Source organism: Dasypus novemcinctus, chromosome 19 (assembly GCF_030445035.2).
Source record: "Dasypus novemcinctus isolate mDasNov1 chromosome 19, mDasNov1.1.hap2, whole genome shotgun sequence".
NCBI classification, from domain to species: Eukaryota; Metazoa; Chordata; class Mammalia; order Cingulata; family Dasypodidae; genus Dasypus; species Dasypus novemcinctus.
In genome coordinates this window covers 48,565,646-48,816,568 of record NC_080691.1, presented here as the reverse complement: position 1 = coordinate 48,816,568, position 250,923 = coordinate 48,565,646, and the positions used below count along the sequence as shown (strand labels likewise).

At 47.8% G+C, this 250,923-nt stretch overlaps 8 protein-coding genes, 1 long non-coding RNA gene, 1 other non-coding gene and 3 pseudogenes across 14 annotated transcripts in view; 6 read left to right on the top strand and 7 right to left on the bottom strand.

Annotated features, from left to right (window-relative positions):
* LOC101432761 (RIMS-binding protein 3A-like) overlaps window positions 1-5,645 on the bottom strand; it is a 9,226-nt gene extending 3,581 nt beyond the window's left edge. Inside the window, exon 1 of the mRNA XM_004466465.5 lies at window positions 1-5,645. This exon is cut by the window's left edge and continues 3,581 nt beyond it. Within this exon, the coding sequence (XP_004466522.1) occupies window positions 1-1,728 (1,728 nt within the window). The 5' untranslated portion in view covers window positions 1,729-5,645.
* A 21,922-nt stretch (window positions 5,646-27,567) lies between these two features.
* Window positions 27,568-89,971, top strand: UBE2L3 (ubiquitin conjugating enzyme E2 L3). The gene is made up of 4 exons (XM_004466435.4): window positions 27,568-27,664; window positions 44,465-44,560; window positions 76,360-76,546; window positions 87,391-89,971. The coding sequence occupies exons 1-4, from the start codon at window positions 27,638-27,640 to the stop codon at window positions 87,543-87,545; spliced, it is 465 nt and encodes a 154-aa protein (XP_004466492.1). The 5' UTR covers window positions 27,568-27,637; the 3' UTR covers window positions 87,546-89,971.
* A 2,440-nt stretch (window positions 89,972-92,411) lies between these two features.
* Window positions 92,412-94,318, bottom strand: YDJC (YdjC chitooligosaccharide deacetylase homolog). The gene is made up of 5 exons (XM_058281758.2): window positions 94,085-94,318; window positions 93,841-94,000; window positions 93,555-93,654; window positions 93,185-93,362; window positions 92,412-93,090 (listed from the first exon to the last, which is right to left on the bottom strand). The coding sequence occupies exons 1-5, from the start codon at window positions 94,246-94,248 to the stop codon at window positions 92,739-92,741; spliced, it is 954 nt and encodes a 317-aa protein (XP_058137741.1). The 5' UTR covers window positions 94,249-94,318; the 3' UTR covers window positions 92,412-92,738.
* A 1,986-nt stretch (window positions 94,319-96,304) lies between these two features.
* On the top strand, window positions 96,305-100,317 carry CCDC116 (coiled-coil domain containing 116). 2 transcript variants are annotated; one of them, XM_058281755.2, is made up of 5 exons: window positions 96,305-96,381; window positions 96,507-96,619; window positions 97,129-97,692; window positions 97,823-98,413; window positions 99,623-100,317. In XM_058281755.2, exons 2-5 carry the CDS (start codon window positions 96,548-96,550, stop codon window positions 100,199-100,201), a joined length of 1,806 nt encoding a protein of 601 aa, XP_058137738.1. In that variant the 5' UTR covers window positions 96,305-96,381; window positions 96,507-96,547; the 3' UTR covers window positions 100,202-100,317. The 2 variants fall into 2 exon arrangements, with proteins under 2 accessions (XP_058137738.1, XP_023446898.2); XM_023591130.3 differs by lacking the exon at window positions 96,305-96,381 and having other exon boundaries at window positions 96,490-96,619.
* A 12,170-nt stretch (window positions 100,318-112,487) lies between these two features.
* SDF2L1 (stromal cell derived factor 2 like 1) lies at window positions 112,488-114,367 on the top strand. The gene is made up of 3 exons (XM_004466434.5): window positions 112,488-112,721; window positions 113,060-113,256; window positions 113,969-114,367. Exons 1-3 carry the CDS (start codon window positions 112,529-112,531, stop codon window positions 114,251-114,253), a joined length of 675 nt encoding a protein of 224 aa, XP_004466491.1. The 5' UTR covers window positions 112,488-112,528; the 3' UTR covers window positions 114,254-114,367.
* A 3,922-nt stretch (window positions 114,368-118,289) lies between these two features.
* Window positions 118,290-129,491, top strand: LOC101416902 (uncharacterized protein C6orf132). 2 transcript variants are annotated; one of them, XR_009181900.2, is made up of 6 exons: window positions 118,290-120,746; window positions 120,861-121,036; window positions 123,068-123,282; window positions 123,847-123,917; window positions 124,187-124,291; window positions 129,259-129,293. XR_009181900.2 is itself a non-coding variant. In XM_023591127.3 (6 exons), the coding sequence occupies exons 1-6, from the start codon at window positions 120,117-120,119 to the stop codon at window positions 129,431-129,433; spliced, it is 1,320 nt and encodes a 439-aa protein (XP_023446895.2). In that variant the 5' UTR covers window positions 120,102-120,116; the 3' UTR covers window positions 129,434-129,491. The 2 variants fall into 2 exon arrangements, 1 of the variants encoding a protein (XP_023446895.2); XM_023591127.3 differs by having other exon boundaries at window positions 120,102-120,746; window positions 120,861-120,984; window positions 129,259-129,491.
* On the bottom strand, window positions 128,208-130,707 carry LOC131274615 (uncharacterized). Its single transcript, XR_009181901.1, has 3 exons — window positions 130,270-130,707; window positions 129,704-129,825; window positions 128,208-129,441 (listed from the first exon to the last, which is right to left on the bottom strand). It is a non-coding gene; the product is annotated as an uncharacterized lncRNA (long non-coding RNA).
* PPIL2 (peptidylprolyl isomerase like 2) lies at window positions 130,489-192,328 on the top strand. 2 transcript variants are annotated; one of them, XM_058281751.1, is made up of 20 exons: window positions 130,489-130,983; window positions 135,599-135,648; window positions 136,362-136,407; window positions 139,004-139,066; window positions 139,899-139,950; window positions 158,262-158,313; window positions 161,109-161,200; window positions 162,255-162,344; window positions 163,265-163,340; window positions 164,605-164,765; window positions 173,043-173,118; window positions 173,724-173,830; window positions 174,271-174,360; window positions 174,856-174,889; window positions 176,308-176,425; window positions 184,103-184,159; window positions 184,884-184,956; window positions 185,063-185,125; window positions 185,207-185,346; window positions 185,670-192,328. In XM_058281751.1, exons 1-20 carry the CDS (start codon window positions 130,952-130,954, stop codon window positions 185,764-185,766), a joined length of 1,569 nt encoding a protein of 522 aa, XP_058137734.1. In that variant the 5' UTR covers window positions 130,489-130,951; the 3' UTR covers window positions 185,767-192,328. The 2 variants fall into 2 exon arrangements, 1 of the variants encoding a protein (XP_058137734.1); XR_011646534.1 differs by having other exon boundaries at window positions 130,601-130,983; window positions 184,253-184,956.
* LOC139437026 (large ribosomal subunit protein uL5-like) lies at window positions 132,306-134,176 on the bottom strand (annotated as a pseudogene).
* LOC139437025 (nucleosome assembly protein 1-like 1 pseudogene) lies at window positions 144,004-145,452 on the bottom strand (annotated as a pseudogene).
* Window positions 187,532-232,438, bottom strand: YPEL1 (yippee like 1). 2 transcript variants are annotated; one of them, XM_058281753.2, is made up of 6 exons: window positions 232,350-232,438; window positions 222,735-223,017; window positions 192,827-192,870; window positions 192,318-192,426; window positions 190,532-190,580; window positions 187,532-188,650 (listed from the first exon to the last, which is right to left on the bottom strand). In XM_058281753.2, exons 2-6 carry the CDS (start codon window positions 222,849-222,851, stop codon window positions 188,553-188,555), a joined length of 417 nt encoding a protein of 138 aa, XP_058137736.1. In that variant the 5' UTR covers window positions 222,852-223,017; window positions 232,350-232,438; the 3' UTR covers window positions 187,532-188,552. The 2 variants fall into 2 exon arrangements, with proteins under 2 accessions (XP_058137736.1, XP_058137737.1); XM_058281754.2 differs by lacking the exon at window positions 187,532-188,650 and having other exon boundaries at window positions 189,809-190,782; window positions 232,350-232,424.
* Window positions 194,442-197,465, top strand: LOC139437024 (Y-box-binding protein 1 pseudogene; annotated as a pseudogene).
* A 15,712-nt stretch (window positions 232,439-248,150) lies between the features above and the next one.
* On the bottom strand, window positions 248,151-248,257 carry LOC111766055 (U6 spliceosomal RNA). The gene has a single exon (XR_002798217.1). It is a non-coding gene; the product is annotated as a U6 spliceosomal RNA (small nuclear RNA).
* Window positions 248,258-250,923: the final 2,666 nt, after the last annotated feature.

Genomic DNA, 250,923 nt, shown 5'->3' with positions numbered 1-250,923 from the left:
CGCGCAAAGCTCGTGCTCCAGCGCCTGCACCTGGCGCCGCGCCTCCTCGCAGGGTGCGCTCTGGCCTCTGGCCTCCTCCCGGGCGCCGCACTGGCCCTGCTGCAGGGTCAACTGCTTCTGCAGACGCAGCACTTCCCGCTGGGACTCGCGCAGCAGCCGGTCCAAATCGCTGACGTTGAGCCACTGCGCGCTGGGGGTACCCCCTCCAAGGAGAGGGGCTCCGCCGGGGCCCGAGACGACGCGCGCCTTCAGCAAGTGGCACTCCTGCCGCAGCTCTTCGATCTGCTTGTCCTTGGCCAGCAGCGCGCTCGCCTGCTCCTCGAGGTCCCGGGTACGCTGGCGGGCGAAGGCCTGGCACAGCTCCAGGCCCGCGCGGCTCTCGCCAGGTACAGGCGCGCTCAAAGCCCGCAGGTTGGTCTCCTGTAGCTTGCGGGCGCGGTCCTCCAGACGCCGCGCGAGGCCGCTCAGCTCTGCGTTCTTCACCTTGAGCCGCTTTACCTTCTCGCCCGCCTCGTCGGGGAAGCCGGCGCGCCGCAGCTGGATGTTCTCCTCGCGCAGGCCAGAGCAGCGACGTGCTAACACCTGCAACGCCTCGGCCAGCTCGGAGTTCTGCTTCACCAGCTCGTGGTAGTCCAGATCCAATGGCAAGGGTGTCAGCGCCCGGCCGGACTCGCGCTGCGCGCCTTCTCCTACCCGCAGGTCTTTAGGTTTCCTGTGCGAAGAGGCTGGCGGAGGCAGCGGCTGAGGGCTTGGGGAGCCCGGGATGGAAGTGCCTGGCAAGGAGGCACGCTCTTCAAATTCGGGGGCCTTGGGGCAATTCAGGGTGCTGTCGAAAGACCGGGAACGCACTGGAGCCAAGGAGTCGAGAGAAGTGGCGCGGGTGGCGATGAGGCCTTCCGGGAAGCTGGAGCATTCCGAGCGCTCCAGGTCAAGGGAGCGGGAGCGTATGCGCGCGCCCGTGCTCAGGCTGTCGGGGGATCCCAGGTGACAGGCGGACTCTGGGGGACGACGAGCGCCACGGGCAGTCTCGGGGAGCGGCTCTTCCGAGGAACGCACGGGCTGGGAGTCCGGGGCTTCGGTCATGGCAGGGAGCCAGTGGAAGTGCTCCAGGATGTACTTGAGGAAGAGCTGGCGCTCCACGTCGAGCGCCGCCTGCAGGTGGCGGATGCGCGCGGCCTGCTCGCCGTCGGTCTCCCAGCGCAGCTGCGACAGCACCTCCTGCAGGCGACAGCGACACTGCGCGGCGGCGAGGTCCGGTTGTCCGGAGCGGCCGCAGTAGCCGCGGTTCACTAGCTCCTCGGCCAGCTGGCGCTGCAGCTCCCGGGCCTGGCGCACGACGCCGTCGCGCTCGCGGTGCAGCAACTGCTGCAGCTGCCGCAGCTCGGCCTCCTTCCAGCGCAGCAGCTGCCGGATCTCGGCCTCGCGCTCCCGCAGCATCGCCTCCTGCAGCTGCCGCAGCTCTCGGACGCGCTGCGCCTCCCACTTGGAGCGCAGATGGTCGGCCAGCTGCTGCCGCTCCTGCTCGGCCCCCTCCCGCAGCTGGCGCGCCTTGGCCGCGAAGCGCCGCCGCTCGGCTCGCCCGCGCGCCCGCTCCGCCTCCAGCTCGGCCCGCAGCTTCTCCAGCTCCCGCCTCTGCTCCTCCAGCACCGGCGCCGCCGGGCCGGGGCTGCCCGGCTTCTTGGGTAACGCGCGGCCGCCGCCCGAGGGACTGGGCGAGTCCTTGGTCATGGTGGCCGCGGCCTGGCCCAGGCAGCCGCTCGCCAACGGCCGCCGCCCGGGCCGCGGCCAACCGCCGCGCGCGCCCCTTCCGGCGCCCCCTCGGGTGGCCGCGCGCTCCTTCCGCCTCTAGGTGTGTTCCCCCCACCCCCACCCCGCGGGGGTCTCGGCGCACGCGCCTCTTCCGGCCTCCGACGCCTCCCTCAACCTGTGTCACGTCCTACACACACCGGGAGGCCCGGGGGTCTCTGATGGTGACCCTTTCCCTGCTTCTGGCACTGTGTGACTTGTGACTCCCTCTGGTTACTGTGCAGTCTCTTCCAGGCCAAGGTGGCCCGTGGGAAGCTCCAGCAGAGAAGGAGCCGGGAGTGTGGGTCAAGACAGAGGCGGGATCCCTGAGCTCCCCCCACCCCATGGGGCCTAGCAAGGGGAAGGGTGTCCACAGATGGCCAAAGTCCCAACCTGACTTTCCTTAGTTCCTTTTTTTAATCATCCTGCAAGGAAGCTCAGAGAGATGAAAGGAATTTCTGGCAGTCAGGCAGCCCAGAAGTAGCTGAGTAAGGATTCGACCCTGCAGAATTCTGCCTCCAGGGTCTGAGGTTACAGCCAAGGGGACCCTCTGCAGTCTTTTTCCCAAAGGAGGTGCAAGAATGAGTCAAACTGAATTGGGAACTGGAGATGAAGGGGTAGAGAAGCACTTAGTGAGGAGAGGGAACAACCCATTGCACCCCTCGAGCCCACCTTGGGGGGTGCCCATCCTACTCCATGAACCCAGCCCAGTCCACCCCATACTACCTCCCTAGAGACGATCAGAGCCAGAGAAGCTTCCATGGGCAGTGTGGTCAAGGTGGCTTAAGGACTGGAGGACCCTGGAGTCAAAATTCCCTTGGCCTTCGGCACCTTTCTCCATGCCCTCATCTGTAAAATGGGCTAGCCCTGCAGCCCACCTCTTGGCCATGGGACCCGAGAGAGTGCCTTCCCTTTCTGCATATCCATTTATTTCCTCTGCTTGTGAGGCTTTGATGAGGTGAGAGTCCACGGCACCCCAAGCAGAGCAAACCTCCCTGGTCTGGCAGGCACTGTTTAGTTCTACCATGCGCATTCACCCCTAGGGAAACTGAGCTCTGAGAGGCAGGGATTTGGTCGAGGCCAGGCAGGACTGCTATGATGGAGGCAGGACAGGCACTGCCAGAGCTTCCGAGGACCCACTCTGGATTCCTCATGGCAGGTGGGAAGGGTCAGAAAGCATGAGTTTCCTTCTAGGCTCTGTTACAGTTGGGCTCAGTGACCATGGGCAGATGCCTCAGGCTGATGGATGCCTTGAAAGCCACAAGTGTCCCAGGCAGGGAGGACACACGGGGCTCCACCCACCTGGGGCGAGGAGTATGGTATGAGCTGCACCAGGGTCTGCATTAAGTTTCGTTTCAGGGCTTCTCACAGCAGCCTGAAGGGTAGTGGTGGCTCCCTTCCACCTAGCCTTATGACCATCTGATTCGTGTTGTGTCTTCTTCCAGAGTGGGCTCAGGGGAGGTGCAGGAGAACAGCCCCTTCCTGGGAAGGTGGGATAGGAACCCGGGCCAGGCGGTAAGGAAATGCACAAGGGGCCCTACCCAACCACCTGGCAGCACGGGCTGGCCTCCTGGGTCCCGGCTGTCCATCAGGGCCATGGACAGGGGTCTCAGGCTGGACCGGAAGAGAGGGTCACCTCTCAGCAGAGATGTCGGCAGGGTCCCAAGCTGCAGAACACACGTTCATGTACATGCTGCATGCACACATATATGCACAGACCACATGCATGCACACATGGGTACACATGCAAGCACAGCCTCTCTCTGCCTGACCCCCTGCATGGCTTGGTAAAAATCAGGAGCCCTAATTCAGTATGGTCTCCTCCATGTCCTTCCTGTTCCTGGTGCTAAGTGGCTCATGGGAGACCTAGATGGCCACTTGGTACCCTGGCATCACATTAGAAAGCCCTTTGCTTCTTGGTCTGTGCTGAGGAACACGGTTCTCTCATCTTTCAGGCTCTGCTTCTCTGAGGGTGGCTGTCTAGCTCTGAACCACCCACAGAACCCCCCAAAATGAGTTTCCCTGCCCCCACACAGCCTCTCTTGTGGGGCTGACCTTCCCAGGTTTCTCCTGGTACAGGAACAGATAGACAGACAGACAGACACGCCCTCCCACTTACACAATACTTCCCCACGTAGGTGGGCAGGTCATTTTGGCACCATCTTTTTATTTCTAATTTTAGTTTAGTTCTTATTTTTATTTTTAATTTTTTTAAAGATTTATTTTTAATTTATTTCTCTTCCCTTCCCCGCCCCCCCCCCCCCCCCCCGGTTGTCTGCTGTCTGTGTCCATTTGCTGTGTGTTCTTCTATGTCTGTCTGTATTCTTGTCAGCTACACCAGAAATCTGTGTCTCTTTTTTTTGTTGTGTCATCTTGCTGCGTCAGCTCTCCATGTGTGCAGTGCCACTGCTGGGCAGGCTGCAATTTTTTGCACAGGGTGGCTCTCTTGGTAGGGGGATGCCCTATCAGTTGAGCCAAATCTGCTTTCCTTAGATTAGTTCTTAATTCTTAATTACAGACATTCACCAGATGAAAACTCCTTCCTCTGCTCTGTCGTGTGCTTTGCTTATTTCACCCAGTATAAATTTGTTTTGTTTGTTTTTAAAGATTAATTAATTTATTTCTCCCCACCCCACCCGCCTTGTTTGCATTTGCTGTGTCTGCTTGTTGTGTGCTGGTCTTCTTTTCAGAAGGCACTGAGAACCAAACTGGGAACCGAACCTGCCTCTCATTATGTTTTCCTAGTGTCTCTTGTTACATCATCTTGTTGTGTCAGCTCGCTGCACCTGCCCATCACATCAGCTCGCTATCTTGCTCGTCTTCTCCAGGAGACACCAGAACAAAACCCAGGACCTCCTATGTGGGAGGGAGGTGTCCAACTGCTTCAGTGGTTGAGCGCCTGCTTTATATATAAGAGGTCCTGGGTTCAATCCTTGCTACCCCCTAAAAAAAAAAAAAGGAATAAAGTAAAGGAAAAAAAAGAGAAATCATTAAAATATTTGTTCTTTTGCATCTGGCTTATTTCAGTCAATATGTTTTGTTTTGTTTTTTATATTTATTTTATTTCTCCCCTCCCTCATTGTTTGCACTCACCGCTCACTGGGTCTGTTCATTGTGTGCTCTCTCTGTCTGCTCATCATCTTTTTTAAAAAAGCTTTATTTTATTTATTTATCCTCACCCCTTCATTGTTTGCACTGGCTGTGTCTGTTCATCTTCCTTGTTTCTTTAGAAGGCACCCTGGACCTCCGATGTGGGAGGGAAGCACTTAATCACTTGAGCCACCTCCACTTCTTACTTCGTTGTGCCTCTCATTGTGTTTTCCTCGTGTCTCTTGTTACATCATCTTGTTGTGTCAGCTCACCGTGCCTGTCCATCACGTCAGCTTACTGTCTTGCTCATCTTCTCCAGGACACACCGAGAACCAAACCTGGGACATCCCATGTGGGAAGCAGGTGCCCAACTGCTTCAGTGGTTGAGCACCTGCTTTACATATACAAGGTCCTGGGTTCAATCTCTGGTACCTCATTAAAAAAAATAAAAGAAAGAAAGAAAGAAAAGAAAAAAAAGGAGAAATCACAATATTTGTTCTTTTGTATCTGGCTTATTTCAGTCAGTATGTTTTGTTTAGTTTTTTATATTTATTTTAATTTATTTCTCCCTTCCCTAATTGCACTCACTGTCTGCTCACTGTGCCTGTTTGTTGTGTGCTTTCTCTGTATGCTCATAATCTTTTTTTTAAAAACCTTTATTTTATTTATTTATCCTTACCCCCTCATTGTTTGCACTTGCTGTGTCTCTTCATCTTCCTTGTTTCTTTAGGAGGCACCGGGGACCTCCAGTGTGGGTAGCACTTAATCGCTTGAGCCACCTCCACTCCCTGCTTTGTTGTGTCTCTCATTGTTTTTCTTTCTGCATCTTTTATTGAGTCATCTTGTTGTATCTTCTTGCCATGCCCACCTGTCATGTCAGCTAGCTGTCTTGCTTGTCATTCTCAGGAAGCACTGGGAACCTCCTATCCCTGCATTGTTGTGTCTCTCTTTATGGTTTTCTTCTTTTTATTTTATTTTATTTTATTTTTATTTAACCCCCCCCCCCCCTTGTCTGTTCTCTATGTCTATTTTGCTGCGTCTTGTTTCTTTGTCCGCTTCTGCTGTCGTCAGCGGCACGGGAAGTGTGGGCGGCGCCATTCCTGGGCAGGCTGCACTCTCCTTCGTGCTGGGCGGCTCTCCTTACGGGTGCACTCCTTGCGCGTGGGGCTCCCCCACGTGGGGGACACCCCTGCGTGGGGCGGCACTCCTTGCGCGCATCAGCGCTGCGCATGGGCCAGCTCCACACGGGTCAAGGAGGCCCGGGGTTTGAACCGCGGACCTCCCATGTGGTAGACGGACGCCCTAACCACTGGGCCAAGTCCGTTTCCCTATGGTTTTCTTCTTGTGCCTCTTTGTTGTGTCAGCTCACTGTGCCTGCTGCCGGCTCACTGTCTTCTTTAGGATGCACTGGGAACTGAACCAGGGACCTCTCATATGGTAAAAGGAAGCTCTATTACTTGAGTCATATTTACTTCCTCAATATGTTTTTTAGGTTCATCCATTGTATTAGTTTACCAAAGGGGTGCTGACGCAAAATACCAGAAATCAGTTGGTTTTTATATAGGATATATATTTAGGGTAGGAGTTTATACATATCAGGCCATAAAGCATAAGTTACTTCCCTCACCAATGTCTATTTCCATGTGTTGGACCAGGATGGCTGCCAATGTCTGCCAAGGTTCAGGCTTCCTGGGTTCCTCCTTTCCTTAGGCTCCTTTTTCCTGGGCTCAGGTTCCTTTCTTTCTGGGGCTTCCTTCTGTTTCCTCTGTGAACTTAATTCCTGGGGCTCCAGCTTAAGGCTTAAGCATCAAACTCCAACATCAAAAACCCCTAACTCTGTCCTTTGCCATGTCTTTTATCTGTGAGTCCCCACCCTTTGGTGGGTGGGAACTCAACGCCCTACTGGCACAAGAAGTTTATATAATTACTTAATCAAGTAAACCTATGATTACAATACAATCTAATATGTCCAGAGGAAAAGATCAGTTTACAAACATAATCCAATATTTCTTTTTGGAATTTATCAATAGTGTCAAACTGCTACTTCCATGTTGTAGAACGTACCAGAACATCGTTACTTTTATGGTTGAATAATATTCCATTGTATAGATGTACCACATTTCACTGATTCACTCATCTTTTGAGTAATACTTGTGATGCTTCCACCTCTTGGTTACTGTGAATAATGCTGCAATAAACATTGGTGTACAAATATCTGTTAGAGGCCCTACTTTCAGTTCTTTGGGCTATATACCTAGGAGTGGAATTGCTAGGTCATTTGATTAACTATGTTTAAACTTCTGAGGAAACACCAAACAGTTTTCCACAGCAGCTGTGGCATTTTACATTCCCATCAACAATGAATGAGGGAGAAGCAGATGTGGCTCAAGCAGTTGGGCTTTCATCTACCGTATGGGAGGACCCGGTTTGATCCCCAGGGCCTCCTGGTAAAGGCGAGCCATGCCGGCACAATGAGCCAGGCCCATGTGGCAAGTGACACAGCAAGATGATGATGCAACAAAAGAGAGATGCAGAAGACTGTCAAGGTGAGAAGTGACAGAAACCAGGAACCGAGGTGGTGCAAGCAACAGGGTACCTCTCTCCCATATCAGAGGTCCCCAGGATAGAATCCCACTGGAGCCTGGAGGAGAAAAGAGAAGAGAAAAAGAAACAGACACAGAAGATCACAGCGAATGGACACAGACAGCAAAAAAAACAGGGTGAGTGGGAGGGAGGGTAGAAAAAAACAACAGTGAGTGATGGTTCCTATTTCTCCACATCCTTACCAACCCTTGTTATTTTCAGTTTACTTTAATAATAGCCATCGTAGTAGGTGTGAAGTGGTATCATTGTAGTTTCATTGTGCATTTCTTTTTTTTTAACATGCATTTTTTTAATGGCTAATGATGATGAGCCTCTTTTTGTATACTTATTGGCCATTTGAATATCTTCTTTGTAGATATGTCTATTCAAATCCTTGGCCCATTTTTTTTTTAATTGGGTAGTTTATCTTTTTGTTGTTGAATTGTAGGAGTTATTTATATAGTCTGAATATTCAAGACCTCTATTTCCTTCCTGATTTTCTATGTAGATGTTTTAGCAATTATTTTTTTTAAAGATTTATTTATTTATTTCTCTCCACTTCCCCACCCCACCCCGGTTGTCTGTTCTCTGTGTCTATTTGCTGTGTGTTCTTCTTTGTCCACTTCTGTTGTTATCAGCGGCACAGGAATCTGTGTTTCTTTTTGTTGTGTCATCTTGCTGTGTCAGCTCTCTGTGGGTGCGGCACCATTCTTGGGCAGGCTGCACTTTCTTTTGCGCTGGGCGGCTCTCCTTATGGGGTGCACTCCTTGCGCACGGGGCTCCCTTATGCAGGGGCACCCTGGCATGGCACGGCACTCCTTGAGCACGTCAGCACTGCATGTGGGCCAGCTCCACACCGGTCAAGGAGGCCTGGGGTTTGAACCCGCAGACCTCCCATGTGGTAGACGGACACCCTAACCGCTGGGCCAAGTCCGCTTCCCTTCTATCAATTATTGAAATTGATGTGTTGTCATCTCCATCTATTATTGTAGAACCATCTATTTCTCACTTAGATTCTGTTAATTGTTGCTTTACATATTTTGGGGCTCTGTTGTGAGGTGCATATGTGTTTAAAATAATTATATCTTTTTGATGAATTGAAACTTTTATCAATATATAATATCCTTGTTTGCCTTTTGTCATATATTTTTTACTTAAAGTCTATTTTGTCTGGCAATAATATAGCCATTCCAGCTTTCTTTATGATTACTATTTTCTGGAATATCTTTTCCCACCCTTTTACTTTCAACCTCTTTATGTTTTTGTATCTAAAGCAAGTCTCAGGAAACAGATCTGGCCCAATGGATAGGGTGTCTGCCTACCACATGGGAGGTCCAGGGTTCAAAGCCAGGCTTCCTGACCCATGTAATGAGCTGGCCCATGCACAGTGCCGATGCACGCAAGTAATGCCTTGCCATGCAGGGGTGTCCCCCGCGTAGAGGAGCCCCACACACAAGGAGTGCACCCCATAAGGAGAGCCACCCAGTGAGAAAAAAGTGCAGCCTGCCCAGGAATGGCGCCGCACACATGGAGAGCTGACGCAGCAAGATGATGCAACAAAAAGAGACACAGATTCCAGGTGCCGCTGACAAGAAGACACGTGGACACAGAAGAACACACAGTGAATGGACACAGAAAGCAGACAACTGGGGCAGGGAAGGGGAGAAATAAATCTTAAAAACAAACAAACAAATAAATAAAGCGAGTCACTTTTATACAGCCTATAGATGGGTCATGATTTTTCATCCCATCTTCCAATCTCTGCCTTTTAATAGGAGAGTTCAATCCTTTGAGATGTAATAGCTGAGAAGGAAGAATTTACTTCTGCCATATACCTATTTGTTTCCTTTTTTTTTCTTAAAAGATTTATTTTTATTTATCTTTCTCCCCTTCCTCTCCCATTGTCTGTTCTTTGTGTCCATTTGCTGTATGTTCTTCTGTGTCCATTTGCATTCTTGTCAGGCAAGACTGGGAAACTGTGTAATTTTTTTGTTGTGTCATCTTGCTGCATCAGCTCTCCATGTGTGTGGCACTACTCCTGGGTGAGTTGCGTTTCTTTTGTGCAGGGCAGCTCTCCTTGTGGGGTGCACTCCTTATGCGTGGAGCTCCTCTATGTAGGGGACACCCCTGCATGGCATGACACTCCTTGTGCATGGCAGCACTGCACGTGGGCCAGCTCACCACACGCATCAGAGGCCCTGGGTATTGAACCCTGGACCCTCCATATGGTAGGCAGATACTCTATCAGTTGAGCCACAACCGCTTCCTTCTATTTGTTTTCTGTATGCCTTGTGTTTTGTTTTGTTTTTTCAGTTATCCCGTTACTGATTTTCTAAAATTTATTCCTTTTCTCTAATATATTATTTCGATTCCTTTCTTCTTTCCTTTTCACTATATTTCTTAGTTATTTTCTTAGTGGATATCTTTGTAGTTACCATTTTAAACTAATAACAAACTAGTTTGACGACTAGTAACCTAGTTTCAATAATATACAAACTCTGTACTCCAATATATCTCAGTTCCTCCCCATTTGTGTGTGTGTGTAGGAGGTACTGGGAATTGAATCTGGGAACTCATAAATGGGAAGCAGGTGCTCAAAGACTGAGCTACACCCATTACCCTTTATATTGTTGGGTTTTTTAAAAACACTTTTCAAAAAATATTTATTTTATTTTCCCTTCTTCCCCTCCTCCCGCTCTGCTGTTTTTGCCATCTGTGTTGTCTTTTCATTTTCTCTCCTCTAGGATTCACCAGGATTCCACCCTGGTGACCTCTGATTGGGAGAGAGGTTCCCTATGAATTATGCCACCTCAGTTCCTGGTTTCTGCGGTGCTTCACCTTGACTCACCCCTAGTCTCTCTTTTGATGCATCATCATCTTGCTGCACGACTCACTTGTGTGGGGCACTGGCTCACCACATGGGGAGTCACGTGGGCATTGTACGGTCACTGCCTCACCACGTGGACACTCACATGGGCACTGGCTCACCACACAGGCACACTTTCTCTTCTTTTTCACCAAGAGGCCCCAGGGATCAAACTCAGGTCCTCTCATATGATAGGTGGAAGTTCTATCAGTTGAGCCATATCCACTTCCCTTTATATTGTGTTTGACCTAAATTGTATCTTTATACACTGTTCACTAACATAGGTTTTAAATATTTTTTAAACATTTCACTGTTAAGGCATACAGGGGGGAAATCAGATACAAATCAAAAGTACAATAATAGAGTATTTTAAATTTATCTTTGTCGTCACCTTTACCAACATTCCTTATTTTTTTTATGATTTCAAGTTACCATCTAATGTCCTTTAATTTCAGCCAGAAGGACTCCCTTAGCACTTCTTGTAGAGAAGTCCTTCTGGTAATAAACTCTTTCAGCTTTTGTTCATCTGTAAATGTCTTAATTTCTCCTTCATTTTTGAAGGATAATTTTGTCAGATTTTTAAAAAAGATTTATTTTATTTATTTCCACCACCACCACCCCGTTGTCTGCTCTCTGTGTCCATTTGCTGTGTGTTCTTCTGTGTCTGCTTGTATTATCAGGCGGCACTGGGAAACCATCTCTTTTTTGTTGAATCACCTTGCTGCGTCAGCTCTCCGTGTGTGTGGCACCACTCTTGGGCAGGCTGCACTTTTTTTCTTCATGTGGGGCAGCTCTCCTTGCGGGGTGTACTCCTTGTGCATTGGTCTCCTTTATATGGGGGCGCACCTGCATGGCATGGCGCTCCTTGTGCACGGCAGCACTACATGTAGGCCAGCTCACCACATGGACAGGAGGCCCTGGGGATCGAACCCTGGCCCTCCATATGGTAGGTGGACACTCTCTCAGTTGAGCCACGTCTGCTTCCCTGTCAGATTTTTTGACAAATTTGTTTTTGTCAGACTCATTTGACAGATTTTGTCTTTAGTACTTTATTTTTAAAAAAGATTTATTTATTTATTTCTCCTCCCCTCATTGTTTTTGTGTTCACTTTCTGCTTTCTGTGTCCATTTGCTGTGCGTTCTTGTGTATCTGCTTGTCTTCTCTTTAGGCAGCACCAGGAACTGATCCTGGGACCTTCTGGAGTGGGAGCGAGGTGCTTAATCTCTTGCACCTCCTCAGCTCCCTGGTCTGCTGCATCTCTTACTGTCTCTCCTCTGTGTCTCTTTTTGTTGTGTTATCTTGCTATACCAGCACATCATGTGAACAAGCACTCCTGCATGGGCCAGCACGCCATGCAGGTCAGCACTCTACATGGACCAGCACTCTGCGTGGGCCAGCTCTCTGCTCAGGCCATCTCGCTGCATGGGCCAACTTCCCTTTACCAAGAGGCCTCAGGAATTGAACCCTGGACCTCCTATATGGTAGATGGGAGCCCAATTGTCTGAGTACTTTAAATATATCATCTCACTGTCCACTGGCCTCCATAGTTTCTGATGAGAAATCTGTTGTTATTGTTACTGAGGAATCCCTTTTATGTGGCAAGTATCTTCTCTCTTGCTGCTTTCAAAAGCCTTTCTTTGTGGGAAGTGGACTTGGCCCAATGGATAGGGCGTCCACCTACCACATGGGAGGTCCGCGGTTCAAACCCTGGGCCTCCTTGACCCTTGTGGAGCTGGCCCATGTGCAGTGCTGATGTGCACAAGGAGTGCCCTGCCATGCAGGGGTGTCTCCTGTGCAGGAGAGCCCCGCACGCAAGGAGTGCGCCCTGTAAGGAGAGCCGCCCAGTGCGAAAGGAAGTGCAGCCTGCCCAAGAATGACGCTGCACACACGGAGAGCTGATGCAGCAAGATGATGCACAGAAAGAGACACAGAATCGCGGTGCTGCTGATAAGGATAGAAGTTGTCACAGAAGAACACACAGCGAATGGACACAGAGAGCAGACAACTGGGGTGGTGGGGGGAGGGGAAGGGGAGAGAAATAAATAAACAAATAACTAAATCTTTAAAAGCCTTTCTTTGTATTTGGATTTTGTCAGTTTTGCTACAATGTGTCTTGGTGGTGATCTCTTAGAGTCTATTCTGCTTAGAGTGCTTAACTTCCTGGATATGTTAATTCATGCCTTTCATCAGATTTTGGAAGCTTCTGGCCATTATTTTTTTGAATACTTTTTTTGCTCTTTCTTTCTAGGATTCCAATGATGTGTGTGTTCATACACTTTATGGTGTCCCACAGGGTCCCTCAGGCTCTGTTCATTTTTATTTATTTTTAATTTATTTTTTAAAGTAGACTATACATATTTTTTAAGCATTTATTTTTTATTTTTTCTTCCCCACCCCCACCCTACTGTTTTTGCTGTCTGTGTCTATTTGCTGTGTGATCCTCTGTATCTATTTCTTTTTGTCTTTTCTTCTTGTCTTTCTCCTGTAGGATTCACTGGGATTCAATCCTGGAGACCTCTCATGTGGAGAGAGATTCCCTGTCAATTACGCTACCTCAATTCCTGGTCTCCTGGTCTCTCCTGTGCTTCACCTTGACTCTCCCCTTTGTCTCTCTTTTGTTGTGTCATCATCTTACTGAGTGACTCAATTGCACGGGCACTGGTATACCATGTGGGCACTCAGCTTGTTGTGTGGGCACTTGGCTCACCACACAGGCACTGGCTCACCAGGCAGGCACTCACGCAGGCACTTGGCTTGCCATGTGGACTCTCGTGCGGGCACTCGGCTCACTGCATGGGCACTGGCTTGCCGTGTGGGCACTGGCTCACCATATGGGCACTTACATGGGCTCTTGGCTCACCACACAGGCACTCATGCAGGTACTCAGTTTACTGCACAGGCACTCAGCTTGCCACATGGGCACTGGCTCACTGCGCTCACATGCTTTCTCTTCTTTTTCACCAGGAGGCCCCAGGGATTGAACCTGGATCCTCCCATATGGTATCACTTGAGCAACATCCAATTCCCTCATTTTTCTTCATTATTTTTTCTTTTTTAAAAAAAAAGATTTATTTTTTATTTATTTCTCTCCCCCCCCCTCCCCCCACATTCGCTGTGTGTTCTTCTGTGACCACTTCTATCCTTATCAGCAGCACCAGGAGTCTGTGTTTCTTATTGTTATGTCATCTTACTGTGTCAGCTCTCCGTGTGTGCGGCACCATTCCTGGGCAGGTTACACTTTCTTTTGTGCTGGGCGGCTCTCCCTACGGGGTGCACTCCTTGTGTGTGGGGCTCCCCTACACAGGGGACACCCCTGCGTGGCAGGGACTCCTTGCTCGCATCAGCGCTGCACGTGGGCCAGCTCCACATGGATCAAGGAGGCCCAGGGTTTGAACCGCAGACCTCCCATGTGGTAGGTGGACGCCCTATCCATTGGGCCAAGTCTGCTCCCCTCATTATTTTTTCTTTATGTTCTTCACACTGGAAAATTTCAGTTGTTTTGTATTCAAGATCACCCATCCTTTCTCCTGCCTGAAATCTACTATTAAATCCAGCTAGAGAGTTTTTCATTTCAATTATTGAATTCTACAGTTCCAAAATTTCTGTTGGTTCTTTTTTTTTTTTTAAGGATTTATTTTTATTTTTATTTATTTAATTCCCCTCCCCTCCCCCGGTTGTCTGTTTTCTGTGTCTTTTTGCTGCGTCTTGTTTCTTTGTCCGCTTCTGTTGTCCTCAGCGGCACGGGAAGTGTAGGCGGCACCATTCCTGGGCAGGCTGCACTTTCTTTCGTGCTGGGCAGCTCTCCTTATGGGGTGCACTCCTTGCACGTGGGGCTTCCCTACGCGGGGGACACCCCTGCTTGGCACAGCACTCCTTGCGTGCATCAGCACTGCGCATGGGCCAGCTCCACACGGGTCAAAAAGTCCCGGGGTTTGAACCGCGGACCTCCCATGTGGTAGACGGACGCCCTAACCACTGGGCCAAAGTCCGTTTTCCCTGTTGGTTCTTTATATATATAATTTATGTCTCTTTATTTTGTTCAGACAACATTTTCTTGATTTACTTTTGTTCTTTGTATATGGGTTCCTTTAGCCCATTGAACATATTTAAGACAATTGGGGAAGTGGATATTGCTCAAGCAGTTGAGTTCCCACCTACCACATGGGAGGTCCCAGGTTTGGTTCCTGTGCCTCCTGGAGAAGATGAACAAGACAGCAAGCTGGCACAATGGGCAGGCACAGTGAGCTGATGCAACAAGATGGAACAAAAAAGGACACAAAGAGGAAACACAATGAGAAACACAACAAAGCAAGGAGCCGAGGTGGTTCAAGCTACTGAGCGCCCCTCTCCCACATGGGAGGTCCTAGGTTCAGTTCCCGGTGCCTCGTGAAGAAAAGATGAGCAGACACAGAAAGCACACAGCAAATGGACAGACAGCAGACCTGGAGTACAAAACAACAAGGGTGAGAGTAATACATAATAATAATAATAAAAGACCAGGGCTCTATCTTTTTTTTTTTTTTTTTTTTTTTAAAAAGGCTATTAGTCTTCTATTACTAATTCTAAAGTATGAACTTCCTCGGAGATGGTTTCTGGCAAATTCCTTTTTTTTTTTTCTGTGAATGGACCAAATGTTTTGGCCCAGGTTTGCATGTTTTGTAATTTTTTGTCAAGAACTGGGCCTTCTGAGAGTGATTTTGTTATAACCCTCAAAATCTAGTACTCCCACTTCTCTGAGATTGGTAGGTTATTTTTGTTGTTGTTGTTGAGGGCTGGAACCATCATTTTTTTCCTTTTCCAAATTATTTTTGCTCCCAAACCAGGAATGGACAGAGTAAAGAGAAGAAAAAAAATGGTACTGCCTCTTTAACACTCCTCTGTTGCTTTCCCCTGAGGGGGATTGGAAGGATGGCCACCCTTAGAGCTGGTCTGCAGTGATCTGATGTAGCTGCTCAAAAGCAGTGATCAGCAATCAGACCACGCATCCCCAGACTACAGAGGAGAAGGTCCTTATAGCCCAACCTGGCACCAGCAAGCTGCACCAGGAGCCCAGTCTGCAGTCCCCACTGCTGCCTGCTACATGGCTGAGCCATGGGGTTCGCTGCTGCTTGGAGGGTGAAATTCAGCAATATTTCCTCAATTTACTAGCCTCTTCATCCATCTCTTCCCTGGATGCTTCAAGGTGTTACACTGCCTGCCAGAGTTCCAAAATAGTTGACTCAGGCAGTTCCTGCCAGTTCATTCGTTGTTTTGGTGGAGGGACTGATTCCCAGAGCTTCCTACTCTGCCACAGTCCTCCCTTCATTTAACTTTTTAGAGGAACTGCCATATTGCTTTCCCCAGTCACAGCACCTTTTCACATTCTTATCAGACTTCACCTTGTAGGTGGGAAAACCAGGGTTGAGAGAAACATGTTGGTTTTACTCAGCTCTCCGGACTTATGCTTTTCAAACAAGAGCTCCAGGAATTACAATTCAAAATGTCCTTTTTTTTTTTAATGGAGAAGTTGAATGTTTTGTTGATATTATTAAATAGTTTCTTGTTTTGCAACAAGGTTGTTGCTTCATTGTATGAAAATAGCACCAGCAAATGTGGTATATTGCAAAATTAAGATAGTAGTGTTCCTCATCTGACACTGTACAACAAAAAACTTAGCTCCTAGAAATTATGAAAAAGAACCAAACAGAGCTGAATGCAACAGTAATGGAAATATTCAAATTCCTTAGAGGGGCTTGACAGTAATTTGGAGCTGTAAGAAGAAAGAATCAGTGAACTTGAAGATAAGACAATTGAAATCATTCAGACTGAGGAGCAGAAAGAAGAAAGAGTGAAGAAAAATGATTAGAGCCTGATGAGCCTGTGGAAAACCATCAAGAATAGCAGTAAGTCCAGTGTGGGAATCCCAAAAGGAGGAGAGAGAAAGGGGCAGTGAGAATACTTGAAGAAAAAAATGACTGAAAATATTCCAAATTTAACAAAGGACATGAATTTACAGGATCTTTTCGTTCTTCTTTTTCCTGTGAAGTGTTGTAGGTAACTATATAAGGTTAAGTCTGTTTTGCTAAGAAGTAGATAGAAAACAGATTCATAGATAGATAGGTGGATAGAATTATACAGCAAACATCACAGAATGTTAAAATGGTGGATATTGGTATCTGGATGTGTGGTATTTTAGAGTTCTCTGTATGGTGTTTATACTATTTTTGCAGCTGTCATGTAATTTTGAAATTATTTCAAAACAAAAAGTTTAAAGGAAAATTTCCACATGTACAATATTAATATTTTCCATTTTCCCATCAATAGTAAAAAAAAAAAAGAAAAGCAACAGAACATTATGTAAGTGAAAGGAACCAGACACAAAGTATTGCATATTGTTTGACACCACTTATATTAAATGTCCATATAAATAAATTTAGAGATGGAATTAGATTAGTGGTTATGTGAAGGTAAGATGGATTGAGAGCTGAAGGCTAAGAAACAGAGAGTTTTTCTTTTTGGAGTAACGAGATTGTTCTAAAATTTTTTTGCGGTGATGAATCCATAATCCTGTGATTATACCAAAAGCCACTGAATGTACGCTTTATACAGATTGTATGGTATGTGAATATACATCAATAAAATTGCTTTTAAAAAAATCTTATTCCACTCCCAGTTATTTCCAATGAAAATATCCTTAAGTATTTTGACCCAAATCCAGGGATGGATGTAAACAGTAGTTACAATACTATATAAGGCTTGAAATAACAATGTTACCCTTGAATTACATAATTTTACAATTAGCTTTTACCTCAGATAATTTCACAGATTCTGAATATAATAACTAGATCCTAGTCTAAATCACAGGGTAATGTAAGAAAGATGCATATGTGTATATACCCACTATCATTAGAAAGTCATGGGGTATTTTCTTTCAAAAGCATCTTTGGAACAAGAAATTTCTGTTTTTTTATTGGTTTTGCTAAAAGTTGCTATTATGACTCCCTATCCACCAGTAATTTAAAACATTTCTGGGGAGCGGACTTGGAGCCCACATGGGAGGTCCGCGGTTCAAACTCCAGGCCTCCTTGACCTGTGTGGAGTTGGCCCAAGCGCAGTGCTGATGCGTGCAAGGAGTGCCCTGCCACGCAGGGTTGTCCCCCGCGTAGGGGAGCCCCACGTGCAAGGAGAGCTGCCCAGAGCGAAAGAAAGTGCAGCCTGCCCAGGAGTGGTGCCGCACACACAGAGACCTGACACAACAAGATGACACAACCAAAAGAAACACAGATTCCCATGCCGCTGACAACCACAGAGGCGGACAAAAAGAAGAAGATGCAGCAAATGGACACAGAGAACTGGGGCAGGGAGGGAAGGGGAGAGAAAAAATAATAATAAAACATTTCTGGATTAAGTAGTTTCAGACTAGTTTATTTAGGGGTTCCATTATTACTCCTTAATAGCTTTTATGTATTTCTCATAGCTTCTTCACTCGTTATCAAGTTCTGAAGGATTATTCAATGTCATCTTTTTAAAAAAACATTAATTTAATTCATTTATTTCTCTCCTCGCCCCTTGATGTTTGCACTTGCTGTCGGCTCTCTGTGTTCATAAGTTGTGTGCTCTCTGCGTCTGCTCGCCTTCTCTTAGGAGGCACTAGGGACGAAACCCAGGACCTGAGAAGCTGAGTGTTGGTGGAGGGAGGAGTGGGCATGGTGGCTGCACAGAGGGGAGCCTGAATTTCAGACAGAGCAAATGGCATCTGTGAAGCCCCTCCAGTGCCCTGCAGCCTCTCTGTCTGCACTGGTCCTCTGCAAATGCCTGAAGCCTACCCCCGTGGAGCAGTTTGATATGGTTATGAATTCCAAAAATAGATATGGATTATGTTTGTAATCTGGTCTGCCCCTGGGTGTGATTAATTTATGTTTAGGACTTTGATAAAGGCATGGCAAAGGACAGAATTGGGGGTTTTTGAGGTTGGACTTTGATGCTGAAGCCTTAAGCTGGAGCCCCGGGAAGTAAGCTCACAGAGGAAAGAGAAGCCAGCCCCAGGAAGAGAGGAACACTGAGCCCAGGAAGAAGCAAGCCTTGGAAAGAGAAAGAGAAGAACCCTGAACCGAGAGAGAAGCAAGACCCTGGAAAGGAGGAACCCAGGAAGCCTGAACCCTTGCAGACATCAGCAGCCATCTTGCTTCGACATGTGAAGACAGACTTCGGTGAGGGAAGTAATTTATGCTTCATGGCCTGGTATCTGTAAGCTCCTACCCCGAAGAAATACCCCTTATGAAAGCCAGCAGGCTCCTGGTATTTTGCATCAGCACCCCTTTGGCTGACTAACACACCTCCCTGCCCCCGGACAAGGATATTTACAGTCCAATCATGGTTCTCATTGCTGGGGTGGGGGTGGGGGGACAGAGCTCAGAGAGGGTGGCATTCCCCTGGCACCAACCCTGCCCTAATGCCCCGGTCCCAGACACCTCTTCCCTGGTTGGGGTGGATACCCAGAGCAGGACTGTGCTGCTTGTTGCCCACACTTCCATGCCCTACTCTGGCGTGATCCACATGGCTCCTGGGGCAGTTGGTAGGATCTTCTTCCAGGTCGGTGGCCAGGGTCCCTCTCCTGGAGCAGCCCTAGTCTGGCTCCCCGGCCATGCCCTGGGGAGGCTGGCATCAGCCTCTCCAGATAAGGAAGCCATGGCTCCAAGAGGTGAGGTCGCTGCCAAGTCCAGACCCTGCACTGTTGCTAGCACAGCCTTGTCCTCTGGCTCTGGTCACCTGAGTGTCATCATGGTCCTCAAGACCTCAGATAAGCTATCGCTGCTTCCCTAGAATTCCGTGCCTGTGGGTAGCCTCAGTGGAACCCAGCTACCTGGGATAGACCTCTCTTCCCTCTTCTGGCATGTCTGATTCTGTCCTCTCTGGACCCACTCTAATAGCCCTCCTTCCCTATCCTGAAGCGTGAGGCCTCGCTATCCTCCTGGCTGACACCAGTGACAAGTATCATTTGTCCCACCATTTGACCATTGCTCTCAAGAGGTCCAGGGACAGGGAAGTGGTTGTGGCTCAACTGATAGAGCGTCCACCTACCATATGGAGGGTCCAGGATTCGATCCCCAGGACCTCCTGACCTGTGTGGCAAGCTGGCCCATGCGCAGTGCTGCTGCATACAAGGAGTGCCGTGCCATGCAGGGGTGCCCCCCGCATAGGGAAGCCCCACATGCAAGGATTGCACCCTGCAAGGAGAGCTGCCTTGCGCAAAAAAAGCTCTGCTTGCCCAGGAGTGGTGCCGCACACATGGAGAGCTGATGCAACAACAACAAAAAGTGACACAGTTTCTCGGTACTGCATGACAAGAATGCAAGTGGACACAGAAGAACACACGGAGAATGGAGACAGAGAGCAGATAATTGGGGGGCGGGGGGGAGAGGGGAGAGAAATAAATAAAATAGGGAAAAAAAGAAAGAGGTCCAGAGACAGTCCTTCATCAAATGTCTGTTGAGTGCCCATTCTGGCAGGGCAGGGTGGGAGCCAGATGATGTGTTAGGGTTTTCATTCACTAAGCACTGAGGAGTTTCAATGGGTTTTGTGGAAGGAAGGGAGGAAGGAAGAGGGGTAGGAAGGAAGAAAGCAGGAGCCCTTTAGATGAGCTAAGCCTTTCAGACCCTGGCTTGGCCCTCACAGTTCAAATGTAGACTTGAGGGAAGCGGATGTGGCTCAAGTGACTGGGCATCCATCTACCATACAGGAGGACTGGGGTTCAATCCCGGGGCCTCCTGGTAAAGGCGTGCCTGCATGGTGAGCCAGTGCCTGTGTGGTGAGCCACGCAGCAAGATGATGACGCAACAAAAAGAAAATCGAAAGGGAGAGTCAAGGCGAGATGTAACAGAAAACCAGGAACTGAGGTGGCACAACTGACAGGGAACTTCTCTCCATATCAGAGGTCCCCAGGATCAAATCCTGGTGAATCCTAGAGGAGAAAAAGAGAAGAGAAGAAGAGAAATAGACACAGAAGATCACAATGAATGGACAAAAACAGCAAAAAACCTGGGGGGTCCATGAGATGATGCCCAGCATGCAGTGGGTTCTCACGTTAACCCTGTGAGTGTGGTATGTCCTTAAGAATGACTAGTAGTTGCAGGATGGATGGCAAGGGGGTGAAAAAGGCATCTTAGGCAACGTGCAGCACGTGCAAAGCAGGGAGGGTGGTGGGAGCACCAGTTGTAGGAAGGGAGAGGGTGGGAGGGGGGCCTTCAAGTCAGATGAAGAAGGTCAAGGCATGACCTCACCCACATGCAACAGATTGGGGTCTAAGTCCTTGTGCCCATGTCCCAGTTGAGTGAGGAAGGGCAAGCCATTTCTTCTCTAAGGGCCTCAGTTTCCTCATTTGTACAATGGAACTGAGGACACCCACACCTCATCACTGTCTGTGGTCCCAGTGAACTTGGAGGTGGGTGTACAGGTCCAAGGTCCAGGACTGGGCACACAGGTGGCCCAGAGTGAGCGTGAGCACCTGCCCTTTCTTCCCTTAACAGGGGCAATATCTTTTCCCTGCCATGTCCATTGTCTCCTTGCCTGCTGGGGAACTTCTCCCATCCCTGGCCACTTCCCCTGACCTCTGTCAGGACCTCTCCCTTAAGCCCCCATAACTCACCAAACCCTTGCGACCCTCTGGCATTTTCCTTGGTGCCCCCTACTCCCTGCCAGATGCTCTGTGCCTCCCTCTCTGAGCCTGGACTGAGGCCGAGCATGTGAGCACCTGGACCCCATGGTGATGGGAAGAAGGAGCAGTATAAGTGTGATAAATGTGAGCAGAAGGGCCTGGAGTCCAGGAGGAGGAGGAGGAGGACGAGGCCATGCTGATGGGGAGTCTCAGGGAGGTGGCCAGGAAAGGCTGGGTCTGAACAAATAGGATTTGACTGAGTGGAAGTGAGCTGGTGGGTCCAGAAGCTAGGTCTACCAAAAGGTGCCACAAAGGTTTCCTGTCACTAGGGTTTGTTGGGTTTCTTTCTTTTTTTAAAAATTAATTAATTAATTTATTTATTTCTCTCCCCCCCCACTCCAGTTGTCTGTTCTCTGTGTCTGTTTTGCTGTGTCTTCTTTGTCTGCTTCTGCTGTTGTCAACGGCACGGGAATCTGTTTTTTCTTTTTGTTGCATCATCTTGTTGTGTCAGTTCTCCGTGTGTGTAGCACCATTCCCGGGCAGGCTGCACTTCCTTACGCGCTGGGCGGCTCTCCTTATGGGGCGCATTCATTGCGCGTGGGGCTCCCCTACGCAGGGGACACCCCTGCGTGGCACAGCACTCCTTGCGTGCATCAGCACTGCGCATGGGCCAGCTCCACACGGGTCAAGGAGGCCCAGGGTTTGAACCGCAGACCTCCCATGTGGTAGGTGGACACCCTATCCATTGGGCCAAGTCCGCTTCCTGCTTGTCTTCTTTAGGATGCACTGGGATCCAAAACTGAAACCTCCCTTGTAGGAGGGAGGGTTCCCATAGGTTGATGGTCTCTCATTTTTTCCCCATTTTGTCTCTTCATTGCATCATCTCATTTCATCATCTCTTTGTGTCATCTCAGTGTGCCATCTTGTTGTGCCAGCTCATTGGTTCAGCTTGCTGTCTTGCTCATCTTCTTTAGGAGGCATCAGAAACTGAACCCAGGACCTCCCATGTGGCAGGCGGGCACCCAACTGCTTGAGCTACATCCACATCCCTTTGTATGCTTTTTAAAATTCTTCTTTCTTTCTCTTCCTCAGTCAGAATTATTTAAATTGTCTCATCTCTGAGTTCATTGATTCTTTCTTCTGCCAGCTCCAATCTGTTGTTGAAACCCTCTGGGGAAACTTTCATTTCAGTTATTGTGATCTTCAACTCCAGTAGTTCTGTTCGCTTCCTCCTTAAAATTTTTAAATCTTTCTTTTTTTTCTTTTTTACCAAATACACTACTTTATTTTTTTAAAATTATTATTTTTTATTGTCTTTTTTAAAAAAAAGATAAATAGATCACACAAAATGTTATGTTAAAAAACATAAGAGGTTCCCATATATCCCACTCCCCATCTTCCACCCCAGTCCTCCCACATCAACATCCCCTTTCATCAGTGAGGCACATTCATTGTATTTGTTGAATACACCCTGGAGCACTGCCACACCACCTGGACCATAGTTTACATTGTAGTTCACACTCCCCCAGTCCATCCAGTGGGTTATGGTAGGATAAACGATGTTCTACCTCTGTCTCTGTCCCTGCAATATCATTCAGGACAACTCCAAGTCTCAAAAATACCCCATATCACACCTCTTCCTCCCTCTCCCAGCCCTCAGCAACTCCCGTGGCCACCATCTCCATATCAATGATACAATTTCTTTCATTGCTAGAGTCACAACAGTTCTATAGTAGAATATCAACAAGCCTACTCCAATCCATATTATATTCCTCCATCTTGTGGACCCTGGGATGGGTCTCTAAATCCAGAGAGGGCTTAGATCCCACCTGGCTAATGGATGTAATTCTCCTGCTTGCAGTTGTAGACACTCTTGTTTCCCTGGTGTGGTGGCTGACCATTTTTACCTCCCTGTCAGCTGACCAGGGTATGTCCAATGAAGTAGAGAGTAGGTGTTGCAACTCTGCTGAGACTCAGGGCCCAGCTGGCACATGGACAATCCAGAGATTCAAGTCTCCTGAGCATACACAAACAAACCCCAGTGCCAATCACAGGTTCATTAAAAGGGACAGAAGAGGCATGTATAGAGAGGTCACATCTGAGTCCAATGCTATCACAATCAGGAGCACAAATTACAAAGTAGGGCCCACTGGCAACGCAATGAACTCCAGAGCCTCTCTCTCTTTCTTGAGATTCTCATATGGTACATTTATTGTTTTCTTGGCATCCTTTAATTCTATGTATTTTCTTTGATCTCTTTGAGCATATTGAGAACCACTTAAAGTTCTGTCTGGTATGTCCGAAGTCTGGTATTCTCTGTTGATGGTTTCTTAGTTTTCATCTTGCTCCTTTGGACAGCCATCATTTCCTGTTTCTTTGTCTTTTCAGTCTTTTGTTTCACACTGTACATTTTAATATTTTAAAGTGTTAACTCTGGTAAACCAACCAACCAACAAACAAAAAAGTGTTAACTCTGGGATTTAGTCCCTGAGCTGTCTGTTCCTTACATTTGTATTCAGCTAGTGATATGACAGAGATTTCCTTGAGTGCCTGGAGCTAACAAAACCGAACAAATCAAAGCAAAAAACACCTTTCACAGGCTGCAAATCGGCTTTGCATTACTCTCCCTCAGAGTTTAACCCTATATCAAGATCAGCCCAAGATCAATGTGAAGGGCAGGGTCCTTTTTTCTGAGGCTTTTTTTTTTTTTTAAGATTTGTTTTATTTATTTATTTCTCCCTACTCCCTTGGTGTTTTTGCACTTGTTGTGACTGTTCATCTTCCTTGTATCTTTAGGAGGCACTGGGAACTGAACCCAGTACCTCCAATGTGGGAGGGAGGTGTCTAGTAGCTTGATCCACCTCTGTTCCCTGCTTCATTGTGTCTCTCATTATGTTTCCCTCTATCTGTCTCTTGTTATGTCATCTTGTTGAATCAGCTTGCCACACCTGCCGGTCTTTTCATCTCGCTCTCTTGCTTGTCGTCTTTTAGGAGGCACTGGGAACCTCTAATCCCTGATTTTTTGGTGTCTCTCGTTAAGTTTTCTTCTTTTGTCTCCTATTGCATCATTTTGTTGTGTCAGCTTGCTGCGCCTGACCATTATGCCAGCTCACTATCTTCTTTAGGAGGCACCGGGAAGCTAAGCACCGACCTCCCATGTGGTAGGTGGGAGCCCAATTGCTTGAGCCACATCCACTTGCCAGTTTTTCTTTTTGGAGTAATGAAATAGTTCTAAAATTTTTTTGTGATGATGAGTGCACAATTCAGTGCTTATACTAAAAGTCATTGATTATACATACACTTTATTTATTTATTTTTCAAAGATTTATTTTATTTCTTTATTTCTCTCTCCTTCCTCCTCTCCCCCCCAGTTGTCTGCTCTCTGTGTCCATTCCGCTATGTGTTCTTCTGTGACCACTTCTAACCTTATCCGCGGCACCGGGAATCTGTATTTCTTTTTGTTGCGTCATCTTGTTGTGTCAGCTCTCTGTGCGTGTGATGCCATTTTTGGGCAGGCTGTGCTTTCTTTCGCGCTGGGCGGCTCTCCTTATGGGGCGCACTCCTTGCGTGTGGGGCTCCCTTATGCGGGGGACACCCCTGCGTGACAGGGCACTCCTTGTGCACATCAGCACTGCGCATGGGCCAGCTTCACACGGGTTAAGGAGGCCCAGGGTTTGAACCGCGGACCTCCCATGTGGTAGGCGGACGCCCTATCCATTGGGCCAAGTCCGCTTCCCTATACATACACTTAGAAGATTGTATGGTATGTCAATATACATCTCAGTAAGACTGCTTAATAAATAATTGTGCAAGAATAGCCAGAAATAGCAGCTATGTAAGCAGGGGAAACAAACAGAGATTGAGAGGTGATGAATTTTCTTGTTTGGCTGTTTATTATTATTATTATTATTGAAATAATGAAAACACTCTATTAATGATTGAAGTGATGAATGCACAACTTACATGATTATACCAAATACCATTGATTGTACACGTTGGATGAATTGTATGCTTTATTAATATGTGTCAATAAAATTGATTCGTTTAAAAAAAAATTCCGTCTGCACATCTATCTTTTTTTTTAGGAGGTACTGGGGATTGAATCCAGGACCTCATACATGGGAAACAGGAACTGAACACCTGAGCTACACCTGCTCTCCAGTGAGAGTTGGTTTTTTCATTTGTTTTGTTTGTTTTTAGAAGGTACTGGGGATTGACCCCAGGGCCTTGTACGTGGAAAGCAGGCATTCAACCACTTGAGCTACATCTGCTTCCATAAGTATATATATATATATATATATATATATATATATATATATATATATATACACACATACACACACACACACACATACACACACACACAAATATATATATAATTTTTTTAAGGATTTATTTTTTATCTCTCCCCCTCATTGTCTGCTTTCTGTGTCCATACGCTGTGTGTGTATTCTCATTAGGTAGCTCCAGGAACTGATCCCATCACCTTCTGGAGTGGGAGAGAGGCGATCATTCTCTTGCGCCACCTCAGCTCCCTGATCTGCTGTGTCTCTCTCCTCTGTGTCTTCCCCTGTTGCATCATCTTACTGCACCAGCTCCCCAGATGGGCCAGCACTCCTGTGGAGGGCAGCACTCCTGCGTGGGGCAGTACTCTGTGCAGGCCACACTCCATGCAGGCCAGTACTCCACATGGGCGAGCTCGCCACATGGGCGAGCTTGCCTTCACCCGGAGGCCCTGGGCATCAAACCCTGTACCTACTATATGGTAGATGGGAGTCCAATTACTTGAGCCACATCAGCTTCTCTCTCTATATATATATTTAAGCTGTATTTTCCTTTTTTTTTTTTTTAAGACTTATTTTATTTATTTCTCCCCATCCCCACTGTGTGTGTTTGTTGTGTGCTTGTCTTCCTTTTAGGAGGCACTGGGAACTGAACCCGGGACCTCGTGTATGGGAGGGAGACATCTAATCGCTTGAGCCACCTCTGCTCCCTGCTTCCTTGTGTCTCTTGTTGTGTCATCTTGTTGCATCAGCTCACCACACCAGCCCATCACGAATGGTACCTGGGATCACTTTATGCTGGCCATCTTGGTCGACCAGAAGCTCAAGCAATGAAGGTTTTGGAAGGAAGGAGTCTTGACAACCAGGCAGCTCTTCCAGTAGGCCTGGGTACAATTCCTGTGTACTGGTTTAACAAATGACACTCTTGTTGCTCAGAGCCTCAATTGCCCATCTGCAAAGCGGGCACACCAGAGCCATCTTGCAGGGTGGTATCAGAGATGAAGGAAGATGCTATGACCAGGGCTCATTCTCTGGCACTCAGCCTCTCCCCATCTGACCCTCTGTTCCCAGAATAGCGCTTGAAGTTGTGCTTCCCCAGCTGACTTGGAATTGCTCAGGGCAGGGGTTCCCTTCCCCTTCGGTGTTCTTCATTAAGAGAAGCAGCTCCCAACAAGTCATATTCTTTATTTGACCTGGGCCCGCTAAGCACTAGGTCCCGTGCACACAGTAGGGCCATGGTGTCAGTCCCCAGGCCTGGCTTCCAACCCCCTCAGGAGACTGAGGTCCATATACCAAATGTTTATTAAGCACCTCTTTTGTGCCAGGTCTGGGGTTAGATGAAAGGCAGGCACAGTCCTTGACGGCATGAAACCATCTAGCCCCTACTGGAGCTGGGCACTTCTTCCTGCTTCTCCTACCACTTGGAGGTTCAATCCACTATTGCTTCTTTGCCTGGATTATTGCAAGTGGCCCTGCTTCCTGGCCACTCCCATTTTTCATTCTCCAATCAAGGCCATTTCCTTAAAACATTCATCGGACTGCATGATCACCTCTCACAGCATCTAGAATTCCAGTCGAATCCCTCACTTCCAACCAGGTCCTCTACCATCTGTCATCGGACCTCCTCTCCAACCTCACTCCATCAAACCCTTCTTACTCCACTCCATCCCTCCCCCCAACCTCCATCACCCCAGACAGTCTCGTAGCTTTTGCAGGTGTCCTACCCTCTGCTAGAAGCCTTCTTGTTCTAAGTCCCCATCCAGCTGACCCTCCTAATTCTTCAGGTCCCTCCCAGCAAGGACCTTCGAGCCAGCAGCCCAGCCCGGAACAGGTTTCTGACTCTACTCTTAGCCACCTGACATCGGGCATGTCACAGGTCCTTATGCTTCTGTTTTCAGTGTCATGGGATGTGATGTTAACAGTACCTAGCTTCTACAGTCGTTACAAGAATTAAAGAGACTAAAGCACTAAAGGAGGCCTGGCACTTTTGAAGTCCCAGTGTCAGTTACTACTCTTTGGGCAGTGAGGCTTTCCCAACCTCCTAATGGAAAGCAGGTTGCTATAATCACGTTCATATCGCTCAGTTTTCCTTCACCGTACTTAACAGCGTCTGAAAGAATCTTGGGTATTCAATCATTTACCAACGAATATATTTATTGTGCACCTACTATGTGCCAGGTGTTGTTTGTGATTGCCACAAGACTACACGCTCCAAAAAGTAGGGTCTCTGCCCGGTTCTCCCTAACTCTGCGCCCCGCACACAGTAGGCGCTTCGCCCGTACGCATGCGCCCCCCCTCCGCCCCTCCCCCGCTCCTCCCCCGCTCCAGGAAGTGCGGGGGCTTTAGCCGCCCGGCCGCCGCGATGCATTCTGGGGAAGCAGCAGCACCAGATCCAAGATGGCGGCCAGCAGGAGGCTGATGAAGGTAAAAGCCATTCTCCGGCGCCGGCGGGGCGGGGGGCGGCGTCCCGGATCCCGGAGCTCTGAGGCGGGCTGGGGCGTCTCGGGGCGTCGCCGCCCGGCCCTCCGCCCGTCGCGGTCCCGCCGACCCCCACTCCTGGGCCGCGCGCGGGCCGAGGGAGCTAACGGGGCTGCCTAGGCCTCAGCCTGGGCGGGAGCGCCAGGCCGCGCCGGGAGCGGCCGGCGGCTGCGGAGCCCGACCCGGGGGCGGGGGGGTCCACGCCGTTCCCGGAGCCCGAAGTCCGGCGGGGATCCCCTTTGCGGTAGTCGCGGTCCCGGACGGAGGCGGGGCTGGTGTGAGGGACCGGCGGGGAGGTCCCAAACCGGGCGCCCGCGGGAAAGGCCCGAGCCCCGGAGCCCCAACTGGGAAACCGCGTCGCGGGGCTGCTCCGCCCCGGGCCGCCGCGCGTGGGGCTTGTGGACCGGGCGACTCGGACTGGGGAAGGAGGGAGGAGGGCGGTGACGAAAGTTAGGTCGGTTTGTTGGTGGGTCGTTTGAAAACCAGTTGGGTCCTAGCAAACTGTCGCCTGTGACTGCAGAGTCACCCACCGGGCAAGTTCTAGCGCTGCGCCGGGAAGGCGTGGGGTCGGCCCCGATCGCGGCGCGGTTCCCTTTGCCCGTTTCCATTCCTGCTCGACACTTAGTCATCCCGAGGTGCTTTTCCGAAGTGTTGAAGCGGAGAGCCCTTTTCTGGGGGATGTTGATTGGTTTCGGTCTTTCATATCAAAACAGACCAAAGTTTATAAAAATAACTTGGTAGTTTGGATCCTGAGTGCGGCAGGGTGCCTCTTTGCAAATCGGCTCCCTTGGCTTGGAACACAGATGCTAAATTAGCTTTTTTCTTTCGCCGTTGATTTTGCCGGTGTCCACAGGAACCGTCTCCTCAACGTTTGTGAGTCGGTGGCTGGGTAGCATTGCCTTGCTGCACCGGGCCGGAAGTAAAATAAGGCCCAGGAACTGGTTTCCTGAGGGGAGCTGAAGAGCTGCAGTTCTTCCTGGGCAAAGAATCGCTTGATAGAACTAGACATTGAACTCGGAGTCACAGTCCCGGGCCCTGCCTTTTCTTCACTGAGGGCTAGGTTGGAGGACATTTAACTTGACAAAATTGGAGTGGAAGTGGGCACAAAAGAACAGTCAACACAATCCAGACCTCGCCTCATCTCTTCTCTGTTGGTGACACCACCTGGCACCCAGCCACCCAGATTACAGGACTATTATCATTAATTTACTTTCCTCCTCTGCTCCCCAAATGCATTCGGCCATTATGTCTCATGGAAAGATTTCTTGAGTACATGTTTTGCCTTCCTAATCTTCCTGAAATTACACAACTCTGTACTCTCATGTCCCCCTCCCAAGTCTTCTCCCACCTGGACTTCCCTTCATGGACCCCAGAGTTCCTTTTTCTAAAGCAAATGCCTGTTCCTTTCACTTACTATTTAAAAACCTCTGGTTTTATTGTCCCCAGCATTTAATTCTAACTTCTTACTTGACATCCAAGATGCCGGCTTTTTGGCCACACCTCCTTCTTGGTTTCCTGCTGCCCTTGCACCCAATCGTAGTGGCTACCATTTTTTTCTAGCTCTGACTCCATGCATCTCTGGGCTTCATATGCATGGTCACGTTTAATCCTTCCTGTGAAGTAGATGTTATTATTCTCATTTAGTATTTGAGAAAATACAATATGGAGAGATTCTTTGGCTTGCCCCAGATTAACTAGGGAGAGAGAGCAAGAGTGTGTGGATTGCAATGCCTTGGTTCAGCCTCACTCCAAAGGCCCGTGCTCTAACCCACTTGCTGTGCAGTCTCCCTTTGCACTTGAGCTCACTGTACCTGAGATATGCCACCATCCCTTTACCTCGCCTTCCTTCCAGGTTTTCTAGATTCAATGTCAACTACTGTGTGAGGCCTTCCCCTCCACCCCTGTTTAGAATATGGGTGTTTCCTTCTTTGCATGACCACAGCACTTTCTTTATGTTTCCATTTCAGCACTGTGACATGCTGACTTACGTTGCAGGCTGTTTTCCCCGGCGGGTTCTGAGTTCCTTAAGGGTAGGAACCTTGGTCTAATCCATCCTGGTATCCCCTAGTCTAACCCAGTTGACCCAATTTGGGGTTCCCCAAATTTGCAGAGCCTCAGATTGTGGTTTTTTAATTATTTTTGTATTTCCAAGAAGGTGGAGCTCAGTAAAAACACGAATCGGGTACTTGTTAAGTGCTAGGTCATTTATATAAGTTCTTTCTACAGTTTTAAACACTGAAAATTAGTTTATTGTCATCTTTATTTTACAGGGGAGGAAGATGTGAGGCTTAACTAGTATAGGAAGTATAGATTTCCCTGGCTTCAAATCCCAAGTTCCATTTCCCTGCACCCCCCTCTCCCCGCAGTGCTGCATCCATTACTTACTCTAAGACCTCATGGATGAGTATGTCTAGTTTCCTGAGTTGTGGTTGGGAATTCTTTCAGTTCATTCGGGGAATGCCTGTTACATGATGCTGGTCATTGGCTGTGAGAGTCAATGTGTAAGCCTGGTTAGTTAGGAAAAAAGAAAATACAGGTTGATCAGAGCCTTTGAATGCTTGAGTCGGAACTTTAAAAAAGGGGCTTTGATAGTGAAAACTGGGAACTTAGTGCCTAGAGAACGATGCCTCAGGCAGAACAAGCAAACAAATGTTGAGTGAACAAATGAATTATATCTTGAAGCACTTGAGATTTCCTAAAAAACCTCTTTTGCAGAACACTTTGAACCAAAGATTTCTTTGTAACAATGGGCTGTCTGCAGATAGTGTAAAATAGATTATTGAAAGTGGGGTGATTTGTATATATCAGGCTGAAAGTTATTTTAGGCACAGTGAGTATGATCACATGTAATTTAGGAAGCATTTGTCAAAAAGTTTAACCTTTTTCAGAGCCTTTTTTTTAAATTTAGGAATTACAATGTTAATAAAATATTAATTACATTTGAATTTGGAAGCAGTGATTTCAGCATTCCTTGATGGCTACAACCTCAATTGTAACCATTCACTGTAACCATTCACTGCCTGGATCTGGAGGAGAAATAGCTACAAAAGTGGAGCCTGTAGGTTTCACCTAAGGGAATTTGATTCTAGTCTGACTATTTCCTCTTTATCACCTTAACAGCACAACACTCCCCTTGGTGCTCTCTCATTGAATATCTTCCCAGAGGGGCTTTTCTCCTGGGGGGAAATTGATGGATTTAAGAGGGTAGTGATATTTTATTAGTTTCTATGGTGCAACTGTGGAGTCAGGAATTGAGGCTTGTAGCACCTTTTAATGCCTTTTAAAAACGTTCTTTCAAAACTCCATATTGAGTACCTTCTCCCAGCCCATAACTGCTTGTGAGTGAGTAGGAGGGGTGGCTAAATAACAGATCATTCCTTGGAATTCATTGTACTGAGCAGTGTACTAGTTTGCTCTTGAGTACAGTTTATATTCTTGGGGGTTGGGTAATTAACAGGTTAAAACAACAAATGAGCCTATTGTGCTTATGTATGGCAGGACAGGAGAGGGGATTATAGATGATTTATGGTGGTGTACACAGCCTGACCCCCTGGATTTTGGGAAATGCTTGCATTTTTTATCCTAAATACATGCACGCAAGTAAGTTGGAACTGTTTTATGCCCCTTGGCGATATTATGGTAAATGTTTCTCTATTGAAAGAGAACTGGGACAGGCGCTAGGAAAGAGTTTGCTCGATTATTGCATCATTTGGGATCTTTTCTTAAGGTATATACTGGAACAAAAATACCTGTTTTAGAGAACCGGATCTTTCTGGTCTTGTTACGACTCTCTAAATTAAGAAACTGTTGATTGAGCATTTTATTATAGCAGTACTGACAACCAGGATTCTCCTAATACAGGAATATATTAAACATTCAAAAGGCATTGCTGTTTTCTTTGCTGTAACAGTAACTTAGGAATGAAAATTTAACAAACCACACAGATTTTCCCTCCTGAGCCCAGATTCTAGTGTCCAGCCGCCTTGAGTTACTCCCTTTGAATGGTTCATGGACCATACTCCCTTTTAATGGTTCATAACGTGTCTTGCACCTCTCTTCCCCCATCCCCGCGCTCCCCTACGGCCTTGACTTACTTAGTTAATGGTCTAGTAGTGTAGTCACTTGCTCCAGAAAAAAACCTGGGGAGCCCTCCTCGACCCTTCCTTCCACATTTAAAAAAAAAGATTTATTTATTTATTTATTTCTCTTCCCCCCACCCCCACCCCTGTTGTCTGTTCTCTGTGTCCATTTGCTGCATCTTCTTTGTCCACTTCTGTTGTTGTCAGCAGCTTGGGAATCTGTGTTTCTTTTTGTTGTGTCATCTTGCTGTGTCAGCTCTTGGTGTGTGCAGCACCATTCTTGGGCGGGCTGCACTTTCTTTTGCGCTGGGCGGCTCTCCTTACGGGGTGCACTCCTTGCACGTGGGGCTCCCCTACGCGGGGGACACCCCTGCGTGGCAGGGCACTCCTTGCGCACATCAGCACTGCGCATGGGCCAGCTCCACACGAGTCAAGGAAGCCCGGAGTTTGAACCGCGGGCCTCCCATATGGTAGGCGGATGCCCTAACCACTGGGCCAAGTCCGCCACCCACCTTCCTCCCACATTTAGCCTTTTCCCAGATTTAGCTGAACGGCACCTTTGATCTCTTCTCTGCCTGCCTTTTCTCCATCCCCTCTGCTGCGCCCTCTGTTCCGGACGGCCGTCTACAGGACACCTGCATCTGTTCCTCAGTGGCTTCTTTGTCCTGTCCGCCAAGCAGTCTGTCCTCCGCCCTCTTGATTCCTAACCAGCGCTTCTGTGGAGTTGGTGTATGGAGCTTTAGATTTTTGCACATGTCTGGGCCCTGCCCTCCAGAACTGGAATCGAATTAATTTAGTAGGTCAGGAGTGAGGCTGGGACCCATTATGAGAAAAGCCATGTTTTTTTCACATATTCCTTCAAGGTCCCTCTTGTCTGTGGGATCCCCTGAACACAGCATGCTTTGCACATTCTGGGGCTCTTGATTGGCATTCCTGTCCCTTTTCTGCACCTGGGTAACTTCTTGTCCTTTAAGACTCGGCTCATGGGGCAGCTCCTCTGGGCTCTGCCCTTGAGGAGCTCAGTAAGGGAGGGACTAGCATGCACTTGGACAAAGAACCCCCAGTCTGTCCTCTGTGTGCTGGACATCTGCCAAGTGAATAATGGAGTCCAGGGGAGGGGAAAACCCCTCTGACATCGAGGAGCAGGTGGAACTTTCTGACCTTTAAGAATGAGTAGAGTTTGGGGAGTTAAAGAGGAGAAGGGGCCAGCAGCCAGTGAAGCCAGGTTGCTTTTGTCCCCCAAAGTGGCTGTGGGAAGTGACCATGAGTAGCATCCTCCTTAGTCAAGGGACCCTGAGGAAACATGGGGACATCTGCTTACCCCTTAGTGTGGCTGTCTGCTTCTGACATTGTGTCAGGCCCTTCTTGAGTTTTAGGCCAGCCCCTGAGGTGGTTTCCCAAAACACTGGGAAACTGGCCTGGTTTGGCATGTCCAGTGTACCTGATCCAGAACCAGGAGCCGTCTCTCTGCAAGGCCCACCCTGGCAGGGCTACCTTCTGCAGCTAGCTGCTGGAAGAGCTGTCTCAACAGAAAAGGTCACCATGGGGGGCAGTGCGGTGAGGGTGGCAAAAGAGGTGCCTTAGCTTAGGTTGTGGGGTCAGGTGTACCTGCAGCTGTGGCACCCAGTAAAGAGGCAGGCTACTCGTGAGGGGTTCTGCCTGTGTGCACTGCCCTCCTCAGGCCACAGCCACATCCTATCTGCTCTTGGGGGCCATGGATAAACCTGACCCCCACCACCCCCCAAATAAAATTGTGAGAGGGGAGAGCCATTCATTCGGGGTAATGCTCTCAGGTGGGAGAATATGTCATAGTGGTTGAGAGTTCCAGTTCTGGAGTTTGAATCCAAACTGGTCCCCGTTGCTTAGCTATGTGAGCTGGGCAAATCCCATAACCTCTCTGTGCCTTAGTTACTTCATCTGCATGTAAGGGTGAACCGGTTATTATATAGCAGGTGCTGAGAAGAGTGCATAGCATTTAGTTAGTGTAAAATAGGCACAGATATTATTGGGAGTGAGCAAGACCCATTTAGGGTTGTGAGGAGGCCAGCATGGCAGGATGGCAGGGTTGGAGGAGTGCTAGGAAGTGGGTGCTGAGAAGGTGGGCCAGGGCCAGCGGGGCGCAGGTCTGATCACTAAGGGACGTGACCACACCTGAGGCAGGACCCGTTCTCTTCACAGAGGTGCTCTTCTGTCTCTAGAGATAGAACCTCTTCTGTAGGCTTGGTGAAAAGATTTACTGAGGCAGCTGTTGGAAAATCTCTTTGCTTAAAAATTTTTACTTTTGGGAAACAGAGGTGGCTCAACCAATTTGGCTCCTGTCTACCATATAGGAGATCCAGGCTTCGATGCCCAGGGCCTCCTGGTGAGGGCAAGCTGGCCCACATGGCGAACTGGCCCATGCGGAGTGCTGGCCCATGCGGGAATGTCACCCCGTGCAGGAGTGCCCCCCTGCGTGGGAATGTTGTCCTGCACAAGAAAGCTGCCCCGCACAGGAGTGCTGGCCAATGCAAAGAGCTGGCCCACAAGATGATGCAGCAAGAGACACAGAGGAGAGGAAGTAAGAAGATGTAGCAGAAGAGAGAGCAGAGGTGGCTTAAGAGAGTAATCACCTCTCTCCCACTCCACAAGGTCCCAGGATCGATTCCCGGAGCCACCTAATGAGAATATAAGCAGACACAGAAGAACACATAGCGAATGAACAGAGAGCAGACCACGGGGGATGGGGGGGCATTAAATGAAAATAAATCTTAAAAAAAAAAAACTTTTACTTTTTTCCAACAACATTTCAAACCTCTTGAACTCAGAATTTCTTACCAGTGTCTCAAACTCCTTTTCCTCCCTGTGCTGTGCCAATGCAGTGGCCAGAGACCAGTGCCGGTCCCTTGGAGGGCACCTACTTTTCTCAGCTCAGGAAGGGGCAGGGGTTGCAGGGTTTGAATGAGTCCCTGTAGCCCCAGAAAAAGTGATGTTGCTTTTGTCTCATTCGCCTTTAAAGAGGAAGCTAAGAAGCGTTATTGCTTCTGGTGGCTTTTCCCTGTCCTCCTCTTCAGAATTCCAGAACTGCGCTGAGAGCCTGAGACAAGTGACTCCAGGGCCCTCTATGTAGCCGAGGAGGCTGAGGCTCAGAGGGCGCCTTTTCTGGCTAGCACTGCAGCCAAGCCCCCCCTCTACGGCATGGTCCTAGCTTTTACCTGGTGGTTTTTGTTTTTTAGGGAGGTACAGTGTGGCGAGTAGGTGGAGTCACCCTACCCTGTGAGTGGTGGTTGGGGTTTGTTTGCTCTGTGTTTTAACAGTTCCCTGTCTGCACTGACAGTCATTTTCTCTTACTTCATTATCTTGTATAAATGGAATCTTACGATATGTAGTTGGTTTCTTAAACTTAAGAGCATACATCTTGATTTCTGCCTTCTACTTGTCCATCTCGTCACCTGATTACTAAAAAGAGGATAATGAAACTGCTTCACAGAGTTCTGGGAATAGCTTAGAATAGTTACTTGTGACAAGTAACCGAATGTTGGGCAACTTGTGACTGACCCTTGGAAGGGTGACGTGTGGGTGTGGTCCTGCCCACCCTGCTCAGTGTTAATTGAAATGGAAACTCATTCTCAGGGGCTCTACAGCGTAATGTTTCGATTTGTAGCATATCTAAGTGCATTCAAGTCATGGCTTAGTGTCATTGCCACCTGTCGTATATCCTTGCGCAAGTTTGGGAAGTTTGCCTTTCCATTACAATTAGTCACTTTGCTCCAGTCACATAAAAGCATGGAGTTGTTGGTGACAGATTATTAGTGTTCTGCCAGTTGTGCAACTGGCATTTGATAGTTCAGCTTCCTTTAACTATGATAAAGACTACTTTTATTTCAAGCTGGTTTGCATAGCTGGCTGCATTGCTGGCTGCATCGCTGGCAGAGTTCCTTTTGCTGTGGTGAGACGGGGAGAGCTTAGAGATGTGCCTTGCCCTGTGATGGCACCCAGTGACTAGCTGTGGAGGGCTGGGCAAATTCTGTGTGAGTTCATGCTTCTGTCCTTGTCAGCGTTAGGAGGTGCTATTCCAGAGTAAGCTGAGTCCACCCAGGACCCTGCACAGAGAATGAGAGCTCCTGTTCTACCTGTTTCTGGTGGAAGTGCTAACCACCCTGACCCACAGCTTTGGTTCTAGTCCTGGTGGCCACATCCATCTTTTCTGACCTGGGCCTCCCCAAGCCTCAGCTCTCCCCTCTGTAAAATGGGGCTGATAGGCCTGACTTGCCCGCCTCATGGTGCTGTGAGGTTCAGATCATATCCATTGTGCTAATAATTGGAAACCGTTGTAGAATGTCTATTTCTGTTTTTCATTGGAATTTTGAAATGCTAACATGCTGAAATGAAGCCCTTGAGGGAAGGGAGAGTGTGGTGATCCTGTGCTCCCGGCAACTTCCCTGCTGTGTTTTCTGGGTTGTTTCTGAAAAACTTTACCATAAGCATAATCATTCTAATCTAAGGCCATGTGAGTCCTCATCCCAGGTTCTCAACGCTGTGTCACGTCTGTGTCATGTTTCATAGACTAGAGATTGTACTTTGGTGTCTTGAAACTATCTTAGGGTTTAAGAAATGCAATACCATAATTATGGAAGGGAATGAAACTGACATTGAGTTCCTATAGTGTACTAAGGATTAAGCATGTCATATAAAGTTTCATGTAATTCTCAGTACTACCCTGTGAGGCAGGTTTTATATCATTTCACAGTTAAGACTATAGACCCAGACTTTGGCTGATTTGGTAGCTGTTTAGGCCATCACCTACCAAAACACAACTTATATATGCATAATGTATAAAATAAATGTTGGGGAGAATGGTTGGGATTGGAATATTCTGATTTTATTGCCTTTAGGAATTTTCAGGATAGGAAACAGTAAAACAGGGAACCTAAAGCCACATTAAGTACAATTCTTTTTTTTCTTTTTTTAGGAGGCCCTTGGGGATTCAACCCGGGATTTTGTCAATGGGAAGCGGGCGCTCAGCCATCGAGCTACATCCGTTCCCCTAGCACAATTCACTTATATTCTTCTATTTATTTATTTTTAAAAGATATATTTTATTTCTCTCCCCTTCCCCCCGTTTGTCTGCTTTCTGTGTCCATTTGCTGTGTGTTCCTCTGCATCCGCTTGCATTATCTGGCGGCACTGGGAAACTGTATCTCTTTTTTGTTGTGTCATCTTGCTGCATCAACTCTGTGTGTGTGCGGTGCCACTCCTGGGCAGGCTGCACTTTTTTCATGCGGGTGCCTCTCCTTATGGGATGCACTCCTTGCACATGGGGCTCCCCTACGCGGGGGACACGCCTTTGTGGCATGGCACTCCTTGCGCGCATTAGCGCTACGCATGGGCCAGCTCACCACATGGGTCAGGAGGCCCTGGATTTGAACCCTGGACCTCCTATATAGTGGGCGGACGCTCTATCAGTTGAGCCATGTCTGCTTCTCACTTACATTATTTTAGATTCTGAAAGACTTCCAGGTTTCTCTTACCTCAGCTTGGTCGTAGACAGAGATTTCTAACTTAATTCTGAGTGCCTAGCACATTGGGAGGTTTTTCCTTGTTGGGGTACTAGTTTCTAGCTCTAGAAGCAAAACTAAACTTAATCTGGGCTTCGGTTTCCTCCTTACCGAACAACAGGGCTGGGCGAGCGTGGTGATTTCTTGAGCAGGGGTGTACACGTCAAACAGGTGCCCAGCCCCTCCCTGACAGTCTGAGTCAGCAGGCCTGGGGTGAAGCCTAGGCACCCCCCTCCCTCGGCAGTGTGAGTATTGAACAACTCCCACACCTAGTGGTTTCTTCCCTTCAGGTCTCTGCAGACACGTTTCCCACACACTGACGCCTCTTCTCTTCTCACTAGTGGTTCACTTTCCCGCCCCTCACGTTAAGGCCCATCTCCGAGCCTCTCTTCCATGAAGTTGCTGCTCTTTCTTGCCCGTATTTCTCAGCTCTTCTGACCCAGCCTTAGCGGCCAAGAAGATGGTGTTAAACTTTATTTCTCACGATCCTGCATTTGCCTTTTTGAACTGTCTAAGCAGCCCTGCATTGAGACTTGCTCTCCAGCTCTTGGTACATCTGTCTCGTGGTGTTGGTTTCAGAAGAGATGCGAGTGGGTGCCTAGTGCAGCCCTGCGTGTGCGGGCAGTGTCTTTCTTACACCTCCAGCAAGTGGCTGGCCAGTCTCCCCTACTTTGTGTGACGTGATGTGTGGAATGATGCAGCAGGGGAACGTTCAGGCCTTGTGGGAGTGACATTGAGTGCTGGGAAGTTCTGGCAATGAGCCAAAAGCTGACTGTGATAATTAGCATTTATTGGTCCTGTGTCTTTATCTTCTGTCATATAGTAAGTTGAACACGTCTTTTGCAAGTAAATCTCCACTTCTCCATCCTGGCCAAAAATCTCTGGTTCTTTCGATTACTCCTGGTAGAATGATTGCTGCTTACACCAAGTAGGACTTGGTCCTCAGGGATTCTTGTTCTCCTTCTGAACAGCTTCCACCTGTTGCTTTTCTAATATGTGGTGTCCAGAATTAGAGTGTAGATCTGCATCTGAATAGGTCATTGTAGCACAGACATTAACATGACACAGCCTTTGGTCAGCCTCGTGTCCAGGCAAGGTGCCAGTTAACTCTAGAACCAAGTCCAGGTCGTCGCTGTTTCTCTAGAATAATTTCATTATGGGGATTGAGGTGCTGTTTTGGCCATCGAGGGCTGTGGGAGCATTTCCAGGCATGCAGCATGTGAGCCTTTGCTCCTGCCTTGGTGCCTCACACATGACCACGGGTCTCTAAGCTTCCACCTCCTTAGTGGGCATTTGCTTCCTTGCAGTGGTTCTTCAGCCATCCCTCAGTCTCCCCAGCCCCTCTTCCTCCAGGCCCTATTTATTTATCTTGTCCATAAACATTGTTGTGACTGTTGAAAAATGAGCATTACTTCTAGCTAGGACTCAGGGGGTGTTTTTAGAAGAGGGGGCATTTGAGATAGACCTTGAAAGATGAACAGGTTTTGGACATGGGCCTGGGGAGAGGCAGGGCAGCTGGGGAAATCCTGCTAGATCATGGGAATGACCCAGGGGGAGGAAATCAGCCAGCTTGGTAGGATTGTGCACGCTGTTCTTTGGGCTGCACTGAGGAGTCTTAGTTGGAATCCTTGGAATGGGGGAAGGGCAGGACTCAGCAAGATTTTTTTTTTTTTAACTTTTAATTTTGAAATACTTTCAAACTCACAGGATGGTTACGAAATTAATGCAAACCCCATAGAGAGAACTCCAACATATCCCTGTCCCCCCAGATATCTAGATCCACCAATGTTTTAATCTTGCCACATTTGTTGTATCATTCTACCCATCTATTTGTTTATCAGTCAATGTATTTTCTGAACACGTGAGTGTAGGTTGTAGACATCAGGCTCTTTGTACACTTAATATCGCCAGGTACATTTCCTAAGGCTCGTTGGTCCATGGGCTTATGTAATCACCTTAAGTACAGTTATCGAGTTCAAGAAATTTAATACTCACATAAAACTCACAGTCTATATTCTAGTTTTTTCATATACCCCAATAATGTCCTTTTGAGCCTTTTCTCCCCTTCTGTGAGATCCTATCCATGATCACATATTGCTTTTGTCATCGTCTTTTTAGTTTTTTGTTGTTGTTGTTTAATTGTGGGAACATATATACAGCAAAAACTTTCCCATCTCAACCACTTACAAACTCACCACAGTGGGTTAATCACATTCACAATATTGCGGTACCCTCACACCTTCCATTACTAAAACTTTCCCATCTCCTCAAATAGAAACTCTCTGCCCATTATGTATTAACTCCCCATTCTTCCTTCTGTCTGCCCCTTGCAGCCGTATTCTAATTTTTGTCACTATGAGATTATGTAGTCTCTGGTATTTTCTTTGTAGTTACTATGGGGCTTAAATGTTTGTTTTTTAGGACGTGCCAGGGATTGAACCTGGGATCTCGTAGATGGGAAGCAGATGCTCACACCACTGAGCTATACCTGCTCCTCAATGGGGCTTAAATTTTACATCCTAAATCTATTTTTTTTCGACATCCTAAATCTATAACCATCTTATCTGCTTTGATACCAATTTAATTTTAAGAATAAACACAAATTATGTTCCTAAACCCCTCTGTCCCTCCACCTTTATGTAGTTCTTGTCACAGATTACATGTTTCTATATCCTGAGTCCCAAGCCACTGATTTATCATTATATTTTATACGTTTGCCTTTTAAATCCTGTGGGAAATAAAAAGTGGAGTTACAAACCAAAAAATACCATCATACCGACATTTATACTTACTCCTGTCGTCACCCTCCCCTCTGCAATGTTTTGTGTGCATCCTTTTTTTTTCCTTTTTTAAAGGAGGTTACCAGAATTGAACCCAAGACCTCATACATGTGAGGCACACCCTCAACCACTAAGCTATTAATACACCCGCCCCATTCTGTGCATCCTTTTTGGGGTGTTCAAATTCTCTTGGAGGAGTATCTGGGAGAGATTTTGAATGATTGATTTTCCAGACCCATCCTAGAGTTCCAAAAAAAAAAAAAATTTAAAAAAAAACTACCAGAGAGAGACTGTTCAATACTTTGTCAAAATAACAGATGTGTCAAGCCAGTGGTGTGACAGTTCCAGCCGAATGTAGCAGTATCCAGCCCCCTCTCTTCTCAGGGTTGATGTGAGGTGCTTGTTGAGCTGGTGGGCCTTAATCCATTTTTTAAGAAACAGTTTTATTCACACACCAAACAATCTTAATTCGTTTTTGCCTATAGCTGCACTTTCTCCCTTCTGAAAAGCTGGGCTGTTCTCCCCCCACCCCACCTCACCCCATGGGCGCTTAAAGCTCTCCTTCCCCAGACGTTCACTGGCTGAGACCTTGACCTCACTGTGAGGGGTATGGCCTCTGCCTAGCTCCCCGCTTGCCCTGGTTGCCTCTGCTCTCTTCTCCTCTCTTCGCTTTTGGTTGTCAGGATTGCACTGTCAGCCCCAAGACTTTGGTCTTGATCTTGCTCTGAGCGCAGTAACTGACTAAACGCTGTGGTAGCATATTTTGTAAGTGCCTGCCTGCCGTTTTGGGGCTTTGGACTTCCTCACGGTTCTTTCTTCCATCTTTTGTAATAGCCTTTTAAATGCTCACTGGTTGAATTTATGATAAATCTCTTTAAATTCCTTCCTCATTTCTTCATTATCAGGCTCATTCCCAATTAGAGGGGCACACTTTTGCTTGAGGGCTTGCCAGGTCGCCTTGAGTAGTATTGCTTTTATAGACTCGCAGCTCTTCAGAGACCCATCTTTTCTCAGACTTGAAATCCAATTTCTTAAAGTCGTTTTCCTCAGTGGAGAAGCGATTGGCACTGTGGGCGGAACAGTGTGTCTGCAAGACAGTCTTGTGCAGTGCAGGACTTTTTACATCCTGGCCCCTGCGCAGCACCTGGAGTACTCAACTGGAGCTCCAGAGGACCTTGGGAAATTGGGGTGGGGGGGGTGGGGGCTGGTGGTGGCATCATCATGCTGGTGGGTGGCTATCTGGAAACTTTCTGTAGGGGTGCCTAACATTCCCTGAAAGGGACAGGGCCAGTTTGCTCATTTGGTTGCCTTGGTTTCTCTCACTTCTGCCTTATGTCAGTTCCTTCTTGTTGGTTAGAATTGTGTAAAGGAGGTTGCCTTTTCCATTTTTGGAGAGTTTTTGTTGCCCAGCAAGCTAAGAGGAGTTTATCAGATACCTATGTCTATCCTACCAGAGCCTCACTTTTACCTTTGCTATGTATCTCCTTGATAGCAAAGCACCAGTATGTGGCCCCTGAATCTCCCCACCCCCTGCCAGCCAGTGCTCACTGGCCCCTCCCCTTTTTCTTTTGTTCTTTTTAAGGTTTATTGATTTATTTATTGTCCCCCCTTCTCCTCCTCCCACCCTGCTGTTTTTTTGCTGTCTGTGTTGTCGGCTCTCCTCTAGGATTGACCGGGATTTGATTGTAGAGACCTCTGAAGGGGAGAGAGGTTAACTGAGCCACGGAGAGAGGTTAACTGAGCCACGGAGAGAGGTTAACTGAGCCACCTCAGTTCCTGGTTTCTGCTGCGTTTCATCTTGACTCTCCCCTTGTCTCTCTCTTGATGAGTCGTCGTCTTGCTGCGTGACTCAGTTGTGCGGGGCACTGGCTTACCATGCAGGCATACGCACAGGCATTTGTGCGGGCACTGGCTCACCACGTGGGCACTTGCATGGGCACTGGCTTGCCACACGGGCATGCTTTCTCTTCTTTTTCACCAGGAGACCCCAGGGATTGAATCCAGATCCTCTCATATGGTGGGCGGAAGCTCTATCACTTGAGCCACATCTGCTTCCCCCCTCCCCTTTTTTCTTGGGTGAGATACAACTTCCCACTGCCATCTTGCAGACAAATCCCATCTTGTCATATTTTTGTACCTCTGGTGAAATTTATCTTCCTGTGTCTATCACCCCTAACTTTGTATTGTTAGTGTGTGATTTCTGCTGGCCTAAAGTCTATTTACAGATGATAGAGAAATTCTCCCACAAGTATTGGATATTTTCTCCCATTGTGTCTTTGGTGTTTGTCTAGTTCTAAAGTTCTATCTGCATTTGTTTCCCCCCTGGGCTTTATTTGTTTGGAGATGTTTTTGACAGCTTGGGAAGACTCAGGTCTCAAGTGGCATGGTGTCTTATTCAAGGATCTTAAGCCAAGGACCAGAAAACCAAAATACAGCTTTGGCATTTATAGAAAATCCTTCAGATCCTACATCCTTTTCCCCCTTCCCACAGCTCCAGATTCACATCCATGCACTAACCTGGTCATTAAAAAAATGTTTGAGCATATCCATATTGAGGCCCTGGTGGCACTGGAGCTCCTGTCCCCCCAGCCTTCACCCCCCCCCCCTTACCTCCTGTTTGTGGGTGGGGGGTGGGAGGGTTGACATGGGTATGAGAACTTCCCTTCCTGGACCTCCCCAGGCATCCTAATCCCTAGGGGGGATCTAATGGGGAGAGAATAGGCATTAGCAGGAGGACCAAATGGCAGTTGGTAGGTTTGGGTGCTCAGGACGAGGGGCCAGGCCACCCTTCCCCTCCCACTGCAGGGTGCTACAACAGCATCTTCCTTCCCACCTATCTGATCACAGTTTGAAAATGGCTCTCTCCTCCCACTGTGCAACTTATTCAGAATCCCATTGTTCAGGTGCTACCTCACACTGATTGGACCACAGTTTCCTGGGCTGGGACCCTGGCTCAGGTGATGGTGGTGGATAGCGGGGGGTTACAAGCTGGCCTGCCCTGTTGGCCTCTTTGACACACACCTTCATCTGGGCCCAGGTGACCCACACATCTTCCAGCATGTAGGGGTAGCGCAAGTTCTGAGTGCTTCCTTCCTCTTTGGAACAGCTTCCCCTCTGTGCCTTTTGTATTTCCCTGTAGCGCTGTTGGCTGTGTGCTGGGATGTGGAGGGTCTTGGGGGGGCTGCTATGGAGCCTCTGTGCCATTGTGAACCATAGCACCACACAAAGGCCTTCCCCAGGTCTTGAGCAGGCACGTGGGGTGGGCTGGGTGCGACAGAGCCTGAGGCCAGGGACGACGCTGTCTTCTCAGCCCAAGCAGGGGAGAGGAGGACTCTGCTGGGAGGGGCCCCTGGAGCACATGAAGGCAAGGCAACTGAGAGATGTGGAGGAGGACATGTGCCCTTGGATGAGAGGTGGCTTCAGGAGTTGGGGGGGGTGTACACACCTCTGCATTTGTCTAAGAATGGAGGACGGTGCGCTGCATAGCCCTGTGAGGGCAGGTGGGCATGGGAGGGAGCGTGCTGAATGGCTCAGGTGTCTGGGGGGCAGCAGGAAATGTCAGGCTGGTATAGAGTTGGAAGCCAAGGGACAGACTGTTCCAGACCAAAGCCATCTCAGGCAGGGCCCTGAAGTCCTTGTGGTAGTGGTGCTTCCTGAGTGAAATGGCTTGCTGTATTGGCTCAGTGAACGTTTCCTGTCACCCGCAGATTAGACAGTTGTTCTCCCTGCTGAGTGCCCACCCTCCAAGGTGGCACTCCAGCGTAGGATAGAAAGCTATCTATGGGTCTGCATTTGCTCCCAGGTCCTGGCTTTGCTCATCGTTTTTTTCCCCCAATCTTGCGTCATTGTCTTTGGTGCCTTCCTTCGCTGCACTGGGGCATGTCTGGGACACATTTTTTCTTCCCAGGAGGTCCCGGGGATCAAATCCGGTCCTCCATATGGTAAATGGGAGCTCAATTGCTTGAGCCACAGCTGCTTCCCCTGTCTTTGCTCACCTTACATCCTCTGCACCTGAGGCACAGCCAGCACTTTATATACATCTTGGTCAGCAGAAGTTGGGTTGCTCAGCCAGTTTCTTGCCCCTGCTGTGAGTCAGCACTATGTGGGGGGCTGAGGGTATGTGCCGGAAGCAAGGCTACCTGACCCAACAAGGAGGTTCAGGCATCAGCAGAGCCCTCCCAGAGGAGACCACTGAGGCCCCCGCCCTCCATCTCCGGCTCAGGCTCCCTCTGATCCTCATCTGAGTTCTCGTCGTCAGGGGTGCCATACCCTAGTTTTGAGGGAGTCAGGAGGGGTCTTAATGTGTGGTGTTTTCCCCAATTTGACACCCCTTTATGCTTTGTTAACCAACAGGAGCTTGAAGAAATCCGCAAATGTGGAATGAAAAACTTCCGTAACATCCAGGTTGATGAAGCTAATTTATTGACTTGGCAAGGGCTTATTGTTCCTGTGAGTATTGAACACTTCCCCTCGTTACCAGATTCTTCTTTAAGGTGATGTGTATCCTGGTGGGCTTCTCTCTCTCTCAGTATAGGTCAGCAACAGGTGAGCGATAGCGGGTTGTCACTCTAGGGTAATAAGTTAGGGAACACAAGCTTAGGTTCCTGGGTAGACTCATGTCTTTGCATTGGTTTTGTAAAGTTTTGGGTGGCCCTGAGCCTTGCAGATCTGGGGTTATGGACCCAGGGAAAGTAGTATGTATCTGCCCCCCTCTCTTTTTGCCCCTGCTTCTCTCTGCCTGGCTCATTTTTCAAGACAGGGCTTCCTTCTCTGACCTCTTGGGAATGGCTGGTGTTCCCATCAAGATCTTCTGTTTTCTCTCCCTCTTGGTTTTGCATCGTCAACTTTATCCCGCTGGTCTCTATAGTCAGGGCTTTCTTTCTGGCACTCTCCAATTTGTTTCAGACCCCTTTCCCTAATTGCCCATGTACTCCTCTTCCCCATTGTCTTTCCTTGGGCATGTGCCTTCAGCGTCTGTCCCCACAGCTCCAGCTCCCCATCTCTGCCTTCTAAAACAGAAGGTCTGCTTCGAACAATGCCTTCATTTGGCCTTTCAACCCTTTTGCCTTAGTGTCTTTTCTTTCTCCTTCCTTGTTCTCTTTCCCCTTGTACTTCAGCTTGCAATCCCTTGCCACTCCCACCCTCCTGAAAGTACTTCCGGCTACCCCACTGGACTCCTTGCACCAGCACGGGCTCTTCCTCCTTTTGCACTCACCCCCTCTGGCTTGGCACCCTGGGGCCAGGGCACCTGGTGATGTCCCGTCACCCAGGGCCTTAACCAGTGCTCCCTCGCTGCTATCCTGCTGCTGGCGCTGCCTCCTAACTCCTAGACTTGGATTTCGTGTAGTCTCTTACCTTTCTCTCATTCCCGTTTGTTTCTTGGGGACTGTTCTTCCAGCAGCATCTTGAGGTGCTGCTGTAGCGAAGGGTTCCCTCCTCTCTGTCTCCATTCCTGGCTTCTCTCCCAGGGCTGGGCTATACACCATCTGCCATGAGGTGGCCTCCCAGGGATGCTGTGGAGCTTTTAAGACACCTAGGCTCATGGTTGCTCCACAGGGCGTGAGCATGCTCTTTCCTAGCTCTTCTTCCTACTCACCTACCTTCTCTCTCCCTTATCATCACCACCCCACACCAACCCGACCCTCCCAGAGCTCCACGCCCTTTCTCTGTACCCAGCCCTGCCCTACTTTATACCCTTCCCATTGTATAAATCTGTTCTCATGAGCAGATTTGCGACTTTGCCAAAGCAGAATATAGGGCATGTTTATTGTAGATTCTTTCGTAGTTGATTATCATAATCATTTGGATAACTAAGAAGAAGATGTGCTTTGTAGTAAATGCTTAGAAATTTAAAATTGAGAGACTCTGATCCTTTTTTGAAGATAAGTCCTCTCATTGTGCCATGTTTGGCAGTGGTGGGACATCAGCCAGTGACTCCAGCCCTTGCCTGCTCAGGGGCCTGTCAGGTGCCAAGGGAAAGCCACCTGTTCCATTTCAAATTGAGATTCTGTAGCTTAATAAGTAAGAAGTTAAGTGATTAACCTGTAGAGTTTTTGAAAAATTTACAAGAATGAATGGAATGATTTGAAACAGTAATTGGAAGGGTTGAGCAGTCTATACCTGGAAGGAGCTCTGTGGGCCTGAGAGCCTGCAAGCCCATCTGTTCTGCCCTGCGCCCACACCAAGGCCTCCCTCTGGTTTCATGGTGGCAGAGCCCATGGGATGGTGGGATAAGGTCTCCATGAGCCAGAGGTGGGCATCTGGGGGAGCACAGCAGGTGTGAGCTGAGGCTCTAGAAAGAATAAGCCACAGGCCCAAAGCTGCTTGGGCCTCATGCGGGTCTGCCCACCTCACGGGGGCTGGGCCAGAGTGGGGAAACTGCCTACTCAGACTCCAGTTGGGGTGAAGCAGCACCCCAGTGGCAAGTGCATGGCAGCCTGCAACTTTGCCTTTATGGGGGGCTGCTCCCAGGGAGCTGTTCAGTCATTCATAGTCCTAGGCTGTAGTTCCAAGAGGAGGTGGACCGAGACAACCACCCCCCCCAGAAAGGGAAGGTAGGGTGAAGGTGGTCAATGTGTCCTAGATGTGCTTCACTCTTAGCATGCCCATCCAGGTATATGCCCTTTAAATATTTTTCGTTAATGTAACTTTTTTTCATCAGAACTTTAGAGGTAAAGTCTAAGGAAGAATATATTAACCACAAACCCATCATCCAGAAATTCAATTCAATACGGTTTTGAGCACCTGCCATTTAGGAATGGGCTAAAGTGGTGAGCCTTGTGGAAGCCTCTAGGCCCGTGTAGATGTCCACTCATTTTTTACTTTTTTTCCACGATTGTTAGTTTTTCTTTATTTTATTTTATTTTATTTTATTTTATTTTTTTAAAGATTTATTTATTTATTTTAATTTCCCCCCCTCCCCTGGTTGTCTGTTCTTGGTGTCTATTTGTTGCGTCTTGTTTCTTTGTCTGCTTTTGTTTCTTTGTCCGCTTCTGTTGTTGTCAGCGGCACAGGAAGTGTGGGCGGCGCCATTCCTGGGCAGGCTGCACTTTCTTTTCACACTGGGCGGCTTTCCTCACGGGCGCACTCCTTGCGCGTGGGGCTCCCCCACGCGGGGGACACCCTTGCGTGGCACGGCACTCCTTGTGCGCATCAGCACTGCGCATGGCCAGCTCCACACGGGTCGAGGAGGCCCGGGGTTTGAACCGCGGACCTCCCATATGGTAGACGGACGCCCTAACCACTGGGCCAAAGTCCGTTTCCCATATTTTATTTTTTTAAATAATTTTTTATTTTATTTTAAAAATCACTTTAGATTACATAATTGTTACATAAAAAATATAAGGGACTCCCCTACGCCCCACACTTAACCTTCTAACATACTTCCAACCTTCATTTCCACACAATTCCCCCTACCCCATGGCTCCCTTGCATGTCTGCTCATTGTTTCTGCTCGCTGTTTTGTGCTCGTTGTCTTCTCACTGTGTCTGTTCATTGTGTCTGCTTGTATTCTTTAGGAGGCACTGAGAACTGAACCTGAGACCTTCCATGTGGGAGGCAGGCACCCAACTGCTTGAGCCACATCCTCTCCATTTCACACAAATTTTTTTTAAAAATTTATTTATTTATTTAATTCCCCCCCTCCCCCGGTTGTCTGTTTTCTGTGTCTATATGCTGCGTCTTGTTTCTTTGTCCGCTTCTGTTGTCGTCAGTAGCATGGGAAGTGTGGGCGACGCCATTCCTGGGCAGGCTGCACTTTGTTTCGCGCTGGGCGGCTCTCCTTACGGGTGCACTCCTTGCGCGTGGGCCTCCCCTACGCGGGGGACACCCCTGAGTGGTGCAGCACTCCTTGCGTGCATCAGCACTGCGCATGGGCCAGCTCCACATGGGTCAAGGAGGCCCAGGGTTTGAACCAAGCGAGGACCTCCCATGTGGTAGGCGGACGCCCTAACCACTGGGCCAAGTCTGTTTCCCCTCACACAATTTTTAGTAGACCATTTGGGGCCTGGCTTCATTTCAGAATTATTTACTCATTGCAGTGAGACTTTTCATGAGCACAAGTTTTTCATAGTTACACAGTATCCCCTAATATATGCACAGTCATTTATTTAGTCACTCCTTTAGTTTTGGCTGTTTAGGTTGAAGCTGTTTTTCCAGTGTTTTTGTTTTGTTTTGTTTTGTTTGTTTTTAAGGAGATACCAGAGATTGAACCCAGGACCTTGTATGTGTGAAGCAGGTGCTCAACCACTGAGCTATACCCACTCCCCTATTTTTCCAGTTTTTAAAATAACTCACCCGTGAATGTCATTATGTGAAAAATCTTAGTCCGATTCCTTGATTGTTTTGGTTTTTTTTTTTTTTAAGGTTTATTTTATTTATTTATCCCCCCCCCCCATTGTTTGCAACTCACTGTCTGCTCTCTGTTCATCTTTTTTTTTTTCTTTTTAAGATTTATTTCTTGGGAAGCAGATGTGGCTCAAGTGATAGATCTTCCACCTACCATATGGGAGGACTTGGGTTCAATCCCTGGGGACTCCTGGTGAAAAAGAAGAGAAAGCGTGCCTGCGTGGTGAGCCAGTGCCGCATGCAAGTGAGTCACGCAGCAGGATGATGACACATCAAAAAAAAAAAAAAGAGAGAGAGACAGGGAGAGTCAAAGTGAAGCGCAGGAGAAACCAGGAACTGAGGTGGCACAGTTGACAGGGAACCTCCTCTCTCCCCATCAGAGGTCTCCAGGATCGAATCCCAGTGAATCCTAGAGGAGAGAAAATGAGAAGAGAAGACAATACAAACAGCAAAAACAGCAGGATGGGCGGAGGGGAAGGGGGGAAATAAATAAATAAATCTTTTTTTTTTTTTTAAGAAAGATTTATTTTTATTTCTCCTCCCCCACCCCACCTCCACTGTCTGCTCTCTGTGTCCATTCGCTGTGTCTGCTTGTATTCTCACTAGGTGGCTCTGGGAACTGATCCTGGGACCTTCCAGAGTGGGAGAGGCAATCATTCTCTTGTGCCACCTCAGCTCCCTGTTCTATTGTGTCTTCTTATTGTCTCTCCTCTATGTCTCTCGTTGCATCATCTTGCTGCACCAGCTCTCTGCATTGGCCAGCACTCCTGCACAGGGTGGCATTCCTGCACAGGGCAGCATTCCCATGGGGTGGCACTGCTGTGTGGGCCAGCACTCCGCGTGGGCCAGCTCGGTGCGTGGACCAGCTTGCCTTCACCAGGAGGCCCTGGGCATCAAACTCTGGACCCCCTGTATGGTAGATGGGAGCCCAACTACTTGAGCCACATCTGTTTCCCATCATCTTTTTTTTTTTTTTTTAGAAGGCACGGAGAACTGAACCTGGCGGCGCCCAATTGCTTCAGCCACATCCGTTCCCTCCTTGTTGAGTTGCTTGTGTTTCCTTCTTGTGTCTCCTTGTTGCAGCATCTCATTGCATCATTTTGTTGTGTCATTTTTTTGTGTTAGCTCACCATGCCAGCTGGTCATGTTAGCTCACTGTCTTGCTCATCTTTAGGAGGCACTGGGAACCAAACCCAGGAGCTCCCATGTGGTAGGTGGGCATCCAACTGCTTGAGCCATATCCACTTCCATCGATTATTGCAGGTTCTCATCCTAAAATATCACCTTCTGACCATTAGGATCAGGGTCACATCATATATACATAGGGTTGTATAGAGACTCATAGGATCTTCCCGAGATTTGTGCTGAGCTATCTGCCTTGCTCCACCCTACCCACACATACCTTCAAGCTTGTGGAGGTTGCTGGGTTTTGCTTTTTTTTTTAATCTCCCCCTGCCTTGTGGCTTTTTGCATGCTGTCTGCTCTCTGTGTCCATTTGCTGCACGCTCTTCTGTGTCTGTATTTATTTATTTAATTTCCCCTCTGCCCTTGTGGCTTGCTTGCTGTCTGCTCTCTGTTTCCTTTCACTGTGCGCTTTTCTGTGTTTTTTGCCTGTCTCCCTTTTTTTGTTGTGTCACCTTGCTGAGTTGGCTCTCCGTGGCGTCTGTGGGCCAGGCAGTGCTCTGCGGTGCTTGCGGGCAAGCCTGCTTTCACAAGGAGGCCCCGGGACGCGAACCCAGGGCCTCCTGTATGGTAGACAGGATCCCAACTGATGGAGCCACAGCTGCTTCCCTGCTGGGTATTTTTAAAGGTGATTCAGTGCTAGATGCTTCAGCACCCAGGCTGGCCCCCCTACCGGAGCCAGCATCCCAGCCTTGCCTGTGACTGGCTTGTGGATCTTGGGCAAGCTGCAGTTTGTCCCAGCGTCCTCACATCTGTAATGGGGATAGTACCTCATCTCTCTGGTTGTTGTAAAAGTTAAATAAGAGCAGTATGTGAAGCACATGGCACTTCTTAAGATTTTTGTGTGGCCTATCTGGAAAGCTTAGGCAATATGTAACAAAGAGCCTGGGCAACACATGCTCGGAAAGAAACCATTGTTGCCAGTTTGATGATGCAGAAGATTCTGTTTTGATTTGTTTTTAAATCTGTTTATAGTAATTGAAGTTCTTTTCATTTATATCTTTGTTACTTGTAGTTCTGCTTGTGAAGTTTTTGTTTCTGTTCTCTGCCTATTTATCTACTAGAGTTTTAATATGTTTCTTTGTCGAATTGTAGGACTTTCACATATTAATCCTTTGTGTCTGGGGAAAGTATTTTTTCAGCTGTTTCCGTTTTAATTTTGCTTTTTCAAAAATTCTTAATATGAAAGTTTTTTATAACCAGGAAAGAGTAGATTTCATTAAAGGCCATATTACTGTCAATTGAAGTATTATAATATGGTTTTTCAAAGTGGCCTGTTAACTAAAACCCTCTTGGTTTTCTGGATTAACTCCTTGATGGCGATGGGCTCTTCAGAAGAGGGCACTGTGTTTTCTCTTTTGTGAGCCAGAAGAGTTTGGTAAGATAGTGACACTGGTTTCATATCCGATGAGGTTAAATTTCATTCTTATTTTCTGTGTTCTGATTTGTGAATTTCTGCAAATTCCTTTCTTGCCCAGGCTGCTCCTGGGCCATGCAGTCCACACCCTGGGCTGGTGGTTATGGTGCGGTGGCAGCAATTTTGTCTTTTTTTTTTTTTAAATTTATTTTTTGAAGTACTGGGGCCAGGGATTGAACCCGAGACCTTATATGTGGGAAACTGGCACCCAGCCACCCAATCAGCTCCCCTAAGTTGTTTTTTTTGTTTGTTTTGCTTGTTATTTGTTTTTAGAAGGCACTGGGAACCGAACCCAGAACCTCCCATGTGGGAAATGGGTGCTCAACAGCTTGAGCCACATCTGCTCCCAGCAGTTTTGTCTTTGCTTGGGAAGGTAATACATGCTCAGGTGATAGTAAGTCACAGTCCTCCTCTGTTAAAACAGGGCCAATAATAGTGCCTGCCTGTCCTCTTTCTTGGTGGCTAGGGGACTAAATGAGCTGCCAATAGCCCTGGACCTGGCGTGGAGCAAGTGCTCAGCTTCACTTATGTTGTAATTACTACTGCGACCAGGCTGTCCCCTGCTTTTCCTTGCCTTTGGGCTTCAGGAGCATAGTCCTGGGAGTTGTGTTCATATTCCCAAGGCCTTGTATATCAAAGATTGCCTTGGTCAGTTTTTAAAAAATGTTCCCCAGAGAGGACTTGCACTGCCTTCCTTCTCACCAGACCAGGCTTTTGGGAAATAGTCTCTCAGACTAGACCCTGTTTCGCTGGCCTCCATGCTGGTTTTGTGCTCACTGCACCCCCTTAAATGCCCACATATACCATGTTCTGGCGAGTCCCTTTAGCATACTTCCAGGGATGGGCATTGGGTGCTCAGATCACTACTGTTTCTTAAACTGTAACTACCTTGCCTCCATACAGGCTTTTCCATCTCTCTTGCTCACCAGAACATTCAGAGGTTCCTTTTTTAAAAATTTTTAAAAATTTATTTTTTTTCAATAGTTTTTTTTTCCTCTCCCCTTCCTCCTCCACCCCCAGTTGTCTGTTTTCTGTGTCCATTCACCGTGTGTTCTTGTGTGTCCGCTTCTATTCTTGTCAGCAGCACTGGCAATCTGTTTCTTTTTGTTACGTCATCTTGCTGTGTCAGCTCTCTGTGTGTGCAGTACCATTCCTGGGCAGTTCTCCTTATGGGGCACACTCCTTGTGTGTGGGACTCCCCTGCGCAGGGGATACCCCTGCGTGGCACGGCAATCCTTGAGCGCATCAGCACTGTGTGTGGCCAGCTCCACACGGGTTAAGGAGGCCCTGGGTTTGAACCATGGACCTCCCTTGTGGTAGGCGGACGCTCTATCCATTGAGCCAAGTCCGCTTCCCCAGAGGTTCTTTTAAATGGCTTGGCAGGCTCACCGAGTCTCCCCATATCTGGGCCAGGAGGCTGGCCTGGTTTAAGCAGTTCTGCTTCCTTGTAACATGGGTGAGTGTGGGCTCCCACCCAATGCACTCTGAGTTGGTCTAAGTCTGGGATCCTCGAAACCTGCTAGGGAAACGGACTTTGGCCCAGTGGTTAGGGCGTCCGTCTACCACGTTGGAGGTCCGCGGTTCAAACCCCGGGCCTCCTTGACCTGTGTGGAGCTGGCCCATGCACAAGGACTGCCGCGCCACGGCAGGGGTGTGTCCCGCTTAGGGAAGCCCCACGCTCAAGGACGTGTCCCGCTTAGGGAAGCCCCACGCGCAAGGAGTGCACCCGTAAGGAGAGCCGCCCAGCGCGAAAGAAAGTGCAGCCTGCCAAGGAATGGCGCTGCCCACACTTCCCGTGCCGCTGACGACAACAGAAGTGGACAAAGAAACAAGATGCAGCAAAAAAACACAGAAAACAGACAACCGGGGGAGGGGAGGGGAATTAAATAAATAAAAAAGAAATCTTTTTAAAAAAAACAAAACAGAAAAAACAACCCGCTAAATCCCTGTTTACTGGTCTTCATTAGGAGATTAGCCTTTCCAGGAGCCATTCTTCCACTTTTCTTCTTTAGAAAACCGTTTGTACTTTCTCCTTGGGATCCCCATCTCCTCTTCCTGAGACTTCTGTGAAACTCACCATCCCCTGCTCTCAGTTAATCCCACCCTACTCTGTTCATCCTGTGGTTGCTGGCTGCAAGTACAGAAACCCCAACTCAGCTTGGCCTGGAATAGGGATACTGCACCTGACAAAAGTTTATGAGGTGGGTGCTGTGGGCTGGTTAACCCAGCAGCTCAGTGGCGTGAACAGGAGCCTGGAGCCCTCCTGTCTCTCTCTTCTCCCAGCCTCAGTTCCATTTGGCCCATGGTCTAGTTCTCAGCCAAGCTGTACGGTAGCCACTGCAGCCCAGGGACCCCTTGCTGACTCAGTGACCCCTTGCTGACTCAGTGGTGCCCAGGGTAGAAGGAGAACCTTCTCTTCTTTGTCCCCCCCAGCTTTGTAGTGTTTTTTTGTTTTTGTTTTTGTTTTTTTTGAGATAATTGTAGTTTCACATGCAATTGTAAGAAAAATAATACGTTTGGTTCATAGTAACACAATCATACAGTATTTGTCCTTTTGTGTCTGGCTTGCTTCACTCAACATAATGTCCTCCCGGTTCATCCCTGTTGTCATCTGTTTCATGACTTCATTTCTTCTTACCACTGCATAAGAAAAATAATACAGAGAAGTCTAGAATATCCTTCACTCACTTTCCCCAGTGGGAGACGTTTTGCACAATGATAGGACAAAAGCACAACCAGGAGATTAGCATTGGTATAATCCACTGATACATTTCCCTGGTTTCCCAGCACTCGTTCATGTGTTTAGTTCTGTGCAGTTTTATTCCATATGTGTGGCCAAGAATAGATACCATTCCAAGGAGCCCCCCCCCCCCCAACCCTCTCAAATCTCATTATCTAGAACCAGGACACAGGGCCACCCCACCTCTTCTATGGGCCACCATACTGGAAAAGCTGCAGCTGTCCCATAGAGATTATAATACAAGGCACAGCTGTCCTTTCAGTATTTTAGTGGTCATGTTAAGAACTAGAAAGAAACAGGTGGAGGGGAGTGGGTGTGGCTCAAGCAGTTAAGCACCTCTTCCCACATGGAAGATCCTGGATTCGGTTCCCAGTGCCTCCTTAAAACAAAACAAAACAAAAAACAAACGATAAATGAAAAAAACAACTTAGGGGAGCTGATGTGGCTCAGTGATTGAGCACCGTCTTCCCACATATGAGGTCCTGGGTTCACTTCCTGGCCCTGGTACCTTTAAAAAAGAAAAAAACAAGTGGAATTATTTTGAGGAATATTTTATTTAACTTAATATATCAGAAGAATGGTTTAATGTGTCATCAACATAGTTGATTATTAATGAAATATCTTACATTCTTTTTTTTTTTAGTACAAAGTCTTTGAAATCCAGTGTGTAGTGTATACAGCACATTGCAGGTCACATGAGTCACATTTCAAGTGCCCAAAAGCTGCAGGTAGCAGGTGTCCACCTCACTGAGCAGGGCAGGTTCAGGTTTGTCAGGCTTACCCCAAATCATAGTGGGGCAGCCGCGCACACCCAGGCCCTACCCAAGTGTTACCAGCAGGGATTGGGGCATGGCTGTTGTCTCGGTGGCCCAACCCCCTGGCGTGGCAATGCATGCACCCTTCACGTCCCGGGGCTTCCACCTCTATTTCAGTAACCCCACTGTCTGACTTTAGCTTTATGGCTTGTGGTGTAGAATGTCTCTTGGTGAGTTCTGGTTCAAGTTATTTATCTGTTTCCCTCTCGCTCCCTGCCCCCAGCACTGTTTCGTATGCATGATAGGCGCCCAACAGTTTATCGATTGAATTTGTCATTTTCATAGAGTGGTGTTCCTCATGGGGTTGCCTCGCAGATGGCATTTTTGCCTGTGTATTTGTGGGATTATTTGTTTGGAATTGTCCCTTTCTTGTCCACTGGGTGCCAGTAGTCACCATTGTCATTGGGGCAACCTAAATACAACCTCAGGGATTTCTAAACCTCTCCAGGAGGGACAACACTACCCTCAGTTGAGAAACCACTGTTCCTGAGCTAGCTTTGATTTTTTTCTTTTAACTGTTTTATTGAGATGTAATTCACAAACTAATTTACTTATTTAAAGTGGCTTTTAGTATATTCTCAGAGTTGTGTAGCCATCACCACAATCAATTTTAGAACATTTTTATCAACCCCAAAGAAATCCTACACTCCTAGACATCATCCTCAATCCCTCATCCCACCTCCACCCCCCAGCTCTAACAACCACAAATAGACTTTCTGTTTCCATAGATTTGCCCGTTCTGGACATTTTTGTATAAAAGGAGTCATAGAATATATGGTCTTTTGTGCATGACTCCTTTCATTGAGTGTAATGTTTTCAAGGCCCATCCATACTGTAGCACATATCAGTACTTCGGTCCTTCTCTATGGCCGAACCATAGTCCATCATATGGATATATTATATTTTATTTATCCATTCATCGGTTGATGGACATTTGGGTTGTTTCTGCTTTTCAGCTGTTGTGAATAAATGCTGCTCTGAGTATTCATGTATAAAGTTTTTGAGTAGACATGTTTTCATTTCTCTTGTGCATAAACCTAGGAGGGGAATTGTTGGATCATATGGTAATAATGTTTAACCATTTGAGGAACTGCCACGCTCTTTTCCAAAGTGGCTGCAGCATTTTACATCCCACCAGCATCGTTTGTTCCAGTTTCTGTACATCCTTACCAACACTTATCCTTTCGCTTATAGCAATCCTGGTGGGTATGAAGTAGTATCTCATGATTTCTTTATGCATTTCCCTGATGACTAGTGATGTTGAGCATCTAGTCATGTGCTCATCAGGCCATTAGTATATCTTCTTTAGAGAAATGTCTCCTCACATCCTTTGCCTGTCTTTAATTGGATTATTTACCTCTTATTGAGTTGCAATTATCTTTGATTAAAAAAAAAAAATCGGTCAGATCTGTTTTTCTTCCTTAACAAGTTGTTTTAAATTCATGTGAGTGACTCGGATTTGAACCCCCATCCCCCAGATAGGCTGTAAGGCTCTCTCCTGACTCCTTCGCCATTAGCCTCCATACACCGTGACTGGGGTGCCCAGGGATATGGAAATGTTCTGACTTCTGGATAGCCAGCTCCAGGATAGTTCTGGGTTGTGAGGCCTCTGCGTTCCAGGGATGTTGAATTGTTATCCCAAGAGCTCATGCTCTTAGCCATATTCAGAAGAAGTTCACTCATACTCGTGCTGATGGTTGTGTAGTTAAAAAGAAGAAAATCTGGTACCTTGGCAGTTCAGATAGCACAGGTTTCAGGGCTATGTGAAGATGCCTTGGGGCCCTGCTTCTCCCATACTAAGGGAGAAGAGAGTCATAAAAATTTAGTATAGGTGGAGAGGGCTATGCAGTCCCAAGAGAGCAGTGAGAGCCCTTCCTGCTAACCTCTCGTCATGCTTCAGGCCAACATTGGCCGGGAAGTGGGGAGCAGACCAGCCGGGAAGTGGGGAGCAGACCAGGTGGATGGCATCGGGGTGTCACCCACAGATGGGTTCAGAGGCGCCTACTCCAAGAGGTAGGGCCCTGGCCTTAGATGGCTTTGTGCCACTGACCTTAAAAGGGAGAGTCTTGGGATGGCCAGGACTTGGGACACTCCAGGGTCACAGTCAGGCTTAGGTAGCAAAGGCCCATTTTCCGAAGGCCCAGGTCAGGAGCAAAGTGTCACTCAGGGCCTCGTGTCAGAGCCCCAAACCTGGGCCTGCCTGGCTGGCCCTGTCAGTCTCCTCCTTCCTGGAGGTACTTCCTGCCTTGGGCAGGCATCCAGGCAAATCTATGGCGGGCTGGGATTCATTGACTTCACCTACCAGGACAGAGGCTGACTCTCTGCCAGATGGATGGTGAAGCCAACAGCATCTGTCTGTCTGCCCCTCAAAATAATGGCAGTGGAGGGTCTCTGTTCAGAGAGTGTGTTACCAGATGCAAGAAGGGACACTTAGGCTCTCCAGGCTTGATGCAGTGAAGGACGTCCTCATGGGGCAGGGCTGCTCAGGAAGTTTCTGAGTGCTCTGTCTGCTGATAGTAGGTGGAGGTGCAGGGGTTCAGCTGGGAGGAACACATGGTTCCTGACTTTGTGGGGGTGGATGAGACCATGGGGACAGTAGATGCTGAATAATTTTTTTGCTGTGTGTCCTGCCTCTGAGGCATGCATGCAGTGGGAGTCCTATGGGGGTCCGTGCTTGTGGTCTGGGGCCTCCTGTAGGACAGGGTGGGGGGGCATATGCAGAACTTCTGGTTGCTCCGAGCTGTGCCTTCCTGCTCCCACCCCACCCCCACATGCCTGTCCTGTGTCTATTGCTGTTCTTTTCTTTCCTGATTCTTCCACTCCGGTGGGAAGGCTCCTGCTCGGTTAGCCCTTGGGGTGCAGAAAAGGGAAATGCTTTCTTTTTCTTTTTTCCTCTTTTTGGAATATCTACTAACTTGGAAATGGGAGTTGAGCCTGCTGCACACTCAGGCCCAAGGCCACATTCAGAGGCCTGTTCCGTACACCTGATTCAGAATTGGTGGTGCTGCCTGGAGACTCACTGCAGAATAGTTAGGGCCTTACCGCCCCAGAGGTGTGCTTCTTTCTTTAGTATCTTCACATTCGGTATTCATTCCTTTGTGGATTTGTTCACTCATTCATTCTCTCATTTCACAGACATTTCCCAAATGCTTTCTCTGAACCAAATACTCTGTGGGGATAGAACAGTGAGAGAGCAAAGCCCCTACTGTCAGGAAGCAGTGTCTGGTGTAAGGGAATAGCACAAGGCAGGAGGGGCATCTGGCTGCAGTCAGCAAGCCTTTGGCGGGCGTGGAGTGGAGTGTGGGGGCTAAAGCCGGACAGGGTGGCAGGTCCAGGCCTCTGAGGGCCTGGCAAGGCAGGTTGAGGAATCTCTGGGGATGCAGGTGATGAGGTGCTTTCAGGGGGCTCCCTCTGCTTCTCTCTCACCACCCCCACCCTCTTAGATAATGCCCATGCCTCACCTCCAAAAACATCATTGACCTAAGGCTTCCCAGAGTAGGTGCTGCCGGTCTCCTCTCAACACCCCGCAGTCCTACACCTCTGCTTTCCAATTATAACTAGAGGTGGGGGCTGGTGACCTCTTGGGACTACGTGATAGTTTTGGTTTTTTGTTTATTTTTGATGTACTGGGGGCCAGGGATTGAATGTGGGACCCTGTATGTGGGAAGCTGCTGTCCAACCACTGAGCCATATTGACTTCCCTGAGTTGGTTTTTTCATTTGTTTTGCTTGTTGTTTGTTTCTGTTTTTTCAGGAAGCACTGGAAACCGAACTCAGGACCTCCCATGTGGGAGGCAGGCACTCAGCTCCTTAAGCCACATTGGCTCCAGGTTTTTAATAAAGCAGTATTTGGGGACTTTAATGCTGCCAGAGACACTCATGCTGATATTGGCAACATCCTCTTTACCCATGAAATGAAGTTCATGCCCTGCAGTGGGATCCTATAAAAGGAGTTAGTGCTTCCCAACAGCCCAGTCAAAACGCCCCCTACCAGGTAGAGGTTGACAGCAAGTTGTGACATTATAAAGATGGTTACAGCACAGATCCCCAGCATGTTTTGGGGGGGTGTCCACCTAGGCAAAGGGGACAAGAGGTCTATACTCCCCTGTTATCTGTCGGGGAAATGAGCAGGCAGTGTGTTTTCCTTTGTGTCTGCTACATTCCACATTTTCTACTATAAACATGGATTCTTCTCATAACGAAGAATGTTATTTTAGTAAATGGAGAGGCTGGGGTTTAGAAAATAATGTATGTTCTTTCCTGGCATGCCTTGATAGTGGCCACCTTCTCCCACCCTCTCCTTAAATCTTAGCTCTTCTCCTCGCCCTCCTGGCAGAAATTTGCAAACACTGGCCAAGTTCCCACAGCTTCCACTGAAGCAAAAAATGTATCAAGCAGACTTTTATCTCCTTAATTTTCTCTGTATAACGAAACCTAAAAGCTTGCTGAAGTTAGTGCATTTGGATGTCTATGACAGTCATGCCTGCCCTCTTTCTTTTCCTTGGGCCACTGATGATTCCAGTGGTCTTCATTAAAGCACTTGCACAGTACCAGGCACAATATAAAAGTTCCTGTATTAATCAGCCAAAGGGGTGCTGATGCAAAGTACCAATTCATAAAGTACATGAGAGGTACTTTCTCATCTTCCTTCTTCCTCTTAAGACTCCCTGGGCCCATCTTCCAATTTCAGCTGTTTCTTTCCATACCTTCTCAGTTGTTCTGTTCTCTTCAGCTGCAAGCTATGGGGAGGCGAATGGCTCATCTCTCTTCCCGGGACTTTAGCCGTTTGAGCCTTCTCCTGTATGTCACATGGCAGGACCAAAATGACCAAGTTCTCTCTTGAGTGTCCGTTTATATAGGCTCCCCAAGGGGGTGGGGATTTAACCCTGAGTCAGGGCCTGCTGATGTGGTCAAATCAAAGTAAACTTAAAACCTTTGAATTTAATACAATCAAAGGGTACCATAAGCCAGTTTACAAGCAAAATCTCTTATTTTTTGATTCACGAAAAATCTCAAATTGCCACATTCCCGTGGTGTTAGAGGGTATTTTTCCTTCACTCCCACCCTTCCTCCGTAGTTTGCTGGAATCTTTGGTTTCCATCTTTCATCTTTCTATAGCTATTTGTGTAATTTGGATCTCTCATCCTTTCTGCGCTGGAACCCCAACTTCTTGAGGCGGTTCTTCCTCCTGAGTAGAGCCCATTACACCCATAGTCCTCACCTGCCAGACCTTTCCTTCCTTCACCCTTGTCCCTTGCCCTTTGGGTGCACTGTTGGCCTTAGCTCTTGGCTCTTCTCTGTTTTCCTGCTCATTCTTCTTCAGCTTCTCCCTTCTCCCTTTCTGTAGCTGTACTGATTGAGGCCAAATGAGAGGAGGAGCCCTGTTTTCTGACAAAAGAGCCACATGTAAAATGCTTTTGCTGCCAACCTCAGGGTACACTGGGGCTGGTTTTAGGGGAAAGAGTGTGCCCTGGCATCAGCCAGGTTACTCAGCTTCTTTCGGGAGCCAGGCGTGTGGCTCTGGTGGATAGGAGCCCCAGTGGGGCTGCCCTTGAGGAACCTCTGGTCTCAGGCAGTGCGTGTGGCCCCATAGAGACAGGGCAGCCTAGAGTACAGCCCCCAAATGGCAAGCCTGAAGGCAGTGTGGTGATGTGAGGACAAAGCCAGGGACAAAGCCAGTCGTGTGAAGTTCTTACAAGGAGTCTTCAGATGTGCAGGAGTGAGGTTGCCATGTGTGCTGAGTGTGCGCCCAGGGAAAAGAGAAACATCTCCTGGCAGCTGGTACCCTGGCTGTGCCACATCGCCTGGTGGACTTCTTTTTTTAATACTTCTTTATAACTTCTGCTTGGGCTAAATTTTTGGCACGGATGTTCTATATATGAGAAATACTAATATAAGGTTACTTCTATTCTTGGGAAAATGTGAATCACGCCACAAGTGGTACACTTGGCTGTGTAAGATCAGAAAAGGGAATGCTCCTATTGAATTTCTCAGTTAACGGAGGATAAGATTTTAAAGCAGATATAATTCAGATGTAATTGAGTCATGAGAGATTTGAAAACCAGTTTTGAAAATACTCTTATTCCTCCTAATGTTTATTTTCAAAGGGAATAAAGTTGACTTCTTTCAATTTTGGGGGATCCATTGCCAAAGATCTGTAAAATGAAAAGCCCTTCCAATCAGATTGTTGGAAAAAGCACCCAGTAAGTCATCTTTAGAAAATAAAATTAGCATAAGATGAGTCTGCTGATTGAGCAGATTTTGAATACATAAGAGAGTACACAAGAGAGAATAAATGGTTAAAGACAATGTACTAAGATTAAGAAGACACAGTCCAGTGGAGCCGGTATAGTTCAGATGAGCTCAGTGCTTGAGTGCCTGCTTCACATGTACTAGATCCCAGGTTCAATCCCTGGTACTTCCTAAAAAAAAAAACATAGTCCAGGAAAATGTAGTCTAGTCTTGACTCATGCAATGTGCTCCCCACCCCCTCTTCTGTGTCCTTACTCTCCCCCAGCGGTGGGCCCAGCTTCTTTCCTTCCCACATCCAACTGGGCTGGTCTTACTGTGATGCTTGTCTCCCTGAGGCCACCCCAGTCCTGCTCCCACCGGCCCCGTGCTCACTAGTAGGGTCAGCTTCACATTGAGTTAACTGGTATGATAAGGAGTCACCAGGAAGAAATCACTTCCTCACGATCCTGTCACACACAAAAACCCAGCACTAGTATTGCCCACCCCCCCACCCCCAAAAGACATAGTCCATGTTCTGAGGACGCATGAACTTTATCTTGGTGAAGGCATCTGGAAGAGGAAAATGTGGAGCCACGCGCTCTGCCTGTGCCTGAGTAACCTCACAGACACAAGACAGTGGCCTCTATGAAATGATTGAAGGACTTGGGGTCTTCACTCTGGGAAGAGAAGGCATGAGGTCTTAGGCCATTGAGAGGAAAGATTAGATTTGACCAGAGGGTTAGAACTGGGCCCCAGGTAGTTTGGTGCTGGACACGGAAGAGCCTCTTCTTGATTTTGGTTGTCCCAAATGGCTTTGTGCCTGAGGAGGTTGGTGTCAGTACCTGTGAGGATTTTTACTCTACCTGGAAGCTAACAAGGTAGTATGTCACAGTTTATTGGATGCTGTCAGAAGACAGGGGACTCTTCAGAAAATGAACAGTTTATTTCTTACAGCACAGCAAGCAACATGAGCATCAGCCCATTGCATCTGTTCACCTTGCCCCAGCCCAAATGGATACCTTTATGTGCAGTGACTCGCTTTATAGAGCTGAGGGAACCTGAATCTTTTTTTTTTTTTTAATTTTTAAAATTTCTCTTCCGTTCCACCCCCCCCGCCCTCCCCCTTTGTCTGCTCTCTGTGTCCACTTGCTGTGTGTTCTTCTGTGTCCCCTTGCACCCTTGGCTGGACCAGGAAACTGCATCTCTTTTTTGTTGCATTGTCTTGCTGTGTCACCTCTCCATGTGTGCAGTGCCCCTCCTGGGCAGGTTGCACTTTTTTCACACAGGGCGGCTCTCCTTGCAGGGTGCACTCCTTGCGCGTGGGGCACCCCCACGCGGGGGCACCCCTTTGTGGTACAGCACTCCTTGCGCGCAGCAGCTCTGTGTGTGGGCCAGCTCATCACATGGGTCAGGAGGCCCTGGGTATTGAACCCTGGACCCTCCCATGTGGTAGGTGGATGCTCTTATCAGCTGAGCCACGTCCGCTTCCCCTGAATCTTCTTTGACTCTTCTATGATAGGCAATAAGGATGCTGCCATTTGTTCCAGAGGGAAATATTTTCTCTTTGTTCTAATGGTATTCATTTTATAAATGTCTTTTGATAGTCCAGAACAAAGGACAATGCTTTGTTTGAACATGTGAGAGAAGCAAGAGACCAATGAAGAATTGTCTCCCAACTCTTGGTGGCTCCCTCTCTCTGCAGTAGCCCAGACATAGCCCAGTGACAGCACAGAGTGCTAGAGGAAATTGAAGCAGGACTCGGGTGGTAGAACCAGATGACCATTAAACTTCTGTCCAACTTCAGTAGCCCAGACTTTAGTGTCAATGAATGAATTCCTGTTGTTTCTAAATTAAGATTTTTAAAAATCACATCTGCTTTTATGCCATATAAAATAATTATGGGAAAATGTTCAGTCTTACAAAATAACAGCAGCAAAAATTTAAAAAATATTGTCCATTGTATTAGCCAAACAGGTACCAGAATTCTGTTGGCTTTTATACAGGGTATTTATTTGGGGTAGAAGCTTACAGTTACCAAGCTCTAAAGAGTCCAACTCAAGGTACCATAAAAGGTACTTTCTTACCCAAAGTCTGTTGACACAAAGATGACAGGTAACATCTGCAGAGTTCAGCCTTTCTCTTTCTTCTTAAGACTCCCGGACCCAGCTTTTTCCTGTCTCAGCTGTAGGCTGGCATAAGGCTCCTCTTTCTCCCTGGGGCTCGTTTCTTTCCAGGCTCAGTTGCGCTGCTCTCTCCGGAGGTTAGCTGTAGACTTTAGGCTCATCTCTCTTCCCCAGGGCCACAGGATCCTGTCTGATGAGCTCTCTTCCTCTGTGTTCTCCTTCTCCGTGTATTTACTTCGTATGTGTCCACCCACCAAGGGGGCAGGGACTCAACATCCCATTGACATGGCTGAATAAAGCCCTAATATTAATTTAATCAAGTAAAAGTGAAAATCTCTGGATTTAATACAATCCAGTGGTATCAAAAGTTACAGACCAGTTTACAAATGTGATCTAGTATCCCTTTTTGGAATTCATAAATAATCTCAAACTGCTATACCCATTAACAAAATAAAAATGCTGGGACCATTTTGGGTTTTTTTGGATGAGTGTCTAGAACCATGAAAAATCATTGAAGTCTGTGCTTTCCGCTACAGTAGTAACTTGCTGCATGTAGCTATTTAAATTAAAATCCAATAAAATTAAGATTCATTTCCTCCTATCTTGCATCATATACAAAAATTAACTTGAAATGTGTCAAGGACCTAAACATAAGAGCTAAAACATAAAACTCTTAGAAGAAAATGTATGGGGAAACTTTTATAGCCTTGGATTTGGTAATGATTTTTTAGATATGACTCCAAAAGAACAAGCAACAACAACAAAAATAGATAAAATGGACCTCATCAAAATTAAAAACTTTTGTTTGTCAAAGAATACTATCAATAAAGTGAAAAGACAACCTATAGAATGGGAGAAAATAATTGCTCACCATGTATCTGATATATATCATATATATAGATCATATATCCAGAATACATAAAGAACTGCTATAACAACAACAAAAAGACAACCCAATTAAAAAATGGGCAAAGAACTTGAATAGACATTTCTCCAAAGAAGATATATAAATGGCCAGTCACATGAAAAGATGCTCAAAATCATCAGCTATTATTAGGGAAACTTAAAACTACAGTGAGATACCACTTCACACCCATTAGGATGTCTATTATTTTAAAAACAGAGGGGGAATAGCTGTTGCCTGCTCCCTATGTATGAGGTCTCTGGTTTGTTCCCGGTACCTCTTAACAAACAAAAACAAATGAACAAAAAAAAAGGGGAGGGGGAGTGCTAGCGAGGATATGGAGAAATAGAAAAACTTATACATTGTTGTTGGAAATAAAAAATGATGTAGCCACTGTAGAAATCAGTTTGAAAGTTCCCTGGAAAGTTGAACATAGAATTACCATATGACCTGGCAATCCCACTTCTTGGTATATACCCCAAGGGTATATATACCCCAGGGACTCGAATGTTCATTACAGCATTGTTCACAATAGCCAGAAGGTAGAAACAACCCAAATGTCCATCCACAATTGAATGGATAAACAAATTGTGTAGAATATTATTCAGCTTTAAAAAGAAATGCAATTCTGATATATGCAATGATATGGCTGAACCATGAAGACATATTGTATGATATTGCTTATATGAAATTTTTAGTGGAGGCAAATTTCATAGAGATAAACAGTAGATTATAGGTTACCAGGGGCTGGGGGTGGGGAAAGGGGAGTTGGTGCAGTTTACGGTGGTGAAAAAGTTGGGGTAACGGATGTTGGTTTTGTTAGTACAGTATTGTGAATGTAATTAATATTGCTGAATTGTATCCTAGAATTATATCCGTGAAAGTGGTTAAAATCAGAAAGTGAATTGTATATATATGTTTTTTAAGAAAAAGTTAAAAAGTATTCACATTTCAGTTCTCAATAACCACATGTGACTAGCGGCACCCATTTTGTATAGCATGGATATAGAACAGTGCCATGATTGGCAAAGGTACTGTTCGCACTACAAAGGAAGCAGGATGAAATATGTCAAAAGAAAAGCACATTAAGATATTTATAACTCTATTCATGTTTGGGTAACACGAAAACCATTTAAAGGTTCAGCAAGAGGGGCAATGAAGTATTCTGCAGGCATTAAAAAGTGATACTAGCAACATGGAAAGGGCAAATTTATAGGCATATACTTGAGGTGAATAGTCAAAAGAGCCAAACTCTTGATCCTGTTCTCCAAACTGGTTCCCCCCACCACCACCACCTGTCGCTTCCAGTCACCTTGGCCATGCCAGCCGGAAAGCTAGCTGAGAGGACCCAAGTGGTGCTGGGGTCCAGAGGGTTGCTGAAGGTGGGGCGCAGGTGCCAGGAGCCAGAAGGCTAGCTGCATCCCACTCCCACTCAGGAGTTGGTCACCTTAGGCAAGTCCCTCACTTCCCTCATCTCTAAACGTGGGCCTTGGCAACATCTGCCTCCAAGAGCTACTGAGACAGGAGATGAATAGAGGTGGCACAGAAAGGCACCAAGCATTTAGTAAGCATTTGATAACCTTTGGTCACATCTGCTGTACCTGTGTGTATCCAGAAGGAAGAGCAGAAAAGTTTGGATGCTTAGGGCAAAAAAAAAGTGGTATGTAAATTTTTTCTTTTTTCTTTTTCTTATCATACTGCTTATAAAATGAGTCCTAAAAACACTTCAGGGAAGCAGGTGTGGCTCAAGTGATAAGAGCTTCTGCCTACCATATGAGAGGACCCAGGTTCGATCCCTGGGACCTCCTGGAGAAAAAGAAGAAGAAAAAGCATGCCACCTGGCAAGCCAGTGCCCACATGAGTGCCCACGTGGTGAGCCAGTGCCCGCATGAGTGTCTGTGCGGTGAGCCAGTGCCCACACAATTGAGTCACGCAGCAGAATGATGACACAGCAAAAGAGAGCCAGGGAGAGTCGAGGTGAATTGCAGCAAAAACCAGGAACTGAGGTGGCGCAATTGACAGAGAACCTCTCTCTACATCAGAGGTCTCCAGGATCAAATCCCGGTGAATTATAGAAGAGAGAAAATGAGAAGAGAAGACAACACAGACAGCAAAAACAGCAGGGTGGGAGGGAGGGGAAGGAGAAAAACAAAACTCTTAAAACCAAAGTTACTCTTTTACACAAAGAGAAAGTAAATAAAGAGCCTTTTGGAATTTAGACATGGGTTGAATGAGGTTTTATTTTTTTAAAATTTTTATTATTTTTAAAGATTTATTTTATTTATCCCCCCCCCCCCCCCCCCCCGTTGTCTGCTCTCTGTGTCCATTCGCTGTGTCTTCTGCATCTGCTTGTATTATCAAGCTGCACTGGGAAACTATGTCTCTTTTTTTGTTGGATTATCTTGCTGTATCAGCTCTCTGTGTGTGCAGTGCCACTCCTGGGTGGGCTGCACTTTTTTTCACGCAGGGCGGCTCTCCTTGCACGCGGCAGCACTGTATGGGCCAGCTCACCACACGGGTCAGGAGGCCCTAGAGAACCCTGAGCCCTCCATATGGTAGGCAGACACTCTTATCAGTTGAGCTACATCTGCTTCCCTGAATGAGGTTTTAAAAAGTACTTGGAAGCAAATGTGGCTCTTGTGATTCGGCTCCCGTCTACCTTATGGGGGGACCCAGGTTCAGTTCCGGGGGCCTCCTGGTAAAGCCGAAGCTGGCCAATGCCATGGAGAGCTGTGGCACACACAAAAAAAGGAAGACAATGAGAGACCCAACAAACTAAGGGGCTGAGGTGGCTTAAGTGATTGGGTGCCTCTCTTCCACAATGGAGGTCTGAGGATCGGTTCCTGGTGCCTCCTACAGAGAAGACAAGTAGACAACAGAAGAACATGTAGCAAATGGACACAGCAGACAGTGATTGTAGGCGATGAGGGGAGAGGAGAGTGAATAAAATAAATCTTTGAAAATAAAGTACTTGACTGGGAAGTGGATATGGCTCGAGCAATTGAGCTCCTGCCTACCACATGGAAGGTCCTAGGTTTGGTTCCTTGCACTCCTAAAGAAGACAAGCAAGATGGCAAGCTGACACAACAAGAGACACAAGGAGGAAAACATAATGAGAGTCACAACAAAGCAGGGAGTGAACGTGGCTCAAGCCATTAGGCACCTCCTGCCCACATGGGAAATCCCAGGTTCAGTTTCTGGTGCCTCCTAAAAGGAAGACAAGCACATAATGAACAGACACAACAAAGGGTTGGGGAGAAATAAAATAAATCTTTTTTTTTTAAAGTACTTGACTGGCTTAACCACCTGCATCAGGAAAGAGAAGTAAAATTTATTTAAAGGTCATGGACTGTGGAGTGGGTGTAGCTCAGTTGTTGAGTGCAAACTTCACATATACAAGTCCCGGGTTCAATCCCTGCCTGATACTGCCTTTAAAAAATCATGGACTAATTGAGAGTATGTAAAATTATCAGAAGAAATTAATTTTGCATCCAAAAGTACAGCAATTTTAGTGTAAGGAAGTGCAAGACATCTTGATTGAGGAAAGAGTAACTGAGGAAACAGGTCAGCTTCATGCTGATATTGTCAGTTTGTTTGATAATAAAATGATGCTGCAGCCTGATCTTGAGTTTGAAGCAAATTCCTGAAAAGCCATGTTTTCTTATTAGTGTCCTTATAATTTCTGGACTGCCTTCCCAAAGGACAAGTTTAGCACTACAATGATGAAAATTGAGTAACTGTAGCACTAGGCCTTTATCCAGAGGGTATATCCTTGTGTTTACTTTTTTTTTTTAATTGTCAAATACGCATAACATGAAAATAATTGTAACCATTTTTCAGTGGACAATTCTGTGGCATTAAGTACATTGATAGTGTTATATATAACTTTTACCACTTTTTATTTCTAGAACATTCCCATCACCCAAGCTGATACCCATTAAACAGCCACTCCCAATTCCTCCCTCACCCTAACCCTGGTAACCACTGTTTTGTTTTCTGTCTCAGTATCAGTCATATAAAAGAAATCACATACTTGGCCTTTTTGCATCTGCTTATTTCAGGTAACACTGTGTCTTCATGGTTCATCCATGTTGTCATATATGGTCTTCTGTATCTATTTTTTTTTTAAAGATTTATTTTATTTATTTTTCTTCCCTTCCCCCACTTTGTCTGTTCTCTGTGTCTATTCACTGTGTGTTCTTCTGCGTCTGCTTGCATTGTCAGGCGGCACCAGGAAACTGCGTCTCTTTTTTGTTGTGTCATCTTTCTGTATCAGCTCTTCGTGGGTGCGGTGCCACTCTTGGCAGGCTGCACTTTTTTCACGCAGGGTGGCTGTCCTTGGCAGGGCACACTCCTTGAGCATGGGGCACCCCTACACGGGGGCGCCCCTGCATGGCATGGCACTCCTTGTGTGTGGCAGCACTGCGTGTGGGCCAGCTCACCACACAGGTGAGAAGGCTCTGGGTATCGAAGCCCCATATGGTAGGTGGAAACTCTGTCAGTTGAGCCATGTCTACTTCCCTCTATTTCTCTTTTTGTCTTCTCTTTTCTTCTTTCTCCTTTAAGGTTCACTGGGATTTGATCCTGGGGACCTCTGATGTGGAGAGAGGTTCCCTGTCAATTGCACCACCTCAGTTCCTGGTCTCTGCTGCCCTTCACCTTGGCTTTCCCCTTCATCTCTCTTCTGTTGCGTCATCAGCTTGCTGCGTGGGTACTTGGCTTGCTGTGCGGACACTTGACTCGCCACACGGGCACTGGCTTGCTGTGCGGGCACTCGGCTCACCATTTGGGCACTCGTGTGGGCATTCTCACCATGTGGGCACTCAGCTCGCGTGCGGGCACTTGGTTCACTGCATGGGCACTTGGCTCACTGCACAGGCACGCTTTTTCTTCTTTTTCACCAGGAGGCCCCAGGGATCAAACCTAGGTACTCCCATATGGTCGGCAGAGGCCTTATCACTTGAGCCACATCTTCTTCCCCCATGTTGTAATATGTGTAGGACTTTGTTCCTATAAAGGCTGAATGATACCCCGCTGTATGTATGTACCATGTTTTGTTTACCTATTCACCTGTTGATGAATATTTGGCTTGCTTCTACAATTCAGCTGTTGTAGATAATGCTGCTATGAACATTGGTGTACAAGTATCTGTTTTGAGTCCTTGCTTTCAATTCTCTTGGGTATAATGGAATTGCTGTTGTCTGTTTGGCTTTCTGAGGAACTGCCAAATTGTTTTCCACGGCTGCTGTACCATTTTACCTCCCTACCAACAATATACGAGGGTTCGTAAATTTCTCCATTTCCTTGCCAGTACTTCTTTTTTTTTTTTTAAGATTTATTTTTATTTATTTCTCTCTTCTCCCCCCCCCCCCACAGTTGTCTGTTCTCTGTGTCCATTTGCTTCTGTTCTTCTTTGTCCGCTTCTGTTGTTGTCATTGGCACGGAAATCTGTGTTTCTTTTTTGTTGGTGGTCATCTTGCTGTGTTAGCTCTCCGTGTGTGCAGCGCCATTCCTGGGCAGGCTGAACTTACTGTCGCGCTGGGCGGCTCTCCTTACAGGGTGCACTCCTTGTGCATGGGGCTCCCCTACACAGGGGGCACCCCTGCGTGGCACGGCACTCCTTGCGTGCATCAGCACTGCGCATGGGCCAGCTCCACACGGGTCAAGGAGGCCCGGGGTTTGAACCGCGGACCTCGCATGTGGTAGGCGGACGCCCTAACCACTGGGCCAAGGCTGCTTCCCTGCCAGTACTTCTTACATTGTTTTTTTAAGTAATAGCCATCCAAGTGGGTTTGAATTAGTATCTCATGGCTTTGATTTTCTATTTCTCTTATGACCATTATGTTGAGAATCTTTTCATATTTGCATACCTTCTTTGGAGAAATGTCTGTTCAAGTCCTCTGCGATTTATTATTAATTGGGCTGTTGGTCTTCTTGTTCTTGAGTTTTAGGAGTTCTTTATATATTCTGGATATTAAGCTTTTATCAGTTGTATGATTTCCAAATATTTTCTTCCATTCTGTAGGTTGTCTTTTCACTTTCCTTGTAATGTCAACTAATGTCAAAAGATTACTTTTGATGAAGTCGAATTTATCTATTTTTTGTTTGTTGCTTTGTTGGGAAGTCTTAAGAATCCATTGCCTTGTACAAGGTCATGAAGACGTTCCCCTTTGTTTTCTCTTAGGAGTTTTATAAACTCCTAGGAGTTTTAATTCCTCTACTGAGGTCTTTGACCCATTTTGAATTAATTTTTGTGTATGGTGTGAATTAGGGGTGCACTTTCATCCATCTTTTTGCCTGTGGATATCCAGTTTTTCCAGCACAATTTGTTGAAGAGGCTATTCTTTCCCCATTGAGAGGACTTAGCAGGCTTGTCAAAAATCAGTTGGCCATAGATGTGAGGGGTTATTTTTGAATTCTCAATACTATTTCATTGGTCTGTAGGTCTATCCTTATGCCAGTACTACACTGTTTTAATTACTGCAACTTTGGTAGTAAGTTTTGAAATGTGGAATCATGAGTCCTCCAGCTTTGTTCTTCTTTTTTCAAGGTTTTATTGGCTATTCAGGACTTCCTGCAATTCCTTATGAATTTTAGGACCACCTTCTCTGTTTCTGCAAAAAACCCAGCAGCAATTTTGTTTTTTTTGTGTTGTTTTGCTTTTTACTTAAACATTTTCAAACTTACAGGACAGTTGCAAAAATAATACAGATCCCATACAAAGAACTCCAGTATGCCCTATACCCCCAGCTACCCAGATCCACCAATTTTAACATTTTGCCACATTTGCCAATTTACCTACCTGCCTTTTTTTATTAGTCTGTTTTCTGAACCCTTAAGTATAGGTTTTATATGTCATGCTTCTTGAACATTTAATACTGCCATTCGTATTTTCTAAGAACAAGGATATTCACTTACCCTAAATGCAGTTGTTAAGTTCAAAAAAATTTAACATTGATATAAAGCTTACAGTCTGTATTCCAGTTTTTTCATAAGTCCCAATGTCCTTTTGAGCTTTTTGTCCTCCTTTTTGAGATCCCGTCCATGACCACGTATTGCTTTTGTCATTGTCTTTTTAGTTGCTCTCTTCTTTTCTTTGCTTTTTTGTGTGTTTTTGTGGTGGAAAAATATACAACATAAACTTTCCCATCTCAGCCACTCCCAAGCACACCATTCAGTGGAATTAATCACATTCACAATATTGTGGTGCCCTTACCACCTACCATTTAGTAATACTTTCCCATATGCCTAATCAGTAAACCCTACACCCATTATATGTTAATTCCTCATTCTCTCTGTCCCCTTCCCCTGGCAGCCTGTACTCTATGAGCTTTCTGTGAGCTTGTATATTCCCCAGCATTATCTTTGTAGTTTCTATGGGGCTTAAATTTAACATCGTAAATAATTCTCTTACTTGCTTTGAAACCAACTTAACTTCAATAGATAAACCATGTTCCTACAACCTTCCTTCCTTTACATAATTCTTTTTTTTTTTTACACTTTTTTTATTAAAGTTAATAGATTACAAAGAATGTTACATTAAAAAAACATAAGAGGGAAGCGGACTTGGCCCAATGAATAGGGCGTCCACCTACCACATGGGAGGTCTGCGATTCAAACCCCGGGCCTCCTTGACCCATGTGGAGCTGGCCCATGCGCAGTGCTGATGCGCGCAAGGGGTGCCCTGCCATGCAGGGGTGTCCCCCACGTAGGGGTGCCCCACACACAAGGAGTGCGCCCCGTAAGGACAGTCGCCCAGCGCGAAAGAAAGTGCAGCCTGCCCAGGAATGGTGCCACCCACACGGAGAGCTGACACAACAAGATGATGCAACCAAAAGAAACACAGATTCCCAGTGCCGCTGATAAGGATGGAAGTGGTCACAGAACACACAGCAAATGGACACAGAGAGCAGACAACTGTGTGTGGGGGGGAGAGTAGACATAAATTAAAAAAAATAAATCTTAAAAAAACAACAACAAAAAATAAAACCATAAGAGGTTCCCATGTAACCCACTCCCCACTCCCCATTCACCCACCCCCATCGTTTTTGTAAATTGTATTTTTTGAAGATATGTACATCACAAAAACGTTTACATAATTCTTGCCACAAATTACATGTTTTTACATGAGTCCATAACCACTAATTTATCATTACATTTCATGCATTTGCCTTTTAATATTCCATCCTCCCCCATCCCCCCAAGATGGCTCCTCTTCTGTTTGCTCATCATTGTGTTTTGTTTGTTTTGTTTTGTTTTCTCATTGTTTTTGCTCATTGTTTTGTCGTCTTTAGGAGGCACTGGGAACTGAACCCGGCACCTCCCATGTGGGAGGCGGGCAGTCAACTGCTTGAGCCACATCTGCTCCCTGCATTGTCTTTTAGATCCTGTAGGAAGTAAATAGTAGAATTTCAGGCCAAAAATATAGTAGTACTGCCATTTGTATTTACCTCTGTCATTACCCTCACCAGAAATCTTTATTTCTTCATGTGGCTTTGATTTATTAGGTATTATCCTTTCCTTTCACTTGCAGAACTCTGCTTAACGTCTCTCGTAGAGCTGGTCTTGTGGTAAAGAAACTTGTATATCTGGAAATGTTTTAATCTCATTTTTGAAAGACAGATTTGCCAGATACAGAATTCTTGGTTGACATTTTCTTTTCCTATCAGCACTTTAAACATGTCCGCCTGCTGCCATCTTGCCTCTGTGGTTTCTAATGAGAAATATGCACTTAATCTTATTGAAACTCCATTGTATGTGACACATTGCTTCTAACACAGCTTTCAGAGTTCCCTTTTTCATCTTTGGCATTCAACAGTTTGATTAAAATCTGGTGTTGGGTAGGTCTATTTGGGTTTATCTTATTTGGATGTTGAACTTCTTGGATGTGTATATTCATGTCTTTTGTTAAAATTGGGAGGTTTTCAGGCATTATTTGTCTTTTCAATTCCTCTCTGGGGAAGCGGACTTGACTCAATGGATAGAGCTTCCACGTACCACGTGGGAGGTCCACAGTTCAAACCCAGAACCTCCTTGACCCATGTGGAGCTGGCCCAAGTGCAGTGCCAATGCACACAAGAAATGCCGTGCCATGCTGGGGTGTCCCCTGTGTAGGGGAGCCCCACACGTAAGGAGTGTGCCCTGTAAGGAGACCCGCCAGGGTGAAAGAAAGTGCAGCCTGCCCAGGAATGGTGCTGCACACATGGAGAGATGACACAGCAAGATGACACAACAAAAAGAGGCAGATTCCCAGGCTGCTGACAAGAATAGAAGTGGACACAGAAGAACACACAGTGAATGGACACAGAGCAGACAACTGGGGAGGGGGGAGAGGGGATGGGGAGAAGGGAAGAGAAATAAATAAATAAATGTTTAAAAAATTAATTTTCTTCTCTGCTGCTTTCTCTTTTTCTGGGATTCCCACAATTGTGTACATTGGTTTGTTGGATGGTGTCCCCCAGTACCTCAGGCTCTGTTCACTTTTCTTCATTCTTCTCTTTCTCTTCCTCAGACTGGATGATTTCAAATATCTTATCTCGAAGCTTGTTCCTTTTCATAATTTCCATCTCTCTTTTGATAGTCTCTTTAGTGTGCTCACTCTTGTTTTCCTGATATCCTTTAGTTCTTTTTTTTTTTTTTTAAGATTTTTTATTTCTTACCCCTCCCCCCCATTGTCTGCTCTCTCTGTCCATTTGCTGTGTGTTCTTCTGTGTCTGCTTGTATTCTTGTCAGTGGCACTGGGAATCTGTGTCTTTTTTTTTTTTTAAGATTTATTTATTTATTTCTCTCCCCTTCTCCCCCCCACCCCGGTTGTTTGTTCTCTGTGTCTATTTGCTGCATCTTCTTTGTCTGCTTCTGTTGTTGTCAGCAGCACGGGAATCTGTGTTTCTTTTGGTTGCGTCATCTTGTTGTGTCAGCTCTCCCTGTGTGCGGCACCATTCCTGGGCAGGCTGTACTTTCTTTCGCGCTGGGCGACTGTCCTTACGGGGTGCGCTCCTTGCATGTGGGGCTCCCCTACGCGGGGGACACCCCTGTGTGGCACGGCACTCTTTGTGCGCATCAGCACTGCGCATGGGCCAGCTCCACACGGGTCAAGGAGGCCCCGGGGTTTGAATCGTGGACCTCCCATGTGGTAGACGGACACCCTAACCACTGGGCCATGTCCACTTCCCCTGTGTCTCCTTTTGTTGCATCATCTTGCTGCATCAGTTCTCCGGGTGTGTGGCACCACTCCTGGCTGTGATTTTTTCACGTGGGGTGGCTCTCCTTAAGGGGTGCATTCCTTGTGCATGGGGCTCCCTACGTGGGGGACACCCCTGCATGGCATGGCACTCCTTGAGTACATCAGCACTGCATGTGAGTGACCACATGGGTCAGGAGGCCCTGGGTTTGAACCCATATGGTAGGTGGACGCGCTATCAGTTTAGCCAAATCCACTTCCCTCCTTTAGTTCTTTATCCATGTTTTCCTTTAGCTCTTTTAGCATATTTAGGATGGTTTAAAAAAATTTTTTTCCCTTGTCTAGTCCTCCTCGGTGGTGGTTTCTAATGTTTTCAATATCTCCTTTGCAATCTTGTTGAAACCTGGACATTTTGATATTTTAATGTGTTATCTCAGGAATTTAAGGCTCTGAGGCATCTGTTCTTTAAGCTTGTATCCAGCTACTGTTACGACAGAGCTTTCCTGGAATGCCAGGAACTAACAACAAAGAGAGAAAAACAAGAAAAGACCTTTGCAGATCTTTGCAGATCGACCCCTGGGCGCACTCTCGCCAGAGCTTATTTACACAATGACGCCAGTAAAAGGATGGGGCCTCCCTGATCCTCTCTGAGCTTGCTTCTTGTCTTGGTTTGATCCTAGGAATTTTACCAATTATTTGGATACAGATGTCCTGTAGGACATACATGCAGTGCCTGGACTATGAAGGAACTATTTGTCCTCCAGCCAGCAGTCCCCTGTCCCAGGCAGCCAGGACTTGACTGCTCTCCCCCAGCATTCCATAGGATGGAATCCTCTGTGAGCCTCCTTCTACATGCAGGGCAAGTTCTGGGACAGTGAGTCTCTCAGGCCACCACCAGGCAGGATGGGCCTGGCCTCCGTGCTCCCATGTGTGCCTAAGGTTACTCTACACCCTCTGCAGCTGGGACCTGGGGTCCACACTGAGCTCCTACTGCATTGCTGCCTCTTTCTTGATTCGGCACTTGCCCTGTTCCTGGAATCCTTTAACTGAATTAATTTCCCTTTTAAAAAAACAACAGTATTCTACCAGCTTCCCTCACTAACTCCTTGGTAACTGTGGTTTTAACTCTCCTAGGTAAGTGGAGTCGTTTGGGGCTGCCAAACAGGACAAGGCCTGAGAGGGTCTGCTGTCCCTTTCCCTCTGGACAGTGTTTGGGGTGAAATATTTCGAGGACTTGTCTTCTCCTAGACTTTGAGAGATGTTGCACGTTCTCTCTCACACATAGGTACACCGTCTTCCTGAACCTTCTGACCACCCTGCCCAGAGATTGATTTTTGGAGAACGTCCCGGCAGGCCCAGTACAGCCCCTCTCCACATTGTTTCATTGTTTGCTCCTCCAAGTGCCTGTCCTCATAGTGCCTCTGCTTGGAAGACCTCTCCCACTCCCCAGCCTTCTCTAGTCTTAGTCAAGGCCCCTGCACCATGCCACCCTTCCCTGAGCAAGAGTAGAACATTGGGAAAGGGGTCAGGAGTTTGGTGGCAGTGGAACTCTGCATGCTGGGGAGCATCCCATCAAGCTAGGGCACGAGGGGCTAGGACTGAAGTGGTGCTGCCCAGAACATTCCTGGGCACTCTGGGAGGCTTGGCTTTCTTTGGGTTGGGTGACTTGCCAGGCCTGGGGCTGCTTTTATCCTGGAGGGACCCAGGAGAGCTGGAATACCGGGAAAAGGCAGCACAGGGTGGAGGCCTTGGGTTTCTCTGGAGACAGGATAGCTGGAGAGAGGCTGAAGGGCTCTTCCTTTTCTTGAGGCATATCTCAGAGGTTCTAGGACCATCAGATGTGGAGGCCCTGAGGGCTAGATTTTTGGGTGACCCTCAGGACAAGGGGATGGGGCAGGCATAGTGCTGACCCTGCTTGGTGACCAGCTCAGGGCCAGCTCAGCTCCCTTGGGCTCAGCCATCCAGCAGGTGCTGGTGGGTAGGCCTGGGCAGGCTGGGTTCTCGTGAGTCTGAACTCCCAGAATTTGGAATCCAGATCACCTCTGTGGTGTGGTTCTTTTTATCTTTTAACATCTTCCAAAAAGATACAGACCTTTAGTACATCTGAAACAAGGACTGTGATCTCCAGCCTTTCACAGCTTAGCAGACAGCTTGCCCTAAAAATAAAGATTGCTTGTTAGGTTGCCCTGAAGGTGACAAATTGACTTACCACTTGAGATCAGTTAATTGTTCCAGTTAACAGATAGAGCCTCCCTGTCTAAATACAGGTTTGTGACCTGGGGTGTGTTTATTTTGGTCTCTTTCCTTCCAGGACAACCCTCCCTATGATAAGGGAGCCTTCAGAATCGAAATCAACTTTCCAGCAGAGTACCCATTCAAACCACCGAAGATCACATTTAAAACAAAGATCTACCACCCAAACATCGATGAAAAGGGGCAGGTCTGTCTGCCGGTAATTAGTGCTGAAAACTGGAAGCCAGCCACCAAAACCGACCAAGGTAAGACATGTCATCTGACTTCCTTGATGGCGCTTCTCTGGGATCTTGTCTTGGGGTGGAGGGTTCTTTGGTCCTTTCTAATCCCATGTAGGGCAGGCCAGGACATGATCCTGTCGGTCCTAAGAGCTCCTGCCTAATCGACTCAAGTGGACGCAGCAGCACTGCTGCTGTCTTCTCATTCCTTACGGGGGGTAGCATGTTGCAGTTAAACTCTTAACCTGCACAGGTATTTGAGGAGGCCCTTCCTGTGCCCATTCCTGGGGTGCTCAGAGCCCAGTGGGGACATATAGACAGGCAAGCCTACGAAGGATCATGGGGCTGCCCAAAGGGCTAAAGGGAAGTGGTGTGAAAGGTGGCCTCACATAGCCATTAGCACTTGGACTCACACTTGAAGGAAGAAGGGAGTTTGGCAAGGGTTGTCCAGACTGAAAGAAGGGGACTAGCAAAAACCCTGTGGGCAGGCAGCAAAATGCCCTGACTTAAAGGTGTTGGCGTTAGTGGAGTGAAAGGAGGAGACACAGGTCAGACTTGAGACCTGCACACTCAGATGAAGCACACAGTTGGCAGACCTGAAAGTCCCTAGAAATTGGGTGTGGATGTTTGTGTCCATGTGTTTGGGCATCTGTCTGAACATACACATGCTCATTTTTTTTCTGGGAAAAATACCTGATTCAGTGTTGTGGGTGGTCTCCCTCTTAATCCTTGGAAATAACTAGACTTTATTATGGACAGTATCAGGCTTTTTATTTCTTAATTCTACAACATTCTTTTGAAGTCCTGAAGGACTTGAACAGAATAAGTTCTGCTTAGATCAAAGATGGTGGACAAGGCTGGGATTTGAGGGCCTACAGATGGAGTTTTTCAGCAATTAATATCAAGTCATTTTTCAGTGGAACCCTTGCAGGATGGATTTAAGCCTTTCACCAGAAAAGTCCAGCCTCAGCCATTTGAAATAGAGTCAGTGAAAGTACATGAGAATCAAGGAGTGGTCTCCATATACTTAACACCGTGTAAAGGAATATCATTATTCTCCAGCTTCCTTTCAACTGAAATATTGTATCCACAGACTACCCCTTTCAGCCACAATCACATTTATAAATTAGCAGTGTTATTGATACTCATTCGAATGTATTACCATCAACTGTATTCATTTCCACACATTTACAATAAACCTTATTAAAAATTCTACATACATTAAGCATCAGCTCCCATTCTCAACCCCCATTCAACTTCTTAGTAACTTATTCTCTAGAGCAGGGATTCTTAACCTGGGGTCCATGGAAAGATTTCAGGGGGTCCATGAGCTTGAACTGAAAAAAAAAAAATCATCATATTATCTTTATTTTCTCCAAACTCTAACTGAACCTCTCGCATTCCTTCATTTATGAATGTAAGCAATAAATTATGTAGATACTCATTTCATATCACATTGCAGCTGTTGCATATATCGAAAAATTGCTTACGCTCATCCATACTTCAAAATTACGGTAGTTGTTAGACCCAATACTAGTTGAGTATCATGAAACTTTCTGCCGCTGCATTCTGCGAAAGGGTCCATGGTTTTCACCTGACTGGCAGAGGGGTCCGTGGATTAAAATTAAGAACCCTTGCTCTAGAGTTTACCTCCATGCGTTTACTCATGTAGTGAGACCATGCAATGTTTGTCCTGTTGTGTCTTACTTCTTTCACTCAACATAAAGTCTTCAGGGTTCATCCATATTGTCATATGCATCCTGATTTCTTTTCTTGTTAGAGCTGAAGAGTATTGCATTGTGTGCGTATATCACATTTTGTTTATCCATTCATCGGTTGATAGACACTTGGGTTGTTTCCATGTTTTAACAATTGTGACTAATGCTGCTGTGAGCATCAGTGTTCAAATGTCATTTCATGTCCTTGCTTTCAATTTTTCTGAATGTATTCCTAGTAACGGGATTGCTGGATCATGTGGCAGTTCTATATTTAGATTCTTGAGGAACTGCCAAACTTTCTTCCACAAAGGCTGCACCGTTCTACATTCACACCAGCAGTAAAGAAGTATTCTATTTCTCTACATCCTCTCCAGCACTTAGTTTTTTGTTTCTGTAAAAAATTCTATAAGGTGTGAAACAATAGCTCAGTGTAGATTTGATCTACATTTCCCTAATAGCTTTTTTTTTTTTTTTAAAAGATTTATTTATTTATTTAATTTCCCCCCCTCCCCTGGTTGTCTGTTCTTGGTGTCTATTTGTTGCGTCTTGTTTCTTTGTCTGCTTTTGTTTCTTTGTCCGCTTCTGTTGTCGTCAGCGGCACAGGAAGTGTGGGCGGCGCCATTCCTGGGCAGGCTGCACTTTCTTTTCACGCTGGGCGGCTTTCCTCACGGGCGTACTCCTTGCGCGTGGGGGCTCCCCCACGCGGGGGACACCCTTGCGTGGTACGGCACTCCTTGCGCGCATCAGCTCTGCGCATGGGCCAGCTCCACATGGGTCAAGGAGGCCCGGGGTTTGAACCGCGGACCTCCCATATGGTAGACGGACGCCCTAACCGCTGGGCCAAAGTCCGTTTCCCACCTAATAGCTTTTGATGTTGAAAATTTTTTCATGTGCTTTTTCGGCCATTTGTATTTCTGCTTTGAAGATAGGTCTTTTCAAGTCTTTGGCCCATTTTTAATTGGGTAGCTTGTCTTTTTGTCTTTGAGTTGTATTGTTTTTTTATGTAACCTAGATATCAAACCTGTGTCGGATATATGGTTTCCAAATATTTTCATCCATTGAGTAGGCTGCCTTTTCACTTTCTTGACAAAGACCTTTGAAGCACAAAAGTGTTTAAGTTTGAGGAGATCCCATTTATCTATTTTTACTTTTATTGCTTGAACTTTGGGTGTAAGATTTAAGAAACTACCACCTACCACAAGATCTTAAAGCTGTTTCCCTACATTTTCTTCTAGAAGTTTTATGGTTGTAGCTTTTATATTTAGGTCCCTGATCCATTTTGAGTTAATTTTTGTATAACACGCAATCCTGCCAAGTTCTTTATATTAAATCTCCATAATCACAGGTAACAAGGCCTTCTCTCAAGCCCGAGAACTGAAGGGGGCATGGGGTGGGGGTGAGGGCAGGGAAGCTCACAGGAGATGATTTTAGCTTCAAGTTTTGGTAAATAGCCAAAAGGCTCTGCTTTTTCAGGTTGTGGCTGCTTTTTTTCCAAATACATAGCCAAGAGGGTGCTTTTCATTCTGTTGTAAAATTTCCTTGTTTACTTAGGTTTTTTAAGGTAAAAATTTTAGTGCAAGTAATTGTTGTCTGGATAGTGACAGACGGAATTGCTCTTTTGTGATGTGGAACAGTAAGTATTTCTTTCTAAAAAATCATTCTATGTGTTCTTCCTGGCATGGCCTAGATCCTTTCCTCACATGTATCAGGTTTGTTGTCCTTAGCACTTAATGCCATGTTCCCATGTTTCTATTATCCATCACTGTGGTACAAATGAACCTGTAGCTTTGTGGCTTAGAGAAACAATAGTTTATTTCTCATTCTATAGGTTGGCTGGGCTCAGCTGGGTAGCTCTGTAGCTGGTCTTCCCTGGGATCACTCAGGCAGCTGCATTGAGCTGGGAGCCCAGCCGGGGCTGGGAAGTACCAAAGGAACGTCACTCACATCTGTTGTAGTTGGTGTTAGCTGGGGTATCTGGGTTTACCTTGTGCTCTCATTGTCTATGAGTTTAGAATGGACCTCTTTCTTCATAGCATAGTGGTCTCAGGGTTGCAGGGCAAAAGCAGAAGCTGCCAGGCCACTTGTGGCCCAGAACTGGTACAGTGTCATCTCTCTACATTCTTTTGGCCAAAGCAAGTCCAGGTTCAAGGAGAAAGGAAATAGACTTCCCCTCTTGATGGGAGGAGTGGCAAAGTCACACAGAAAAGGTCGTGCAGGATGGGAGAGAGAGTTGTGGAGGCAGATGAGGTGGGCGATAATGCTGAGGGCCCCCATCCCCCACTCCTCCAGTTCAACTTGGCACAGATTGTCCCAAATGGTGGCTGTCTTAGACATGCCACAGCTACTCCACTTGCCAGAATCTTGATTTTGTTGGGTGTCCTAGTTTTTCTATCCCTGTTTCCAGACTGCTGTTCAGGCTCTTACAAAGTCTGCCTTTTTAAGTGCCTTGCCATTCCTTTTGTTCATTTCCTAAGCACATAAAGTATACATGCTACTTAGGCTACCCCCTGGCTTTGATCTTCTGGCAGTCTTCCAGGTCCTCATTTAACATCTGCTCACAGTTTTCTCAACATTCACACCAGTGACCCTTCTCAGACCAACCTCTTCGACTTCTTTAACTTATGACCTCAGCCCATTTCAGCCATCCACAAGAACATCTTTTTGTTGGTCTTTAGACCAGCTTCATTTCCAGTTGTTACCCTACCTAGGGAGTCCCAAATTAGTATTTCTATTAGGTAGGGGCATAAAATTACAAATGTGAATGAAATGTTGTTTAGAGTGTAAAATTAAGCATAACAGAATGCTGGGGTGGCTATAATTAAAAAGGGAAGCGGATGTGGCTCAAGCAATTAAGTTCCTGCTTACCACATGGGAGGTTTCCTGGTGCCTCCTAAAGAAGACGAGCAAGACAGTGAGCTGATGCAACAAGAGACACAAGGAGGAAAACATAATGAGAGACCCAACCAACAAAGCAGGGAGTGGAGGTAACTCAAGTGATTAGGCACCTCCCTCCCACATGAGAGGTTCTGGGTTCGATTCCCAGTGCCTCGTAATGGTGCGGCTGCTTTGTCTGGCCATTTCCCAAACAGTTAAACTGTATTTTCATTTGCCCCAGCAATTCTCTTAGGTATATGTATATACCCAAGAGAATTAAAAGCAAGCATATATCAGATGGAGGGTTAGAAGAAGAGATACAAGACTCATTTCTCTCCCAAAAGATAGCTAGAAGACAGGCAAAAACAGCCTGAAAAAAATGTTCTAGGGTATAAGACACCAGGGTAAGACTGGAAACCACCCAGAAGGTAGAGGGGCAAAGAAAAAGTAAAAGATTCTCAAAGGTAAAAAGTCTGTGAGTAAAATCTGGACCAGGGTTTGAGCTGGGAGGTTTGCCAAAGAGCACCATCTCCTGGCAGACCAAGGAAGAGCATGCAGGAAAATAAAAGTAAATAAATAAAAGAGGCTTTTTCAGACCTTTAGAACCTTCTCTGCCTATGACCCTAGGCAGTGTATCTGCAACCCATTACCAGGCCCGTGGCCTAGATTTGAGCAACTAAACAGGGACAATTCTAAAGAGCTAGAACAGGTTGAACCAAGAAATCAAAGAACAGCAGTAACACACAGCTTCATGCCACAAAATTCCTTTGCAAGAGAGAAACTGATCATCAGAATAAACTCAACCATCATAATTAGATGCCTAGATATCAACAAAAAATTACTAGCAAAAAATTACTAAGAAAAAGGAAGATAAGGCTTAAGCAAAGGAATATATCAAAGTCCCAGGACAAGACAAAGGATTTGAGACAATCAATCAATGAAGTTCATACAAATCTCCTAAATCAAATTGATGAGTTGAAAGACAAAATATGACTAGAGCCATGAAGGGCATGGAGAAGACACTAGATGAGCACAAAAAAGAATTTAAAAACTTGAATGGAAAAATAACTATGGGAATGAAAGGCACAATGGGTGAGATTAGAAACACATTAAAGATATACAACAGCAGGCTCAAAATTTAAAAAAGAATAAGTGATGTAGAAGACAACAGCTGAAATTGAGGCAAGAGAAAAGAATGGAAAAAATTGAACAGGGGTGTCTCAGGGAGTTGATTGGTAACACGAAACACAACATACATGTCATAGGAGTCCTAGAAGAAGAAGAGAAGGGAAAAGGGGCAGAAAGAGTATTTGAAGAAATAATGGCTGAAAAATAACTCTCATGAAAGAATGAATTTACATGTTCTTCAAGACGCTACGGTTACTCCAATTAAAATAAATCCCAATAGATCTACTCTAGGACATATACTACTCAGAATATTAAATGCCAGAGTTAAAGAGAAATTTCTGAAAGCACAAGTGAGAAACAAACTAAAAACTAAAAATGTAACACAGGACTTACAGCAAGACCTCATGAGAAATATAAGTATGGGTAATATTGCATATATGAAACCTTTTCTTTTTAAACAAATGTATTTTAATGTTACAAGATGTTAGTATCAGGCAAAAATTCCACCAGAATAAACTACGGACAATAGCTTATAGAAATATATCAATAATCTTTCATTAAAGGTAACAAAAATATATACTAAGTGAAATAAACTAGACAAAAGTTACTATATATTTATTGTTTGACTGCATCTATACAAAATATAAATACAAATAAATTAGACGGAAACAGAATAGCCAGCTGTGTATGGCAAGGTAAGGATAGAGATTGAGGTGATTATACAACATAGGTCATCCATTGACTGATGAATGGATGAATAAAATGTGCTCCAGGAACGTGGGTATGGATCAAGCAATTGAACTCCTGCCTACCACACGGGAGGACCCAGATTCGGTTTTCAGTGCCTCCTAAAGAAGAGAAGCAAGACAGCAAGCTGACACAATGTGTAGGCATGGCAAGCTGATGCAAAAAGATGATGCAACAAGAGACACAGGGAGGAATACAATGAGAGACACAGCAAAGCAGGGAGTGCAGGTGGCTCAAGCAATTAGACTTCTCTGTCCCACATTGGAGGTTCCAGGTTCAGTTCCCGGCGCCTCCTAGAAAAACAAGGAAGATGAACAGACACAGCAAGTGCAAACAATGAGGGGGTGGGGAGAAATAAATAAAAATATATTTTTAAAAAAATGTGCTGTGTCCATATAATGGGATATTATTCATTCATAAAAAGGAATGATTCATGATTCAAATTGTAACTATAATAAGGATGAACCTTGCAAACATTATGCTAAGGTAAAAGCAGCCAGATACAACAGGCCACCTATTGTATGATTTGATTTTTATGAAATGTCCAGAAGAGGCAAGTCCGTAGAGCTAGAAGGCAGGTTAGTGGAAGGATGGAAGAAAAAGTGACTGCTAATAGGTACAGATTTTTTGATGGTGAAAATGTTCAGGAATTAGATAATGGTGGTAGTCACACATTTTTGTAAATATAATAAAATCAACTAAATTCTGTTTTTAAAATGAAGTTTTTTTGCTATGTGAATTACATTTCAATTCTGAACAACAAAGAAAAATGGCGACAGTGAAGAAGCATTATTAGTTGAGCAAAAATTGCATGAGAAGTCAAGAAATAAGGTAGCTATCCACAGAAAGGTGGTGGGAGTTGACAGTAATAATACCAGAAGAAAGAATATAAAAAACTAAATTTTCTCCAGCACTGTCAGGTTCTAGCAGAGATCTTGGCACAGAGCAAAGTCTTAGTTTGATGGTTGAGTGAGAATTGCTATGTAAAGAACAGTTGGTAACAAAGAATCTATATATAGCAAACAGCTTCACAATCAAATATGAAAAAAATTATATGAAAAGAAAAATCAAACATTTTCATAAATTGAATGTTTTAATCCCTTATGTACTATCATTTATAAGGAATCAAGTAGATTTAATTTAGATGGAGGACTCAAGTAATATAATAGGATATAATTAATTACAGATACCATTTCCATAAAAAAACTGTCAGAATGAAAATGAGGAAGTTTTATTGACTTCATTCTCTAATCATAATACAACAAGGCTAATATGTAAAATATATGTAATTTTTAAGATTTATTTTTTATTTCTCTCGCCTTCTGCCCCCCCCAACGCCCCCATTGTCTGCTTTCTATGTCCATTCGCTGTGTGTTCTTCTGTGACCGCATCTATCCTTATCAGTGGCACTGGGAATCTGTGTTTCTTCTTGTTTTGCCATCTTGCTGTGTCAGCTCTCCGTGTGTGCAGCGCCATTCCTGGGCAGGCTGTACTTTCTTTTACGCTGGGCGGCTCTCCTTATGGGTGCACTCCCTGCGCTTGGCACAGCACTCCCTGTGCGCATTAGCACTGCGCATGGGCCAGCTCTGCGGACTTCCCACGCGGCAGGCGTATGCCCTATCCATTAAGCCAAGTCCGCTTCCCGATAAGTAATTTTTAAGCTCCTATATTTTAGATGAAAAAATCCTTCTGAGGAGCAGTTGGGTCAAGGAAGAGATCAAGAAATCAGTGTGGGGACCACGTGTGAAATAATGGTGAACCATGTTGTCATATCTATAAAACATGACTCGGTGAATGGAGCCACAGTTGTAGTTTGGGGAAAAAAGCATGGATCTTCTTACCAGAAAAACAAGCTCAGCTGAAAAGTTTATTATAATTTAGCTAAGGAGCCAGAAATACACCCAAAGGAAAGAGGAAGAATATATGATCGTCAGAACTACTAAATAAATTAGAAAATGTTGAGATTTGACCAAATAAATAAAACTTCGGAAGGATTACATAGACAAATAGCAAACTTACATGAGCATCTTTTGAAAAGTATGTCTTAATAATTAACAGTTTTCTTCTGAAACTTGAAGTACTAACTTGTGATCACACTGAGGAGTAGAGAGCCTGGGCTAGCATTCAGGGTGAGCAGGAGAGCGCCTTAAAGGGCCTTCCAGTGAGTTTCTGAAATGCCAAGGAGGCAGCAAATGCCCTTGTTGCAGAACCATTTCTAATCCTGGAAAAAGATGCGGAAGTCACCTAATGTGGTTTGGGTTTCCAAACCTGAAGTCAAGACCAACAAAGCAAAATGGAGACCTCTCCCATCTGAAACGTGGAGTTCATTACCAGTGTAACATGGCCAGTGAGCCAGGGCAGTCTTCTAGAGAGGCTGGGGAAGGTACCCTTTAGAGCAGGGGCTCTTCACCAGGTGTCTACGGTCCATGGAAAGATTTCAAGGGGGTTCGTGAGTTTGAATTGGAAAAAAAATCAATTTATTATCTTTATTTTCCTCAACCTCTAACCAAAATCTAGCATTTCCCTCATTTATGAATATATGTGATAAATTACAGTCATATGCATTTCATATGACATTACAGGTGTTAGGTATCTTGAAAAATCACTTATGCTCATCCATACTTAGAAATTACAGTAGTTGATAGACCCAACACTAGTTGAATGTTATAAAACTGTCTGCCAGTACATTCTGAGAAGGGGTCTGTGGTTTTCACCTGACTGGCAAAGGGGTCCGTGGAACAAAAAAGGTTGAGAACCCTTGCTTTAGAGTGTTCTTTGGCCGCTTCCCTGGGTGGCTAGATGGGGGAGTTCTGGTGTTTATTTTAATGCATGCCTTCTGTTTTTGGCAAATGGATTTTCCAGTTGAGTTACTCGTAGTATATTTCTTTTTATTCTAAAGCTATTTATAGTAAAAGGTGGGGTGCCTTAACGTATTGAGTAAATTATAATTTAAATTCATATAGATAAATGGCAGACAATGGTACATGAATGGTTGAAGTTGGAGAATAGGAACAAAGTAGCTTTATCACTATTTCTGCTCAGCTAGGCCAGAAGGGATAAATCTTGAAAGAGTCAAAAAGTGTTCCTGAGTGTCCACCCACTCGAGTGACAGCAGTCTGCTTATAGGGTAGGAGGTGATGGCATGTCCCCGAGGGAGGTGTGGCAGGTAGAGTGAGGAGTTAGGCGACCTGTCCAGCCCGGCCTGCAGAGGGGCTGCCTCCAGTTTTCACACACTCAACCACACTCTGCTCTCTTTACAGTCCACCCCCCTTACCCAGCAGCCAGGAAGGGGCCGCCCCACCCACCATGGTTACCGGGACCCCTTGCTGTCCCCAGTCTCACCTGGTAGCAAGCATTGTTCAGACAAGATGAGGAGCAGGTGGTCTTGGGACACCTAGCGAGGAGTACTCTGTGCCTCCCCTATGGTGCTGTTGACATGTGATGCCTTTTACAAATGGCTGCGTGTGTGACTTGGCCGGCAGTAGCATTCTAATCCATTCCTTGTATTGGCGGATGAGAAGTGTGGGCCCAGTTGGAGGAAATTGTGGTGGTGGTGGTGGTGGTAGTGGTTGTCCAGGGAGGAGAGATGCATTCCTGCTGGGAACGTGGGAGCAGCAGTGGCCCTGGTGCTGGCCCTGGGGGGGACTGTGTAAGAAGGCACGAGCAGCCACCCACACACGCGCACCATGTACCCACATTCCCTTCCTCCCAGAGCTTGTCTTCCAGCGTATCTGCGGCCTTGTTGCACTTTGCGGGAGCATTATGGAACCCTCCCTTGTGACTTCTGCCTCTGGTAATGTCAGGTCTGACATCACTAGGGCCTTCGGCCTCCCGAGGCTTGGATGGGATGGCAAGGTGAATATTCCTCGGCTGGTTCAGAAGCTCCTCAGCGTCTACTGGGTGGGATCATGCAGGCCTTTGCCATGCTTGCTTATAAACCTTTATTGAAACCACTGAGCCAAATGCAACTCTGAGCACTGTGTGCGGGGACGGTGCAGGGACATATACCTCCAGCCCTGTTCTCGAGAAGCTTGGCATGCACGTGTGGGTGACTGAGGGAGAGAATGTTGCTCTGTCTGGTGTCTCTGGCACAAAGGAGAGGATGGGAGTGATGGGGGACCAGGATATCCCTGAGTTATCAGGTCACAAAGGCTTCCTGGAAGAGGGAGTGTCCCTGAAGTACGTCTGCTGAGGTATTGGCTGTTGTCCAGTACTTTCTCCTAATTCCAGAAGAGAGCAGAGGTTGAGTTCCGGTGGTTAGAATATTGGGTGAATGGGAGGCTGCTTTGTTTTAAAGACACAGTAGCTATAAACCAGTTTTCCTTTCTAGGATTAGCTGCCCTTGTGTGCCCTTCCTCTTGTGAGACTGTTCTAACCAGCCATGCCTTGTCCTTCTCTTGGCAGTAATCCAGTCCCTCATTGCACTGGTGAATGACCCCCAGCCCGAGCACCCCCTTCGGGCTGACCTAGCTGAAGAATACTCTAAGGACCGTAAAAAATTCTGTAAGAACGCTGAAGAGTTTACAAAGAAATATGGGGAAAAGCGACCTGTGGACTAAAATCTGCCGCGACTGATTCCAGCAAGTGTGAGCAGAGACCCCAAGCAGTGCATTCAGACACCCCGCAAAGCAGGACTCTGTGGAAAATTGACACGTGCCACCGCCTGGCGTCCGCTTGTGGCAGTTACTAACTTTCTACAGTTTTCTTAATCAAAAGTGGTCTAGGTACCTGTAAAGAAAGGATTAAAAATTTAAGATGTTCTAGTTCTGCTTTCTTTGTTTTAAAAATCACTGCTTCAGTCTACTTCGAAAGAATGGTGTTTCTTTTCTTATCCAAATTTATCTAAAATCTTCAAGTTACATTCAGCCTAAAAAAAAAAAGTTGTGATTCACCTTCTCCCCTGACACTGCCCTTGCAAACTCCCACTTTTCTCGCATTCAGTTTATTTTTCACTCAGCCACTTTCCCAGACCCAGGTCCCATTCCTTCCACAAAAGAGAAGAGATGGCCCTGGCTTTTATGATGGTTTTGCCTCTCCCTTGGTGCACTGCCCAGTGTGGGAGCTGGTTCAGATTCTCTCGACTCTAGTTGATCACATCCTTTTAAAAATTAAAAAAAGAAAAAAAAAGAAAAAACCGAGCAACAACTCACTCCATCCTATACCTGCCCATCCCCACCCCCGTCAAAGCCGTAAAAAGGGAGGCCCAGTTCTCTGTAAAAATCTGACTCGTGTTACCACCATAATGTTGATTAAATGGGCAAACCCCATGTCCGTGTGTGTCATTGACTTCCAGCCTGCAGTCACAGGTCGGGGGCGACCCCGGCAGGAAGGCCTGCCAGCCGAGGACGCCGTTCCCTTGTGTAACGAATTTCTCACCAGAAAGGCTGCCAGGGCCAAAGCCTGCCACTCCTGTCTTCAGCATTTTAGAAGATCCGTTTGGCATCACAGACAAAAAAAAAAGCTAAAGCCAGAAATAGCTGCTTGAAAGGCCAAGCTCATCTGTCACCCAGCTCCCGCTGAGGGTGCCGTGGAGCTTGCTGTCCCTCCAGCTCCTCAGTGCGGCAGCCCCACCACGGCCTCCCTCGGCATGCGTGTAACCCTTTGTGGGTTGGAATGGGCAGGCGCCAGCCTTCGACTCGCCGGTCTTGCGTGGATGTCGTGCCAGCTGGCCTCCGAGGAGCAGACCAGTAGCTCAAGCCAGGAGCAAGACCGCCTTCCCTCTCCCTTTGGACTCACGGCCTTTGAGGAAGTCGCCCTCCACTCGAAGCTCGGTGAATAATATCCTTTAAATGTGTTTTATATGGTTTTGACTGCTTTTCTTTTTTTTTTTTTGTAGAAATAAAAATTGACCTTCAAATTTATCGTCAGATGAACGTGTAAGGATTTGAATGTTAATGTCTTTTCAAAAGCAAGTAGGACTGTCCCTGAAAGAGTAGAGAACGCGTGTCACCGGCACCCAGGGGAAGCTGGTGGCCCAGTGCTGTGGTGTCATCAGCTCTGCTCTGCCACTGGCAGCTGCCCCTTGGCCACTTGGGGAACTCAATCTTGTGGAGATGACATAGAACCGTTGCTTTTTGTTTTCACGTTAGCGCTCCAACTTGAGACCTTCCTGGGGCTTACAGACTTGTAGGACAGCTTGGCTTTCCCTGTGCACAGTGAGGTGTGTGGTGGGGTAAATTAGCGGCGTGGGCTCATGACCTCTGCTCAGTGTCTGTGGGTGGACCGTTCTCCGGTCTGAGCATGCCAGGGCAGGTTTCTGGAGACTTCCTTGTGCCCCGGATGGCACAGCGTCTGGTTTGGCATCTCCATACCTGTCTCTCCATTAGCAGAAAAGTGACAATGGACTTGATTTCACTCATACTAGATTTGTAATAAAATCCCAAATTCTGTCAAACTGCTATCCAGCCAAACCACCCTTGGTTCCTGTTGCTTCTCTGAATCCAGAAATGTTGCCTTTCTTGGAAACCGTCCTGTTGCTTCATACCACCACCATTGTAGCTCTCTGCCTGCCTTCACCACCTCACTTCTCTGCCTACCATGCCAGGTCACCTTTGTGCAGCAGCCTCTCAGGGACTCTCCTTTTGGGCACTCGCCCCCCACCCCAGGGTTCGCCCGGTCAGCAGAGGCCTGGCTCTCGGAGAGTCGGCTTGGACGTCCCTCCCTCAGTGGAGCTGTGGACACCAACCAACCCCGGGCCACAGCCAGGTCCTCCTGAGGCACTGCTGAGCCTCAGGCTTGGAGCGAGTGGGTGGGCAGTCCTGGCTGCTCCAAAACCAAAAGGCTGTGTCCTCTGGAGAAAGGGGAGCTGTTTGAGCAGCCGCCGCTGACCTGTGGCTCACTCAGGAATTTAAACCCGCGTGGTTCCTTGAAGTGTGCCTGGGCCTTGCCTTCCTCCCTGCCCCTACCCCCACCCCATGGTGGAGACTAGGCTTTCTAAGATGCCCCATCCCATTCTGCTGCCCTGAATAAAAATGCTCTTCTGACACTGGTTTGGTCGCATTGTTTTTTTCCTTACTGGGGGTGGGCAGTGCCAGGGCCAGCACTCCCAGGGGAGAGAGAGGGGGCAGCTTTGGCCCAGCACCGCAGTGGGGACTGTAACTTGCATGTGTAGACCCAGCATTTCAGTCCCATCCATTCCAAGACTGATACTATGCATGTTTATTCCCAAGGAGCGTGGCGTTCTGGAGCAAGGTCGCGGAACCAATGAGGGGTATACCTGAGGTTGGAGGCCAGACCACTTCCTCCTGTGATTCCAACCAGTACCCTCTCTGGAACCCCCACGACAGTAACTCCAGCACCGCTAGGGCGGTGCTGACTCAGTTGGCAGGGCCAGGCCCAAGTTTCCAATTCAGGGATCGGCACTGCCTGAACCAGATCTAAAGGTCTGAGTGAGGAGAACCTTCCTGGGGTGCCCTTTTACGAGGGTACCAAGAGGACATTCGGGTCCTTCCCACCGGTCATCGGTGGGGCATCCCCTGCCACAGCCTGGTCTCTGCTCTGGGAGTCTCACTCAGCACAGCCCTCAGAAAACAGGTTTAGAGCAGCTTGCTCAAGAGGCACCCAGCTGGTGTGTTTTCAGTCAGGAGTCAGTGTGACTCCAGAGCCTGGTTCCTTCTCAGCTCCAACCCAGACACTGCCACAGCGCCCCCTCCTCAAGCAAGAGGCGTCCAAGATGCCCTCTGGCCTCCCCAGCCTGCCTTGTCCCAGTATGATGGTTCAGCGCAAAACACACACCTCCTTCCTCTCGTGCCTGTGTGCAGTGCAGGCTAAATTATCACCCCCTGCCTCCAGAGGTTTCTTCCACAAGCTCCCCGGACTTCCTCATGGCCAATCCATAGGCGGGGGGACTATTCCTGCTTTCTTCATTTCGCAGCACCTCCATGCTGCGCCCTGCTGGCCTCAGTTCTTCAGGGCCTGTCCTGCACTGGCTCTTCCTCCTCTTGCCACACTGTGTCCTTCCAAGCAGATGAGGTGTCTGGGGGACTGTGCCGGCCTCAGGAGTCTCAGTGTGGACAGAACCCTCTTGCCAGGGTCTTCCAACCCCAGTATCCTACAAGGGGCTCCCCCCGAGGTCCAGAGAAGGGTAGCTGCTTCCCTAGAGAGCATTTTCTGACCTGTTCTAGGCAGGGAAGAGCCCCTCTCCAGCCCAAGGCTTTGTTGGACTTGCCTCTTCCCTTCAAGGTGGCCAGGTCACACCAGTTGCCCGCACCTGACTGTGCTATTTGCCAGCCCTCTGTCCCCTACCCCCTCTGGCCAGCTGCAGAGCTGGCCATCCAACGACTTGCCTGAGCCACCGCCACCACGTGCAGCTGGTTTGACATAATAAACACCCCCCCAGTCTGCTACGCCCCCTCTTGCCAGCTCTCTAATGGTCCCTGGGGCTGGTCTGGGCCCTCATCTGCCCCTGTCTTCCTCTTGGGTGATGGCAGCCACTCCCATGGCTTCATCTAGCATCAGTGCAGACCCCCAAGAGTCCTGAGCCTAAGATCAGCACCATTAGCCACATTCTTGGAACATTTTCAGCCCAACCCCCTCAAGGAAGGTGCCTCAGTGCCAGCCAGTGGGCTACCTTGACAAGAGCAAGAGGTGGGGGCCACGTAGGAGGTGGGGAGGCAAACCCAGTAATTCTCATTCTCAGCTTGGGCCCCAGGGGACGGAGGACAGGGGCTGAGGCTGAAAGAGATAAGGTCTGGTGGCAGGCAGGAAGGAGGAGCCAGACCCCACCCTCCACCCTTTCTGTGCCGCACATCGCACATCGTGGGAGGCCGCCTAGGGCAGGAGAGAGCTCTCGGCACATCACATGTGCCTGGCCCAGAGCAGGGTCTGTCGCACATCCTAGAAAAGAACAAGGAGGTTCAAGACCCTGCTCTGCCACTTCTGCCTCTAGGTGACTGCCTTCCAGACAGTTTTACATGAATTTAAATAAAACCAGGACGTGTGGTGCCCACATACCTCTCCATCCTCCAGGGCAGAGCACAATTCTCTGTGCTGTGGGGAACTCCTTTCCCCCATCTGCTCCCTGCCTCTCAAGACCCTTGGTGCAGAGCTAGACCCGGACCCCAGTGCATGGTACACCCACACACCTCCAGGTACAATGTCCACTGAAGAACTGCCCTCCTCCTGGGAAGTAGTAAACACACCCCTATGAGCAGACAGTAGGACTCACTATCCCCTGCAATGGCAGAGGGTGACTGACTTAGGACATGTGACTTCTTTTATCACTGAAAATGGAGATGTGTCATCTGCCTCCTTAAAAGGCAGCCTGTTGAGACAAACCAGGGGCATGTTTTGCCTATCTTTTCTGGAATATTGCCTTGGTTTGGGAGCAGGATCTGTGTGGCTCTCATTTCTGTCACCACGAGGGTCTGTGTGGCTCTTTTCTGTCACTCACCATTTCTTGGACAGTTTTATATAAACTCCCCCAGTTTGGAAGACATGGGTGATACTTTATTAACACAGCAACCTCTCCATTCCACGCCTAAACAACAGAGGTTTACCAGGCAACATCTCAAGTGCCACCAAACTCTGGCCAGATCCCAGGCCCAGATGTTATGGGCTGGCTCCCGCCTGCAGCCAGAAGGGGCCACAGAAGCCCTGGTGGACACTCAGCCATGAGGGGGCAGCACAGAGAGGCAGCCCCCGGCCCTGGAGGCCCCAGACTTTGCTTTAGGCTCTGGTTTCAGGTGGGAGGTCACTTCCCTAGTCTCCTGCCTCCTACCTGAGGAGCCATAGTGCTAGGCTGCCCGTCGGGGTCAAGGTGGGGAGGACTCCACGGGCAGAAGGCCCCCCTCCCCGGGCCTCTTGGCATCCAAGTCGTCGAGGGCGCAGAGCTGCACACCGTCCTGGGCGAGCCGGGCCCGCAGCGTGGGCGCGGTGAGGACGCGCAGCTCGTGCAGCCGCTCCCAGGAGCAGGAGAAGGCGTCGGGGCCCTCGCCGCAGCCCCCGGCCGGCGGCTCGCTGGGGTAGCCCGGGTGCGCCATCAGCTCGGCGGTCAGGGCGTGACCCTCGGGGATGCCCTCCAGGGCCCGGGCCAGCGCACCCGACACGCGGTGCGGGGACATGTGGCGGCCGCAAGTACTCAGGCCCACAAAGGCGTCGGTCCACCTGCAGACACCGGGGGCGTCAGCGACCTAGCCGGCAGGACCTCGGGGGCGGGGCTAGGATGGGGGCGGGGCGGGGACGAGGCGGGGGCGCTCACCGCAGGCAGTGCAGGGAGAAAGGGCCCACGGCGGCCCGGGCGTCGCGCCCCACGTCGCAAGCGAAGGCGCGCGCCGAAGCCCCGAGCCACGCGCAGCCGTCCACGCCGCGCTCCAGCGGCAGCCGCGTGAAGCACACCCCCGCGGCCTGCAGCGCCTCGGCGAACACCTGGCACACACCTGCGGGCGGGGCGGGGTCAGGCCACGCCCGTGGGAGGAGCATGTGCCCTCCCCATCCCAGAGCATGCTCCGCCCCCCACACACGCCTTCCTACCCCCCCCCCCCCCCCGCCGCCTGGGAATAAGGACCCTCCCGCCTGGCAGCAGATATCCCCGCCCCCCTGCCTGGGAGCACCGCCGTCCCGCCCCCCACCTGGGAGCACGTGCACGTGCTGGTGCCCGTCCACGTGCGTGGGATCCCGGCCCAGCAGCTCCCGGAAGCGGCTCAGTTGGGCCTCCAGCTCTTCCCGCACCTAGAGGGGGAAGGCAAAGCTCTGGAGCGCTCGAGAGGGGGCCACCCCTCCACGTGGCCCGGTCACTAACCGCTCCGATGTATGAATGGGAGAGGCGTCCAGTGAGTTCCCCATCTCCCCGGCGCCTACTGACTCCAGGTGACCACCGGGAGGGTCATCGCGAGCATCCTCCCCCCGCCTCCCCACCTGGGGCAAGGACACGTCTCTGGCCGCCACCGCCTCGCGGAATCCCATCTTGCCGAGGAAGAAGCCTTCCGGGTTGAGCAGCGACGACGCGCCGGGGCGGGCCGGACCCACAGGGCGGCCCTCGGACAGGTTGGCGTGGAGACCAGTGGGAATGCCGTGCCTGCGGAGGAGCGCGAGCGGGAGCTCGGGCTCCCCACGCTGTCCCACCCCGCCCCTCCCGGCCCCCTCAACGACCGCCCCTCACCTGCGGGCCAGCTCCGCCGCGCTCTCCGCTGCCGCGCCGTTGACCAGCAGGGACACGCTGGTCACGGCCCCTGCTAGGAAAGCCTCCACGATGCCCTCATCGCGCCGCGGGCAGTAGCCGAAGTCATCCGCGGTGACCACCAGCCGCACGCGCGGCCGGGCCATGGCCACCGCCGTGCGGGGCCGGAGGGGAGTGGGCTGCACTGCCCAGCCCGGGCTCCTGGGCGCGGCCCGACGCACACGCCCGCCCCCGGCCCAGCAGGTCCCCGCCGCGTCTGCGCCTTTGTCCTCGCCACCTGCCGGCCCCAGCGTGGCTCTGCAGCCACAGCGCCGGCGCTCCCACCCAGACCCATGATGCGCCCAAACCGTGCAACGCGGAGCACTCTCTGGCTGCAAAAGTGATGTTCAATTTGAAAAATACACACACACGCATTTTTTTTTTTTTTTTTTAATTCGCCTTCTCCTTTCCAGAGCTCACCACTTTCTGGGCAGTGTCCCTTCCAGTTTTTTCTATATGCAAATAAACCCACCCAGTTCCTCTTCCTTCACGTAACAAATTGTGTTGTTTTGAGATGACGCTGATTCCGATGCTATCTCGTTCTTCTAATGTTTCCTTCCTTAGACTGTGAACTTTTTCATGTTTAGTAAACATCTATTTCATTTTCAAGTTGCTTTTGTGCCTTATGCTGAGCTCTAAAGGAGCCGTTTTTTTAATTTGTAAAAGCGCTAAACCATAAGAAAGTGAACCTTTTTCGTAAACTGTGTTTTTACTGTTTGACATTTGCTTTTTACTTTCTTTTATGATGCGTTTGGGGGGGAGGGGGGGAATAAAAAGCTGAAGGAAATCTTGTACTCCAATGGCTTGCTTTAAGCGTTAGTGCCTGTTTCCATCCCTAAGCTCTGTACCAGGCTGTGACTTTTACATTTGTAACCTCAGTTTCCCTCTAGGGTTCAAAAATAGTCTAAGGCCCTAAGAATAGTCACCATGGCTGACGGCCGGTGTTTTCACTGTAACGGGACTTTTTTGATAATCCGTCTGGTAGGTCATTTCTGCCTTATAGATAAGGAGACCGAGGCTCTGGCTAGGGCGAGTGTTTTGCCCAAGGTGACGCTGCCAGGAATGGTGGAACTGGTACTGCCCTGGGGCCTCTGAGACAGAGCAGGCAGAACGACAAACGATATCCAAGTGGAGCTCTGGCAGAGCCCTTTACCATGGTCATGGTCATGTCTCGGGAACTTGTGTTCCATCCCAGTGGTTTATTCCTTTGTCCGTCCTGGAAAGCTCACCCTGAGGTCCATTGGTTGGAAGCAGTAGGATTGAGGGTGACGCGGTGCGGGGGAGAGAAAGGGGAGAGGCCTCCGTTTCGACCCCTCAAGGAGCGCCATCTAGTGGGCATATCTGGACCAACACCGAGTGGCAGAGGTTGGGGTGGGATTTGCGGTTAATCCAGCCCCTCTGGGAAGACTTCTCCGAGCAGATGACTTCCGGGCAGGATATGGCATGCGGCCGCGTGTACTGGGCAGAAGGGGAAAGGAGGGAGAGGAGGGAGAGATGTACTGGGCTCCTACGGGGGAACCGGGGGTGCTGTGGAAGGCGCTCAGGCCCATTTGTAGACGAGGATCCCATGCTCAGAGAGGTTGAAACAGCAGAGCCAGGCAGTGAAGCCAGCTCTGTGACTTAGGGCCGGGGCTCTTCCATCGCGCTCTAGGGGAGCTGCAGAGGGGAGACGTGTCAAGACCGCCCTGGGCGAGGGGTGGAGGCCCCAGAGAGCAGGAGGCCCAAGGCAGCGCAGCCACTAGGGGAGGAGCTGAAGAAGGTGCCTACGTCACCAGAGGAGGGCGGTGCGGAGCGTGGATCCGAGTCCGGGTCTGGAGACTCCGGGAGGGGCAGAGCCGTACGCACATCTCCTCCTGGCTAAGATGCGCAGTGCACAGAGCCAGGAAGCCTGGGGGAGGAGCCAGATGTGGCCCCGCCCCTTCCATTGTGCGGGGGGGGCGAGCGGTGCTATCGAGCCAATCAAGATGCGGCATGCAAATGAGCAGGCGGGGCTGCGGGGCCCACCCTAGGGCACTGCGCCTCCGCCCTCGAGCTTGCAGCGCCGGCTGGCGCAAGCGAGGTGCGGGCTCTGGTGAGCTGGTGGCGTCCGGGGCACCTGGGGCTGGGAGGAGGGAGGACCGGACACACCCCCAGACCCAGACCAGACCCAGAGACTGTGGGAGACTGCAAGTGGACAGACCTCGGGGACCCCGCAGCCGAGACGCTTGGGTAGAGGAAAGGAGAAAGCCGCCGAGCGCGTGGTACGACGGCCTGCCGGATGCCAGGGCCACTGATACACTGGGCAACAGAGGGACCGACGGAGGCTCGGCCCCTTGTAGGCCTGGATGGGCCCTCAGGCTGCTGCCTTCCGTCCTCTCTCCTGCAGAGAGGAGGCCGCCGAGAACACGAGGGTGAAGGACCAGCAGCATGGCCAGGTGCCGCCACCACTCGGGATACTTGGCTGACGACGAGGCCGGCCACACTGCGTCCATGGCACGGGTAAGTGTGCCCTGCAAGGCCTCGACCCAGGGGCCCCCTGCTTGCCCCGCACCTGCTCACCTACTTGATCCTGCTATATCCCAGACTACAGAACGCCTTCCCATTTCCTATGGTCCTCCTTACTGCCCGCATGACTCTTCTGACAGCTAATCACCTTCAATCTCACGCTGGTGTCCCCCTGACCTCCAGTGGCCTGGGAGGGGCCGGTAAACTAGGACCCCAGGCATGGAAGCCTATAACCTGTTCAAGGTTGTAGAACAGCCTTGGGCTTTGAGACTCCCAGGCCAGATCATGTTTAGGTGGCACTTGAGCATCAGGGAATCCTCAAGGCGACCCATTTTGTAGATGAGGAAGTTGGATCTCAAGAGGGACCAACTTGCCTACAACTGGAGACAACATAGCCAGGGTCCAAACCCCACCCAGGGCTGCCTGGCTCCATAACATGCACACCCGGCCCAGCTCTTCGGGGGCCTCCCTGCCCACTGTGACATGCCCATCTGTCCCCTCAGGTACAGCCACCCAAAAAGTTACTGTTCCCAGAAATGGGCCCGGGCTCCAAGCCTGGCTACGTGCCTCACCCACCACCACTGGATGGCCCCACGGGCAACTCGGTGCTCCATGGCCACCAGCGCCGTCGCCCGCGGCACCCTCAGCCCTTTGGCAACTTCCTGGATTTCCTGACCGAGGGCCAGGTGTTGGACAGCCTGCAGACAGTGGTGGAGGAGGCCACTGAGCGCGTGGCAGCTGTGAAAACGGAGAGTGGGGTACCCCTGGTGGAAGTACAGGACCCGATAGAGGAGCCGAGTAGACGGTGGGCCCGGGTCCGGCCCAGTCTTGGCACTGTGCACCGGCACCGCGTCCAGCCCAGCCTCTGCACTGGGACCCCCAATAACTACCCGTCCTGCTCCAGCTCAGCGTCCGAGTCCCACAGCAGTGTCACTGCTGGCTGGCAAGGCTTCCGCAGCCGGGACAGTGACCTGGGTGGCCATGCCTTTGGGTCACTGCCACCCATGAAGGACAGACTCCTGCTGGAAAAGAACCTCAAGCGGCTACTGAAGCTGGAGAACAAAAGGGTAAGGTCTGGGGACCCCCTGCCCTGGGGTGGGTGGGAGAGATCCCTAGCCCAGATGGCCAGGGGCAGGCCTGGGTTGCCTGGTCCTGGGGAGTCTCTCAGAGGTGCCCTTACCTCCCATCTCCCTGCAGAAAGGCTTCAGCCAGCCCTGCTCCCAGAGGAACTCCCAGCTATGGGACTCGCTGGGCAGCCAGGCCAGCAGCCAGTGGACACTGGAGCAGCCCCTGTCGTGGTTCTCAGGGCTGCTGGGCTCAAGCTCGGGCACTCCGGAAGCATCAGAGCTGTGCCCCACCGAGCGTGAGCTCATCTTCCTCAGGCATGAGTTCAACAAGGAGATCAAGTCACTGCTGAACCAGCCAGAGTCCTTCAACCTGCCTGGCTATTGTCCCCTTCGCCAACCGCATCTCACCCTGGACTTTCTGGCCAAGCACGGCCTCTTGTCCACCCTGCAGCAGGTGGTCAGCCAGGCCGTGGACAAGCTCAGCGGTGCCCGCCGCCGCGACGGCCGCCCCCTCTTCCCAACAGTTGCTGAGCCCGACCCAGGGCCTCTGCCTGACAGCCCAGAGCTCCCCGACTCCAACATGGACCATGCCAGCGATAGACCTTCCAATTCACTCCCCACCCCCGGCTCCAGCCCCAAGATGGCTTACAGAAAGAACACCAAGGTCAAGAGACGGGGCAAGGCCAAGGAAGGGGACTCTTCTGTATCTGGCGCTACCCAGGTAGCTCCCAGATTTGGGCTCAAGGTGATATCCGCAGAAGAATCCGAGGGCCCTGGCCCCACATCCCCCCCTAGGCAGGAGACGTCTGATCCAGAGCTCCGAAGGCAGAAATCACCCCTGCCCGCCTCCGCATCCCCGAACCCTGACCAGGGGGCCAAGCCCTGGAGGAGTCTGCACCTCACACTGCCCGGCCCTGGGGTCGTGGTGGACGTGTCCGGCAGCAAGGCCCGCCCTGGCACCCACGTCACATCTGCATTCACTACCCGCTACCTTCTCTCCTCCATCCCACCCTCTCCCCACTTGCCTCCTTGGTCAGAAGCCTGTCACCATCTAGCACCTCCCTGTGCCTGGAAATGACTTTCTTGGGGCTGGGGCCAGTGGGGGGGGGTTGGGGGATGGATCTTTATGGGGAGGGCTCCCTCATCTACCACTCCTAGTAGTCACAGTCACCCAGGGGTTCAAGGTAAGGGTCTCTTGCCCTGCACTGTGGAAACCACCTGGGCAGGGGCCCAGCTGAGTGGGGGGACTACGGACTCCTGGCCTAGTTGCTAGGAGTAATTGTCGAAGTGAATAAAGGCTATTTTTTATTCTGATTTTTTTTTTTAACATTTGCATGTGGATTTCCGGAGGCTCTCCCATGTGGAGAGCAGTCTTAGCTCAGAGCGGGGGCCCTGGCTCTTGAGTCTAGCTCCCTCCAATCCAGCCCTCCCTCTGCCCTGGGGGGAGGGGGGAGGTTGCTCAGGAAGGGTCTGTAGGAACCGGTAGGAGGAGAAGGTAGGTGGCATGTAGCTGGGTCCCCAGAACAGCCCTGCATCCTCCCCCCCACCCATCAAGGCCCAAGCACGCTTCCCTCCTCTGCATCTGGGCCTTGTTTGGACCCTTCCGGGAGCCCGGGGGAGGCTGGGTTGCTGAGGCTCGTGTTTGGCTGATGCGGCCTGTGGCCAGGGCCACCGGCCTTGACCGAGGTCCGATGGTGTGGAAGGTGTGACTGTGTGGGAACATGCAGAATGCGTGCCCAGCTGCTAAGCATGATGGCCAGCCCAAACTACGAGTGCAGTACTGTGGTGTGTGTGTGGGGGGGGGGGACACTGGGGACCGGGTGACGGACATGAAAGGTGCTCCAGGGGTGTGAGGCCCCTTACCAGGTGGCTGGAGTGGTGGGGCTAACAGGAATGACCCGTGTCCTTTTCCCTCCCGGCTGCTGTGCAGAGCGCCCATGTCAGGTCCCTGAAGAAGCAGCCCCTGCCCTCCATCTTGGACAAGCCCACAGCGTCTCACCTCTCTAACCCCTGGTACGAGGAACTGGTCGACTATTTGATCGAGCAGGCCGTCTCCCTGCTCATCTACAAGTACAAGTTCGAGAGAAATCTCTCCAAGCAGCTGGGCTTCATCTCCTTCCCCGTCACTGAGGTGCTCATGGACCTCTACCTGGGCTTCAAGAAGGTGAAGGGTTCCCACATCAGCCTGTCCTCGCAGATCGACTGGACCTGCATGCTGCGCAAGCTGAAGGAAGCCGAGTGGACCCGGAAGTCCTCCCAGCATGGCACCTCCCAGCGTGGCACCTCCCAGCGCAGCACCGAGACTCCCTCCATGCTATCTGAACAGGCCCCTGAAACGGGACCGGAAGAACAGGATGAGGCCACGGAGACCAACGTCACCGGCGAACCTGAGTCCCTTGACAAGCAGTTGCTGACTTCCCAGGAGCTTACAGAGGAGGGAGCGGAGGAGGAAAACAACTCTGAAAAGGAGCCTGTGGGTGCAGTGGACCCCAAGCTCTCCACGACTTGAGCACCAGCCTTGACTCTGTTTCCCACATGTCCAAGGAAGCAGTGACCCTTCAGGAGTCCGAGATCAGTGACGACCTGGAAGAGTACTCCTTAGTTGGTAAGGTTGCCTCCCAGACACTCCCCGAAGCCACAGTAGAGGCCATGGCTGAGGACTCCACGGACGTGGGTCACAGTGACCCACCTGCCTGAGAGGAAAGCCCCTGTGAGCCACAGCCAGCGCTTGATGCTCTGCTCCTCCTCTTACTCTGTCAGAGTTGCTGCCCACCCACCCCCCTTTTGGCCCCCTTCCCTTACCAGGGGTCAGAAGGGGCCAGGAGGCCCATGAGGAGCTTTGCTTAGTCTCAGGGGAGCCAACAAGAGAAATAAAGCGTGTGTTTATGAAACACTGCCTCCTTTTCCCAAATTTGCAACCCCCTTTTCTGATTTCTCCGCTCTTGCCCCTGGGCTGCTTCCTGACTGCTGGCAGGGCTCCAGCCTTTACAACGGCATGACCTGGGTTTGCCAACTTTTATAACCTTTTGCCACGTTTGCTGTATCATTCTATCTTTTCGTCTTTCTGTGTCTAGCGACTTACCTAGTTTCTAAACATTTGCGAGTAAGTTGTATACATTGTGCTCCTGGAACATTTCAACTGCCACATACATTTCCTAAGAACAAGGATGTTCACTTTTGGAACCATCTTAAGTTGCGTTACCCCAGTTCAAGAAATCGAATATTGAAAGAAATCTCACAGTCTCTATTTTTTTCCCCCCCAACTGTCCCAGTAATGTCCTTTGGGGCATTTTCTGCATTATTAGATCCCATCTAGGATCAGGGATTGCACTTAGCACCTTGCTGCTCTTTGCTCTCTGGGCTATGTGGCTCTCCCTTCAAGACCCATCCTCCTGGACTCTTGGTCCCCACTCAGGTGGAGACCCTGTGCATGGGGACTTTTGCTCCCGGGGGGATTTACTTTTGTTGTGGTAACATATATACCACATATATATGCTATATGCCACTTTAACCATTTTTGTTTTAGTTTGAGGAGGTCCCATGTATCTGTTTTTCCTTTCATTGCTCATGCTTTCGGCATAAGGTTTAAGAAACCCCCTACCACCAGGTTTGTTGTGTTTTTTTTAAACGACAGGAGTTGTAGGTTTATAGAAAAAGCATGCAGAAAATAGAGCTCCCAGATACCCCCTGACATACACACAGCTTCTCCTAGTATTAACACTTTACATCTGTGTTGTCCCTTTGTTACAAGTGATGAAAAAATATTTTAATTGTACCGTTAACTATAGCCCTTAGTTTACATCAGCGTTCACTGTCTTCTACAATCTTGTGGTGTTTTTTATTTATTTATTTTATTCCAATGACATATATACAACCTAAAATGTCCCCTTCTAAAAAAGCCACATTCTATAATTCAGTGGTGTTAATTATATTCGTGATGCCAGGCTACCATCATCAATAGCCATGACCAAAACGTTTCCATCACCCCAGAGAGAAACTCTGTACCCATTAAGCATTAACTCCCCATTCCACCTCCCCATGGCCCCTGGTAATCTGTAATGTACTTTCTGTTGCTATGTATTTGTTTTTTCTAGCTATGTCAGTGGAATCATATTTGTCTGGCTTATTTTGTAACGTGACGTCAAGGCTTATCCATGTTGCAGCATGTATTAGAAATTCATTCCTCTTTATGTCTGAATAGTATCCCATTGTGTGGGAGGACCACATTTTGTTTATCCATCCAATGGCAGAAATGGGTTGTCCCCTCCTCCCTTTGACCTGCCACAACCTTCTTCCACTGGAGGAACCACGCATCAGCCCTCTTGATGTTCCCGTGGCTACTTGTCTTCCTAATTTTGATTTCCCAGCCCCCTCCTGAGAGTCTGGCATTTCCATGACGACATCAGGCTGGGGATGGGTGGCCTGGGGTGAACGGCTGTATTGCAGCCCAGGTGACCACAACCGAGACTAATGCATGACTGTCCCTTGGGTAGCAGCTGAGGGTGGGCAGGTCTCTCTAGAAGGACCCCTGGGTTTGGCCAGGACTGTGATGGATGACTCTCCTCTCCAAGGTTCCCTGGGGCTGCCAGCCAGCCCCTGTGTATTAGGGTTTTCTAGGGAACAAAACAGACAGGGGAGATCTATAAATAGTATAATTCTCTCATGCAACCATGGGGATGCATAAGTCCAAATTCCACAGGCAGGCTGCAATCAGGGGCTCCGATGAAAGTCCTTGAGTTCCCAAGAGACTTTGGCTGTCTGAAGTAGAGCTGGGAATTCTCACTCTGAATGCTGAAGTCACTTCCCCTTTTAAGGCCTTCAACTAATTGGATAAGACCTCACTCATTGCTGAAGGCAATCTCCTTGGTTGACTGTAGATATAATCAGCCATCTATGCAATCAATTCACTAATACGATTAAAGTCCATGAAATGTCCTTATTTACAGTTAGCCTGGTGCTTGCATGGCCAAACAACTGGGCACCATTACCTGGCCGAGTTGACACACTAGCCTAACCACACCCCCTGCCACTCCCCCCCTCCCCTCCTCCTTCCTAATGTGCCTACTTATCAGCCTCAGTAGGGACTGTACGTGGCAATGCCCCATTCTGCCTTCCCTGTTCAGGCTGCCTCTCCCACCCCCCTCTGGAGCCTCAATCCTGGTGCGTGGAGGCCAGGCCTGCTTAAGCCAAGCCTGACCACACTCAGTGGCCCAGGCATGAGGACATGGCAACCATAGACCTCCATCCTGAGCTGGGCAGTGAGGTCTCTGCCCTCATGCCGTGCTGGTAGGCTAGTCAGAGGGACGAGGGCCTTAAGGGGGTTGGGTCAGGGACCCAGGATTTACCTGGAGCTCTTGGGGCAAGGATCTTCAATTTTGTTTGCTTTTTATTGCAATAACATATCTACAACTCAAAAATTTCCCATTTCCACCACTTTCACGTGTGCAGTTCAATGGCGTTTATTACAGTTGCAACATGTGCACCCATCCCCAATAGCCACAGCTCCGACTTTTTCATCATCTCAAACCAAAATTCTGCACCTGTCAAGCAATAACTCCCCCTCCCCCCACCCCCAGGTACCTTAGAATCTACTATCTGTCTCCATGAAATTGACTGCTTCTAGATATTTCTGTGTTTCTCGCCATAGGGATCTTTGAGGGCATACGCTTAGCTCGTGGTTCCCATCCCTCAAGGCCACCCACCACCGCTACAGTGCGGGGCTGTGGCAACCATTTTCATACCTTGGCCTTGGCCACAGTTGATTGGCCCCCTTCCAAGCTCGGCCAGTCAGGAGCTTGCAGTTGGGATGGCCCATTAGATCCCGTCCAGCTTGCACTGATCACTGGAGACAACCCTGGATGGTGGGGAGCGGCCATCTTCCTCCCCCATCCAGAGAGGTGGAGAAATCCTGTCTGCAGAAGAGAACCTAGAGCCAAGGCTCAGAGAGAGACAGCATGTGTCCCAATTTCTGTGGCTTCCCGGTTCCTGCTGCCAGTTCCTCGAGGGAGAAGAGAATGGATTCCCATCCCAGCCTAAAAGGTAAATTCCCAGGGAATGTCCCCGGAGTGGATGCATTCTTTTTAGAAACCACTGAGAAATGTGCTAGACACAATTGTCTTCAGCTCCTGTTGCAGCTATCTATTACTCCATAACAAACCACCCCCAAAACATAAATGACTTAAAATGAAATGATTTCCTTTTTTATCTTGATACTAAAGTGCGGTCACCCCTCGGGCTGAAGTGTGGTTTGCTGGCCTGGCAGGGGAGTGGCCGCAGTAGGCCTAATTCCGCTGCCCCCATAATAGGGTGGCTGGTCGGACTCACCGCCACCCCTGAAGGAAGCTCGGCATGGGCGCAGAGTGCCCTCGGGTCTCCCCTTCTCGGCAGCCATGCTTCCGCGGCCGCCCCTCCTCCCAGATGGCGCCACCCGATGCCTTGTGGGGCGGCACCCTTCTTCTTCCTTCTCCCTGCGCAGGCGCAGGGCGGAAAATTCCAGTCTGCCCTTTTCCCCTCCCCCGACAGCAGCAACAGCCAGGTGTGGGTGGAAAAATCCAGCCCGCCCTTTTCCCCTCCCCCAACAGCAGCAACAGCCAGGTGTGGGCGGAAAAATCCAGCCCGCCCTTTTCCCTTCCCCCGACAGCAGCAATGGCCAGGCGTGGGCGGGAAACTCAAGTCTGCCCTCCACCCCAGCAACAGCAGCCACCAATCCCTAAACCCTGCCCCTTCCCCCAGCAACAGCGACAGCCAATCCCTAACCACCACCCCTCCCCCGTCCAGTACCGCCCACTGACCTTTCGCCGGCAACCAATCAGAACAGGGAGTGGCTTCGACCAATCAGCCTTCCCCAGCCCCTATAAAACTGTTGCCTCTCCCTCAGTAAAGTGGACTTGCGTGTTTACCTTGTCTCCGCGGTAGTTCTTCTGCCGTGCGCCCTCCAGTCCTGAGAGCCCCCGACAAGGGCCTGGCCTCCCTTGTCCCCAGTTCGTCGCCTGCTTCTCCGGGCGACCCCTTCGTCGCCTGCTTCTCCGGGCGACCCCTTCGTCGCCGGCTTCGCCGGGCGACCCCTTCGTCGCCGGCTTCGCCGGGCGACCCTGTCAGCCGAACCGCACAACCCCTTGTGAGACCGATCCCTCGTCTGCTGCCGGACCGACCCCTCGTCCCAAGTGGGACCGACCCCTCGTCCCAAGCGGGACCGACCCCTCGTTCAGAGCTGGACCGACCCCTCGTCCGCAGCCAGACCCCACCTCTACCGACCGAGCAAGCCGCCGCAGCTGGCGCCCAACGTGGGACAAAGCAACCCCACCACAGCACAACGTGGGGCAAAGCAACCCCACCACAGCACAACGTGGGGCAAGATTGGGCCGCCCCATGTCGGCCCGCCCCGTTAACATCGGCCTCTCTCGCGCCCGTGGAGACTCTGACCTTCCTGTTGTCCTTGCCTACATCTCCACCACTCCTGACGCTGCCGCCACCACCACCGCTGGTGCCCTGACGTGACTTGTCCTCACAGCTGCGATCCTCCAGACCATCACACAGTCTGCCTCTACCGCTCTTCGCCGCCAAGAAGAGATCAACTACCTGTAACGCGCTGTCATTCGGGACTTTTAACAACAGATAGACCTTATAGCCACCGAGATCAACGAGAATTGGACATTGGCCACCCTTGCTTGCAACGGCAAGATACCGCCCCCCAAATTGTACATTTGTATCCCCGTCATACTCACCTCCCTCTTCAGCTCCGCTTCCCTCATTGCTTACTGCCTCTTGGGCCTCAGCTACTTGTTGCTGCTGCCATCCTGGCCCATATTTGAAAAGAAGGGGGAAATGCGGTCACCCCTCGGGCTGAAGTGTGGTTTGCTGGCCTGGCGGGGGAGCAGCCGCGGCAGGCCAAGCCGCTGCCCCCATAATAGGGTGGCTGGTCGGACTCACCGCCACCCCTGAAGGGAGCTCGGCATGGGCGCAGAGTGCCCTCGGGTCTCCCCTTCTCAGCGGCCATGCTTCCGCGGCCGCCCCTCCTCCCAGATGGTGCCACCCGATGCCTTGTGGGGCGGCACCCTTCTTCTTCCTTCTCCCTGCGCAGGCACAGGGCAGAAAATTCCAGTCTGCCCTTTTCCCCTCCCCCGACAGCAGCAGCAGCCAGGTGTGGGTGGAAGAATCCAGCCCGCCCTTTTCCCCTCCCCCGACAGCAGCAATAGCCAGGTGTGGGCGGAAAAATCCAGCCCGCCCTTTTCCCTTCCCCCGACAGCAGCAACAGCCAGGCGTGGGCGGGAAACTCAAGTCTGCCCTCCACCCCAGCAACAGCAGCCACCAATCCCTAAACCCTGCCCCTTCCCCCAGCAACAGCGACAGCCAATCCCTAACCACCACCCCTCCCCCGTCCAGTACCGCCCACTGACCTTTCGCCGGCAACCAATCAGAACAGGGCGTGGCTTCGACCAATCAGCCTTCCCCAGCCCCTATAAAACGGTTGCCTCTCCCTCAATAAAGTGGACTTGCGTGTTTACCTTGTCTCCGTGGTAATTCTTCTGCCGTGCGCCCTCCAGTCCTGAGAGCCCCCGACAAGGGCCTGGCCTCCCTTGTCCCCAGTTCGTCGCCTGCTTCTCCGGGCGACCCCTTCGTCGCCTGCTTCTCCGGGCGACCCCTTCGTCGCCGGCTTCGCCAGGCGACCCCGTCAGCCGAACCACGCAACCCCTTGTGAAACCGATCCCTCGTCTGCTGCCGGACCGACCCCTCGTCCCAGGTGGGACTGACCCTTCGTCCCAAGCGGGACCGACCCCTCGTCCAGAGCTGGACCGACCCCTCATCCGCAGCCAGACCCCACCTCTACCGACCGAGCAAACCGTCGCACTAAAGGACCTGCAGGTTCACTGGGCCATGATATGGCCAAGGTCACTGATAGGGCTGGTGGGAACTAGGCTGAGGTTGTAGGAAAACATCCCAGATGGCCCCTTGCCCTCCGGGTGCCTTCCACACAGCCTCTCGCTGCATCGGGGAGTCTAGTCTAAACTTTTTTTTTTTTTTTTTTTTGAGGTGTTAGGGGCTAGGAATTGAACCTGGGACCTCGTGTGTGAGAAGCCTGTGCTCAAACCACTGAGCCACATTGGCTCCCCTGAGTTGATTTTTACATCTGTTTTGCTTGTTTGTTTTCTTTGGGAGGCACCAGAAACCAAACCCAGGAACTCCCTTGTGGGAAGCAGGTGCTCAACCACTTGAGCCACATCCTGCTCTTCTGTACAGCATGGCGGCTGTATTCCTAGATGGAGGAAGCAGGAACCGCTGCTGCTCGTGATGCCTGGTGCTCAGAAGCCCCAGAACGGCACCCCCACAGCAGCCATTCTACTGGGCAAAGCCAGGTTCCAGAAGGAGAGGTAAACTCCACATCTGGAGACCAGCTTCACTTTTCCTCCAGCTCGTTGCTCCATGAGCAGTTCCCTAGACCCAAGTTGAGCCACCGACTGGACCCCTTCTTGAGAATCTGAACCCGAAGACAAAGAAACTATGGCCAAAAGGTGGAGAGGGCAGTGGACCCACCATCAGCCTTGAGCACCTGCCCCTCGAATGAGCTAGTGCAAGTGGGCTGCAGGAGGAGGCGGGAGAAAGGACCAGCTAGGAGAAGCCATGAGGCCCCACGAGAGTCGACACTGAGCCACGCTGGCGTCCCCTACGCAGGTTCTGGGAGCTCCGCTCTCCTAGAATCCTGCCTTTGCCTGTCAGGGAGGATGTGCCCAACAGCCGCTGGTCCTAAGTACCATGGGAACTGGTGGGGGACTGGTGTGACTGGATTTATGCTTTCCTGTGTGGAAAATGCATGGTTGGGTCAGAGTAGCAAAAGCCGGGAGACCTATTAGGAGGTGACGCTGGATGTCCAGAGGGGAGGGGCTGGCCATGGTTAGGGTGTTGGTGGTAGGAAACCAGGGGAGTTGCCTGGGTGACCTATTTTGGAGTCAGCGCCATCATGACTCCTTGGAGAGGAATCAAAGCTGAATTCCAAATTTTGGGCCCGAGCAATAGGGGAGTTACTGAATGAGCTGGGGAAGCCTGGGGAAGAAGCCTTTTGAAGAAGGAGACTAAGAATTCTGCTTTGGACCTGCATTGTGTCCCACTGAAATGGCAGCAGGACTCACTCCAAAAGAAGAAATGGAGGGGTTGACCCAGCCAGGACTGCCCCACACTGCCTCACCATGGGGCTGGTTGTGATTCTGAAGAAAGAAGCACTGAACACCAGGGTGACCCGTCCTTAGGTGTATATTAGGGGAACTTACAGAGAGGTGGACAGGGAGATGGCAGGAGGTGCACTTGAGCATGTTGGCACCTATGGCAACTGCTCTACAGATGATATACGGCTGTGGAACAAAGGTGGCTAAGCGAGAGGGCCCTGTGTGCTGATATTGGGAAACCATTTTGGTATGTGCTCTTTTCTCAAAACAAGACAAGTTCAGGGCGGGAAGCATTCTGGATTACAGCAGCCAAAGCTTGGTGTGTGTTTTCATCTGCTGGGCTGCCAAAATGCAATTTACCAGAAACGGGGTGGCTGTTACAGTGGGCATTTATTAGCTTAAAAGGTTCCAGTTCTAAAGAGAACAAAAGAAAGAGAAAATAAAAGAAATGTAAGAAAACCTTACAGTTCTGAGACTGTGAAAATACCCAAATCAAGGCATCATCACGCGGGCGGTGGAATTGGCCCAGTAGTTAGGGCATCTGTCTACTACATGGGAGGTCCGCGGTTCAAACCCCGGGCCTCCTTGACCCGTGTGGAGCTGGCTGATGCGTGCAAGGAGTGCCCTGCCATGCAGGGGTGTCCCCCGGGTAGGGGAGCCCCACGCACAAGGAGTTTGCCCTGTAAGGAGAGCCGCCCAGCGCGAAAGAAAGTGCAGCCTGCCCAGGAATGGCGCCGCACACACGGAGAGCTGACACAACAAGATGACGCAACAAAAAGAAACACAGATTCCCGTGCAACTGACAACAGAAGAGGACAAAGAAGACGCAGTAAATAGACACAGAGAACAGACAACCGGGGTGGGGGGGAAGGGGAGAGAAATAAATAAATCTTAAAAAAAAAAAAAAAGGCATCATCACAAGATGATGCTTTCTCCCCTAAGGCTGGCTGCCGGCAATCCTGGGCTCCTGTGTCACATGCGCCATGGCAGTGTTCTGCTGGTCTCTCTCTTCCAGGTTTCATTGCTTCAGCTTCTGGCTTTCTCTCTCCTTCTGTGGCTTTCTCACTGTCTCTCTCTCTCCTTATTCATCCCATTTATAAAGGACTCCTGTAAGATAATTAAAATCCACCCTGAGGGGAGTGGTTGTGGTTCAAGTGGTTGAGGACCTGCTTCCCATGTATGAGGTCCTGGGTTCAATCCCCGGACCTCCTAAAAAAACCTAACAGGGAAGCCAATTTGGCTCAATGGATAGAGTATAGAGTATCTCCCACATGGGTGGTCCAGGGTTCAAACCCAGGGCCTCCTGACTCGTGTGATGAGCTGGCCCATGCGCAACGCTGATGCACGCAAGGAGTGCCATGCCACGCAGGGGTGTCCCCCATGTAAGCGAGCCCCATGCACAAGGAGTGCGCCCAGTAAGGAGAGCCGCCCAGTGCAAAAAAAGTGCAGCCTGCCCAGGAATGGCGCTGCCCACACGGGGAGCTGACACAACAAGATGACGCAACAAAAAGAAACACAGATTCTTGGTGCTGCTGACAAGAATAAAAGTGGACACAGAATAACACACAGCAAATGGACACAGAGAGCAGGCAACTGGGGAGGGCGGGGAAGGGGAGTGAAATAAATAAAAAATAAATCTTAAAAAAAGCCACAAAACAAACAAACAAAAAAACACAACAAAAACAAAACCCACCCTGGGCCAGTCTTACTGAAGTAATTTTATCAAAAGTTTCTACCCAGGGAGGGGAGGCGGCTCAAGCAATTCGGAGCCTCCCTCCCATATGGGAGGTCCTGGGTTTAGTTCCCAGTGCCTCCTAAAAAGAAGATGAGCATGCAACAAACCGACACAGAAAGCAGACAGCAGACAGCCAGCACAAAACAGTGAGGTGGGGGAGAAATAAATAAACCTTAAAAAAAAAAAGATCCTACCCACAATGGATTTACACCCACAGGAAAGGACTAACTTTAAGAACATAATTTTCTGGGGTCCATCCAGCTTCAACCTGTCACAGTGTGCTTTCAGGGTGTCTGAGTAGGACAGCAGGGGTGAGGTCACGCCCCAGGCCATTTGGAAGGGCTCTAAGTATCACACAACATGTTGATTTTGAGATGCTCATAAAGGACATGTTCAGTGCCTCCAAGATCAAACTCTAGCCTCCTTCCAACCCGGAAACAGAGGCCCTGAAGTGCAGGGTCTGCCAAATCCCTTAGCCTTTCAGATACCCTAAACGCAGAAAATATCACTGTGCCCTATCCCATATGTAATTCAAAATAACAACCAGATGAAGGGAAGCGGATGTGGCTCAAGTGATAAGGCCTCCACCTACCATATGGGAGGACCTGGGTTTGATCCCTGGGGCCTCCTGGTGCAAAAGAAGAGAAAGTGTGCCTCACAGCGAGCCAGTGCCCACGTGGCGAGCCGAGTGCCTGCGTGGTGAGCTGGGTGCCCGTGTGAGTGCCCGGGCAGTGAGCCCAGTGCCCATGCAAGTGCCTATATGGTGAGTCATTGCCCGTGCAGCGAGCCAGTGCCCGCGTGAGTCATGCAGCAAGAAGATGATGTAACAAAAGAGAGATGAAGGGGAGAGTCAAAATGAAGCACAGCAGAAACTAGGAACTGAGGTGGTGCACCTTATAGGGAACCTCTCTCCATATCAGAGTCCCCAGGATTGAATCCTAGAGGAGAAAAAATGAGGAGAAGACAAAAAAGAAATAGATACAGAAGATCACACAGCAAATGGATACAGACAGCAAAACAGCAGGGTTGGGGAGGGGGAGAAGGAGGGAAGGGGGGAAAAGAAATACACAAATCTTTTTTAAAAATCACATGAAACATGAAAATCACAAACTAACACACTGCTATCATTAATGTGGCTTGCTCTGGATTTTCCAAATGCAAAATTTTTTAATGATTTCATTACATATGAACTTGTTTCCCTGCTTTACTTGGCACCCCAAGTACAAGATGAGTCAGCCTATGGCGTAATAGAGCCTGGAGCCAATTCCTCCAGGGCTCACCACCCCCTACCCCCAGGGCTTGGAAGGAAGTCAACAAGGATGCTCCTTAAATGAATAAACAGTGGTGTAAATTTTCCTCCCTCACACTCTGAGCAGACACTCTCTGAGAAGGCAGCAGACTGGGCCTGTGTCATGCCTAGGGAATCTAGAGCTGGCCAGACAAGCACTCAGACTTGGTTCCTATAACCCCCTTCTCTCCTTGGGCCCTGGATTGTGTGGAGGGGATATAACTACAAACAAAATCTCCCGTCAAACCAGAAAAACCTCTCCAGAAAAGTAGAGGAGAAAGAAAACAGTTTTATTATTGAATAACCATTAAACCAGAATGAGGTGCACAGCACAGAGAATCTGCTAAAGAGATGGCAGCGACAGAAAGGGATTTTGTCCTTTTATATAGCCGGGCAGATACGCCCCATTCCACACATGTCCTCAAGATAAAAGATAATGCGTCCTCCAGTAAGGACCATTTTTTCATCTATCATTCATCCTAAATTCACCTGGCCATCATGATAGCCAATGTTTGGTTAATTGCCTTGATCCAAAGGAAAAATTAATTTTCTTATAATAATTTGAAGATAGGAGATAGGTTTGTTACTTCAGTTCTACACTCCCATAGAAACTGGAAGATAGGGACCCTATCTTCCTTGAATATTCCATTTCAAAGAGATGGCTCCCAGGTCCTTGAGAAAGACATTCCTGAATTATAAAGCTGGCAGGGGGCTTATTTAACTTTTTAAAAGACTCACAGACATCTCAAAGAAACAGGAAAAATGTGAATGCCAAGTTTTCTAAAGAAAATGTTCTGAAAAAGGGATGTGTGTGGTGAGGGGAGTCTCCCTTATTTGCACCAACGAAAATGATCACTATTATTATTATTTTCTATTTGTATTTATCCTTACAATTTCTAAGACAGCTTTGCGGTTTTCTGACGAGAATCTGCCATTATCCATAACACCACAGCTCTCTGCTGCCCTCTGCTGCCCGATGACCCTGTGGTCAGGGGATTGCGCCATAGTTGGAGCCAGTCGTCAGAGGCCAGGGTCCTTGTGGCTAGGGAATTGAGAAACTCCAGAGTCCAGTGACTGAGGTAACCCGGTGTCCGAAAATGACTGGGGGGCTAATTAATCTCGGGGTCGACCCGGGGACTGAGGGACATGGTGATTTATTAGCTCTGGGGTCCATCGACTTAAATGACCTGGAAACCTCCACACCCTGCAGCTGCGGCGGGTTCAGGGGTCCGAGGGAGACTCATGATTGAGCGCTGGCTATCCAAGGTCAAGGGGCTCCAAAGATACGAGTCTGCAGGGCCCTCGGACCCTGGGTCGGGGGTCCTGGCTCAGCCGCCGCTGCGTCCTCACTCCACGCGCAGCTCCACGCTTTCCTACTGTTTGGAACCGCCCCCACCCTTTCCTTAGCATTCATTGGTGAGTCCTCGCAAGTGTGGACCAATCATAACCGTCCTCGTGTCTCCAGCCCCCGCCCAGCCTCCGCTCCGGAAAGCTGGGGGGCGGGACCCCTCCGGGCCTGTCCAATGGTAGGGCAGCCGGAAGGCCTCGCGGGTCGGCGATTGGCTGCCGCGGGCAGGCGCTGTCAGAGCCGGATTGGCTGGCGGCAGGGGACGGAAGCGGCTCTGGGGCTCCGAGGGCCGGAGCCGGGCCGGGGCGATGTGGAGCGCGGGCCGGAGCCGGGGCTGGGCTGCGGGGCCGGCGCTGCTGGGGTTGCTGCTGGCCCTTTTGGTGCGGGGCGGCGGGGCCGCCAAGACTGGAGAGGGGCTCGTGACTTGCGGGTCGGTGCTGAAGCTGCTCAACACGCACCACAGGGTGCGGCTGCATTCGCACGACATCAAATACGGATCCGGTGCGCGGGGCTTAGGGCCGGGGCTGGGGGTTTGGAGGCGCGGTGGTGGAGGGGTGTGTGCGAGCAGAAGCCTAGGGGTCGTCAGGGAGCCGGGCCCGGGGGGACTGCGGTGTGGGGACGCCGAGATGGGCGAGGACCCAGGGTTTGAGGAAGGCTTCGGGATATTGGGGACCGGGAGGGTGTTAGGGGGCTGCAGGCCAAGGGGGGGGAGGTCAGCCGGGGGACCGTTGGGGTCTTCGTGGGATGTAGGTGGTGTCCGCGGTGGGGAGGGACCGGGTGAATGGCGGTCCCAGGGCCTGACAGTGTCGCCTCCACTCCCCCCCCCTACCCCCCCCCAGGCAGCGGGCAACAGTCGGTGACCGGCGTGGAGGCGTCGGACGACGCCAATAGCTACTGGCGGATCCGCGGCGATTTGGAGGGCGGGTGCCCGCGCGGGTCCCCGGTGCGCTGCGGGCAGGCAGTGCGGCTCACGCATGTGCTTACCGGCAAGAACCTGCACACACACCACTTCCTGTCACCACTGTCCAACAACCAGGTGAGCGCCCCTGCCCGGGACCCCAGGAAAGGTTCCCGGCCTGGAGGTTGGGGTGGGGGTGGGCGTGGCAGAAACTCGGTTCCCACCCTCTCACTACCCTCAACTTCCTCTTCTTTCAAACGGGAATTTCAATTCAGAAATGTTTACTGAGCCTCCCATGGGGAGACAGTGGTGACTGCGTCAGACTCCTGCTACCCGTCCCCCTTTCCCCCCAAGAGCATCCCCGCAAACTGGAAGAGTTGTCGGGATAGCTCCCCTCCTGGGGGAAGTTGAACCCCAGGAAGGGGATGCACACCTCTTTAATGTGGGGGAGGGAAACCTCATAGGGAAGAGTTTGGGCTGGGTACAGAAGGTTGTGTAGGCATCCTCCAGGCTGGAAAGAGCCTGTGCCTAGTTCCGGAGGTGATTGGAACCCAGGTGGGGGTTGGAGCAGAGAGTGCTGTTGGGGAGTTGGCAGAAGAAAAAGTTTGAGATGATGGTTGGAATTTTGGGTGAGGGTGGGTCAGAGGGTTTTGGACTGGGGAGCACAGAGGAGGAGAGAGGAAGATGGGGCAGGCATGTGCCTGTCGGAACAACCCCATGTTTGTGGTGTTTGGCTAGGGGTGGTGGTGTCTGTTTTGCAGCTGTGAGTCTCAGAGAGGTGGGGGGTTTTTGCAGCTGCAGGGGATTCAGGTTGTCCTCTGCCAGTCATGGCTCTTATCCCCACCGCCAGGAGGTGAGCGCCTTCGGGGAGGACGGCGAGGGCGACGACCTGGACCTGTGGACGGTGCGCTGCTCAGGCCAGTACTGGGAGCGGGGGGCCGCCGTGCGCTTCCAGCACGTGGGCACCTCCGTGTTCCTGTCCATCACGGGCGAGCAGTATGGGAGCCCCATCCGCGGGCAGCACGAGGTGCACGGCATGCCCAGCGCCAACACGCACAACACGTGGAAGGCCATGGAAGGCATCTTCATCAAGCCCGGCGTGGAGCCCTCCTCTGCAGGTCACGATGAACTCTGACTGCCTGGAAGGGTGGGTGAGGGCAGCAGGGTCCCGTGTTCTATGCTCCACGGGGACTTTGGGTGTGTGTCAGGGTCCACAAGTGCCTTTGTGATTAAAGAATGTTGGTTCGTGGTCGGGTTTCTCTGAGCCTGGTGGTGACCAGGAGGGGCCAGCCCTCCTTGGCCTGGTTCACTGTCTCCTCCTCCGTGCAAAACCTCTGTCTCCAGGACGGGCTGACTGCTGAACCTGTCCAAACCTGGCTGGTGATCTTGCCAGCAAGCTCTTCCCTGCATCCTGAGGTTGGGGCCAGCATGGCCCTGGCAATCACAGCCCCTCTGTCTACCTTTGGATGGTCTGATGGAAAGTGACCCCAGTTCTCCAGCCTCTGAGCGTCATGCACTTTCCTGTTAAAGAGACAGGGCCAAAAGGCCTTGGGGAAGGCTGAACAGGAGCCCGACTCCCTGCCAGCTGGGATGGGGCACAGGCTTTCCAATCCCCTCATCGCTTGGGGTGAGGACCCCCTCTCCTAGCACTGTGTGCCCAACCTTTCATCCAGGGCATTCCCCATCTGCTCAAAATTAGCATTACTCTTGGTAAAAATTCCACTCCCTGTCCCTTCCTCCTGCACAAGCCTGTCCAGGCAAGTGGCATCTCAGGCACCCACTATGACCTTCCAAGGTCCCAAGGAGATAACAGGGCTTCAACAATACCGTGAGGCAAGGCAGCTGCAAAGAAGGATGGTAGAGCTCTGAGAGCTTCCTGGAAGAGGAGACACCCTTTGGGGTACAGAATAGAGGGACTTGAAGGCAGGACCAGGAGAGGGAAAACTTTGCTGGTGCACAGGTGACCTCTAGAGGTGAGGATGGAGATTGCAAGCTTTCCGGATTTGCTAAATCGCCCAGGATTGGACCGTGCAGGGGAGGGGGTGGCATGGGCCTGCTGGGAGTAGGGGTTTCTGCTTCCCATGGAGGAGGATGAAACACCAGAGCGCAGAGACCGGGTACAGTGACTTGACTGGAAGGGAGTTTGGAGCAGTCTGGGCAGAGCAGCAGACATGAATCAATTTGCCTTATTGAAGAATGGGGGGCAGGGGGAGAGAAGCTAGCCCATGGTGAGGTCTGGGGGGGAGGGTTACGTGTAGACCCTCCCCCTTTCCTCCCACCTCCTACTCTGCTCAAGCTCATCTCCCCTCCAGTGCCAGCCTTCTTGAGCTTCGTCTACACTCCTCTGCCATTACTCCCCAGACCTTGCAACAGAATTTGAGGACTGGTAGATTCTCTGAGAGTGAAAGAGAAGGCAGCTAATGAAGGGTGCATTGTCAAGCAAGCTACCCCTGTGGGCAACTGGAGCTTGATCCCGCTAGGGTACCCAGGAATGCGGTGCAAAACAGGCATCAAAGGTTTTCCAGGAGCCAGGGAGCTGGGGTAGTTATCCACCAAACTCCCATGGCCGGGGGGCTCATGATGTTTGCGGTGGTTGGGGGGGGCACTTCTACTTGTCCTGCCCTGCACACCAGGGTAAGGCGCTCCTGCAGCCAGCATGAAGCCCTGAGGCCGAACTGCAGGTGAGCAGCCTTTCTGTAAAAGTGAGTGTCAAGGGAATGTGGGTGGGGTGCCAACAGGAGGATTGCACCTGCAAATTCGAGGCATCCCCCTGACATGCCCTGGCCCTTCCAGCCTGCAACCCTCTATCTCCCCCCACCCCTTACCCCCTACGAAGTGTGGTAAGCGGTGTTCATTGAGAGCAGAACCAAAAGAACTCCGTTTGTAGGGATCCCTGGGCAACCAAGCACCCCAGGACGGAAAATAGCTCTGCACAGAATGCTGGTTAAGACAAAAATAGAGCTCACATTTATTACTAGGTGCCAGGCTGGGCCAGGAGCCTATTGGCTCTTGACAACAACCCTAGGAAGCAGTTTTGATTATTTTTTCAAAATTTCCGAGGAGAAAACAGCTAAGAAACTAGATCCAGGTCACACCACTGTTAGAAAGTAAAGATTCACAACCAAGTCTGCGGGCCCCCAAACGTGCTTTCGGTTGCTGGACTGAAGAAAACAGGAGGGGGTCCAGATGTACACACACTGGCGCAGGCCCGCACTCCACCCCATTGGAACTGTGGGAGGGCGAGACAGAGTACATCCTTCCGAGTCACCAGCCCAGGCTAGGCGCTCTAAGAATGCTCAGCCACAAGGTCGGTTGCAATCACTCAGAGACCCAAGCAGAACCCCCACCCCGCCCCGACCCCGTCCCTCCCTCAAATTCATAAGGTCCCATGGGTCCCCAGGACAGGGCCTTCCCAGCTCAGCTCTACCCGGATGGCTTCCGACAAGCTCCACTCGCGTCCTGCCCGTCGGAGTGGTGGGTTAGGTGGGGGGTAGGGGCCTGCCCCAGCCCAGAAACCCACCACGGCGCAAGGAGCAATCTCAGCACACAGAATCCAGTAGACCGCGGCCTCGCTCAGCGGATGGCTCAGTTGGGGGTTCGAGTATCCCCCCAAGGGTCGCAGCCCCCGCCCCGGTGGTCTCAGCCTCGCAGCCGCCGCCCCCTACCGGGCTTGCAGCCGCTCTGGCCGGCGCCGCTGGAAAACTCGTGGAGATTGGAGCTGAGAAAAGGCGGGCAAAATTCCTTTTGATAAGTTATGAATGGAGAGAAAAGTGTTTGTAGAACTCATTGTTAAAACCCTGGAGCTCGGGACTCGGCCAGACCGGGCCAATCGGAACCCCGGGGCTATTTTGAAATTGCTGCAGTCTCAGCCAACCGGCGACGCCCCGCGCCGGAGCCAGCCAATGAGCGTACCGCTATGCAAATGAGCCAGGGGCCGGCCCGCCGCCTGACAGCGGGTTAAAGATGGAGCCCGCGGGCGGGAGGGCGCCACGAGGTCCAGGGTCGCCAGGGTTGGGACGATGGGTTGAGGGCGGCGGGCGGCGGGCCAAGAACCCGGTTCCTGCTCACCTACTGCGTCCTGCCCGGCCCCAGGCGGAAGGGGCGTCCGGTCGCGTGAGTAACGAGGTCCCAGGTGGGTGGGGGTCGCAGGCAGGGCGACCCTACGGGGCGGGACAGTGTAAAGGGGCGCAGGCAGGTCCCCCTTAGGCCGGTGGCTCCGGAAAGACGAGAGAGCCCCATTTCTGGGCCCCGCTCGGGACCTCACGAGCACGAGAATTTGGGTTAGGACCCAACGCGGCGCCCAAGTCAGGGGCGAGGGGCCAGGGCCAAGGGCCCGAGCCCGGCGGGGGCGCATCGTCCGGGGTGGCGCTCCCTTCTCGGGGAGTCGCGCGAGGGTAAGGGCGCGGGGTCGTCGGGCGGTAGCATCCCGGGCCCGGCCGCCGGTGGGCTTCGGTCTGCGGCGGGAGCAGCGGCCCCTTTCCTTTGTGTGTGCGCCCCCTCCCCCCCGTCTGGCCCTTCCGCTCCTCCTCCCACCAGTCTGGGGTCTCTTCCCCCACCAAGACACTGGTTCAGGCCGGCTTGGGACCGCAATCCAGAGTGTGTTGGGGAGGAAGGGCACCTCCACCGGGCCCCTTCCCTCACTTGTGTCCTGGATCAGGGCTTCAGCCCCTACCCACCCACTCTTGGTGGACCTTCCCGCCCCCGCATGTAAAGGGGCCAGTGGGGTACCCCCCTGCAGGCCGCAGGCGCTCTGACTAGATTGCACTACTGTGCTCTGAGAAGCAGTGCAATGATATTGTCAAAGCATCCGGGGCCAGCCTTGGGGACCCCCCCTCCCCAGCCCCCACCTCTGTCCTCTCTCCTGCCCCCTCCCCCCCACCTCTTATCTGGGGCCTGCAGGCCCTCCCCTCCCCCCTGCCCAGCTGGTTCCCTTCTCCATGGAAACTTGAGATCCTGGCCAGGCCTGGGCCTCCAGGGTCAAAGGGCACCCTTCCCCCAGACAGAAGCCCCGCCCCAGTGGGCCTGCATTCCAGACCTCAGACCCCCCCCCCCTCATCGACCACCAGAAGGGAGGCGCTGGCAGGCCTGCCCGACACTCTTTCCCTGTTGCACTACTGTGGGCCGCTGGGAAGCAGTGCAATGATGAAAGGGCATCGGTCGGGTCTGGACCCGTCACCAGCAATGCCTCAGAGCCGAGGGAGTCTGTCTGCTTCCCTCTACTTCCCAGCTGAGGAAATTCAGGTTCCCAGGTGGAAGTGGCTGGACTGGTGAGGTGCCCTGGGGGCAGGCAAGAGCTGGACGGGTCGGCCCTGGCCTGCCCGAAGCTCTGTCTGGGTCTTGGTAAAAGCTCTAGTCCCAAGGGTCTCTGGCCACACTGACTCCTGAGACTGGGGACTCCAGGCTTATGGCCTTGTGGAGAAATACAGGCCCACTGCTTTTTGCAGCTTGTTCTTTTCCAGGGAGCTGTGTCCTGGACCTTCTGGATGGATGGTGGGGTGCTTGCCAGGGGAGGGACTTGAAGCTGAACTTCAAAGAGCTTGGCCCCAGGAGTGCCCATGGGGCTACCTCCAGCATTGACCAGGATTCCAACTGCAATGCAAGAGGTTTCCAGATATCCGGTCTCGTGGAGAGGAAGCTCAGGCCTCCAGATGGCTCAGAAGCACCCCTCGCCCCTGGCTGGGCACATTGGGATACCAGCTTCATTCCCATCCTGGGAGCAGAAGTCTTGGCGCCATCGGGGGAAGATGGTGGGCATTGACACATGCTTTTCCACCTCGTCAGCCTGACCCATGGGATTCCTGGATCCCAGGGCCACCTGACTCAGGTCCATCTTCCCTTCCCCCTGGACTCCAGGGGCTGGGGCTGGAGGTGCCCCCCCACCTCTGCAGGTTTATAACCCACTGGCTGGAAGTCCCCTGTCCAGGGGAACCTGAGAACTCAAGGCTCTGCTTAAGTGTCTCATAGGGAAAGGCTTCCCTGGGCTCCGTGGCACTCAAATGTTCCTCTGGCAGAGACTGTTGGCTCACAATCTTATCCCCATGGCTGAAGTCCCCAGTACATTTGACCAGGAGCCCTGCGGGCAGGGCCCATGCTATTAAAATGTCTTTTGACAGGAGCCCAGGACACATTTTACATAAACATATAAACATGTAAAATGTGAAGTATGGTTATCAGCACAACATAATGTGGGGGTGAGGTGGGTGGCACTCCTGAGGGGCTTGCCCTGTTTGAAAAAAGCACAACACATACTATCTATAAAGGGTCATTCTGAAAGTCACAGAATGGGTGAGAAGTGGACCAAGAGATTTGAACGCAGTATGTATCTGGCTGAACTGCTGCCTGCAACTCTAGGCAAGGTGCACAGAACAGACCTCGGATGTCCTTGGTTTCCATCATTTTGTGCTCTGACCTCAAGGTGGGGGCGGGGAGTGAGTGTCACTGCTCTGTTGAAGAGGGCTGGGCCTAGAGGGCTGGTGGTTTGGCCGTGGGACAGGAAAAACCATCTCTGGGTCTGCAGGGACTGGTGGGAGGCATGGAGGGGACAGGGAAGAAGCTGTCCTGGATGCACTCCCTCGTTAGTGGCTAGGGTGGACGATGGAGTCGTTGCAGACCAAGAAGGGGAGAAGGAAAGGAAGATGGTGGAAAGTTCAGGGGCAGAGTCCTGTGAGGGCTGCATGGCAGAGGACGCGAGGAGGGGCGCCCGTCAGGGAGAGGGGGCGTCAGGAAGCCGTAGAAGTGGAGAGGCCTGAAGAAAGTTGGGTGAAGTCTGCCGCCCGCTGGGTTTTCTCCGGGTGACCCCGACCTGAGCCACCAGACTCGGAGTGGGTCGAGGATGCAGCTCAGCGCAGCCGCGTTCGCGCCGTCGCCCCCTCGAAGGCGTGAAAGCGCATGCCCGGGGTGGGGGGCATTGTCACGTGCGGGGCCGGTCCCCGCCCCTGGGCTCCGCGGGGATTGGCTGGGGTCCGGCCCGGAGGGGGTGGGGGCTGCCGCAGTCGCCGATGAGCCTGCGGCCGCTGCGGGCTCAAGAGCTGGTGCGTCCCAGCGGGCCAGGGCCACTGAGGGCTGGGTGTGTCCCGACGGATGCCCCAGCTCCGACCCTCGGGAGGGAACCCCCTCCAGCCAACACCGTACGGGCCCGCCGCCTCGCACCGGCCCCGGAGGGGGCGCACCCAGGACCCCAGACCCCGGGGACCTCTCTCTCCCTGGATCCCAACCCTCGGGAGTCCCGCCCTGGATTCCTGCCCGGTCTCGCCCCAGACCCCTGTCCTCGGGAATTCCTTCCCGGGCCCAGTCCCGCCCCAGACCCGTCGCCACGGGGGCGCACGGGCTCCCGAGCCGGTGAAGGAGCCCGCCCCGACGGCCGCTCGGTTCCCAGGCCGCCCGGGCCCGCCAGCAGCCCCCCTGGGATGGAGGTCCTGGACGAGTTCGACCGTGAGTTCCCTCAGAGTGTGACCTTCTGCGAGCTCATCTCCGAGGAGGCCTTCGAGAGGCAGGCGGCCACCTACACGGAGCGCGCGCTGCGCCGCCTCTTCCGCAGCGTGGACCGCAACCCGGCGCTGGCCGAGCGCGTGGTGCGCAAGGGCAAGCAGGCCGAGTGCGAGCAGCGCGGGCTCCTCTCCTTCCTCCGGGTGCGCGTCGCGGGGCGGCGGGGGCCGGGGCAGCTGTCTGCGGTGTGCGGACTCGCAGGAGTCTCACCTGTCGGGCTTGGTCCCTCCCTCCCTTCTGCCGGCCGGTGGTCACAGGCCAAGTTCTTCCACGCCGTCCAGGGGGAGCTGAACTGCTGTAACAGCGTGGGCACCCTGGAGCTGCACCAGCGCCTGCAGCGCCTGAAAAGAAGTATCCACCGCGTGCATCTCTACTCCCAGGGTGAGGCCCGCCCGCCGCCCGGGCCCCCTCACTCAGCCAGTGGGGTGCTGGGGTGAGGACGGGCCCACCCCCGTTCTCTGGTTGGATTTGTCTTTCCCGGGCCCAGGCTTGTTTTGTGGGGGAGTGAGGGGAGGTGGGGCCGGCGCTGGTGAAACCCAGAAGGAGAGAAGCTAATTCAAGTCTAATTTTCCTAATCTAACCGTTTAGCACTTTTAAAAAAAAATAAATGCTTATATATTTTTAAAGTTTTTATAGTAAAAATCAACAGACCCAAAACTAGAGAGTATAGCGAATACCCCAGGATCTATTACCCAGCTTTAGCAACTCTCCCCAACTTGCTATACTTGCTTGCTTCCCCCCCTTCCCCTTTACTTTTTCTGGAGCATTTAAAGGGAAATTTCAGGCATTGGACCATTTCACCCCTAAATACCTTAGAATGTGAATAAGGAAAGGCCTTTACTGAAGAGTCACAATGTCATGGTTATACTTGACCTAATTGATAACAATTCCTGGATATTAGCTGACACTTACTCCATAGTCGCATCTATCTGTGTTTGGTCTGTATATGGCAGGATCCAGCAAGACCCACATACTGCTTTTGGATGTTACTACTCTTAAGTGGCCAGATCACTTGTGTCCAAATTGGGATACTTGTATGAATGAAAGGGGGGCAGAATTGATGACAAAGCGACTGTATGCTGGGTTAACCCTGGGCAAATGGGATGGAGTGACCCCTCTTCCTCACTCTCCTCCCCCCATGCCCTTGACTTTCTTTTCTTTTTTTTTTAAAAAAGATTGATTTAGTTTCTTTCTTAAAAAAAATTATCCCCTTTCCTGCAGATGGTTCGCTAGTCTGTCTGCTCATTGTTTGCTTGCCTTCTTCTCCAGGGGGCACTGGGAACTGAACCTGGGACCTCCCTCATGAGAGGGGAGTACCCAACAAACTGAGCTACATCTGCTCCTCAAAGAACCGTCTGTGTTGTCCTCCAGAGCATCTCACTTTATGGATTTCTGTTGCCGTATCTCCTGGTGGAGCTTTCCTTGTTCTCAGCTCTCTGTAATTTCTCAGACAAGCTCTAAAGCCTTGTTAAGACTCAGGTTCATTTCTTTGGGTGTGTTTGTATTTGGTGATTGCACCTCATGAGAGATGCTGGCTGCTTCCTTCTACATCACCTTACAGAGACCTAGATCACCTGGGGAGGGGGTCCCACATTTCCGTGATGCTGAGTGCATCCCCTCCATGTCCACATTTCATTGGGTGACTGGACCCACAGCATGTGAGTTTTTTTTTTCTTTAACAAACTTATTATATCATTCATGCATGTACATAAGTAAACAGTAAGTGTATGGTTAAAGTTGTGAACTTAAGAAACAATCATGGATGACACCCTACAGTATGTGCAGTTCTTGCCTGCCAGATTTCAGAGGTAACTTCCCAGCTCTTGAGCTCTAGTTTACAGGAGAGGAAACAGAGGCACAGGGAGGTGAGCCAGCATGCTCAAGGTCACACAGTAAGTAGTTGAGCCTGGACTCAGAGCCCCAGGTGGTGGTTGCTCTGGGGAGCTGTTTGAGGAGCTCATTAACTCCTCCTTTGTTGGTTGTCTCCAATTTGGATTGACTTTTGGAGTGAGGTTACCCCAAGTAGGTGCTGGATGACTTAGTAGCTTTCCACACACTCTTGGGGGTGGAGTGGGCAGCTGACCCATCTGCCCAGGGTAAAACGCCACTCCTGCTAGGTTGAGACAGTCTTTCAACTTTGCAAGAAAGGCTGCCCTTGGACTTGGAAAACCTGGCCCTGGATCCTGCTGTGTTTGTACAGCTAGAGTCTAGCACCTGCTTGTGACATTGGGACACAAATGCCCTTGCGCCCTGGGAATTGTGGGGTCAGTGGGATGATACTTTTTGGCATCTATCAGCAGGGGCTATAGGTATCATCGCATGGTGGTCTTTGGGGTCCCACCTCCCCTGCTTGTTGGAGAGATGATGGGAAAACTTGCCCGCCCCCACCCCCCTGGCTGCACTGGCCCTGTTCTACTGAGTTCTGGGCATGGTGGGAGGCCCTCACTGACCCCTTTTGTCACAGATGCCAAGAAGAAGAGAAGAAAGCCCAAAGTGAAGAGACCAGAACCCATTGTCCAGCGGGACAGGGCGACCTCCCCATGCCTGCCACCAACTCCGCTGCCACCTCCGCTGCTGCCACCACCTGCCACCACCATGGCCTCCGTGGTGGCTGCATCACCACCTGTCTACACCATGCCCAGGGTCTTTGGCCCCTTCCCTCCACTGCCCAACAAGTCGGTCAGTGGTCCAGCCCCCCCACCCCCCACCCCAACACACACCTGGGCCCATAGCAGTCATCCTTGGAACTTACCTCCTAGTAGCAGAACATACTCTTCAGACAAAGCTTTGGGCACAACTGCCAAGGATAAAACCAATAAAAGGGGGGTGGCTCTTGTTGAAGGGTGGAGTGGGGGTTGAGGACACACCTCTACCTTCTAGGGCAGAATCCTGGGGCTCCCAAAGGACAGGAAACCATGACCCCCCTCCCCATGCCTAGTCCCTGCCTCTTCCTGGGGATCTTTTTGCCCATGCCAGTACACTTTCTACAGTGTCCTTCCTACCCGCCAGCACCTTCTGTTTCCCGCTGACCTGCTGCATCTCGCTGCAGAACCCTTCCCCTCCAGGCAGCCCCCATTGCTCAGGCTGGGGCAGGACATCCTCAGTCCCCAGTCCCCATGCCCCACGCCCCTAACACTGAGCTCAGGGTGGACACAGATGCCTGGCTTCGTTCTTTGCATAAGGTATTTTTCTCCATGCTGGGCCTCCCTGCACATGCCCCAAGATTTCCTTTGTTTCTTGCAGATGGAGAAATTGGGAGTTTCAAGTTCTCAAGTGAAGTTAAACTGGACCGGTCTGGCATCAAACCCAAAGAGGTGGAAAGAACTTATTCTGGGCTCGAGGGAGGCTTGGTTGACACCCCCCGCCCCCATGCTTGGTTCATCTTCCTAGAAATCCCAAGTGGTTGTTTTTTCTCCCCCATTTTATGGGGGATGAGCCTGGGCCCAAAGGTCTATTCTGGGTATGGGAGTCACATTTCATAGATGTGGATGGTCACTAAGGCTATGGGGAGGGGGGGAGCAGGCAGAACCAGGCCAGTATAGGAGCCCCAGGCTTGACACCTGCCTTCTGCACTGTCTTGCAGACACATGGTTGATCTGACACCCTTGGTCCTAAACCCCGGAGGCTTCCATTTCTCCTATCTGCCCGGCAGCAAGGCATGCAAGCTCCAGTGTCCTGGCTTCCCCTGGTAAGCTGGCCTTGGCCTTACCCCCAGGCTGGAACACTGGCCTGGTTTGTATATTTTTAAAATTCATATCTGACAAAACTAAACCCCATAGTCTTTTTTTTTTTTTTACTTTTAGCATTGATATAGTACCTTCTTAATTTTTAAAAAAGATTTATTTATTTATTGAACCCCTCCCCTTTGTTTGTGGTTGCTTTCTGCTCTCTCTGTCTGCTTGTCTTCTTTTCAGGAGGCATCGGGAATCCAACCTGGGACCTCCCTTGTGGAAGAGAGGTGCTCAGTCACCTGAGCCACCTCAGCTCCCTGTCTTGTTGTGTCTCTCATTGTCTTTCCTCTTTGTGTCTCTTTTGTTCTGTCATCTTGTTGCATCAGCTCACCATGCCTGCCTGCTGTACCAGCCTGCCTTTTCCAGGAGGCACTGGGAACTGAACCCGGGACCTCCCTTGTGATAGGCAGAAGTCCAATTGCTTGAGCCACATCCACTTCCTGATAAAGTATCTTCTTAGCCTTTGCTTCAAAATATCACAATTCTGTTAACTATAGTCTATAAGCTATATTAGTTGTATTTTTCTCACGTATCACCATATTCTTAACCCCTTGTAATAGAACATTCTTGTATTTATATTATTAACCACAATCCTCGTCTACTACCAAAACTGCCATGTTATAGAGGATAATCCCTAGATTATCCTCTAGCTGTCTTTCAAATAAAATGGCTGGACTACCCCTTTCAGCCACAATCTATAAATCAGCAGTTTGTTACTATAATGTGCTACCATCAACTCCATCCATTACCACTTATTTACAGTTAGCCTTATTAAACATTCTACATTCAGCATCAGCTCCCCTTTCTCAATCCACAATCTGTCTCATACGAAACCTATATACTCTATAGTCCAACTCCATAAGTTTTACGTGTGCTTTTTTGCAAAGTATGGAGTTACGGAATGTGACTTTTATCACCTGTTTCTATTAAAAAAAAAAAAAAGATTTATTTATTTATTTATTTACTTCTCTCCCCTTCCCCCCCCCCCCACCCCGCACCCCGGTTGTCTGTTCTCTGTGTCTATTTGCTGCGTCGTCTTTGTCCACTTCTGTTGTTGTCAGCGGCGCGGGAATGTGTTTCTTTTGGTTGCGTCATCTTGTTGTATCAGCTCTCCGTGTGTGCAGCACCATTCCTGGGCAGGCTGCACTTTCTTTCACGCTGTGCGGCTCTCCTTATGGGGCACACTCCTTGAGCGTGGGGCTCCCCTACGCGGGGGACACCCCTGCGTGGCAGGGCACTCCTTGCGCGCATCAGCGCTGCGCATGGCCAGCTCCACACGGGTCAAGGAGGCCCAGGGTTTGAACCACGGACCTCCCATGTGGTAGAAGGACGCCCTAACCACTGGGCCAAGTCTGCCACCTATCACCTGTTTCTTTATGCTTGATGTTGCTAAGCATTTCCCAGGCCATTGAATGTTCATTTCATGTTTCATTGTATCAGATGACTTTATGTAAGACACACAGTTCTGTAAAGATAATTTAAAATTCCCAGCTGATAGAAAGTTTATCTGAGAGGTGCCCAAAGAATAACCCAATCCGTTAAAAATGTTTTTGGCTCTTATAGCTGTGAAGGATGTACGCATTAAGATTGCTAGGATGTACATCATTTGGTTGATCAAAAAGCCTGTACTAAAAAGAGAATGATAAAATCTAGTGCTATCCAGGCTTTAGGAAGTCTCTCATTTTTACTATTAAAATATTGCAAATTAACTTAGTCCTTTTTTTTTAAAGATTTATTTATTTTTATCCCACCCTCCTCCACATGGTTTCCTCGTCTGTCTGCTCATTGTTTGTTCATCTTCTCCAGAAGGCACTGGGAACTGAACCCCGGACCTCCCACATGGGAGGTGAGTGCCCACCCTTCCATGAGCCACATCTGCTCCCCATAGACTGGTGTCTGCTAGCTTGTGGCATCTGCTCATTTAGGTGTCTAGTTCATTGTGTCAGGTGCAATGTCTAGCTCCTCTACTTCAGGAGGCACCGGGACCCGAACCCGGGACCTCCCATGTGGTAGGCGGGTGCTGAACTGCTTGAGCCACATCCACTTACCAACTTAGTCCTTTTTATTTTAACAGCTTTATGGCAATATAATTCATATCTCATAAAATTCACCCATTTAAAGTATACAAGTCAATGGCTTTTAGTATATCCACAGAGTTGTGCAACAATCATCACAATCAATTTTAGGATATTTTCATCACCCCAGAAAGAAACCCTGCCCCTCTTAGCCATCACCCCTCAGTCTTCCTATGCACCCAGGCCTTTCAAATACACAATTTGGTTCTGCAATTACATTCGCAATGTTGTGGTAACATCACTACCATCTACCACCATAGCTTTTCCTTGCCCCAAACAGAAACGCTGTACCAGTTACCCAATTCCCCACTCCCAACCCAGCCCCTGGTATCCTATATTCTCATTTCTGACTTTGTGAATTTGCATATTCTAATTATTTCATATCAGTGAGGTCATACAATATGTATCCTTTTATATCTGACTTATTTCACTCAACATGTCTTCAAGGTTCATCCACATTGTCTCATGGATCAGAACTTCATCATTGTTTTTATGGCTAAATAACTTTCCACTGCATGTATGTACCATATTTTGTTTATCCATTCATCTATTGATTGACATTTGAGTTGCTGCAACCTTTTGGCAATTGTGAATAATGCCACTGGGAACACCAGTGTACAAATATCTGTCTGAGTCCTTGCTCTCAATTCATTTGGGTATATATATACCTAGAATTGGGATTGCCAAGTTATATGGTAATTCTATACTTAACTTTCTGAAGAATCACTGAACTGTCTTCCACAGTGGTTATACCATTTTCCATTCCCACCAATAATGAACAAGTGTTCTTCCTATTTCTTCACATCCTCTCCAATACTTGTAATTTTCTGTGTGTGTGTGTGTTTAATAGTAGCCATCCTAGTGGGTAGTGGTTATGAAATGGTATTGTGGGTTTTTTTTTTAAAGATTTATTTAATTTATTTATTTCTCCCCAGCTCCTCATTGTTTGCACTTGTGTCTGTTCATCTTTCTTGTTTCTTTGGCATGAGGAACCAAAACTGGTACCTCTGATGTGGGAGGCAAGGGCCTAATTGCTTGAGCTGCCTCCTCTCCCTGCTTTGTTGTATCTCTCATTGTTTTGTCCTTCTTGTGTCTCTTGTTGCATCATCTTGCTGCACCAGCTTGCTGTGCCTGCCTGTTGTGCCAGCTTGCTATCTTGCTCATCTTCCTTAGGAGGCACCAGGAACCTCTGCTCCCTGCTTTGTTGTGTCTCTCATTATGTTTTCCCTCATGTCTCTTTGTTGTATCATTTTGTTGTGTCAGCTCACTGTGCCTGCCTGCTGTGCCACTTGCTGTCTTCTTTAGGAGGCACTGGGAACAGAATGAAGGACCTCCCATGTGGTAGGTGGGAGCCAGTTGCTTGAGTCACATCCACTTCCTGGTATCATGGTTTTGATTTGCATTTCCCTGATGGCTAATGATGTTGCACTTCATGTCATGTGCTTATTGTCCATTTATATATCTTCTTTGGAGGAATATTTATTCAAGTCTTTTGCCCAGTTTTTAGTTGGGTTGTCTTTTTTGTTACTTAGTTTTATATTTTTGCCACTCTTGGACACAACCTTTATTGGCTACTATAACTCTTGATGCATGCATATGATCACTTATTTAGCTCTGCTGGGAGACACATAGGGTGTTTCTAATCTTCTAGTAGTATGGTTAGTGTGGGGATTAATGTCTTTATATGTAGATCTTATTCCTGAATTTCAGATTAGTTCTTTAGGATTAATTCCCTGAAGTGGAATTATAAGAGAAAGGGTATGAAAAGTTTTCAAAAGAACTACTTTTTCCCTCCAGATTAATAAAACACTATTTATTTTAGACAAATTGAAAACTACACAAAAGCTTAAACAAATTACTGTTTTTCCCACCTCCAGAAATAACCAATGTTAACATATAACTCTGTGTCTGTGTAGGCTTTGCCCATGGATACACATGTATATACATACAGATAGTTTGTTACATAGTTGGGAGTATCCTGTTACACAGTTTCTTAGTTGGCTCTGAAGCAAGTGTCTTCCAGTGCCAAATACCTTTATTTATTTACTTATTGTTTAGGGAGGTATCAGGGATTGAACCTGGGACATCATACATATGAAGCACGTGCTCAATCCCTGAGCCACACCCGCTCAGCCCAAATACCTTTAAATTCATTGATGATAAATGCAAAACATTCTATCATGTAGATGGGACATTATTTACTTAACCATTCTCACTGAAATTTTTCACTGATGGGGAGATTTATTGCTTCTTTGAGTGAACTGTGCCATCACAGGGCCATCACCAAAAAATGGCATATTTTTTATTAATTTGAAAAGATTTACAAAAGCAGGAGGATATATTCCATGGAAACAAGTTCACCATACAGAAATGAATAACATAAAATACAAGAAGAGTCCCCCCTTTTGGTAGACACTGCTAAGAGTTTGGCGTCTACACAAATGTTTTGTCTGTACACACGTAACTGCTCTGGTAAAATTTTTAACCAAAGTAGGATCGTTTTGCATACTCTTGTCAGCAACTTGCTTTTTCCCATTAGTATGCCAACTTGAATGCCTTTACTTGTTGGGATATACAGACCTAGCACATTCCATTGAATACTGCAGGCTGGGAGCATGGGATAGATCAATTCCACAATCTGATGGACAGATTGTTTCCCAGTATTTATAATCATAGACATTGCTGCTCCAAACAGCCTTCAACCCACATCCACAGGAGAGATTTCTGGAAGTAGAAACGTGTCAGAAGGTTGTGGAGGACCATGCCATGCAGATGGGCTTTGGTAGCCTGGTGTGCCAGTGCCCCACCTCACCTCACAGACATCTCTCGGCTGTCTTCCGCCTGTGCAGGACCCCCACCTGTAGCGGCTCCCCCAACACCAAGGAAACTCTGTCCTCGCCTCTGAAGACGTCCATCTTCACTCCACCTGTTCTACTCAAGTTCCAGCCCATGCCGAGACCCAACGATGACTCAGAGAAAGACTTTGGCAGCACAGAGTTTGTGCCTCACGACAGGAGCCCCTAACCGCTTCCCTGCAGACAATGGCACCAGGAGTGAATAAAGTTCCTGTGGAGGTGCCTGACTCATGTTGGGGGCTGGAGTGCTGGGCTCCCTAGGGGTTGTTCAATGCCACATGCTTCTCCAGCCCAGAGAGGTGAACAGGGTAGCATGAGCTTGAGGTCCCTCGGCCCAAGTCTGCACACTGTAGTCTCCTTAAGGGTGGGCCCTTAAGGAGCTTACACCCACCCACCTGTGTGTGTGTGTGTATGGGAGGGGTGGTAAATCAGTACCTACCTAGATCAAATTACTACACGATGCTAAGTCCAATGGGAGATAAAGTAGACATGTCTGGGGAGCTGCCTGGGATGGGATGATCAGGGACAGTCTCTCTGTAGGAGTGTCATTTGAGTTGAAATCTAGAGGGCAAGAAGGAAACAGCATGAGATGAGAGAGGGGAAGTAGCATTGGCTAATCAGAGGCTTGCTTCCTCCCAGGGTTGGGTGGCATTCCTTGGCTTTTTCATCAAAGGTGATGTCCTCTCCTTTCTTTGCTGAGTTCCCAACTGACTTCTGCCTTCAGGAGCCTCTGGTGGCTTTCTATAAGGCCCATTAAGACCCATCCTGATTCCATTGGCCACACCTTAACTAAAAATAACATCTTCAAAAGGCTGTCTTTACAGTGGGTTCCCACCCATGGGAATGGGATTCAGATTAAGAACATATTTTCTTCTTGGGTGCATAACTCAATCTATCAAGAGCTAACTGGGTGGATGGTGGTAGCGAGGAGGAGAATGGGAGACTAGGGGTAGGAGGGGGGATGGAAAATTGACCAGCCATGTTAAATTTGAGATCAGTAGGTACCCAAGTGGAGGTCACGAGTCTGGAGCGGGGACAAGGTGGCTTTGGGAGTCACTGGATACAAATGCCAGGAGTGGGAGGGGGGGGGCGGTGTGCGCGCAAGATCAGCTGGAGCCTGGTGGAACGGAGGCCCAGGGCTGGGGCCAGGGACATCTGAAAGTACTAATTGGACGGGGGGAAGGATCCGCCAACGATAAGGGAGGGACCACTGAGGGCGTGGCTGCCTCCTGCCGCTTGGTCTCTGAGGGAGAGGGACCTAATGAGCAGAGAGAACGGGAGGGGAGTGAGCAGATGGCGGGTGTGCACGTCGCTTCGAAGGCGTGTGCGGTGCAGGGGCAGAAAGATGGGGAGAGGCTGGCGGAACTGGGAGCCCCGCGCGGGACTTTTAAGAGACACAGGGCGGGCGTGAGCGGGACTGGGACTGAGCCGGGGCTGGGCGGCCAGGCGAGAGGGGCCCGAGAAACGAGGGCCTCGAGGCGGAAGACTACTAGAGGTAAACTGACTCCAAACGGCTACCGGCAGGCCTGCGAGCTCGGCACCAGAAACCATACCCCAGCATGCCCCGCGCCCGCTTCCGGGGCGGGGCCGCGGATTCCGGAAGCAGTTAAGGAAGTAGTCTGAGGTCTAAGCCTTTCGGCGCTTTGTCCATTTTCACGCCCGTCCTGCTGTCGCCACCGCCGCCGCCATGGGGAAGCGACAGCACCAGAAGGATAAAATGTAAGTTGAGCCCCAACTGGAGTTGGCTCGGAGGCCCGGGGCCGCCTCCACCCATCCCGCGCCCCGCTCCCCTTCCCTCTCACAGGCGAGCCCGTGTTAATCCCCAGAGCCCATCTCAAATGTCACCTCCTCCCGGAGCCGCCCCTTCTCCCCAGGCGCGATCATTCTCACCGGCGAGGTCTCACCGGACCCCTGCTCTAAGGCCGTCACCTGAGTGCGTCAGTTCATTTACTTCTCCGCGTCTGCCCGGGACCCCTCCCCTTTTCACTTGAAAGCTTTGCTCCTGAAGTTAGTCTTTCCCCTGGTTCTTGCCCATCTGCTTACGTACACGCTGCAGAAGCCTCCCAAATTAAAACAGACCATCCCGGCTGTGTCCCATGTAAACTTCTAGCTATCACCGGGTTTCTTTGAGTCTATTCATAAGAAGATGGCAAATACCTGTCTCCTTGGCGGTTTTCTGCTTTCTCTCTTTTTCCATGTGAAATGAAGTGTATATTATCTCATTATCCCTTTTAAACAACTGAATCTGATCTTGATAAAAGGACTTCTGTAAGAGTTTTATTATCAGAAGACAAAACATATGCCATATTTTCAATAAAAAATTACACATGCCAAATAATTTCCACGTTTTAATATCCACAAAGGCCTAACAAGTCAAAGAACCATTTAATAGCAATGAAAAGGCAAAGGAGGACTACTGAACTCATTAGTCACAAATGAGTAAATTACTGAATTGATTAACAGGTGTTCCAAGTTTCAACCCAAGTTCGAAAACAATGAACCATGGGCCAAGAATTGTCTAATGGTAAGAGAAATGGTAACTTTTGAATGTCAGGGACCTGGGAAAGTGTAGGCAAGAAAGTCCTAATTCTATGACAAAAGGGGAAGCAAACAGAACAACATGTTTCATATAAATCAACTTTTCTGAGCACTGTGTGCCTGGTATTAGTCTAGTTGAAGCATTCTACAAGTATTAACCCTTTCAGCCCTGTGGGGGGTATTACTGTTTTTAACTCCATGATACAGAGGAGAAAATGGAGGCAGAAATGAATAACTCTACAGGGAACAAACAAAGCTAGTGAAAGGTTCAGGTTTGAATCCAGGCAACTTAACTCAAAGACCACCCTTGTCTCCACTTATACTGCCTCTCAACAACCCTATGATTCTCTATGGACTTGGATTTGCCAGGAAACACTAGCATCCAGTCAGAGGATGACAGGGTTTCATTACCCTTCGAAGCTTTGAGAGGCTTGAGGTCCAAGGACTTGAAAATGGCCCGGCTCCTTTCACAGAACACACAACAGTAATGTACATTCCACTGAAAACTTTTTATTGGCCTTTTGGATAGAAATGGGGATTTATTTTCCAGGAAGGATGATGCCATCATACTTCTGGAACCAGCGCGTGGCCTCCTCTTTGCTGATTCTGTGTTTGGCCTCAGTGCAGTCTGTTCTGTGCTGCTTGTCTGCGATGCTGAACCCTGGCTTACCCAGCACCACATAGAAGTCCAGGCCGTCGATACCAATGCTTTGGCCATGTTTGATCCCCTGATCAATGTGTTCCTGGATCCCAAAACCAAAGTTTCCAGTATCTGAGAAGTTATTTTTTCTTTCTTTTTTTAAAAAATTAATTAATTAATTTCTCTCCCCTTCCCACCCCCAGTTGTCTGTTCTCTGCGTCTATTTGCTGCGTGTTCTTCTTTGTCCACTTCTGTTGTTGTCAGTGGCACGGGAATCCGTGTTTCTTTTTGTTGCGTCATCTTGCTATGTCAGCTTTCCATGTGGGCAGCGCCATTCTTAGGCAGGCTGAACTTTCTTTCATGCCGGGCGGCTCTCCTTACAGGGTGCACTCCTTGCGTCTGGGGCTCCCCTACGCAGGGACACCCCTGCATGGCAGGGCACTCCTTGCGTGCATCAGCACTGTGCATGGGCCAGCTCCACACGGGTCAAGGAGGCCCGGGGTTTGAACCGTGGACCTCCCATGTGGTAGATGGATGCCCTAACCACTGGGCCAAGTCTGCTTCCCAGAGAAGTTATTTTTTCTTAACTCGTATTCTCACACCTTTAGACCTTTCTCCAAGGTCTCCTTGGCCCTATTGACTGTGCAGTGGGTGGCAGTCTTTTCATTCTCCTGATATCAAAGGATCTGACAGTATCTAGCTTTAGAGAACAAAGGGATCTGGCCTGTGAGCTGCTCCAGCACTTGGCTGCTCAGGTCAATCTGTCTACACTCTCCCCAATGCATATGTTGAGGCAGAGCTTGTGGATGCAAATTTCCCATGTGGGGTTCTCCTTTTCACCCTGATCCTGCACGGTGATGAAGAACAGGAAGAGCTGCTTTCTCTTTTTTCCCTTCCCTTCCCCTCCCCTGCCCCGGTGTTTTTGCTGTATGTGTCCATTTGCTGGGCAATCTTCTGTATCTATTTCTCTTTTTGTTTTCTCATCATTCTCCTCTAGAATTCACCAGGGTTTCATCCTGGGGACCTCTGATGTGGAGAGAGGTTCCCTGTCAATTGTGTCACCTCAATTCCTGGTCTCTGCTGCTCTTCACCTTGACTCTCCCCTTTATCTCTCTTTTGTTGTGTCATCATCTTGTGTGACTTGCTTGCGCCGGCACTTGGCTCGCCGCCTGGGCACACGACTCACCTGTGTGGGTACTCACATGGGCACTCGGCTCGCCGTGTGGGCACTTAGCTCACCACATGGGCGCTGGCTCGCCACATAGGCACACTTTTTCTTCTTTCTTACCAGGAGGCTGTAGGGATTGAACCTGGGTCCTCCCATATGTGAGCAGAGGCCCTGTCACCTGAGCCACATCTGCATCCCTGCTTTTTCTTTTTTTTTAAAAAGTTTGTAATTGTCTTTTTTTTGGAAGATACATAGATCACACAAAATGTTACATTAAAAAATAAAGAGGTTCCCATATACCCGCCCCCCCCCCCCCCTTGAAAGCATTCCAGTTGGACTTTAGTCCCTCATAATTGGTTTTGTTAGGGTCTCCAGTGACTTCCTTCCTGCTAGTTTCAGTGGTTTCAATCTAATCATTTTGTTGTACTTCTCAACAGCCTGTGACATCAATAACCACTTCCTCTGAAGCCCTTCCTTGGTATCTAGGACACTACACTTCAGTGGCCTTCCTCAGTCTCCTTTGCTGGACTTACCTCCCCTCTCCCAGACTTCTGTTGATTGGCCATGCCCAGTGTTTCTTCTCCATTTATGTTCTCCCAAAATGATTTTATCCAGTCATCCTAAGGTGATCTCTTGGTCTTTTGTCATCATCAGCTGCCTATCAGACATCCCCCCTTGGAGGTCTGAGAGATCTCAAATTTAACATGTCTAAAACAGAACTCTTAATTTTCACCCCAGAACCTGCTCCTCCTCCGTCTTCCCTCTCAGGTCAGAAGCCTTGAAGTCAGCTTTGATATCTTGTTCCCTCAGCTGTCCAGCTCTGTCTTCCAGTCCATTAGCAAGTCCTGCTGGCTCTTGTAGGAACCAGTTGCTTCTCAACTGGTCCACCTCTCTAACTCCTTCTTGGATCTTTATAGTCACTCCCCTACCCCCCCCCCCGCCATCCCCCCCAGTGATTTTTCTGCTTCCTGTTTTGCTGCTTCTCCCTCCACACAGTAGCCAGAATGAACCTTTTTAAGATTTTTGTAGATCATAGCAGGGCCCTGCTCAGAATCCTCCAACAGCTTTCCATCCTACTTGGAACAGATCCAGAGTCTTTACCATGGCCTGCCAGGTCCTTCCTGGCACCACCTACATGTCCGCCTTCACCTGTGTCACACCCCCCTGTGCATACTCTTCTCCAGTGACATCCCCTTTCTTCTGGAGCACACCGAGCTTTCCCTGCCCCTGGGCTTTCAGGTGTGATGTGCCTGCTGGGCCCACTGCCTGGAAAGCCCTTCCTTCAGGTCTCCATGTGGCTGGTGCCTTCGTGGCATCGGGTGTTCTGTTACCTTCAGGTAACATTTCCTTCAGAGCAAAGCTAGACTGTTTGTGTCTGTTTACTAGCTTGCCTGTGGCTCCCCCTCTCTGTTGTGTTCATCACTATGTACCTGGTGCATAGTTGGTGTTTAGTAAGCATTTGCTAAATGAGGGAATGATTGTTATCAATCACTTACTTCTGAAGACTCTGTCCTTTCTGTTAAGGGATGGTGGTGGTAACTTGTTCTCTCTTTTCTTTCTTTTTTTTTTTTTTTTTAAGATTTATTTTTTATTTGTTTCTCTCCCCCCGCAGTTGTCTGCTTTGTGTCCATTCGCTGTGTATTCTTCTGTGTCTGCTTGTATTCTTGTCAGCAGCACTGGGAATCTGTGTCTCTTTTTGTTGTATCATCTTGCTGTGTCAGCTCTCCCTGTGTGCAGCCCCACTCCTGGGCAGACTGCACTTTTTTCATGCTGGGCGGCCCTCCTTTGGTGCCTACTCCTTGCATGTGGGGCTCCCCTACACAGGGGACACCCTGTATGGCATTGCACTCCTTGCAAGCATCAGCACTGTGCATGGGCCAGCTTCACCACACGGGTCAGGAGGCCCCGGGTTTGAACCTTGGACCTCCCATGTGGTAGTTGGATGCTCTATTCATTGAGCCAAATCCGCTTTCCTCTCTTTTCTTCAGGTACATTACCTGTGCTGAATACACTCACTTCTATGGTGGCAAGAAAGCAGGTAAGGTGTGAAGGCTTCCTGTAACGCCCCCCAGGGTGGGGGGAAGTGGTTATTAAGGAGTGGTAGCTTAACTCTGAAAGTGAGCCTATATAAATGGACAAGAATGCAGAAACTATAGTAGACAAATGGACTGAGGGACCTAGGCAGCTCACAGATGAGTAAATATAGCAAGACATATGGCAAAGCATTTAATCTCAGTAGTGATTTTTTGTAAGATAGGTTAAGATAGCATTTTTTTGTTTATCAAGGAATAATCAAGAGAACAGTAATATTAGGAGTAGGTGTTGCTCTGTGGTTGAGCACCTGCTTCCCATGTATGAGGTCCCAGGTTCAGTCCCTGGTACCTCCTTGAAAAAAAGAAGGAAAAAAAAAAATACCTAAAGCTGTCCAGGCTGCAGTAGAGAGAGGACTGTCATAAATTGCTAGTGGGAATAAAGTGGCCCAGCTGTCTTGGAAAGTAAAGAACTAGAACATAAGCCTTTGTTAAGATTATGACAGAAACCTTGGCTTAAGCAAAAGTTGTCTTTTTCCTCTCCTTTGTATGTACCCCATGTGTTTTGGTTATACCTATTAAGAGTGTTTTAATCCACAGCAGTTGCTGTCTTAGGTAATCTAAATGTATTTTTTTCCTTAAAATGTAATTGAATTGTTGGCAGGAGTGCACAGTTGAAATTTGTTTATGGGATACATTTTCTTTTTCTTTTATTTAATAGATATCCCCCAAACAAATTTTCGTCGTTTACCTTTTGACCACTGCAGGTAAGATATTTGACAGGTTTATTTTTCCCTTGTCATTATTCTCTGATATGCAATCGTTTGATAATAAATCAGATCCTCAGATATCCAGGTGTGGGCTCCGCCTGTGTTCCTCCACCTCAGTCTTCCCCCAGCCTAGGAGAAGGTGTACCCAATAGTCACAACCAGTAGTGATTATTTTCTGCTTTTTTTGTGTCCATGTTCACATACATTGTCTAAGTTCATTCCTACCTTCGGAGGCATGTAGAGCTTGTCATTAAGTCTATTTGTTTTTTTTTTTTTTTTTTTTTTTAAAGATTTATTTTTATTTATTTAATTCCCCTCCCCTCCCCCGGTTGTCTGTTTTCTGTGTCTTTTTGCTGTGTCTTGTTTCTTTGTCCGCTTCTGTTGTCGTCAGCTGCACAGGAAGTGTGGGCGGCGCCATTCCTCGGCAGGCTGCTCCCTCCTTCGCGCTGGGCGGCTCTCCTTATGGGTGCACTCCTTGCGCGTGGGGCTCCCCTACGCGCGGGACACTCCTGTGTAGCACGCACTCCTTGCGCGCATCAGCACTGCGCATGGGCCAGCTCCCATTAAGTCTATTTGTACAGCGGAGAAAACTGGAGCTTAGAAGAACAAAGTACCTCCCCCAAGTGTCACATCCAAGAAGTGTGGTGCCTGAGTCTGAACCTAACTGTCTGATTCCAGCCCTGTGCCTTTAACCCTTTACCCTTAGCCCAGATTCTCAGTAGTGGCTGCCACACTAAGAGTAAAAACGCCACGAGGCTCTTCTGCCCTTACCTAGGAACTCAGATTATGGGTGGGGGTGGCGAGGGATCCTGGTACAGAGCTACCGAATGCTTGTTTCCAGCCCTAATTGGTATGTTTATGAGCAGAAGGATGGGTCTCTTGGAAAACAAACCCCCAGAGCAAAGGGACTGTGGGAGTGAGCAGATCGGGTAGTCCTTCTGGATCTGTGTTCCCCCAAGTGTGAGCCATGGCCGTCTCTGCCCTTGAGGAGCTCCCTGCGTGGAGCTCAAGGGCAGAGAGGGCTTCAGAACACTTGTGTCCACACAGGCCCCTCTGCGTGAGCCTTGATCCTTGCATGACAAAGCTGTCCCAGTAATTCTGGTCAGACAGCACAGTGCCATGAGAAAGGAGCAAGGGCTCTGCACCCAGGTATGCGGCCCTGTACCAGGCCTCCCCAGATCTACCCAGGCCCCCCACAGCCTCCCCTGCAGTGCAGTGAGGCCTTTTCTACTCACCAGTACCTGCAGGGTGAAAAAGTGAGGCCCAGGCATTGTGTCATTGGCTGGGATCCCATACCACCCCACTGCTTGCCACTCAGGTTTTGTTGTCACCTCGTGGGAAAGCAGTCTTACTCAGATTGAATATGGGGCTTTTCCAGGATGGGAACTCTCCCTTGTATGCAGTACTGGAAGGGATTTCATCCTTGATTCCCATTTCCTCCAGAGGGCCTCTGATCTATGTCTGGTCCATTTTTTTTAACTGCCTTGGGTTATGGGTAAAAATGTGTTTTGAAAATGTGCCCCCTCAGCTTGTTCTTGAGAGGAGTTGCCCAGACATCCTGATGATATCTGGAACGTGCCTTGGTCCCAGGTCCTGCTCTGGGTCAGTCACCAGCAGTGCCACCACCTCTGCTGAAGTTAGATTAGATGATTGAGCTGATGAGAGCAGTGGTAAGGGGGCCCAAAGAGGGCTTCCTCGGGGGAGGACCTGATCATAGCCTGGGTGGATCCAGCTGCTGGGGACTGACCTGTGCTGACCAGAGTCACAGGTGACCAATGTACAAAGCAGAAACCAAATTATGCAGGGCTCTGGACAGCTTGTGACAGAAACCCATGGCAGAAGAAAGGGTATTGGCTCAAGGAAGTTCACCAAGATGTATTTGCTCTTCATCTGGTGATTGTACTTTTCCCTACATTGACTGCTTTCTTGAGCAGACTATCTCTGTGAGGTGGAGAATGGCATGTGACAACTCTGGGCCTATACAGGCGCCTCGACTGCCATTTCCATGTCTCAGAACTCCCTGAGGGCTCCCAGCAACTCAGGTCCTGCCTGGGTCACATGCCCACCCCTTGGCCCCCGCTGTCAACAGGGGAATGTGGAGGAACTGTGTGCACCCTGGTCAGGGAGAGGCCAGGCATGCAGACCCGATAGCCCCGCCAGAAGCGCTCGGGCTGGGGGAGGGCAGAGCTCCCTTGCAAAGCTTGGCCTGCCTGCCATGTGATGTTTCAGAGCGCGGAAGCCAGTCTTGTCGCCCCAGGACTACCGCCAGTCACCTCTTTTGGACATGAACATGATAACTAAACTATTATGTGACTAAGCGAAGGATGCGGAGGAGTCTGGCTCCCTCGGCGCCTCTCCTGGGCCCCAGACCTTGTGCTGACTAGTTTGTGCTGGGGGCATAGACTGGCAGCTTGTGAAGGGCAGAGTGGGGTGGGGGTCCCTCTGGTCCTGGCACCCAGCACCAGCTGTGCTGTGGAGCCCCAGGAATTGTTGAAGGAAGGAGGAGCATAGGGAATAGTTGCATGAGTCATGCAGGCATGGCATGGTCCCATGTGCCCAGTGCTGACCAGGAGTGATGCATGTCCTTTTTCAGTCTCTCTCTGCAGCCCTTCGTCTACCCTGTGTGCACCCCTGAAGGCGTCGTCTTTGACTTGCTGTGAGTTTTCCCTACAATTTTGAGATTGTTGACACCTACTAAGGAAGGGGATATTGGGCCAACTTGAGGGCTTGTGGCTCCAGGCCTAGAAATGCCAAGGTCCCCAGACTCCTGGTCCCTGCAGCCCTGGAGTCCTGCATGGGTCTCTTGGGAACCCAGGAGGGACTGACATGGCCTCAGGGACCTGGCAGAAGAGCTGCTGTTACCCCAGGCTGGCAGCTTCAGCTGGCAGGTGCTGCTGTGTCCCTTGCCTGGAATGCCAACCCAGGGGGCCTGTGATTCTAATTGGTGCACGTGTAAATTGTTTGAAACGTTTTTAGTGGAGTATTTTTGGCTTTTCAAAAACAGAGCCATAATTACAGTGCATGTTCTTCCAGGCTGTTTTGAAGCACTAATGCCCGGTTTTCATGTCCTAGCATAAGCCAAATTCTATAATTTTCTAGGGTTTCAGGCTCATTTTAGAAAAGTCGGAAAAACTACAAAACAAAAAGAGATTTACCATTATCCCACTATTGAAGATAACACTGCTTTTAAACATGCACTTTTCTTTATTCTGTGAACTTATAATAATTTATCCACAACTATAGTAAAAAAACCTTGAACATATTTTGAAACCCGTTTATCCAGAAATACTCCCCCACTTTCTCTCACAAGGCAAAGAACTCTTGCACTTGTTTCTGATATCAAGAGATCATGTGGAGCCGCACACTTTCCAAGACTTAAAAAAAAAAAAAACAACTTTTCCCTGAAACTAACTTTCCAGGACTGGGATGGTATTACCAGGCCAAACCTAATGCCATTGTGATGCTTTTCTGTTTTGTCGTCTCTTCAGAAGCATCGTGCCTTGGCTTAAGAAGTATGGGACCAACCCCAGCAATGGAGAGGTAGGTGGCTGTTCAGGATTGTAAGTGATACTGGTGAAAGCTATCCTCCTGCCTTTGATTTGGTCCAGTGGTTTCTAAGTGTCCACATGGGTGTGGTGGAGAACCATTTGCAAGGCACAGCAAGAGGGGCTGTCCCTTCTCTCTTACATCACACACCCATTCCTCTTGGGAAACGTTCTCTACCTGTGCATGGCTGTCCAGGTGTGCGTGGCTGTCCACATGTGCACGCCCTCTTTGCCTGGGTCTTGGATGAGATCGTACTGTGTGAGGTTTATAGTGCTCCTTGCTTTACCTGTCTGACTGGATCAGGGAGAGCTGTACTCTTCAGTGCAGGGAGCACGTCCTTACTCTTACGGCTGTCTGGAATTTCTCTACATGGGGTACCGTGATGAATTCATTCATGTGTAATGAATAACTGTGGCCCAGAGTGCTTCTGGGGCACATGTGTGAGGGTTTGGCTGGAACTGCAGGCTCAAAGGGTGGGTGCATTTTAGATTTAATTGCTTTCGGAAAATTGTTCTCCAAAGATGAGGTACCATTTTACTTTCTACCAGTAGCAGGGAAAAGAATGCCTGTTTCCCCACACCCTCAATAAAAACTGGATATCATGTTTTTATTTTTAACTTTTTATTTTTAAATAATTTCAGACTTACAGGACAAAAATATTTATTATTTGCAAAAGTAAACCTCATGCAGAGAATTCCAACATACCCCTGCGGCCACAGGTACCCAGAGACACTAATATATGTGTGTGTGTATTTTGTTTGTTTTTTTCTTTTTTTGAGGAGGTAGCTCAGTGATTGAGCACCTGCTTCCCATGTATGAAGTTCTGGATTCAATCCCCAGTACCTCCCCCCCCAAAAAAAATATATATATATATATTATGCAATAAAATCCAAATTTTAAGGATTTCAAATTACATTATATTTCATCTCTAGAATGAAATTGAACCATTTTGGAATCAGAGAAAAGGCATAGATGAATACTGACATCCCTTGAAACTAACTTTATTAAGAAAACAATTTCTCTGTAAACCATCTGTCCTTTATGTAACATGGTGAAATGTTATCTACTTTGGCAATAGCTGTTTCCTTAAAAGAATGAAAAAAAATAATAGTAGTTTTGCTACTTTCTTAAGTTTTTAAAAAATGGCATTTTATCTTTAGATAAAAAATGTAAAAGTTCAGAAAAAGCTATGGCAATGGGAGCTGCAGGTACCAAAAGTCAGCATATATGTCTAATTTAAGTGATATCACTCTGAAAATAAAGAGGTGAAAAAAGGCGTTTTCATGGCATTTTTTTCCTCATAAACTATTGAAATTGGTTAAGGATTTCCAGTAGTTAATTAAAATTTCAGGAGAGAAATAGTACAGCAGACAAAACATGCTCACATTACAAGACCTCAGTTCCAGAATTTCAAAAAGGAAACCTCTAAGAATGAATGGTTGTGATTTTATTAAGAGCAGGAATTCTTGGCCTTCCTCTGTTAGTCCACCTTCACTATCAAAGCTTTAAGTTCATCACAAATTAACAGTAATTAGCCTGAGATATTTAAAGTGTGGCTGTACTCTTAAATTTAATGGCAATTTTTTTCAAATATTATCTTATTTCCACTTTAGCACAGTCAGTGACTAAAGTAGTATTTGCTGCAATATGATCACATAAAATCTTGAAAAAATCCATCGGCCTTTTGAAATAGTTCCTAATTCCTCCATTTCTATTAAAATAGGAGCCACACAAAGATTCGCAAGAGTGTTATCTGGTCAGATCCAAACAGAGGTCCTTAACCTTTGTTTTCCATCAAGAATTATCAAATTGACACAGAGCAGACAACTGCGGGGGGGGGGGGGGGAGAGAAAAATTTTCAAACCCTGGTATAAATAAGATGCTGATTATTTGTGGTACACTAGGTTCACATTTTTTAGCTTTTTCTTTTTTTTTAAAAAAGGTTTGTTTATTTATTTATTTCTCTCCCCTTCCCCCCCCACCCCAGTTGTCTGTTCTCTGTGTCTGTCTGCTGCGTCGTCGTCTTTGTCTTTGTCCGCTTCTGTTGTCAGCGGCACGGAAATCTGTGTCTCTTTTTGTTGCATCATCTTGTTGTGTCAGCTCTCTGTGTATGCGGCACCATTCCTGAGCAGGCTGCACTTCCTTTCGTGCTGGGCGGCTCTCCTTATGGGGCACACGTCTTGCGCGTGGGGCTTCCCTACGCAGGGGACACCCCTGTGTGGCAGGGCACTCCTTGCGCGCATCAGCACTGCGCATGGGTCAGTTCCACATGGGTCAGGGAGGCCCGGGGTTTGAACCACAGACCTCCCATGTGGTAGACGGACGCCCTAACCACTGGGCCATGTCTGCCGCCCTCAAAATTTATTTTTTTCTCTTCCTTTCCCCTGCCCCCAGTTGTCCGCTCTTCTGTCCATTCACTGCGTGTTCTGTGTCTTCTTGGATTCTTGTTGGCAGTACCGGGAATCTGTGTCTCTTTTTTGTTTTGTCATCTTGCTGCGTCAGCTCTTCATGTGTGCGGGGGACACCCCTGCGTGGCACGGCGCTCCTTGCACACATCAGCACTGCACATGGGCCAGCTCATCACACGGGTCAGGAGGCCCTGGGTCTGAACCCTGGACCTCCCATGTGAGGTGAACGCTCTATCAGTTGAGCCAAATCCACATCCCTCGAGCTTTTAATGAAACTGAGCAAAATTTCACAAAGTTTAACTTAATATGCCTCAACACAACTGTGAGGTAGTTAAGTAAAACAGTCCTACCCATTTTAATACATAATGAAGATATGTAGATATCTTAATAATAAGAATGGGTAGATGACATACTCCTACTTTAAGCGATGAAAATAAAGCAGAGACTTGGGGTCTCCTCTGTAGTTTTAACCCAAAGGAAATGAAATTTAACTTTCTAATCCTTCTAAAAAAAGTATGCCATTTAAGATTTTGTCCTTTTTTTTTTTTTTACACTAGCATATTAGCTATAGTACCATCTTTCAGAGTTGACACTCTTTTCGTCAATAATTTGGGAAACTGGTCACAACCAAACTAGGCCTCTGCCTCTACCCGAATCAATACAAAATTAAGACATTATCTTCTGATAACTAAAATTTTATGTGACATTTTTATTTTAGGCTGTAAAAACAAAACAATAAAACAATTCTTTAAATATCTTGTCAAATGATGTAAATTTATCTTTTCCAGAGAAGCGGAAGGCCTATCGTACCACAAAGAAAAAAATGCTTGTTTAATGGAGTTTAAAATTTAAATGTGCGGTTAAATTGTAAGGTGCTAATTTATGAAATTAATTAGGTTTAGTCACTCTGTGATAGCCAATAACCACAATGTGAAAGTTAGATTTCCTCACAAAACATAAAAATTTATAAACTGATAGTTGTGGCCTTACTGGAAATTATTATTATTATTATTATTTTTAGGACCACACCATTTTATGGCAGGACTTCTAGGGGTAGAGGAAGGGGTGGGAACGAGGTCCGACATCAGCAAACCGGCAGGGATCTCCTGATCTCGCAGTTGTGGAAAGCTCACTGAAAATTCTTAACCCTATACTTATCTCACCAAGTTAAAAAAAAATCTTTTTAGTGAAAGTCATTGCATTTCTATAACAAAGTAATGAAAGTCACAGCTAAAGTAAATGGACTTAAACCCATTCAACTACAGGCTGAAAAAATACTTTGGTTCTTCAGGAAAAAATTTTGCAGAGCAAGAAATTTGTTTCACTTAATAGTTGTTAAATTTCTTAGCTGTGCTTTAATGGTTACATGTAAAAAACACTGCACAAGAACCGAACTATGTAAGTAATTAATGAACATGCTTGAGACTGTGCGTTCAACATATCTGGCAGGAAAATTATAGTTACAACATTAGGTAAGACAGATTGGTCTTTAAAATACGAGTTCCCCTCCTTTAAAAAAAATTAATTATAAGCCTACATGTAAATAATGTTGTTTTAGGCTGTTACAGCACAGGTTATTCTCATACATCCTGCTGCTCTGCTGCTTGCACTTGGCTGGGTTTTATTCCCTCTTGGGGTCTTAGTCTGGATTATTTTCCTCATCGTCTTCCCTGTCATCATCTGCTTCTTTGCTATCATCATCATCGTTGTCATCATCCTCCAAAGCTTCACCAGTAAAGTCTAACATTCATCTTGGGATGTATGCTCATATAAAAATTGACCAATTCTAGAGTCTGCAGCAAGGATAGCTGTAGCTTCATCATCCAGGTCTCCACTCTCAGGAAGTTCAGGAGTAAACATTAAAAGAGTCGTTGGAAACGGTTTTAGTCACAGTACAAACTATCCCATGTCCCTTGTGTTTCTGCTGCTTTTTCATGGTTTTCAAAGTGATGGTATTTCCTTCTTTCCAATCTGTCTGGCACCCTGTACAACCCATAATTTCTGGTCCATCAAAAGGAAAAGGAGAGAACAAAGGGGCTCAAGCAAAAAGGAAAGGGGGTGGTGTGAAGTGGATGTGGCTCAAGTGATTGAGCTTCCGCCTACCACATGGGAGGTCCCAGGTTTGGTTCCTGGTGCCTCCTGGAGAAGATGAACAAGACAGTGAGCTGGTGCAATAGGCTGGCATGGCGAGCTGACACAACAAGATTAAACAAGAGACCCAGGAAACAATGAGAGAGACAACAAAGCAGGAAGTGGAGGTGGCTCAAGCAATTGAGCACCTCTCCCATGTTAGAGGTCCCAGGTTCGGTTCCCAGTGCCTCCTAAAGAGAAGATGGGCAGACATAGGGAGCAGACAGAGCAAACAATGAGGATGGGGGATAAATAAATCTAAAAAATATAAAAGAAAAAGGAAAAATTAAATCTTTAGGGGAAAAAAAAAAGGAAAGGGAGAAGCAGAAATGGCTCAAGCAGTGAGTGCCTGCTTCCCATGTGGGAGGTCCCAGGTTTGGTTCCCGGTGCCTCCTAAAAACAAAAATGAAAAAAATACTCAGAGGAGCTAATGTGGCTCAGTGGTTGAGTGCCTGCTTCCCATGTATGAGGTCCTGGGTTCAATCCCTGGTACCTCCTTAAAAAAAAATCAGAAACATCTGGTTCTGATCTCATCCTGTATGTCTTTGTTAGCACTTCATTTGTGAAATGCTCACTGGGTGCAAAGTGAAGTTCTAAGACAAAGCTCATAGGCTGCCTGGCATCTGAGAGCTTCACTTTAAGGTCCTTCAAGTGGATAGGTTCACCATGTTCCCGAACCATATCACTGAGCAAGTCAACATCCTTAAAAACAGTCACCCAAAATTCAGGAATTCCTCTGGGACTTTGTTTTTCTTCATCCTTTTTCTTTCAGTTCCTCCAAAATTCCATCTTCCTTATCTTCTGTATGTTCATAAATTGCACCAGTGATCTCAAATTGCTTATCAAATAGAGGCTGATAGCCAACATACCTTCTTTCAAGATCATGAACTTCCTCAGAGAATTTGGCTTCTATCTGTGCTCATTTAACTTGGAGATTTTCATGGGCATTCACTCATCTTTTTTTTTAAAATTATTTAATTTAATTCTCCCTGTCCCTTGTCATTTGCACTTCCTATCTGCTCTCTGTGTCTGTTCATTATGTGCTCTGTCAGCTTGTCGTCTTTTTAGGAGGCACCGGGAACCAAACCCAGGACCTCCCATGTGGGAGGGAGGTGCCGAATTGCTTGAGCCACCTCTGCTCCCTGCTTGTTGTGTCCCATTGTGTTTCCTCATTGTGTCTCCTTGTTGCATCATCTCGTTGCGTCAGCTTGCTGTCTTGCTCATCTTTAGGAGGCACTGGAAACCAAACCCCAGACCTCCCATGTCATAGGTGGGCATCCAGCTGCTTGAGTCATATCTGCTTCCCATTCAGTCATCTTTTAACTACCTAGGCAAGCTTTCCCATTGGTGTTTCTACCAGACCATCAAGTCTTTACTGACAGGCTGCGAGAATCTGAGGATTCTGCATCATTTGAACAGTCAACTGGTGTTCTTTGATTTCTCTTTCTTCACCAGTTTCTTCTACTTCGACATCATCCAAATCTTGACCAAGTTCCAACTGTTCTTTTTTTTTTTTTTTTTTAATTTATTTCTCTCCCTTCCCCTGCCCACAGTTGTCTGCTCTCTGTCCATTTGCTGTGTGCTTCTGTGACCGCTTCTATCCTTATCAGCGGCACCAGGAATCTGTGTCTCTTTTTTTTTTTTTTTTTAAAGATTTATTTATTTATTTATTTTTATTTATTTAATTCCCCTCCCCTCCCCCGGTTGTCTGTTTTCTGTGTCTTTTTGCTGCGTCTTGTTTCTTTGTCCGCTTCTGTTGTCGTCAGCGGCACAGGAAGTGTGGGCGGCGCCATTCCTCGGCAGGCTGTTCCCTCCTTTGCGCTGGGCGGCTCTCCTTATGGGTGCACTCCTTGCGCGTGGGGCTCCCCTACGCGGGGGACACCCCTGCGGGTCGCGGCACTCCTTGCGCGCATGAGCACTGCGCATGGGCCAGCTCCACATGGGTCAAGGAGGCCCGGGGCTTGAACCGCGGACCTCCCATGTGGTAGACGGACGCCCTAACCACTGGGCCAAAGTCCGTTTCCCTGTGTTTCTTTTTGTTGCATCATCTCACTGTGTGTGCGGTGCCATTCTTGGGCAGGCTGCACTTTCTTTCGTGCTGGGTGGCTTTCCTTACGGGGCGCACTCCTTGCATGTGGGGCTCCCCTACACGGGGGACACCTCTGCATGGCAGGGCACTCCTTGCACGCTTCAGCACTGTGCATGGGCCAGCTTCACACAGGTCAAGGAGGCCTGGGGTTTGAACCGTGGACCTCCCATGTGGTAGGTGGATGCCCTAACCACTGGGCCAAGTCCGCTTCCCAAGTTCCAACTGTTCTTTGCAGCAGCTGGAACAGGGAGCCAGATGGCCAGAGCTGCACAGGCAATGACTCAGGATGGCAGGGACAGGAGCAGGAGAAAGAGCCACCAATTATAATATTTTGTCACGTTTGTTGTATCATTCCTTTCATCCATCCACCTGCCTACCTACCCACCTACCTATCCATTCTTCCCTCCATTTATCTATCTTATTAATCCATCTATCCCTGTATCCATCTGTCTTTCTAAACACTTGAGAGAGGGTTGTATGCATCATGCTTCTTGGACACTTAATGCATCCAGGCATGTTTTCTGAGAATGTCATTTATTTTTGTTAATCTTATGAGTAAAAATTTTTATTTGTATTTTCCTTGAGTTAAGTTTAAGCAGCTTCATATATGTTATGTATACAGGTCCAATGTCATGCATTCTTTACCACTCAGGAAGAAAATTTCCAGATCAGGGTCTTCAGGCATTATCTTTTTTTACACCCCGTCAAATGGCCTTCTCATAATAAACCACATTTTAGTCATCCTTCCTTCTCTTAGTCCCTTTGTTTCTCAGAGCTCTCTCAAGACCTCATGCTGCAGTTCAGGTCCATTTCTTCATTTATGCAATTGCGTGTGTTCATTCGGGAAGGAAGTGTTAGTCCTGCTGGGTGCTGGGCCTGCAGCCATGGAAGGAGCAGATGTGGTGGGAGGGATGGATGCCCAGTGTGTCCCAAAGGCTTCCAGAGGGGGACAGTGGGAGGAGAGAAAGAAGACAGAAATGTCTCCCCATAGCTGCACCATTTAAGCTGAGACCTGGAGATGAGAAACCAGCTGAGAGACTCATGTTACAGGCCAGGGAGAAAGTACATGTGTGGGGGCCTGGGAGACACTCTGGGGCAGAGTTTGGGGTGCTTAGGAGTCAGGGGAGGGTTATGGGTTGGGAGCAGTGAAGCCAGGGGAGATGGCAGCCGATGGTCAGGGCTTGTGTCCAGGGCCTTAAAGGCCCTAGGAAGAGTGTGGGTGGTCCTGGGAGGGGCAGAGGCCTGGGAAGGTTTCAGTTGAGAGCGCGTCATGCTCTGGCATGTGTTAAAGGCTCTATCTAGTTGCCTGGTGAGAATGCACCACAGAGGGCAAAGGTGGAAGCTGGGGAACTTATCTCAGGGAGAGGGCTGGCGGGACGTGGACCAGGTAGTGGAGATTGGATGGGGCAGAGCAAAGCCAGGGTGGCTTTCAGAGGGCAGAGCAGCAGGACCTGCTGAGGCGTAGTCCTCTGCTGTGAAATGGGAGGTCACTGTAGTTGTTTATTTAATCAGGTTTTTATTAGAGAAGTTGTCGGCTTACAGATAAATCATGCAGAAAATATAGAGTTTCCAAACACACCACCACCACCACTAACACTGCATTGAATGCATGGTACCTTCGTTACAATTGATGAAAGAATGTTATTACAATTGTGCTTTTAACTATAGTCCATAGTTACATTAGGGTTCTCTTGTTGTGCATTTCCATGGGTTTTTCTAAATTATTTATTCTGGTAACATGTATACAACTTAAACTTTCCACATTTTAACCACATTTCAATATGTAACATTATATTCACAATGTTGTGCTACCACTACTACCCCCCATTATCAAAAACTTTTCAGGGGAGCAGATATACCTGAAGTGATTGAACATGCTTCCTGTGTATGATGTCCTGAGTTCAATGCCTGGTACTGCCTAAAAAACAAAAACAAATGAACAAAAAAACCATCTCTCACTGGGAAATTGATGTAGCTTAGTGGTTGAGCACCTGCTTCCCATGTACAAAGTTGTGGGTTCAATCCCTGGTTCCTCCTTAAAAAAAACAAACTTTTCTATTACCCCATACAAATTCCATACCAATAAAGCATTAATGTCTCTAACTCCTCATTCTAATCACCATCCTAATTTCTGGTAATCCGTACTTCAGTGTCTGTATGAATTTGTTTTTCTAATTATTTCATAGCAGTGATGTCATTCAATATTTGTCCTTTTGTATCTCACTTATTTTACTCCTCATGATGTCTTCAAGGTTTATTCATATTATCACATGTATCAGAACTTCATTCCTTTTCATGGGTAAATAATATTTCAATGTATGTATGTATCACTTTTGTTTATCCATTGATCTGTTTTTGGACACTTAGGCTGCTTCTGTCGTTTTGCAGTTGTAAATAATGCCACTGTGAACCCTGGTGTGTAAATTCTGTCCATGTCCCTGCTGTTAATTCTTTTAGGTATATGCCCCCTGGAAGTGGGATTACTGGGTAATCTGGTAATTCTCTACTTTCTGAGGAATTGCTAGACTCTTCCACAGTGGCTGCACCATTTTCCATCCCACCAACAATGAATGAGGGTTTCTATGTCTCATGTCCTCATCAGCACTTGTTATTTTCAGGTTCTTAAAAAAAAAACAAAAAACATTCTAGGGGGTGTGAAATGATATCTCGTGGTTTGATTTGCATTTCCTGATGGGTAATGGCATTGAGCATCTTTTGGCCCTGAGCTTGAAGACAGCCTAGGCATGGCCCGCTCAGCTCTGTGGCTCCGAGAGTCCCCAGTGGAGACTGGTGTGGAGTTGGTCATCATTGGCAAGGCTCCTCGAGATGGCTTCCTTTTCTGTCTGCTTGTCTTCTCTAGGAGTAACCGGGAACTGAACCTGGGGCCTCCCATATAGGAGGCAAGTGCCCAACCACCCAAGCCACATCCGTTCCCCACTAGCTGCGTCGCCTTCTGGTTGTGTATGCTCAATTTAGCATCTGCTTGTCTTATTTTTAAAAAAGATTTTATCTATCTATCTATCTATCTAGATATCTATCTATCTATCTATCTATTCCTCCCCTTCCCCTCCTCCTGCCCTGCTGTTCTTGCTGTCTGTGTTGTCTTCTCATTTTTTCTCCTCTAGGATTCACCAGGATTTGATCCTAGAAACCCCTGATGTGGAGAGAGGTTCCCAATCAATTGCGCCACCTTGGTTCCTGGTTTCTGCTGCGTTTCACCTTGACTCTTCCCTTGTCTTTCTTTTGATGTGTCATCATCTTGCTGCGTGACTCACTTGTACAGGTGCTGGCTTACCATGCGGGCACTCACTCACCACATGGGCACTTGCCTGGGCACTGGCTAACTGTGTGGGCAGGCTTTCTCTTCTTTTTCCACCAGGAGGCCCTAGGGATTGAACCTGGGTCCTCCCATATGGTAGGTGGAAGCTCTATCACTTGAGCCACATCTGCTTCCCTGCTTGTCTTCTTTAGGAGACACTGGAAACTGAACCTGGGACCTCCTGTGTGGGAGGCAGGCACCCAACTGCTTGAGCCACACCTGTTCCCCTACATATCACATTTTGATTATCCATTCTTCCAATGATGGACACTTGGGTTGCTTCCACTTATTGGCATTTGTGAATAATGCTGCTATGAATATCAGTGTGCTGACATCTGTTCAAGTCCCTTCTTTCAGTTCTTTTGGATATATGCTTAATAGTGGAATTGCTGGTTGTATGGTAATTCTGTACTTTATGAGGAATGGCCAAATTGTTTTCCACAGTGGCTGTACCATTTTTCATTTCCACCACTAAATATAAGACAGTTCCTATTTCTCCATATCCTCTCTAAACTTATTTTCCATTTTTTAAGTTTTAATTATATTTTTATTTATTTTCTTGGAGGTACTGGGGATTAAATCCAGAACCTTGCACATTTGTAGCAGGTGCTCAACCACTGAGCTACATCTGCTCCACTCCTTTTTTTTTTAAAGATTTTATTTATTTATTTATTCCCCCCTTGTGGCTTGTTCCATTCTTTGCTGTCTCTTCTCTGTGTCCATTCGCTGCGCATTTTTTCTGTATCTGCTTGTCTCCCTTTGTTGCATCATCTTGCTGCATCAGCTCTCTGTGGTGCATGGGCTGTGAACCCAGGGCCTCCCGTATGGTAGATGGAAACCCAAGTGATTGAGCCACAGCTGCATCCCTCCACTCCATTTTTTAAATAATAGGTATTCTGGGGGTATGCAGTAGAATCTAATTGTTTTGATGTGCATTTCCCTAGTGGCTAATGACGTTGAACATCTTTTCATATACTTATTGGTCATTTGAATATCTTATGGAGAAAATCAAGTCTTTTGCCCATTTTCAAACTGGGTTGTCTTTTTGTCATTGAGTTGTAGGTGATCTTTTTTTTTTTTTAAAGATTTATTTATTTATTTAATTCCCCCCCTCCCCTGGTTGTCTGTTCTTGGTGTCTATTTGCTGCGTCTTGTTGCTTTGTCCGCTTCTGTTGTCGTCAGCGGCACGGGAAGTGTGGGCGGCGCCATTCCTCGGCAGGCTGCTCTTTCTTTTCACGCTGGGCGGCTTTCCTCACGGGCGCACTCCTTGCGCGTGGGGCTCCCCCACGCGGGGGACACCCTTGCGTGGCACGGCACTCCTTGCGCGCATCAGCACTGCGCATGGCCAGCTCCACACGGGTCAAGGAGGCCCGGGGTTTGAACCGCGGACCTCCCATATGGTAGACGGACGCCCTAACCACTGGGCCAAAGTCCGTTTCCCTGTAGGTGATCTTTACATATTCTGGATATTTAATCTCTTATGAGCTATATGGTTTCTAAATATTTACTCCCATTCTGTAGGTTGATTTTTACTTTCTTGATAAAGTCCTTTGATGCACAAAAGTGTTCAATTTTAATGAGGTCCCATTTACCTATTTTTTCTTTTGTTGTCTGTACTTTTTGTATAAAGCCTAAAAAGCCACTGCTTATCACAGGGTTCTGAAGATGTTTTCCTATGTTTTCTTCTAGTTTTGGTTCTTATATTAAGATCTTTGATCCATTTTTAGTTGATTTATGTATATGGTGTGAGATAGAGTAAATGTCTACCTTGTGCCAGTACCATGCTGTTTTAATTACTGTAGTTTTGTATAAAGTTACAAATTGAGCAGTTGTGAGTCACCCAACCTTATTCTTCTTTTCCAAGATGTTTTTGGCTATTCAGGGCTTCTCATCCTTCCATATAAATTTGATGATTGGCTTTTCCATTTCTACAAAGAAGGCTGGTGAATTTTGATTGGGATTGATTGCCATCTTTTTTCCCCCAAGATTTTAAAGAACAATCGTGCATACCATACAGAATTCCCATATATCACCCCACCACCAACACGTTACATAGCTGTGACACATTTGTTACAAATGATGACAGAACATTGTCATATACTACTGCTGTCTTTAGTCCATAGCTTATATTTGATGAATTTTTTCCACAAACCATCCTATTACTAACACCATGTATTAGTATTATATATTTGTTATAGCTCATGAGAGAACATTCTCATTTGTACTCTTAACCACAGTCCATCGTTCACTGCAGGGTTCACTGTGTTACACGGTTCCCTGTCTTGTACAATTCATCCAAAGTGTATACTCAGTGGTTCTCAGTTTGATCATAGTTATGCTGTTATCAACTCAGTACATTTCACAATGTTTTCATTGCTCCAAAAGAGAAAATTTCCATACTGCTAAAACCACTGTTAATAACTTAGCATTGATATAGTACCTTCTTTGCCACTGCTGTAGGAATATTACACTATTAGTGTTAACCATAGCCTATGCATTACGTTAGTTGTATTTTTCCCATGTATCTCCATATTCTTAACACCTTGTAATAGAAGAACATTCTTGTATTTGTATTAACCACAATCATCATCCACCACTGAAATCACTATATTATACAGTGCCTAGATTATCCTTTAGCTTTCTTCAATTGATATTAACCTAGCTAGACTACCCTTTCAGCCACATTCACATTTATAAATCAACAGTGTTAGCTATACTCACTAAAATCTGCTACCATCTATCCATTTCCACACATTTATTAGGACAATCCACCTTATTGAACATTCTGTATACATTCAGCATCAGCTTCCCTTCTCAACCCACGTTCTATCTCCTAGTAACCTATACTCTATATTTTAACTCCATGCATTTACTTATTTAGTTCATATTAGTGGGACCATACAGTATTTGTCCTTTTGGGTATGGCTTATTTCACTCAACCTAATGTCCTCAAGGTTTATCCGTGTTTTCCTATGCACCCCACCTTCATTTCTTCATACAGCTGAAAAGTATTCCGTTGTGTGTAAACAAGTTTATTCATTTTTGTTTGATGGACATTTGGATTGTTTCTTTTTGCAATTGCAAATAACGCCACTATGAACATCAGTGTGCAAATATCTGTTTGTGCCCTTGTTTTCACTTCTTCTGAATACATTCCTAGTAACAGGATATTTACATATAAACTTAATATATAAATATTTTATTATGTTATATTTAGTTTCCTGAGGAACTGCCAAACTGTCTTCCATAGAGGCTGCACCATTTTACATTCCCACCAACAGTGAAGGAGTGTTCTGATTTCTCTGCATCCTCTCCACCAGGGATTGAACCCAGGACCTCATACATGGGAAGCAAGTGCTTAACTATTGAGCTACACCCACTTTTCTCATTGTACTTTTGATGTGTGTTTCCCTAATAGTTAGAGATGTTGAGCATCTTTTCATGTGCCTTTTGGCCATTTGTATTTCCTCTTTGGAAAAGTGTTAATGTCTTATGCCTGAGTTTTAATTGGGTTGCTTGTCTTTTTATTGTTGAGTTGGGTGATCACTTTATAACATGGAGATCAAACTCTTATTGGATATGTAGTTTCCAATAATTTTTTTCTTTTAATAATATATGTGACCTTAGACTTTCCCTTTAAACTACTTTCATACCTACCTTTTTTCAAAAAATTAATTAATTTCTCTCTCCTCCCTGCATTGTTTGCTCTCTGTGTCCACTCACTGTGTGTTCTTCTGTGTCTGTTTGTATTCTCATTAGGCAACTCCAGGAACCAATCCTGGGACCGTCTGGAGTGGGAGAGAGGCGCTCATTCTCTTGTGCCACTTCAGCTCCCTGGTCTGCTGCGTATCTTATTGTCTCTCCTCTTTTTCTCTTTTTGTTGTATCATCTTTCCATATGGGCCAGCACTCCTGTGTGGGCCAGCACTCCTGAGTGGGCCAGCTCACCCTCACCAGGAGGCCCTGGGTATTGAACCTGGACCTCCTATATGGTAGATGGGAGCCCAAATGCTTGAGCCACATCCGCTTCCCTCATACCCACCTATTAGTACTGCTAGTTACTAACATTATGTTGGGCTTTTACCATTTCTATTCATTTCTAAAGATTATCACACATCCTTTTTACCAATTCTGCATAAGTTAACCCTCAACTTTCCATTCTCTAAGCTCATTCTATTTTCTGGTGACCCATATTCAAGTTATTAACTCCATGAGATTACACAATATGTTAGGTCATAGTAGCACAGTCCTACAGTATTTGTCCTTTCGTGTCTTGCTTGCTTCACTCAACATAATGTCCTCCAGGTTTATTCATGTTGTCATATGTTTTATGACTTCATTTCTTTTTACAGTTGCATGATATTCCATCGTATGAATATGTACCAGTTTATCTTATTCTTTGGTTGATGGATACCTGGGTTGTTTTCAACTTTTGGGAATTATGAATAATGCCACTATGAACACCGGTGTGCAGATGTCTGTTCATGTTGACTTCTTTAGGAACTGCCAGACAGTCCTCCACAGTGACTGTACCATTCTGTATTCCCACCAGTAGTGAATTAATTGTTCCTATCGCTCCACATCTTTTCTGACACTTGTAGTTCTGTATTTTTAATAGTGGCCATTCTGATAGGTATGAAATGATATCTCACTTAATCACTAGTGATGTTAAACATTTTTTCATGGTTTTTTTTTTTGCCATTTGTATTTCTTTAGACAAATGTCTATTCAAGTTTTTTTGCCCACTTTTTAATCAGGTCTTTGTCTTTTTATTGTTATGTTGTAGCATCTCTTTATATATCATAGATATTAAACCCTTATTGGACATGTGATTTTCAAATATTTTCTCCCATTGAGTCAGTTGCCTTTTCACCCTTTTTACAAAGTCCTTTGAGGTGCAAAAATGTTGAATTTTGAGGGCGTTCCATTTATTGATTTTTCTTTTGCTGCTATGCTTTGGGTATAAGATGTAAGTAACCACCACCTACCTCAAGGTCTTTAAGATGTTTCCCTACATTTTCTTCTAATAGTTTTATGGTTCTGGTTTTTATATTATTAATATTTTGGTCTCTGATCCATTTTGAGTTGATTCCTTTTTTTTAAAGATTTATTTCATTTCTCTTCACACACCCCACCCCCCATTGTTTGTGCTCGCTGTCTGTTCTCTGTGTGCATTCATTGTGTGCTCATCTTTCTAGCAGGCACCAGAAACCGAATCCAGGACCTCCCATGTGGGATGGAGGCACCCAATGGCCTGAGCCACCTCTGCTCCCCACTTGTTGTGTCTCTCATTGTGTTTCCTCTTTGTGTCTTTTTGCATCCTCTCATTGCATCAGTTTGCCATCTTGGTTGTCTTCTTTAGGATGTACTGGGAACGAAACTGGGACCTCCCATGTGGTAGGTGGGCACCCAACTGCTTAAGTCACACCTGCTTCCCATTGAGTTCATTCTTATATTGGAAGTGAGATAGGGGTTCTCTTTCATTCTTTTGGATATGGATATCTAGTTCTCCCAGCACCATTATTTTTTTTATTTCCCCAACCCCGTCCCAGCACCAGCTGTTGAAGAGACTATTCTGTCCCGTTAACATAGTTTGGTAGGTTTGTCGAAAACCAGTTGACCGTAGAGGTGAGGGTTTATTTCTGGACTCTCAGTTCTATTCCACTGATCAATGTGTCTGTCTTTATGCTAGTACCATGCTCTTCTGGCCACTGGAACTTTATAATATGTTTCAAGGTTAGGCATTAAAATCCCTCCCATGTCACTCTTCTTTTTTAGAATGATTTTGGGTATTTGGGTGCACTTTCCCTTCCAAATGAATTTGGTAATTGCCTTTTTTATTTCTGTAAAGTAGGCATTTGGAATTTTGATTGGTATTGCATTGAATCTATAAATCAGTTTGGGTAAGGTTGACATGATATTTAGTTTTCCAGTCCATGAAAACAGAATGTCTTTCCAATTGTTTAGGTCTTCATTGATTTCTTTTAGCTTTGTTTTGTAGTTTTCTGCATATAGGTCTTGTACTTCTTTGGTTAAATTGATTCCTAGGTATTTGAGTCTTTTTATTGCTGTTGTAAGTAGACTTTTCCCCCTGATTTCCTCCTCAAATTTTTCAGTGCTAACGTAGAGAAACATTACTGACTTTTGTGCATCAGTCTTGTATTCTGCCACTTTGCTGGACTCATTTATTAGCTCAAGTAACTTTGTTGTAGACATTTCAGAATTTTCTAAATAGAGGATCATGTCATCTATAAATAGTGAGAGTTTTATTTCCTCTTTTTCTATTTGGATGCCTTTTATTTATTTATTTTTCTTGTCTAATTGCTCTAGCTAGAACTTCTACGCAATGTTGAATAACAGTGGTAACAGTCAGCATCCTTGTCTTGTTCCTGATCTTAGGGGGAAAGCTTTCAACCTTTCCCCATTGAGTTCGATGTTTGCTGATGTTGTTTGATGTTGCTTGTATCATATTGATGAGTTTTCCTTCTGTTCCTATCTTTTGAAGTGATATTATAAAAAAGGACGCTGGATTTTGTTGAATGCCTTTTCTGCATCAATGGAGATGATCATATGGTTTTTTCCCCTTCAATTTGTTAAAGTGGTATAATACATTAACCTGGACATTTGATATTTTAGTTTATTACTGTTGGAATTTATATTCTGAGGCATATGTTTCTTAAGCTTATATCCAGCTGCCGTAAGGACGGAGCTTTTTTTGAATGCAGGAGCTAACCAAAAAGAAAAAGAAGAAGAAAACACCTTTTTCCTGTCTTTGAAGATAGACCTGTTTGAATGTTCTGTTTTTGAGCTTATCCATAAAGTGAGTTTTGGAGACGAGCAACAGACCAAAGCATAGAGGCCTTCCTGATCCTTTCTGGGCATGCCTCTTAGCTCGGATGTGCATGTGCCCCTAGAATTTCCCTGTTTGTGTGGATACTAATGTCCCCTCTTCCCTAGTCGTTTCTTCATGGTCGAGGCACTGCACTGTATATCCTACAGCTAGCAATCCCTTACCCTAGACAGCATGATTTGACTGCTCTTCCACACCATGCTCTAGGAGAGCTTGGTGAGCAGCTCTTACACACAGAGCATGTTCTGGGATGGCAAGTGCCTCAGGCCACCACCAGCAAGATTGGGCTAGACATACATGCCCCCAGTTTGTGCATGATGGTCACTCTGCTGCTTCTGGAACAGGGCGTGGGGTTCTGCACATGGAGCATGGTCTAGGTACATGCTGAGCTGCTGAGGGCTGGTGACGGGACCGGCAGATCTTGCTGCTTTGAAGTGGCCTTTCCCTTATTAGCACTCACCCTGTTACTGCAGTTTTTACTGTTTTCTGGGGCTTTGAGAAAGATGTTCCTGACAGTTCTTGCTGGTTGTTCAAAGCTTCTCTGGGGGCACAGAGCTCTGTAGCATCTCACTTTGCCATCTTGAATTGGGTGGGATCTGGTCAGTTTTTCTGTTTGATTTCTTTTTATAATTTCTATCTCTCTTTTGAGAGTCTCATTTTTGTTCTCATTTTCCTGATATCTTTTAGCTCTTTCTGTGTGTTTTTCTTTAGCTCTTTGAGTATATTGAAAGTGGTGTTTTGGTTTTTTTAAAAGTCTTTTCCATATCCGAAATCTGGCCTTCTGTAATGATGTTTTCTGAATTTTTGTCTTGTTCCTTTGGATGAGACATGCAACTTCCCTTCCTCCTTCATCCTGGGACTACCCACAACATACCCTTCACTTCCTCCCTTTCCTGTGATTCTTTTTTCTATATGCTAAATTAACATTTCCTATGAGAGAATATGTGAACTGTAGATGTATTACAAAAACATTGGCAAACAAAGATCCTACCTCCTCCTCATGGTACACAGCCACAGTTAGCATTTTGGTGTATTCCCCTCCCCCTCCTTTTTAGTGTTACATTCACCTTAAATAGTCATGTAAAAAGAATAAAAATGTGTAGCCATGTACCAACCACCCAGCGTAAGAAATACATTTGTGTTCTTAATTTCATTAATTACACACCATAAAAAATGTTTAAATCTTACAGAACAAACCTCCCTGCACCCTCCCGCTCCAGCCCAGAGGTCGGCCCATGAACAGGTGTTGGAGTGTTTGCAAACCTGCCCCCACTTAATGGCTGGGGGTGTTACATAACAAGACCACCATGTCCCCCTGTTCTGTGGTTGCTCTCATCTAGGTCAGCCCCTCCACCTTTACCTCTTTCTAATTTGTAGCCGAGTAGGGGTAGGTGTTCTGCAGATTTCCCAAACACTCCCTTTCCCTCCCAACTTTATAGCCTCAGCATTTCTTCACCTATCAGTCACTTACTATTATCAATTATTTAAAGGTTCTTGCTTCTTCTTCTAGAAACTCGATGGAAGGTCCCTGATCAAGCTGAATTTTGCAAAGAACCAGGAAGGTGAGTTGTCCCTTTCACAGTCACTAACAAAATTGGGCTCGCAGCACCCAGGCCCCTGCCCTCCCCTCCCCAAGTTCTCTCATGTCTCATCCATCCATTCCTTTCTGATCAAGCCAGACACTTGCATATAATTTCTTAAAAATGTAGCCTGAATTCTTCTGTGAGGTCCAGCAGTGGGTGGGGGTTATCCTTGGGTGTTGACCCTTCTTCCCACGAAGGAGCTCCATGGGTCCTGGCCATATCTGCACTGAGATGGGGGCCTGCTTACCACTGGGAGGCAGAAGCCATGCAGGCTGAGCTGTTGGTGGCAGGGGACCCAGATGGGCTGTGGCTGTGGGTCGTCTGGGTGGATTTGCTGGGGAGCTGGGGGTGTTGGGCTGGGCTTCTTACACAGCCACTGGTCATAAAGTCCCTACCCCAGTGGTGTGATCCTCCATGTTTTATTGCCCCTACTTGCCCTTGTTGGACAGCTGACCAGTCCCCCCAGCCATTGTCCCGAGCAGGTTCTTGCCCTGAGTTCTTTGCACGTTTGGCACAGCTCAGGTGCTGGGCTTGAGATGGTTGTCCATGTCCGCTCATGTGTGTGTTCTAGACTGAGCCATGTATCATTCACTGTCTGACTCCAGGGACTCCAGGGCTCTGGGTTCATGGGTAGATGAGGAATGAGCATCATGGACATAGAAGGGAAGCACAGTGCTTCGTTGATGGTGGGAGCCGAACACGGGCCTCTGATTGGCTAATCTGGGAAGGCTGCGGTGTATGTCTCACTCAGCAGGTAGTTTCCCTAGTGCCTGCCGGTTGCAGATGGCAAAACATAGGAGGCCTCTCCCCACAAGGAGCTGACATCCTGGTGGGGGGTGGGCAGGAAACTGGAAAGCAGATGGCCGCAGGTGTCAGGTGCTGATTTGCCATGGAAAGATGTTAAGCAGAGTAAGGGGAGAGGGTCTTGAGAGGACTTACTGATAAGAGGATGCTTGGGTGGAACTCTGAAGGGAGGCAGGGAGGGAAGCCAAGTGGATACCTGGGTACAGGCATTCTAGGCAGAGGGAACAGCCAGTGCAAAGACCCTGAGGTGGTGTAGAGAGTATAAGGCCTATTTTACTTTCCTAGCTGTGAGAACAAATACCTTACAACGGGTTGACTTACTGGAATTTAAGAGGTTTCAGAGGCTAGAAGGCTTACTTCCTCTGTGGTTGGGATCTTCTGGCTGCCTGGCAGTCTTTGGGGTTCCTTGGCTTTTCTGTTACATGGCAGTGCACATGGTGGCATCTTCTTTCTCCTCCAGATTCTACTGATTTCTAGCTCCTGGGGACTCCCCGTGGCTTCTCTTCCTGTTGCTCCTCTTCTCTTGGCTTCCCCCATCCAATTTCCTTTGTTCTCAGGACATCAGCCATATTGGGTCAAGGCCCACCTCCTTCAGCCCAGGCACATCTTAACTAGTAACATCTTCCAAGGTCCTACTTAGAGAGGGCTCCCGAGCCACAGGCCCCAGGGTTGGGAGCTGAACCTGCTTTTTGTGGGGGACATGAGTCAACTCTGACAATGGCCTTCCCCCTTATGTCAGTCACTTAGCTTCAGTTACCATCAGCTTCTTTTACGTGTGTTCTCACCCCACATCCCCCTTAGACCATTTTTTTTTTTTAAAGATTTTATTTATTTATTTAATTCCACCACCCCCCTCCGGTTGTCTGTTCTCTGTGTCTGTTTGCTGCGTCTTGTTTCTTTGTCCGCTTCTGTTGTCATCAGCGGCACGGGAAGTGTGGGCGGCGCCATTCCTGGGCAGGCTGCACTTTCTTTCGTGCTGGGCGGCTCTCCTTACGGGGCGCACTCCTTGCGTGTGGGGCTCCCCTACGCGGGGACACCCCTGCATGGCAGGGCACTCCTTGCGCGCATCAGCACTGCGCATGGGCCAGCTCCACACGGGTCAAGGAGGCCCGGGGTTTGAACCGTGGACCTCCCATGTGGTAGACAATGCCCTAACCACTGAGCCAAGTCTGTTTCCCCCCCTTAGACCATTTTGAAGCAGATTCCAGGTTCCTATCATGTCACACTTAAATGATTTGGTATGCATCTCTAAAAGAGGAGTTACAAAAAATAACCACGATACCATTATTGCACCTAAAAGTAACATGGGTTCTTTACCGTCCTCCAGTGTGCAGTCAGTATTCAAACTTCCATCGTCTCCTAGTTTTTTTTGTAATAGTTTTTGAAACAGGACTACTTACACAAAGTCCAAGTGCACATGGTTGATATATCTCTCAGCCCCTTATTATGTGTATCTCCTCCTCTTTCCTTGGAGCCTGTTTGTTGGGACTCATTTGGCCAGGGTCCCTGGCTGCTGGTGGAGAGCTGACTGGGCAGGGGCAGGGCGAGCAGCTAGCGGGTGGTTGCTGTAGCCTAGGTCATGGTAAGGGAGGGGAGGAGGAGCAGCTGGTCCTGGTGTTTTCTGAAGAAAGAGCCCACAGCCTGCTGGTGTGTTGCATGAGAGGTAGGAAGAGCAGCGAAGGACTAGTCCAGAGGTGGGAATGATGTCAAGAGGAAGAGGCCAGGGCCTGGGGCTGAGGGTCCAGACTTCTCTGAGGAAGGTGATGCAGGGTTGGGTCTCGTAGGATGAATAGGAGTTCCCTAACTGGTATGGTGGGGAGGGGCTTGAGCTGTCCCTCTGGTACCTGCTCTGAGCATGACGAGGTGGAGCTTCCACCCCTTTCTCTGGTCTCTCCTGCCCTGGCCCTGCAACCATGTGGGTATTTGGAAACCCCAGGTGGTAGACTGGCTTCTCTGTGTGCCGCCTCTAGGTAAATACCACTGCCCAGTGCTGTTCACCGTGTTCACCAACAACACCCACATCGTGGCCGTCAAAACTACCGGCAACGTCTATGCCTACGAGGTGTGTCCTTGGCTCCAGGGCGTGAGAGTTGTGGGCGCCTGATCGGGGTCTGGGGCTGTGCAGGGAGGCCCATCAGCTGTGTGCTCTGAAGATGTGATGGCGCACTGCTGAGTAGCGGCAGTGGGCGGGGTGCGGGGGGTCAGCTGGCGTCACGGGGTCTACAGCCTGAGAGCTGTGCTGCCCAGGGTGTTCGCCGCGGCTCTGCCGGGCATGTGTCTGCTTTCAGACAGATGAGGAAAAGATGGGCTTTCCTGCAGCCTCCGGGATGCTGAGCAGGGGGTCCTTGGACCCCAGGGGGTCCACCCACTGTCTTTTTCAGCAAAGGCTCTCACAGACCAGGCCTGGGGAGGGGGATGTGCTCTGAGACCAGCGCCAGGGATGAGAAGGGGGTGCAGAGCCTTGTTGCCAGATAGACAGTCCCGGGCTGGCAGAGGGGTTTCTGGAGGGGGTGCCACCCGCCTGCCTGGCTGTGTGAATGGGTGTAGGGGAGAGAAGATGGCAGCACTCGCACAGCCTGTCCTGCTTGGGCGGGCTTTGAAAGAAAACTCCCTGTCAGGTATGTGAACGAAGGGGTGGGCCCTGCACTGCAGGAGCCGTGCTTTGTGCCATGTCAGTTCTCAGAACTGGCCGTTTCTGGGCTCCAGGCTTGGCTTGGCCTGCTCTGTCCACTAGACTGTGTGCTCCCTGAGGGCTGTCTGTACCTGCTCACATGTGGCATGTCCCAGCCTAGCACCTTCCCGGTGCCCAGGACGGCTCCAGCAAGGTAGAAGGCAGTGCGCTAGGGTCCTCGCGGATCCCGTGAGCTCATCTGTCAAACATGCCTAACGAGAGCTCCTCGGAGGCGTTTAGCCGAGAGGGCTGAGTGCAGACCCTCTGCCAGGGCTCCATGTGCTCTCGTTCTTTGTGGGGCAGCCAGGGTGGCAAGGGCCTGGTGTGTGCACTGTCGTCTTTCCTTTCCCTGGCCTCCTAGACGGGCTGGCTCCAGGCCTCCCTGCTTTTGGTCCCTGTGCCAGGGTTGGGGTGGGCCTGTAACACCAGCTTCCCCCGGCTGTAGGCCGTCGAGCAGCTGAACATCAAGGCCAAGAACTTCCGCGACTTGCTGACTGATGAGCCCTTCTCCCGGCAGGACATCATCACCCTCCAGGTGGGTGTCCCCTTCTCACTGCAGCAGCTGTTCCTGGGGGCCCACCCCAGGCACCCTTGATGGCTCTCCCCTACTGCCCCACCTCCCCGTGCCAGGCTTTGGTGGTCTCCTCTCTCATAACGCAGGCCAGCCCCTGGGCCTTTGCTCAGCCACTTCCTTAGTCTGGCTCCCACCCCCTTCCCCCCCAGCCGGGTCAGGGCCCCTTGTCTCTGTCCCCACAGCCATCTCAGCACGCCAGAATGGCTGCCCTGCAGGCCTGCCTCCCGGGGGCAGGGACTGGCACACTGTCTACCCCAGCACCCCGTACAGGCTGAGCCTGCAGGTGTTGGTGCGCCCCCAGCAAGTTACCTAAAAGACACTGACAGGAAATCAGAGGGGAGTATGTGGCCTGGGTGGCGGCCGTGGGCAAGACACCAACAGGTGCTCCTGCTCCTGACTGGGACTTGCCCCTTCTTATTGGTGGTCAGGCCAACTTGCTTGCCGTGGGCATTAGGGTGGTGGACGCTCTGTCCTGATGGCCTCTGCAGTACCCTGGAGTCTGCTTTGGCCCTGGGGAGAAGGGCGTGTGCAGGAGGCCTGGAGGTGGCCCCACATCCACCCACCCTCCCTCAGCCACGCTCAGCCTGTCCCTGACTGCAGGGGTGCTCCCAAGCCGTGCTCCCAGGAGGAAGTGCAGCTGGCCAGTCTGCACCCTTCCTCCTGGTCCCCATGACCTCCCATCACCCCCCACCCAGGGTGGAGCCCTCCCCAGCGCCACCTGCAGATTCCCTCCTCAGCCCCCTGTGGCCTCAGGCCCCAGGCTGGTCCTCCCTCCTCTGTGGTCTGTGCTGCGACCTGCCCTAGCCTCTGCCCACTGCTGCTGGGCGGGGTGGGTGCCCGGCCCTGAGGGCTCACTGCTGTGTGTCTCCTCTTGCCCACAGGACCCCACCAATTTGGACAAATTCAACGTCTCCAACTTCTTTCATGTTAAAAATAACATGAAAATAACAGACCCAGGTATATATGTCTAGGAGCTGGGTGGGGCATGAGAGGCTTGGGGGTTTGGGGTGAACCTGGCTGCACCCCACTTTGGGGGTCTGATGGGAGGTGGGTGCCAGCTGGGATGGTTAGGGGCTTGGGTCCTGCAGTCTCTTGAGATGGGAGCCCAGCAACTTCTTTCCCAGGTCCTGAGGCTGAAAGGAGCCTCTCGAGGGTCCCCAGTCCCCCCCATTCTCAGGAATCTTCTCTCGTCCCCACAGTTGGGCCACCAGGTGACCTGTTGGGACCTGGTGAGAGGAGAGAGTGCTCACCCACTCAGCCTGTTGCAGCCACACCGCGAGGGCCTCCAGGTCGGCTGCTCTCTGAGCCCTGCTGAAGCTGGGGCTGGCTGGCAGCAGCTTTCCTGCCCTCCCGAGATGCTGCCTCAGTTTCTCCCTTTACCACACTCCTCCCATCCCTGTGGTGGAGGCCCTGAGTTTCCATCAGGTCTGCGTCCTCTCTGGTGCCTCTAACATGCTGCCGTCCCATGGCCAGCTCACCCCAGCGAGCCTGCCAGCCCTGGTGGTGGCACCTGAGGGGGAAGCCGGGGTCCTTGTGCTTTCACACTTTGTGGTGCTTACCCGAGGCATAACCACGGGCTCTTTGGCTCTGGGGGAGACCAGCAAGACCTGTGCTCAGAGATCAGGTAGGCCTCTGAGCTATGGAGCAGTCTTCCTGGGCACTTGACACATGTGTGCTGAGAATTTAGGGAGGCCAACTGCCTGAGCTGGGCAGAGGCTCCTGGTAGGCGGCACGTGCCTGGGAGCCCCTGGCTTTGAGACGGGGCTGCTGCTCTCTTGAGTGGGTGTGGCTGCCCAGCAGCGGGGTGGGCTGTTGCCCTCAGCTCCCCAGTGGACACCCACCCCCCGAGTGGGCACAGGCAGGCATCTCACATCCAGAAGGGTTTTTTTATTTTAAATGATGCTTTCGATTACAAAAGCAATACACAGACTGTAGAAAGATTGGAACGTACAGATGAATGTAAGCCACCCTGGAGCACTGACTGTGGTGGGAGCTTCCGCGATGTGGCTGGGCACACGTGGGCTTGGCTCTGACCACGTGGTCTGCGCATACCCAGGGTGGCCCTGGATGACCTGGCCTCCCTGCAGCGAGTGGGTGCTGCCACCTACAGCGCTGCCGTCCCTGGCCTGCCCAGCCAGCGGGTCCACTGTTGTCATCCCCTTGTCTGCGCCTGGGTGAGTCCCTTGGGCTGGGCTGCTCAGGGCCCTGTTCTGTTCTGTAGATGAAGAAAAGGCCAAACAGGACCCGTCTTACTATTTGAAAAACACAAACACCGAGACCCGAGAGACCTTGCAGGAGCTCTACAAGGAGTTCAAAGGAGACGAGATCCTGGCCGCCACCATGAAAGCCCCTGAGAAGAAGAAAGTGGACAAACTGAATGCCGTGAGTAGGCATGGGGCAGTGGGGCCCACAGCAAGCTGGTCCTGGCGAAGAGGCTATGAGGTGCATTTGGAGGGAGGGCAGGCTGGCCCCTGGCCCTGGGCTCACTCTGGGGCACAGTCAGTGCCAGCACCACGTGTCAGGGAGCGTAGGCCATGTGGCTGTGCTGTCCTGGGAGCCAAGAGGAGGGGCCCTGAGGCCCACCCCAGGACGGCTTGACCCTGAGAAGGCTGGAGGGCTGGGTGCTGCGGTGAGGAGGGCTGCTGGGTGAATCCGTGGTCCTGGAGGCTCTCCCTGGCAACATAAAAGCCCCAGGGAATGGTGTGTGGGTCTTGGGGTGGCAGGAGGGGGTGACTTTTCACTGCCCAGAGCAGAACCCAGGGTGACATAGCAAGACATTTCAGGGCTGCTGGTGCCCAGTCCTTGGCTTGGCCCTGGGCCCTATATCCAAGGCTCCCAACAGTTTTGTAAGTGACCCTAAGCCCCCATCAGCTGGGGTGGCCTGTCAGCCCCTGGTGCCCCCTTCCCTATTCAGGCAGCACCTGGTGAGCTGGGGGGGGGGGCGTTGGAAGAGGTGGGGCTTCCTCCTGCAACTGAAAGGTCAGGCGTGGTGGAGCAGCTCTGAGGCCCTGCAGAGAGGTGAGCCTGGGCCTCTGGACTGCTCCTGTTGGCCTGGCATGGCCCCCACTCACACCTGGCTGCCTTCCTGGACCTGTGTGGTGTCTGCTGTAGGTGTCTCAGGCGTCTTGGGCAGCTCTGACCCACCTGCACTAGCAAGGAGGACCCTGGCTTTCATCTCCCTTCTTCTGGGTTTCCGCTTAGAAAATTACCTGGTCAGGTTTGGACAATTGAGAAAAAACTGCACCAACTCTAACTCAGCAGCTCTTAGCATTTCAGTGTATTGCCTTCCAGTCCCTTTTGATTTGCCTGTCCATAGGATTATATTTTTTAAAGAACCTTTTGATAAAACTTTTTTTTTTACTAGTATTTTTTTTAAAGATTTATATCTCCCTCCTCACCTCATTTGAGCTCACTGTCTGCTCATCTTTTTTTTTTTTAAGATTTTATTTATTTCTCCCCATCTCCTTGTTGTTTGCATTTGCTGTGTCTGTGTGTCTTGTTTTTTTAAAAGGCAGTGGGAACCCAACCCAGGACTTCCAGTATGGGAGAGAGGCACCTAATCAATGGAGCCACCTCCGTTTCCTGCTTTGTTGTGTCTCTCGTTATGTTTTTCTTCTTGTGTCTCTTGTTCCATCAGCTTATTGTGTCAGCTTGCTTCACCTGCCCGTTGCATCAGCTTAATGTCTTCTTTAGGAGGCATGGTAACTGAATAAGGATCCTCCCATGTGGTAGGCAGGAGTCCAATCACTTGAGCCAAATCTGCTTTCCTGCTTGTCATCTTTTTAGGAGGCAACAGGAACTGCACCTAGGACCTCCTATGTGGGAAGGAGCTGCCCAATCACTTGAGCCACCTCTGCTCCCTGCTTGTTGTGTCTCATTGTATCTCTTGTTGCATCATCTTTTTGTGCCAGCCTGTTGCTGATAGCTTGCTGTCTTGCTTATCCTCTTTAGGAGGCACCAGGACCCAAACCCGGGACTTCCCATTGGTAGGCAGAGTCCAACTGCTTGAACCACATCCACTACCGGTTTTATTTTCAAAGAAACTTTAGATCATCTAAAGATTACATAAAAAATATAGGGAGAATCCCATATATACCACTCTCTCCTCCTCCCCCATTTTTCCCCATTAAAAACATCTTTCATTAGTGTAGTATATTTGTTACAATTGATGAACACGTATCGAAGTCTTTTTTTTTTTATTTTTAAAATTCATTTTTAAAAAATATTACATTCAAAAAATATGAGGTCCCATTCAACCCCACCGCCCCCACCCCACCACTCCCCCCACAGCAATACTCTCCCCCATCGTCATGACATATCAATTGCATTTGGTAAGTATATCTCTGGGCATCGCTGCACCTCATGGTCAGTGGTCCACATCATAGCCCATACTCTCCCATGTTCCATCCAGTGGGCCCTGGGAGGATCTACAATGTCCGGTAATTGTCCCTGAAGCACCACCCAGGACAACTCCAAGTCCCGAAAACGCCTCCACATCTCATCTCTTCCTCCCATTTCCCACACCCAGCAGCCACCATGGCCACTTTTCCCACATCAATGCCACATTTTCTCTGTGGACCTTGGATTGGTTGTGTCCATTGCACATCTATGTCAAGAGGAGGCTTAGATTCCACATGGATACTGGATGCAATCCTCCTGCTTTCAGTTGTAGGCACTCTAGGTTCCATGGTGTGGTGGTTGACATTCTTCAACTCCATGTTAGCTGAGTGGGGTAGGTCCAATAAATCAGAGTGTAGGAGTTGAAGTCTGTTGAGGCTCCGGGCCTGGCTAGCATATTGTCAGTCCAGAGATTCAAATCCCCTAGATATATCTTAAATCCTAGCACCAGCTAAATTCCAGTAAAGTAGCATGAAAGTCTTGTGAAAAGAGATCCTATCTGTGTCCAACTCCATCACGCAGAAACACCAGCTCCAAAGAAGGGCCACCTGACATGGTAGTGAACCCCATCTGCCATGACCATAGAACCTGTGGGTCTCTTTAGCCCTCAAAAGAACCAATACCTGGGGTTGTATCTACTTTATCTGTCTCTGAGACTCTGCTCAGGTGTGCATAAGGGCAATCCTTCTGACAACCTCCAGACTCTTTTTTAGAGACTCATAGCCATATAAACTCATTTCTCCTTTCCATTTCCCCCTTACATTAGGTCAAACAGCATTTTAAACTCCTGTTATTATATGTAGACAGGGATATTCTGCTGGTCCGCGTTGAACCTTTAATTCAAGGTCATTTTCTAGTTGCATCATCAGCTGGTGCTTGGTAGTGATCCCTCGGTGCCAGGGAGGCTCATCCCCGGGTGTCATGTCCCACGCTGGGGGGAGTGCGTTGCATTTACATGCTGAGTTTGGCTTCGAGAGTGGCCACATTTGAGTAACATGAAGGCTGTCAGGAGGAAACTCCCAGGCACAGTGCTGCTCTAGGCCTTGTTCTTATTTCAGGCGTATAGGCTCACAAGGATAGTCATTAGTATCAGGGGCTCACTGTTGGACCCTCATTCCTTCCTGGTCCTTACCATTGCACCTGGGGGACTGCTGCTGCTCCCCTAGGGACCACAACAGAGCACCCCCGGCCAGGAACCCAGTACCCCCCCAGCTGTTGTTTTTAATTGTTTCCACTATGAGTATATCCAGACATTACCATGCACCCTGGACATATGCCCTGTATAACCCCCTGTCAACCATATATCACCTGTCAATAACATCCCATACCAGTATTCCTCCGCTGCCATTGTTGAACCACTCTGTGATCCAAAACTTCCTGTAAAGTGAAGCCCAATATAATGTCAGGATCCCTTACTAGTAAAATGGAATATAGCGATGGGTTTAAAGGTTAGATATAGAATACGTATTGATTTGGAAAAATTCTACATCCTATCTTTTTCTTTTCTTTTTTCCTAATTATTGAGCTTCTCTTCACAAGAGCCTTAGATCACAGTAATTCATATATAAAATATACAGTACTCCCACACATCCACCATAAAACCTTTTTCCTTCCACAGCGATATTCTTATAACTTATTCATATCATATTTACTTAAACTGATATATAGACTCTGAGACAATAGCTTTCAAACAAGGTGACATCTGTGCTTACATTGTGGTCCATACTTTAGGATATACAGTTTTCTAAATTTTTAGTTATCCTATGTTTTACCTTATGGTTTACATTATTAGTCTGTGGTCCCCTATATGTTTTTGGTGTAATATTACATGTTTTATATCCATCCTTGTGTACTCTCGCGAAACTCCTCTCTCACCCCCACATTTACCTTGGTTCCATCCATTCAACATCCATTTTCCCCTCCCCTTGGGGCCCACAGCAACAGCTAATCTCCATTTCCCGAGGAGCCACATCCAGAGATACTTGCAACAGTGGTCAGGGCCTGACTTGCTCAACTGCCCTAATGCCCTGGGAACCATCCTTTCTCTCGAGAGATACAGTTCCCTCTTTTTTGATGGCATTAGTCCTCCCCAGGATGTAGGTCCACCCCAACTCTCACTGCTTGGGTCTCTATCCAATGGTACAACCCACCCTGGCAAAATGAGCATTCAGACATTCCCCAGGAGTCCGTCCCGTGTCAGATCATCCCCTCTGAGCATCCTAAACAGGTAACCCTTTTAATTATATTTTGATACAGTTTTCTCAGCATTTTACTCTCAACCAACACCTGACACTCTCCTATGTTCATATGTTGCCCCTCCCTCCCCCCAATTTTTTGGACACTATTACCCATCCGCCCATCCCCAGCCCCCCTCAAACCTGCAAAGCCCCACCCAAAGGCAACCCCTTGCCCCCATTTTATCTCTTCTTTGTGCTCATACTTACCGCCAGCTCATCATAGATTCCACCCCTGCAGACGTCGGCTCATATCCTTCCTCCACCCCCTGATTTCCTGTAAGCCTATCTTCCAGTCTCTAGCTCTCTGAGGCAGCTTGCTTATTTCATATCATTGAGGTCATGTAGTATTTGTCCTTCAATGCCTGGGTTGCTTCACTCAGCATAAGGTTCTCAAGATTCATCCGGTTATCACGTGTGTTTGTAGTGTATTTGTTCTTAAAGCCGAGTAGTATTCCATTGTATGTATATACCACATTTTATTGATCCACTCATCTGTTGATGGGCATTTGGGTTGATTCCAACTTTTGGCGATAGTGAACAATGCTGCTATGAACATTGGTGAGCATATATCAGTTTGTGTCCTTGTTTTCAGTTCTGCTGGGTATATACCAAGCAGTGGTATTGCTGGGTCATATGGCAAATCTATGGTTAGTTTTTTGAGAAACTGCCAAACTGTCCTCCAGAATGGTTGTATCCTTCTGCATTCCCACCAGCAGTGGATGAGTGTTCCCATTTCTTCACATCCTCTCCAGCATTTGTATTCTGTTTTTTTCATAGCTGCCAATCTTATGGGAGTAAGATGGTATCTCATTGTAGTTTTGATTTGCATTTCCCTGATAGCTAGAGATTTGGGGCATTTTTTCATGTGCTTTTTAGCCATTTGTATTTCTTCTTTGGAGAAGCGTCTGTTTAAATCTTTTTCCCATTTTTTAAATGGGTTGTTTATCTTTTTATTTTCAAGATATATGAGTTCTTTATATATGCAAGTTATAAGTCTCTTATCAGATATATGGTTGCCAAATATTTTCTCCCATTGTGTGGGTTCCCTTTTTACTTTCTTGACAAACTCCTTTGAGGTGCAGAAGGCTTTAATTTTGAGGAAGTCCCATTTATCTATTCTTTTGCTGCTCGTGCATTTGGTGTGATATTCATGAAGCCATTTCCTATTACAAGGTCTTGTAGATGTTTCCCTACACTGCTTTCCAAGGTCTTTATGGTCTTGGCTCTTATAATTAAGTCTTTGATCCATCTTGAGTTGATCTTTGTATAGGGTGTGAGATGGTAATCCTCTTTCATTCTTCTACATATGGATATCCAGTTCTCCAGGCACCATTTGTTGAATAGGCCATTCTCTCCCAGTTGAGAGGGTTTGGTGGCTTTATCGAATATTATATGGCTCTATATGTGAGGTTCTATATCAGAACTTTCAATTTGATTCCATTGGTCTGTGTGTCTCTCATTATGCCAATACCATGCTGTTTTCACTACTGTAGCTTTGTAGTATGTTTTGAAGTCAGGTAGTGTGATTCCTCCAATTTCGTTTTTCTTTTTCAATATGTCTTTGGCTATTCAGGGCCTCTTTCCTTTCCAAATAAATTTCAGTTAGTTTTTCTAGTTCCTTAAAGAAGGCTGTGTTGATTTTTATTGGGATTGCACTGAATGTGTAGATCAGTTTTGGTAGGATAGACATCTTAATAATATTTAGTCATCCTATCCATGAACAAGGAATATTCTTCCATTTATTTAGGTCTTTGATTTCCTTGAACAGTCTTGTATAGTTTTCAGTGTATAAGTTTTTTACATCTTTAGTTAAATTTATTCCTAAATATTTGATTTTTTTATTTACTATTGTAAATGGTATTTGTTTCTTGATTTCCTCCTGATCTTGGTCATTATTGGTGTACAGAAATGCTACTGATTTTTGTGCATTGATCTTATAACCTGCGACTTTACTAAACTCATTTATGAGTTCTAGAAGCTTTGTTGTAGATCTCTCAGGGTTTTCTATGTATAGGATCATATCATCTGCAAATAATGAGATTTTGACTTCTTCCTTTCCAATTTGAATGCCTTTTATATCTGGTTCTTGCCTCAGTGCTCGAGCAAGTACTTCTAAGACAATGTTAAATAGAAGGGGAGACAATGGACATCCTTGTCTTGTTCCTGACTTTAGAGGGAAGGATTTTAGGATTTCTCCATTGTAAACAATGTTGGCTGTAGGTTTTTCATATATACTTTTTATCATGTTCAAAACTTTTCCTTGTATTCCGATCTTTTGGAGTGTTTTTATCAAGAAAGTGTGCTGTATTTTGTCAAATGCTTTTTCTGCATCTTTAGATATAATCATGTGATTTTTTTCCTTCAATCTGTTTATATGGTGTATTACGTTGATTGATTTTCTTACGTTGAACCATCCTTGCATACCTGGAATGAATCCCACTTGGTCGTGGTGTATAATTCATTTACTGTGTTGTTGAATACGATTAGCAAGTATTTTGTTAAGTATTTTTGCGTCTAGGTTCATTAGAGAAATTGGTCTGTAATTTTCCTTTCTTGTGGTGTCTTTGTTTGGCTTTGGTACTAGGGTAATGTTGGCATCATAGAAGGAGTTAGGCAATGTTCCTTCTGTTTCGATTTTTTGGAATAGTTTCAGCAGGATTGGTGTTAGTTCTTTCCGGAATGTTTTGTAGAATTCACCTGTGAAGCCGTCTGGCCCTGGCTCTTCTTAGTTGGGAGGTTTTAATGACCGTTTCTATCTCTTTACTTGTGATTGGTTTGTTGAGATCATCTATTTCTTCTTTCGTCAATATGGGCTGCTGATGTTTCTAGAAATTTGTCCATTTCCTCTGAATTGTCATTTTTGTTGGAATATAGTTTTTCAAAGTATCCTCTTATGATAGTCTTTAATTCTGTGGGGTCAGTGGTGATATCTCCTTTCTCATTTCTTATTTTGTGTATTTTGCATCTTCTCTCTTTTTTTCTTTGTTAGTCTCGCTAAAGGTTTGTCAATTTTGTTGATCTTCTCAAAAAACCACCTCTTGGTCTTGTTTATCTTTTCAAGTGCTTTCTTATTTCGAAGTCTTGTTAACCAACAATGATCTATAGTTTACACTGTATAGTTTACACTTTGCACAATTTTATAGGTTTTGACAAAGTGTATAATGGCCCATATCCATCATTGCTATGCCTTGCAGGATAATTCCAGTGTCCCCACAGTGCCCTCTGTTACACCAGTTCTTCCCTCTCCCTCCCCCCAGAACCTCTGGTGGCCACTGTTTTTCTATCAATGTTACGAGATCTTCCACTGCTAGAGTAATAGGTCTACTCTGGTCCATAGTTGCATTCCCTCCTTATGTTTGTTCACTCCTCGATGTTGAGGATTTGGGGATGGTGATGCCCACCCTTGTTTCCAATTGAGAGGTGGCTTAGATTCCATGGTAGAAAATTTGAAACTCATAAAATGAAACTAAAAGTCTCTCTTTATCCTTATCATAGAGGTGGCCAGTTGTGCCTGTGGTCTTATGTCCAGGGTTTTGCCGACCACAGGGAGAAGCGTCTTCCGATGTTGCGTGGTCATGTGCCTCTGGTTTTTGGGGTGCGGTTTCTTCCATCCTGCCTGCCCCCCCCATCCCCTTCTGTTCCTTTGGCTAGCCGGGTCATCAGCCCAGCCCAGAGGCCCCTGAGACCCTGGTTCCCATCAATGCAGGTCCCTCTGCCTCGAGCATCCTGGCTGACACCAGCCTTCCCTGCCCTCTGCATTTTGTCCCTCATCCGCAGACAGCGCAGGTGCCCAGCTCCTGCCTGGTCCTGTGGGAGAGGCCAGTGCAGTCAGGGCCAGGGGCCTCTGGAGGCGCTATGGAGCTGGTGGGTGCGCGGCCAGTGTGCCCTCCTGGGGGGAGGCCTTGTGCAGGGCTGTGACTGTGAGGCTGGCACGTGGTACGGGCAGAGCGTTGGCACAGGCGGGCTGGCCCCGAAGCCCCCTCCGGGGGCGTCACAGATGTGCTCACGGCGCCTTTCTCTGCAGGCCCATTATTCCACCGGGAAGGTCAGCGCCTCCTTCACGTCCACCGCCATGGTTCCCGAGACCACGCACGAAGCAGGTAGCCGCCTGATGCCTCCAGACCACACAGTGCAGCAGTGTCAACGGGAGGGTGGGCGGGAGAGGGCACTGCGCACCTTCCTCCCCACCACCTGCCTCAGCCCTTGTCTCTCAGCCCTGGACTTGGGTCTCCTCAGCAGCTCAGGAGTGGTCAGGCAGGGCTGGGTCCTCCTTGAGAGTAGGTTCTGTGTCCTGGGCTGGCCCAGAGGCTTCCTCACCTTGTCCTGACATTGGACTTCAGCTGGGCCCATCTTACCCCCGGCCTCGTGCCTACATCCTGCCCGTGCTGCCCACGGGCACTTGACTCGCCATCGCTGGGCCCCCCTTGGCAGAGTCCCCAGGCTCCTCACTCCCTTCCATTCCCAGCCCACCCTGCTTCCAGGCTTTTTCAGTTTCCCCTTTTAACTGTTGAGCTTTTCCTTGGTCACTCTACCCATAGCTCCATGCTGCCTCAGTGAGCCCCTTGCACTCTCAGTGTCCCCCCAGAAGTGGGGTTGCAACCCAGGCTAGATGCCACCTGACTCCTAAACTTGTTCGTTAAGGGCCTAGGCCCAGCCTCCCGGGGTGGGGGGAGCAGGCGGCCGAGCTCAGGCCCTCTCTTTGCAGCTGCCGTTGACGAGGACGTCCTGCGGTACCAGTTTGTGAAGAAAAAGGGCTATGTGCGGCTTCACACCAACAGGGGCGACCTCAACCTCGAGCTGCACTGTGACCTGGTAGGTGTGGGGTCGAGCCCACAGTCCCACTTACCCTGCCACCTCCAGGGGTGATCTTTCTGGCAGTTTGACAGCCAGATCTAATGTGGCGCTGAACAGATATCCGATTGACATAGAAATGACCCCTCCCGAGGGAACTCCTGTTGACCCTCCTGGGCAGGTGCGCGCCCCTGTCACGTGCCTAGAGTCTGCCCGCACCTGTGCCCTGCTCCTGCTTTTTCCCCAGGGCCCTGTTGTGGGCACCGGTGCTGCAGGAGCTCCGCTCTTCAGCCCCGAGGCCCTTCCCTAGCCTGTCTGGCCTGGCCTGGTGCAGGGCCTCTAGGGCTCTGAGAGGCTGGGCGGCTGCCCATCTCCTGCCCTGTGATGAGGGCCCTGGGTGCTGTTGTGAGCCTCCCTTTGGTCGCCTGTGGCATCACAGGAGTGTCTGGGCTGTTTTGCAGACACCAAAAACCTGTGAAAACTTCATCAAGCTCTGCAAGAAGAATTATTATGATGGTACCATCTTTCACCGATCCATCAGGAACTTTGTGGTGAGTGACATGTTTGACCACTGACCATTGGGGCTTTGTGAGACATGGGGGCTAGGGCGGGCTCTGAAACAGGGCAGCTCTGTGGGACGCAGGGCCCTGGATGTGAAGTCTGGGTGGGCTCTGTGGGATGCTCAGGTCAGGACCGAAAGTGGAGGTGATGCCTCTCTCAGACCCTGTGAGCCCCTACTCCTCAGGGACAGGGAACTTGCAGGCTGACCCCTCAAGTCTCAAGCTCAAGCTCAAGTGGCTTTGTTCTGAGTGGTGGCCCAGAAGTGACCCTTGTCCTCATGGAGAGTTTACACCTTTTTGTTGGACCTCTGTCTGACAGGTGGGGTATTTGTTCAGTCAGAATCAGATGGTGGGTGTGGACGCAGATACCAGGGCTGGGCAGTGGGGCATGAGGTGGGGGCGAGAGCCTCAGCAGAGCTGGGGGAGGGTCACAAGCCTGGGGGTGGTAGGACATAGCTTGCTCATTGGTTTTTGTTCTTCTCCCAGATTCAAGGGGGTGACCCCACTGGCACAGGCACAGGTAGGTACAGGGGCTGGCTGGACCCCTCTTTCTGGGACAACTTTGGCTCCTCTGTAGGGCGTTGGAGGAGGGGGCCACGTAGAGAGTTCCAGATGTCAAATCAAATCACAGCTCAGTCACCAGCGTGCTGTGTGGCCTCAAGGCATGTCCCTCAGTTTTCTCATTTGCAACACAGGGGGTATTGGGGTGGTCCTTGGGCCTAAATGACAGTTATAGAGCAGGAGCACGTCATGCCTTCCATGGGCCTGCTTGGATGGGATGGTAACCTCAGAGATAGGTCAGCCTGGTTCTAGCCATCCCTTCCTCGGTTGCTCCTGGTGGCATTGGGGCACAATTCTGGGCAGCGCTGCATTTCCGTGGGGCAGGGTCCTGTGGGGCAGGGTGTCAGGGTCATGGCAGAAGCCGGCTTCTCACAGGCCTCTTGCCACCACTCAGTGTCTGACCCCAGGTCAGGTGGGTGTGATGAGCCTCTTTGAGAGAGAGGTGGGGCCCTGCCTGTGGCCACCCAGCTAAAGGCAGAGCAGCTGGGCCATGGGGCCAGGCTGGGGCCACTGCTCTCAGACAGAGGAGACTCAAGGGAGCCTGGCGAGGGGAGGCTGGGCCCACTTCCTGACCTCACAGACCTTCCCTGCCTCAGAGCCTGCCTCAGAGCCCACCTCAGCCTGTTATCTCTGGCCATGCCCTTTCCCTCATGGGCCACTCACCCTGCGGCCTTGAGCCTTTATTTCCTGTCCTCTGGGCCAGGCCCCGTGCAGGGACCTGGCATGAGTGAGTGGTGGTGCCTGCCTCGAGGGGTGCAGGGGCCGAGAGGGCTGCAGGCCAGGCAGGCCCGTGGGGGGCTTGTGATGAGGACACCTCAGGGCCCTGGGACCATGGGAGGTGCTTCTTGTTAGCTGGGGCCCAATCACTCGCTCCCCAAGTTCACCACCTGGGACAGATGGTGCCACAAATAGAATTAAAGGCCACCGAAACTGGTGTGTTTCAAATACAACTTGATGGTCGTCCTCTTCAGCGTTGCTTACTTTTGATGTTTGAGGACTTTTGGCCCCTAGCAGGGCAAGTGGTCTCAGTACAAACAGGAGGAAGTGTTTTTAAAACTCAAAACAAATAAGTCCAAAAAAGCTCTGAGACAGAGAAGAGCCTGCTCCAGGGGGTGAGTGGGCACTTGAACAGCTCTCACAGGTGGCAATGGAGACAGTCGAGCAGGGTGGTCCCAGTGCCCCAGGTGGGGTGGCTGAGGCCCAGAAAAGCCAGCGTGTGGTGGCTGGATCCCACGAGCCTGCCCCCAGCCCCCCTGGTAGCATGCCAGGCCTGTGGTGGGCCCTGGGGCTCGGGGCTACGGTTGAGAAGGCCTTTCTGGGAGGCGTCATTGCTGGCTGTGGGGATGCCCGCCTCCAGGGATGCCCTTTCCCTTGCAGGTGGCGAGTCGTACTGGGGCAAGCCCTTCAAAGACGAGTTCCGGCCCAACCTCTCGCACACGGGTAGGGGCGTCCTCAGCATGGCCAACTCGGGGCCCAACAGCAACAAGTCTCAGTTGTGAGTCCCCCACCTCGGGGCTGGGCTGGCTGTCGGGGGGCCTGGGGACCTGAGCTGGAGCCCCCTGAGGCTCTTCCTCTGACCCTGCCCTGGACGTTGCCCTTTCCTCAAACCCATTTCCCAAAGTGGGCAGGCCATGTGGGGAGACTCATCCCCCAAGCCCCTGTGCTGATGGTTGGAAGGGGAAAGGGGAGCCCCTAGAGCAAGTCGGCAGGCAGGACCCCATGCAGTGATGGGCGCTCATTGCAGAAGAGGAGGCAGTACCTACCTGGCAGCGTCACAAAGTCTGGGGGAAGGCAACCAAAGCCCAGATGCATGGGATGGCGAGGGGGGCTGAGGGATGTCACCAGGGAGGGTTTAGTGTGTTGAACAACAGAAACCAGACTGCTGGGCGGCGCTGCAAGAGGGTCTGGATCACATTCTAATGCTGAGGGGTACATGGGGGTGGGTTTCAAGGGAGATACGACCTGGCTTTGATTGTTGTGGCTCTTGGTGGAGAGGGGATCTGCACGTGAATGTGGGGGCGGGGAGGGGCTGCTTACCAGGGAGAGGCGTGCTCAGCTGCAAGACAGGAACCAGAGGGGGAGCTGGTTGGGCCCGGCGGGTGCCACGAAGAAGGTATGGTGCCAGGGACTGTGCAGCCACTGATGTGGTGCTGTTTGTGGAAAAGGATGCCAGGGAGGAGGAATTGTGCCTTGAACATTTCTGTGTCATGCCTGTGAAACACCAACTAGACTGCTCTGCTGGGTTGTTTGGTGCTGAGAGGGCTAGAAGCAAGGAACAGATATGAAGCCAGAGGCCAGGCCCACCTAGAGTGCCGGGGGTGAGGGATGGCCTCTGAGCAATGTGGTACCTGGAAAGGAGCCGGCGGTGAAGTTTTGATGACTGTATTGGGAACATCGTTGGGGACAGTGGGCTCAAGGAGCTGAGTGTGGCAGTTCTGGGGATATCTGGTCTTGGAGAGGAATGTGGGGTCAAAAAAGGCATTTTCTCCTTGGTCATTTTTGAGGTGCTATGAGATCACAGGTGTGTCAATTTGTCAATACAAAAGAAGCAGGTTGGAGAGGGGCTGTCCACAGAGTGGGTTGGGGTGTGGACCCAGGCTGAGGGGAGTGGCCTTTGGCAGGACCCAGTGACCAAAGCGTCCAGAACAAAGTAATCAAGATGGGGTGGTTTGTAGATTTGGAGGTGACCACAGTGGTGATGGCCCCTCCCCACCTATCCCCTCCTGTTCTTGGGTGAGCTGGCAGAGGCCTCCAGTTGCTATTATAAATGGAATAGAATTTTTTGCTTGATTTCTTTTTTATATTGTTCATTTCTGGGTATCTGGGTATCTCAACACTGCTGATATTTGCATGTTGATCTTGTATCCCACCACTTTGTTGAATTCATTTATTAGCATGAGGAACTTTGTTGTGGATTTTTCAGGGTTTTCTGTCTATAGGATCATGTCATATGCAAATAGGGAAACTTTCACTTCTTCCTTTCCAATTCGTATGCCTTTTATTTCTTTTTCTTGCTTTGTTGGTGCGGATGTGATATATTTATTAAATAATTTACAGTATAGTGTGGACTTACTATGATTTTTATTTTGATGTAGCATATTCTGAGTGCAGTGGATAACTGCTTGCAAAAGTTGGTTAAGGATGGTGGAGATGGTTTTATGACACTGTGGGAAAATTTGAATTTCTAAATGTTTGCCAAAAATGACTGTTTGAGCAGATGTTGAACCATGTTAGGTTATCGGGCATTGAAATTATTGGAGGAGCAGATGTGGCTTGGGCCGTTGGACATTCACCTCCATGTGAGGTTCCAGGTTCAGGTCCCATTGCCTCCTGGAGAAGGCAAGCAAACAATGAGCAGACAGATGAGAGAACCATCTGGGGGAGGGGAGTAAAATTAACAAATCTTTTTTAAAAAATTATGTGAAAGTTGTAAAATGTAATTTTGTTCCTCATGACAGTTTTTGACATAAAGCGTATTTTATTTGATACTAATATAGCTACTTCAGCTTTCTTTTGGTTATTACTTGCATGGTGTATTTTTTCCATCTTTTCAGTTTCAACCTGCTTATGATTTTGAATTTTTTATGTTCTTTATTTTATTTTACTTTATTTTATTTTTATGTCTTTGAATTTAAGATTAGTTTGTTGTAAAGAGCATATAGTTGGGTCATGCTTTTTTTAAATCCATTTTGCCAGTCACTGCCTTTTGACTGGGAAGTTTAATCCATTTACATTTAAAGTAACTATGCTAATGCAGGCCTTTCTTTTCCCATTTTGCTTCTTTGTGCTTGTAAATCTTATACCATTTTTGATCCTCAAATTTTCCATTAATGCCTCCTTCCATATTTATTTGGCTTTTTGTATTGTACCATTTTGAATTCCTCCTCAAATATACTTTTCATATATATTTTTTTATGGGTACTAAATCTATAACAATCATATTTGATTTGATACCAACTTATTTTCGATAGCATATATGTAAACTGTTTCTCTACTTCTCTGTACTCCCATCTGTCTTTGTACTGGTTGCAAATTATATATATGTACATTGTCTGTCCAAAACCATCGATTCATCAATTAAAGTTGTGCAGATCATGGAAGTCATTTCTTTCTTTTTTTCTTTTCTAGTTGTGTCATCATCTTTTTTGTGCACCTCTCCACGCTGCGCAGGGGCCTGTGCCTCTCCATGCAGGTCTGGGATGCCTTTTTTTCTTTTTTTACCAGGAGGTCCTGGGGATTGAACTTGGGTCCTCCATATGGTAAACAGGAGCTCAATTGCTTGAGCCACACCCACTTCCCTATCATACTTTTTATGCATTTGTGTTTTAGTACCTATAAGAAGAAAGAAGTGTGTTTACATAACAATACAACACAACAGTACTGGCATTTATCACTGTCCAAATGGTTACTTTCATTGGAGGTTCTTCTTTCTGTTGCTTTGCTCTACTATCTAGTGTCCTTTCCTTTTAGCTTCATTCCAGGGAAGCTGGAATTTCCTTTGGCATTGCTTGTAGGGAAGACTAGAGGTGATGAACTGCTTTAGCTTTTGTTTATCTGTTTATATTTGTTTTCATTTTCCCTCATCTTTGAAAGAAAGTCTTGCTGGATATAAAATTTTGTTTGCCAATTTTTTTTCCTCCAGCACTTCATTTCATACTCTCTTCTTGCCTGCATGGTGTCTGATGAGAAATCAGCCCTTAATCTTATTGGGATTCCCTTCTACATAACTCATTGCTTTTCTCTTGCAGCTTTCAGAACTCTCTCCTTATCCTTGGCATTAAAAATTTGACTGCTATGTGTCTGGGTGTGGTTCTCTTTGAGTTTATCCTGTTTAGGGTTTATTGGACTTCTTGAATGTGCACATTCCTGTTTTTTAAAAAAATTTAAGAAAATTTTCTGCCATTATTTGTTTGCATATTCCTTCTACCGTCTTCTCCTTCTGGGACTCCCATAATGTGTCTATTGGTACACTTGATAGTATCCCACTGGTCTCATAGGCTCTGATTTTTTTTTTCTTTTATTTTCCTGTTCCTTAGCCTGAATCATTTCCATTGTCTTACCTTCATTTTCACTGATTCTTTCTTCTGCCACCTCCATTCTGCTGTTGAAACTGTCCAGGAAATTTTTCATTTCAATTATTGTGTTCTTCAGCTCTGGTATTTCTCTGGAGAAACTCCCATATTGGTCATTCATTGGTTCCCTCATATCCTTTAGTTCTTTCTCTCTTTTCTCTTAGCTCCTAGAGCATATTAAGGATCATTACTTTAAAGCCTCTGTCCTCCAAGTCCAAAGTCTGGTCCTCTTCATTGATGGTTTCTGCATTTTTTATATATTGTTCCTTTGCTTAGGCCATTATTTCCTGTTTCTATCTTGTAATCTTGTTTTGCACCTGTACATCTTAATATTTTAAAGGGTTAAGTCTGGGAGTTAGTTCCTAGGCTGTTCCTTAAGTTTGTATCCAGCTATTGTAAGGACAGTGATTTTCTAGTCAAAAGCAACAAACCAAGGCTAAAAGCACCTTTCACTGTCTTTGCAAATTGGCTCTGCTCTGACTGGTGTGCTTCAGAGTTTAGCCCTCCTATCAAGCAGATCAACTCAAGGCAAATGGGAAGTCTAGGATCCTCTCTATTTTATGTGAGCCTGCATGGAGCCAAATCTGGGAAACTGCTTCTTTTCTTGGGCATGTGCTTGCTAGAGGCCTTAGGTCCTCATTTACAGTTTACAGGTGGTGTTGTTTTGTGTGTGTGTGTGTGATACATTTTCATCAGTTCACTAGATGCGATTTGTTAAATACTTAAAAAAATTTTTTTTAAACCTTAAATAATTTCAAAATTACAAAAATAATAACAAAAACAATACATAGAACTCGAATGTATCCATGCAGATACCCAGATTTACCAACCATTAGCATTTTGTTATATTTGGTATGTCATTTGACCTAATTATATCTGCCTATCATTTCTGTTATCTATATTTATCTGATCTGTCTAATATCTTCTAAACATCTGAGAATAGGGTGCATATATCATTCTTCTTTAATACATAACATGGCCATGTATATTTCCTTAGAATAGGAACACTCAGGTAACCACCTTAAGTATAGCTATCACGTTTAAAAAAGTAACGTTGATATAAGGAATATAGTCCATATTCCAGCTTTTTCAGTTGTCCCAATAATGTCCTTTTGGACAATTTCTCTTCCATTATTAGATCCAGTCCCCTTTGCCCTTGAAACAAAGAATCGGTTGTGGGGTCAGAGATCTTAAGCATTGTCCCTTAGGACAAATTAGGATCCCAGTGGTGACAAGGCACAGCAGGGAGGGGCTGGGCCAGCTCACGTGATGGACACGTGCTCTGGCTCAGAATGACAGGAGAGGGGTACAGTTCACCTCCCACAGCGGGAGCGTTCAGGCATGGAACACCTGCATTCCATCCTCTTTCCAGGGAGCCAGGCCCCATAAATTGCATACATCCTAAACCAGGCACATCCTGTTTAGAGTTTCCCACACAGAAGGGACTCTCTTCCTGGTAGATGGAACAGCAGGGAGCCCTGACTTCTTTCTTTCCCTCCTCCCAGTCATATATTAATTTGTCATAGAAATTGGGACCTCTTTCTGAACTCTCTTCTGGCTCACTTCTCCATTGCTATGCCAGTGTTACACTTACTTGATTATAGTGGTTCTCTATAGTATGTTCTAGACAGGCCCTCCTTCCCATTTTTATTATTATTGTTATTATGTTTTACTTTTTTTGGTTGTTTATTCTCAAATGTAAACTTTAAGATCATATCTAAAACTTTAACGTTTGATTAGGTTTCTAATGGGAATTTACATGACATCTATATTTGGAGGAATAGATACCACAGCTTTCATCTAAGAACATGGCTTGCCTTTCCCTTTGACTGTGTTTATTTTTGTTTTTGTTTTGTTTTATTTTTTTGAGGTACCTGGGGCTAGGGATTGAACCCAGGACCTCATATGTGGAAAGCTGGCTCTCAACCACTGAACCACTTTGGCTCCCCTGAGTTGTTTTTTTTGGTTTGCTTGTTGTTTCTGCTTTTTCTAGGAGGCACTGGGAACCAAACCTGGGACCTCCCATATGCAAAGAAGGTGCTCAACTCTTTGAGCCACATCTGCTCCCCGACTGTGTTTTATACTTTTTAACATGATTTTATACTTTCCTTCACAGGGGCCCTGTGCCTTCCTGATAATCTGTGCTCCCTAAAGAGTTCCTAATTTGTGATATTATTGTAACAGGAATTTTCTCATTTCCAGTCTTCATGCAGAAAAAACTGTACTTAGTCACTTTGTCAAATTCTCTTATAATTCAGATAGTTTTTAGTTGAGTATCTTGGGTTTTCTAGATATTCAAGCTTGTCAGCAGAAGATGGTGTCCTTTCCTCTTTTCTGTCATTCACACCAGACCTTCCTTGACACTGGGCCAGGTTAGATAAAGAAAGTGGCATCTTTCTGCTAAGAGTTTTGCAGTCTGATAGAATTTGTTGTTGGGCATATTTTGGGGGAGAGGTTTTTTTTTCTTTTTTTTTTTTTACCAATTTCAGAAAATTTTATTATGCAGAGTACATTCAGAAAGAAGAAATGTAGCACAGTGGTAAGGCATGCTTGATTTTGGAATGGACATTCCAGAGTTTAGATTCTTGATCTGCCAGCTTTTTAGCAGACTTCAAATACTTTTTTAGCATCTGTTAACATGATCATATGCTCAGTTTTGCCCCCTTGAATTTGTGGAGGGAACCACCAGGTTAACTAAATCTAGTCAGGCCTGGTTTTGTGTCACCTCTGTGTGCCTGGAGTAAGCCCTGGCTGGTCCTGGCCACACTTGTATTCTACTGCTGATAGTTGTCAAAGGATTGCCACTCTCTTTCTCAGTGACCTTGGCCTTGGTATTTGGGACTGGTTTTATCAGTTCTTAGTGAGGGGCTTCCTGTATACAGTAAATGGGGGAGCTGGCCAGATATGGCCTGGAACAGTTTACACTACCATGGAGTTAAGAGTTCGCAGCTGGAACTCAGCCAGGAGCCCTCTGTGGGTCAAGGATGGTCACCTGGCATTCAGTGCCTCATGGTAATTCCTCACTAGTAGTCCACTTTTTGGGTCAACTTGGATAATTGATATTTTGCAAGAATTTGATTCATCATCTCTTGATTTTCAAACTTTTTTCCATGGAGTGTGAGCTGTTCTCTTTTATTCCCTCTCCTGTCCGGGCTTATCTCTCTTTTCTTATACCCAATCCCATCTTAATTTTTTCTTTTAATCTTAATTTCACTGCCTCCTCCTTTCTGACTGAAGACGGTATTCGAGTCTGTGTGTTTGGAGGTTGTGCATCCCTTTTTCACTGCTGCAGCTCTGTTGGGAGTTTTCCTTTCCTTTTCCTCTTATGCAGGGTTTATGGAGGATTGCTTCCTATTTCCAAGAAGGTTGGATATTTGTCTTTTTGTTGGGTGGTTGAGGTCACCTTTTGTTTTTTGTTTCTAGAACTCTGGTTCAAATAGCCTGAATGACTACTGCTGGATCCATGGAGATCCCCTTTATTTCTAATACTGTTTTGTGCTTTCTCTGACAGCTCTTGCCAAAGGTTTGCTTATTATGTTTGTCTTTCCAGGCTAGCTTTAGACTTCATTTAATTTCTGTTCCGTGTTTTCCCTTTCTTTAATTTAAAAAATTTTCTCCTACCTTTTCTGGTTTCTTTCATTCTCTTTCTAGCTTTTGAACTGTGTTAGAAATTAGCAATAGACAGGGAACCGCTGGTGTCAGCCTGTGGGGCCACAGCCATGCTGGTTCTGACACTGGTGGAGACTCACTTGTGGCCTAGCACCCAGGCAGAGCTTGTCTGTTCAAAGGAGGGATGTATTCGCTGGGCGGTTGGTTGATCCATCTTGGATCTGACTTGTTGACGTTTGGTTCTTAGGGTTCTCCCCGGTTCTGCCCCTTTCTTCTAGTGCAGAGTCCTTCACCCCAGGCCCCACCCATGCACAGGTTCTCCCTGATGGAGGAGCAGGGGGGGACAGGAGGGCCTGAAGCATTGTACCCCCCCGGTCCCCTTCCCTGGACGGTGGTCCTCGGGGCCTTCTCAGTCCACCCAAGCCCAGGTTCCAGGGCAGGCGGCTGGGTTGGCTCCTGTCCCTCCTAATCCTCTCCTCCTCTTTTGCCAGCTTCATCACATTCCGCTCCTGTGCTTACCTGGACAAAAAGCATACCATCTTTGGGAGGTAAGAGAAGCTGCTGGGGGCGGTCTAGGGTGCTTGGGGGCGGGATGAGTGGGGTTACCCTCCCCAACTAGGGCCTTCACTTCCTTTGCCCAGACCTGAGCCTTATGCTCGCCTTGCCTGGATTAGTCACCTCTGGATGGAGGCCATGGCCAGAGAAGCAAGGACATGTCTGTCTCCTGGATCTGTGGGGCTGAAGGAGAGATGGATGATCCACATTGCAGCCCCATTTGGCCAATTGCTCTTGGCAGCCAGCTCCCTGTCATGCTCAGCACCTTCTCTTCTCTGGGCCCAAATCAGAAATGGGAGTTATGTCCTGCCTTGTCATCCTCTAGTCCAGGGCTAGCAGACCCTCTCTGTCCAGGGCCACTTGGTCTTTTTCAGTTTTTTGGGCTACATGGTGTCTGCTACTGATACTTACCTCTGCGTTGTAGCCTGGGAGAGCCATAGGCAGCATGGAAACAAATGGGTGAAGCCGGCAGGGAGCTGGGCCCACAGCTACAGCTGTTGTTTGTGGAGCCCTGATCACCCCCGCCTAGCTGCTGCCAGGGGGCTCCATGCCCGTCCCTTCCCAGCCTGGCCTGGTGCTGCCCAAAGGCCCATGGGACTATGCCCCTCCCTGTGTGAAACACCTTCCAGGGCCCCCATCCCTGGAGTACCTTGGGGCGTTTGCCCTGAGGGGTCCTGGCCCTCCACATTTGCACCTGCCTCCAACCCTCTCCTGCAGGGTTGTTGGGGGCTTTGACACACTGACAGCCATGGAGAATGTGGAGAGCGACCCCAAAACTGACCGCCCTAAGGTACGCACCCAGGGAGAACCCGGGCTCACTCCTGCCTCTTCCTGGCTGCAGCCATGGAGGGCTGTGCCCCCGCTGACCTGACTGTCCACCCCCACCCTGCTGTCAGGAGGAAATCCGCATCGACTCCACCACAGTGTTTGTTGACCCCTATGAAGAGGCTGATGCTCAGGTGAGGGCCGGGTGGAGAGGGCAGCCACAGAGCCACAGCTCAGCGCTGTCCCTGGCAGCCACAGCCCTGCTTTCCCCCCAGATTGCCGAGGAGCGGAGGAAGACACAGGAGGAAGAGAAGGCCCCGGAGACCACAGTGAAGCCCAGTCAGCCCAAGGCGGGGAGCCAGGGCCCCCAGACGTACCGCCAGGGGGTGGGCAAGTACATCAACCCAGCGGCCACGTGAGTCAACTGGGGCTGCCGCCTGGCCGTGGTGTTCCAGCAATGTCCTAAGCCAGATCGTCTGGTCTGAACATGGCATTGTGGGTCCTGGCACGAGCTGGGGGGCAAGGAGGACAGGGCAGACCCTGGGCTCGGTGCAGGCTGGAGAGAATGGGGCGTCACCTGGGGAGAGCAGAGCGGGGTTCGGCTGGTGCGTGCAGGGGTGTGTGGAAATGGACACCTCATTGCTGTCTTGAGGCCAGCTGGTGAGAGTGGGTGTGGAGAGGATGTGGGTCAGTCTGGGGGCCCAGGTGGCAGCTGGAGCCCGGCTCTTCCCTTCGTAGGAAACGTGCTGCAGAGGAGGAACCATCAACCAGCACAAGCACACCTGCGGCCAAGAAGCGGCCCAGCCGGGGTTTCGGGGACTTCAGCTCCTGGTAGTCTGCAGGCCAGCTGCTCCGAGCCTGTTGGTGATGCAGGGCTGGGGCGCCGTGTCCTGAGGCCTGCCCTTTGGCGTGAGAGTCATTTGAGCCTCTGCCTCCTGCCTGGACCCCCCTTCCTGGCTCAAGATCCCCTCAGACCCCTAGGAGCCCACAGGCCTCCCCATTTCACCACCATGCGGAACAAGAGGGACAGGCCGTCCCAGGCAGCGCGTCTCGGTTGCTTTGCAAGAACTGTGTCATGTCATGTTTTTAATCCCCCACCCCGCCCCAACACCCCGATTCCCATTATCTTCTCAGGGGTAACCCATTTAGTGAGTGTGGTCCCAGGAGCCGGTTGGAAACACAAATGCTTGGAGCATGGACAGAGGCTGTGCTTTAACAAGCCTCCTAGGTGAACCTGGACTATGCCTGACTGGGCTTTCAGAACCCCTCTTCTGTCCTCCTGTTTGGGCGCGCGGAGTGCAACACCCCTCCCTGCTGGCTGCTGTTCCCCTTAACAGGCTCCTCCATCAGTCAGTGCTGCCTTCCTGGTCTGTCCAGCCTAGGTCTGTGTCTGTCAAGAGCCCTACCCATGTCTGCCCGGCCCCTGGATGGAGAGGGACTGCTGGGACTTGTGGGGGCAGGGGCCCCCGCCCTTAGATACCCAAGCCTACAGAGAATCCTTGCTACTCCCAGGGCCCATCCTTGCGCCCCAACCCAGCTCCCTCATCACCTGCCTGATTGCTCCTGGGCCGGCTGCATCACAGTCTCAAGATCCCTCCCGCAACCCCATTTTCTGTAAAACATCTTCAAAATGTTGATGCTGTCTGCCCCTCCTGGCTGCTTCTCCATTCTTTACCCTGTGCCAATCTGACTTCTGTCCTGACCCAAGCAAACTGCTGCCCTAGGTTTTACCAGAGGCCCTTCAGATGTGCTGGGCACCGCTGACCTGGTCTCTAGCCCTAGGCATCACCATCAGCTCCCCCTTCCAGCCCTGGCCCGGCTGTCTTGTGACCTTCCCCACCCTGGCACCCCTAGTGACCCCGGCTCGTGGATGTTCTGACTGTTCCCCCTTGGTTTTTCATCTCTCCCTCACTTCATTCCAGCAGCAAGTGTCCACCGTGCTTATTCCCAGAACATATTCTGATGCTTTTTCTATCCCTGGAGCTGGAGCCCTTGGGCAATTCCCTGTCTCCCCTGAGCTGCAAGACCAGCACCTGTCTTGCTGTTTCTACCTGTCCTGTCACCCGCAGCCACTGGGCGATCTTCATGAATGCACCTAAGCTGTTGTCAGCTCACGGCACTGAGAACTAGCCCCCACGCCTCACCTACGGTTGGCTCCAGCCCTTCTTGCCCTCCTGGCTCCTTGATGGTCTCTCCCAGCCCAGCACATCAGTCAGGGATGTTTTCCCATGGGAAACAAGGCTGGGGACTTACGATCTAGCGACTGGTGGCCCAGCCCCTCCATGCCTGGGAGGGCTCCTTCACGCCCTTTCTCAACCCCTGCCCCCAGGCTCCTGGTGTCTTGGGGGTAACGTGCAGCCCAGGCAAGGAGGTAGGGCCTGGACTTGGGAGCTCCCTTTTTGCCCAGGAAGACTGGGTGCTGTTCTGACTGTCCAGGCAAAGTAGCTAGGCCCTGAGTGATGCAGTCAGATGGCAATAGTAGCCCGTGACGTGCTGGCTGGAGCCACCCAGGCTCCCAGAAGAGGGGGTCCCTCCACTCCCCACAGGCTGGGTGGGAGCAGCGCATCCGTGAGAGCTGGCACCATGTGAAACAAGACGACTGCATCTTGGAAAGCTTTATTTTAAACTTCACACAGAGAGGATCAGAGGACAGTGACGCTGAGTGAGGCCAGAGCGCAGGCGCTTCACAGCCCTGGGGTGAGCTTCGGGGCATCCAAAGGCTGGAATTCCCAGCCAGCCTTCCCCAGCAGGGCAGGCCCGTCCGCTCAGTGGGGAGCCCTGGGCGCTTCATGCCTGGCACCTCGCCACCGTCGACAGCAGCACCAGAAGCCGCTGCCAGAGCCTTGGACAAGTGCATGTTTACATTTCTATGCTATATTTCAGAGATGAAATCATAGTTTTCTAGATATTGAAACACTTGGATTTTATAAGTACCTGATTAGGCCATCAGATAAATTAAAGAACTTTTGAAAAAATTCTCACTTCTGATCCTTTCTAATACTTGACAGATGCCATCAAGAGTAAAGAGTGTTAAGGTAGAAAAATACTATATATATATATATATATATGTATATATGTATATATATTTATAAAATGCCAACAGAACTAAACTAGAATACACTCTGCCAGAATATTGTCCTAAGTTGTTTAAGTTAAATGTTTAAGTTAAAGATAACCCTCTACTGTTCAAGGAAAAAATGTTTTAAATAACTTAAATAAGACTGGATGATACTTGTTTAGGGGTTTAAGAGGTTGGAACATTCCAGCACATGTGCCCCAGCACACTGGTGGTGGTGGTGGAACACCATGTCCCTGAAGCCAGCTCCTGGTCAGTTCATTTGGTTTAAAAAGGAGCTTGTATTTGCAGAAGACCAACGGATAAACTGATAAAAGTATCCATTACAAAAGCATACAAAATAAGTCATAAGACTGATCACTAGTAAAAAAGTTTAAATGCCACCACAAAAGACAAGAAACCAAAGTGCTCAAAGTGAAGGAGCAGTAAACTCACCCAGAACATAGACAAACTTTTTAACTTTAGCATATATGAAAAGTGGTCATTTTAGGAGATTCTTTTCAGTTTCCGTGAAACATCTTGTTGAGAAGAGGTCAGCAGCCAGGCTACCTCCCCTCAGCACTGGGGTCTGGACACGGCCCACCCAAACTTCCACCTCCATTCCCGTGGCACATCCAGTTGCAGTACTGAGGCTGAGCTCCCCCTTGGAAAAGAGAATCAAGAATAGAAGTGAAATGCCAGTTTAAGGTAGGTTTTCACTTATTTGGTACTCATCCCTTGATCCAGGAAGAGGTCTTTGTGTTTCAGTCCCTTCAAAGTTTTATAGAATGCACCAAAGTCCCGTAAGTTTGCTACATCCTGTGCCATTTCATCTTCAGGGTTCAAACCCTGGCAGCAAGATGAGTATGTTGTTGGGTGTATCTGCTCTATAAAGCCTTAAGGCTGGGTGCTATCTTTAGAAACAGGGAATGCGCTGGGACGGCCTGTTCTGCAGGAGGAAACCAGCAGAGTGAGAGACCACCACCAAGCCTCAGAGGCTTACAGAGTGGGACAGATTCTGCCTCTCTTTTGCAGGCTGGAGGTGCACCTTAGAAGGGCTCCAGCCACAGCCGTCAACCAGACCGGGCTGCTCCTGCCAGGTTGTGGGCTCGGGGAGAAGTGTACCCAGTGAGGGAGGCGGAAAGCCCCCTGGGGTTTGTGATCCCTCCTGTGTTCCAAGGCCGCAAGTGTTCTGTCTGGGCTAGGAGAGGGTTTGACACAGGGAAGGGGATGTGAAACTGGGCAAGAATTGTTGCCCTTACTGTGCCCAGCCAGGAGCACTGTGCCCCTAAGCTAGTCCCTGCTCTGACAGCCCTGTTTTAGAGGCATCCCGCCAGGCTGAGACCTAGGCATGCTGCACTCTCCCTGCCCCTTTGCACACCTGTGGTGACAGCACACTGAAAGCCACCCGGACACCTGGAGCCACGGGTCAGGCCCAGCAGTGAGTCAGGTAAGAAAACTGAAAACTAACTCATCCAGGAATGCTTTTGGGCACCTATTTTCTGCAAACTGGCACAAACCCTCAGGGGTGATGCCCACTTCCTACAGAGGCATGGGTGGACACGGCAGAAACAGGACTTTGGGATTAGACAGATACCTTCTGTCTCAGTCTGCGTCACCAAACTGGGCAGGGGAGAGAGTGGCCCACCCAGCAAACCAAACATCTTCATGTACAAAGTTTAAGCTGATCTTGCAATTTTAACCTTTTCTGGAAAAGTCTGGGGGAGAAAACCTGGCAAATCTCAAGTTTTGAAGATTTTCCTATTGGTTCTGGCCTCTTTCGTATGCAAAAATAATTCTTTTTCTTCAAGTACCTCCAGAGTAGAAATGAAATCCGGTTTTTACTCTGTCCAGTGCATTGAACTGTAACTACATGGAACTAGCACAGCCATTTACCAACATGTGAATTACTGTCACCATTGCAAAGGGAGCCCCCAAAGACCAGAGTCCTGCAAAGACCAGGCACCTTTAAGAATGGGCGCCTCTGCCGCCTTGGGAACGCAGTCTTCTGCTCAGCTAGTTCACCGCTCTCCGGTAGAGAATCTACTGGCTTAAATCAGATGTTTCCACGAGACACGTTTCTCTAGCTGTAGCTCATCTAAAAAGTTACCAGGGATGTCCTCTGTGTTCAAACAAGGTTTAAAAAAAAATGCCCTTGATGTATAAGTTCATTGACTTTCCAGAAAATTCTTAAATGAGCACTACTGCCCCTTAACAGTTCATCTGCAAGAACATATTTGTCCTTTTGTAATGGAAAAAAAAAAGGATTATGAGATCTTCACTCTAAAAAGGGAGGGGCGACGTGCTGTTCTAGAGAGACCCAGTCCCGACAGTCTTCGGAGATTCTGTTGACTTTTCTACTGAATGTGAGAAAGCACAGCCAAATTCTACATTAAAGGCAAAGGCTGAAAGAAGATATTAACTAGACAGAGAAGTCATCAGTTGGTTAATTCTTTCTCTAAAACTCTAAGTTAGAAAAAGGTCATCGGGAAACTTCAGGAACAACCGTGTACATGAAGTCACAGATCAAGAGGGGGCGCCTTACCCGAGGAAGCGGGCCGAGGGCCTGCGGTGTCGAGCGCTGCGTGGCTGGCCTGTGAGGTTAAAGTTCAAGAAAGAGCGTCATCCGGGATGCTCCTAGGTCTCCATTACGTTTACAGTCTCTCTCACAAAATAGTATTCAAAATCGGACGGAAAGTTCTCACTCTACTCCCAACCATTGTCTTTGATCATGTGGGCAAGCTCAATAATAAATTTTCCTTCCTTATATTTCTGACTGCTCTCAAAGGCATGTTCCTTGGGGGGAAAAAAAAAAGTAGAGAAGGTTTCAGGACAGAATCTGTTTAACTTTTCAAATTTCATTATACTCTTGGCAAAGAAAATACATGTACAGCATTGTCCATGTGTGGCCGTCAGCCTAGTTGTGTCCCTTGGGGCCATGAGCCGCCCATCCAGGGCCCGTCCTCCAGGTCAGCATGGGATTTTTGTCCTTGTCATGAAGTTACAATTAAACCCAGGGGAAAACACTGACTGAACATCTGTAAATCGGGGAATTTAGAAGATACAAAGGAAAGCAAGATGCTTCCTTTTCAGGAATTCCACCTGAGAATATGAGAGGCAAATATGAGAGCAACAGGAACAGTTCTGAGGAGGGAGGGAGGGAGAGGGGCTGCCACATACCCCTCCCAGGGGTGCCTGCTCAGACTGTCCCAAGCGGAGCCTGCAGCCAGGGCCAGGTACTGAAGACTAAGGCAGGTCCTGCTTCCCTGAGCAGCAGCCTCAGGACAATGGACAGACACGGGAAGAGCGCCTCCCAGTGGAGAGAGATGGAGGCAGCAAAGACAGGCACGTGCAGTTTCTGGGCCTCAGGAAGGGACCTCACTCAGGAAAGGCTTCTGGACAGGGAACCCTGGGATGGCCTCGCTGGCCCCCACCCCATGCTGTGGACTGTGTGCACCTCACATCTGCTCGGGATCCTGGGAGACAGAGCCAAGGGCCATGGGGGACCCATCTCGCCTCTCAGGCAGGCAGGAAGAAGGTGAGACAGGGCCACCTGCTGCATTCTTGTCTGTCTTGTGTGGGGAGGGGCCCAGGGGTCTACGCCTGGCTCTGAGAGAGGCTTTGGACAGGTTTGGAGGTGACTGAGGTCACCAGAGGCAGGCAGGGGACAGAACAGGACACTGGGGCCCTCAGAGTGCCAGCCAGGCCTGGTGAGAGTAGCTGGGGCCTGACTTTTCTTTTTTTGGATGAGAAGACGTGGCCATGATTTAAGAGAGAAGGAACCAGAGGAGAGGAGCCAGAGGGGGTGAGAGGCTCTACCCCTCTGCCCACGGGCCCCTTTTTCCACCCCAAGACCCCAGCCAGGTCCCAAGGCTGCATCCCCAGGGCTGCAGCAGATCTGCGGGGACAACTACTACAAAGCAGTGCTGCCCACCACACTGGCTGTTGGCCATGCAGTGCACGTCCCTCCAGATGGGTGGACAGGAGCCTCCTACTGGGGCCCCTGTCCCTTGTTCACTGGGACCCTCAGGGTCAGGGTGCAGTCCTGTACCAGCATTGGTGAGTCTGCATGGGGAGGGTGGGGGCTATAGGACAAGGCCAGGGCCATGCTGCAGAAAGGGCAGTGCCCACAGACCCTGTGGGGACACTGGCTTTGTGTAAGCCTACGGGACTACACACATATTTTCACTGGCTTCAAAAGAAATTGTTTTAAAAGATGTATTCTTAGATTCTGTCATACTTCCTTGCAAAATAATTTTGTGTCCATCTGTAATGTTTTATTACTGTAAATCTTTTATCTTTGAAATGTTAAATAAAAGACAGTTACTCACATATTTCCAACCAAGAGTGGTTTTGCAGTTTTCACAGTAGATGTCTGCGACAGCGTGTAAACCAGTGAGGAGGACCCTCTCCTCTGCTGGGCCACAGCCCACGTTCACCCTGGGGGAAAAGATCAGGGGACAGGGCTGAGACCCACCCTTCCCCTCAGAGGCAGTCCCTTACAGCTGCGGCACTTCCATCCCCACCAGTAGGGGCGCTGCCAGCTCCCGCTCTGCCTACCACCTTGTCAAATTTCCCAATTGGTTACCAGAGACCGGTAATATACCTTTTCAGCAGTGTTTCTTAACTCCCCACCTCCCCTGCCCTCTGCCCACCACTGCCTTTTTATTTCCGCAAAGAACCCCAAGATGGGTAAGGATGTAAGGGGATGACCACAGTTCCACCGTAGCATAGTAAAAATCCCTTTTTTAATAATTCACTACATCGATGCATAGAAGTAATACATGTTACTTGACAGGGAGTGGACATGTCTACAAGTCTACTGACAGTAATTACTCACACAGAATTGAAGAGGTAGGCACGTCCCTGACTTCCCTGAAAGGACTGCAAAGAAAGAAAGTTTAAGAAATTTGTTAGGTAAAACAGCCTCATGACTACACATAATGTGGCTGACCTCAAAAATAATCCAAGAAATGCAAATCAAATCCAGAACACTTTTTTGGGGGGGTTATCACTTTAGTATAAATTCAAAAGATTATAAGGAGTGCTGATTGGAACACAATTTGACAGTATCACAATGTAAAATGCACATATGATATGACTCATTACTAAGAATTTACTGTAAAGAACAAACCAGCTTGAGTGCATAAGGAAATGTGACAAGAATGTCACTGTAGCAATGTTCATAATAGCAAAACCCAAACAGGAGACTAATGGGGGGTATGGGAAGAAATATCAAATGTATATTATGGGCCATATTTAGTGGCAATAATCTGATCATGTTCTTTCATAATCTGTAACAAATATTCAACAACAATGTAAGGTATTGGTGGAGAAATGTTGTATGGGAATTCTGCACATTATGCATGATTGTTTTATAAGCTCACAACTTCTCTAAAAAAAATTAAAAAAAAAAAAAAGACTCATATCCATCAGCGAGTAAACAAGTACATCCATATATGGGATTCATGTAGACATTGAAGTGGATGGAGATCCTGCCCTAATCTAGATGGCAGATCCAGAGTCTCTAGGACAGGAGCTTTAAGCAACAAACAAGAACTAGGAGAGAGTTTTTTCTCACAGCTCCAGAAAATAAAGGGTTGCAGAAACAGGGCACTTGCAAAATCGAGAAAAGGCTATTTAAAAATGGGCCCTTGCTGGCCTTTCCCCTATCCCTCATAATAGAGCCAATCTGCACTACCTACCCGTGCGGATCCCTAGTCCTGGTTGTGGAAGGAATACAGTATCTATTGTGCACATACTAGAGTGCATGTATATCTGTGCCATTCTATCTGGGGATAGCCTGAGAGACTGTTACCAACCCAGAACTTGTCCTGTGCCCAGAGGCAGTTCACAGAGAGCTCAAAGAGAACAATCAAATCACAGCTGCCTGGGGAAAAGAACTCTAGCTGCAGGACATACAGTATAGTGCCTGGGACCATGAGGAAACACTATTTCCTAGGGGAATGAGGAAACTGTGTAGATGTAAATGAGGGAATTCCGAGGAACACCTGCATATGGTCAGGACAACAAACAGGTACCAAAAAACAAAAAAACAAAACTGAAGGATCCTACACTTTTGACTCAGGATGTTCCTTAAACTCAGGATGGTTAAGCTCTGCAAGACCACATGCACAGGCCAATCTGCAAAGACTGGGAAAGTTTTTTTTTTTCCCCCCAGCCCCCTCATTCTAGGAAGTAACTAGATACAAGCTTAAGGAACAGATAGCTCAGTGTTTACGTTTCAGAGATAACACATGAAAATATTAAAATCTAAGTTGCAACAAAAGAAAAACAAAATATAGTAAAAAATAAAAGAGAGACAATCCATACAAAGTAGAAGATTAATGCATTAGAAACCATCGATGAGGACCACCTGGAACATACCAGATGGAGATTAAAAAGTAAAATAAAATAAATCAGTCCTAAATATGCTCAAAGAGCTAAAGGTAATCATGGACAAAAAACTAAAGAATATCAGGAAACTGAGAGATGAAGACATAGAGAACATCAATAAAGAGTTACAAATCAAGAAGAGAAACCAAACAGAGCTGAAGACCACAGTAACATAAATGAAAAATGCCCTAAAGAGGTTCAACAGAAGATTGCAGATGGCAGAAGAAAGAATCAGTGAACTTGAAGATAGGACAACTGAAATCATCCAGTGTGACAACCAGAAAGAATGAAGTAAATAGAGCCTTAGGAACCTGGGTGATACAATGGAATGTACCAATTACACACATCATGGGAGTCCCAGAAAGAGAAGAGAAAAAGGGGCAGAGAGAATATTCAAAAGATTAATGGCTGAAAACTACCCACATTTAATGCCAAGACCTGACTACACTCATGAAAGGAGCTCAAGGAATGCCAAATAGGATAAGTCTAATTAGACAAACACCCCAACGTAGTAGAATCAAACTATCAAATGCCAAAGATAAAGAGAATTCTGAAAGCCACAAGTAAGAAGAAATACATCATATAGAAGGGAGCCTCAATAGGACTCAGTGCTGATTTCTCAAAGGAAACAATGGAGGCAAGATGGCAGTGGGATGACATATTTAAAGTGCTGAAAGGAAAAAAACATTGCTAACCAAGAACTCTATATCTGCCAAACTTTTTTTTAAACTTTATTTTGTACATTTAATAGTTGAAAATATAAACAAGTAAAAACTAAAAAAAAACAGTTGAAAACATACAGTTCTCTTTTTAATGTACTGGATACATGTAAATTTTATTTTGAATCATACAATATCAAACTGTTTTTCAAAAAGAAAACGAGCGAGAGATTAAGGGAGCCCAAGATTAAATTTATAAAAAGCTGAGGGAGTTTGTCATCAAAGGACCGGCCCTAGATTCAAAGGGAAACAACACTAGACAGCAGACTGGTGTAGCATAATGAAACTAAGATCTCCAGTAAGGGTAGCTACATAGGTAATTATGTCAGTAAGATTGCATTTTGGGAAAACGGACTTTGGCCCAGTGGTTAGGGCGTCCGTCTACCACATGGGAGGCCCGCAGTTCAAGCCCCGGGCCTCCTTGACCCGTGTGGAGCTGGCCCATGCGCAGTGCTGATGTGCGCAAGGAGTGCCGTGCCACACAGGGGTGTCCCCCGCGTAGGGGAGCCCCACGCACAAGGAGTGCTGCACCCATAAGGAGAGCCACCCAGCGCGAAGGAGGGAGCAGCCTGCCGAGGAATGGCGCCGCCCACACTTCCCATGCCGCTGACAACAGAAGCGGACAAAAGAAACAAGACACAGAAAACAGACAACTGGGGGAGGGGAGGGGAATTAAATAAAATAAAAATAAATCTTTAAAAAAAAATTGCATTTTATTTTTGGTACATTTTTTTGCTTCTTAAAGGATCTAAAATACAAATGCATAAACTAATGAAAAATCAAGTTTTGGACTCAATGTATAAATATGTAATTTGTGATGAGAACTATATAAAGGTGGGAGGAGGAAGGGGTATAGGAACATAGTTTGGTATGCTACTGAAGTAAGGTTGTTATCAAAGCATATGATTCTGCTAAAGATTTAGGCTATTTAAGCCCCATGACAATATCAGCAAAATATGCAAAGGAAATGAGAAGGAATCTAAAGGATTTGCTATAAAAAGATCAACTAAATATACAATAAAGTCACTAATGGAAGAATTGAGGGACCCGGAGTGTATGAAATGTACAAAACCTAAAGGGCAAACTGGTAGAAGAAGGACCTGCATTATCAGTAATTATATTTTAAAGGTGGATAATGGCAGAATAGGCAAAAGAGCATGACCCAAGTTCAATTCAAAGACACAAGAAGGTCAAAAATAAAAAGGTGGGAAAAAATTCCATGCAAATGATCAAAAGAGAGAATAGTTGGCTATACTAATGCCAGACAAATGGAATTTAAGTGAAGAAACAAAACAAAAAAAAGGTTAAGAGGGATAAAGAAGGACACTATGTAAAACATATATGCAGGAGCAGCCCCACTGTGACCACTGGCCTAGATAACACCCTGGGAGGAGCCTCAGCTACTGCAGGAGCCCCCATCACCATCCCCACAACCATCAGCACCAAGGCCAAGACCCAGCAGCTGCCCACTGCCCCTGCCCTCAGTGCTGCCAACACAAAGCCTGGCACCTCAGGCAGCAGCACAGAGAGTGGTGTCCTGGGTGGCTTCACATCAGGGACAAGAAGGTCATTGCAACAAAGGTTTTGGGAACAGTAAAATGGTTCAAACTAAGAAAAGGATTAAAGAAAGAAATGGTTTCATCAACAGGAATGACACCAAGGAAGATGTGTTTGTACATCAGACTGCCAGAAAAAATAAACCCAGGAAGTGCCTTCACAGCGTAAGAGATGGAGAGACTGTGGAATTTGATGTTGTTGAAGGAGAAAAGGGGCAGATGCAGCAAACATCACAGCTCCCGGTGGAATTCCAGTGCAAGGCAGTAAATACACAGCAGATCATCACTATTAGAGAAGCCATCCACATTGTAGGTCCTCCACACAATTACCAGCAAAACTGCCAGAATAGTGAGAGTGCTCCTGAAGGACAGGCCCAACAACATTAGCCCTACAGCAGGAGACAATTCCCTCCTTACTATATGCAGATACTCTACAGGCATTGGCCACAGTATTCCAACCCTTCTGTGCAAGAAGTGATGAAGGGTGCTGACAACCAGGAGATGCATGAGAATGAGGTAGACCAGTAAGACAGAAAAAATATCAGGGTCATAGGCCACAATTCCACAACAAAGGTTTTGGCCCTCCTCACCAAAGACAGCTTAGAAAGGACAGCAATGAATATGATAAAATCAAGGAGATGTGACCCAAGATCAGCAGCCACCACAAAGTTGATATGACCATAACTTCAATTATCAACAAAGATGCCCAGAAAACCCTAAACTACAAGATGGCAAAGGGACAAAAGCAGCCAATTCACCAGATGAGAATTCATCAACTCCCAAGGCTGAGCAGGGCTGGGCTGAGTAAATGCTGGCTTACCATCTCTACCATCATCCAGTTTAGTCATCCAGCAAGAAGAAATGAATATGAAATTCTAGCAATAAGAAAGAAAGTCACACTAACAGGTCTAGCAGGGCTCAAATAAATGATGGTACATTAGGACTGCTCCAAACCACTGAGTCAAAATTGCCCAGTAGGTAAAGACTTAGAAGGGCATTGCTTAATACTGTGATGTCTGAGATCTGCTCAAAAAAAAAACACTGACGATGGGAAAATGGGTGGCAGTATAAACATAACTGGTTACAAACTGGTCATTATTAAAGCTGAGGGATGGGTATGTGACATTCATCGTAAATGTCTATCTGAAAAGGAGGAAAGACAATTTATTCTTTGAGGTCAGCATCACTCTAACAAAGTCAAATAAAGATAACACACACAAAAAAATTACAGACCCCTGTGACAGTTTGAAGTTCTTTTTTGAATCCTGAAAGACTATTTTTAAAAAAGATTTATTTTTCCCTTCCACCCATTGTCTGCTCTCTCTGTCCATTTGCTCTGTGTTCTTCTGTGTCTGCTTGTCTTGTCTCTGTTTTTTTAAAAAAGATTTTTTATTTATTTCTCTCTCCTTTCCTGGCCCCCCCCCAATTGTCTGCTCTCTGTGTCCATTCACTACGTATTCTTCTGTGTCCACTTGTATTCTTTCAGTGGCACTTGGAATCTATGTCTCTTTTTGTTGCGTCATCTTGCTGTGTCAGCTCTCCGTGTGTGTCACATCACTCCTGGGCAGGCTGCACTTTTTCGCACTGGGAGGCTCTCCTTATGGGCGCACTCCTTGCACATGGGGCTTCCCTACGCGGGGGACACCCGAGTGGCAGGGCACTCCTTGCGTGCATCAGCACTGCACATGGGCCAGCTCATCACACGGGTCAAGAGGCCCTGGGTTTGAACCTTGGATCTCCCATGTGGTAGGCAGATGCTCTATCCATTGAGCCAAATCTGCTTCCCTGCTTGTCTTCTCTTTAGACAGCACTAGAAACTGATCCTGGGACCTTCCGGGGTGTGAGAAAGGTGCTGAAGCACATCAAAAGGATTCTATATCATGATTAAGTAGGAATTATTCCAGGAATGCAAGTGTGGTTCAACATTTTTTAAAAAAATCAATTAATTCATCCCATTAATAAAATGAAGGAAAAATCCCTCAAGATCAGCTTAATTGATTGAACAAAATCCAACACTGTTTCTTGATTAAAAACACTCGACCTAGGAATAGAAGGGACTTCCTCAATGTGATAAAGGGCATATATGAAAAACCCACAGCTCACATCATATTTAACTATGAAAGACTGAAAGCTTTCCAAGATTAGGAAAAAGACAAGGATGCCCACTGTCACCATTGCTATTAAACATTGTAACTGAGGTGCTAGCAAGAGCAATTTGGCAAGAAAAAGAAGATATAAGGCGTTGAAATTGGATAGGAAGAAGTAAAACTCTCTATTTACTGCTGACATGATTCCTATACACAGAAAGCCCAGAAAAATCTAAAAGAAATCTAGAGCTAATAAATCCAGCAGTAGCAGGATACAAGATCAGTATACAAAATCAGTTGTGATTTTATATATAGACAATGAACAATCTGAAAAGGAAATCAAGAAAATAATTCCATTTACAATAACTAAAAGAAATTTTCAGAAACATTTCACTGGGAAGGTAAATGACTTATGCACAGAAAATTATAGGCCATTACTGTAAGAAATTAAAAACCTAAATGAGGGAAGCAGACTTGGCCCAGTGGTTAGGGTGTCCGTCTACCACATGGGAGGTCCGTGGTTCAAACCCCAGGCCTCCTTGACCCGTGTGGAGCTGGCCCATGCACAGTGCTGATGCGCGCAAGGAGTGCCACGCCACACAGGGGTGTCCCCCACGTAGGGGAGCCCCATGCGCAAGGAGTGCGCCCCGTAAGGAGAGCCGCCCAGTGCGAAAGAAAGTGCAGCCTGCCCAGGAATGGTGCTGCACACACGGAGAGCTGACACAGCAAGATGATGCAGCAACAACAGAAACAGACAAAGAAGACGCAGCAAATAGACACAGAGAACAGACAACCAGGGTGGGGGGGGGAGGGGAGAGAAATAAATAAATAAATAAATCTTTTTTTAAAAAAACCTAAATGAGAAAGATAGTCTGTGCTCATAGATTAGAAGATTTATCATTAAGATATCCATACTACCCAAAGTGAAGTACAGATTTAACACAATCCCAATCAAAATTCTAACATCCTTCACAGAAATGATAAAATCATCAAATTCATATGGAAAAAGAAACCCTGAATAGCCAAAACCATCTTGAAAAGGAAAAAAAAACTGGAGAACTCCTCTTGTTTTCAAAATTTATAACAAAGCTATAATAATCAAAACAGTATTTGGGATGCAGATGTGGCTAAAGCAATTGGGGTCCTGCCTACCACACAGGAGGTCCCTGTTTCAGTTCCTGGTGCCTCCTAAAGAAGACATTGCTGCATCAGCTTGTGCAGCCGGTGGCAAGCTGATGCAGCAAAGTGATGCAACAGGAGACACGAGAAGAAAAACATAACGAGAGACACAACAAAGCAGGGAATGGAGGTGGCTCAGCGATTAGGTGCCTCTCTCCTACATCAGAGGTCCTGAAAAAAAACAAGACAGAGAGACACAGCAAATGCAAACAACAAGGGGGTCGGGAGAAATAATAAATAAAATCTTTAAAAAACACAGCACAACTTGGCCAATGAAATACAATTTAAACTCCAGTAAGCCAAGTCTACTCAGTGGGGAAAGAACAGTCTCTTCAATTAATGGTACCAGAAAAAGAGGACATTCACATGCAAAAGAATGAAAGTGGACCATACACAAAAGTTAATTCAAAATACATCGGTAACCTAAAGTAAGATTATAGCTATTGTATTAGTCAGCCAAAGGGGTGCTGATGCAAAGTACCAGAAATCTATTGGCTTTTCAAAAGGATATTTATTTGGCATAGAAGCTCACAGTCACAAGGCCCTAAAGAGTCTAACTCAAGGTACCATAGAGGTACTTCCTCACCCAAAGTCTGTTGCCACTTGTTGAAGCAAGATGGCAGGTGATGTCTGCAATGGTTCAGCCTTCTTTCCTCTTAAGGCTCTGTGATCCCAGCTTTTTCTGATCTCAGTTGTAGGCTGGTAAAGGGCTAGTCTCTTCCTCTGCGGCTCATTTCTTTCTGGCCTCAGCTACTCTGTTCTCCTCACAAGGTCAGCTATAAACTATCAGGTTCATCTCTCTTCCCTGGGACCACAGGATCCTCTGTGTATCTTCTCTGTGTGTCTACTCCTCTGTGAGAGTCTGTTTTATCAGCACACTAAGGGGCCTGGTACTCAATGCTGAGTCACACCCTAATGATGTGGTTGAATCAAAGACCTAATCTTAACATAATCTGACGTTTTACCTGAATCTAATACAATCAAAGGGTTATCATGCCCAGAGGGACAGACCAGTTTACAAACATAATCTTTGTCTCTTTTCAGAATTCTTAATATCAAACTGCTACAGTTATAAAACTTTTGAAACAAAACAGCATTTTGCCTAATACATGGTCTGCAGGACCACATATTGAGCAATGAATTATTAGACTACATCAAAAGCATGAGCAACAAAGAAAAACAGATAAACTGGATTTCATCAATATTAAAAACTTTTGTGTAAATGACGTTATCCAGAACAGACAACCAATAGAATGGGAGAAAACATTTGGAAACCATATATTTGATAAGGGTTGATGATCCAGAATACATAACTCAACAAAAAGACAAAACAAAAAAGATAGGCAAAGAAGCAAATGAAATATCCTGACAAGATACGGTATTTAAGACAACTAATCAGGGAAATGGACTTGGCCCAGTGGTTAGGGCGTCTGTCTACCACATGGGAGGTCCGTGGTTCAAACCCCGGGCCTCCTTGACCCATATGGAGCTGGCCCATGCGCAGTGCTGATGCGCGCAAGGAGTGCCGCGCCACGCGGGGGTGTCCCCCACGCAGGGGAGCCCCACGTGCAAGGAGTGCGCCCCGTAAGGAGAGCCACCCAGCGCAAAAGAAAGTGCAGCCTGCCCAGGAATGGCGCCACCCACACTTCCCGTGCCGCTGATGACAAAAGAAGCGGACAAAGAAACAAGAAGCAGCAAATAGACACAGAGAACAGACAACAGAGGGGAGGGGAGGAATTAAATAAATAAATCTTAAAAAAAAAAATTAAGACAACTAATCAATGATTATCACTTAAACTTCCTAAATCAATTCAAAGAGTAGAAGGAAAATATGACTAAAGAGATAAAGCATATTAAGAAGACAGGGTGAGCATAAAGAACAATTTGAAAGCCTGCAAAGTAATAGAGCTTATGGGAATGAAAGGCAAAATGGGTGAGATTAAATATGCATTAGAAGCACGTAATAGCAGATGTGAATTGACTAAGGACAGAGTTAGTGATATTGAGGACAGAACATATGAACCTGAAATGACAGTAGAAAAGAAAGGAGAAAATGGAACAGGGTCTCAGTGAACTGAATGAAAATGTGAAACTCACAAACACATGCATTACCAGTGGGACATTACCAGTGTCCCACAAGTAGAAGAGAACAGAAAAGGGGCAGAAATATTTGAGGAAATATTGACCAGAAACTTCCCAGCCCTTATGAAAGACATAGGTATCAATATCTAAGAAGGATAATGTATCCCAAACAGAATAAATCCAAATAGACCTACTCTGAGACACCTACTATTCAGAATGTCGAATGTCAGAGATAGAATTCTGAAAGCAACAAGAAAAAAGCAAAGCATCACATACAAGGCAACCTCACAAAATTAAGTGCCAGCCATTCATCAGAAACCACAGAAGTGAGAAGGAGGTGATATGGTGTATTTAAGGCACTGAAAGAGAAAAACTGCCAGCCAAGAAATCTATGTCTGACAAAATTGTCCTTCAAAAATGAGGGTGAGGGGAAGCGGACTTGGCCCAGTGGTTTGGGCGTCCATCTACCACATGGGAGGTCCGCGGTACAAACCCCGGGCCTCCTTGACCCATGTGGAGCTGGCCCATGCACAGTGCTGATGCGCGCAAGGATTGCCATGCCATGCAGGGGTGTCCCCCGCATAGGGGAGCCCCATGCGCAAGGAGTGTGCTCCGTAAGGAGAGCTGCCCAGTGCAAAAGAAAGCGCAGCCTGCCCAAGAATGGTGCCGCACACACAGAACGCTGACACAAAAAGATGACGCAACAAAAAACGAAACAGATTCCTGTGCCGCTGACACAACAGAAGCAGACAAAGAAGAAGATGCAGCAAATAGACACAGAACAGACAACTGGGGCAGGGTGGGGGAAGGGGAGATAAATAAATTAATAAATAAATCTTTAAAAAACAACATAAAAATGAGGGTGAGTTTTAAAGAGCCTTTAAAGACAGACAAAAACTGAGAGAGTTTGTTACCAAAAGACCAGAACTACAAGAGATACTAAAGGGAGTGCTGCAGGCTTAAAGGAAAACACAAAGGTGACAGACTTAGAAAAGAGTGTAGAAATGAAGATTATTAGGATGGATAATTTAGAAGGTAAAAAGACAAATAATAGTAAGATATGACAATGGAAAGCCAAAGGATAAAATGAACTAATGCCTTTACAGCAATGACACTGGATGTTAATGGCTTAAACTCCCCAATCAAAAAACATAGGATGATAGAATGGATAAAAAAATATGAGCTATCTCTATGCCATATACAAGAGACTTACCTCAGATGTAAGGACATAAACAGGTTGAAAGTGAAAGTTGGAAAAAGATATTCCAAGCAAATTTCAATCAAAAAAGATCTGGAGTATGATACTAATATCAGACAGCATGGATTTTAAATGCAAAACCGTTATAAAGAATGAATAAGTCATTATATATTAATAAAAGGGGCAATTCACCAAGGAGAAATAACTGTAATAAATATGCACCTAGCCTGGGTGCCCCAAAATGCACGAGACACGTACTGGCAAAACTGAAGGGAGAAATAGATGTCTCTACAATAATATTTGGAGACTTCATTATACTACTCTAAGCATTGGATAGAATATTTGGACAAGGGATAATAAAAGAAACAGAATTGAATAATATGATAACTGAACTCAGGCATTTATAGTGCATTTCACCCTAAAACACAGACTATACATTCTTTTCAAGTGCTCATGGATCCTTCTTCGGGACAGACAATATGTTGGGTCACAAGACAGGTCACAATTTAAAAAGATTTAAATTATACAAAACACTTTCTCTGATCACAATGGAATGAAGCTGGAAATCAGTAACAGATGGAAAAAGGGAAAATTCATAAACATATGGAAATTAGAAAACATACTTTACAAAAAAAAAAAACACCTCTTAAATAACCAGTTGGTCAAAGAAGAAATTGCAAGATAATTCAGTAAATATTTTGAGACAAATGAAAATGAGAACACAACATATCAAAACTTGTGGGACACTGCAAAGCAATACTGAGAGGGAAATTTATATCCCTCAAAAAAAAGAAGAGCTAAAATCAAAGACCTAACTGAACACGTAAAGGAACTAGAAAAACAGCAGCAAACTATTCCCAAACCAAGCCAAAGGAAAGAAATAATAAAGATCGGAGCAGAAATAAATGAAACTGAGAACAAAAAAAAAAAAAAGAGAGAGAATCAACAAAAACCCAAAGTTGGTTCTTTGAGAAGATCAACAAAATCAACAAACCCTTAGCTAGACTGACACACACAGAGAGAAGATGCAAATAAATAAAATCAGAAATGAGAGGGTGGACAGTACCACAGAAATAAGATAGATCATAAGAGTATGCTATGAACAACTGTATGCCAATAAACTAGATAACGTAGATGAAATGGACAAATTCCTAGAAATACATCAACAACCTACACTGAGCCTAGAAGAATGAGAAGACCTCAAAAAACCAATCACAAGTAAAGAGATTGAAATAGTCATAAAAAACATCTCAAAGATGAAAAGCCCAGAACCAGATGGCTTCCTAGGTGAATTCTACCAATCAAAGACCATTTAATACCAATCTTGCTCAAGCTCTTCCAAAAAAGTTGAATAGAAAAGAATGCTACCAACTCATTCTATGAGGTCAAACATCACCCTCATAACAAAACCAGATAATGGCACTGTGAAAAAAGAAAATTATAGACTGTGGCAGTTTGATACAGTTATAAATTTCAAAAAATAGATATTGGATTATGTTTCTAAACTGGTCTGTACCTGGGCATGATTAAGTTATGATTAGGGCATTGATTGGGCCATGCCCCTTGGTGGGTGGGGACTCACAGATTAAAGGCATGGCAAAGGACAGAGTTAGAACTTTTTGATGCTGGGCTTTTTTTGATGTTGGAGTTTGATGCTGAAGTCTTAAGCTGGAGCCCTGGGAAGCAAGCACACAGAGGAAAGAGAAGCAAGCCCTGAGAAGAGAGGAACCCTGAGCCTAGATAGAAGCAAGCCCTGGGAAGAGAGGAACCCAGGAAGCCTGAACCCTGGCAGACATCTGCAGCCACCTTGCTTCAACACATGGAAATAGACTTTGGTGAAGGAAGTAACCTATGCTTTGTGGCCTGGTATCTGTAAGCTCCTACCCCAAATAAATACCCTTCATGAAACCCAACAGGCTTCTGGTATTTTGCATCAGTACCCCTTTGCCTGACTAATACATAGAATAATATCTCTAATGATTATAGATGTAAAAATCCTCCACAAAATACTTACTAACAGCATCCAAAATCACATTAAAAGAATTATACACCATGATCAAGTGGGTTTTATCCCAGGTATGCAAGGGATTTTCAACACAAGAAAATCAATTAATGTAATAAACCGCCTTAAGAAATTGAAGGAAAAAAACTACCTGATCCTCCTGACTGATGCAGAAAAGGCATTTGACAAAATACAGAATCCTTTCTTGATAAAAACACTCCAAAAGACAGGAATAGAAGGAAGTTTTCTCAACATGGTAAAGAGCATATAGGAAAAACTCACATCCCCAGTCCTCCTTTAAAAAAATTAAAAAGGGGGTGGGGAGCAGATATAGCTCTGTAGCTCAGTGGTTGAGCAGCTGCTTCCCATGTATGATGTTCTGGGTTCAATCCCCTGTACCTCCTAAAAAAACAAAAACAAACAAAAAACCCATAGCTAGCATTGTACTCAATGGTGAAAGACTGAAACCTTTCCTGCTGAGATCAGGAAGAAGACAAGGTTGTCAACACTGTTATTTAATATTGTGCTAGAAGTTCTAACTAGACCCATTAGGCTAGATAAAGAAATAAAAGGCACTCAAATAGGAAAGGAAGAAGTAAAACTTTCACTATTCATGGATGATATGATTCTTTATCTAGGAAATCCTGAAAAATCCACAACAAAGCTACTAGAACTAATAGATGAGTTAAGCAAAGTTACAGGATACCAGATTAATATGGGGGTACTTTGGGAAGACGGTGGACTAGAAAGACAAGGGACTCTCTTCTCCAGAAAAATAGCTAGAAGTTAGGCTAAAATAGGCTAGAATAGGAAGATCTTCTAGGGTTTAGGCCACCAGGCGAACGCTGAACACCACCCAGAGGAGAGAAGAACAAAGGGAAAGAGCGACGACAGAACTGTGAGTTGAAACCAGCAGCTGCTGCTGCCAGCATCATCCCCGATAACAAAGATACTTTAGAACTCTGGGGCTTCTTGGCCTGCAAATACAGACAAAAGGAGTTCCAGGGATCTACCACCCCAGGAAAGGGGAGAGAGAGAGACACAATCTAAGGCTGATTCTCCTCCCCACAAATTTTGTCTGCTATGTCCCAGGAGCCCTTACAGGCTGCGTGGGTCTGTGCCATTGTTTGCCTTTGGAGTTAGCAAGAGGATAAAGATAATCAACCCTCCCAATCTCCTCCTCTACTAACAGGGACTGAATGTTGAAGACCCAGAGGGGAGTGGAAATATTTCTGACCCAAGAAAAGGGAGGGGGCTGCCAGAGAAGGCTGGAGAACTGTCTCAGAGAAAGTTTGAAGTATAAGGCTCTTAGCCTCCAGACAGGAAGCTCTGTCACAATGATCCCATCTGTATTGGAATGAATACACTCCAACCAGGCACTGAACTGAGAACTGCCAAAGAGAGCCATGTGCTGGCAGACCAAGGAAGTGTACTCAAAAAAATTAAAAATAAGTAGGAAAGGCTTTTTCTGCCTCTATAGCCTCCCTCCCCAAGGCCCTATGAAGTGACTCTACAACCAATTACTGGGTCCAGTGCCCAGTTTTTGAGCAACCAGCAGAACAGTTCTAACAATCCAGGTCAAGCCAAGAATCAAAGAGCAGTGGTAACACACAGTCTCCTGCCACTAAATCCCTACAAAAGAGAAAGAAATTGAGCATCTGAGTAAACTACATCCTAATCAGATGCCTAGATGTCAGCAAAAACTCATGAGCCATACTAAGAAAAGAGAAGACATGGCCCAAGAAAAAGAACATACCAAATTCCCAGAAGAGATGCAGAATTTGAGAGAACTAATCAGTGAGATGTGCATAAATTTCTAAAATCAAATTAATAAGTTGAAAGACAATATGGTTAAAGAGATAAATGGCATCAAGAAGACATTGAGTGAGTGAAAAAAAAAATTGAAATCCTGAACAGAAAAGTAACAGAGTTTGTGGGAATGAAAGACACAAAAGGTGAGACCAAAACCACATTTGAGGCATATAAGAGCAGACTCAAAATGAGAGAATAAGTAATAAGTAAGTGATACCAAAGACAGAACAGCTAAAATTGGAGAAAGAAAAGAACAGAGAGAGAAAACAATGGGGAAAAATGAGCAGGGGCTCACAGAGTTGAATGACAAAGAGAAAAACTGTCAGCCAAGAATTCTTTATCCAGCAAAACTGTCCTTCAAATATGAAGGTGAATATAAAATATTCACAAAAAAACAGAAACTAAGAGAGTTCGCAATAAAGAATTCACCTTTGCAGGAAATATTAAAGGAAGCCATAGAAACTGTAAGAAAAAGGCAGGAGAGACAAGCTTGGAGGAGAGTATAAAAGAAATAATAGCAGAAGGACAACCAAAAGCATAAAAAGACAGACAAAAATAAGATATGACATCTGAAAAACAAAGAATAAAGTGGAGGAAATAAACTGCATTTACAACAGTAATATCATTTAATGTGAATGGATGAAACTCTCCAATCAAAACATACAGGCTGACAGAATGGATAAAAAAAACCAGGAGCCATCCATATGCTGTTTACAAGAAACTCACCTTAGACCCAGGGACACAGACTGCTGAAAATGAAAGGTTGGAAAAAGATATTCCATGCAAACAGTAATCAGAAAAGAGCAAGGGTAGCTATACCACTATCAGACAAAACAGACTTTAAATGCAAAAAAGTTATAAGAGATACAGAAGGCCATTCTGTATTAATAAAAGAGACAATCCACCAGGAAGAGATAACAGTCATAAATATCTATGTATCTAACCAGGGTACCCAAAAATACATGAGACAAACTCTGGGAAAACAGAAGAGAGAAACAGACATCTCTACAATAATTGTTCCAGACTTCAACACCCCACTCACATTGTAAGACAGAACTAGACAGAAGATCAACAAGGAAACAGAGAGTTTGAACAATATGGTAAACAAGTTAGACCTAACAGACATATACAGAACACTGCATTCAAACTCAGCAAGTTACATGTTCTTCTCAAGTGCCCATGGATCTCTCTCCAGGATAGACCACATGTTAGGTCACAATGCATCCCTCAATAAATATAGAAAGATAGAAATTATACAAAGCACCTTCTGTGATAATAGAATGAAACTGGAAATCGATAATAGACTGGAAAAAACTAAATTTACAAATACGTGGAGGCAGAAAAATACACTCCTAAACAATCAGTGAGTCAAAGAAGAAATTACAAGTGAAATCAGTAAATATATTGAGACAAATGAAAATGAGAACACAACATATCAAAAAACTTATGGGATACAGCAAAGGCAGTCTTGAGAGGGAAAGTTATAGCCCTAAATGCCTATGTTAGAAAAGAAGAAAGAGCAAAACTCAAAGATTTAACTGAACAACTAGAGACACTAGAAAAATAACATCAAACAATTCCAAAGCTAGCAGACAGAAAGAAATAATAAAGATTAGAGCAGAAATAAATGAAATTGAGAACAAATAAATAGAGAAAATCAATAAAACCAAAAGCTGGTTCTTTGAGAAGACCAATAAAATTGGCAAACCCCGAGCTAGACTAACAAAGGAAAAAAAGGCAGAAAATGCAAATAAATACAATCTGAAATGAAAGGGGGGAAGTTACAACTGACCCCACAGAAATAAAAAGAGTCAGAAGAGGGTATTAAGAGAAACTGTATGCTAACAAATTAGACAACCTAGATGAAACGGACAAATTCCTAGAAATGCACAACCAACCTACACTGATGCTACAAGAAATACAAGAACTGAACAAACCAAACACATATAAGGAGACTGAATCCATCATCAAAAATCTCCCAGCAAAGAAAAGTCCAGGACCAGATGGCTTCACAGGTAAATTCTACCAAACATTTCGAAAAGAATTAACACCAATCCTGTTTAAACTCTTCCAAAAAATTGAAGAGGGAAAATTACCCAACACATTTTATCATGCCAACATCATCCTAATACCAAATCCAGATAAACGTATTACAAGAAAATTACAGACCAATCTCTCTCATGAACATAGATGCAAAAATTCTCAACAAAATACTTGCAAATCGAATCCAAAAGTCTTATACATCACGACTATATCAGTCAGCCAAAGGACTGCTGATGCAAAATGCCAGAAATCTGCTGGGTGTTATAAAGGATATTTATTTGAGGTAGGAACTTACAGTTACCAGGCCAGAAAACATAAGTTACTTCCCTCACCAAAGTTTATATTTACATGTTGGAGCAAGATGGCTGCCGACGTCTGTGAGGGTTCAGGTTTCGTGGGTTCCTCTCTTCCCAGGTCTTGCTTCTCTCTGGGTTTTTTCCACAAGGTCAGCTATAGACTATCAAGTGAATGGCTCTCTGTCTCCTTGGGATTTCTGCTGTGTCTAAGGAGCGATCTCTATTCCTCTGTGTTCTTTTCCTGGCTCAGGTCCTCTTTTCCACGGCTTGCTTCTCTTTCCTGTGTGCTTACTTCCTAGGGCTCCAGCTCAAGACTCCAGCATCAAACCCCAAATCAAAACTCCAACATCAAAAACCCCCAACTCTGTCCTTTGCCATGCCTTTTATCTGTAAGTTCATACCCACTAAGGGGCAGGGACTCAACACCTTACTGACATGGCCCAATCAAAATCCTAATTATAATTTAATCATGCCCAGGTACAGACTAGTTTACAAACATAATCCAATATCTGTTTTTGGAATTCATAACTGTATCAAACTGCTATGATGATCAAATGGGATTTATTCCTGGTATGCAAGGCTGTTTTAACATAAGAAAATTAATCAGGGAAGCGGATGTGGCTCAACTGATAGAGCATCTGCCTACAACATGGGAGATCAAGGGTTCAGTACCCAGGACCTCCTGGCCTGTGTGGGGAGTTGGCCCACGTGCAGTGCTGCCACACGCAAGGAGTGCCACACCATGCGAGGACGCTCCCTGCGTAGGGGTGTCCCATACGTAAGGAGTGCACCCACAAGGAGAGCTACACCGTGCAAAAAAAGCGCAGCCCACCCAGGAGTGGTGCCACACATATGGAGAGAGGACGCAGCAAGATGATACAACAAAAAGAGACAGAGATTCCCAGCCACCTGACAAGAATGCCAGTGGTCACAGAACACACAGCAAATGGACAGAGAGCAGACAAGGGGGGTGGGAGTGGGAAGGGGAGAGAAATAAAAATAAATCTTTAAAAAAAACCAAACCAATCGACATAGTATGCCACATTAACAAATTGAAGGAAAACAAACACAGGATCATCTCAATCAATGCAGAAAAGGCACTGGGCAAAATCCAGCATCCTTTTTTGATAAAAATGCTTCAAAAGATAGGAATAGAAAGAAAATTCCTCAACATGATAAAAGGCATTGTTTTAGTCGGCCAAGGGGGTGCTGATGCAAAATGTGAAGAATTATTTGGGGTAAGATAGGAGTTTACAGATACCAGGCCATAAGCATAAGTTACTTTCCTCACCAAAGTCTATTTTCACATGTTGGAGCAAGATGGCTGCCAACATCTGCAAGGGTTCAGGCTTCTTGGGTTCCTCTGGGCTCAGCAACTCTGTTTTCTCCTCAAGGTCAGCTGTAGACTATCAGGTGAATGGCTCTGTCTCTCTCCCTGGGGTCTGCTGCGTCTAAGGCGCCGTCTTTATTCCTCTGTGTTCTTCTGGCTCAGGTCTTCTTTTCCCGGAGCTTGCTTCTCTTTCCTCTGTGTGCTGACTTCCTGGGGCTCCAGCATAAGACTACAACATCAAACTCCAACATCAGAAAAAACCCCAACTCAGTCCTTTGCCATGTATTTTATCTATGAGTCCCCACCCACCAAGGCATGGGGACTCAACACCCTAATGACATGGCCCAATCAAAGCCCTAATTATAACTTAGTCATGTTCAGGTAGAGACCAAATTACAAACATAATCCAATATCTATTTTTGGAATTCATAACTATATCAAACTGCTGCAGGCATATATGAAAAACCCACAGCCAACACCATATTCAGTGCAGAAAGGTTGAAAGCTTCCCTCTAAGATCAGTGAGACAAGGATGCCCACAGTTATCACTGTTATTCAATATTATACTAGAAGTTCTAGCTAGAGCAATTAGACAAGGAAAGAAAATTAAAGGCATCCAAATAGGGAAAGAGGAAGTAAAACTCACTGTTTGTGGATGACATGATCCTGTACTTAGAAAATTCTGAAGTATCCATGACAAAGCTACTTGAGCTAATAAATGAGTTCAGCAAAGTGGCAGGATTCAAGATCTACATGCAAAAATCAGTAAGGTTTTGGTACACTAGTACTGAACAATCTGAAGAGGAAATCAGAAGAAAAATTTCATTTTCAATAGCAACAAAAAGACTCAAATACCTAGGAATTAATTTAAACAAAGAAGTACAGGACCTATATGCAGAAAACTACAAAACAATGCTAAAAGAAAATTTAAAAGACCTATACAAATGGAAAGATATTCCATGTTCATGAATTGGAAGAAAAACTATCATGAAGATGTCAATCTTACTCAAACTGATTTATAGATTCAATGCAATACCAATCAAAATCCCAACAGCCTACTTTACAGAATTAGAAAAGGCAATTACCAAATTCATTCGGAAGGGAAAGTGCACCCAAATAGCCAAAAGCATTCTAAAAGCAAAAAAAGAGTGACATAGGAGGAATTTCCCTGCCTGACCTTGAAACATATTACCAAGCTACAGTGGACAAAACAGCATGTACTGGCATAAAGATAGACACATCGGTCAGTGGAACAGAATTGAGAACCCAGAAATAAGCCCTCACCTATACAGTCAACTGGTTTTTGACAAACCTACCAAGTCAATTTTTTTTTTAAAGATTTTTTTTTTAATTTCTCTCCCCTTCCGCCCCCCTCCCAGTTGTCTGCTCTCTGTGTCCATTTGCTGTGTGTTCTCCTGTGACCTCTTCTATCCTTATCAGCCACCAGGAATCTGTGTTTCTTTTTGTTGCGTCATCTTGCTGCATCAGCTCACCGTGTGCGGTGCCATTCTTGGGCAGGTTGCACTTTCTTTCACGCTAGGCAGCTCTCCTTATGGGTGAACTCCTTGCGCATGGGGCTCCCCTACGCGGGGGACACCCCTGTGTGGCATGGCACTCCTTGCGCGCATCAGCACTGCGTGTGGGCCAGCTCCACACAGGTCAAGGAGGCCCAGGGTTTGAACCACGGACCTCCCATGTGGTAGGCGGACGCCCTATCCATTGGGCCAAGTCTGCTTCCCCCAAGTCAATGTTAACGGGACAAAACAGTCTTTTCAACAAATGGTGCTGGGACAACTGGATATCGATAGCCAGAAGGATGAAGGAGAACCCCTATGTCACTCCCTATAACAAAATCAACTCAAAATGGATCAAAGACCTAAATACAAAAGCCAGGACCATAAAACCACTAGAAGAAAATGTAGGGAAACTTCTTCAATACCTTGTGGTAGGTGGAGGTTTCTTGGACCTTACACCTAAAGCACACACAACAAAAGAAACAATAGCTAAATGGGATCTTTTCAAAATTAACCACTTTTGCACCTCACAGGACTTTGTCAAAGGGTGAAAAGGCAGCCTACTCAGTGGGAGAAATTATTTGGAAATCACATGTCTGATAAGGGTTTAATATCATATCCAGGATATATAAGGAGATGTTACAACTCAACAATAAAAAGACAAATGGCCCAATTTAAAAATGGGCAAAAGACTTGAATAGACATTTGTCCAAGGAAGAAATACAAATGGCAGAAAAACGCATGAAGAAATGCTCAACATCGCTAATGATTAGGGAAATGCAAATCAAAACTACAATGAGATACCATTTCACACTATCAGAATGGCCACTATTAAAGCGACAGAAAACTACAAGTGCTGGAGAGGATGTGGAGAGATAGGAACACTTATTCACTGTTGGTGGGAATGCAGAATGGTACTGTCACTGTGGAGGACTGTTTGGCACTTTCTAAAGAAGTTGAATATAGATTTGCCATGTGACCCTGCAATACCACTACTGCGTATATACTCAGAAGAACTGAGAGCAGTGACACGAACAGACATCTGCATCCTGATGTTCATGGCGGCATTACTCACAATTGCCAAAAGTTGAAAACAACCCAGGTGTCTCTCAACAGATGGATGGATAAACAAACTGTGGTCTAGTCACACGATGGAATATTACGCAGCTGTAAGAAGAAATGAAGTCGTGAAACATATGAAAACATGGATGCACTTGCAGGACATTAAGTTGAGCCAAGCAAGGCAGTCACAAAAGGACAATTATATGATTGCGTTACTATGAACCAAATATATTGTGTAACATATTGTATGATTCAAAAATAAATTTATATGTATCTAGTACATTTAAATGAGAAATGTATGTTTTTATTCAAAAAAAAAAAAAAGGGAGGATGGGGATGGATGGGTAGATCAGGGTATATTAGGGGCAGGAAGATTCTCCTGTGTGATACTGCAGTGACAAACGCATGGCATTGTGTACTGTCAAGGCCCATAAACTGTACAGCATAAAGTGTAAACCATAATGTAAACCATAGACCTTGATTAGTAACAGTGCTTCGATATTGGAAACCACGCATCTGATAAGGGTATGAAATCCATGTAATATAAAGAGGTCATATGACTTAATAATAAAAAGTCAAGCAACCCAATCAAAAATGGGCAAAAGACTTGAATAGACCTTTCTCCCAAGAGGAAATGCAAATAGCCAAAAAGCACATGAAAAAATGCTCAAAATCAGTAGCTATTAGGGAAATGCAGATCAAAGCTACAAGATACCACCTCACGCCTTTTAGAATGGCCATTATTTAAAAAACAGAAAACTACAAGTGCTGGAGAAAATGTGGGGAAAAAGGAACACTCCTTCACTGTTGGCAGGGAATGTGGAATGGTGCAGCCCCTGTGGAGGACAGTATGGCAGTAACTCAAGAAGCTGAATATAGATCCAACAATCTTGTTACTAGTTATTCAGAAGAACTGAAAGCAAGGACACAAACTGACATTTGCACACTGATGTTTATAGCAATATTATTCACAACTGCTAAAATATGCAACCAGCCCAAGCATCATCAACCAACGAATGGGTAAACAAAATGTATATACACACAACGGAATACTATTCAGCCTTAAGAAGAAATGAAATTGGGATGCATATGACAACGTCGATGAATCTAGAGCATATTATGTTGAGTGAAATAAATCAGGCACATTAGTATGAACTAAATAAGAGTTAAACTCTATAGTATCAGTTATTAAGAAATAGAATGTGGGTAGAGAATGGGGGCTGATGCTTAATGTACATAGTACTGTTAATGAAGTTAATTGTAAAAGTGTGGAAATGAATAAAATTGAAAGTAACCACATCATAGTGAGTATAACTAACACTGCTGATTTATAAATGTGACTGTGGCTGAAAGGGGTAGGTAACCTAGGGACATAAATGTCAATTGAAAGGAACCTACAGAACAATCTAGGGAATGTATAACAACAGTGATTTCAGTGGTGGATAAAGATTGTGGTTAATAGTATAAATATAAAAATGCTCTTCTTTTACAAAGTGCTAAGAATATGGTGACACGTAGGAAAATTACAATTAATATAACTTATGGATGATATTTAACAGTAATATTGTAAAATTTTGCAGCAACGGCAAGAAGATATTTTAATATGAAGGGACAACAATAGGGGATATAAAGGGGCATGTGATTTTTCCCTTTTGGAGTAATGAAAAGTTGTAAAATTGATTGAGGTGATGACAGCACAACTCTGTGATGAAAATGAGAGCGACTGAGTGTACACTTTGAATGGACTGTACAAGGCATGGGACTGTACAACACAGGGAATCCAGTGGTAGAAGATGGGCTGTGGTTAACAGAACAAACATGAACATGTTCTCTCCTGATTAATATATAATACTAATATATGGTGTTAATAATTGTGTGGGTTGGGGAAAATACACCAAATGTATGCTATGGGATATAGTTAGTAGTAATATACATATATTTTTTATCCCCTCCCCTTGTGGCTTTTTGTGTGCTGTCTGCTCTCTGAGTCTATTCATTATGCATTCTTCTGTGTATTTTATTTTTATTTATTTCCGCCCCCTTGTGGCTTGTTTTGCTGTCTGCTCTCTGTGTCTGTTCGCTGCATGCTCTTCTGCGTTATTGCTTGTCTCCCTTTTTTTTGTTGCGTCACCTTGCTGAGTCAGCTCTCTGCGGCGCTTGCAGGCCGGGGGCTCTCTGCAGCATGCAGGTGAGCCTGCCTTCACAAGGAGGCCCTGGGATGCGAACCCAGGGCCTCCCATATGGTAGACAGGAGCCCAACTGATTGAGCCACAGCCGCTTCCCCAGAAGTAATATTTTGATGATGTTTTTTCATAGTATGTAGCAAATATTTTCACAACATTGCAAGGTGTTGGTGGTGGGGAGATGTATGGGAGCCTTGTATGACGATATGCATGTTTATTTTGTAAATTCACAAATTTTACAGAACACTTATTGTTTATGTATGTTCATGTATGAATGATAAAGGAGATGTGGCTCAAGCAGTTGGGTGCTCGCCTACCACATGGGAGGTCCTGGGTTTAGTTCCCGGTGTTTCCTAAGGATGAGCAAGGCAACACAGCACGGGACACAACAAGCAGGGCGCAGATATGGCTTAAGCAATTGGGCGTCTCCCTCCCACACAATTCAGTTCCTGGCACCTCCTAAAAGAGAACGAGCAGGAAGAGCACACACCAAGTGCAAAACAACGAGATGGGGGATAAATAAATACATAAATACAAACATACATACATAAATGTGTAAAAAAAGATGGGCAAAAGATTTAAGTAGATATTTCTCTTCTAACAAAGAAGATATACAAAAGGCCAAATAAAAAATACAGATGTTCAATATCATTAGCCAGTAGGAAAATAATCAAAAGCACAATGAGGTACTTCCTAACACCCCCTAGAATGGTTATTATAAAAAACTGGAAAATAACTGTTGGCAAGGATGCAGAGAGATAGGAACCTCAGTACACTGTTGCCAGGAATGGAAAATGTTACAGTACCCACGGAAAATAATTTGGCAGTTCCTTGAAAAATTAACCATAGAACTGAAGGAAGATGCCATAGTAGGAAGCCCCAGGAATCAGTCCCTTCAACAAAAAAAAACTATTAAACTGGCAAGAAGTATTTCAATCACCTATTTTGAAACTCTGGAGTCTAGTAGAGCACTGTGCAGCATCCAGGGAAGAAAGGAAGGAAAGGGCTGGTAAACTGCCATAAATATAGGTACTGATACCTTCTGTGCAGTGGCTACCGTCCCCCCACAGCATGACAGGAGGAGTGGGGGCTGCTGCCTGGGACCGGTGCAGCTTGCCAGTACTAGGATGGGCTGTAAAGACCTAGTCTTCAAAATCTCGGGGTGGGGTGTGGACTGATCCCTGACTGCGTCATGGCTGGCTCGGAGGTGGCCATTGTTCTAATCCTTTTAAATCAAAAGAGGCAGAAGAATCTTAAAGAGATAAAACCTATTATTATTTTTTAAGGTTTTGCACTTTCCTTTCCCTCATTGGGAAAGGAAAATAGTTTGGAAGTGTCACAATTTGATGGCTCCAGCCCTAATTAAAACAATCCAAAAAACCTCTCAGTCCCAGAGGACTTGGGAGAACAAGATTTCTAGAGTTATAACACCATAATAGTCAAAATGTCCAGTTCTCAACAGAAAATTAAAAAACATACACCTGGGAAGAGTGTAGAAAGAGTGGGGGGGGGGGGAGCAGGGGAATATGATTCATTCAAAGGAAAAAAGAATGTGCCAGAAACCATCCCTGAGGAAGCTCATACATTGGAACTACTAGTCAGATCTTAAATCAACTGTCTTAAATATGCCCAGTGGGCTAAAGGAATCCATAGACAAGGAACTATAGGAAATTAGGAAAACATCTGACCAAAATTAAGAAATAGAAATTATAAAAGGGAACCCAACAGAAATTCTGGAGCAGCAAAATAAAGTAACTGAAATGAAAAACTCATTAGATGGATTCAACAGCAAATCTGAACAAACAGAAGAAAGGATCAGTGAACTTGAAGACAAGACAATTGGAATTATCCATTGTGAGACGCACAAAGAAAAAAATCACGAAGAAAAATGAAGAGCCTGAGGGGCCTGTGGGACACCATCAAACGTACCAACATATACATCAGTGGAGTCCCAGAAGGACTGAGAGAAAGGGGGTAAAATATTTGAGAAAATAATGGCCCAACACTTTGGATAAATGTACAAGGCATGGGATTGTATAACACAGTGAACCACGTGGTGGAAGATGGACTGTGATTAACAGTACAAATATGAGAGTGTTCTCTCATGAGCTATAACAGACATACAACACTAATACATAGTGGTAATAATAGGGGTGTATGGAAAAATATACCAAGTGTACTCTATGGACCATAGTTAGTGGTAATAGTCTGATAATATTCTTTTATAATCTGCAAAAACAGTTCCACAATAATGTAAAGTGTCAGTGGATGGATGATGTATGGGAATTCTGCACATTGTGCATGACTGTTTTGTAAGCTCACAACTTCTCAAATAAGAAAAAAAAAATGGCCCACAATTTCCCAAATGTGATGAAAGACATGAAATACATGGCCAAGAAGCTCAATGAACTCCCTGGCAGGGTAGACGCTAAGCCACATTACAGCAAAGTTGTCAAAATCCAAGAACAAACGAGATTTTGAAAGCAGCAAAAAGAAAGCAATTTGACACACACAAGGGATCCCTAGTAAGAGGAACAGCAGAGGGATTTCTCATCAGAAATCATGGAGGCCAGAAGACAGTGGGATGACATATTTAAAGTCTTCAAAGAAAAAAAACCCAAAACTGTCAACTGCAAGAATTCTATATCCAGCAAAACTATCTTTTGAAAACGAAAGAAAATTAAGACACTTACAGATAAACAAAAGGTTAGAGAGTTCATACCAGGAGACCTGCCTCTACAGGAAATGCTAAAAGGATTCTTTCCAACTGAGGGAGCCGATGTGGCTCAAGCAATTAGGCACCTACCTCCCACATGGGAAGTCCCAGCTTCAGTTTCTGGTGCCTCCTAGAGAAAATGAGCAGATGCCACAAGCAGCAAGATGCCGCAACCAAGCAGATGCTGCAACTAAGCTGATGCTGCAACCAGCAGGGAGTAGAAGTGGCTCAGGCCCACACAGGAGGTCCCAGGTTCAGTTCCTGGTGCCTCCTGAAGCAGACAAGCAAACAATGAGCAGATAGACGAGGGAGCCATGAAGGGTGGGGGGTGGAATAAAGGAAATAAAGTGGAAAAAAAAAAAAGGGAAACTAGAAAGTAACTGAAATCATAAAAAGAGATAAAGAACATTGGTAAAGATGATTACATAGGTAAAGTAAATATAAAATCTTGTATTATTGTATTTTGGGCTTATAGTTCCTCCCCGCCCCAATATGACTTAACAGACAAATGTATCATATAATGTTCTAAATCTATGTCAATGGGCATATAATGCATAAACATACAATCTGAGATGATAACAATATAAGGGAGGATGGACAGAGTTATTTAGGATTAGAAAATTTTTTATACTGAAACTAAGTTGGTATTAGTGGAACTAGGTTGTTATTAGTTTAAAATGTTCACTGTAATTACAAAGGTAACCACAAATAAAATAACTAAAAAAATTAGAGGAAAGGAAAAAAGAAGAAAATCAATAAGGTATACTAGATAAAGAACCAAATAGGAAAAAAAAAAGCAGTAATGTAGTAACTGCAGTGGACTTTTAGATTTAATGCCAAAAGCAAAAGCAATAAAAGAAAAAATGGACTTCATCACAAATAGGGAGTGGGGCACATGGGAATCCAGTCACAGTTTTTATGTAACATTTATGTAGTCTAAGCATCTTTAAAAATTAATAATTTTTAAAAAGTATTTTTTAAAAATCTATGCAAAGGACATTACAAGGAAAGTGAAAAGACAACCTATAGAATCAGAGAAAATATTTGGAAACCATATATCTGAAAAAGGTTTAATATCCAGAACATAGAAAGAACTTCTATAACTCATCAAAAACAACCCAATTAAAATGGGTCAAGGATTTGAATAAACATTTCTCCAGTGAAGATATCTAGATGGCCAATAAGTATTTGAAAAGATCAACATCATTAGCTGTTTAAAAAATGCAGATTAAAACTACAACGTGGGAAGCAGATATGGCTCAAGCTGTTGGGCGCCCGTCTACTACATGGGAGGTCCTGGGTTCAGTTCCTGGTGCCTCCTAAAAAAGACATGCAAGACAGCTAGCTGACACAATGAGAAGACACAACAAGAAAACACAGTAAGAGACACAACAAGCAGGGAGGGAAAGTGGCTCAAGCAATTGGGTGCCTTCCTCCCATGGGAGGTCCTGGGTTCAGTTTCTGGTGCCTCCTAAAAAGAAGATGAGCAGACAGAGCGCACACAATGAACAGACACAGGGAGCAGGCAGCAAGAGCAAACAATGGGGGTGGGGAGAGAAATAAATGAAAAAAACATATCTTTTAAAAAAAGAAAAAAACTACAATGAACTACCACTTCACACCCCAGTAGGATAGTTATTATTACAGCAAACAAAACACTGAAAAGTGCTGGCGAGAATGTGGAGAAATAGGAGCCCTCCTTCATTATTGGTGGAACACAAAATGGTGCAACCCCTGTGGAAAACAGTTTGGCGGTTCCTCAGAAAGTTAAGCATGGGGAGTGGGTGCAGCTCAAAGGTTAAGCATGTACAATAAAAGTGAAAAAGCAAGTTAAATATAGAATTACCATATGACATGACCCGGCAATTCCACCCCTAGGTATACATCCGAAAGAAATGAAAGGAGGGACTCAGACTAATATTGTACACCAATGTTCATCACAGCATTACTCACAATAATCAAGAGGGGGAAGCAACCCAAGTGTCCATCAGAAAGTGAATGGATGTAGAAACTGTGGTCTATGCATTCGATGGACTATTATTCAGCAGTAACAAGAGGTGAAGTGTTGGGACATGCTACATCAGGGATGAACCTTGAAGATGTCATGCTGAGTGAACAAAATAAGCCTGGTATGCAGCAAGATGATGCAACAAGAGACACAGGGGAGAGGAAATGAGAGGGCATAGCGGAGCAGGGAGCTGAGGTGGCGCAAGAGAGTAATCGCCTCTCTGCCGCTCCGCAGAGTCCCGGGATTGGTTCCTGGAGCTGCCTAATGAGAACACAAGCAGACAAAGAAGATCACACAGCGAATGGACAGAGAGAGCAGACAATGGGGGGGAATTGGGCGGGAGGGGGGAATAAATTTTAAAAATATGTATAATAAAAAAATCTTAAAAAAAAAAAATAAACCAGACACAGAAGGACAACTATTTTATGATTTGCTTACATGAAAGAGGATAAGCAAATTCATAAAGACCAAAAGCAGAACAGTGGTTTACCTGGTGGGGGGTGGGGGAATGGGAGTCTCTGTAAACAAGTAGGAGTTCTGGGTTGGAATGAAGCAAATGGTCTGGAAGCAAATAGTAGTAATAGTAAAAGCTACACAGTATTGTCAATGTACTTAACGCTAATGAATTGTTCGCTTAAAACAGCTTAACTGATTTTTATGTCATGTATGCTTTATGACAATTAAATGTAAACAAATGAATGATTAAAGATTAGAAACTCAAGAGTTAAACACAGAAGTACCATATGACCCAGCCATCTCACGTCTAGATAGATAGCCAAAAGAACTACAAGCAGGGCCTCAAACAGATATTTGGACACCAAAGGGTTCATTGTAGCGTTATTCCCAACAGCCAAAAGGTGGAAGCAACCCAAATGCCCACCAACAGACGAACACATAAACAAAATGTGCTCTAACCGAGCAATGGAGTGTTACTCAGCCTTAAAAAAGTCACTTACGCAGATGAACCTGGAAGACAATCATATTGAGTGAAATAAATCAGACACAAAAAGGACAGAAACTGCATGATTCCACTTACGTGAGACAGTTAACTAAGAAACGGGGTGCAGGGGAGGGGGAGGGGGAGTTAGTCCAGAGGGGCACAGGGTTCTGTCTGGGGTTATGACAACCTTCTGGTAACAGGAGGTGGTGAATGTGATGAATCCCACTGCATGGTATGCCTGGGAGCAGCTGAGATGGGCAAGTCTCAGTAGCATGCATGCTTCTAGAATTAAAAAATAAATAAAAGCACTAAAGAGACACTGACAATGAAATTCAATAACACAGGATCCTGGACCAGATCTATTAATGGAGAAGAGTCCAGATGAACATTACTGGGATATATGGGAAAAAAAAAAAAAAGGGAATATAGAGCAAAACCTTTCTATCAGCGTTCAGTTTCTTGAACTTGATCACTGCACTTCAGGTGGTTACATAAGGGATATCCTGTCCTGAGGAAATGTACATGGCAGGACTGACTGCAAGGACTATGAGGGGTACAATTTAAATTTTAGAAAATAAACCAGCTGATGGATAGGTGGATAGAATGATACGGCAAATGGGGCAAAATGTTAAAAATTGGTTGAGCCGCATGTCTGGGGGTAGGCAGGGTGTACTGAATTCTCTGATTGAGGTTTATAATATTCTTGTTAACTGACCTGTAAGTTTGAGAGTATTTAAAAATTAAAAGTTAATTTTTTTTCCTCTTATTCCCTTATGTGTTAAAACTTCCACAGCTATCCTGGACCGACTTTGTTCCTTTGATATTCTCTGCTTTTACACTAATTTTACTGCCCTGACAGATAATGGGCTCTTCTTGCTGTCATTTCCAAGGTCCCACCATCTGGCCCTGCACTGTCACTGGGACACACGTCCCTGCTGCTCTGGTCCAACCTGTATCTCCCCTCCCCTCTCAGGTGGGGGCAGGTTCTCTCTCCCTCAGAGGGTGCCTCCGTGCCCCCGTCCGCCTTCCGGTCACTTCCCACGCTGCCCACGCCCTCCAGCCTCACCTGCCGTGCCCATCTCTAAACCCTGGGCCTCTCTCCTGTCCTGTGCTGGTCCCTGTGGCCCCTGAGCCCTGTCCCAAAGACGAACCCCTTGAGCTCCAGACACCACAGCGAGCTTCGAAAGCACAAGCGCTGCCTCCGAGGGACAGTCCCCTGGCCTTTCTGTGCTCTTGGGGCTCAGAGCACCTGCACCCCCTGAAATTGTGACAGGCCTTACAGCAATTCTGCCAAAAGCAAACCCACCACTACCCTTTCTTAAAAGTGAATCGACAGAGTTTACTTTCCTCGATATCTTATGCTTTGTTTCCCTTTGGGACTATTTTATCACTAATATTTTTAACCAGGGAAATACTGTGAAAAAAAAAATGACAAAAACCCACCCACTTGTGCAATGATCACGGCCAAGACTGTGGCGTAGCCACACCTGATCATGCACCAAACTGTCACCAACGGTTCCCAGATGGCTCTAGACTTTCAGGACACAGCAAAAGCAGGGTCCCAAATCACGTGAAAGGTGAAATGTTCGCCTGCTGCGTAGAAACGCGCGGCCACCGGCACTTGCCTTGGAGATCAGCTCATCGTGGTTGGCCAGGTGCGCCCTGCAGTGGATGCAGCTGTAGGTGCGGTGACAGTGGGGCAGGTAGGCTTGGAACGTCTTGGACTTGGTCATCTTTACCATCTCTGCCGGGCGCTCCTCACTCGGCTCGGGGCTGGCGCTGGAAGAACCGCGGCTCAGCTGGACCCTCGGACAAGGGAGGCACTGGAAGACGCAGGCCAGAGCCGCTGCTGTCCAGGGGGCGTGGGGCGCCGTCCACACCGCGGGGAGGGGGGAGAAACGTCACAGCCTGTCGGGGCAGAGAGACAGCAGGGCCTTGTGGAGGGCAGGTCCCTCGAGGGCCCTGCCGCGGGGTCACGTGTTTAAAGAAGGGGGCGGTGAGGAATAGAGGCTGAAGATCAAGTTCTTTACTATGGATTTTATATTAAAAGAATATTAATATAGAATCACTGTCTACACCTTCTGAATTGAACTGGACGTAGCAAGTGGGCCACTTCGCATTGGATCAGGTACATCTGGCACCACGTGTGGCCTCAGGAGCATCAGGAGGTTCCCTTCTGCCCCCGGCCCCACCGCCCGATGACAGGCCTCAACCATCACCCCCAGATCATGTAAAGTGACTCAGCACCATGACATTTACCAATTCGAGGGGCAGATTCGACATTAAGAAATGACATCTCACTTAAAAAAGCACAAACTCCAAGTGGCTGATGCCACGTTTTCCCAGGTGACAGCAGCTTCTGCTCACCCTTGGGACAGTTCTGGGGGGGAGAGGGGGAAGGTCGGGCACGTGAGGATTTTCTTCCAGGGCCAACCGAATGGGACTGTCCCCAGCCCAAGACCCCTCCCCCTGCCCGCTCCCCTCCTGCCAACCTTCTCCAAAGCGGCAGGGCTTCACCCCGCCTGCTGCGCCAACCCGGTGCCAAGCCGGCCACCCCCCAGCACATCGCAGGCGGCTGGCCCCACCTGACGGGCGCCCCCACCGGGGAGCTCCAAGGCTCCCCCTCCCTAGCCGGGGTCCTTCCCTGGGGCCCCGTCCTTCCGGCTCCCTCCGCCAGCCCCACCAGGGCTCGCCTCTGCCGCCCACGGTCCCCTTGGCACAGTTCGTCTTGCATGAGGGGTCAACTTCTTAAATTTCAGAATTAAAAGTTTTGAATCGGCAGAAAATACCGTCTGTAATCCTGTGACTGGTACAGCACGAAACGCCTGCGGGCCGAGTACAGGCACTCGCCTCCTTCCGCGCCCTCGCCCGGCGCCCTCGCCCGGTGCCCGCCCCGGGGCGCCGCCTGGCTCCCCGCCCCCCCTCGCCGCTCGCCTGCGGGGTCGCGCACACGGGCCTGCGCCCCTGGGCCACCCCGTGCGCCCCTTTGCTCTCGTCCGCCGGTTCCCGCGCCGACGTGCCCCAGTGTGTCGCTGCGGGTGGGGCGGTTCCGGGAGGGTTGTAAACGCGTCGCTGGTCACATCGTATCTCCTGGCGCGGGGCAGCGCTCCGCCGGGTGGTCCTCGGAGCTGAAGGCAAGGCCGCGCTCTGGCCTTGGGGGAGGGCGGCAGCCGCAGGCGGGAGCACAAGCACCGATCGTCTTCGCACTTGCCCACTCGAGATGCCGAGTGTTTCCACCTTCGCCAGCTGGAGGGGGCGGGCAGAACCTCGCAGGGCTCACAGGTGCTTCGCTCCACGACTCACCCGGCCAAGCGCCTTCCACACGCGAGATGGTCACGGTTCTTCTTCGGCCCTTTTCAAATGTTTTTCCCCTTTTCTCTTGGGTTGCTGATGCTTTCCTATTGATTTGTGGGAGTATAGGTATATTCTGAAAACTAAAGCACACATAGGCAGAGTCTACTGTGTGCCTCAGAACTGATCCCACCTCCAGGAAGAAACAGAAAGGCAGGTCTGGCCTGGATTCACAGCCCAAGTCTAACCCGTCAGACGGCAACCAGATCTCTCAAGTGGTGGCACCAGGCACCTGGCAGAAGCCCCCACAAGCTGCGAGTCCAGTTTGGAGGAACGTGTCCTCACCTTCAGATCTGAAAAAGTCCCTCAAGTAATTTTTCAAGGGCAATGAGCAACACAGTCAGAAATAGCACACGAGGGAACAAGGCACCATGAGCAAGCAGAGGTGAGTAGCAGGAACAGACCCACAAAGACTCAACACTTTCACTGGCAGATACAGACTCTATAACTCCTCTGCTTACTAAGTCTAAGGAAATAAACAAGCCTGAAAATACCAGCAGGGAACAACAAACTACAAAAAGTGATCTTGCAGATTTAGGGAAAAACCAACAGAACTTGAATAAACAGCATTAAACTCAATGGGTTTAACAGCAAAAGAGAACTGTTGAACTGGAAGCTAGATCAGAATAAGTTACTCTGAATAAAGCAGAGAGAGAAAAATAGAAAATATCGGTATTAAACTAAGAGACCCAAAGGAGTTGGGAAGATATTTATGTGGGTGTATAGGAGGAGAAGCAAGAGCTGATGACTGAGGATTTTCCAGAATTGCTGAAAGACACCAATCCACAGACTTAAGAGACCCAATAATCCAAGCAGGATAAGTGAATATAAAGCCACACGTAGACACATCCTAATGAAAGTGCAGCATACAAAAAAAGGGGGGAGAGGGGTAGTTGTTGTAGCTCAGTGGCTGAGTGCCTCCTTCCCATGTACGAGGCTCCAGGTTCAATCCCTGGTACCTCCTAAAAAAATAGTCTCAAAGGTATCTAGAAGGGGGGGGGGGGGAAGAGTACCTTCTCTATAGAACAACTTTCTTGTAAAAAAATGGAACCCAAAAGGCATAGAGAAAGTTATCTTGAAGGTTCTAAAAGATAACTTCTATCCCAGAAGTCTGTAGCCAATGAAAATATCATTCAAGAATTAGGGCTTATCCACTAAGATGGCTATTATCAAAACAACAAAAAGGAGATCACAGGTGTTGGCAAGATGTGGAGAAATCGGAACTTTCCTACACTGCTAGTGGAAATGTAAGATGGTGCAGCCGCTGTGGAAAACAGTGTCAGCTCTTCAAAAAGTTAAACATAGAACAACCATGACTTGGCAGCTCCATTCCTAGGTATATTCCCCAAAGAATGGAATGCACGGACTGGAAGAGATACTCACACACCAAAGTGCACAGCAGTATTATTCACAAAGCCAAAAGGTGGAAGCAACCCAAGTGTCCATCAACAGATGAATGGATAAAAAAAATGTGGTGAGACCATATGATGGAATATTAGTCAGCATGAAAAGCACTGATACCTGCTACAACATGGATGAACTCTGAAGACATTACATTAAATGAGAGAAGCCAGACGCAAAGGCCACCTTGTGTATGATTGCACTTACATGTAACACTTAGAAAAGGCAAATACAGAGAGCCAGAAAGTAGATTACAGGTGACCAGGGACAGGGAGGGGAGAATGGAGAATTACTCCCTAACAGCAGTGGGTGCAGAGTTTCTGTTTGGGGTGATGGCAGTTCTACTCGTGGCTGGTGGTGATGGTGGCACAGTGCTGTGGATGTCACTGACGGCACTGAACTGTGCGCACGAAAAGTGAACGTGCGGGCAGCGGAGGTAGCTCAGTGGCTGAGTGCCTGCTTTCCACATATGAAGTCCTGGGTTCAATCCCCGGAACCTCCTAAAAAAATAAATAAATAACTTAAGTTTCTGACCCAAAATAAAATCAAGTTAAAAAAAAAAAAAAGTGAACATGGGAAACTCTAGGATATGTATGTGTTACCATAACCCCCAAAAAAGGAAAACAGAGGACGCTGTGAGGCAGGTCCAGGTCTGTATGTTGCAGTCACCGCACTTCTGACAATGCTGAGAAATCAAACCTGTGTGTTCTGTGTCTGCTTGCACCCTCGGAGACACGGGAAACAGCGTCTTTTTTTGTTGTTGTTGCATCATCTTGCTGCGTCAGCTCTCCATGTGTGCGGCGCCATTCCTGGGCAGGCTGACTTTTTTCACATGGGTGGCCCTTCTTACGGGGCACACTCCTTGCGCGTGGGGCTCCCCTACAGGGGGGACACCCCTGCATGGCAGGGCACTCCTTGTGCGCATCAGCACTGCGCATGGGCCAGCTCCACATGGGTCAAGGAGGCCTGGGGTTTGAACCGTGGACCTCCCATGTGGTAGGCGGACGCACTATCCATTGGGCCATGTCTGCTTCCCTCTTTCTTTATTTTTGAGGTACTGGGGCTGGGATTAAATCCAGGACCTTGTGTGTGGGAAGCCGGCACTCATCCACTGAGCCACATTGGCCCCCAAGCAGGTGGTCTAATGGCGTCTGTGTCCCCCGTCCCCCCCGGGTGGCCCGAGCTGCAAGCGTCCATGTCCCCTGTGAGACGGGGCCAGCACCACATGCCTGGCCCCTCAGGTGATCAAAAATTCAAACTTAAGTCCTAGTCAAGTTTCACCCCCTAATTCAAGTCAAGGAAGTGGAGCCCAGAAGTACCCATTCCCCAAAAACGGGGCTGCCAGCAGCTGGTGGTGAGGCCCTGAGGTGACACTGAGACGACCGCTCTCGCAGGGGAGGGCGCGAGGGGTGGCTGGGCAGAACCAGGGACGGCTTTTGCAGGGAGGGACGGAGGTGCTGCGTCCTGAGGACCGCTAGACGGCGACTGGGGCCGGGTGGCAGGGCCGCCCAAGGCAAGCGGCAGGCGCGAGGCAAGCTGCTCCCAAGCCTGCGTCCGGGCGCCGGGGACGCGAGGGCCGGGAGCTGGGGGCCCTCAGGAGGGAGGGTCGGCCAGGCCATGGGGCCGACACCCACACGGCCGTGCCCGGGCGGCCCCGGGTCTCCCGCGCGGGCAGAGGGGTCTGCGGCTTCAGCCCCTGCCCGGTCAGCCCAGGCCCCGTGCCCTCTCACATTGGCGTCAGAAGGACAGAGTCAGACAAGGACTGGTGCGCCCGGGGCGACTGAGGCGCTGAGGGCCGGGTGGGCAGTTTCAGGGGAGCAGCAGGGGGGGAGTCACGGCGCCAGCGCGAGGAAGCGGATCTGCAGGCGGGCGGCGCGGGCGTGGGCCTGGCCCCACCCGGGAGGGAAGTGGCGGCCCCTGTGCCAACCCCGGGACAGGAGCGAGCAGACGGCCTCGCGCCCTGGCCACCGCCCACCCCACAGCGTGCTGTCCTGGGCCGACCCCACGCCCACCCACAGGCCCCCTGCCACTGGCCTGGCCTCTTCTGCCGCTTGCTGGCAAGGCACCGTCCTGGGGATTAAAAAGATGAAAAGCCACGGGAAAGGCCACCAGCCCCACCCTCCACCAACAGAAGGATGAGCAATGGATAAAGCCGTCGGGTGACAAAAAAGGAAGCTCAACAGCTCCTGAGCAAACCACGAGCCGCCGCCACCACCATCCTAGGCAGTTTCCTGTATGAAAACCTGATAAGTCAACAGAGATGTGGGTCTCAGCAGCCCCCTTGTACAGATGGGGAGACTGAGGCTCAGCAGAGTCAACGAACCTGCCCAGGTTGCCAAGCCAGTAAGGAGCCAGGAGGCGGTGGAGCTGGGACTCGAAGCCGGAGAGTTTGCGCCTGGACTCCAAGGTCAATGGGAAGAGACAGTCAACTTTGCCCATAAATGCAAACGAAAGTCACACTGATACCTTTTTTCCACCTTGCGGATTGGCAAAGATTTTTTTTATATTTGACAGTGCCACCGGAGAGGGCTCTCCGTGACGTCACGACAGCACCCAGGTGCTTGAGGTGCAGTCCCCGGGCTGAGTGGGGCTCCATCTCTTTGGCTTTGAGCTGCTCCTTGGGTCTAGTCCTGCGGGGGCATTTTTTTGTTTTTGTTTTTAGGAGGTACAGGGATTGAACCCAGGGCCCCGGACATGGGAAGCAGGTGCTCAACCACTGAGCTACACCCGCTCCCCTGGGGCGCCTCTTTTCAGGCTGCTATGCCCCGCTGATTGAGAGCACACACAGCCTCCAGCCTCCAGAACCTTTCTCAGCCTCTTGGCGTCTGTCCCTCTTTTGTCCTCGCTCTCTCACATGGGAGGGTCAAAATAGCAGCTGTCTTCCTCTGTGTTTCTGCTTCCAGTTTATGTAAGACCCGAGCAGGAGGGCCGAGACCCACCCTGAGTCACACCTCACTGACCTAGTCCAATCAACAGCCCCAAGGCGATCTAACCAAGTGGTCTAATCTAACGAACCCTTACTCTAATGCAATCAAAGGGCCCCACGCCCACAGGAACAGATTGGTTCAAGAACATGATCTTTTCTGGGATTCACACAAAAAAATTCAAACTGTCACAGGGCCCATTCCCACATGGGCAAAGTGAGCGGGGTAAATGTTTTGTTACAATGTTGCTTATAATAACACAAGATTGGAAACTATCTCCAGTGTATCCAAAAAAGAGACCAGGCTTCAAAGTACCCATACCCACTAAATGCGCCAGAAACACCCCGTCGCGGGGCCTCCGGCTGGGGACAAGGTGACTCCCTTCTCACCGTTTACTTTTTGGTGCCTTTTGAGCATCATACTAAGTGTTGCACTGACTGCACATCCATACAATAATGCGTGCAAACAGGCGTGGAAAGGTCTGGAAGGACTGACACCAAAGGGCAATGGCCTGGGTGCGCTCTGCCTTTTGGCAGGGTCAGCTTCCCCTGCCCATGCGCGTCGACTTCCGGCCTACTTGAATTACAGGATGAAAAGCTTTCTCCGGATTTCAGCCAGCACAGCCTTAGTGGACCCAAGGCCAAACTGGGAGAGCCAAGAACCACCCTTCACTTGGGCCAGCTGGAGGGCGGCCCGGAGGTGAAGCCCCCTCAGTCTTCTCTGGACGCCGTGAGGACCCCGGGCATCCCCCACCCATCCTGCCTCTTGGAGGTGCCCAAAGGGGCTAGCTCCCCCATCACCAGGGTGCGTGGCCCAGACCCTGCTGCCTGCCCTCTCTCCTGTCCCCCCCGTCCCCACCAGGCTACTGAGTACAGTTTGTACTGAGCCCTTCTCAAGAACCTTGGATAGCTTCCTTTTGGTTTCTGACAACTGGTAACAAAGTCTCCCCAGCACTGGGGCACATCCTGGTAGACAAGAGATTGAACTTGTTATTGACAAAAAGAAGGGGAAAGACATGGGGCCGACAAACTCTCTGCCCTTTTCAGTCCAAAAGGGTGGGTACTTAGAAGACTGGATTCAGATGAGAGAAGAGGGGCTTGCAGGTTTAATCACGTATTAATAAACAAAATTCAAGCCCTCAGTCAAAGCCCTGAGTGAGGGCAGGGAAGGTAAAAACCAGCGACTCAACGAGGAATCAGAAGGGAAGGTGGTGGCTTCCTTCTGGGAGCCTATGCTGGGCAGACAAGACAGACAGGGGACGGTTCCCATGAGACACGGCGCCAGGACAAAGCTGACAGCGGGTCTGACTCGCTTTGACTGCCTCCCCAGGGTTTGACCCAAAACGTGCCACGCCTCTGCTGGCAGTGGGACCTGAACCTAGGCAACCCAAGCGCTGGCCCCTTCTCTGTAAGATGGGGGGAAAGAGGGATTCGCGGGGCCGTCCAGAGACGCAAACAGGATGACGAGGGAGGAAATCCTTGGTCAAACTTGACGGATCTCACGCGGGCTCGCAGGGGCTTCCCCATAGCAGCCCCGGGATGTTCCTACAGAACAGCAGAGCGCTACCGAGATTGGTCCGAAGCCGGCCCACGGGTCCTGGTCCCAGGCTTGCGATTTCTAGAAGGTTCTACCGCACAATGTCAGGAGGCAGCTCTTCAATCCCTTCCTTGGCTGGGGATGGAAGTGAATACACCAGGATTTCCCTTTCAGTGTTGCCAGCTGACGGATTTCAGCTGCCTCTTATCACAGGGGAACGTGGCTCCAGCAGAGCTGATTTCACCCCCTTGACTTCTGCCCCGAATCCATCTCCAGATCCTTAGCCCTCCATGACGTGGCCCGCCAGAACTTCCCCAACCTCCACACAAATCCCTTGTTAAAATACCCACTCCCTGGAGGCTTTGCTGATGGCCAGATCTTTTCTTTTTAATTTATAAAACCAAATGAATCTCTAAAGAAGAGTGCCAGAGAATGGCTTGAAAGCAGGAAACCTTATGCCTCCTATTTTAAATCATTTTCCATTTCTCAGTCTTTCGGGGAATGGCGCGGCAGCCCCCTTGCCATCTCTGCCCCCGTCCCTCCTGGGGTCTTCTCCCAGGGTGCTATGGACTTGGTGAGGCCGAGCAGGGACTAAAGGCCAGGCATTAGAGGGACACAACATAAAGAGAGAGCTCTGCAAACGCTACCACTCTGAACATGGAAATACTTAACATCGGGAGTTTAGTTAAAAGAACACACCCATGTCGGTTTTTCAGTTTTGGCAGATGTGCCAAGGCAATGAGGGATGTTAACAATGGGGAAACTTGGCTAGGGTGAGGGGTATAAGGGACTTTTTTGTATAATCTCTGCAACTTTTGTGTAAATCTAAAGTTATTCCAAAATAAGTTTATTTTTAAAAAAACACACACACAAAAAGCCAGGGGAGCAGATATAGTGCAAGTGGTTGAGTGCCTGCTTCCCATATACAGGGACCCAGGTTCCATCCCCAGTACCTTCCAAAAACAAACAAACGAAAAGACCAACTCTCATTGGGGAGCAGGTGTAGCTCAGTGGCTGAGTGCCTGCTTCCCACGTACAAGGTCCTGGGTTCAATCTCTGTTACCTCCTAAAAAAAAAAAAAAAAATACTGAAAGATTATTGCTCAGATCACTTGATAATTATTTTTTTAAGTGCCAATATGGACAAACCCTGTGTTTTACGCTGTGATAAGAAAGGATTTTGCCCCAGTCCCAGCCCCCTGGGGTTCTCCCACCTAATAGAGAGACCCGCAAGCAGACACGCTAACCCTGTGGGTGCAAGGGGGTAAGCCTGGAGTCTAGCAACTCCTCAGGTTTCGTGTTCCTCAAACAAGCCAACCCTGCCCCTCAGGAGCCACAGGTGTGCGGTCTTAAGACCCAGTGACACCAGGTTCGAGCACAACGCCTGGCGAAGAGCAGGTGATGAACAAACGCGGGGTACAGGGACCCGAGCCGAGCTCGGAGGGCGTCCAGGAGACGAGAGAGGGGGCGGCCTGCTCTGGAGAAACGTCTGGAAAAGGTCCCCCGAGGAGGGAAAGGCCAGTCCTTCACCTGGCAGGTGGGGAGAGCGGTTTCTGGCAAAGGCCAGAGCGGATGGAGGTGGCTGGGTTGGCGCCGGAAAGAGGAAGAAGTCGCGCAGATGAGCGGGACCCCTGGGCGCGGGGAGACGCCCGCTTTCTGGGCGCTCGGGAGCGCCGCGGCGGCTTGCAGCTCTCCTCCCGCCCCAGGAGCCCCATTTGGACGGGCCGGGAAGGCGGCGGGACGGGGCGGGTCCCGGGCCCCAGGTGGGGCCGCAGGTGCCGCGGAGGCGCGGGCGCGCGCCCGGCCCAGGGCGCCCCGCGCCGGGGACCCCCTCCCCGCTTTGTCCTCGCCGCCCCCCTCCCCGGGCCGGTTTTTTTTTTTTTCCAAGAGGCCAAGAGACCTGCCCCCGCGGGGCGGCGGGCCCCGCCTGCAGACCCGGGCAGGCCCCGGGCCGGGGGCGGGAGAGGCGGGGACCCCGCGCCCGCGGCCGCGACCCCCGCCCGGCAGGTGCGGCGCCGCCCCTACTCACGCCGCGCCCGCTCGCCCGGCGCGCCGCGCCCCTGCGCCCGCTCCTCCGCGCAGCTCCCGGCGCCCGGCCCGCCCGGGACGCGCTCGGCCGTTGGCGCCTCGCTGGGCGCGCGCCTCGGCCCGGCCCCGCCGCCGGCCTTTGTTTTGGAGCCGCGGCCCGGCCCCGCCGCCGTTAACGGCCCCGGCGCGCGCCCGGCCAATCAGCGCGCGCCCCGCCCCGCCGCGCGCGCCCGCCGCCCCCGCGCGCGCCCGCCGCCCCCGCGCGCCCCCGCGCGCTCCGGGGAGGGGGCGCGGGCCGGGGGCGCACGTGCCGGGCGGCGCGCCGCGCTCCCATTGGCCCGCCGCCCCGCCCGGGCGCGCGCGCGGGGGGGGGGCCGGCACCGGGGGCGCGCGCGGGCGGGGGCCGGGCGCTCCTCCTGCGGGAGTGGGGGGCACCCGGCACCGCGGGAAGCGCCCCCCGCCCGCGCCCTCCACCCCGCCCGCCTGCCGGGAGCCCGAGTTCAAGGGCTCGGAGTCGCGGGCCCTTGGAGCGCGGGGTCCTGCGCGCCCTCCAGCTCGGACCACCCTCCCGGGCGTTTCCGAGCCCCTCCGGCCAGTCCCTCGCCGCCCGAGCAGCTCCGTGCCCGGCCGCAGGACCTTTGCTCGGCTCCGAAACCCCAAACCCAGCCTCGGCGTCCACGCCCTGTTCCCCTGCAGCTCGAATGCCCTAATTTGGTGGGTCCCGCATCCTTTATAAATTGCTTTTTAAATTACAGTGGCCATTACGATCTATGTTACAATGTCCATAGCCGTCTTATGGGTAGGAGCGTCCTTCAGACCGTGTCCTCTTTTTTGATATACATAAACTTTTTTAGAGCAGTTCTAGGTTTACAAAAAAATTGCACAGGAAGTACAGATTTTCCTTAAACCCGCCCCCCACATATATTATTATTAATGACTTGCATTAGTGTGGTACATTTGTACAACAGGTGAACCAATATAGTGCTACATTTTTATTAATTAAAGCCGGTAGGCTACATTAGGGCTCACTCCGTGTGTGCGCAGTCCTCCCGGTTTTGACAAATGTTCATCACACAGAAGATTTTCTCTGCCCTAAAAAATGGCCTCTGCCTCATATTGTGAATGTGATTAATGCCACTAACTAATACATCAAAAGTGGGAAATTTTGAGTTGGGTATATGTTACTAAAAGTTACTAGTTTTTTGTTTTGCTTTGTTTTGTGTTGTTTTAAAGCCCTGTGCTCCACCTATGCCTCCTCTCTGCCACAGGTGTAGCAACCACTGATTTGTTTTTTACTGTCTCTATAATCTTGCCTTTCCCCGTAGAGTCATCTGCTTGGAATCATCCAGTAAGTAGTTTTTTCAGACTGGCTTCTTTCACTTAGCAACATGCATTTAAGGTTCCTCTGTCTTTTCATGGCTTTATAGATTTTTCCCCTCTCTCAATTTTTATTGTGGTAACATATACACAATATATAATTTCCCACTTTAACCACTTTCAAATGATAGCTCATTTCTTTTAAGATTTATTTTATTTATTCATTTCCCCTTCCCCCCTCATTGAGCTCGCTGTGTACTATATGTGTGCATTCACTGTGTGCCTGCTCCATCTTCTCTTTAGGAGGCACCAGGAACCAAACATGGGATCTAGCATGTGGGAGAGAGGCAGTTAATCTCTTGAGCCACCTCAACTCCTTGCTTTGTTATGTCTCTCATTGTCTTTTCTCTTTGTTTCTCCTTGTTGTGTCATCTTGTTGCATCATCTGGTCACACCTGCCTGTTGTGCCAGCTCACAGTCTTGCCCTTCCTCTCCAGGAGGAACCAGAAACCAAACCCAGGACTTCCCCACCCCCCCATGTGATAGGAAGGAGCTCAATTGCCTGAGCCACATCCGCCTCTCTCATTTCTTTTTTGCTAAATAATATCCCACTGTATGGATGTGCCAGTTTGTCCAGTCTGTTCTGCAAAACATCTTGGCAATTTTGGGCAATTATGAATAAAGATGCGATAAACATTCGTGTGCAGGATTTCATGTGGACCTAAGTTTTCAACTCCTTTAGGTAAATAGTTAGGAATCCAATTGCAGAATCATAAGAAACTGTCAAACTATCTTTGAAATTGGCTGTTTTGCATTCCCACCAGCATTGAGAGTTCTTATTCCACAGCCTTGGTATTCGGAGTTAGCATTTTGAATTTTAGTCATTCTACCAGGTGTCTGGTGGTGTCACATTGTTTTAATTTGTAATTCCCTAATGATACATAAGGTTGCGCATCTTTTCACAGGCTTATTTGCCATCTGTGTTATTTAGTGGCATGTCTGTTCAGCTCTTTTGCCCACTTTATTTCTTTTTACGAACACCTCTCCTTCCCTGACTCCCTCCCGCCCCAGGTAATCTCTAATCCATTTTCTCTGCAAATTTGCTATATCTAGTCCTCTCCTATGAGTGATATCATACAATGTTTGCCCTTATGTGCCTTGCTTATTTCACAGAGCATAATGTTTTCAAGGTTTGTTCATGTTGCAGCATGTTTCAGAACCCCATTCTTTTTTATGGGCAAATTCTCTTCCATTGTGTGTATCTATCACATTTATTTATGCATTTATTTGTTGATGGACACTTGGATATTGTAAATAATGCAGCTATAAACATTGGTGTATAAGTATCTGTTTGAGACGCTGTTTTCATTTTCTTTGGGTATGTACTTAGAATTGGAATTGCCAGGTCACATGGTAATTCTTTCTTTTCTCAGGAGGTACTAGGGATTGAAACTGTGACCTCATCCATGTGAAGCAGGAGCTCAGTCACTGAGCTACACCTGCTCCTTCATTTAACTTTTTTTTTTTTTTTTTTTTTTTTTTAGGCTATGGGGACCAGGAATTGAACCTGGAACCTTGTTTGTGGGAAACTGGTACTCATCCACTGAACCACATCAGCTTCCCTGAATTGTTTTTGTTTTTTCCTATCTGGTTGTGTCATCTTCTTTTTGGTGCATCACTGTGCCGCGCGGGGGCCTGGACCTCTCCGCGCAGGTCTGGGACATCTTTCTTCTTATCAAGAGGTCCCAGGGGATCAAATCCAGGTCCTCCATATGGTAAATGGGAGCTCACCTGCTTGAGCCACAGCCACTTTCCCCTGAATTGGTTCTGTTTGGCTGTTTGTTTTGCTTGTTTGTTTTTTGCTTTATTCAGGAGGCACTGGGAACCAAACTTGGGACATCCCATGTGGGTGGCTCAGTCTGCTTGAGTCACATCCTCTCCCCCCTTTATTTAACTTTTTAAGGAAACACCAAATTGCTTTCCACACTATGTGCACTGTTTTACAGTCCCCCAAACGAAGTAATAGAGTTTCAATTTCTCCACATCCTCTCCAACACTTATTTTCCATTTTAAAAATAATAGCCATCTTTGTGGGGGTGAAATGATATCTTAGGTGTTTTTTATTTGCATTTCTCTAGTGGCTAATGATGTTGAACATCTTTTCATGAGCTTGTTGGCCATTTATATATCTTCTTTGGAGACATGTATTCAAGCCCTCTGCTTATTTATTTTTAGGAGGTACCTGGGATTGAACCTGGGACCTTGTACATGAGAAACAGGTGCTCAAACCACTCAGCTACACCTGCTTCCATGTCTTTTTTTCACTAAATTGGGTTGTTTTTGCATTGTAAAATTTCTTTATATATTCTGTATATTAAACCCTTATCTGATATATGGTTTGCAACTATTTTCTCCACGTGTGTAGGTTGCGTTTTCACTTTCTTGACAATTTTCTTTGATGAACAAAAGTTTTTAATTTTTTTAAATTATTTATTTATTTTTAAAAATTACATTAAAAAAATATGAGGTCCCATTTAACCCCACTGCCCCCACCCCCCACTCCCCCCACAGCAACCCTCGCTCCCATCATCGTGACACATCCATTGCACCTGGTAAGTACATCTCTGAGCATCACTGCACCCCATAGTCAATGGTCCACATCATAGCCCACACTCTCCCACGTTCCATCCAGTGGGCCCTGGGGGGATCTACAATGTCCGGCAATTGTCCATGAAGCACCACCTAGGACAACTCGATGTCCCGAAACCGGCTCCACATCTCATCTCTTCCTCCCATTCCCCAAACCCAGCAGCCACCATGGCTACCCTTTCCACACCCATTCCACATTTTCTCTGTGGACATTGGATTAGTTGTGTCCATTGCACATCTTTTTCAAGTGGGGGCTTAGATTCCATATGGATACTGGATGCATTCCTCTTGCTTTCAGTTGTAGACACTCTAGGCTCCATGTTGTGGTGGTTGACCTTCTTCAACTCCATGTTAGCTGAGTGGGGTAAGTCCAATAAATCAAAGTGTAGGAGCTGAAGTCTGTTGAGGCTCTGGGCCTGGGTGTCATATTATCAGTCCAGAGATTCAAATCCCCTAAATATATCTTAAACCCCAGCACCTACTACAATTCCAATAAAGTAGCATGGAAGTCTTGTGAAAAGAGATCCCCTCTGAGTCCAGTTCCATCACGCAGAAACACCAGCTCCAAAGAAGGGCCATCTGCCATGGCAGTGAACCCCATCTGCCATGACCATAGAACCCGTGGGTCTCTTTATCCCTCAAAAGAACCAATACCTGGGGTTGTATCTACTTTATCTGTCTCTCAGACTCTGCTCAGTTGTGCATAAGGGCATTCCTTCTGACAACCTCCAGACGCTTTTTTAGAGACTCATAGCCTTATAATCTCATTTCTCCTTTCCATTTCCCCCTTACATTAGGTCAATCAGCATTTTGAAGTCATGTTATTATATGTAGACAGGGATATTCTGCTGATCCGTATTGAACCTTTAATTCAAGGTCATTTTCTAGTTATATCTTCAGCTGGTATGTGGTAGTGGTCCCTCGGTGCCAGGGAGGCTCATCCCCGGGTGTCATGTCCCTCGCTGGGGGGAATGCACTGCATCTACATGCTGAATTTGGCTGTGAGAGTGGCCACATTTGAGTAACATGAAGGCTGTCAGGAGTAAACTCCCAGGCACAGTTCTACTCTAGGCCTTGTTCTTATTGCAGGTGTACAGGCTCAAAAGCATAGCCATTAGTATCAGGAGCCCACTCTTGGGCCCTTCTTCCTTCCTGGTTCTTGCCGTTGCACCTGGGGGACTGCCGCTGCTCCTCCAGGGTCCACGACAGTGACCCCCTGGCCAGGGGCCCAGTACCCCCCCAGCTGTTGTTATTAATTGTTTCCACTATGAGTATATCTAGACATTACTATATACCCTGGGCATATGCCCTATATAACTCCCTGTCAACCCTATATATCCTGTCAATAACATCCTGTATCAGCATTCCTCCACTGCCATTGTTGAACCACTCTGTGATCCAAAACTTCCTGTAAAGTGAATCCCAACATATTGTCAGCTTCACAAGAGTCTTAGATCACCGAAATTCATAAAGTTTTTAATTTTGATGAAGTCAAATTTATGTATTGTCTTTTGTTGCTCAGGCTTTTGGTGTAACATGTAGGAATCCATTACCAAATCTCAGGTCATGAAAGTTTGCCTGTGTTATATTCTAAGTGTTTTGTAGTTTTAGATCTTATATTTAAGTTCTTGATCTAATTTGAGTTGATTTTGGTATATGGTGTGAGGTAGGGGTCCAACTTCATTCTTTTGCAAGTGGATATCCAGCACTATTTGTTGATGAGACTATTCTTTTCCCACTGCATGTACTCAGCAATCTTGTTGAAAATCAATTGGTCATAATTGAGTGAGTATATTTCTGGATATTCAGTTCTGTTCCATATGTGCTTGTCTTTATGTCAGCATCATACTGTTTTGAATACAGCTATAATGAATACAGCACAGTTTTGTACTACAGCTTTGTAGTACAATTGAAATCAGAAAGTGTGAATCCTCCAACTTTGTTCTTTTTCAAAAATTGTCTTGGATATTCAGGACCCCTTACAGTCCATTTTAAAATCTGGGTTATTTTCTTATTGAGTTCCTTGCATATTTTAGATATAAGTCCTTTTTTCAGATAGGTGTTTTGCAAATATTTTCTCCTAGTCTGTGTCTTATTTTTATTTAATTAAAAATCTCTTATCAGTGTCCTTCATAGAGTAGAAGTTTTTAATTTTAATGAAGTCAACTTAGCAATTTTTAAATTTCACGGACTGTGCTTTTAGGGTTGTAGCTAAGAAAACATCATCAAACTTGAGGTCACCTAGATTTTCTCCTGCCTACCACATGGGAGGTCCTGGGTTCAGTTACCGGTGCCTTCTGGAGAAGATAAGCAAGATAGAGGGCTGGCCTGACGGGCAGGGCAAGCTGACACGAGATGATGCAACAAGGAGACACAAAGAGGAAAGACAATGAGAGATACAACAAAGCAGGGAGCTGAGGTGACTCAAATGATTGAGCCCCTCTCTCCCACATGGAAGATCCCAGGTTCGATTCCCAGAGCCTCCTAAAGAGAAGTGAGCAGACACAGAGAGCTCACTGCACATGGACACAGAGAGCAGAGAACAAGTGCGAATGAGGTGTGTGTGGGGGAAATAAATAAATAAGTCTTTAAAAAAAAAAATTGCCAGTATTTGTCCTTTTGTGTCTGGCTTGCTTCATTCATCGTAATGTCCTCCAGTTTCATCCATGTTGTCATGTTTCATAACTTCATTTCTTCTTTTTTTAACTTTATTTTGTATATTTAATAATTGAAAATATAAGCAATGATTAAAATTAAAAAACAGTTGAATAAAAACATACATTTCTCAATTAGATGTACTGGATACATATAAAATTTTTAAAATCATATAATATGTTGCATAATATATTTGGTTCATAGTAACACAATCATACAGTATTTGTCCTTTTGTGTCTGGCTTGCTTCACTCAACATAATGTCCTCCAGGTTCATCCATGTTGTCATGAACTTCATGACTTCATTTCTTCTTACTGCTGCATAATATTCCATCATGTGTGTATTAGTCAGCCAAAGGGGTGCTGATGCAAAATACCAGAAATTGGTTGGTTTTTATAGAGGGTAAAGAACTTTATAAGTTCTTGGGGGTAAGAACTTACAGATACCAGGCCATAAAGCATAAGTTACTTCCCTCACCAAAGTCTATTTCCACATGTTGGAGCAAGATGGCTGCTGACATCTGTGAGGGTTCAGGCTTCCTGGGTTCCTCTGGGCTCAGCTCTTCTGTTTCCTCCACAAGGTCAGCTGTAGACTATCAGGCGAACTGCTCTGTCTCTTTCCCCGGGGCTCCAGCTTAAGACTTCAGCATGAAACTCCAACATCAGAAACCCACAACTCTGTCCTTTGCCATGACTTTTATCTGTGAGTCTCCACCCCCCAAGGGTTGGTGACTCAATACCCTAATGATGTGGCCCAATCACAGTCAAAGCCCCAATCATAACTCAGTCATGCCCAGATACAGACCAGATTGCAAATATAATCCAAAATCTATTTTTGGAATTCATAACCATATCAAACTGCTACACTTCACCCTCTGAATTCCAAAAAGAGATTACAATATTCGAAAAAAACTTAAATCAGTAACAATGCAAGTACTAAATCATATCACAATAATTTAAAGAAATACAGATTGTTTGGGGCAAAGTCCTGTCTGCTATAGACCTCTGAAACTTACAAAACAATTCATCTGCTTCTAATACAAATGGACAAAGGATAAACATTCTCATTACAATAAGAAATTAGGGGGGAAACATGGACTCAATGCTCTAATGATGTGGCCCAATTAAAACCCTAATCATAACTCAATCAGGCCCAGGTACAAATCAGATTATAAACATAATCCAATTATCTATTTTTGGAATTCATAACCATATCAAACTGCCACAATACATACAAATTTTTAAAAAATCATACAATATGTTACACAATATATTTCGTTCATAGTAACACAATCATACAGTATTTATTCTTTTTTTTTAAAGGTTTATTTATTTTTTTTTATTTATCTCCCCTCTCCCCCAGTTGTCTGCTCTCTGTGTCCATTCACTGTGTGTTCTTCTGTGTCCGCTTGTATTCTTGTCAGCAGCACTGGGAAACTGTGTCTCTTTTTTGTTGGGTCATCTTGCATGTCAGCTCTCCATGTGTGTGGTACCACTCCTGGGCAGGCTTCACTTTTTTCATGTGAGGCGGCTCTCCTTACAGGGCGCACTCCTGTGCATGGGGCTCCCCTACACAGGGACACCCCTGCGTGGCACGGCACTCCTTGCATGCATCAGCACTGCACGTGGGCCAGCTCACCACACGGGTCAGGAGGCCCTGGGTTTGAACCCTGGACCTCCCATGTGGTAGGCAGATGCTCTATCAGTTGAGGCAAATCCGCTTCCCCAGTATTTCTTCTTTTGTGTCTGGCTCGCTTCACTCAACACGTCCTCCAGGTTCATCCTTGTTGTTATAAGCTTCACGACTTCATTTCTTCTTATTGCTGCATAATATTCCATCACGTGTATGCTTCACAATTTGGTCATCCTTTCATCACTTGATAGACACCTGGGTTGTTTCCAGCTTTTGGCTATTGTGAATAATGCTGCTTTGAACATCAGTGTGCAGATGTCTTTTCGAGTCACTGCTCTCAGTTCTTCTGGATACATACCTAGCAATTGTATTGCCAGTTCCCCAGCAAGTCTATATTCAGCTTCTTTAGGAACTGCAGGGGCTGTATCATCCCACATTCCCACCAACAGTGAATAAGCGTTCCTACCTCTCCATGTATTAGTCAGCCAAAGGGGTGCTGATGCAAAAATACCAGAAATCCATTGGTTTTTTATTTGGGGTAGAAGCTTACAGTAACCTGGCCATAAAGCATAAGTTACCTCTCTCACCAAAGGAGCAAGATGGCTGCCGACGTCTGCCACGGGTTCAGGTTCTGGGGTTCCTCTCTCCCTGGGGCTTGATTCTCTCCAGGCTCAGCTGCTCTGCTCCTCTCTGTATTTACTTCCCAGGTTCCAGCTCAAAAACTCCAACCTCCCTTCTCTGCAGTGTGGTTTCTCTGTGAGTGGTAGGCAGGGATGCAACGTCCTACTGACATGGCCCAATCAAAGCCTTAGTCATTATTTAATCAAGTAAAAGTGAAACCTCTGAATCCAATATAATGTAATATGCCCAGAGGGACAGACTCGTTCACAAACATAATCCAATATCTATTTTTGGAATTCATAAACAATATCAAACTGCTACAGATACTTTGTCTTTTTATTGTTGAGTTGTATGATCTCCTTATATATCATGAATATTAAACCCTCATCAGAATGTGATTGCCAAATATTTCCCCCCATTGAGTTGGCTGCCTTTTCACCCTTTTGACAAAGGCCTTTGATGTACAAGAGTGATTAATTTTGAGGTGGTCCCATTTATCTATTTTTTCTTTTGTTGCTTGTGTTTTGGGTATAAGGTTTAAGAAACTACCACCTACCACAAGATCTTGAAGATGTTTTCCTACACTTTTTTCTAGTTTTGTTGTTGTTTTTATATTTAAATCCTTGATCCATTCTGAGTTAGTTTTTGTATAAGGTGTGAGATAGGGGTCTTCTTTCCTTCTTTTGGATATGACTATCCAGTTCTCCCAGCACCATTTGTGGAATAGACTGTTCTGGCCCAGCTCGGGGAGCTTAGCAGCCTTGTCAAAATTCGCTTGATTGTAGAAGTGAGGGTCATTTCTGAGTTCTCAATTTGGTTCCATTGGTCGATCTGTCTGTCCTTATGCCAGTACCATGCTGTTTTTACCACTGTAGCTAAGTAATATGCTTTAAAGTCAGGAAGTGAGAGTCCTCCAACTTTGTTCTTCTTTTTAAGATATTTTTGGCTATTTGGGGCCCTTTACCCTTGCAAATAAATTTGATTATTTGCTTTTCGATTTCTGCAAAAAAGGCTGTTTGGATTTTTACTGGGACAAATACTGTATGATTGCCCTATTATGAACTAAATCTATTATGTGAAATACGTATTATAGGAAATATAAATATATTATATGAACTATAAATGTGGGTAGAAATGCATATATGACTGTTTTTCTTTGAAGCTGAACAAATGTAAGTTAAAACTATAAAATGTTAATATCAGACCCCCCCAAAAAAAACAACCATTATACTAAGTGAAGGAGACCAGACACAGAATACCACATAGTGTATGACTCCATTTATATGAAATGTAAATATAAATCAATTTATAAAGATGAAATGAGATTAGTGGTTATGTAGCTCTGAGGAAGGAATGCTAAGGGATGTGGAGTCTTTTTGGAGTAATGAAATTGTTCTAAAATTTTTGAGATGATGAGCGTACAACCTTGTGATTATACTAAAAGCCATTGATTGTGCACTTTGCATAGAATACAGGAACAGCAGCTGTGTACAGTGGGGGAAACATACAGAGGCTGAGAGGTGAGGAATTTTCCTGTTTGCTTGTTTGTCTGTTTTTTTGTTTATTAATACTGAAATAATGAAAATAATAATGATTGAAGTGAATGCACAACTATGTGATTATACCAATTACCATTGCTTGTAAACTTTGAATGAGTCGTATGCTTTATTTATATGCATCAATAAAATGGATTTGTTCAGAAGAAAATAATCACCAGGGGAGTGGATGCGGCTCAAGTGGGTGGACACCCTCCTCCCACATGGAAGTGCCTGGGTTTGGTTCCCAGTGCCTCCTAAAGAAGACGAGCAGACAACGAGAGGGCACAAGGAGTAGGCAACAAGTGGATACAATGAGCAGACTGAGGAGGGATCAATCTGGGAAGGGGGAGGAAATAATTGCCATTTTTAGTGGGTGTAAAGGGTTATCTCCCTGTGGGTTTTATTTTTTAAGATTTATTTTATCTATTTATCCACCCCCCATCCATTGTTTGCACTTGCTGTCTGCTCCCTGCGTCCCTTTGCTGTGTGCTCTCTGTGTCTGCTTGTCTTCTCCCTAGGAGGCATCAGGAACTGAACCCGGGACTTCCCATGTGGGAAAGAGGCACTCAATTACTTGAGCCACGTCAGCTCCCTGGTTTGTTGTGTTTCTTATTGTCTTTTCCTGTTTGTGTCTCCTTGTTCCGTCATCTTGCTGCGTCAGCTCACCACACCTGCCCATCATGCCAGCTCACTGTCCTGCTCATCTTCTCCAGGAGGCACTGGGACCTGAACTTGGAACCTCCCGTGTGGTAGGCGGGAGCTCAATCACTTGAGCCCTATCTGCTTCCCTTCCTGTGGTTTTGATGTGCATTTCCTTCCCATTCACCTCCTGCTTTCAGGTTTCCCCCCAATCACCCGTCATGCCGAGGAACCTCTCGGGTCTGGGCTCAGCTGTCTGGACGTTCCAGCAGTATTTCGTTCAGCAGACTTTCTTTTCCAGGCTTTCTTCTCTTAGGCTCTGGGACCCCATGGTCTTTCCCTATGTCTCTCCAACTTCTGGACACTGGAGGCTGGGGGTCGCTCCTCAGACCCCTCCTTCTCTCCCCACCCCCACGACGGAGGGGACCTCATCCAGTCTCAGGACTGTTGACTACACCCTGATTGCCTCCAAATGCCTTGTCCCTGCCCCGAGCTCCAGGCTGACCCACTGAATCTCACCTGAGGGCCCAGGAGACACCCTCAAGCTCAACGGGCCCTGAATCAAGCCGCAGCCCCTGCCGCCTCAGCAACGGGCGCTGATGACTTCCCAGCACAGGCCAGCAGCTCCGAGCCCTGGACTCCCGGCTCTCCCTCACCGCCCTGGCCGGCCCCTCGTAAGCCCGTCGGCTTCCCCCCACGGCTGCCACCACCCAGGTCCCTGCCACTTTCTACCTGGATGGCTGCCGTAGCTTACATGGTCTGTGGCTTGCACACGTTCCCTCCCTAATGTTGTTCTTCACAGTTTGAGGCTCTGAGAACACAAGGCAGACCTGCCACACCTCAGAAGTTTCCAGTGGCTTCTATTTTCACTCAGAGTAAAATAGTGACCCTACAATGTCCTCCAGAGTCCCCATCAACTGGCTCCCCATTTGCACTCTGCTTCTTTGCCTGTCACTGTCCCCTTTTGCGCCCCAACCCCTTCACCTCTCCTCAGACTCGCCCGCCTGCTGCCCTCTCAGCACTTTCGTTCCTGCCCTGGACGCTCCTCTCCCAGAGCTGTTTTCTTTCAGGCTTTAGCGCGAAGGTGTCCTCATCAGAGAGGCCTTGTTCTCCATGCCCTGGAGACCAGCACCCTCACCCTCTGGGCCCGCTCTCCCCTCACCCAGCTTTAGCTTCGGTCTCTTGTCCATCTCCTGTCTGGAGATCCATGAGGGCAGGGACTTGGCTCATTCTGGCTGCATCTTCAGTGTTCTGGACATTTGTTGAGCGATGACTGCAGGGTGGTTGAGGTCTAACGGAGATCTGAAGTGCCGGGTGCAGAAGCCACGGCCAAAGGGGGGAAGCAGATGTGACTCAAGTGACTGAGCTCCTGCCTACCACACGGGAGTCCTGGGTTCGGTTCACGGTGCCTCCTAAAGAAGACAGCAAGCTGGTGCAACAGGCAGGTATGGCAAGCTGATGCAGCAAGAGACACAAGAAGAAAAACATGATGAGACACAACAAAGCAGGGAGCGGAGGTTCCTGGTGCCTCCTAAAGAGGACGAGCAAGAGAGCGAGCTGATGCAATGGGCAGGTACAGCAAGCTGACACAAGACTCATAAGAAAAACACAATGAGAGACACGGCAAAGCAGGGAACGGAGGTGGCTCAAGCAGTTAGGCACCTCCCTCCCATATCGGAAGTCCTGGGGTTGGTTCCTGGTGCCTCCTAAAGAAACAAGGAAGACGAACAGGCACAGCGAGTGCAAACAACGAGGGGGTTGGGAGAAATAAAAAAAAAAAAGTTAAAGGTTGTTTTCTTCTTAACTGCCCAGCTCTTTCCTCTAAGGAGACCCAGGGCCCTGGAGAAGAAGACATCCCTGGGAAAAGAAGTGACAGCAGCAGCTGTTGAGGAGCTTTGGCCCAGAGCACCAGCTTGGGCAAGAGAAGACAGATGGCGCGGGTAGCCCACAGCCTTCCATCTTATCCTACAGCAGCCACCAGCATCGTAACCACGGACTCAGAGCCCAGCCTAGGTTAGTGGAGCCGGTTACAACTTCCAGTAATGGTCGCTAGGGTTCTAGAAGCCACAGAATTGCCGCTGGCCCAGCGTCCCTCCCTCGGAGGCTCTCCAGTCTCCACACAGCGGACAGCTCACCTTGATCGGCAGGTGTGAGCTGGGGCCTGAGAACCCAGGTGGACAAAGCACAGTCTCCCCAGACTGGTGCAGCCTGGCTAGGTGCCAGCAGATGCCTAGAGCGACTCCACAGGGTCTTTCCAGGCCAACCCTTCATCCCGAGATCCTGCCTGAAACTCTCAGGTTGGTCAGGACTGGCCAGCATGCCGAGGGATAATTCAGTGCACGCTGTGCCACGGGCAGGTACTTCACTTCCCTGGACCCCCACCTGCCAAGTGAGGGCCTGGGGTCGCTGTTCTCTGGAGCCCCATGAGTTACAAAATTCCACAATTGCCTAAGAGTCTGCTTTCTGATACTCAAGCTGGCTAATCTGTATGCGGCTGCTGTCGGCATGGCAACCGCGAGCCATCTCATGTTCTTTCCAAATTAAAAATCTTCCAGCTTTAGGCCTGAGGAGACAAAGAGGGAAAAGCAGAAGTGACATTAAGTTATTGATGGAAGCAGTTGCCATGGCATCAGGCTGTCTTTGGAGTCTGCCACCTGCCACAGCAATTTCTCCACGTTCATTGCAAATGAAGGTATCTTAAGGATCAGGACCAGGCTCCCAGGGTGAGGCAGAAAAATCAAGCATACGTTTCAATTAGAGATAGCAACTAATGATTTATGTTTTAAGAGGAGCCTTTTACCCGTCATTCAGGATTTCTCAAAACTTAACACGAATCACTGGGGACCTTCTCAATGTGAGCACTGCGCTGGTGCGTCTGAGCGGGGCAGGGAGTCTGAGATTGTGCGTTTCTAACAGGTGTCCGGGAGGGGGCGCTGCCGCTGGTCCGCGGCCCACACTTTGAGTATCAGTCTTCAGGCGAGGGGGCCCAGGATGGGCCACACAGCGAGCTCCCCAGGAAGCGCCTGGCGGCTGGGACGAAGGCACAGGGACCGCCTTCCCGAAATGTGCCTGGGATTTGTGTGCTGGAGGGAGGATCCCAGCAGGTGGGAGGTCATGTGGAGAAACGAATAAAACTTTTTGTCATCGCTGGATTGACTTGCTGGGTTTGCTAGACCATTCCCTCTGGTGTGAGCATTTGAGGTACTTTTTGCTCTTACAAATAAGGCTAGTATAAGCATCTTTGGGTTCGTGACTTTTCTCTTCTGAATTATTGTCTTGGGGAGGGGGGAATCCCACGGATGGAGCTACTAAGTCAAAACACATCTTTTTATTTGACTATTAGGGGCAGCCGGTTGACGCCATGAATGTGACTTAAAAAGAGTATATTTTAGTTGTGGTAAAATACACATAACATAAAGACACTATGTACATTGACAGTACTGTGTGCCATTCACCACTGTTTCCAGACTATTTTCATCATCCCAAGCCAAAACTCGTACTTGTTTAGCAATAACTCTCCATTACCCCCTCCCCACCCCTATAACTGCTATAACTGCTATTCTGCCGTCTCTATGGATTTGCTCATGAGAGCTGGGAAGTGTGCTTCTTAAAACTTCTTCACTTAAACAGCTCTGAAAAGTCTAAATCTAATCGAGCTGTTTTTCTATTAATTTATTATTATTGTTTGAGGTACCAGGATCAGGGATAGAATCCGGGACCTCATATGTGAGAAGCTGACACTCAACCACTGAGCCACGTTGGCTCCCCTACTAATCTAAGTTTAGAAGTTTACTCCTTGTGCTTAGTTTCCTGAAGGATATTAACCAGCCCTTCTCAGTTTTGTTTACAGGAATAAGATAACATCTCAAAAGCAAAAACCAGACTGAATGATGTAAATCTGTAACTTTTCTGAGAGGAACAGCTTGATACCCTTGAGCATTTGGCTGAGAAAGTAGCCAGCAAGGCCTCGCACCTGCACAACAGTATCTAAACTGTGGCTTATCAGCTGCTGGAACCAAGGGCAAATTTGATGTGCTTAAGACAATGCAGGAAAACAAATTTTTAAAAAGAAGCAAAAATTTTAAAAAAGTAGAAAAACAGAAAGAAAAAAAATAAAGGAAAAAAGTAAAAAAAAAAAGACAACAGACAACACAGGACTAAGAAATTTTTTTTCACTTTTTTTTTTTTTTTTTAAGATTTATTTTATTTACTTCTCTCCCTTCCCACGCCCCTGCCCTGGTTGTCTGTTCTCTGTGTCCATTTGCTGTGTGTTCTTGGTCCACTTCTGTTGTTGTCAGCGGCTCGGGAATCTGTCTCTTTTGTTGCGCCATCTTGCTGCGTCAGCTCTCCATGTGTGCAGCGCCACTCCTGGGCAGGCTGCACTTTCTTCTGCGCTGGGCGGCTCTCCTTACGGGGCACACTCCTTGCGCGTGGGGCTCCCCTACGCTGGGGACACCCCTGCGTGGCACGGCACTCCTTGCGCACATCAGCACTGCGCATGGGCCAGCTCCACACAGGTCGAGGAGGCCTGGGGCTTGAACCGTGGACCTCCCATGTGGTAGACGGACGCCCTAACCACTGGGCCAAGTCCGCTTCCCAGGACTGAGAAATTGCACATACCCTCCTCAGAAGACCCGTGGCATCACTTTTTATTTAAATTTTTTTTTTTAACTTTTCTTCTCACCTACTCCTCTTCTTTGGCTATAAAAACCCTAGTTCCTATTCTTACTTTGAACTGTTTTTTATTTTTTTTAAATATGGAATGCTTCACGAATTTGTGTGATATTCTTGCACAGGGGCCATGCTAATCTTCTCTGTATTGCCCCAATTTTAGTATATGTGCTGCCAAAGTGAGCACTTGAACTGGTTTTGGGAAGATTCCCTTAGTTCCTTGCTTGGGCACTCACAATAAATCACCATCTTTCTGGGAGACGTGTTTCTCCTTTGTGGTGCCAGATTAGGTGGGCCCTTCTATTTGAAATTGCCGTGCTATGGTAACATTTATTCTAAATATTTCATATAAGAGAAATCATATAATATCTTCCCTTTTGTGTCTGCCTAATTTCACTAAACATAATGTCTTCAAGATTCATCTGTGTTGTGGCATGTACCAGCACATCACTTCTTTTGACAGCTGAATAATATTCCATTGTGGGGAGTGGATGTGGCTCGAGGGATTGAGCTCCCTCCTCCCACATGGGAGGTCCCAGGTTTGGTCTGTGGTGCCTCCTAAAAACAAGAACACAAACAACAAGCAAACAAATGGAAAAACCAACTCAGGGGAGCCAATGTGGTTCAGTGGTTGAGCACTGGCTTCCTACACATGAGGTCTGGGGTTCAATTCCCAGTCTGGGAACCAAAAAAAAAAAAAAATCCATTGTATGGAGAGACCACATTTTTTTTTTACCGCTTCATCTGTTGATGGGCCCTTGGGTTGCTTCCACCTTTTGGCTTTTGTGAATAATGCGGAGATGAACATGGGGGTACAAATATCTGAGATCCTGCTTTCAATTCTTCTGGGTATATACCTAGCAGTGGAATTTCACTTCATGAACAGGATTTGAAGCTAAACTCCTCATGGCTACTTCCTCAGGAATGGTCCTCATTATCTGGCTTTTGGATCATCACATACTGAGAACCTGCCCTCCTGTCCTTATGATTTAACGTCCCTGTTTCTCTAGAGGCTGCCTTGCCTTTCCCCTGACTTCAGCTTGTCATTGCCATCCCCTATTTCCTGCTCTCTGTGCCCTTGGGATTAAAATTGCTCCATCACCTCCTCTAGCAAACAGGCCGTTTTGAAGAATTCCTTCACCTTCTTAGTAACCGCATCCCCCCTTTGGAGGGTCCCAGGCTTGCGGGTTCTCCGACTCCCCAACCTCCCTGCCCAGCCCCGGGACCCTGTCCTGCCCGCGGCCCAGCTCAACGGCTCATGTGGTGGACTGACTGGCCTTTTGAATTCTTCAAATCAGCCTCTTGAGGACTCCAATGACAGCACTCCTTTCTTCAGTCCCTAGTCTTTCCTGTAACTCCTCTGTGGCTAGTTACACACACACGTCTCATTATTTAGGACAAAGCTACAGTTTTCTGGCAACTTCTGGTTTCCGCAGCAACTCACATGTACCGTCTTCATTGACCCTCTTCATAACGCTGGTGTAGAGGAGGAAGAGCAGAGCTGGCTCTTACACGGGGTTCAGAATCTAACTATCAGGCACGTATAAGTTGCAGCTGGTCAGAATAACCTTAGAAAAACAAGGGCAACATACCTTCTGGTAGATTCTGGTCACTGCTGCCAGATTCCTCTGTACTCACTTATTCTACTATCAGCAGCGCCCAAAGGTGTCTTTTCTCTCTCAATCTCATATTTTGTTTTTTTTTGTTTTAAAGATTTACTTTTTATTCCTACCCCCCTGCCCCAGTTGTCTGCCCTCTTGTCCATTCGCTGTGTTCTTTGTCTGCTTCTGTTATCAGCAGCACCGGGAATCTGTGTTTCTTTTTGTTGCATCATTTTGCTGTGTCAGCTCTCTGTGTATTCCGCACCATTCCTGGGCAGGCTGCACTTTCTTTCGCGCTGGGCGGCTCTCCTTCCGGGGCGCAGTCCTTGTGCATGGGGCTCCCCTATGCGGGGGACACTCCTGCGTGGCAGGGCACTCCTTGCGCGCATCAGCACTGCGCATGGGCCAGCTCCACCCGGGGTTTGAACCGCGGACCTCCCATGTGGTAGGTGGATGTCCTATCCATTGGGCCAAGTCCGCTTCCCACGTTTGGTTTTTATAATTTGTCTTATAGTAAAAAATTTTTTAAAAAGTAGGGTATGCACCAAGGGGACTTCAGCTTTAATTTGCACTTACAGTATGAGACAATGGCTTTACTGGTCTTCCCTGGAAGGTGCTGTTGGTGACCCCAACGTGTGCCCTTCAGCGTTGCTGTGTCGGCCTGGGGGAGGACACAGCCCTGCGGATGCTCCTCTCCCATCCCCCTTGTTTGTCCAAGACGCTGGAGTCAAAGGTTCTTCTCCAACTACAGCTCTTCTATGGTTCCTACTGCCATGCTTTGGTTCCCACATGGATTAGCGTCAAGCTGTTCTGTGGGAGGTAGATAGAGGGCTGGGCCGCCCCGCCCTGCCTTCTTTAGTGCAGGTTAATTTTGCTGATTCATTTCATGAAAGGGTACCCGGGATAAAAATATTTGGAAACCCTTCCTTTGTGGGATGTACAACTGCAGCAAAGGCGTTCAAAAACATTTAAAAAATCAACCCACGTCTTTAAAAAAAGAGCGAGCAGGTTTTTTTTTTGCTTGCAGTTGTAGATACTCTTTTTGGGATGGGAGTTGTCCAACATCATTTTGTTCGTTGCCCTGGGTGAGTCCAATGAACTGGAGAGTAGGTGTTGGCTGCAACTCTGCTGAGATTCCGGGCTCAGCAGGCATATGAGCAGACAGAAGACTTAAGTCTCTGAAATGTACATTTAATGGTATAGTGCTAATTACAGGCTCAAATAAAAGGGGTGTAAGAATGAGTAGGGAAAT

Coding starts and splice junctions, on each gene's coding strand:
- SDF2L1 (XM_004466434.5), top strand. CDS start 112,529: ATGTGGAGCGCGGGCCGGAGCCGGGGCTGGGCTGCGGGGCCGGCGCTG. Junction 112,722..113,059: donor CGACATCAAATACGGATCCG/GTGCGCGGGGCT, acceptor ACCCCCCCCCAG/GCAGCGGGCAACAGTCGGTG. Junction 113,257..113,968: donor CACCACTGTCCAACAACCAG/GTGAGCGCCCCT, acceptor CCCCACCGCCAG/GAGGTGAGCGCCTTCGGGGA.
- CCDC116 (XM_058281755.2), top strand. CDS start 96,548: ATGGCCAGGTGCCGCCACCACTCGGGATACTTGGCTGACGACGAGGCC. Junction 96,620..97,128: donor ACACTGCGTCCATGGCACGG/GTAAGTGTGCCC, acceptor CTGTCCCCTCAG/GTACAGCCACCCAAAAAGTT. Junction 97,693..97,822: donor TGAAGCTGGAGAACAAAAGG/GTAAGGTCTGGG, acceptor ATCTCCCTGCAG/AAAGGCTTCAGCCAGCCCTG.
- PPIL2 (XM_058281751.1), top strand. CDS start 130,952: ATGGGGAAGCGACAGCACCAGAAGGATAAAAT. Junction 164,766..173,042: donor AAGTGGACAAACTGAATGCC/GTGAGTAGGCAT, acceptor CTTTCTCTGCAG/GCCCATTATTCCACCGGGAA. Junction 185,126..185,206: donor ATGAAGAGGCTGATGCTCAG/GTGAGGGCCGGG, acceptor CTTTCCCCCCAG/ATTGCCGAGGAGCGGAGGAA.
- YPEL1 (XM_058281753.2), bottom strand. CDS start 222,851: ATGGTAAAGATGACCAAGTCCAAGACGTTCCAAGCCTACCTGCCCCAC. Junction 192,427..192,826: donor GCCTACCTCTTCAATTCTGT/GTGAGTAATTAC, acceptor CTTTTCCCCCAG/GGTGAACGTGGGCTGTGGCC. Junction 188,651..190,531: donor CCCTCGGCCCGCTTCCTCGG/GTAAGGCGCCCC, acceptor CTCTTTTCCAAG/GGGGAGCTCAGCCTCAGTAC.
- UBE2L3 (XM_004466435.4), top strand. CDS start 27,638: ATGGCGGCCAGCAGGAGGCTGATGAAG. Junction 27,665..44,464: donor CCAGCAGGAGGCTGATGAAG/GTAAAAGCCATT, acceptor GTTAACCAACAG/GAGCTTGAAGAAATCCGCAA. Junction 44,561..76,359: donor GGCAAGGGCTTATTGTTCCT/GTGAGTATTGAA, acceptor CTTTCCTTCCAG/GACAACCCTCCCTATGATAA.
- LOC101416902 (XM_023591127.3), top strand. CDS start 120,117: ATGAGCCTGCGGCCGCTGCGGGCTCAAGAGCTGGTGCGTCCCAGCGGG. Junction 123,283..123,846: donor CTCCACTGCCCAACAAGTCG/GTCAGTGGTCCA, acceptor TGTTTCTTGCAG/ATGGAGAAATTGGGAGTTTC. Junction 123,918..124,186: donor CTGGCATCAAACCCAAAGAG/GTGGAAAGAACT, acceptor ACTGTCTTGCAG/ACACATGGTTGATCTGACAC.
- YDJC (XM_058281758.2), bottom strand. CDS start 94,248: ATGGCCCGGCCGCGCGTGCGGCTGGTGGTCACCGCGGATGACTTCGGC. Junction 94,001..94,084: donor GCGGCGGAGCTGGCCCGCAG/GTGAGGGGCGGT, acceptor GCTCCTCCGCAG/GCACGGCATTCCCACTGGTC. Junction 93,363..93,554: donor GCACGTGCACGTGCTCCCAG/GTGGGGGGCGGG, acceptor CCCCGCCCGCAG/GTGTGTGCCAGGTGTTCGCC.